A 287,342-nucleotide genomic window follows, 5' to 3' on the forward strand; every position below is an offset into this window, starting at 1 on the left:
ATCACAACTGCAGAGAATAAACTGAATTTGGCTGGTTGATGGATGCTTCCTAATCCTGTTTGTTCCAGGATATTTTATCTGGCCTGTGTCTCAGCCTGAGAAACTGCATTTTCTTGGTTTGGGTCCCAACACGACAAGAGCACTAATATGTTTTAAATTGGCCTGAGCCCTGGGGTACAAAACTACATTGCCTCTGTTTGGGTTCCTGTGTGACAGAAGCACTATTATATTATAATGGACCTGGATCGCAGACTTATTTTCTCATCAGGTGAGGATTGAACAGTTTTTCACTGTTGCTTTTGCTTGCAATCCTCATTTGTTGGTTAAAAGTGTAAGGTAAAATCTAAAATCTACCTTAAAACTCAGTTTAAAAGTGCAATATGTAAGAATTTCCCACCTGTTGAATTCATGTCCCCAGAGTAATGGGTAACTGCTGCTAACTGTTGCTGTTGTTAACTAGTTAACCCAGTTAGCTGTGCAGCTAGCTGACTCTCTCCACCTAGAAGCTCATAGCACAGTTGGTGATGTTACTATGGAGCCTACTGGACTTCTAGTACGATCCGAAAAACTCTGCCTCTGATTAGCTTGCATCTATCATTTTCATTTGATGACAGCCTCGATAGGCGGTCCTGGTACTCTCGGCTAATTACATCTATTGGGTGTAGTTTCCCCAGTAAACAAACTGACCACTTTGGCTGTCGGGACTGCAGTGTCTCCTGGCTCGTTAAGTAGTGCAGATGGACTGTCCTCTGTAACATGAGGAGATTTTCAGAACCGGCTACAGTGACTCATAATCGCCTCTTGAGGTACAGTACAAAGTGGTAATACAAGAAAGGACAGGCTGAGGCTAGCTGGTTAGCATGCTAACTTTAGTTGATATCCCTGCTACAAAATACATAGATGTCTTTGACATAACATCAAAACTGATATTTTTTCACATTCTGTTGATAATGTTGCTCCTCTAAAACAAATACGAACAGTGTACTTGAGATTTCTGGGCCCTATTTTGGTATTTACTTTGCTTTAACTCAACCCCAGACATCCATTCTATGATATGATCTGGAAATATTTCTAGTACAGCTATGGGAGAAAAGAAAACATTAGGATCTTAAGTCATTAACAGGGCATTTTTTTCAATGTTTTACACTAATATAACAGTCAGATAATGGAAAATTTGTTGTAAAAGTGAATAATTTCCTTAACACCAGTTAAACTCAATGCAATAATTACCTCTGAGGGCAGAATGCTACCCTGATCTACTTGTTTATCCATGGCAGGTACTGGATATATATACCCCTCTTATCAATCTTAGATTGGAAGCAACAACTTGACAGCTTCTATCTGGGTTTATTGAAAAAAAAGAGAGAACAATGTACACCGAAAATCATCTCAAAAACTCCTCAAACACGAGTTCCCTCACACATTACTCATGTCTTAAATCAGCTGGTGTTCTTCAAAGTCAAGTTCTAAAACACATGTGTGGTACTTGTTGCATCATGTTTCAGATCTCTCGAGCCTGCACATCTCCTGCTGTGCTCTGCCTCTACTGGCTGCTGAGGTCCTCCATCCCTCCCACACCATAGTCATCCATCCACCCACCCTCTTCCTCTCTATGCTCAACAATAGCAAAATAACTTTTTGACTTTGGTCTAGACACTAGAATTAATTTGTTGCTCCCGTCCTGAGCTCAAAACCTCCTCACATCCCCACAATCACATCAGTCTCTCCCATATCATCCTCCTCTTACAATCTTCCTCGTCTCTGAGGTCAAATCACTGGGTTTTGCACTTGCAAAGGTGATGATCTAAGAAGATGAATTTGTTTCACTGCGAATGACAGTGGGTAAGAGCGTCGTCTGCGGGGCCAACAATTTAAATGTAAATGAAATGCGTCTGTGTCAGTTCCGATACAGAGTAGAAAGAGTAGTAGACAGGTTGTTGTAATGACCTTTCATATCATGCAGGGACATGGTTGTTTACAAACAAACACAAAGCGGTCAGACTTGTTTACCAATTAAACACTAGTGACAGATGTGTTTACGATCCACAAACACTGCCAGCCTCTGATGATTTTAATATTCATACCTGGCCTCTCCTGAAAACCTCAGTAATACACAAGTGGGATGCATTTAGAATACTTAAACTAGGTTGGACATATTTCTAACACTTAAGAGAACAGATGAAAATGTACTTGGAAAAAACTAACATGAGCACTTTTTTTATGTCATTAAGTCAAGTGTGAAGTGTGAAGAAATTTGGCATTTCACCCGGATAGGTGTGGTTTTGCAGGACGTGGCAGTGCATGTTTTGGCGAGCTCTGTGAAAGTCTCGACTGCGCACTGAGTGCACGTTGATTTTAAAAAAATGTCTGCCTTGTAAGATCATTTAAGTGGTTATATGAGAATTTTTCTGCTGGAAAGGTCAGCCTTCAGGTGATAAAGATGTTCAATTACTTCTTTCACAGCAAGTCATGCTGGATGAATGGATCTTGCACATGACGTTTTCACAGGCATTCAGAGTTCCTGTTAAAGAAATATAAAGTGATAAGACACCATTTGCGAGCCGACGTGAACGTGTCAACGAGAGGGGCAAGTGGGGGGGAGTGTGCTGTGTCACGTTGTATCTACCAAATGTGCGTAGAGGGCACTTGCATAGCATTATTTTGAACACAGGGGCACCTGTATAAAGAGCAACAGGAAGTTTGGAGGGTGAGGTGGTTCGAACAAGCACAGGACTTTCTCCCAGGTAGCAGCTGCTTGTTTCCTGTGTGAACCCAGAAGACCACGTCAAGTTATTTCAACTTACATAACATACATTATTAGCTTATGTCATGTACATTATGTAATTCTAATGTAACGTACTTATTCTAACCCAAACCGCAATCTTTTCCTAACTCTAACTAAGTAGTGTGATTCCCTAAACCTAACCAAGTAGATTTGGAGCCTGAACCTAACCAAACTGTGGCAGTTTCACACTAACCGAGTGAGACCAGGTATGCCTGTCGCGGTCATATATCTAGATTCGTGAGCAATCAACCTATTCAGTCTTTTAGGTATGAGGACGTGTTGTCCTAACAGTTTGGAGTCTGGTGCATTTATGTCTGCATACCCGGAAATGTAATGAGTGCATTTATACAGGTGTGATCAATAATCGGTACAGACTTTATTTGACTTCTTACAAAATCAAACTTAAAAAATTTGACATAGGATACTTTAAGATTGTGAGTTCTGTGGCTAGTATCTATTTTGATGATTATTTTTCTTTTTGTTTTGGTAATATAGGCAACACCAGCCTCTCTGCCTTGCAACATTAGACTGTTGAGGCTATCGGAAGGCGTGAGGGATCAGGGTTATTTCAGTGGCACAGCTCTCTCTGGAGAGATGACTATGGAATATTTCTGCAGGACTATTGCTTCGGAGTTGTGGATTTGCCTTGATTTATTGCTTTTGTTTTCATCATTCTCTGCAGAGTAGTTCACTACAGGTGTAGCAGCCTATAGAAATGATTCATAATTTATTTCATGTTTGCAGCTTTTCTCCGCTGCTGTGTACCGGTGGAGAGCAGGGAGTGCAGAGGGAGAGGAGGGGAGAGAGGGGGAGACAATACATTGAGAGAGAGACAAAGAAGTTATAGAGAGGTAAGAGAGTGTCAAGTAGACAGAAAAAGAGAGGAGGAGGATAGAGGGAGAAAGAAGGGTCAAGAGGCAGACAAGAGGCAGGAGAGAGGTAGAAAGATAAAGAGATAAAGAAAGAGACTATTAGTGGAACGATAATATCTGGATTTACCACTTAAACTCTCTATATGTTCTTTCCAGGATCTGTAAGTGTTACATAAATATATACAGTACACATCATCAGACAAAAAGGCTACTTAACTTAATGGACCCTTATCTTTTTTATTCTTTCATCACTGAAGGTCAAAGTAAACAGTGCATAGTTGCTGGTAGAGAAGTACTGGACAAATATGAGGTAGTGTCACTTTACTTGAGTATTTCCTTTTCATACTACCTTATACTTCTATTCAGCGACATCTCAAAAGCAAATAATGTACTTTTTACTCCACCACATTTGGCTGGCAGCTTTAGTTACTAGTTAGTTGTCCAGTGAAAACCATGTGTCTCTAAATGTGGGTAATCTGAATTTGACTGTTTGTGATAAAATGGGATTAAGTGTTGCTCATGAGTTGAGAAAATTCTCCGACTTCTTGGCTAAATAAACAATTAAAAAAACATCTTGGATTGAAAACATATGATTAGCTTCCAGAATATGATGCACTGCTATACATTAAACTACCAAACAGTACAGTATACAACAGGGGTCACCAACCTTTTTGAGACTCAGAGCCACCTCAAGGAGCGAGAGTTTTTTTGTTTTTTGTCTTTTTGTCATGTGTGATTGACAGTAGACGGGAGGGAAGGAGCGAGGGCAGATTGTCCACTAGTTAATCGATCATGTAATTTGTTATTCCCTCAGAATGAATAAAGACCAATAAAGTAAAATGCTAAAATGGGTCGCAAAATATAATTGGGTTGCCGTTACCTGGGTGGACTGCTTAAATAAAGTATATGTGTGGGAAACACTGTTGCACATTTAATGGGTTACATGTACTAGGACAGTCTAGGTTTAAGGTGCTCTGCGGGCAACTCATATGTTCAAGGGCACCTGTCAACATGTTCACCTCCAGCCCATTAGTCATCACTACATTATTACATGAGTACTCATAACTCATGAGTAGGACCGCTCCCATCTTCAATACTGGCCTTTGTTTTGATCTCTACTACACACCTGTGAAGTCTCATGACTGATGACTGTAAGTAAATTGTGCTGAAAATACTTACATACTTTTCTAGGATGTAAGGACCTAAGCTCTTCTCACATCACTGATGGCTGCTAAGAAATGTAAAATATAGATAATAATCACTAATGACAACAACCTGAGGTAGATTTCTAAACCCCTCCTTTACAAAGAACAATAGCATATGCAGTGAACAACTTCCCATGCATAATGAAACTGTGCATCAGGTCTTTGATACTGCCTTCGTGCACTATCTTCTTGCTCTTGCAATGTTCCCACGCTGCCTCTGCAGAGTGAGCCCTGGCCACTGTAGGCTATACGTCTTCTTTGATGTGGTGAAGGAAATTCAAGTTAATGAACTTTGGCCTTCACAATCCACCTGCTGTATTTCTCATTTCACTAAAGAAGACATTAATCATGTGGAGAAACAGCCAAAGCTTTATTACATCTCACTGATCCAGTGTCAGAATTTACCCGTGTCAACTTTGCTTTGATTCAGAGTTTAGTACACTAGATTAGTGATTTGCCCAAATATGTAACTGCTACTTTTAGCCGTCTTATTTTACCAAGAAACTGAAGACTTTTCCCAGCAGCATACACACATGCATAGCTCAGGGGAAAACTCATTAATAAAGTCTATCCAGACTTGTTTAATGAGTTAACATCTACAATCTTTCTCCCTCACACATAAAGAGAATCTAAAAATACAGAAAAGAAAGGGAGAACCTGTCACCTAACAGCTGACACCAGGCACATAATGACGGAATAATAAGAACAAGAGCAAAAGCCTCTCTGCAAAGGCAAACATTTTTCATATCTGCGATCACGGCGAAAAATAAATGAGTCAAATACCACTGGGAGGAGAGAATTACTTAGTTGTTTTAAACAGTTTTTTGTTCATTTATTGAACAAACTATGAAGGCAGTGAGAACTGTATGAATACAAGATGGATTCAAATGTAAAAAAAAAAAAGCACAATGGTCTAATGGTTTCTATCGTTGAGGCATGAGCAGCTCAGGGGCGAGCACTTCTTGGACTATGGATTTTCATCTGCTACTATGCAACACACACACACACGGAGCAAGACAGCACAAAGTCACACTGCTTAGCTTCACATGACCTCAAATGCCCTACCTGACCCCCCTAACAGCAACATGATAAGCAGACAGAAGAGCAGTATTTAAGGGCACTAAACGCCTCCTCCTGCAGCTGAATGTGGTCCGGATTAATTCACGCTATAGTGCAGCTCCCCCCTCGGGGAGAGTCTGTCTCCAAGCCAGTGCAGCATTAATCAATACTTTGAATTAACAACTATAACACAAACTCAGGCGACGATTTCACAGGGAAAAAGTACTTAAAGCATAAAAAGTAAACTATAGCTTCAATTTAAATGCAAAACCTCGTCCATCTGTCTCGGGGTGTGTGTTTGCACGCTGACTAAAGTATGTTTGTCAGTTGGAGTTGTTATTTTTCGCTGCAGCATACGCCTCAATGGGCTGTCTGTGTTTTTGGATGGAGCTGGGCGAGACAAATTGACAGCTTCACACACACACACAACCACACACGCACACAGACACACATATACAAATATATATACACAAGCAGGAGTGTGCACACTGCTACAACGTCCCAGTGTGCACATACAGCTCCCAATCCGCAACACACACACACACACACACATACGGAAACACAGGAGGCAGTCATACATTGGCTGATGGACTGAGTGACAGTTTATTTTCAGGACTTAAATGAACAGAGGGATCGACTTGATGCTCTGAGGCAGAAGAGAGCAGCGTAAGCAGAAGAATATGAGGCGCGCTCGCTGCTTGGGGGTGGATAGATTCCACATTAGACAACGCGCGCACACACCGAGTGGCCTTCGTCGCTGCCGTGCACCTGTCCGTCCGTGTTGCATTCAATGACCACTACTGACAGTGTTGCTGAGAGAGCTGCGCAGAGCAACAGAACAAAGAGAGGATATAGATACGCGGATACAGTGGTCACCCACACACGTCTTTGACTACAGTCCTGCAGCAGAACTGCAGCAGCTTCTGCAAAGGATTCATCTTGAAAAGCCACGCTGTAACACAGAACGTAATTGGATCTATTGTTATAGAAAATTCCTTTCTCTCAGACAATAGGATGTCAGACCCTTCCTGGATCAAAATGTGAAAAGGCGAGAGAAAAAAATAAGCAAATGTTTCACAAATCACCACTCGGTGTGGATCAACAGCGCAGCAGAAAAAGAAATTAGTGACTTTGATCGTGGCTCTAGTTTTAAAGGGGATAGTTTGAATTGAATCGGCAGCTACTGAGGCAGAGATGTGTTTAATTAGGATGAGTAAGGTCTGAAACCGTTTCCAAATTTGCGAGCAGGGGTAACATGACATAATGCAGAAAAAGCGCGAGAGAGGGAACAGGAAAAGCCTTGAGAAGAGCTGACTTTGGAGATTTTCCTTCCCAGTAGTCTAACATTACACGGCAAGAGAGGAGGGGAGGGAGGCTGCGAGGAAAGAGAAGAAGGAGATGAGAGAGTTGAGAGGGAGGTGGGATCATCCTCCATCCTTCACCTCCTGCACACCTCCTCCTCACCTTGTTTGAGGGTTTCTACAGGCCACACGTCACATACTCTCTCTGTATTGTCTAATCTGCTTTCTTTCTCCTTCTCTCACTCCTCCCCTTTCTGTTTCATCCTTTTCTATCTTGTCCTCAGGCTACATATCACATACATTTCCCCTATGTTTCTCCTCTACACTCTTCCCATGCCTTCCCTCATGACTTTCTCCCCCTCTTCCACCTCCCTCCTGCGACCAAATGTCCTCCACTCTCTTGTCCTCTCTCCTCTCCACTTTTATGCTTCGTCCTGTCAAAGTCATCCTCCTGCTTCTCCGTCCTCTGACAGATTTCAATCCGGCGTCACTTCCCTTTTTCTCCTCCTCTCTATTTTTTCCAGCTTCTTCCTCACCCCGTCTCCCTACGTCACTGCTGCTGCCGTCCCCTACCTCGGCTCCCCTCCTCCTCTTCTCTCTCCCATTGTCCCATCCCTCCTGCTCCCCACTCTTTCCTGGTCCCAGGGCTCGTTAAACAATGTCCACAGTCACCTGACATCATCTGCAGAGAGCCGCCTATAGGGGAGGAGTGTGTGTGTTCAACAAGAGTATACTGTACATATAGTCTAAATTAAAAGACTGTAAGTGTGCGTTTGTTGCTTTGGAGAGGAAGAAAGTTGAGAACAGAGTGTAATGATTCTGTATTGGAAGTGAGGGGGAGACAAAGACAAGAGACCGATGGAGAGATTAAGAGACGTATTGGGAGTTTTTAGACTTTTGCAGTAGACTTTTATCAGTGCAGAACAATTGGTATTCACCAGAGTTAAGCACACAATCTGTTGGTCTGGAGACAAGCAACAAACCCTCTGTCATACCCCCCAATTTCACCAACCACCTCACACAGATCTACAACTTCTTCTTCTTTCTTTCTCTCTTTCTATTTCTGCTATCATTCACACAGTAACTTAACCTCCCCATCCCATATTTCCATCTCTTTTGTCTTCTTCCTCCTCATAATTTCTGTTTTTGGATCTATATATCTTTCCCCCTTTTCTCTCCCGGCGTCTCTTGTGCTTCCTCTCTCTGGATCCTTTGATGTCAGCTCATACCTGCTGTCACATACCACCTGTTCAGTTATCAGCCAGACAGGACCAGAATAAACTAAACTGCGCTGCAGTGGACGGGACTGGGCTGAACTGGACCTGCCTAAACGAGACTGGACAGATTGAGAAGGCTTGAATGTAACAGGAGGGAGGTTGGGATCAACTGTGGTGACCTAGGCTGTACCTGGAGGTACTGTTGTGCTGTAGGTGAAGTTCTTTTTCATATTTTGCTTTTAAAGCATTCCTGATCAATAACCTCACCAAACCTAAACAAATAGATCCAGAGTCTTATCTTTTATACCTCAAAGGCCCCATAGTATGCTCATTTCCAGGTTCATACTTTTATTTAATGTGTCTACTAGAAAATGTTTACATGCTTCAATGTTAAAAACCAAACTGTCCTTTATTGCAGCAGCAGCTCTATTCACCCTCCGACTGAACGCTCTGTTTTAGTGCTTGTCTCTTTAAGGCCTCCCTCCTGAAAGGCACAGTCTCCTCTGATTGGTCAGCTCTCACAGGCCTGAGCAGGCACTGCTCACTGTCTTTTTCCTTCCTAGTTGGTACTGTTTTGTTTGAGTTTCTTTTCTTTTTTGCTTTTAGCCTTTATTCATTTGGATAGGACAGCTTAAAGTTTGGACAGGAAATGGTGCAGAGAGTGAGGGTTGACGTGCAACAAAGGGTCACATGTTGGAATCGAGGTTATCAATAATACAGGTTTTTATTATTTATATCAACATCATTTTGAGGTGTCAGGGTTGGATCTGTGTGAGATATATATCTGAGACATCCCTTGTTGGTTTCTGTAGTGATGTTTTGTCTGAGATTGTTATGTACACTGTAAATTTTAAAGTTGATATAACTCTAGAAAAGTCAGGAAACTGATTACCTCAGAGTTACCTCAGAGTTACCTCTAAATTACCAAGTAAGGTAGACTATTAAATTTAAGTTGTATGAGCCAAAAAGTTTTAACAACTTTTATTTAACGAGATTATTAGTCTACTTTACTTGGTTACTTTGAAGTAATTGGTATCCTCGATTTCCAGTGTTTTACAGTGTGCCAGAAAATCCAAATCTTAGCAACTGGAGTAGGATAAAGACAATAAGGGACAAACAAGCAACAGACACCATAGCTGTATGCCGAGGCCTGATGACACCTGTCAGTCAGAGTAAACACACCCCAAAAATGGAGCAATCGTTTAACAAAGGAGGCCACCAAGGCACAATTTAGCGAATTAAGTTATTCCTGATGAAATACATATAGACTTTATTTTCAATTGACGTGAGTTTTTCTTTTACTTTGAAATTCATTCATTCACATTTAGCTTTTATAGAATCACATCTTAAGGCAGTTCCTCAGGGGCTTTAACATCCACTTTATTTCCTTTTTTCAGTCTGAGTGTGCTCTGATCTTTATCATGGTCATTTCAGTTCAATTCAGTGAAACTCTTTTCTGTTTTAATCTGCCCGGTCTGACATTGTTCCGCTTTGCTCTTTGTGTTTCCGCTCTTTTTCCTCTCTCTCTCTTCTTTGATCCAGCGAAGCAATAGGTGAGTTGAAGGGTTAGCTCGTTCTTTGACCATGACTACTCTAAAATCTACAGATTCACGAGCACTGCTACAAACTAAGGGAGAGAGGCCAGAATGAGTGTGAATGTCTGCGAGTATGCGTGTGTGTGTGTGTGTGTGTGTGTGTGTGTGTGTGTGTGTGTGTGTGTGTGTGTGAGTGTGTGTGTGTTCTCCCAGGTGACGGAGCATGGACGGGAGAGATACTCGTTTGATCCCTGGAACAAAGAGAGAGGGGAGGGCAAAGGAGAGAGCAGCAGAGAGAGACAGCAGGGGGGGAGAGAGGTAGAGAGACAGAAGGGAGAGAGATGAGTGAGAGAGACAGATAGCTGAAGGGTGGAAGAGAGAGAGAGAGAGAGAGAGGGGAGGAAGAGAGCGTGAGACAGAAGGGAACGTGAGACAGAAGGGAGCGTGAGACAGGGGGTTAGGAGGGATCAGGCCTCACGAGAACAGAGCTTTGTTGAAGGGGGTTTGAAGATCACGAGCAGCTTTGTCAAACAGAGTGAGAAGGAGGAGAGGTGTTGTGTCCAAAAGCTGCTGGCTGTGCTGTACTGTTGCATGAAACAACGAAAGAAACAATGACAAAATTTTAGAGTTCTAATACATTTTCTCTTTTTCGCTAGTAGTATTCAGGAGGTCCATTTAATTTTGTGGGTGGTTCTAACCCTACATCACTGGTAACATTTAACCATTGCTTTACCTTGCAAGGCAGCTGGATGCGCGATGTCACATGTGATCTCCATAATTCATCCTGCTAAGCTTCGAGCTAAGCACTTGTGGATGAACACAGTGGTTTTGGACCAATCAGCATCCTGTGAGGAACTACTGGCCGCTACGGCCGTGGTTTAGATGTGTTGTTCAGCAAGAGAAGCGACTCTTCATTTGAAAACAGCAATGGCGACTCCTCAAAAGATTAGTGTTGATGCTGCTATAGCATATATAGTTGAGAATGGCACTGAAGGCTGTCCTACACGGGAAGATGGTCTACATCAAGATGTTTTTGCTCTTCTCCCAACTGACTTCAGGAGGAGTTTGATTTGCCACGATGCTCTGCTGGGGGCTCTCCTAGTGTCGATCCAATTGGTTGAAGCTAGCCCGTCAGAGTCGTGACGGACAGATGGCTTGTCTGATCACCATGTATTTTTTGCGAGTGTCACTTTCACAATCAGTTTCTAGTGGCGTCTTTCCAGATGGTTCTCTGTTTCAAACCACCAAGAACAATCCTGTTTCATTGACAATACATGAGCAACACAACGCACAATGCATACATAATCATGGATATTATATTCAATTTCTGCCGATACATCTCCCTTAAGCACAGAAAAGTCTCTACTTCCTGACTTAGGAAAGCTAGCCAGATTCTTGTCAGCATTTACAGAGGAGCAGTAGAAAGCATCCTGACTGGAAACATCACAACCTGTCATGGTTCATGCACGGCCCAGGACTGGATGGTTCTGAAGCGGCTGATTAAAAACCACCCAGAACATCACTGGTACCCATCTACAGAGCAGCAGCAACACTGGGAAAAAAGAGGTGGCGATACAGAGCCAAAAGGACACTAAAAGATAGCATCCACCCCAGCCGCAGCCTGTTTACACTGCTGCCATCTGGCAAGAGATACAGAAGTATCTGCTGCCTTACCACCAGACTATAGAGCAGCTTCATCCCCCAGGCTGTGAGACTCATCAATTCATCATCAAGAGCCCAGTGTCTAAATTAGATGTAGCACAAGGGACTCAACCACAGAACATCACCCCTGTGTTTTAAAAAAAAAATACTATAAATTCACCTTATAACCTTGTAAATCTTGCATACTGGACCTTAAACTAAAGTGCTTTTGTTGCCAGGGCAGATATTTAAAACATCTGCTCTTACAAAGCACCAGCGGTTAGAGGGAGAATATGCTTTTTGATTCAATTTTGGTAGACCAATCCTAGTTTCATCACAAGTAACGTTGTGTGCACAGAATAGTGAATTCCTCTACCTTGCCTTTGCAATCAACCTCAGAAAACAGCCTACACTGCCATCATGGCATTTCACTGATGTCGGAGAAAAAAAATGCAAGGGAAATCATTTTACATCCAGTGCGGTCATCAGGGCTCCAGATCAGCAGGTACTGTAGAGAAAAGTGTTTCGACATGCTGAAACTACTAAAGGAGGCAGACGGAGGAGAGAAGGAGTAGCAAACAGAGGTCAAAGCAGAGAACATTTTACAGTGAACATATACAGTATTTACAAATGGTTTTGTGATTGTATTCTTTCATCTTTACAAAAATAAAAAACATCGTGTGATGTTTCCAATCCAATTAAAATCTAATCTGGTCTTGCTCATACTATACATGTTTCCTGGCCAAGGCCACCGCATACATTAAAATGTGACTGGATCACCTTCATGCACATATGCACACTATATTATTATGTACACAGTAAACCAGCCCCCTCAGACGCTCTCTCCTTCAACCCCCCGTTTCGTCACCTCCACCAAAGACATTCACTGCACTGATAAACTGCCCTTTATTTAAATGGTTTTGCATGTTTGAAAAAAAAAAAAAAGGACAACACTACCGCTCATATAAATTCTGCGATTGTATAGGAATACATTTCACATTCGGCGATCTTGAAACGTCCTCAGCACAACGTACACGGAGAAACTCTTGGTCTTCAGCAATGTATTCCACTGCTGGAACAGAGCATTGTATTGTGAAGCTCCTACTTGTGAGTCTCTATGTTGAAAGGTGCACACATTCTCAGTCAAGACAAGGATAAATAAGTGTACTGTGACAAAATGTCTTTACAAGATGTTGATACACATGAGTAACACCCCCCACCCCCCCATGCCTCACTTCTCCTGACATACTACTGTATATTGTAAACGCCTTTCATCAGAAATGCCTTAAAATACCAGGAAAGCTTTACTGTACATCTTTCGTGTGCATGTGCCCGGTGGGAATTCAACCACAGATATAAAACGTGTTTTTATATATAAAAAAAAAATGAGTTTAACGCAGAGCGACTATCAACCCAACCCCCACATCCCCACCCACATCCACCTTTTTATTCTCTTCTTCCTTTCACAGAGACTTTTATTATGATCCTCCAAACATGCCCGAGAGACATGTGAGTCACTCGGAGAGGTTATTAATTTCATCTGAGTGTTTGGGTGTGATGAGGCACGATCCTAAAAATAGTAATCTATCCAATTTAACACAATCAAAAAAAAATTGACTTTTGTATTGCTTGACTATAGCCTGTCTCCATTTCCATTTCCTTGCAGCTCTGAATAGAAATGAGTAGGTATAGAAAATGGACAGACCTCACCATGTTCCCTCTGCTCAGTCCCTCTTATGAGCAAAGAACAAGGGTGGAAATATTGAATAACTTTGTGTATTGTTCAGTTCAATTCAAAGATTTTTAGTCACTGATGCAGTTCGCTTATATTTCTGTAAGCTCAAAGAATGCACCAACCGTCAGACACATCATAAGTGATTAAAACAACATTGACGCCGATGTTATAGAGCTGCTTTTATTCAGTCTTGGATTGTATACTGTGAGTTCAGTCTGTTGTTTGCTCAGACTGTTATGTTCCGCTCAGTACAAAAGCAGGCCCACAGTATATGAGCTCTTTTGCCCTCACTGTGTAGGTGCGCAGCTGCAGCAAGCTAAACACACTTCCAATAAAGGTCGGCCGCTGAAGTCTTTACTGGAAGCAACTGTGAAAATGTGCAGAGCAGCACTGGTTCAACACAACAGATGTAATTATAGTGATCACAAATGAGAACAAGGACGAGAAAACAATGGCATTATAATAATGAATTGATACAGTAATAAGACTGGTTTCACAAAAGTATAAGAATATTTATATATTACATTATCCCTCATGCCAGGAAGAAACAATCAGCAGTGAAAGATCAACATTAAGTCAACATAGCAAGTGGAGCACAGTTATAAATCTAGTATACACAGATAACATACAGGGTATAAACTTGTGGAGTCCATGCAAGCTTAAGTGCATACTGCTATTACAGCAAAAGTGAGACATACCAAATAAAGATATGGACATTTTTCAACTTTAAGTTGTAATAAAAACAAATATTATTACAGTTTAAAAACATGCAAAATAGCACTATTCTGACTTTTTCACCCCAAAAAGAGAGACCGCATAAACAAATCAACAGTTAGCCTCACAGAATAATGAAGAATCACTTCGAAAGTTAGCCCCAAACTAGCTAGTATAGCAGTTAGCCTGGTTAGCATTAAACTGGTCCCCCCCCCAAAAAAAACAATACGAAAACGATCTCCAATTAGTAACCAAAAATCTACACTATTTGGCCAAAAGTCAGGGGACACCTGACCTGCATCTATACGCACTTGTTGGATGTCTCATTCTGAAACCACGGCCAATAATATGGAGTTGGACCCTTCTTTTAGGACAGAACACCCGCCACTCTTCTGGGAAGGATTTCTTGAGATTTTGGACTGTGTGTGAATTTGTGCCCATTCATCCAAAATAGCATTTTGTCGAACATCGGCATTCTAATTCCTCCCAAAGGAGTTCAGATGGGTTGAGGTCAGGCCTGCATGCAGGCCAACCGAGTTCCTCCACACCAAACTCATCTAACCATTTCCTGAAGGGGCACAGTCATGCTTGAACAGTGGAGAGCCTTTCCCAAACGGTTGGCACAATGTTGGAAGCACCCAATTGGCTAGAAAGTCTTCAAATCCTGCCGCATTAAGAAGACCCTTCACTGGAACTAAGGGGCCTCGACCAAAACCTGAAGAACAGCCCCCGACTGTTATCCTTCCTCCACCAAACTTTACAGTAGGGTGCGCTCTCCTGGCATCTGCCAAACTCAGATTTGTCTATCAGACTGCCAGACAGTGAAGCGTGATTCATCGCTCTAAAGAGCCTCTGCTCTACAGTCCAGCTGTGGCATGTTTATAGGACAGACACACTGTAAGAAAAAGGGGTGAACCTCATACAAATTGCTCTCTAAAATATAAAAAAGTCCCAAGAGATCCAAGTGGTGGAAAGTTATTTCAAAGGTGTTTCTTAACCATACCCTGGTATCACTTTTGTGTATCTTAAAATAATATTTAAAAGCATCATTAGTATGAACTGGCACTAATCCATATAAATGTTGGCATTGATTAACATAAAGTTAAAACAAAATATTTAAATATCCCTTAAAATGGTTCTTTTATCTAACTTTCAAAACATTTGAGACTGCCAAATTGGCACCAATCAACATAAATGTTGGCACTGATGAACATAAACTTAAATTTGTTAACTTTAAAGTAAAACTTTGCTGGTCATTATCAATGTAAGTTGGCACATCTTCATCACATCACATGCAACCTCAGGTAAATTTGCACAATCCATGCTTGCATTTGGTACAACAGAGGGCCTAATATCATGCTCCTTGCATGTGCACCTCAGGCTGTATTGCAGGTGCATCGGACGACCTTGATGGCTCGCATGCAGCTGCTAACCCATGGAAAGCCTTTCTTGAATCTCCCGACGCACAGTTTATTGGCTGATGTTGATGCAGAGGAAACTTGGAAGTCTGTAGTTGGAACTATTTGTGAGTTTGCATGGTGTATCAGTTTGTGGCTGAGCTGTTGTTGCTCTTAAGCCCTTCCACTAATAGCACTTAACAGTTTAACGGGGCAGATCTAGTGGGGCCAAAATTTCACAAACTTGTGGCAAAGGTGGCATCCTATGACAGTGCTACTTTTAGAGTCACTGAGCTCTTTATAACCCAGTCTAAACTAAATGTTTGTTGACAAGACAGTGGATGCAACAATAAAAGTTTAAGGGTTGCAACTGGCAACCGATCAACCAACCTTGACCAACTGCTGGTGGCAAGTATACGCGTTATAAGGTTTGCAACCTCTCATCTGCTATAAAGTTTTTGAGATTATCAAGTTAGCATGTTGATTCTCTGGATTTCATGTCTTTTCATTAAGTTTACATACTGTGTATTACCACTGAGATGACAATAGTCACCAGCAGGAGAAGTGAAGCAAGAAGTGGCAACATCGGTCAATTGTTCAAATGCCTTAAAAAACCTGTGCTTACCCGACAAGAACCTCTTCTAGACATCATGACTCTTGGCTGCCAGGAGCAAATGTGTGAGTATCATGATGCTGTTATGGTGCCACAGACCCTTGAGGGGAAAAGGATTTGGTTGAATGGATGTGTTAACACAGTGTGTGACTTTGACACGGGAGATAACCTTTCATATCTTGTTTCCTACCAACAGTCAACAATGGTTTCTCTAAATCCTGAGTGAAATCTTCTTCTAAATTCAAGTCGTTTTTAAAATGGCCTACAGTCTTTACCTTACCTTAATCGAACTTTATGCTCATAGGTTAGGTCAGCCGCCATCTCAGTGAATGAGACTCTGATTAACCGGAGCTTAAACTACAGTGGTAGAAGATCAGAAAACAGCATTGCAAACAAGTATTTGTAAGTGGAGTGTGTAACGCATTTGACGGCACTGACAAACAGTATTGTCAGTGAGATAGAGGAAAATGCTCACACGGGTCATTCTGGAAGGCAATGACTAACTATTCTGTTGATGTACATGATTCAAAACACTCAGCCTGAGGATTCAGTGTTTGGCTGTTTACGTACTGAACAGCTCTGGTAAAGAACCATTTAAGACAAATTCATTTTTAGAAAGTGTCTCAGAAGCAGCATAGCGAAGAAGACAGTTTTGGCAATTTGCTGGTGGCCTCTCCCTCTGTTTTCTCTCCCTGCGTCGTTGAACTAGACAGTGTTGAATCTGAGCCGGTAGCCTTTCTCTCTCCCTCTGTCTCTCTGTCAGACAAGAGCAGTAGAGAGTGCTGACTATGAGCTGGTAGCATGGTGAGTCAGCCAGCAGCTTTACATTTAACACATGCCAACGCTAGCAGGACTGAAAAGGAACGCAGTGGGGGTGCTTTCTCTCCCTCTGTCTTGGTCTCAGTCTGTGGCTCTCTTCCTGTTTCTCTCTCTTTCCTCTTTGGCTTTTTCTCTCTTCTCTTTCCCTCCATTGCATCTCTCTATCCATCCTCTTCTCCCCCCCTTGCCACCCATTACCCATTGTCTCCCCTCCCTTCCTCTCTATTTTTTGCCCTCCCCCTCTCACTCTCATCCCCCTCCTTATCCTTCTCCCTCCCTCTTTCTCTCTCTCTGTAGTCTCCCAGTGGTCTTGCTGAGGGGCATATGCTGTTGCAGGGAGAAGGGGATGTCAGCTTGGATTTCAACCCTGTCACAACAGGGGAACACACACACATACACGCACACTCACTCACACACACAGACATGCAGGTATACAGGCACAGGAAGCAAATGGCCACTTATGAAATATGCTGCGTTTCTGTCTCGCGAGCACACATACATACATGCACGGCCGTAGACACGAGCGCAAACATGACTCAAATGGCCACTTGTACAGTATGTGTGCACAGACAGACACGTACACTGAAAAGAGTCTCACCAGGGCAGAAAACAGTGCTTGTCTGCAAACTGCCTGACAGGCAGAAAATAGCCCTGTCTAAGGAGGTGTGAGAGGAGAGGAGAGGAGAGGAGAGGAGAGGAGAGGAGAGATAGAAGAAGATGGGAGCGGAAGAAAAAAAGAGCGTGAAGAAAGGAAGTGGAGGGGGACGAAAGTAAGGAAAGGAAAGGAGTTGAAAAGCGAGGATAAAACAGGATATGGAAACTAGATCGCATCTGAAAACCAAGAACTCTGAGCTAAATGAGAATTTTCTTTCGTTCTTTTATTCCCTCCGTCCTTTTCTCGTTCTGCTGGTGAGTTCCTTTGTTTTCCTCACCCTTTTCTCATTGTGTCCCCCTCCTGCCCCCCCAAATTCTCTCTCTTTCTCTCTCTCTCGGTTGCTGATATGGTATCAATGACCTTAGCTCAGTACAGCATGGTCACACTGGCCTGACCAGAATCCCATTACTGACACCCTTCATGTGTAACATTACTGCACAGTGTGTGTGTGTGTGTGTGCCTGTATACATGCGTGACATTGCCCTTTCCATGGCAACAACAATATTATTGGTGGTGCGTAGCTGAAAGACACACACATAAACACACGTACCAGGATACTAACGCGCACACATACACGGACAGAAGCAGACATAGCTGAATACAAAATACACAGCAGCCCGGTCTTCGTGATAAATTTGGTAAGACATACACCAAAACTCACACTTTCCAAAATGATTTCCATTCTTATTATTACAGCTCCCTTCTCTAAAGTTATTAATCCCCTACACGAGGGTTTTTGAAACATTGCCGTCCGGGAACCAAGCTCATTAAAACAGCGCTCATGTGGGTAACGACCAGGAAAAAGTCCTTTGAAACAATATGTGACTCAGTGTAAAGAAGCAAAAAAGTTTATGTGAAATGTTTATTTTTCATCTCATATCACACACGAGGTCTTAAATCTCCATCATGGTTTAAATGTTTAGACAACACCATTTCATGCAGTTAAACACAGTTGTTGTAGATGAGGGGCATCTGCTCGACTGCCTGTGAGGGATGCAATGGGCGGGCTCTGCTATGATTATGTAAATCAATAGCAAATTTGCCAATACAAAACCTCGTACAGGGGGCGTTCAACTCAGTCATTAATCAAGGCTGGGCAAAATAACCTTTATAATGACCTTATTGATAAACTTTGATTCATGATGTAACACTGCCATACTGTTAATACCTACCTGCCACCTGTTTCTTCTAAAGAAACCTCACATTATGTTTCATGAAAGAGCTAGAGGGACAGTTTGACCCAAAATCAAAAATACATACTTCCCTGTTGCCTGTAGTGCTATTTATGTACCCAGATTGTATAATGGAACTAGATGGCACTTGGCTTGTGGTGCAATATGTGAACTATGTGAATTCACACTCAAAACAAAGCATATCACCAGTGTTACCACTAACTGCTGCTAACTGTTGCTGCTGCTGTTAGCTAGTTAGCTTGGTTAGCTGTGCATCTAGCTGTCTGTACTGGGAGCTCAGAGAACCAGGGTAGTGTTGGTGTTTAGACTGTTAAAGCTTTGGACTGGGCGGGCCGGGGTTAGCTGGTTAGCATGCTAACTTCAGTTGTTATCTCTGCAACACAATACATAAAAGTCATAATGTCAAAACTTCTGTTTTGATCACTTTCTCTTGATAGTTTTTGTTAAATTTTGAAGTAAAATTCTTACACAATGCACCTTAAAAGCACAAAAAACGTCCTTTTGATTTTGGGTTGAACTGTACTTGAGATTGAGGAAATTAGTCTGAGCACTGTTAGGTTTATATAATGGGCTTTCTTAGTGTTCATTGCAAAATGGATAAAATTACCTAACAAGCAACAGACTGCCAGAAATATGCCTGTCTACCTCTTGGGCTGCCTTTAGGGTCAAACTAACACAATACAGTATATTGGCTCCAATATGGTCAAAGATCCTATGAAGACCAACACTTATGGATGAAAGAATTGATTAAAGTTGACTTTAATGGAAGAATAGTTTTGATTTTATAAGCTGCTGCTGAAATTGCTGTATCAGCCTTATAGCGGCCATATGGTTGGTTTTGTAAGGATGGAACTGGCAGCCATGATGCTCTTAGTCATGATGCTCTGAATAGAGTTTAGGTTTAGGGAAGCAAATGTATATTATGAACACTATCTGAACACTATGGGAGTATGCTGCACAGTCGAACAATATACTGGGATTTCTTTTCTTTGGTCAATTGTTGCCCTGAAAAGATGATGAATTGAAAAGAACCCACTAATGCATAGGTTTGGATGTAAATCACAGTGAATTTGGACAAAGACTCTTATAAATGTGCAGAACACTGCAAAAACACCTCATGGGTCAGACTCAAAGCTTCTTATCTGACCATATATTATGTTGCAGCATACAGATCCAATATGGTGGCTGTCAAATTCAACAAGGTTGGCTGATTTTTTCTGCGAATTATTCTCAATGATTAATGGTCTTATTACTATAGCCGCCCCTCCCTCCTCCTCAAACGCACACAAGAGAGATACAAGTATGTGATTAGAGGGGTGGAAATGAGGAAAGAGGAGCAGTGCAGAAAATAGAGGGAGACAGAAGATGGAAAAGCAGAGAGAGGAGACGGGGAGTGGCTGACAAAACTAACAACATAAAACCGATCTTACAGAGGATGTGGGAGTCCTTCCATAGATACACCGATTGATGTCTTTTCTTCCCGTCTTACAGTAGCTCTGGGGTCTTTTAACTTTTATAGCAAATAAATGAGACACACGCTTTTCACACAGCATAATGAAACAAAACAAGAATGAACTGTGACAAATTTACATAATGCATATTATTGTTGAATTAGCAGTGATAACGACTGCATCTGCACTGTTTAGTCCTCGTGATTTTGCTTTGGCAGCTGGGGGTAAATAACTTAGCACTACAACAATAGACAAGACAAAAATAAATAAATAAACAACAACAACAACAACAAACAAGTACTCCAAGCGGAGCCTGGCATTTGGGTGCTCTATATACTACAGCGTTCATCTAGAAAACAGCAAATCATTGATGATTTTGTTAGATTTCAGTATTTCTTTGTGTGCACTTATGTAGAGGCCTACTTGTATATGCATGTTTGTGTGGGTGTGCATGAGACAACGCGCTCTGTTAGACAGTGTCTGTATCTTAATCTGACATATTGTTGAAACACCTTTACTGTTTCGCAGACAGAACCTCAGCTCTGTTTTCTTGTCTGGAAAAATGTAGTCTTCTACCTCCGCAGACTTGTTCAAACATGTTTTGTGTTGTAAGGTCAACGCAGTACAGTTACACTCATTTGTGCTCCCCAAAAGAAGTGGTTCATTTGAGGTGAAATAGCATCTGTTCCTTCTGTTTGCATGATGTGATATGGCATTTTCATGGTTTGCTGAACACAAACTTCCTTGTAATTGGTTTGCTTTCCTCGCAGCAAATGCAATAACCCCTGTTGGAGGTGATTGCCTATTATTAAGTGTGAGAAGAGATGGGAATATTCGCAGAGCAGTTGATCTACATTTGTTTGGGACCTGTAAATGATGTTGTAGTTTGTTTGAAATACAGCAGACAAGAATGACATTGAGTTATACACTGAAATGTTTTAACACACGACTACAAGATACTAAATAGTTCATTATATCCTATAAATCAAAATGTGTTTCCCCATCATCACTCTTTTTTTTTGCAGCTGAGTGAAAACCACAGTGAAGATTATCATTCATAAAATCACACGGTAACACTTATAAGGTTCACAAAAATGTGAGTAGTTACGAAGGAATGAATCAAGAACAACTTCATAAATTATGAATCATTAATGAGTAATTTGAGGACTGTATAGCAGATAATGATAGAGAACAGGCTGAGAGATACTATATCCATTAATCATTGGGTAATGATTTGTTCGTAAATATATATGGATCGACTCTCTCAGTGAGTTGTTCCTGATAACCTGTGAACCAGCTGCTTATTGGCACAAACTAGTAACGACTCATTAATTACTAATTACCTAATCATTAGTTAGCTAGTTAGCAAGCTATGTTAGCTTATGTTTCATTAAAGAGTAACTAATGATTAAGTTATTAGCAATTAATGCTTCTACCTGGTAACTGCTCAGTATTGTTTAACTTAAGAGTAACTAATGATTAGGTAATTAGTAATGAATTAGTCTACCTGCTAACTATTTCGTATTATGTCTCACTAAAGAGTAACTAATGATTAAGTAATTAATGAGTCTACTCGGTTACCACTTATAATTATGTTTCACTTTACATGAAGATGCCCAAAAAGAGTAAAGTGAGTGATTAAGTTTAAAGTAAAGTGATTAAGAAATGAGTAATTAATGAGTTGTCCCTAGGTTGTGCCACTCAGCGGCTCGTTCATACTTACTCACAGCTCATTAGGAAAGTGGTTTGAATGTTGATTCACAGATATTCATGAATGGATCATTACCTAACGATTCATTAATAGAGTATCTCCCTGCCTGTTCTGTAGTAACTCATAATTACTATATAGTATAAGAATCACATATAATTATTCAGGATATTTTGTTGTTATAGGGTTACATATTTGTTATTATATAATTATTTTTTTAGGAATTACTGATTCACAATTAATTGATTATCAAGTCATTCTTCATTCAATCCTTACTCACTCAATTACTCACAATTTTGTGTACCTTATTGTAAAGTGTTGTCTATCACATGGAATGTTTTATGCTCATAGTTTGTTTTTGTATCCGCTTTTTGTGTAACCCTCTGTTTAATTTCATCTTTATGATAAAATCGTGTATAATTATGAATAATGAGAAGTCAAAAAATGTATTTTGCTGCATGCAGCGCCCCTGCTAGGACTTCTGTAATTTGTAAAAACAAGTGCAGAGTGATGAGGAGAAACACTGTTCCTGCAGTACTGAACAGATGCACAGAGGACAAGCATCAGCAGAGCAGAGACGCAGACCCACCAGGACGAGGAAAAGTGAAGAACTGTCCTCACTAATGCTAGATTAGAAATCTAAATAATTAGACAAACAACACAAAGTGCACAAACAAGCAACTCTCTCTCACTGCAGCAGTGCACCGAGTGAGGAACTGAAACAAACTCAAATCTTTTGTCCTCTGAGTTCAATGAGAGTAACCAGTCTGTTTTTTCTCCCCGATTATCTGCAAACCTATAATTGCATTTTATTTTTTGACTATTTGCAAATTCATCCCGGTCCCATTTGTTCTATGATGACTCACTCAGAGGGCCAGAGGAAAGCTCACAAAGGCCAAAGTCACTGCCTCAAGTGCGGTTTCTTTTTATTCTTCGGAGCAAAAACTGCTGCTAACGTCACTCAAGCTACTGCAGACACTCTCCAAAAATATCACTTCTGTGAGACTCCTACATGAAGGCAATGTTTTAAAAAGAAACAGGGTTGGAGAGAATAAAGTCTCATTCCAGAGTGTGACACTTTTGACACTGCGGGTCTTCAAGAAATGAACATTCCTGCAAATAAGCTTTATGACGTTATTGTGTGACGAGAACAGCTGCGGATGCATTCAGAGTCCAGTTGCTGTCTAATTAACATTGCGTACAAAACAATCTAACTTCTGACTTTTTACTGCAGCAGCAGAACTTTTGTTTACCAGAAAGATTGAGAAGCATGTACAGATTAGCAGCATGGGCAACAACATCAGTCTTGAAACAGTGAAAGTATGTCCACAACACTCCTCCTTTCTCGTTCCTCCTTTTCTATAATTTGAAACACAAACAGTAAGAGGTAGATAAAATGAAAGGAAAAATACCTTAAGAGGAGAAGATGAGAGGAAGGATGGAAGGGACGGACAGCATTAGAAAGGGGAAGAAAGTTGGAGGCAGAGGAAAGGTTAGACAGGAAGAGTGATAAGGAGTGGGGTGAGTTAGAGACAGAGGAGGATGGAGGAAGAGATGGTTGTGACTAGAAAGGTGTGATGCAAGAAGCAGGAAGAGTCTCTAATTAGTTTTTTTTGCTCAAACTTCAATCTCTCACTGTGACCTTAATAAACAGATGATACACACACACACGCATACACAAATCCACGGCCGCATGCGCACCCACATTCTTGCACACGCACACAGTGTGATGAAAGTGTTACCTCAGCATTTTCCAGCTAAATGTACTCATTAGCCTAGTTGCACATGGCTGCCTGGGAAAACAACAAAGTCAGCTCCAGAAAGCAGAAAGCATTCATCTAAGAGGCTGTCAGAGTGGGAGACAGAGAGCAGAGGTCTCAGCACTACCACAAACTCGTGGCTGCATTATTTTCTCGAAGACTGACTCAGATTAGATGCTATTACACACTTTTCCCGCCACATGTTTATTCAAGCAATTTTTTTACTTCTCCTCATAGGCAGTCCCAAATAATGAACGCTTAGCATCAGGTTCAATTAACCAGCTCTAACTATGTTTATTTTTCTATTTCAAACTGGTGTCCATACTTCAAAACAATCCTTGTTAGGGCCAGGACCTGAAGCAACTCTATAGGCGCAACTACATGTTATATAGTATATAATAGGGAGATTCATACACTGATGCATGCAGCATTTGTTTTATACTCCTCGTAGCATTTACCAGTCAAGAAATGCTTCAGCTTATTGCACTGAGAGAAAGGATAAAACAAGAACTTATGCAGCCACAACAAGGGCTTTGTATGTCGACCTTTCTGAGCACCTGTTGCTCAGCCCAGGCACCAAACCACAGTAACATCCAAGGTTGACATTGGAGGTGGGAAAATTGGCATTTTCTCTTTCACATTATATAATTATGAGTGACCTGTGGCGGCAGGAGTAGGAGGGAATGGTGGTGGTGGTGTTATTACAAGCCAAAAAGGCTGCCAGCGACTAACCGCAGTTCAAACCACAAATGACTGGATATTTTTAGGAACACCTGGAGACATTTCTGCTGGCTTTGATGGTTACAAAACAAGGTGGTTTTTTAAGAAGAGGTGGAGACATTTCCATCCATTTTTATGCCGTCAAAATTGGGTGTTTTTTAAAGAAGAGCTGCGGACATTTCATGCATTTTTTATGCCAAGACTGGCTATTTTTCACGGAAAGCCGGACCTTGTCCATCGGTGATCGTGGTGCCCAAAACAGGTATTTTAAGCCAAACCATGATGCTTACCTTACCCTAACCAAGTGTTTTTTAATGCCTAAACCTAATCAGAGCATTGTGAAAAAAGAGAAATAGAAGATTCAACCTAAACAAACGGGAAGTTGCAGTTTTAACTTTAACAGCAAATGTGTTGCTTTATGGTTAAATTTGAATAAAGGGCTGCAACTACTGATTATTTCTTATCATAAATCAATCTGCTTTTTATTTACAAGGTTTATCAATTAACTGTTTAGTCTATAAAATGTCAAGAATTTGTGAAAAATGCGCATCACAATTGCTCTGGATCCAAATGAACGTCATCTTCTTTTGTCCAACCAACAAACAAAACCTAAAGACTCTTCATTTACTATCATGACTGACTGAGCAAATCCTTAAATTTAATGATCTGGAACCAACAAATGTTTGACATTTTGCTTGATAAATGACTGAAACAATTTATAGATGATCACAACAGTTGGTAATTAACTCTCTTTCTATTGACTTGACTATTCCTCGCAGGTCTATTTGGAAATACATAAAAATGCATATAGTAGCATGTGGTGACGCAGATCATCCAAAACACCAACACCACAGAGCACAGTAAAGCAAGCCAGCGATCATGAGGTGTAAAATTAATGCTCCAGACATCTATCCATGCATCCATTACAATCCTGTACATAAAACCTGTAATGGAGGGGCCTATTGCAGCACATACTGGGAGAAAGGGTTATCACAGGGCTAGCACACAAACAGACAGATAACCATTCACACCTAGAGGAGATTCCTCAAATCCACTTGACCTGCATGTTTTCAGACTACAAGGAGGATACCCACACAGTCACCCAGAGAAAACGAGACCTCCACACAGTAAAGCCCCTGGGGATTCAAATGCGGGGACTGCCTTAGCCACTGATCGACCATGCCGTCTATCCAATCAAACCTAAACGTACCAAATGTGAGTCCAACAGGGGAAGTGTGCTTCAACAGAAAGTAAAACTCAGATGCTACCTGACTGCAGGGGCACAGTCATCTGACAGAGCGAGTAAAGTGTCAACTTTAGACGTTTGTGACTTCTCACTCATGGTGCAAGATGTAGCACAGTTTTGTTAACAACTCACAGAATCAGTCGCTGTTATGAGACAAATATCTGCAGTTTATAACTGCTATCTGTCAGGTAGATAGCTGCATTTCCTGCTCCAGGTCAAGTACTAGCACATGGGTTATTTTTGTCCATCTGCAAAGGCAAACAGCTCTTTCATACTGTCTTTTCTAGTTAGTGAAATGCTGGACAGTGTCACACACTCACCAGAGTCCAAAGGGGCCCTTTAACTGTGGCAATGACCATCTGATTCAAAGGCTGAGCTCCTGGCAGGATCTGCTGGGCGAGAGGTGTTTATGAGTATTTCTGGCTGCTTTTGATTATATTCCAGCCTCGCATAAAGCTTCAGGCTCATGTTTGGAGTCATGAGACTTGTGGTTTCAAAGGGGCTGGGGGCTCCAGAGGACACACACACACACACAAAACACATGGGAGAGAGAGAGGAGACAGAAAGATTGTTTGCCGAGTACTTTAGCTTATAAATTTGTCAACATTTCTTTCTGTTCTTGAAGTGACTGTGCAGTAACACAGTTCCTTTCCAGACAGTAAATTAGGTCCTCTGAGACTCCTTGCCCTTTGTTAAACTAAAGACTGAGGTGAGCTGGGAAACACAGGAGTTTCTCATCCCACTCGTGAACGACGCCTGCAATGAGTTAAAAGGCCTGGCCCAAGCTCGCTCTGGGCACGGAGAACAGTTGGAAGTTGACGTCGAGTTGGAACGGAGTATCATCGTTCAGCGTTTAAGGAAGACTAAAGGCGCTCTCTGTGTAAAAATACACCGTAGAGCGGAGGCTAGTGTTACACAAACAAACTCAAAAATGAGGCAGGTTTCAGTCTGTGCTCTCGCTCTCAATGCTCCACTCATGCACGGCGATCAATCAAAACAAACGTACAGGACAACAACAGGCCTCGTGAAGTCCCAGCGCCATGATGCGGCCACATTCACAAGAGAAGAAGATATCTTTTCACAGGATGAGGTACATATATGTTACAGTGTGTTTAATCTGGTATCTTGTAACATTTGCCATCTATCTATCTATCTACCTATCTAGAGACAGGATGGCCTGGGGCTAGCTGGGAGTTTACTGTAACGTGGTGTAAACTGCAGTGAGCGGTGGATTCCACATGTTTTCCAACACATTTACTTGATTCAAGAGGTTAGACTCATATATACTTTCACTAACAGTCAGTCATTATTCAAAGGGTATATTTACAACAAAAGAGTTAAATCATTAGCGCTGTGGAAACATATTTAATACTTATTAGTGCTCCCGTTGCCTCACATAAGTCTTTAAAAAGATTGAGTCCATTTGTTTACATTATAATACTCTTTACTGTGCTTGGATATTGTTAAATGGATGCACAAAGTCTGTGTGGGATCAATTTTCACTCTCAGTGTGGTGTGATTTAAAGGTGAATGCTTTCACATCGTGAGCGCGGAAATATATTCATTTAGATTATGATTGAGAAGTACAGCGTATTAATTGAGACCCAGTGGTGGCGTGATAATTGAGGAGTTCAATTTATACATATTCATTACTCCATAATGTGCTGTATATATAATCTGTGAGAGCTGAGCTGGAGATGCAAACAAGCTCCCAGTGAAATGTTTTAATTGGCCTGTTCTATTTCCATTTCAATAAGATGTCCCCTCCTCTCCTCTTCTCCTCCCCTCCCCTCCTCTCCTCTTTTGTCCCCTCCACTCCTCTCAAGCTGTCCTGTCTGATATCTGACATGTTGGCTCCCTCTCTTCTTCCTGTTAATGGACCGGTTAACTCCATAATTTGGAGCTGTATGTGGGGAGATAAAGACGGGTGTATGTGAATGGTGGAGTTTGTGTGCGACTGGATGCAGCAGGACAAGAGTAACACAGGAAGTCGGACGAGGAGGAGATGGGGAGATGAAAGGAGAGACATGAAAGGAGATGGGACGGAGAGAGAGAAGTTGAGATTTCATGAACACTACAAGTGGAGCTCTGGCAACAGAGATGAGATGTACTTCTGATCAGAAGCCATTACAGACCGACCACCAAAACTGTAATCCAAAGTTATTCAGAACAGGGCCATCTTATCAGCCCTTAAATACAGATAGCACGACAGTTTTGAGAGTTTTATAACCTTCAAATGTAAATCTACCGGGTTGATACTAACGTGTGATGCCACGATAAAGCAACACAAAATAAATCCTGAAAGTCATATTGTCAAAGATGTTTAGAAGCAGGCCCCTCGTAAAGTCCAACTAATAATTTTTCTGCTCCACAAACACATCTGGAAGCCTTTGTGCCGTCAGTCATAGATACATAATGCATAAAGCTCATTATGAAACAAATCAACATGGTGTTCATACTATCTCATGCACATTTACATAGATAGAAGCAGCAAATCCGGGTACTTTGCCCTTGCGTCATGCCCCCGCCTATTTTTGGATGAAAGCAGCCCAGAATGTGAATTCTGAGGTCCTGTCCAATTTATGACTATTCCCTGATAGCATCAGGATGTGGGCCGCTACTGGCAAAGATGAGGCACTGCTGGCTTCTTCTGAACAAAAACAAAATGGATGTGAGCTTAAAGTTGCCCGCATTAAAAATTGCAAATATGGCCCAAATATCGCAAATCACACATGGGCTTTTTTGGCAAAAGATGTGGTCCTACTGACTGGAATCTCAAAAATCATATGTGGGCCAGAATTGGCAAAGATATGGTGGAGTAAACATTGGATAATCTGGATGTGGACCTACAGTGGCCCACATATGACATGCAAATGTGCAGCAATTAACCAAATCCAGTGGCCATACAGGCAAACAATCATGTTGTTTTGTTGTCAGTCAGTCGGTGTCATTATAGAGAAAACGGGGGGATCTGGAGATGACCTGAAGCCTCAGATCCCTTCTTTTACTGTCCTTTGTTCTTTGGGGAAAGGGAAGAAAATCGTAAACATTGCAAAATGCAACACGCTTTTAGGCATGTTACAACTAGTATTTTCAGTTTGGCGCTGGCACGTTCACAACATTTCTTTACACCCAAAAGGGGGCGTGGTCGCACTGGTGACAGAAATCTATGTGTGCACTTATTGGCCCCTGCTGCATGTCCCTAGATACCCTTGAAAGTAGAACAATGTATAATAAAACAGAACCAAGACAAAAATGTTATGTCCAATATTAAATCAATCATTATTTTAAGCTTGTGATGCGATAAACCAGGAGAATAAACGAGAATAAACTTTAAACACACACTGAGCAATAAAAAAGGATTCAGTTTGGAGGTGAACAAAAGATTATAGGATATTAAAAGAAGCTGGGGAATTGTCGATACGATGTCAGGATACCAAATGCATTTTTGTCTGCTGAAGAAAAGACTTTAAACAAAAAGCAATAACAAAAATATCCTGCATATTATATATAATAATGACAAGAATGATGGGATATTTACATTTGGATTAATAACTCTACAATAACCTTAAAGGGAATGTCTGTGAAATGAAAGAAAACTAAAACGACACTATGTGAACTCATAAATGCTGCAAACCAAAAAAAACTGTGTAAATATGCAACGACTTCTTGAAAACTGTAATGAAACAGTTTCTCCTCTGAAGGATGGAGCAGCGATGTTTACAAGTCATAATGTTCAGTGCTGGAGTCTCATCATGCATGGCTTCACTACAAACAGCACTCTCTCAATTCAGTCGAGTCAGGAAGCACATTTGCTTCAACTATCAACCACTGAAAAACCTCTGGCCACAACTGAAATGATTCCAGTTTGATCGCTGATATTTAGATGCAGATGAAGAGGAAGGAGGGAGGAGAGTCGTATGGATGAGACGGAGGAATGGATGAAAAGAAAACATGGCGGAAAGGAAGAAACCTTCTATCCTGTCCTCTTAATCCAACCCTCCTCTTCTATCCCTCTCTTGCCTCTTTTCCTCTCTTTTCTCCTCCTCTAGCTTGTTTTAATCTCCCTTCTTTTTCTCTCCGTCCTCTTCTTTAACACTAACAGCCTCTTCTTTCTCCCATCTCTCCTGGCCTCTTTCTCTCCACTCCTCTTTACCTCCTGGAGTCCCTGTTTCTCTCCTTTCCACCCCCCTATCAGCCCACTTTCTCATCCCTCCCCTTGCTTCCATCTCTACCCCTCTTCTTGCATCTCCCCCTCCGTATATTCGTCTTTGTGTACCCTGCCATTCTCCGTGCTGCCCCAGGCTGAGACATATGGCGCTCTCCTCTCTGCTATTGTCATCCATTAACACAGTTGTCGGTGGGAATTACAGACACATAGCGCAACATGCAAGGCTGTGCTCTAGCTTGTGATGCTGGAGACAGAACAAGGCAGGCGAGAATGTAAGGTGTCTTAAAAGGGCAAGAGAAGAAATCTGATACAGTGCTTTTCAAACATTACCGCAGACAAGAAATGTCTTGGAGAATTTATGGTGAAAGATGAACACAATAACTTACATCATTTTAATGTATATAATGTACTTCCTGCTAACTAAGCCATACGTTTTTAAGAAAAAAACTCTATGTAGCCACTTAGTTGATGATAGCTACAATGGCTGAACACAATGAAAAAAACCTTCTGATTGACTATCCAACACAATCGACCTGATGGTTGACTGATGACAAGGTTTAGTTTTATATATAGAAACTTCCACCCCAGTAGAATATATATTGTATGTATATATTATGTTATATATATTATATATGAACTAAGCTTAGCAGCCTAGCTTTAGCTTCTTAGCTTAAACAGTTTGCCAGCAACCCGGAATTCGTAATAACTGTAATAACATGACAGCAAATCCTCTTAGAAACATGTTATAAAACTCTGTTACTGCTTAAAGTAACATGTTGCTGTCACATGTTACTTTACTATTGAATTGAATGATATAACACAACCCTGAGAGCAAAATCCCTGGGGTAGTAAATGACTACAGAGAAAACAGAAAGCTAATGAGCAATTACAGAACCCCAGCTAGCATGTTAGCAGCTATCTGGCTACACTTGTTTAGTACCTGGCTACTTAGCAACAGTAGTAGTTACTAGCCCTACTACAAGTAGTCCCTATATGTCACTACGCTTAGAGAATCACTTTTTTTTTTGGTGTAACTTATTGCTTACTGTGCCTTTAGCCGACATTTAGCTATTTTAGCTAGCTAGCTGCATTCATTTGTTGACATTTTCTTTCTTTTAGCAAATTTGAACTCGGGTATAAGTCCTGTGACTCCTCGTTTAGCACCAAATCATGCAAATGAACAGGAAATCTACTTACTTTAAACTCATTCAGTTGCCAGGTCTCCTTATACATCCATGGTTCAGTAGCCCAGGGAGTCGGCTATTTTCAAGGTTTACACAAAAAACAAAATAGCTCCAGAAAGCTCTGACGTGAACGTTGACATTTCTTGCTCATTACGCTCTCTTACTGAAAATTACATCACCACACATCTACTTTTCTTCACATACAACACAACCTGCTCACTGTCACAGCAGAGTGAACATAAGTGGGGCTTATAAAATTAACTAGCTGCGTTTTATTCCGATGTGCAAGCAAGCGAGCGGTGACAATATTGCTAATTCAGCTAACCTGCTCATTAGCTTAACAAGTATAGCTACAAATATAACATTAAGAAAGTAATATCATAGCTACTTAGTAATAAGTATATTGATGGTGAATAATTAAAAGTGTCTTCAGACTTTGCCTTTAAAATATGTACCACACGTGTTGGCGCTAATATATTCTGGATTGGGGCTTTAGAGAAGAAAAGCTGTTTGCAGTGCGATATAAAAAAAACAAAATGTGGGCTTTGTGCAAACCATTAAAGAACAAGACGTGGCCATTCTGATTAGATGGCTTTCAGATAACAGTAAAGTTTGCATCTCCTCTATCAGCAACAGACTTGATCACTGCAAGTTTGATTAGACTGGATGGAAAATCACAGCACGAACACACACACACACACACACACACACACACACACACACTCTTCTCCAAGTTCTAATTAAAGTGGTTGTGATGACAGAGCTTGCAGTGTGATGTACAGTATTACACAGCAGTCACTATCACATTCACAGTGATGTGTGTGTGTGTGTGACAGGGAGAGTGAGTGGGAGAGCGAGAGAGAGAGAGAGAGAGGGAGAGAGAAGAGAGAGATAATAGCTCTATAATAATCAGTCTATAGGAAATGGGGGAGCAGAGTGCTGTGACAGCTTGTCCGGCAGCTAACTGTCAGATACACAAACACCTACTCGTGCACACACACACACACACACTTACATCAATACTAATCAAACCCAACAGTTGTTACATCTGATCCAATGTCAGAGTCCTATTTAAAGACAGTTTACTTTATTGTTAGGTATGCAGTAGAGACACGGGGATTGTGGTGTTTGTTGGGTAGTGTGGAGCAGCAGAGTGAGAGACAGGTTTTTAATGACAACATGACAGCCGAGCTCCAATTTGCAACATGAGAGCGAGAACTGGCTGCATTTGCAGCCGCAGCGATGCAGGATAGATGCCACTTTTCTGAGAGTGAAAGGTGGACAGATTGACAGACAAGGCATGCAGGAAGAGAGACGGAGCCTGAGGTGGTGTGTTTGCATCTCTCCTTCATCGTCTGCAGTTTTTTGATTCTGTTTGAAGTTCTCCCTTTCTGCGATGGGTTTTGTTAAGTCTTGTCAGATTGTTCTCTCGCTTTTTTTCCTGAGTTGTCAGGACAAGATGTCTTTAATCTTCCTTATCCACCGTATCTGAAAAGAAAAGACAAATACAGCTCTTTCTCCTCTTTTTTGCTCATAATAAGATGAAACCCACAAGCTGTGTCCATATTCTGATAATCTAAAGCTTACTTTGATATCCGAGTTGTTAGAGGACATGTTGAAGAAATTGACATTTTAGATCTCTAATAGTGTGAGCAGAGAGGAGGTGTGTGGAGGAGCAGATTTAATAATTAAAAATGTGTCTTAACATTTCGTGCCAAACCTCTCGGTCTCATACACCTGGGTGCTGAAGCTTTCCAAAGATGAACGTATCACACATTTAACAAAACAAATGTATTCACCTTTAAAATGTTAGATCTCATATGAAATGAACACGAGCAGTGTTGAGAAAGATATTTCCCAGGAAAAACATTGCATACTTTTCACATTACAAAATTTGTCAAGAGTGAAAAATGTTCACAAGTGTCAGAAAATAACATATTGCAGTACATCATATCAGTCTGTGAAGAGCAATGCGTTGTAAAAGTACAACCTGATGGTGATATCTAAGCATATATTTGAATGGCATTCTCCACTACAAACAAGTGATTGAGCACCTGTACAAATTATGCAACCTGTATAAAAGGATGTATTTCCTGCTCTGAGCCAGTTGAGGGAATTCATCCTTCTGTCAGTATCAAGCATAAAACATATAAAGTTTCTGGTTGTTTGTCTCCTGCAGCTGATCTGCCACATACTGTAACACAAAATGAAATCAACACAGAGGAGAGGAGAAACTCAGCAGAGCAAACAAAACAGCTCGACTGCACCGACGTGAAGTGCAGAGCCCAGAGAAGCGTCATTGAACGTCCTAATCTTCAGTGACTTTGTTGGAAAGATCTGGAATCCTTGACCGTTAAAGTTAATCTCATCATAATACGGGTCTATTTTCCGGCTCACAGTTTGCTGACAGAGGAAATCATCATGCTGGGGAGAAACCAAGCGTTCACACTTCAAATTACCGGTGACCCCAATGCGCGCACACACACACACACACAGACACACGCGCCTGACGTGCACGCATTAAAAAAGACGGCAGCGCGATCACAACACACGCACTAACACAGAGAGATAGAGTAAATGAACAGATGTACAAAGAGCACATGCTGACACACACATGCACATTCACAGATGGACAGATGTCCCTTCCTGAAAACACTGCCACACATGCTTTTACTGTCTGCAATACTGAATGTGTGCCATATTCCAGGAATCACCAAGTGGACCTTGTTCATAGAGATCAGGACATCCCATCTATCGTCAGAGAGATCTTGAACTTGTTGTTTCCACTACCTTCAAATCACTTGCCGGGGTCAGTTTCGCCTCCATATACTGTATATGTCCCTTTATAGACCAATAAAAAAGTCCTCTTCTTTACAAGCTGGATTCAGACATAAGCTCCTACATGTGGACAAAACATCTAATTGAAATGCAATGTAAAGACAAAACTGCAAAAGAAAGCTTTAGATTATTAAAAAGATGAAATATATAACATTTTAACATAAATGTAGCAGCAAACAGTTCAAGAATAATGGCATCCTGAGCAGAGAATGAACAGGCATTGGTAGTAATGGAATACATGTAATGGGATTACGTAATCAGGATACAAAAAAAGGTAACTGTATTCTGGTATAGTTATAGAAGAAAAAGATGTAATTAGATTACTGATACATTCAGTAAAACAGGGATTACTGAGGTCTTTATTTGCATATGTTTGATATTGAGGTAATCCACAAATAACAGAAAGTAATCAAGTTACAAAACCAGAATATTGTGATACGTGGATTACATTACTGACTACATTTATTAAGAGGTAATTAGTAACTGTATCTGTATACATTTTCAAAGTTACCCCTCCCAACCCTGAAAAATTTGGAAGAATTAGTCTGTGTTCAGACAACGCTTTCTTGTTTCCACAACTTCATTGCATGTACGCTCTCTTACGACGTCTAGTGTCAGTCAATATTGTATATTTCACCTTCATATTAAAGATCATCTGGTTAAATATTTGTATTTTGTTATGATCTAAATTGTCTCATACGTTTTGAAACTGAACACCAAAGGTTAGAGATATTACCTGGAAACACTGGAGATTTTTCGAATCAACACATTTACCAGACTCACAGTTGTAGCCTATAGACCGCTCTTTTACAGGATCCACAACGAGGTCTCACCTGCTTCCAGTCTTGCTCTGGCACAACTTGAAAACAATCTGTGTCCTGATCAAACACATAAACACTCGGGTGCATGCACACACACACTGACCACAGCGAGACACTCTGTGTGAAGAGAGAATGTGGCTGAGGCGAATGCAGAGAAAAGCAGAGTGCTCTAAAAGTCACTTGCAATTTGGAGAGCTACTTAGTCAAGGTCATTATTGTACTGCGTCTGTGCATGTGTGTGTGTGTGTGTTCCTGCATATGTGCATATATCTGTGTGTCCGCCGAGTGAATACAATAATGCAGCCATTTTCAGCTATACAGAGTGCAGTAAAACCATTAAGGGTCTGACAGAAGTGCTGACTGTAGATTACAGTGGCTCTAAATCTGAGCCGGGCATTATGAAGCCAGTGTGTTTCACAAAACTATCTGTCATTTCCAACACCTATGGATAGAGAACTGCATACAACAAGCAACACGTTGTATCACTTATTCCAGACAACATTTCCAAATAGATTAATGCATGGTGTCACCACCTCGTGTTGATAATGGTGTGGTGGTCTGGTGCCAGTCAGAAGGTGACAGCTTTGATTTTGGCAGCAGCCAGAGCATCCAGCCCTGCGTAGGCGTCCTTCAGCTGACCTAAAATGAGCACACAGCACATATAGCTGCTCTCAGCCTGCATGACACATAGTGGTTGAAATGGAACCGGGGGAAAAGAGAGGACTACAAGGACCAGATGCCAGTAACAGTATAAACACAAATAGTGAAATAAAATACTTTTTTAAAACTAAGAAACTGCTTAAAGCCTGTTTCACTAAAGTGATTTGTGAGCACCGTTAAAATTATATGTCATTGTTAGATTCACATCTGGATTTGTAAAGATCAACAGATCATTGGTTTTATGCCCTGACAACTGTCATCTACATTTTAAATTCCTCTTTTAGAAGATTTCAGTTTATTTGAAATCAATTTGTATGAAGTTTGGTTTTTCAAATCTTTCCTGAGTCAACCATCTTCCCAAGCAAATCAATAAAGGATCTCTGGCAAGTTATATGTTCATTTCAGTACAGTTCATCCCACTGGAGTGAACCCTTTTCTCAAAGAAATCAATAAAGGATCTCTGAAACATCTCTGGCGTTGTTCTTCCTACTGACTGGACCTCCACCAGTTAGTAGGAAGTTTGTCTTCATGAACACAAAGTTAAGCTAGCTTTGCTAAATATGAAGAGTTTTTTTTTTGCCCCCAGGGAGCGACGTCACAATGCTGCTTTGGACGTTGGTGATCGAAATTGAAAGCTTATTAATTTTCATTTCAGAAAACCATTTTCACACTGACTCTTTGGCGGTTTTAATTTTCAGTTATGCCTTCAAAAATAAAACAAACACACGAAAAGCAACAAGTGCCAGACTTTCATTTCTCGCCGCATCAAAAGGTTTTGTTTTTTTTCCTGCCAACTGAAGAACAGCATTTAACACAAGAGGGCAGCGGCTTCAACTGTATTAGCCAACTTGTTGTTTTGTGGTCACATTTTCAACACCAAAAAACAGAAAGGAACAGAACCAAAGCTAAAAAAAACAAACCCACTCAAATACATGCATAATAGTGGCATGGAAAAGGAAAAGGGAGGATTTTATACCAGATTTATCAGATCGAGGGGATTATTTTAATCACCACAGGAAGAACAACTTAATGTAATTGCTTTAAAACTCTCTAAGATAGTCAGAAAATATACATTTGGAAGCGTAATTTTTGACCAGTAGGTGTTTATTATCATCATAATAATTACTTTCATTTTCTAAATTGCCAACATCTTGTTTTACAAAACAACTTCTGTGGCTTCCCAAGCATCACTCCCACTGAAAATGTGTTGAATATATAATATCCCACCATGAACTGTGACTACATATGATGGATACACTCTTGCAACCATTTGCAACACAACAGAAGCTCCAGTTAATGTGTTTCTGCATTGCACTCCAGTATGATTAAATAATAACTCATGTGTTACAAAAACCACTCGAGCCGGGGGAATCCTGAGTAGGGACAAGAGCGGCTATGTGCAAATGGTTCAGAGGCGCAATCTATACATCACGCCTGGCGATCAAATGTTTGGGAGATGATTGATCTCAAGTTCACTCCAACAGCTACGCCGGGAGAAAGGGAGGAACGAGAGCAAGACAGAAGATTGAGCGGAAAGAGAGAATGCAATTGGGGAAGAGAAAGAGAGAGATAAGCAGCATGTGTGAGCCTCTAACCACCAGCTGACACTCTTCATCTGTTGTGTTGTGTCTGCACGGCTGTTTCACCATCGGAGCACTGTGGGTTTGTCTGAATACATCAAAACAGCCAGAAAAACAGAGACTGAGAGACAGACGGAGGGAGAAAGAAATTTTCTTAGAGAGACTCCGGCATCAGCTTTCTGTCTCACTTTCTCTTTCTTTCATTTCTCTCTGTGCAATATCATTTCCCCACTCTGTCCTGCTTTTATCGCTCTACTCCTCCACCCCACCCTCCCCGTTTTCTCTCTCTGTCTCTCTCTCAGCGTCTCCTCTCAGATGCAGAGTTGGGAGTTGGGAGCAAAAGGCAGGAGACAGACAAGATAAAAGCTGTTTCCTGATTCTTCAGCTCTCAGCTTCTCTGCTGTCAGGCAAGAAGACAGCTAGTCAAGACAGAGAATTTCCTGCTAGATGTATCCCTGCACAGCTGCTGTCGCTAACAGGCAGACAGGCAGAGAGAAAAGAGGTGGAGAGAGACAGAGAAGAGGACGGCTGCAGAGGCAGAAAGACTGGTAAGCAGATATGTGGACAGGTAGAAAAAGAGGCGGACCTAAGATGATACTACAGACCTTCACTTTGACCTCTTTGGTAAAATACAGTTACGTTTGTGCTTCATACTGTATGTAAAGAGAAACAACTCTATTATAAAATCTGTTAGATGGGTGGATAGACACCACTTTCCTCAAAGTGAGTAAAGTCTAGCCAGCAGGCCCGTAACCACGAGGTACCATGCTGTTGCTAACTAGCTAACCAATACAAATTAAATGTATAATTTACACACACACACATGCACGTTTGTCTATCTTCACTCACGAGGACCCTTGATAACACACAACATCCCTTTTCCCGCTAACTGTAACAACTGCAGCTAAAAGGAGAACTCCAACTCTTAACTTCAATTTAAGTCGAACCTCAACCAAGTCTTATTTTCAAAACAGTCCTTTGAAGTACTGAGTGCCGGTTAAAAGGTCCTCACAATGTGGAAACTTTTAGACCTGAAGTGGGTCCTCACAAAGATAGCGATACATACACAAACACACATACACACACAGGTATTTACTGGACACCACCATGGTAGCTAACAGCAAGCTGGTAATGCTTCCTGTAAGTGATTGAGAGTCTGTCTTTGTCTCTTCCTGTGTCTGTGATGCCTGGTGGTATACTGTACATACACACACACATAAAACGTGCACACACACACACACGCATATATATCTATCCCTGACAGTATCTTTTGAAGCCCTGGCCTCGAGCTTGTTGTCTTGCAATTTGTTTGTTTTATCTGAGGGGAAAGTGTCTCCAATTCTCCAAGCAGATATACAGTAGATGAACGGGAAAAACGAAATGTTCACAAGAGCGCAGAGCAGACTGGTGGTCTGATGAATGTCTGGCTGTAATGTCACAAACTTTACTTTCATATCAACAAATATCACTTGTAACAAAAGTGAGTAGTGCTTCAATTTAATGTGACCTACCCACAACACAAATCTCGTGAAAAACATTTGACAGCAGGGAAATTTTAAGAATTACCAGAATCTTTGCCTTTCCACTAGAGTCAGGTTAACCACACCGACTCACCATTCATGGTTCATGCCCTCAATCAAGCTGCGTGGACATTTTGGTGGCCTGTATGTGTGCTCATGCAGACAACACTGAATGAGTCATCTTTTAAAGTCCCCATCAAGTCAAAAATGTGTTTTTATTCTTGTCAATACAGTTCAATATTTGAGCTTCACTGTGTTGAATGATGTGTGTGCAGAGTTTGACACTAGAAGGCTGTTTTCACATTCATCAGCTGAAAGTGTAAATTTTCTCTGTGCTCATTAAAAGTCTGATTTTAAGAGGCGGGCCTACAAGCTCATTCTGTGACATCACAAATTGTTTGGAAGCCAATCCCGGTCCAACACACAGCAAAGACAAGAGTGACGTGGAAACCAGAAGACTCCAGTGCACATACACTGAGAATGGACAGGAAGTAGGAGAATTCCTGCAGTTAAATGTGTGAAATGACAAACATCTGCATATTCATATATTCTGTAATTTTTAACGAGAGGGAAGAAAAAGATCCCTTTTTAAGGCTTTTATTGTGAAGCAGCTGCATGACTTAAAGCCACTGAGGTTAACGAGTCCTTGTTCAAGGAAATGTGTCTCGATGCTAACATTTTTCAACAGGCTTTTATAGCTCATCTATTCTAAAATATTGCATCAGAAGAAAAGATGAAAACACAAAGCTACAACTGAATAAAGAGGTGGAGGGAACCGGCAGTATTGCATTTTAGATAAATACCTAAATGCTCAGCAGGTCTTGCATTCCCCTCTGGTTACATGGTACCGCACGGTGGCAGAATGCAGCTGATGAAAATTCAACACGTGTTTCACATTTATTCACAACACATCCTTCACTGCTTCTCCCTTAGTGCTTACGTGAGCATGTATCCTAGCACTGCCACTCTAGTTAATGAGTACACACCTGAGTACACATATGTATACTCTCTCCGTCACACACAAACAAACACCCGGTCTCACGCTTTTGGTTGCAGATGCCACACGAGTACGCCTCAGTCACGCTGTTCAGTTCAATCTTACATGTTCCACTTTAATTATTCAGTCACAATTTCTCAGTTTGGTCATGTGTCGTGACATTGACGTTGTTCCTAAAGCGCTGCCAAAAAAAGACAAGCCTGCTAAGTGATATATCTTGTTTCCTCACTCATCAAGCTTGTGTCGAGTCGCTCAAATTCACATAACAGTGCTGCGCGCGGCCTTATCAGCAAATTTCCGAGCCTCCCAGGACAAACAAGACCTCACAAGTTGGTCACAGCATGATACATGTCTGAACATCTTCTCCCTGGCAATAATTTAAAAAGGGGCTGGTGCCACTTTGAGTGATGCCAAATAGTCAAACGGACCAGTGTGAAACATATCTGTGCACGCCAGCTGTGGTGACAAAAGTCGGACTTTCATCGTGACATTACCTGCTGAGGCTCAGAATTACTGGACATGGCTCCATGTCGGTCAACAGTCTGGCCTCTCTCGTCATGAGGGGAGTCCACGCGGTCATTTGTTCTCGTTTAAAATGCATTTTGACTTTCACGTCTGTACTAGCTAACTGCAGCTGCATGACGCACACCCACTGCGCTTCATAGCTGCCACTGTTGATTTTTGCTGCAAAACAGAGTTTATGCCGTCACTGCCCCGAACATCAGAAGCTGGTAGGATTGAGAGATGTCTCTCCACAACTTGCCTTATCCTTAACTCTCTATCAGACAGGACGGCCAGACACGTCTCATGGGAGTACAACTTTCCCTTCTTTCATGATACAATTCACTTGACACCAGTGTTTTCTTTTTGACACTGTCTGAGCTACAGAAACATGCAGGAAGAGCTCTGTCCCATCAGACGTTGTGGCTCTCTCTCTCTTTCTCTCAATGGGGCTGATATCGTCCTCTCGTTCTTTTTTCCCCACATCAACATCATTTTTGTCATCCCCTCTCTTGTGTCTGTCTTTTATATTGTGATCCTCTGACTGTGGACCGTCTCTGTTTCTACTCTCTGCCTTCGGGATGTAGGCCCTTGTTTTGTGTGTGTGTGTAGTGTGTGTATCCCCTCCAACCCCATAGGGGCTTGTATACGAGTCTGGCTCTCTCTGCCTGCCATTGTTATGCCAGCTTTGTGCCTTTGAGCAGCTGTGAGCATGTGTTTATGCCCATGAATGTGTGTATGTCCATAATACGTCCATGCGTGAATGTGTGTGCTATATGTGCGTTTGCATACCGTATGCATGTGCATGTTTATTGTGTGCACGTGTGCCTTTTCTGCCAAGAGCCGGCTCCTCTCTGTGTCTGTCCATTGTGTCCAGTGTTGTGTTCAGTGGATCTGGGCATTTGGCTGCTACAGAGGACAATGCAGAACAGACAATAGTTGGACAATAGATGGGATACTCTGCGGTGCATGGGGATGAGGCACCTAGCATGTACTTACGGCAGCAGGAGTTTGAGTGCTCGTGTAAAATCTCTCCAAACCTTTCTAACATTCTCTATTGTGCACAAGATGTAATGTCCTAATCGTGGCATGTAGTAAGACCTAATTAATTATGCAGACTATTGCAGTGCTTAAAAAGCATCAGGTCCATGTCTGACTGGCAGCCAAGGCTGTAAGATGTTTGTGTGTGTGTGTGTGTGTGTGTGTGTGTGTGTGGTATTTAGCCATGAAGCCATCGTACTACACACCCCCTCCCCCTCCAATGACCTCCTCCGTCCAGCAGAAGCCAACTGGCAGCTTGACATCCTGTATCTAAAATCTATTAGTCATTCTTTCTCCGTCGCTCCATCCATCTCTGTCTCAATAAGCCATCAGTGGTTTTGGTTCTGATCCAAATCAATCCTGTTCTGACACTGACCCGAATCATTCATCTCTCCCCGCTGTCTCTCTCTATCTTTCTGCCTCTCTAACAGTAGGAGTGTGTAGCCAGCTGCCAGCTAGCATCAGTCATGTTGTCAGGGTCTGGCTCTGGGGCTGCTGCTGGCTTTGAGGGCAACTTCTGCCATGAGTTTCTCTTCAAGCCTGTCCCTTAACAGCCGTGATGCACTCACGGCATTTAGCAGTGTAGGCCTTGTCACGTGGCTTTGGAGCTGAATTTTAGACAATGCAAGACAAAACCTGAAGACAATTTCAATGAGTAGCGAGTAATTCTTTGAGAAGTAGTTCCAGTGAAGAAGTCTGTGAAGACAAAACTTCTTATTTGTTAGATATTTTGTTGTATAATGAGAATTTTGTCAAATTCGAAGCTGCAGCTGAGTAAATACCCTTTGGTTTGGTCTTGCATCTAGGATTTCTTTGTTTTTTTATGTGTATTATTTTCATAGGTATTGTCTTCAGGCTGGGTAATTATATTATGGAAGTAGGAACTCTTATTTTAAAGACAAATGTAGGTAGGAAGTGTAAATGTGAAGTGAAACTGAACAAGGCAGTCAGCATGAGAATGACAAAATATTTCCTATGTTCATCTTCCAAACAAAACAAAATGTCATATATTATTATTGTTTAGCATCTGGCTGATAATGACACAAGGTTAGTCAGAATTTTGTTTCAATTTGTTGTTTATATTGAGTAAAATCTTAAAGGTGCAATACGTAAGAATTTTAATTGAAAATGTAAAAAAAAACAAAAAACTAGAAATATAAAAGAGAATGTGAAGAAATAACAGTTTTGATGGTATGCATTGAGTTAAAGACATATCAAGGCTTATTTAAGTTAGCATGCTAACCAGCTAGCTCCATCCTGGTCCAAAGCTCCTGTGCTAGCAGTGTAAACACCAACACTCCCCTGGTCCCCTTGAAAGTGTCCACCAGAGTGGGCAGGAAAGCGGTGGTGGTAAGCTAATCTTAAAGGAGGGTGTTTTTCTGGATGTTTGGTGCTATCTTATTCATTACTGCTTAAAGGTGCAAGAAGCATTGCAGAGATATATCTAAATTAGCATACTAAGCAGCTAGCCCTGGCCCCTCCCAGTCCAAAGTTCCTGTCCTAGCGGTGTCAAAACCAATACTCCTCTGGTGCTCCGAGGTCCCAGTCTGAACCACTAAATGCATGGCTAACTGAGCTAACTAGATAATGGCAGCTACAGTTAGCAGCAGTTAGCTGATACTCTATACCGACCCCTATTTCAACAGCCGGCCCAGTCTTACATATTGCACCTTTGCACAAAAAGCGTACTGCCTTTCCCTCAAAAGGTTTGGATCACTCATGTTCCTCTAATCATGTTACTTCTAAATCTTGTGTTACTCAAGTGGTTGCTTAGGCTTCCTCACTGGAGACAAACTCCTTTTTGCTGATGTGGCGGGTATGCTAATGCACAGCATGAACAGCTGTTTCAGGTTCGTGAAGGCGCAGACTCTGATATCTCACAGAAGAGGCTGAGCTTCATCTAAGTGTCTGGCCCGTATATTATTTTGAGACGTTGGTGGTCTTTGAACACAACGTTCAATCGCACAAGTTCACTGTGTTGACCTGTGCATCACCGCTGTGTGTCTGGCAAACAGCTGTCGAACTCTTCAGATTCAGCGCCAGAGGAAACAGCCTCTTCTTCGGCTTCTAAGAACAATGATTAGCTAAAGTTACATCATGTTCTCCAAAGATCTGAGTTATATAAAGCTCAAAGTAGATTGACTGTAAAAGCAGATGCACTGCGTAGTTAGTATGTTCTTCAGACTTCCTTGCTGTAGTTAATCTTATCCTTTTTTTCTCTCTCCCCTCTCCTGCAAGCAAATGTCACTTACCTGCTGTCTACTCTCCAGGAACTCCAGAAGACTTTTTTTTTTTTTACAAAATTAAGAAAAGATTCACTACCCCACACTCATGTCTTCTTTCTCCTTCCTTCCGTTCCTGTTTCTCTGAGATCAAACACAATCTATCTACCCGACATGACAAGCAGTTAACAGCTCTTGCAGGCCTTCAAGATTAAAAAATGTAAAACTATTCTGCTTTTTTAGACGTATTTTCCACCAAACCCCACAGAGTCTCCTCCAGATTTAATTGGCCCTATAAATAAACCGTTCTGCTGCAAAAGTCGTTTAGAGGGAGAGAAATGGAAGGGAACACACACAGAGAGACGGAGAGGAAGATGGTGAGATGCAGAGATAGAAAGAGAGACAGAGAAGACAGACGAAGAGTGAGGGTGTGAATTACCACAGTAGATGAATGTAATTCTCTAAGTCTTGCCTGAGCAGTGCTCAGACAACTGACTTGGGATGCAGACAGACAGTGATGGCTTCATCAGAGCAGCTGAGAGAAGGAGGGGGTGTGTTATGCATGAGAGAAAAGAGGATCTGTGTGTGCCTCGCAAGGAGATGGAGGTGACAGAGAAAAACAGATGCAGAGTGAGAAAAAGACCAACTTGCAGAAAAGGAGAAGAGGCGAGATGGGGAGGTAAAAAGAAGAGAAATGCCTGTGTGTTGTAGGAACATCTTATGCTACAGCAGTCTTGCAGTTTATACCAATATTGGCAAAGTTTTGTTGTTTGCATTTTGTCGAAGATGTTTACTAAAATTTATGATCATTTTTAACGCCTGTAGTTTGTGATACTCACTAGAGGTGCAACAGACTGCAATTCATAGGGTATCGAATTGCCATATAACATCCCGGTGACGCCTACCTTGACTCAAGATGCAAAAAACCCTGAAATCGTTCCCTCAGGAAACAGAAGCACACCTGTTTTCTACTCATCTACGTAAATGTACTTGGTAAATGCCACATGGACTGCATTTATAAGGTGTTTTTGATCCAAAGTAGCACACAATTTGGCCTCTCACACACCGATGGCAGCAAACTACCTTGCAATATCGATTATCGGGAGGTTAAGGCGACAGATATTGCTGAGGTTAAACATTACAATCCCTCAAAGTTTCTTTGCTCACCACCCTCGTCCCTTCCGAGTGAGTACGCCTCGGGAATATATGAAAAAACCAGAAGCCGTCTCACTGGAGAGCTGCACAGTAACTCTGCTAGGTGCTGCTGAACTGGGACTACTAATTTAAAACAGGGACTTTGAGAGAGGGGACTCCAGATTTTTAATATAAAATTACGTTTTATTAATTGTATTTGCATTCATTAACTGTATTTACTTTATAAAACTTTGGGGAGCCATATTGTTTACTTTCTAAGAAATGCTGCTGGGAGCTCTCTGCGTTTTATAAGATAATGTTGAACATTTTTCCTTTGCAGCACTTAATTAAACACATGCTTAAGGGTATTTAAACAAAGTGTTGTGTGCGAGTCTGTGTTATTCTACATTTTGACACCAAGACTTCAATTTTTACTTCCAATCTATATTAGTTCCAAGTATTGGTTATCATCTCCTAAATCGGCATCAGCGTTGGTCCAGTGGACCAAGAAGTTTGAAAACCGCTGCCCCAGACCAAACCATTGGGATCAACTTGGTATTCAGTTTCCTGCCAAATGATGTCGACTTAATGTCTTCTGGTGCAATTCATCTTCAACTTGCGATCCCTGTTCCTTTGTTTATCATACTTTTGAGTTTACCACATTAATTGCGATGCACCTGCAGCACAAACTGTGAATCTCAGGTACAAAGGCATCTGTACGCAGACGACTCATTAAGTTGAACACCAATTAGCAGCTAAGTGTGAGCTAAGCTTTCACAGACGTTCAAAAGTCAAGACATTTTTTTTTTAACAGCAACATACGGCAAGTCAAAAAAATAAGGCCATATAACTGCTGCTTGAATTGCTGATGCATCAGTCACATAAAAGGGGTAATTGTGTAATGTTGCAAGAGGAATAGCCCCCAAATTAGGATGACATATGCCAGACATATGCCCGAAACGGTATGAGTGAACAGGGGTTACATCTGTTGTGGTCAAGTTCAGAAAAATAGTTCACCCTTTGCATCTGAAAATATGAGCATTTAAGTGTATTTGTACGTATATAAAGTTTATGGAGAGCAGGCACAGCTGTGAGATTTGTGTGTGTTTGTGTGTGAGAGACAGAGTGCAATCATTGCCGTGCAGGGTGTTGACTCTACAGGGATGTGCAGTAACATGCCGTCTAATTAACAGTGTCCTCTCGGTGGTGAGGCTGGTTCCCACAGCCCCAACAGCCATGATTAAAAGAGATGCTCTCAAAGGACGGGAAGCTCTTCCAATTCACTCCAGATACTTCCTGGAAGCCGTCCACACACAATCAACCATCTCATCTTGACCAGAACGGACGCTCTTTTAACTCCCCGCCTCGCTCTGTGACTGGGTCCTTCACAAGTATACGCACGCACTTTTCTCTGACTTTCTCGCTCATTCCCTTCATCTGCTTGCCGCTTTTTTCTCTCCCCGGCTCCTCTTTTTCCACAAACACTCGTTCTCTTCCCTCCCCTCTCACTTCTCTCACCCTTGCTGTCTGCCAAGGCTTCACATCAAAGCTGATGATTGGTTCCTAACTGTTCGGCAGGCAGTATTTTATCCTGCTTTGTGTGAAGAGACAAAAATAATCAGCATGAATATGGAAAAACCTGCTTGTATGGTAATATCCAACCCAGTAATATCCATATCAGTCAAACTAACTTGGCTTTATTTGACTTACATACAAATGGATGGCGACACTTTATTCCAAAGTCCCCTTGGCTTAGAGTCACATTGTAAACACTGACTTTGACTTATGTGTATAAATATACAAACTTGTCAAGGTTGTTGGCTCAAATTGACTCATGTACAGAAAGCAACAATTTACTTCATTCCCTTTTTTTTTTTAAATCTTGGCACCATCTCCGCCTCCTGATGTAAAGTCTATTCACCTTGGTTTGACTCCTCTGTACACCACCGCCACTCAAGGTTGCTGGCTAAGTGATTTGAGGCTGTTTTAAAAAGTTTCTCCAGGAAGGTTTTCAACTTCAATTTAATTGCAAACTCGAAATAAATTAGTCTATTGTCCTTGGGCTCAGGTTTTCCTAAAATATCCTTATTTGGGGCATTATATCATGTTATCATGCTCACAGTGTAGCTACTGTCTTGTCTACTGAAGACAGCAACATACTGATAGTTACAGGTACAACAATTCATGTAAATGTCCCTTTAAAAATATTGGCCTATAAGAGAATTAAAGGTGCAGTATGTAGGAATTGGCCACCTGTCAAATTCATACTCCAAACAAATAGGGGGGCAGCATATCACCTCTAACTTTAGCTAGTTAGCTAGGTTATCAGTGCAGCTAGCATGGAAATGCTGGCAGGGAAGGGGCTCCATAACATAATGTCAAACGTTCTGTTCTGTTATTGATTGTAGTTGATTTAAGTCACTTTTTTAATGTTTGAAACAAAAATTCTGGTCACAATGGTTTGCTGACTGACAGTTAGAAAGCTAGCTAGATGGTCTTTTCTTGTCTCTCTAACTTTTTGTTATGTTATGTATGTTATTGTTTGTTTATCTATTTAGCAATATAGATACGTGTTCAAATTAAAAACATCTTGACACAGGAAGCTAGCTAGTTTGGTTGCTAACCAGACACAATTTATTCAACAGCCATCTTTGTTGCCTTGTCTCCTGTCTCAGCTGTCTGCAGACAATGCCTTTTATTGTGGAGCATTTATGCTCTGGCTGCACAAAGTTATATAAAGTAGATAGTGCCATAACTCCCTCTGTTTTGGACACAGATACACACACTGTAAAGACAAATGTGATAAAATAATACATAAAAAAGAGCAAGTACAGGACAATGGACAGGCCACATTTTAACCGATGCAAAAAGCAGGACGTTCACCTTGATGCCTGCTCTGAATATTATTTTTGAATGTGAAAAAAAACAAAACAGCAAATCACATGTACATATTTTAACATTCATGAAAATTGCACATGATCTTAAAGCATGAACAATATGGTCTGTGAAATGTCTCACAAAAAGTGTTCAGTAATAGCACCTGCTGTGGTGGTGAAATAAAGCAGAAACACTGCTGCTGACACTTCAAATCTGCCACCTGCAGTCTGTCATACAAACCTCAGATTAGCAGCTACAAATGACACATTTCAGTAAATTGCTTCCAGTGTGTTTGGGCTTTAACTTCAATCAAAGTCTGCTATGAACCCCGGCCTCACTCGTAAGCTATACTCTGGTTTCATCTGCCGTTTGGGATCTTCACCTCTAGAAATAATAAGTTCTGAGTAAGCATATTTTTGATACCGCAGCATTAGGAGGAATCCCGATGGCTCAGTGGATTAAGTCTTGTGACACGATCTGAATCCTCGCAATCTTTGTCACATTGTTCTCTTTCCTGTTGCTCGGTGAAGTGAATGAAGCAGAAATGCTTTTTTATGAGGCAGAAAATGGAGGAGGAAGGCTGTAACAGATTGAGGGAGAAAAGGGGGGGAGTGCGAAAAGACATATTCCTCTCTCAAAGATTGATAAAAGAGAGATATTTCTGTAACTCCAGGCTAATTCAATGAGTAGTGCCAGATCTCGCAGGGGATTTACAGGCCAGGCTTCAAAACAATTAGCTGGAGAATGGGAGCCGTTTAAAAGACAAGGAGACGAGGAGATCTTAATACAGCTGTGGTATTTCCCAATGGAGGAGTCATTTTTACAGCCTCCTTACAGAGTCTCTCTCTCACTCTAATACTGCAAGCCAATCTCCTCTGTCTCATTTCACACTGAAGACAATTTTCTGAGAGCTGCTGTAGGGAAAAGAGAGGAGAGAGGAAGAGAAAAGGACAGTACTGCTGAGAGAGAGCGAGCAGAAATTTAAAAAAAAAAAGGAAATAGATGATTGTGAGAGAGTGTGAGGTCTGAGACAGTGTTAGAGAGAGGAAGGGAGACACTTTTACAGAGATATAAACACAACTGGAGGGAAAAAGAGACAAGGGCGAGCTTAAACGGTGAGACAACAAAAAGAGACAGAAAGAAACACACCTCAAGAAAGAGATAAGGCTCAGCAGAAGGCAGGCTGTGGTTGTCTGGGGAGCTGGAAGATTGAACATCCCCTTCTCTTTATGAGTACTTCCTGCTTGCTGCCTCTCCGTATGCCGAGGGCCAATCAGTGAGTCCATCTCCCCGTGGGGGCCAATCAGTCGTAGCACAGAAGAACTAAGTCAGCACGTCCTTGTCCACACAGGTAATCAAAGACACTGTTAAAGCTCTACCACTGTGAGCATGCTCTTAAAGCAGGGTTATCCTTACTGTAGCACTCACATTCAAGGCTGCTTTTTTACTAGTCTAGCCCCTTTCACATGGCTAACGATAGCTAACTGTTAGCTTTGGCTTTAACCCTGAGGGCTACTGCATTCATGTGGAAGTGATACCTTTTCATGTCAACATTTTTCAAATTTGACTTACTTATTTTAAAGCTGCACTCAATTTTAATAACCCACATGACTGGATGTAATCTGAAAGAGGAAGCTTGTAGTGATGAACTGCAGATAACTGCCACCAGACTCTGTTAAATGGAACCCAACTTTACTTGTTTGGGTCAACTCTCATAACTTTGATCAACGACATTTCTAGTTGTAACAGCAATTTGTTTTTAGCAACAAAAAGCTCTAATAAACCCACTGTATGGCACCAGCTGAGCACCAACAGGCCAAAAGACAAAAGTTAGCAACTAGCGTTTAGCAGCTAAACAGTTCCATGTTTACCTTAAGAAGTTGCGAGCTCCCCTCAGCGCTGTATCAACGCTGGAGAAGGTTGGCCTGCACCAGAATGAATCACCGTGACGTTGTGCTAACCGTCACTTCCAGGTAGACAGCTAACTAACGGCTAACTTCCTGTTTAGCGCCAGGCTAACTTGAATGAGGATAAAACAATTAAATATTAAACTTTCCAAATGTTATTGGACCGAATGGCTCAAATTATGACATATGTCATTTCGCTGGGGTTGTGATGCTCAAGAAAATGAATCCACTGTTTTACAGACGCTTCATGTTAGCTTCTGAGAAAAGTATTTTTGGGCCGCAGTGCATCACGTGTCGTTGTAATTACACGGTTTGGTCACTACGAACTGGCTTCGGCGACCAGGTGAGTGTTTGGTTAACTTTCCATTTTCAGCATTTAGGTTGTTAGCTCAGAGGTTATTGTTGTTTCCCTTAGCGCTGCAGATAACACACGCAGATAGCAGAAGTGAGTAGAAGGCTGCCTAATGACAGAAGTCTACATCCGGTGAGTCAGACTATGTTGCTTCGTATCTGTTGGACGCGCAAATAGGAAACTGCTTGGTATTAATTTATTATTGCTTGGTACCAACTTTGTAAAGGTGATAATATGTCAATGTTGAATGTCTGCAATCATAAAACCCTCTTTAGGTGTGAGATGATGTGATTGCTTGCACGTCATGAGGGCTGAGAGCTACATTAGTGTACTGCTAAAATGTTGAGCACTGCTTTACACAGACTGAAAAATGCCGTCCAAACAACAGAAAGTTCTTGAGCAATACTACATTCACACTACATTTTGTGCTACTTGTTCTGTCTTTTATTACTGTGATGTATTACTCCTGTGAAGCTAGCAGCGTCTCTTTACAAGTAGCTGTTTGAAGCTGTCTGAAAGTGACACAACCAGCTTACTAGCTTGATTTGATGCCAGCTGTGGGCCAAAATACTAAAATCCTCCAAGTGCTATCCATTACTGTAAAGTGATAGGAACCTGTGCACCACGGTTAGAGCCTGGACAGTCAAAAGAATTATTATATTGTCAGTACATTTATACATTTCCAAAAAAGAAAAATCTGTGCAAGTTAAAAAAATAAAACAAATCTGAACAGGTCCTCGCGGGACAGTAAGGCTGCTGGCTACAGCTGTGTTCCAGAAAGGATTAGTGGATCAATCAGAGACGATAATGACTTTTTTTTGGCCAATTTACACATTAAGCAGGCCTTCAGGAAATTAAGAGTCCTGTTTGACCTGAGCTCCAACTTTGTACAACTTAAATTCTTGTCCAGGTATGTTTCTTTTAATTTTATTTAACATAAATTAGATTGATACTGGATGTCAAAGATTGAGCGATGATTCTAAATGTGTTTAAATGTGTTAAACTATCAGTGTTACTATTAATACTACTTGGAACAAGCATGTCTTTTGCACATCCTACCTACAACATATAGACGATGCCACATACTGCGGCGCAGCAGCATGTCATCAGACTACTCCCACTCACACCTCCTCCTCTCAGTATGATAAATGGACTCCTCCCTGGGAAGTAAACAACAAAGTCACCCAACCTCAACCCTACCAGTCACTGTCACTTTCAGGGATAGAGTCACAGGTTACATGCAGCAGATATACAGTTATTAGACATGTAGACACATCGCAGTGAGAACATGACAACTTCACAGTAGGAGGTGATGATGAGGTGAGGACTTCTTCCGGGTGTGCAGGGTTCATTGAGGGGAAATAGATGTTTAAATGTTGCTTATTTGATTATCTTTGAGGACTGAAGTTTATCTTCTGTGAATGACAGTATGGAGCAGGAAGGTTGTTAGATGCTACCTTCCTGTACTTTACCCTTTTCTGCCTCACAAAGTACAAAAAGGACATAGATATAAAGCTTTTTATGAACTTTAAAATGAGACATTACAGAGGGCTTGATATTGTCTTGCTTTTGAAACATTTCTGTGACAATTTTTCGTTTCAAACTATCTGTCATGGTTTGGGTGTTTGGCTCAGTTACTCTCTGTTTTATTTTGTAGTTCTCTCTCATGTGTCATGTTTTACTTTCCACTTCCTGTCTTTGAGTTACTACTTTTTTGATTGCCACATTCGTTTCACCTGTGTCTCATTAGTCTTCCCCACATCGGTCGTGCGTCTCCTTGTGTTCCTTGTGTTCTTGCTTGTGTTCCGAGTGCGTCTTTGGTCTGTACTTTTTTAGTTTTTGTATTTTTTTGTACTTTTTTAATTCTCAGATTTGCCTCGTCCGTTATGTTTTTGTTGCCTTTCGTTGCCGGCTTCTTCGTTGACTGCTAATTGCACTTGCATTTTGGACTTTCGGATTCTGTGTTTGGACTTCAGCTCGACTTTTGCTCTTTTACCTGCCTGCCTCCTCATGTCTTGCGTTTGGGTCCCTTTCTGGCGTGACACTATCCTATTTAATAAGCTCACACACGTATGGTAAACGGTGATAAGGGCAGATTTAATAATAGATTTAATGATCAGAAATGCTATCTCAGTGTTTGCAACTGCCAATCAAAAGCAAAAATCTTTATCTAAGAAATGAACATTAGCTTTTGCCTATTGTGTGCTTCCTTTGTGACTTTGTGCGTTCTTTGTTGCCTTGTTAGAGTTAAGTATTCAATTAAAAAAAGCTCAGAAGCATCAACAGCAACAGAAACTGTGCATATCTTCTCACATACTGGACTTCTGGCTTTCTGTTAACCTGAAGGAAATTAAAAACTCTTTAAGCAAGAGTACCACAGTTGTCAGACAACCACTTGTGAATTCAATAGCTTTTCTTCCTATGTCTTCTGCTTTTAATTCAGAGTTTCTGTATTATTTGCATGTTAAGGTGTCTCTCTCAGTGGGGACCAATTAAATGATAAAGCAGTGCTGTTACAGGTTTATGTAAATTCACTCTGCAAGAGGCTTGTATTGATAAATGGCGTGGAATTACAGAACAGCAAATAACTGCGGGTGGTGTACATTATTTTGCTTTTTTTAATTAATAAGGTTGCAGAGGAAAATTTTGTGTCTTAGGGTGAGTAGCGAGCCTTTCTCAAGGGTTGTTATGTTTAAGGAGGAAAGAAGGGAGCGAAATGCAGAGAGAAGACGAGGGAGAAACATTTGCTTTAAACTAATGCGGTGGTGCAACAGCTTGTTCGGCTCAGGACACAAGTGAAAAATGGACTCTCTTATTGTGGCAGCCAACATCATTAAAGCTGCATTAAGCGATATTTTTCACATTAACGTTGAATCAGATGGCTCCCTGAATCAACAGCCTAGCTTCTGCCACTTTTTCAGCTCGCTCCTTTGCTTTGCAGGACCAAGACAGTGGTGGTTAATATGAAATCGAGGACAGGTGCTGTCTTTGCGCGAGCACACACAAGGTGTTTGTACGCTAGATAGACACAAGACCTGATAAGAAGTGACTGGTGAGGGAAGCACAGGAGTCAGTTTACCAAACCTGCAGGTTATTGTATTAGTTACATGTAAGGTAGAAGAGTTTTACACATTGACCGAGCAGGTGTCAAGTACTGCTGGAAACTCATGTGTCATGTTTCACTTTCCACTTCCTCTCCTGTCTGTTTCCCCACCCTTTTTCTATGTACACCTGCTTCTCATTACTTAATCTACAGTATCTTATATTTGAGCCGATGTTTTCCCCTCACTCTTCGTTGCTTCGCCTGTTTTGTACCCGTGCCTCCTGTGTTTCTTGGTCCTGTCTTTCTGGCAAGTTTTCTTGCATTTGCTGCCTGTGTGCTCCTGTTATCCTGGTTTGTAGTTTGTTTGTGGTTTATTCATAGTTTGTTTATTTCGCTTGTGGATTACTCCCGTTTTGTTGCCTGCCTTTTGTTTTGGATTATTGGATTTTGGATTTCTTACTTGGACTTGGATCAGCTCATCATTAGAGCTCGCCTTTTGTTGTTCAACCTGCCTGCTTCTCTTCTGCATTTGGGTCCTTTTTGCCAAACTTGACAATACGTCCGGGTCCAGATAGGACGGCACTTGGGTCCAGACCCAGACAGCAGCCCGCCTGTTAGTGATCTCGGAGTGGATGGAAAGGGATGGCAGGTTAACAAGGGGAACGCATTTTGATCATTTTGCTAACAAGGGGCCGGCGTCCCCCTCGTCTCTCCTCAAATCGCCTGCTTGGCCAGCAGTCAATGACCTAATATCTGCAGGGAGAGCGTGTGTTTTTTCAGAGCAAAGAGCTTTTGTTTTATGAATAACAAGCTGTCGAACAAATGGGCTTCTGGTCCGATGGGATATTTTTCAGACTTTTGGGGTTCGTAATAATGGACTGTCAGAACAATGACATGGTGCTGTCAGTCAGGACGAATCTTTGAAGTGAACAGGCTGAACTGAATCAGCAAAGTGTCCGGAGACTTGTATTGATATTACTCTTTATGACCATATTCATGTGTACCAGAGCCAGCCTCACTTAAATAAATAAAAAACGAAACATTGAGGTGCAATGAAACTGTAAGTCTGTTAATTTGACTCTGCACTACAGATACAACAACACTTCTGTCACTCACTGGTGAGTTTAGTGTGAAACTAGTTACAACGTAGCAGTTACTGTTGACTTTACACTCCAACTCAATGATCAAACCTACATCCAGCTGGTGCAAGCAGCTGCCAACACTACAGTGACTTTTATATTCAATAGGTCGTCAAAAAGAGATGCTCATGTTTCTACAAGAACAGTAATTGTTTGCTAATGTATGTAGTACACTACAGGCTCAATATTGTAGCTTTTAAATATTTATGTTCCCTCCTGGCTGCTTTAAATGTACTAGTACTTATCCAATATGAGAAATTGTCTCACCCAGTCTGATCAATAAACTGTACCAACACTCACTTATACACAGGTGGGCCACTACTGCAGAATGTATGTGCTGGCTGGGAAAAGAAAATAACGTGTTTGTAAAAAGCATTTCCTCAATAACCAAAGAAAATACAGAAAATAAATGGTTTACATGACTCAACACGACACTCACTCACGGCTATATCATCTCTTACAACGAGGCTCTTCCTACATAACAAGGAGGACTGATTTATATAAAAGCATCTGGAATTTGTATGAATCATCATCCACTTAGAAGAGACTGACAGGCACAGAGACAGACAGACAGACCGACAGACCGACCGACCGACAGACAGACAGACCAAAACATACACACATGCACATAAACACACACACACTCAGCTATGAGTCAGAGAGGCCTCTTGATGTTCTCATCAAGCCAGAAGGCACAGCAGGGACTGACGACTCACTGTCAAGAGACAAATCAGCACGCACACACACACACACACACGCACACACACACACACACACACACACACACACAGGACAGGAAGAGTAATGTCTAAACATTTCCCCCTGAGAAGCAGCGTTTCTTTCATCAGAAAGTTAACTGTTTGTGATTCTCAAAGTGAGGCGTGCGAGTTACATTTCTAAAACTCCCTCTTTTTTTCAGTCTGTCTACGTCTCGTCTGTGTGTGTCGGTGTGTGTCTGTCAAACGAGACAGGATACAGGTAGTTATTGTCCTCTCATTTCTTCATAAATCAGAGTGACAGATAATACAGAAGTTTATTAATTGCAAAACTACTGAGTGAGCACAGAGAGATGTAATCAGTCTGCCAGTCAAGGTTTGTGAGCACAGAGGGACACTTTTATAAGTACAAAACAACTCTGTGACACATAATTGACTGTTTTTTTTTTTTTTTTTATAAAGACTCACTTCAGAATGTAAATGTTGTATTGCATCTACATTTAACACCATCCAAAACATAAAATGTTTTCAGGATCATTTTTCTAAACTGCTGTGATCGCCCCAGACCTTTTGTTATGATTCCTGTCATCTTGCTTTATTCACATTGCATTCACACTGCCTCACCAGCTCCTCAGAGGCAAAATCATCTGTGAGTCTGTGAGACACAATGGTTCTGAGCCCATAGACAGAACCACGCATCGATCCAAGTTATCTCTGAAGGCCTTCTCATTACTTAATGTCTTCCATCTTTGATGCTGGATTTTATGACTTTTGTCTAGTTTAGTTGCAACCTGCATCAGCCAGTGCAACGCTGTAATGTTCTATTGTAACTTCAAGAACTCAAATCATAAGACAGCAGAAGAAGAAGAAGAAGAAGAAGAAGACATCTTGTCAAAGCAGGAAGAGCACAGGTTTAATTTATAACATTATGATGGCTGCATTTCATTTAAGTCAGGTTTCAAGGCTCTGGTAAAGGATCCATGTACAAGATGGCGCTGATGGGTATGTGGACGAATATTTTCGGTTCAAGCATTTGCGCACCGCTAAAAACAGCATCGTTTGGACATTTGTGCGTGCTCGCTCACTCACATGGCTTACTGGAACACTTAATATAATACAGCCATTGTTAACATTATTGGTCACACCTGTGCTTTTCCGCCCGCTTTTTCTGCCGTGAAAAGGCTCTATTGTGCATGCTGGCTCACTCTCACACCTTATTGGGACACTTGAACGTCATTAGTAAAAAACCTGTGCTGTTTACTTGTGGTGTTACCTTTTATGGTAGCTTAGCCACCAAAGAGAGACTCACACTTGACATGTCGTCACAGGAAACAGGTGTGACCATTAACATGAATGATGCATCCGTTCATCAGTGTCTCTATAAGACACCTGTGTTCAACATGTCGCAGCATCCATTGTTTGAAAGAGGTACAGAGCACAGCATGGAGGCAACACCGAGTAGACCTGCGTGCGATCAGCAAGCTACACTCATTGATTCACAGCAACAGGTTCACAGCAGGTGTGAAGGTGAACACAACCTCACACAATCAATGTCAATGTGCAACGGAAGATTTAAATCTCAATGATGAGTTGTTTTTTGTTCAAATTACAGAGGATGACAATACTCAGCGTGACAGAGAGCTTAACCTTCCCTTCATCTATTGCAGCTGCACTTGAAGTAGTGATGTGGGTGTTGGTGATACAAAAATGATCAAATCCAAAAGGTCCAGTGATGTTGCAGATCAAACCTTCCATTTGTCCCTTTGGATCATTCCCCCACAACTGTTCTATATACAGTACAGCTTTTAATTGCCTTTAATTAAGTACTGGCAATCGTTAACGCCTTCTTGCAATCTGGTGTTCCTTTATATGACTTTATCAAATGCAATTATCACTGCACTTAGAGGAGGAGCAGCCTCTCTTTTCAGTGACTGCATCCCACTGTCGCACAATTTTGGATCCCACAGGGCTGCTGTCATTGGCCTGTCAAAGCACTAGGTTAGGATTATGTAGAAATTGCTGTATAAAACGATTAAAAATGGTTAGGTTTATGTATGGATTTGGTTTGGTTTATGTCAGGTGAGCATCGGACTGTATCTGCAGTGGAATCCTCAATAATGCACCGATACCTGTTTTATTATTTTCTGCTGTGTCTGAGAGGTTTGATGTACTGTATAGAACAATGAGGTGGAACTAGTTTGATCATTCATTGTATGGTAATTACGTCAGTTATGTACAGTGTTACAACATACTGAACTTGGATCAGCCATAAATTATCCAATCACATCTCTGCTGAGATCTCTCCAACCTCCTATACAATATTTCAGAGCTTTTCCTTTGGCACTTTTAACTGCACCAAGTCGAACCATGATGCGTTTATTTGCGTTTCCATTACCAGTTTAAACGCGGCAAGTTGGCTGCGTAGTATTACAGATGATGCCCGAAATGTAACTGTTGGTACTGCTCTGTAGGGGCAAGGGTTAAGGATTACCGCTAAAGTTAACGGTTGGTAGCAAAACAGTGTTCTTTTTTTTTTTTGGATGGCTTGATTGTAGCATGAAGTTGTGAGTGAATTGAATGCTTTTCGATCTCCATCAGAAAAATGGCAAATGGCATTATGTTAAAGTCAGGATTGACACAGTAACACAAGAGAAATTGCCGCAGCCAAAGACGCCATGTTGGAAATGTCCTGTCGTAACGTCACTGTTGACGTATGAGGGTCTTGAAGGGTTGTCCCATTCCATAGGGGGTTCACTCGAGAACGAGGTGTAGGGGTAAAACTTGGAAATGGGATTGGGCCAAAGACACATCCTCGAGCAGGTAGCTGTAATGTAATGGAGATGCAAATCCTGCCGTGCTGGGCAACTGCGTAGAGTCAAACCAAGTCAACACTTGTATGGAAAAGACTGTTTTTCACAGATTTAATTTGGTTTAAGTATCAAACCATTTCATTGTTTTCATTAATCATCAAGTTTGGTTTGGTTTATGTTGCAAAATGTGCCTATAACTAACTTTTTACATGCAAAAATGCACAGTGTGTCTTGTAGAAGCCTGCATAATAAAAACACCAGCATGTAGTCAGAGGCTGCTGCAGTCAAATTGGTAAACTAATAAATGTATAGTATTGTATACCACATATACCTCTTATAATTTGCACACTCAATTTTGGCTGTATTGTATTCTGGATTTGAAATTATGATTTTTTTGGCCTGACATAGTACAATTCTTGGATATTTGTTGGATTTTGTGCTTTTGCTCCTGGCAACACCTGACTTCAGAACATTTCCCTGCAAAGGATGAGACACAAAGACCTTGTACACCCCTGACTTAGAGGAAATACTGTAGACGTTGTGTCAGACCACACCGTTATGAAATAAATTGTCTGTGACACTCATGCCAAAGTGCTCTCTCCACAGGTGGGCATTTTTTCCACACACCAGCTCAGTGAGGGTGGTGCGTGCTTTTGACCTTCATCTTTCCGGCTCATGAACTCTGACAGGATGGGTTGGTGTTTCTCTTTCAAGTCCTCTTGGAAGCACAAACGAGAAAGAAATAGTGTAAACTCAGATGCACAATGTGGACTCAAGGTTGTGGTGTTTTGATAACTCTAAACAGGCTTAAGATCAATAATGCAGCTATAGCTACAGTATAGTGATGCAATGGACTGACAGGACGGACTGACTAATGGGGTGAGACTGTCTTCACACTGACAGAAAATGTGGGTGAGGTGATCTGCTCTGTGGGTCTGCTCTCAGCAGCATGTTCTTCTCTGTTCTCTTCAGGAAATTACTTTTCATGCAGATTTTAGACGCAACAATGCAATTATTTAATCTTTATTAATATTGATCAACACTAACAAAGACTGCAGGGCCAAAATGGCACTTATTAAGGTTTTTAAGAGGCCTTGGTGTTTAGAAAATGCAATTTCCGTTAATGTCAGTTATTGACATAAAGTATTTTTCAAAAGACTCTTCATAACCAGCTGACAAACTGCAAAATAGCTCTTTCTACACATTGCAAAAAAAAAGATAACATGTAGAGAAAAGGTGCATTTAGAAGGATTGCACAAACATATTTCTGCCCAGGGCATCGACACAGTCACACCTCATGATGTAGGAAGTGAAAGAAAGGGCGAGGTGATGATGATGAGGAAGTCATTTCCTATCAGAGAACATTCAAAGGAAACATACTCTCAAAAATTATTCCCTAGAAAACTCACTTTGTGTTTTTTAATCACACATAAAGAAATCCATATGCATCACTTTTATGTACAATGCTTGAAAAATTAATTAAAGCAGACCAACTTGTTTAATTTATTCACATCGACTCAACCTGATAGAAATGCTTTGCATTAAATGATAAACTTTGTGAACTTGTGTAATAGAATTAGACGGAAACGGATTGTGTGATGGAAATACATAAAGTCAGTGTTTTATGGTTTATTTTTTTATAAAGGTGAGAATAGAGGTAAAGAAGTAAGGCAGAGGGGTGTGAACAAAGCAAAGGAATGCATAGAAATGTATGAGTCCCCACATATGGACATTTATATCCACAATGATATAAACCATTATGTTCATTTTTCTATACTCTATGGTGTATTTTTTAAGGCTGTATGTCTGTTCTGCTTTCATACTGTTGAACTATATAATTTAATATTGATCTTGTAAATAGCAGTTCTTAGCACAAGCTCCACTTGCTGGAATTTCTCTGGAGCTGTCAGCCATGTCTAATAGCAGATGGAGTTTACTCCGCTGTCATGAAGCTGGTGCATTTGTTATCATATGACTTGTACCAAGTGGTATATTACGTTTGCTTTAAGGCTTTCTTGCCTATAAATGTGTGAGACAAGTGATGTTAAATTCAGATTGACTGGTGAAACAGGACGGACCTGTTACATTTATTCTTTACGATTCAGCAGGCGTCCTTTAATTCTGTCACTTTAACAGCTATAGACACTCTGCTGCTCAGGCTTTAAGCGTGTGTGTGTGTGTGTGTGTGTGTGTGTGTCATTGTGTACATCGCCCCAGCATGTGTCTGCTGGGGGAAGGGTTGTGTTCAAGTGTGTGTGTGTGTGTGTGTGTGTGTGTGTGTGTGTGTGTGCGTGTGTCTAGCTAAGGAGGAAACTCGGGGAGACAGTTGCCACCACCATTTCAGCACCCAGCAGTAAAGTATTGATCTCTTGTTTCAGCGGCTCTCTCTTTTACCACCTCTCTCTCATCACTCTTTCTCTTCCCGTCTTTCATCCCTCTCTTCACTTTCTCCTTCATCATTTAATCGCCACAGTGTTTAATTAAATTCTATTTTGCCATTTTCTATTTCTACATATTTAATATCTTCCCTAACCCCTGATGGAACCCAATCTAATGTGATTTTACTCGCCTTTCTTTCTCTCCTCTTCCTCCATCTCACTTAGTTTCTCAAATTCTCCCCCATTCAATCCTCTCCCTCCCCTCCTCTCCTCTCCCCTTCCCTCCCCTCCCCTCCTCTTCTCTCCCCGTGCTGTTTTTCCTCCCCTCTCATCCCTCTCTTCCTGACTCCTACAGATGTTAACCTTGTAGCGCAGTTTCCTCAGGTTGGAGAGAGACACGCGGGGAGAGGGGAAACGATGCAGAGCTCAATACCTCCACCCTCAGGTGATGAGAGGAACTCTTCCCTCACAGCTTAACTAATAAAATCAAACCTTGATGATTCATGGATTTTTACAGCAGTGCTGTAGAGGGCTGTAAATCATTTGAAGATATCGTCCTCATAAACCTTGGCACAGAATCATCGTTCCTATGCAGACAGAGACGTATAGCATCGCGATGCTGCTTTCATGACTCTCTTTTGTCCACCCGGAGACTTTGAAGGGAACTTAAAAACCTTTTTATTCAAGGTATTATTTTCAGTACACAGTTGAAATACAGTGCTTTAATCTTTCTGCTGCTGAGATTTAAAATGCCAAGTAGGACAAGTAGTTTTTTTTAATGCTTCTAGAAAGGCGATAGATAGACAGATAAATAGATAGATAGATAGATAGATAGATAGATAGATAGATAAGTTAAAAGGGAATATTTTTTCATTCTTGCACTTTAGGTTTATTTTGGTTGAATTTTCTATTTCTCTCTTGTCACAACACTGTGCTTATGCTGTGGTTAGGTTTACGCACAAGAGCCACTTGGTTAAGGTTGGGAAAAAGTCATGGCTTGGTTAAAAATACCTGTTCTGGTCACCAGGATCCTGTATGGAGATGGTCCGACCGCCTGTGAAAATGGCCCCTAGGTGTCCTTAATAATATCCAATGGTGTGATTCATGATGTGAACGGTGGCTAATAAGCATATAATGTGAACGTGATATGCCACGTTTGGTGCAAATGTCAACCTTGGATGTATCTGTAGTTTGCAGAAAAGTTAGCTGCTAGCATTATATGCTAGCGACTGGGCTGTGCAGACCAACTCCCTTAGCTACAGCGCTCAGCTCTCTGTGGTCTAATACAAGCCATGAGGCTTGCTAATCTCAAACAGTATTCATAACCAGGGTCACTTTCAGTGTAAGTGGGAAAAAGTTTCAGAAATCCGTGATATAATTTTAAATACCCTGTTTTTTTTTCTTTTTATATCACCTACTAAATGGCCAGACAGGTTGGCGCACTGCCTATTTCAATCAAGAAAAACAGACCCAGTAGCTTGATTCATCACAACTTGAATGACTTTTAGATTAGAGTTTTGTATTGAGGAACTGAACAACACAGACACATGCATCTTGCAAAAGGTTTTCTTACAGAAATGAATGAAACTGAAGGCCTGGGTGCTGTAGACAAGAAGGTGAAAAAAGGGAAGAATGGATCATTTGCATTAGAGCACACGGAGAAAGCTGACGTCAAGTAGACCGAGAACTCCCGGGTCTTTAGCTTCACTGAGCAGGCGTTAACACTGGCTTGTTTATTGCTTCCATCAATATTATAGCAGAGAAAGAGATACAGCAATAAAGACACGATGACAAGTAGGAGGAGGAGGGAAAAAAAGGATCGGCGAGAGGCAAAGATGGGAGGGGTTAGAAAGAGAACGGAAGGCAATAATCAGGAGGGACAGGAGGAGGAGGAAGAGGCGACAGGAGGAAAATGGAGCAGAAGAGGAGAGACATGTAGGGAGGAGAGAGGATAAGAAGGGAGAATTAGAAAGAGAAAGGGGCTTGGTGAGACTGTGAGGAGTGAGAGGATGACAGCGCATGGTAACTGAGGTGTGTGCGTGTGTAGGTGTGTGTTAGAGAGAGTGAGAAAGTGTGTGTTGTCAGTCTCATTGCAGTTTCTGCTCCTTCACTGTCAGCTTGTGTAAGTCAGAACGCCAAAATTGGCATTTTTTTCCACCCTGGAACAACGCACACATGTACAGTCAAACACACAAGCAGGTAGTTGCAAACGTACAAAAAGTCGCACGCACTGACGACAGCTGCCTGCATGTTTCTCTCTGTAGGTGCCGGAACAAAACAGACTCCCAAAACACATTTGCAAACCTTGAAAATGCTGCAGAATGAGGAGCTCAACTCCAAAAGTCATTCAAGGACAGTTGATTCTGCCCTGGTAGGTTTTAGCAGCTCTGAAGAGGTGGTAATAGCCATAGTTATTCAGAGAGTCAACCAAAAGATAAAAAATAAGCGGTGGAGGGCAGAAGTTTTACAGTCAGCTAATTATTGCCATTTTACAACAACGAAAAACCAACCCTTCAATTTAAATGGTAAGTATTTTAATGAACATGCAGCAGATGGAGGTTTCACTACTTTACATTTTACTATACAATAAGAAAACTTTCCCGTTTGAATTTAACAACCCCCATTATCCTCAACAGCCACATAGTTACGGAGTTAGATTCGGAAGTTTCCGGAATAACTTCCTGCATCTCCCAGGATCAATTTTAAATGATTGAGGTATTAGACTGTGTTTAATGCTGGAGCAAAGTTTTTCATCGTTTTGCAGCAAATTTCAATGATTTATCTTTGCTCAGTTTATATCTAACTGTAATACTCGTGATGTAAATCCCAGCCGGTTCATATTTAATGGCACACTTAAGTGAATGAAAGTTAGCAACAAATTATTTGAAGCAAATAGCAATAACAATGTCGACAATCAACTAATGCCTCATAAAGAGACTACAAATACTCGCTGCGATGTCCCTGGTAGCTCGACTTCAAATAGCCAGCACACACACACACACACACACACACACACACACACACACACACACACACACACACACACACACACACACACACAATCACAAATACATACACATGCAATCACAGATGCACATTCGAATACAAAAGGATAAACGCACCTAAAGCACATACATGAAAGATGTCATGCACACACTTCTTCTGACAGCAGATCAAGAGAAGAAAGCGTGTGTGTGTGTGTGTGTGTGTGTGCATGCATTGCGTCTGTGCTCGTGTTCTCAGTAAAAAGAAACAGCTTCTTGGACAAATCCAGTCCAAATAATCATCCTACCCTGGCCGTCCAGATACCAACACTGTGTCCCATGTGGCTTCATTACTGTTGCTGCTAATTAAGCAGCTCCAAATAAACACCATCTTCTGCCTTCATTAACACAAACACAGCAGCATCAACACATGTTTAAACTGGATGTATTTGTTGATGCCGACATGGATAAGTATGGAAATACGTTATGCACTGTTAGTGTAGAAAATTAACACTATATAATCTGACGTATTTACTTTTCCTCTGGGGGTTTATATTCCCAACTGTTTATGTTTACCACCACATTCTCACATTGTCTTACCTCCTGGTAATCTGTGGCCATAGGCTAATAAAGATGAAAGACTTTCATTTGTTGATTAGAAATATGCAATTTTTTTCTGTACTATTCTTAAAGCAACATTATGTAACTTTCCTACCCTGCAATATCAGCTTCAAACTCATTTTGATGGCACAGTGTCTTGTAATAGGGTGAATGGTGTCTCTGTCTCAGCCACTCCTCCCCCCATCGCTTGTTTCTGCACTCTGCAACTTCAGTTACACGTTACACACATGTTCACTTCAAGATACAAGTTTTCAACACTGTTATGACGTAATGAGTTTTGTTTGTAGTTAGCACCTACATTACATCTGACAAATTGTTACAAATTGGAAAATTATTCAAATAATACTGTAGTTAGTTGCAGCCCTAACATTTTTTTTAAAAATCTTTTAAAAGGTATGTTTCTACAATGAATAAATGAATGAACAAATGGAGACAGATCAGTAGTAACACTCTCAACCCGCCACATGTCCACAGTTGTACAGTACAAGCACTTACAGCGCAAGTACTTAAACTGTGCCAGCATTACTGACTCATGTTGGAAGATAAAGCTGTCCTATACACATTTATTACCTTCATGTCCACTAACTCACTGTATGGATAATGGGAGAGTCACAATATATCCACCTCCTCGAATGCATCAGTGGAGAAGACTTGATGCTGATGTGATTTATCAGCAGCCGGCAAGACGGCAGACAACAACTGAAGAGCTAGTTTAATTAATTTGAGTCGGCAGTGAAAAGTGTGTAATTACGAAAGAGCTGACAGTGGAGAAATCATTGAATTGAGCTGAATTACATAAGAATTGTTGGAGCAAAATGTCTCGAGGTCCTTTAAGGACAAGATGAGCTTTCAAAGCCGTGTGCCTGGATACATACATTTATCAGTGCGTGTATACACTGTACATGCCCTTCTGCATTCATACGCTGTCTGCACAGCAGTGTGTGCGTGTGTGTGTTTGTATGTGTGTGAAATAATGAGCTGGAGATAAAACATAATTGTATGCTGAAACCTCAGTACTTCAATTTATTCCTCCATTACAGCTCAGAGTTCAACACGGTGCAGCGAGAGAAAAGCCTTTGATTATGAAGCTGTTAAAAACTAGAACACAATGTAAACAACAGCAGACCGCCAGACTGAACTTGTGCGTTCTTTTTCATCAAAACCGGAATTGATCCCAGATTTGCATACAAAGACATTTGGGCTACAAAATGTTCGGGATGTGCAAATGTTTGAGGCGTTTGTTTGAAGTCTGCAGTGTTGCAGTTTCTTCACAGAGTTTTGCTTTCACAAAGTGTGAGGTTGATAATGTCAGAGGAGCTGCAGAGTCAGAGAAAAGCTGTGATAAAATGCTTCATAACCCCGTGACTAAAGGACACCTCGCCTCTCTTCTCGTAACCCTTCAAATCTCCATCTCTCCCCACCTTTCCCATTTCCAAGAGTTTACCCTTGAGCACCCTTTAAGGTAAGAAAACAGTTGGTATCGTCTCATATTTTGAAGTCACAGAAGACTGGACCAGGGTGTGCTGGAGATAAAGGGGGAGACATTATCTGGGCTTGTACAAAGGTTGAAGTGAGCGCAATGTAGCCTCAAATTTTGGGTTATCAGTTTTAAAGGGAGGATGAAACTGCAAGAATTCAGGAAACTAGAGGCTTCAGATAAGTTTCAATACTGCTGTCACAAATTAACAAATGAGCCTCTTGTGAGAGCTTTGCAGTGTTAATGGGTGCTGATTTTTCAGCGACAATTATATGAGGTTGACAAGTTGATTGGAGTGTTGTTTGTTCACTCATGTAGTTTTGAAACATTTGCCCCAGAGCCACATATCAACTCCATCAAAGACTTAAACTAAATCTAAAAGGGTCCGTAAAGTTATATTAACCCTATATTTTTAATTGTCACTGTTTATTTTCACGTGTTTTCTTGAAATAAGTTTACTTTAATCATGCTGAAGTTCAAATGACGAGCTGAATATCGGATGTGAGCTAAAATACATGCACGTGAACTTGGAGTTGGATTTCTCCCCAAGCGCTCTGAGACACGACCTCAAACAGATATATTAACATTTTGAGTGTGAGTCTGTTTTTCATCACCGTACGCTTGTCACAGCTGTCTGACTGCAGGAGAAGAGGTTCATTTACCTGCAGCTACCCTGCAGCCTTATTTACTGCTATTCATAAAGATCCCAAACAAGCTCTTTACAGATAGCCAAATCAGAATTAGCCAATAATAGATAAAAAATGAATTCATCAATTCACTTACTGTATATTTATGTACATACTTATTGTCTAGTTCTTCAGAGACACTGATAATATGAGCGTGAATGGGAGTGAATCACAGCTGTGGGCAAACACATGAAGAAAAAAAATCATTTTCTGACGCACACATGTGACACAATTAACATAATTAAAACTGTTGCTTTGTATTTGGAGTTTCGTGTCTGCTCTGGAAGACGTTATGACATCATAATGTGACACCCCATTGAAAATTCATGAGTGTGAATTAACGAGTGCAAGAAGTGTCAACTCCAACAGATCAGCATACTGCCATATATCTGGGTTGTGTGTGTGTGTGCATGTGTGTGTGTGTGTGTGTGTGTGTGTGTGTGTGTGTGTGTGAGGAATATTACTCACTCACTCACAGTAGTAGAATGATTAATGCTGCGGCACAGCACCAAGCTGTGCTGTATATTGGATCTATAAAATTCAAATAACATCAATGCTCACATCAAAAACAGTTAATTATAAAGTACTAGTTGGTACACAGCAGTAAATGTATATTTGATTTCCGCCACTGTATTGCAAGACCGGCGGCCTGCCGGGCCTAAGTTGACTCCCTGCTGGAACAAAGCATCGTGGATTTCTTTTGAAATGTATCTTTAAGATGTTTTTTAAACTAAAATGTCTGATTCAGTAGATAAGCAGAGAGAAGCAGAGTAAGGGAAGTTTTGTGACTGATCGAGCAGAAAGAATGCCGGTTTTGAACTGTCTCAAGTCCCGGTGGTAAGAGGAAACACATTTCAACAGAGGAACAGACTTTGACATAACTCAGGCGCGCTATCCACTGAGTGAATGACCGCCTGCTCACTCTTGTTTTACCTCCACTTCTATCGCTCTCCCTCTTCGCTGCTTCATTGCCTCCTCTGTCAGTGTGGTTATCTTTCAGATGCAGTGTGGAGTTTCCACAGTTATTCCAGCGTTACCTGGGGATAGCTACTGGGGGAAAACAATGCCTCTTCCTGTTTTGGTTGTGCAATGGCAGACGCACGTCCTTTGTGCTGTGATTTCGACATTTTTCCAGGCAAAATCCAGCCCGGTGGCAGACTGGGAAGCGTAGTGAAAGCGAGGCTTATAGGGAACCAATCTAAGCGTGGGTGGTGTTATTTTCTGACAGCCATTACAGGGTGCAATCAGTATTTACTTCAGAATGGTAAGCTAAGGCAAAAGAAAGTTGTCTATTTTGAGTTTAAGGTGGCTTGACCTTTAAGATGAACCAGCTCACAACCCCCCACCCCTGCTGCTCAGGTGGAAACGCTCTTAAAAATAAGATGGATTGATAATGCTCAAGGTGTTAAGTGTGTAAGATACTAATATGTTTCCATTTTTTTTTATCATTTTATGATTTGGGCTGCATTTTTTCCCCTTTAAAATATATTGATTTCAGCGTTAAAATTGATATAATCACTATTTTTATACTAACTATTTTATATAACACGAAGACTTATATGTACTGTAAAAGTGGTTGCTTGCAGTGATGAACCCCAGAAAATGTCCTACTCAGCACCAAACAGAACAGACAGCCAAAGGTAACAATGAGCTATTTGGCATAATGGAGCATTGAGCAGCTAAAGAGAGCGGGTGGAGACTAAAAATGGTGCTGAAAGGAGAGAGTATTATAATTCATTCATTGGGTTGACACAAACGCTCGTCCAAATGAAAGCTAATGTTGCTCCACGTCAGCTGGACGTGTAAATAGGAAGCTGCTTGCTAAAAGGTTTTTCATAACATCTTTATGTGAGTGATAATATGTCAGAGTTGCATTAACAGCTTGTTTCTGCTGCCGCTAAGCGTCCAAAAAAATCAGTGAAGATTCAGTGTTCACGTTGCCTAATATGAAGCTGCCCATGTATTTGTGAGGGCTGATCTGAATCAGTCACAGTCACTTTGCTACAACATGGCTAAAAGCAAGCACACAAAGCAGCCATGAATCTACCCTCATTAGCTCCCAGCACACAAAAAGAAAAACACATCCTGACCCAACCTTCATTTTTTTCTGCAAGCAGGTTTGAAGGTCTCTTTCACTGAAACCCGATCTAATGAAATTCTTTTAGCCGCGGAGTCCGAACTCACCGATTTCACGGTAGGGGAAACACTGAGGCTCCAAATGAAACAGATAAAATGCTTCTCGATTCCGTCCCATACAAAATCATTTCCATTTTACATCACGCTCATATAGCGAGTGGTGAATGACATTTCCCCGGGCCAGCTGTTAAACATGGTCTGCTTCACATGCGCACACACATGCACGGATACAATGCATGCAACTGTCTGGTCCCTCTCAGCTCTTTTCTCTCCGTCTAACTCCCACTTGTGCCCTTTAATATTCTGAAGCAAGTCAAACTATTTTAGGTGGCATTAAACTCTGCCTGCTGCTCGCGTGTGTCCGCTGCATATCACAACAGTGGTAAACTGCCCTGAATGTAACCTTCTACATGACATAATGCTCTTTGAGCTCGAGTTCAATATTTATCTTTTTTTTTCATATAATACACTGAATGACAGAGGACAGTGAGGGGTTTGACATCTGACAGGCTGTGATCCACACTCAAACTGACAACTTTGTCAATATGAAGCATGTGTTTACAGCAAATGAGACATGTATTTAACACCACAGGGCAATAAGAATGACAGTGAGAACTCCATGACGGGATGCGTTTTCAGAGGTCAGGTTGAACTTTTTCTAAAATCGCACAATGCGGCAAATAATGTATCTAAGACCTTGTTTTTTTAAGTCTATTTTTGCAGTAAGCGTGTCCAGATTCAATAAACACCCAAACTGCTGAAGCTAAATAGAAAGCAGAGCGTCTATTGACTGGCTGCGAGGGTCTGATGCAAATTAGGGAGTTGTCCTGAATAATCTGAATAGATAAAACACAAATGCTGTCCTCAGCTGTGAAACATCATACTTCTCAAAATGCTTTCAACAATTTATAAACTGGTTAAAAACTCTTCTTTTGACAGAAGACCTTAAAAAATGTATTTATATCCATATATTTTCAATGGCAAGTAAAAATCTCATATGATGTCCCAGAGAAATAGCAATTACCCTTAAAGGAGAGATTCAGAACTCAGAAATATTAATGAGGTAATAATACAAACTCAGAAATATTTACTTTTCCCATAACTGATTAATAAAGCTGTTCTCAGAGGAAGATAAGGTCACCAGAACACTGTTTGAAGCTAGAAGGTGGCAGGGTCCGCCAAATATAAACAAAATAAAACAGTATGAAATTGTGTCGTCCTTTAAGGTCAGTTAGTTTATTCAGTTATTCAGTCATGAAAACAAAGAGGGTTTATGTAGATTGTTTAGGCATTAAAAAAATCAGTCAATGAAGATCTTTGTCCTCTGATTAAGATTTCCTCCCTAAAACTACAAACACTTTATGCAGACACTATTAAGCAAGAGTAAAATCCACCCAATTACTAATCCTCTAACTAAAAGTCCCCCGAGTCTGAGTCAGAGCCACAGCGCTCTCCTCGTAGATTCTCATGTTCCTACAGTAATCATGACTAACGAAAAAAATAAGCACAGAAACACAAGTAAAGGAGAAAAAGACACAACAGAGGGATTTCCAAAGTGCTGTGAATCAGCAAGGAGGGGGAACCTGCAGGGCTCTTTAAAGAATAAACTTTCAGATATATCTGAAAACAGGACATTAGCCTGTGGTGCTGACTTTCCTTGGAAGGTTATTCCACTATTAGAAAACTAAAAGAAGTAAAGGGCCTGTGGATGAGCGGGGCTAAATTTGCCGCAGGGGAGGATGAGCTAGAGTCCAGTCATATGGCACGCTGCATCTGGATGTATGAGAGTATAGCTCTGATAGCAGCTTGGTTGAGTTTTCAGTATGATACAAGCAGCCACATGCAGTAGATCTATTGCAGGGTCCTGGACATGAGTAAATTTGGTATCATTTAGAGCTGTGCAATATTTCAATATTATATCTATATCACGATATGAGACTGTATATTGTCTTAGACTTTGGGTATCCTTACATTATGATTAGTCTCTTCCCTGTTTTAACGGATGCATTACACTAAAGTGATATAATACTCTGAATTTGCCAGACTGTTCTACCATGTTACTGGTGATAATTTGTCAAAAAAGCACCAATATTCATCTCTCTATTTCAAGGTATTTGGTCAAAAATATTGTAAAATTTGATTTTGTCCATATCACCCAGCCCTTGTATCACTGAATCCTCCATCTACCATTTTCCGACTCTCCTCCTGACTCCAGTCATCTGGCAGGAAGTCCATCTCTTTCACCCTCTCTCCCTCTCCCTCTATCCCTACCTCACACTCGTGGAGATGGATGGACAGTGCGTGCAGGAGTCCTTGGCTGAACTGTAGAAGTGCTGACGTGGCGCCAAGCCCTCTAACGGCGTAATGACGCCTCTATCTGTCTCTCCATGATGCACTCTCTCTCTCTTAAACCCATATACACAGGCACAGGTGCATGCAAAGATAGCAAAAAAAATATGTATGCTCACTTACTAATGTGAGGCTGAATATATACGCAGGCAAGTGCATAAACACACATGTGGTTGCTTGTGTTAACAGCAGAACGCACACACCCCTCAATCACTGTCTTTCTATCTAGTGGCACCTTTATCACTCCATCCAGTCTCCTATATAATCAGCATCAGTCTCTATTGTCACAGCACACTCCTACCAAAACACACACACACAAACACACACAAGGCTGTCACACAGATGCACCCACACACACACAAACACACTCAGGTCAGCTGAGTGATGTTGGAGTGTGTATTTCTCTGCTGCCTGTGTTAAAGTGAGTCATCTATCCTTCCACGGCTTCATTACAACCTGCAAGGGCAAACACTATCTCTCGCTCCCACTGCCTCTCCAGATGGAGGGAGGGAGAGATGGAGATATACAGTAGATAGAAAGTGAGATCTCCCTCCCTCTCTCTCTTTCTCTTTGTATCCCCCCATCTTGCTCTTTCTCTCTTGTTCCCTCGTCTCTATATTTATCTTCTGTCTCTATATCTATTGCGTTACATCTATGTTTTCAATCACACAGGCTTTCTCTCTTCCTCTCCCACCTAGCCTTGAGCAAGTGCCAGCATGGTTAAGCAGCTTGATTTAAACATTTGAACCCACTGGCAGATGCAACACCGTGAATGCAACAGAGTAGGGGAGACACACAGACATATGTGGCCAAAAGTACACGGACTAGCCAGTCCTGTTAGTTTCTGCTGTTAGTTCCAATTACATTTTAAAGGGGCACTACGTAGTCATTATTACTACGTAAGAATTTTAATATTTACAATATTAATGAGGCACAAACTCCGAAATATTTATTTTTTCCATAACTAAATAAACTAAAAAATAAAAAATAAATAAGGTCCAGAACACTGTTTGAGGCTAAAAAAAAAAATGGTGGCAGGGTCCGCCAAATATAAACAGAACTAAAACAGTATGAAACTGTGTTGTCCTTTAAGAGCCGTTTGTTAATTCAGTCATGACAATAAAGAGAGTTTGTTTGTTTACCTTGTTTAGGCATAAAAAGTAATAGTGTACCTGTACAGGAGACTTATTATGCTAAGCACTTGAAACGCTGCGTCAGTAATCTCGCCTTTAACTTTGTGACTTCTTGACATCACACTACGTCACCAAGTCAAACATTTGCATGATGTATGTCTAAATTTACAGTAGAAGTGAAGCTAACTGGAAACTGAAAACACGTCAGAGCCGACCTGAGACACAATGAGCGGTGCTGGCTCAGCCGTGTTTGAGTCGTCCAATCAGAGGAGACTGGCTATTCGGACAGGGGCCTTAAAGAGAAAGGAGCTAAAACAGAGGGGGAATCAGAAAAAAATATTTTTTCCATAACTGAATAAACAAGTTGTCTGCAGAGTAAAATAATATCCACAGAACATTGTTTGTAGCTAGAAAGGTGGCAGGGTCCGCCAAATATAAACAAAGTAAGTAAAAATAAAGCTCTGCCACAGCACCGTAGAAGAGTGGAGGTTGTTAAAGCCACACATTAATGCATGTGTTTTGAGAATAAGATGTTCAAAATATCATACGTGTAATGTTCGGGTGGCTCATATTTATGTACAGAAGCAGAAAGACAAACAAGGTAGAAAACAAAAGGTACTGAAGAGGTAACAGGTAATTCAAAGGTCGTGTTTCTATAGCAGGAGACGGGAGGAAAGACAAACATATGGAAAGAGAAATTTGGCGTGTTCCTACCTGCCTCTCTCAGCTCAGCGAGTGCGTAGAAAGCTTCATTTCTTGAGGCCCTACAGAAAGCATGAATAATGCATGGGTAAAACCTCTTATTCTCTAAATTTTAAATGGCTAGCTGTTATCAAAAATAACTTGATCTGTGGAGCATTAGCAGACTGGCACGCAACAGAGTGGCTTCTTCTATTGGAGAGAGAAGGCAGTGGGCCCAAGTTCAACTTAGTTTCATATTTCCAACTTTATAAATTTGCCGCTCCAGCAGAACCATGGACATGGAGAGTTGTGATATTATCATTTATTTATGCAAGCACTTCTAATAAGAATAAATGTTTTGACTTGTTACCATGGCATGAAACAGACAGCGTGTTCACCATGTTTTTCCCTCAAATAAAACACAACACAATGGCATGACTCACCAAAAGGTATAAACAGGATTCAAGTCTTGGACTCCCTCTACTGGTTTGTGGAGCAGGCTGATAGGAAAAGGCTGTGGAAATTGTTGCACCGCCGTGGCTGAGACGTCGCTTCAGTGGAATCATGCTGCTCAGCCTCACTGAGGAAGATTATTACAAGCTGTTAGAAAAGACCACAGCCAAATGCTGACAGTTTAAATCTGGAGGAACTGTGCTGATTTTGTCCCTTATAGTCAAACAGCAGAGCAGCTTTTAATCATTTTAAAGTCACCACAGACAAAAAAAGATAAAAAAGCACGATGACAACCAAAAGGGTGCCTTCAGATTGAGCTCATTATACAGTATTTTAATGGTTTGGGGAAAACATAAGGAAATGTAGTTCAGCAAGGAGTTTAAGAGTTAAAACAATTAGTGATAAGTTTCCTATTGATCCCTCCCCAAGGTCTCTTATCCCAACAACTGCAGACAGGCTCATTACTCTAAAAGACAACCGTATAGACAGTAAGGACTGATAAAGCTGGATCAATGCCACTGATCAGTTCGCACCTCAGTATTGATAAGCACATAGAACTAGAATAGACAGAAAGGGCATTCTCATTAAATGAAATCTTTCAAACAGTCTTTTGGATGCTACACACAAGGAGTAACTTACAACGATGCAACGATCCCGTTTGCCACGGGCTCAGGGAAGATAGTTGAAATCCCAATTCATTATCTCGAATTAATAATCCCTAAAATTGAACTGTTGGGGTACTTTACCCATACAGTCAAAGGAGATCTGCATCTTTAACAAGACTAACAGTCCATTTTATTAGCTGCACTGGTAGACCAGTGAGGCTGTGATGCTCATTACACAGCACAGAAATACCAGTGGATGAAAAACAGAAACTTTGCTTTTCTTAGATCTGCTAGCGGAATAAAACATGTAAAGTTAGAAAGGACATATTGTTTCGTAAAGCAGACGGGAATAACATATTACTGTGGCCATTGTTTGACATCATACTGTTTGTCAGGCTCAGATCTTTATTGTCAAACTTGTTATACTTCTAATTGTATCTGTTTAAGATGTAATGAACTCATTATTCATCCACTTCAGCTGCACTTAATCAGCCTTATGGTGCTTTTGAGAGGTAAGTTTATCATAAGAGTCTATTTGTAGGACCTAAAGTCATATCCACTTTCCACCAGAATGCAGCCTGAGATCCTTCAACCGAGGACTGTTCGTAATTCCTAGGCCAAGGCTAAAAACCAGGGGGGACCAAGCCTTTGGAGTCAGGACCCCACAACTCTGGAGCAAGCTGTCAGACAACATCAGACAGGCGAGCTCTGTTTTTACATGCTTAAAACACACATCAGCTATGCTAGATTAATTCTTACGCACCAAACTGATCACTGGGCATACATTGTGTGCGACTCCGTGACGTAGCGTGATGTCACAAAGTCACAGAAACGACTGACGAGGCGTTTCAGGAGCAGCGTTTTCTGTGGGAGATAAGAACTTCTGTTGGCGTGGACTTTGACCTTTACTTTCAAGATCTTTTGTATGCACAGGCCCATAAATAAAACACTGAAGGAGAGGAAAACATGAAAAAACAGAATAGATCTCCCTGAAATCTCTCTTTAAAACACATTTTTTTAAGAAGAGCTGAATTGTCAGTCTGTTTTTAATTGGGCGTTTTATTATTGTATGAACTGTGCTGTTGATTGTCATCTGTAAAATTTTGCAAAGTTAAGTAAAGATATCGTCATCATCATTATTATTGATGTTGGGATTGTCATTACCTACCAATTAAAAGGAGTCTTTAAAGGTTAGTGAAGCACTTGTTTAACATGTGCACATTGTCTAAATCCTCTTCCCATATCTAACTTCCTGTGCGGCTGGGCACTTTCCCACTTCCCTGTGCTCACACAGTCCAGGAGGCATCTCCAGATGGTTGACTGCTGACCATGTTTAACATCATTACTAAACATCTTATGCGTCCCTTGAGGTTGTGTTTAATATGTGGATTTTTCTTCAGTTTTTAACACAGCACACCTCCAGAACAGCTACCAAATGGACCTTGAGGTGATATTTTGTCAACTATGTTCTTGTCTTCTGTGATTTCCCTGCAGCTGCCAGCTGTTTTGCATCAGGTGCTGGGTGCCTGGTGCAAAACAACACTTCTGTTGTACTCCACTCTGTGCTGGGAGGAGCATGCAGACTGGAACTTGTTCCTTGTTATCTCTTCTTGGAATAAACCCTCGTGGTCTGACTCACCTGTCGGTTAACTTGCACTACAAACAGCCACTGTCCCGGGCTGTTGTCACTTCACGTGGCGTCATGAACACACTCCTACCTCCCTGTCAACTGTACGGAAGTCCGAGCTTTGGGCGGATTGTTCAACAGCTTGTTATCCACTTCCCCTCTCCGGGGCTACTACGCTGGTAGCAACAGGCATGCTACTGACCGAAGTAGTAAACAGTCCATTTAACTTAAAGTAGGTTTGTAGTTTTTGTTTTTTTCTCTCTGTCATGGGGGACTCGGACGCGAGGACCGGGGCCTTTACTCGCAGGAGAAGGGCGACTTTTGCGGCGGGGAGAGGCGCCAGTCTGATGCCGATGAACGGGAGGTCTGCAGCGGGGTGTGAGAGCCCAGTGGCCGCTAACGGCAGCAGAGGCGACGGGCAGGGGAAGCGTGACCGCTCGCTGGAGACGGTCCGGTCCAAACCAAAGAGTGAGAAAAAGAAAAGCAGGGATGACATAAGTGACAGACTGAGGTGAGTGAGCTACAACACTCATGCTAACTCCACTTTTTTTTAGTTTAGAGGGGTTAGTTTGGGAATAACAACGGCTAACGTTACATTTACTTTTAGCTAATATTACTTTGTTAGCGCCGGAAGTAATTTAAGCTAGCTAGTCTGAGAGGGTCCAGGTACTGCTCAGTCCAGGTGGGGTCATTTTAGGTCGTCCTGGACTGTCCCTGTTGGCGTGATTTCTCCTGTCGTCCATTCATTCATACTTTGACTCACACTTTCTTATCGCTGCCTGGCATGAACACTTAAGCACTTGATTGCTACACTGCATGACTATGAGTTTGTGTGTAACCTTATCTGACAGCTAAAATGCGACTTGTTGTGGGCTGATTCATTGATCAGGGCCGTATCTAACCGGGGCCCAGTGAGGGTGGATTGTGGGCTAGTTTAATCCCTTTAGGCCACTTACATAATACCAAAGTATACACTATAAACTGATTAAGCACTACTTGGTATTTAGTGTACAAGACATCAGTCGGCTTTGCTTTATTGTAAATGAAAAATGATTTTTTTTTTTTTTTTTTGTTACTGCCACAGGATTGTCATTATAAAGTTCCCATGAGATTTCTGTGTGGTTTTTTTTCCACGTCTTGCTCCATATCTCACCCATACACTAGTAGTGGCAAAAAAATATTATTTTTTTACATTTTTCCTGGAAAATTTCCCAATAAACACTGTCTTTATTTTATGACGCTGCCATGGATGTATAAAAAGAGGAACACCGCCAGAGCTGTTGTGTTGCTCTGGACCGGACCTCATGGATTACTGTATAAAAGCATAACTTTATAACTTGTACAAAGACCCACCTTTATAACTTTATTTATTGATTTGGATTAGGGGTTTGATATGCAGTCGAAAGGGGACAGTTCAACCCAAAATCAAAAATACATTTCCTCTTACCTGTAGTGCTGTTAATCTATCTATATTGTTTTGATGTGAGTTACTAAATTCTGGCGATATCAGCTGTAGAGATGTCTGCCTTCACTTATAGATAATGTAACTGAATGGCACTTACACTTTTACATTTTAAAAACTCAGCACCAATGTTTCTGTCCAGAAATCATGATCTGGTTGTTCAAGATAATCCACAGACCTTTCTGTGAGCAGTTTTATGTAGGAACTATTTTTTCTGTATCATCATGCAGAAGGAAGCGTGCGTCTACTCATGGATGAGAGGCTAGCTGACTAAGCTAGCTAACATTACAGCTTAATGTTTACATCCCATGCTGTCAAAAGCACTGGCTTCTCATCAATGAGTGGTTGCACGCCTCATTTTCGCGATGATACAGTGTTCGGTGGAGCAAATTGCTACTGGTAAGAAGAGAAACATGTGTTCTCGATTCGGGGGTGAACTATCCCTTTAATCTCATTATATGCCTGTTTCTTCCACCCATTTATCCATCTCATTTGTTTCTGTAGCTGTCATAAGACACAGCAGTCCCTGCTAAGTTCAGCAAGTGGTTTCAACAACTACAGAGGAATCCTCAACTGGTGTGTGGTCATGCTGGTAAGACTTAAGTTTGCACAGACACAAAGAAACATACAGGCCATGTCCAAACACCAGGATACATTTAAGAACACATCTTTTTGGTAACGCTTTATATTAAGGTCCTTGCAATAAGTGTTATTGAATAGGTAATAAGTCCCTTCTAAGTCCTTATAAGATTCTTATTACTGTTATTAAGACTAAATTAGCATTATTAGCACCAGAAACATGTTTACTGTTAGATTATAATACATTTATTAGCACTTAAGAAACTTGTTAACAGTTTATACACTAAATGTTGTAATTGTTTAGAATAGCATTACGAACACAGCTATTGAGTTTAAATAACTTTCATATGATGTCATTGTTAAACCTCCATGTTTTATTTGTTGCTTTATTAAGATTGATGTATACTTGTACACAAATTGTTCCATAATATCAACTTGTTTTCAAACAGACTCAGTGTGTTTGATTCAGTGACAAATCTGGTTTCCAGCCATCTTAACCACACTGAAAAAGAGTCAGAGCAAGAGATTGAATTGACTTGTAGACCCTCAAGGGGGGGGGGGGGGTTAAAACGTTAATCAAATATGCTTTCTGGAAAAATTAAATGTGAATTTTCAGTAAAATAATCCAGTATGACTAACAAGTTAATGTCGAGTTCAACACCTTTCGCAGCTCGTCCTCCTCTGTGCTGGAGAGAAGCGACAAAATAGGAGTGAATGGAAGAGAAGACAAGGCCAGCGAAGCCTTCTGTTAATCCAGGCTTTGAACACAGATCGTTGTGTTCATCGCTGGAGGTTTTCCTTCATTCCCACTCAACTTCTATCCCATCCCCAGGAATAGAGCCTTTGTGCTGGGTAATGAGATATTACAATCCATTTAGAAAGAGGAAGAGCGAGGAGGAGAGATAACAAGAAAGAATGTGGGGACAAAGAGGATGAGGAAGAGGAGAAACGGTTTGAAGAGAGGAAAGAGATGAGATATAGGGAGAGGCAGGAAAAAGGGGAGAACGGTTAGACATGACAATAGGAGCAAATGAAAGAAAAGTGTAGAGAAATGAAGAAACAAATGGAAATACAGTTGGATCTTTAACTGTTGCTTTGTGTTACAGGTTCTGAGTAATGCTCGCCTCTTCTTAGAAAACCTGTTACGGTGAGTAAGCAGTCTTTTGTTATTCCTGTCTTTTTCACATTTCAAATTTTAAATTTATGGCATGTTATTTCAAGAGGCTTCGTAAATGCTTCCTATACAGTGCCTATAAAAATTATTCACCCGCTTGGATGTTTTCTCCTTTTATTGCTCTTATAAATGGAATCATGGTCAATATAATTTGGCTTTCTAAACAAAAAAAGCAAAAAAACTCTTCATTGTCTTGAGAGTTCTTCAAAGTAGTGTCAATCAAAATATATAATGTAAAATAAGTGATTGTGTAAGTATTCACCCCATTTAAGTCAGTATTTAGTAGCTGCATATTTGGCCGCAGTCACAGCACTGAGTCTGTGTGGATGGATCTCAATCAGGCTTGCCCATCTGGACACTGCAATTACTCCATTCTTATTTGCAAAACTGCTTAAACTCTGCCAGGTTGCGCGTGGATTGGGCGTGAACTGCCCTTTTCAAGTCCAACCACAAATTCTCTATTGAATTGAAGTCTGGGCTTTGACTCAGCCACTCCAGACCATTCACCTTGTTGTCTTTAAACCATTTCTGTGTAGCTTTCGCTGTACGCTTCTAGTTATTGTCTTGCTGGGAAATAAATCTTCTCCAAAGTCGTAGTTCTCTCGCAGACAAAATCAGGTTGTCCTCCAGGATTTCCCTATATTTTGCTGCATTCATTTTACTCTCTACCTTTACAAACCTTCCAGGGCCTGCTGCCGATAAGCATCCCCACAACATGATGCTGCCACCACCATGCTTCACAGTGGGGATGGCGTGTTTGTGGTGATGTGCAGTGTTTTGTGTCCACCAAACATAGTCAAATTATATTGACCATGATTCCATTTATAAAAGCAATAAAAGGGGAAAACTGTACATACTGACGATGAAAGATATTAAAAACAGAAATACCAGGTTCTCAAAAAACAAAAAAAAAACGTAAATCATCCATTTCTTTTGTTTGTTGATACATGTGTTGCATGTAGATATTTAATATTTTTATTTTGAAGAAAATTAGCTCCATTAAATTGATCTTTAATCTTTTATCTCCTTTTTTTCATATTTTTTTTTTTGTCAGGTACGGTATTCTAGTGGACCCAATTCAGGTGATTTCCTTGTTTCTGAAAGATCCCTACAGCTGGCCAGCAGGATGCCTGGTGATTGGTAGGTAAACAGCTCACCTGCTAGGAAAGCAAAAACGCAATCAGGCAGCCACTTAATTTTGCAAAACTAAGTTGTACTGGTTTGTACAAAATATGTGTACGTAAGAGAACGATCCAAACGATCAAACAAGCATGGCCGGCATTGTACGTCAACGATACGTCAAACACCAAAGGAGGCACTCCGAATATGTGTAGTGGGATCATTCTATTTAAATAAAATGATCCAAAACCGTAAAAATACTGCTAACTTAAGGTCTCAATAATTGAGTCTAGCTGTGGAAGACAGTGTAAACAAGCAGTGCAAGAAAGACAACAACAACAACAACAAACAAAGCAACAAAAACTTTCTGTGGCACTAACCAAACATAAACAAATCTATAGTCTGCCTGTTGTTGTTTGAGCCACGTGCTCATTAAAAAAAGTAAACAATGGGCATGTGTGAACTGAGGTGATGAAGTCATCACTTCCCAAACACTCTGTTTTACTTCTGCATACAGGTGCAGAGTTCTGCATCTTAGAGGACATTTTAAAAAATCTTTGTTTTAGTGACCTAAATACTCTGTTGGCACAGGAACGTGAGGCCAAACAACGTTTACTTTGCGGCATACATTTGCTTTTAATTTTAAGGGGGGTTTTTTTTGTAGAAAATAAAAAAACCCTGTGTCATTTCTGTTAAAATGAGATTGAAAATAAAGCTTGAATAGATGTTGAACCAAACAGAATCACATTCAAGTTTAGCTTTGTGTATATGAGTAAAGATGGTGTATCTTCTGATAAACGTAAACATGGTTATATCCCTAAATTACACCACTGAGCAGTTCAAAGTGATGTACTGTATTGCAACACTTTAAACATGTGGAAAAAATAAATGATAATTTGGTTAAATAACTGGATGTGCAGCAGGGGAAAAGGTCAGTTTTTCTCCCAAAATACGTGGTGAAATCTGCTTTATTTCAAGGCATGCCCTGGGTTAACACACACACAGGTGCATGCTTTATTCAAAGTTTTTTCAATATTTATTTTTATGGTATATCGCAGTGAAAGTCTGCAGTGGTGCAGCTCACAGTGTCTCTAGAGAGACAATCACCTGCCCTATATACTGCACAGTGGTGCTGTGCTGCAGAAAGAGGAGGAGAGTGAGGGAAGCAGGGGGGCGAGAGATGAGAAGGGGGTGAAGCATTAAATGGAAGAGAGAATAAAGTGATGGAGAGTCTACAGAGAGGGTTTGGAAGAGGGAAAGAATGCAGGAATAAAAAAATCAAGTTAACGGAGGAAGTTGGAAAAGAACGAGAAGAAAGTAGTGAGGAAGGAAGATGATGTAAAGTGCTGCATCAACACTGGGTGAGAGAGAAGGGAGGGAGGAGGAGATGGATGAGTTGAGGTAAATACTGCACTGACGATGGTTAAGGGACAGGTGAGAATGGGAGTCTGTTTACAGTAGCATGGACAGTAAAGCAGCTCATTCCCAGAGGGCATTCAGTGCTTCTAGAGTCACTGCAGCAACTTCCACACACACACACTCAAATACCTCAGCACAGAGTAAATGAGAAGTCTACAGTTTATGGTAGCCTACCAGCAAAATGCTAAAAGTTTTGAAAACCAGCCTTGAGTGACCAAAATGAATGAAAATTAAATGAATTTTGAAGTATACAGTCTTTAACTACGATACAAATCTGTTGCTTCTGAAATATCTCTGAAAATCTGCTCTGTAGATACTTGATGAAAGGTTTATTACGCGTGTGTACCAGGTGCTTAATGGGGCTGTTTGTTCCAGTTTGATGCACATATGGGCTCAATAGCTGCTGTTTGTCAAAGATGCTCAACAGGCCTGCCTCCAAAAGAGATAAAAAGAACATTAGCACTTGCATGTTATGCATTACCTGAGGTCTCTGCTCTTGAGGTGTGACGAAGAACAGAAAATAAAACAAAAAGCACATCGTCAGAGTCTTATTTTGGTAAGCTGTCATACACAGCCCTGTTGAGCTCGAGTGGAGCAAAGCTATGCTGAACTAAAAGTTTCACAAATGTTTTATGAAAATGTTTGTGGTCTCTGTGTTAAAAGGCCACTAGTTAAAAGACAGTAAATTACAGGTAGATTACTTTGTAGAGGTGCTTTTAGGGCAAAGATAAAATGTGATACTTACCTAAATACAGAATCTCATACAACTATAATGAGCATCTTTGCAGAGTCCTGGCGAGGTGATGCCTACTTAAACCTGCAAATAATAGCAAGTTGAAAAACTGGTTTTAGTTTGCTTGATCACATGAAAAAGAGTTCTACCTGTAAGCATTCATTCCTTCTGGGAGCCTTCTTGTCTTTCTATAGTACAAAGTTGACCATGAAGTCATAAACAAGCATGTGACCGAACCACTTAGGAAACTGATTTTGAATGCTGATATATAGTTGCATTGACGCCAAGATGATGAGACCCAGCAATCAAAATTTCTGACAGTTAACACGTCTGTTAGCTCTAGATTAGATGGATTGACATGCTAGTTCGCTGATTAGGGTCTTAAAATGGAACAATTGCTGCAATTATGTGCCATCAGTGTGTCTCTGCCTAGTCTAGTCAGGGTAATGAGCAATCTACATACAGTACCATTGGCTTCCTTAAGTTCATTCAGCAGTGAGTTACCCAGCAGTTTAAACTGACACTGCCACAAGATTAAAACTCTACATACATTGAAGCCTAATTTGCTCCGCACAGAATCAGGCTTAATGGCAACAATTGATGCTTAATAGAGTGTGCAAGAAATTAAACTAGGTGCTCAAATCTTTTGAGGACATCTTCATTTCAGTACCAGCACTACTTTTCAAAACCTGTGAACATTGTAGCTGTTTAATACGAAACGAGTTCTGTTTTATTTCCTCTTCTAAAGAGAAAATGATATTTGTGCAGGTCACCGAAAATGTCAACAATAGAAAAAGATATTGAGTGTTTATGTGTGTGCGCACGTGCACCCACCCACCTGCCTTTTCACTCAGCATTCTTGCAATCAGTGTCTGCTGTGCCACGCATATGCTCTGTTAGTGCTGGCTCATTTCTTTCATCAGGTGTTGCTGTGTCATGTGAGAGCCTGTGACTCTATGTGTGTGTGTGTGTGTGTGTGTGTGTGTGTGTGTGTGTGTGTGTGTGTGTGTGTGTGTGTGTGTGTGCTAGTCTAGCTAATTAGCATGCTAACTTTATAGACTTCTTTGCAGAACATCAAGCTTCACAATATGTTGATCATTTTAATACATTTTTGAATGTTTTAAACTAATATTTCTACATATTGCACCTTTATAATATGATTTGGCTGCTCCAAGTACCAGTACCGTAACAGCACAAATAGACGGGCATTGAAAGTCCAAGTGGCTGCTGACTTGGCCGTTTTTTGCAAGCAATGGCTCACTTGACCACAGTGAGCTGAACTAAAATTGCCACAGCCTTGCTGAGGCTGAGCTAAAGACTTAACACAAGACAAAATGTGAGCATCATTGCGAAACAGAATGCTGCGCGATAATAGTTTTAAGAAGGTCTTCACTTAGCAGCACCAATGTACAACATGTGATTGTAAATATAGTTGCATAGTTAGCTCTTTAATTAACTTGTCTCTACACTTCCCCTCTGTCAACTCTCACATATAATTAGAAATGACCATCTTTTGACTTAGGGCAATATTGTTAGCCACAAGTAAAGACTTAAGAAGGCTTATAAAGATATTTATTTTTCTCAGAGTCATATTCATACTTTCACCCTTTCAGAGATGCAATACAGCTTGTTTCAGAAGAACTGACATGAATCTGTCATTGTGTTTTGACAGTTTCCAACATCTTCATCCTGGTGGCTCTCTTCACAGAAAGGCAGCTGTCGAAGGTGAGTGGAGAAACCCTGCTTGCACTTGAACATCAGAGAGCCGTGGATTTTAAACTGAACTGTTGAATTCGGAGCACTTTCAGCACTCCCAGGAGGGATTATTTTTCTAAAACTGTTCTCTAAAACCGACTGACTGGCTGACCCTCCCGGATCGCTTCTGCGAATGTTGAATGGTAAAATGGGAAATTAGTTTCACCATCTGCATTTAGGGCATATTCAGTTATGCTCTGTCTGTTTGGCATGAATATGGAACATCATGAGCTGTTAAAAACTTTAATAGGCCACTGTTACTTAAAATGTGCTTCTGTTCAAAAGAAGAGCAAACAAATGCCTAAAAATGTCATGTTTGTCTTCTGTATTCTCCTCACTGTTTTTAGAATAAGCTCAAAACAAATTATTAAAAATTTGCATACAAAATAAAGTCGAGTCAGTTGGCTGACAGTGGTTTAAAAACTTCTGTTTTTAATACTTAATGTAACTCCAGCTGTCCCTTTCTGCCTCTCTCTTTCTGCCCAGGGTTCGTTCAGTGAACTTGTGGGATTTCTGGTCCATTGCATTAACCTGACAATAATGTTAACATTCCCTGCTGCAGTGGTCCTACTGGTCCCCTCCATGACCCCAGGTAAAATGTTTTTTTACTGTAATTATAATACCATCTCTGCGGCCATGCTACTATGAACTGTACATAACAGAGACAAATAGTTGGCTGAAACAGTAGCAGCTATTACACAGCCACTCATTAGCCATTCATTGGTAGTTTACAATGTAGCCATGTGTATAAAACAGAAAATAATGAAATTATAATGAAGATGAAGAGGACATTCATATCCTTACCCTTCAGAGAAACAGTCGACCAGTGTGGTAGTGCAGTAAAAGACACCTCTTATACAGAGTCATAATTGGAGTCGGTTAGTGGTAATGGACCAGTTGGTCATGACTGGATTATTTCCAGCTGGCTCTGAGAGAAGAGAGGAGGAGGTGAAGAGAGGAGAGAGGGAGGAAAGGAGAAGAGTGGAGGAGAGGAGAGGAGAGGAGAGGAGAGGAGAGGAGAGGAGAGGAGAGGAGAGGAGAGGAGAGGAAAAGACAGGAGAGAAGGAGATATGCCAAAGTAGGCGTGGCCTGCAGTACAGGGTCATCCAAGGGTCACCTTCTTCTGTCTTTATCAAGCTGCCTGACAGAAACCATGGCCGCCCGCCACAAACCATACAGTTCACCCATGATAAATTAGCAATACTTTACAGGAGATGATACACCCGGACACTGTATTCCTTCTCGTGATTCATTAAAACATTGTAGATCCAGTTTTGAAAAAAGTTGCCTGATATGTATTGGTTATATTTACAAGAACAGATGTTTGCATCCACTTAATGTTGCTCTTTGTTGACATTAAGTTGCTTTCAACAAGAAAATGATTTCTTCAACAAATGTAGAAATTATATTATGGCATACTTAGTGTTCCTCATTTCAGAGTAATACAATATGTAAGAATTGAGTGCGTACTTCTTGTGTGGCAGGTAGTTATGCTAAGGTCAAATCTATCACTTAACCCCAGATGTTCCCCAGTAGTTTTACACATATTGTATTTAGCTCAGATTTTTTCGCTTAGTCTTAGTACCTTGAGTCTGAAACAGACAGATAATGAGTTTCTCTAATTAGTGTAATTTTACACATTTCTTTCTTCATTTGGTTCCAGAAGATCATTGTTTCAATTTTTTGCTGCTCTCCCATTTTGGTTTTTACTCTTCTCGTCTCCTCTCATCTGTTCTCTCACTGGGAGGTGAAGGAGTAAAGGAGTCAGTCCATCTGTGTGTCTGTTCTCCTCTCTGCGCTGCTGTTCACACAGGAAGGGCAATGACAGAGGGCAGGTGTCTGTGTATGTGTGTGTGTGCAGATATGTGTGTGTGAAGAGAGCTATTGCGTTTACCGGACACTGCTTACCCAACCAGTATGTAGGCATTGTGCACGAAGCAGAGCACAAGGATCTGAAATCAAGGAAACTGTTCTTTTTCTGTTGCGGTCATTTTTTCAGTATTTCCACTCCGTTAATGAATACAAGGTACGAGGTATATCTAGGTTCAGAATAAAAACTTGCAGATGCCGACAGTGATGTTAGGGAGTAAAATATTCCTGGGAGTTTAAAGGTGCAATATGTAAGAACTGGCCACCTGTCGAATTCATAGTCATAACAAACAGGTGGTAGCATATCACCAAGGTAACCGCTAACTTTAGCTGCTGTTAGCTGGTTAGCATGGTTAGCTGTTCATCTAGCGGTCCGAACTGGGCTCAAAGCACCAGAGGAGTGTTGGTGGTGACACAGCTAGCACAGGAGCTTTGGAGTGGGATGGGCTGGGGCTAACTGGTTAGCATGCTAACTTCAGTAGATGTCCCTGTAACACAATACATAGACATCAAAACTTCAAAGCGCTTATTTCTTCACTGTCTGTTGATAATTTTAGTTATTTTTTGATGTGTTCAACTAAAATTCTTACATTATAAATCACCCCAAGCATCTTTTTCTGCATTATAACTCTCAAGGTTTTCCAATATTGGCTGATAATATTGTTTAATACATATATCAGTCAGGCTCTCTTTGTTTCAATACAGATCTCAATCGAGAACTATAGACCTATGTTGTACCTATAATGAAGTGTGTTCACTGTAATAAGCCAAGTACTCATTGGTAAGGGTAGTGAAAAATATACGATGCAATGCAATATTATACAACTCAATGCACTGATGTTTCATATAATCTGTATAAGGATCATGATGAGATCTGATTTGCTGAAACCAAAAAACGGAAATCTGGTGTACATATAGTTAAGGCCAAAATACTTTATTTTATAAGTAGGAGTTAAACACACTGTAACACTTTGCTTATGCAACCAGAATTCAGCCATTGCCATTAACTGGTGTGTTTAATGTACAATGAGAGGGTATTAAACTGTTGAACAGTTTTGTTGAACTTTATTCATTGAAGTTTCCTGTCTGTATAATAAACTCGAAGCTTGCTGGTGCTCCTCCAGAAACAATTGATAGAGAGCAACAAGCAAGAATGTGATGGAACATAATCTCTAAACTCAGATCCAAACTGAGATAATTACCCACACTTTAAGGTAAGGTGTGTCAGGTGTGTGGCATCTGAGGACATATATTATGTTACCAGATAGAGCTGGCATTTCTAGCGGAGAAACGAGTTTGAACGTTTTAGCGTCAGTGAGCTGACAAATGTTTGTGCTATCTCGGCTTTGTTTATATTTGCATGTCAAACCGTGACATGTGACTTATCTTCCGCTGCGCAGAGGATTGTGGGTCTGAATAGCAGGAAATGCAAAATGCCTTTGTATGACATCCTGGTATTTTTTGGCATACTGCATTTCACATTCCTCGTATTGGGACATACTAAATCTTTCTCTAGTATGGTAGTATGAGTATCGGAACGCAGGGTCAGTCTTTGCCATCCTAAGGTCTACTGAGAAGAAAACTACAAAAATGTCATTCTCAACGTAGCTGAGATATTTGAATATTTGAGGCGGATGTTTGTGAGTTCACAGTGAGTGGGTGATGATTGGCTCCTCTGGATTGTTTGTCCACTCCAGCCCCGCCTCTTTGTTTTCCTATGATGACAATCTACTGTAGCTGTCTAGGAGCCAATGTAGTTGACTAGAAGCCACAGAGAGCCAGATGGTTAATGGATAAGATCTGCTGTGGTTTGATGCCAGGTGTGCTGACCCCAACCTCACCCGGTTGGCAAAACAGGCAGCTTTTATTTGTGTGTCTCTGTGTGTTTGTGCACACATATGAGGTGTGTGGTTGTGTTCAGCATGATCCTTTCCTATCGAGCACATGGTATCTATTGATAAAGTCCTGGTGGGAAAACCGCTTAGGTAGCCTGTCTTGTGTGTGTGTGTGTGTGTGTGTGTGTGTGTGTGTGTGTGTGTGTGTGTGTGTGTGTCACACACACACACACACACACTCTGGTAAACATGGTGACTCTATTGTATACTAACGTCCTTGGCACAGTTAGGCTGCTCTCATACTTTGAGTTGAGATGATTTATTTTACTACGCTTGTTTTGCTGTTTGTTCAAGATCAGATGATGACCTCGCTCTCTCTCTCTTTCCCTTCCTTTCTTCACTCTCTCAATCCTCCCTTTTCTCTGTGTGTGTTTATCTCCTTCCATCCTGTCCCTGTGTCCCCCTCCATCCTCTGTCTCACACTTTTTGCTCACATTCTCCCCCTCTCTCTCTTTCTATCACCTCCTCCTTTCCTCTTCACTGTTTTCTACCCTGGCCTTCTTCTCTGCTTCCCACCTTCCCATACTTGGAGGCACTACAGTATGTCACGTGATCACATGTTCTCACACGACATCTTCAGTGCTATAACTATCATCTCTTCTTATCTCTCTTTCTCTTTCTCTGTCAGTTGGTGGAGCGTTTGTTCTTGGCACCTACACCATCCTCTCCCTGAAGCTGTACTCCTATAAGGACGTCAACATGTGGTGCAGAGAGCTGAGCACTGTCAAGGCCAAAAAACTGTCCAGGTCGCTGTCTTGTAAGTCAGAAAATAGACATGCACATGCAGACATTTTTTGGCAAATGAGGGTTTGTATACTAATTTCAAGACCTTTGCTAATTTTAAGGTCAGTTTGTGGATGTTTTAAATGCTTTTGTAGTCCAAGCTGATGCTGTTACAGTGACATCTAATGGCAGAAACTTGATATTGCAGCTCTTGGATAGAATATAAAAATGCTTCCTCACATATAGTTTGCAATCTCATGTGTGTTTTATTCTTCCCACAGGTCCGTCAGCACAGCACCTCAGTGGAGGTGACCGTAATGTGTGTTACCCTGGCAACCTCACCATCAGAGGTACTCGAACATATCTTATTAGAAACCTAATTAATAATGTACCACGCCCTCTTTTTCATGTGTTTCATTGTGTCAGATATTTTCACTTACCGTCACACTGACCTCCTCTCTATCTCCATAGACATGTACTACTTTGTCTTTGCTCCGACTCTGTGCTACGAACTCAACTTCCCACGCTCGCCTAACATCCGCATGGGTTTCCTGCTGAGGAGACTGTGTGAGATGGTGAGGAAAAATGTCATAGCTGAGTGTTTTTTTTTGAGTGCTCTCACATTTCACAAGCATCTCCTAAACAAAGCGCTTGAGAGCAAGTACACCTGCACAGCTGGTAAAAGCTTAATGTTTACCCTGCATGATAGTGAAGAGGATGATAGATTCATTTTAAAGTGAGTTTTTAAGGGAAACATTAGGTCTAATTTACAAATCAAGTTTAATGCTGAGATCTGAAGGCATGATGACAGTCTAACAGGGCGAGGAACATGAGCAGTCAGACATTTAGAAATGTAAACCATCCATGAATAACATAGTTTACAGGAACATTTCCAGTAATGATACATAACTTAAAACATTATTTAAAAAGTTCAGAAAGCTTTACTGTCTTCTGTTTCTCTGTCAGTCTAAGAAATCACTCAAATTCATCAATCAGAAGTCATTCACTCTGTTGATGTGTGTTTTTTGTCTCCAGCTGTTCTTCACCCAGCTGTTAGTTGCTCTCACTCAACAGGTAAGGTCTTACAATGTAACCAATAACTGATGTGTATTGCTATGTGTCTGTTTTTTATATCCACTCTCCAATATATACAATTCTCAATTTACAGCACACATCTGAAAATGTCTTAAGACTGCTTTTTACTTTCTTTCTATCAGTGGATGATTCCCATCATTCAAAGCTCCATGAAGCCACTAGAGGTGAGGAAAAAAGAGTGACAGTGAATCTTATACTGCACAAAACAACATGGTGTCATGTTTGTTAATCTGTGGCTCTCTCCTCTGTAGGACATGGATCTGTCCAGGATGACTGAGAGACTTCTAAGATTAGCCGTGAGTAAATACAACATATTTAAATACTTCATGCAGAACCTTTTACTTCCATCTTCACGGCTGCTCCATCTGGTACAGCTGTGCTCGGAAAGATGGAACAATGGAAACAAGGAGGTTCTTGCTTTTAATAAGTAAAAAAATCTACCAATCAGTGAATTGGTCCAAAAACAAGTCCCCATATGACACTGAAATGTTACTGTCTAGCTGATTGTTCATTGTATTCAATGTTATGGCTAGAAATTAGACAAATAAACTTGGTGAGATTTGACATTTTTTGCAATAAATGCATTATTACAATGCATTATTTATGTTTCACTGACATCTTTCCAAATGTTGCTATCACACAAAATATGTTCTCCAGGGTTTATACTGCATATCACATTGTATCATTCATATTATAGTGATGAACTCATTGCACATGAGAAGTTAGTTTGGAGATCTCCTCTTAAATATTTCACAGTCATATAGTTTCCCTTTCTCCAACCTTTCTCCAGGTTCCTAATCACTTGCTGTGGCTGATGTTTTTCTACTGGTTCTTCCACTCGTCTATGAACTTCAGTGCCGAGCTGCTGTGCTTTGGAGACAGACAGTTCTACAAGGACTGGTGGTAAGTTTCTGTGTGTAGCTTATAAATTGACTGAGGTGTGGTGCGCTGCGATGAGGATTGACTGAGTCTGTACAGTTCAGAGTTGCTGTACGCACCAAAAAGTGTATGTCAGCATGCATGGTAGATAAATTCAGTACAAACTCCTGTAATGTAGTGGTTAAAATCATTTGGGCTTTTTGTAGAGTCAGAGGAGTATGTTTTGCAAATATAAACACTGTTTTTTTACCTTGGCTGATATCATTAACTGTACTGTAATCCTACACATTTGTTGTTTCCTCTTTTCCTGCTGGAAATTAAGATTTTACACTTTTCCATGTTCATCATTATAGATCAAACAACCTTAGATCCATTATTTAGCCCCTTGAATGCTTCAATACTGTTTTTTTCTAACTCTTCTTTCAGGAACTCTGAGTCAGTGACATATTTCTGGCAGAACTGGAACATCCCCGTACACAAGTGGTGTCTCCGGTGAGTTATTTGCACACTAACTCGCTGAGAAGGAGCAATGAAATTTATAGAACCGAACAGGGCACAAGGCTTAACAAGGCCCAGTGTTGTATTTGGAAAAGTGATTCATCTGGCTGTGAGAGAGTAAGTGGTTGTAATAAATACAGTGCCTGCAGCCAGTCCCGCATACACTAACAAAGCAGCAGGAGCGAATGCCGTGCGGTTATATTAAACCAGACAAAGTAAATTAAATGCTGTTTAAAGTCTATTTAATTCCTGTCAGGGAGGAAGGACTACAGGACAAGAGGGTGGAGATATTTCAACATGCAGTATTTATTCGGGAAACAGATACTAAATGACTTTTAAGACAGATAAATAAAATTGCTGTCCTGACTTTCTGATTCACAGTGCATGTCCACCCACCCATTTCAACATCTGTTCTTTTGTCTGCCTTGCAGCCACTTCTACAAGCCGCTGCTCAGGAGGGGATTTAGTAAAAAAGTCAGCCAATCAGCTGTCTTCTTCTTGTCGGCTTTCTTTCATGAGGTAAGAGCTGAGATCGACTACTTTCTATGCAGATAGTACTCAGTACCCAGTGAAATGTGCCAAATGTTGGGTGAGCCTTCCAATGGAAGCCCAGAATTCATAATAAATTATGTTTGACCCGTCATTAGTTGCTGCTGTGGGTGTCAGGAGCGTTGTTTTTTTTTTCCTAAGCAGGTCTGCCTTTTCCCGCCCAGCTGTGCTGTGATTGGCTGGTAGTTATTGCTTAATGTCAGAGCCCTTCACTAGAGAGTGTCGCAACAACAGAAGTTCAAAATGCGTCACGTGATTCACAGACACTTCAGATAGATCCAGGAAATTATAAGCGGGCAGTTTAAATGCATTAATTCAGGGAGACAGAAGTACGAGGTTTGGCACATTGTAGTTATTACATGATGTTTTGGATGATTGATTTTTAGTACTGGACTGCTAGTATTTGCAGACTACTTCTGGGAACTTACTCACTAGTTATATCTGGAAACTTTTCCCTTATCTAATGCATCTTTGAAAGGATCCTTGAGTCCTATCTTCAAGCAAAAAGCAGATACTTGGCAGCATGACCGGCCCGATCACTAATGTATATGCTGAGGTTAAACCACAGTGTTTTGATAGACAACTTCATCTGAGTGCCGTAGGTCATTTAGTTGTCCAACCACCATCACTGTATATCTGGTTCCACTAGTTTCCTGTATAGACTTGTGTCTGAACTTTTTTCAGGTAAATGTTTTGTGTTTTTTGGCAGATAGTCAGATTATATTTCATAGAGAACATTTATTTGATGTGATTTTTGTTTCAGTACTTGGTGAGTGTTCCTCTCAGGATGTTCAGACTTTGGGCCTTCCTGGGCATGATGGCACAGGTAAGACCCAGACCACATCACTGATGGTAAACTTACAGCTGCGATCGGCAACTAGCTTTACTTTACTGTACTGATGATTAAACAATTTATATTTTCATTTAACAGTGTAAAGTATGCAGTTTTGTAAGATATTCCCTTTTTTTTTTTGAAAAGGTACAGAACACAGGTACAGTACGGGTAGAGGTAGTGTGACATTTGGTGCATAGTTTATTTATCAAACCCAGTTATACTAAAAGTCAAAATAAAGACAAGTAGGTGATGTTCCTTTTGACTGCTATGGGACATTTTTAAAGGTGCTCTCAGTGTTTGGCTCCAGTATCATTAACTTAATTAATAACCTCATTAGCAGGAGAGGGTATGTTTGATGTATCACAGGGAATATGGCAGGACAATAGGCAGTATGAGTGTCTTTTAGACTTTGCTGACTTTGTTAGTTTGTTACTCATTACACTGTGCTGAGTCATGAAACGCAGACAACAGAAATCAGAAAACAATACAGACACAGAGAGAATGTGAGACTGTAATGACTCATTAAAAACCCAATCACCCAGTGTGTTTATTCAATTTCCTTCTTTGTTTTTTTGTTTTTTGTTTATCAGCTTCCATTAGCCTGGTTTGTTGGCCACTTCTTGCGCGGTAACTACGGCAACGCTGCAGTGTGGATCTCAATCATCATCGGTCAGCCGTTCGCCGTCCTGATGTACGTCCACGACTACTACGTCCTGCACTACAGACAGGAAGCTGACTGATACACACACACATATATATATATATATATATATATATATATACATACACATACATACCTGCTATCACTTTGTCTCATTCGTACACACAAACAAACAGTTACAAAAAACGTAAAGGTACCACTAGCGTCCAGTGGAGGTGACAGATGTCGTTCTCTACATGTCAGGATGAACTGTTCCCATCCTGATCATAGCATGTTTACATTAGACAACTTGTATCTTCTTGCCAGGAAAAAACGTTTTCCTCAAGCTGGGGAAAAGTATTGTTGATGTTGAAAGTGGAAGGAGTAGAAAAATGTTTATTCTTGAAGTACCCTCTAACTTAAGGAGAAGCTTGTCACTTCTGTATCAAGTGATATAGTAAAGCAGCATCTCACTCAGGTGATTTTTCTTGCAGTTTCTTTTTAAAACCTCTGGTGGCCACTTTAGGCTGACATGTTTGCTGAATGGATAAACCTGTATTTGGTACTTAGAAAGCCCTTTCATTGTTTTACCATAGAGGCTTTGCTGCTCTTCAACTGTGTTCATGGACAGTATAATGACTGTGGCCGAATTTTATCAATTGTCAAGTTGACAACACATTTCAAGTGCCTTTATAGAAGTAATGACAGAGATGATATGATCTGCTGTGCCAAAGGGGCTTTAATATGTCCAGTTTTACTGTTCGATGAAACATCATCAGCAAAAATGAATGTATGATTATAAGAATTTATGAAAGTACGATTTTTATTTTTTCATCGTTTTAATTTGGCAGTTAAAGGGGCGTTCTTTTATGTTTTTTTTTCTTTTTACCTGAAGTTTGTTACAGTAGTACAGCACATGTCCAATCACACACTTCTTTCTTGATATATAGAAGGCAAAATCACTGTATTTGCATTTTTTGTCATGCAATTGTCTCATTGGACTGCTGCCAAGTAATGATGTCTAATGATGTGTCTATAAATACAATGTGTGTGCCTGAAAATAAATATTAAGAGAGTTCAATTTAAGTCTTGTTATTGTGTGTTATTTCGTGAGGAAGTTCATCAAACCTTTGATTGTATTTTCATGTGAGTAAGTATGGCGTTTCTAATTAGACCAAGTCAAATGAAGACACCTGCCTGAGGTTCTCTTCTTGAAATTGAACTCAGACAAGCCACAGAGCCAGAAGAGGAAGAAAGACTTCCATACTCCCATTTATTTGTTATACATTAGCTACCATTAGGCAAGTGTTTACACGTGACAGAAACTCTTCTAAAATTTGTAATGTGTTGCTTTCATGTCAAACCAGCTATCTGTTTTAAAACAGCAGTAGTCACTGGAGGCAATTTACCAGATTACATGTATCTTCTTCTGGAGCCAAATATGCAGTTGTACTCCCCAAGACCTGCAGACACACTTTAATATGGAAAATTGGTGGAGTTACCCTTTAATGAACCTTGAAAAAAATTACTTAGTATGATTTTTACATTGTGATGCTGAGACTGCTGTGTCTTTCAAAATGAATCACCTGATTATACAGTGGGTCAGCGTTTTCTCAAACCTCGATGATAACCAGTCACTGCTTGTTTTAAGTCCCTACATGAGCGCTAACATGTTACAAGATGGCTCCCAGATCAAGTCCTTTTTTGTAATGAATTAATCTGAATTCTTGGAATAACAATGAAGAAGAATGAGACTGATGGAGAAAATAAGTTGGTGCATTTTGACTGTGAGCTGATTCTCTATAATTCATCGTGTACCCTGCAAAGCTGTGTGTGTGTGTCTTGTCACATCTCCGCTCTAATCCCCACTGATGATTGTTTAACCAAATGTCACACTCGCGGAGCACGTACACACATGCCTACAGAAACTTTGTGATTCGCCTCAGACTTGCTGTTTAATTCTCTGTCAGCCTGACAAAATGCAGGTTCACGGTCCTGTCCTCACATTTCTGGGTGACAAATCTACACACACACACACACACACACACACACAAAGACAGTTTTGTGCCCCAGGCTAAGATGCCCAGTAGCAAAGTGGTGAAATGATGTTTATCACTGTTTGATATTAATCCTGGTAGGTCACCTAATCATGACGAATATCGCTGGCTAATGATCTTATTGAGTAATTTAACTTGTGGTGTGTTAAATGTCTGTGACTGAAACTAGTGCAATAATTAAAACTGTCTGGAAACACCACAGGGACATGGTTAATGTAATCTTACAGTATGTGTCAAAACTGACAGAAGCTATGTGTTCTCAGAACAAGACATACAAGAAGAGAATGCTGGAGATTAAAAATGAGTCGTGATTTGGAGTTAGGCTCTGAGGTATTTTTGGAGGAAAACAAACGAGTTCAACCGGCATTTCGGGATGGGAGGGACTTTGTTGCTCTGACTGGAGCTCAAGGGCCGTTTCATCATTGGTAAAGGAGCAAAGAGAAGAGTCGAGAACTGAGTGTTGACCTGGTTCAGGGGCAAACGCAGCTGAAAAACAACATCAGAGCAGATTTGTAGATCTGCGTCATTGCTTGGAGGCACTGAGGTATGGATTCCTTCTGAGCGTACAGCAAGAGGTTCCTGTATTTGAACATCAGATAGTGTATGTGTATATGTAACTATATGTTTACACTATACTATATGTAACAGTAATGGCAGAGGGATGTGTACAGTAGTGTAGTGTACATACAGCAGGACACTGGATCAGTGTTGAGGGCTGTCAGAAGGGAACCAGTTAGGAAGGAATTTGCATTAATTGCAGCTTACTGCCAAATTACTCTTAAGTTAGGTAAAGACCTGAAATAAAAAAGACTGAAATAGCAACAGACATATTTTGACACTATATTTCACATTAAAGTTATTCACAGTCTGATTGTGATATTACAACATCCAGGGAGTTGCTTTTCCTTCAACAGCTCCGTTTGATACAGTGGCAGCTGTTCTTGCCCGGGATTCATATAATCTGACATGCTTTTAGTTCTTTTTGAAAACGCAGGCTCCCTCTCTGTGAAATGGGCCTTTAAGTTCACTGGTACAGGTGATCCAAAAAAAAAAAAGAGGGGGACTTTTTATCCATTTTGCGATAAGACTGAAACAAGACATGTCTGTTCTGATTGCAAATTCTAAGAGGCAACATTAATTTTTGTATTTTTCAGGTTCAGAGCCTCAAAAATGCTTAATCCCTAACTTCAGACTTCAGAACAGGAAATTCTGGGGGAAAATGTAATGTACATATTAAAACACACATCATAGTTCAATTACAAACCGCTCTTACAGTACCTGTACAGTATGTGGGTGATGGACTGCCCGGTCTACCTGTTGATGACTCTCCTTCATCAGCAGTTCAGCAGTATATCACTGATGTGAAATAAGTTGCCACACAGTGAAAAGATGGATGAATCTACAGAATACACTACCTGTGCATCCTTTTAGACATTCAAAGTACTGCTGCTGCTGGTGCCTACATTACCCACAATGCAACCAGTCAGCCACTGAGTGACATCACTGGAGGCAATTCATCAGATTACATGCAGCTTCCTCTGGAGCCACAAAAGGCTTTTATGCCACTTTTTCATATGCAGTAGTGTTTCCCAACAACCTGTAAACACACTTTAGTGTGTAATTTTGTGGAGTTACCCTTTAAAGTCTCAGTTGGATATGTGCAATTACTTTTTTTTTTTTTTACAAGTAATGGATTTCTCATAACTCCATTCGTGCTGAAGAAAACAACCACCAGCAGCACCAAACTGTGAGCTTTTGCTGCAGGACAGCCGTAATCCTCCATCCATCCCCCGTCTATTGCCTGGCAAATAAACCATGAGAGGACGGGGGAGGGGAGTGAAAAGTGCGGAAACCTCATCATCTCTCGTCTATCATCAATATTCAGACGGTTCCTGACATAAACAAAGACTTCCAGTTCCCCTGCTTGGACTGAGTAACACATTGATGCACCTTATTATATATTATATTATAGACACACATGATGATCCAGACATACACATACTGTACTCGCTCTGTCTCTGTCGTCCCATCTTTGCTTTTGCTTCATCTAACTTTCTTTCTTTCACACCCTCCCCCCCTCCTTTCTCTCTCTCTTCTTTCCTTTCTGTCCCCGTCCTGCACCTTCTCTCTATGCTCGTCTCCAGTAACAGGTTGATCCATGGCTCTTCTCCTGACATCCGTTATTCCGGATCTTTCCGAGGAACGCTGACAAGCTGTGAGTGATGATGATCCTCTCGACAGGAAACCAGGAGACACAAACCTGTCTCATTCTGCGAGATGGATGGAGCGTAGGTCCAGGGACACGTCATACAGAGACTGATTCAAATATAACTTTTAGTAAGGCGTGTGTGTGTGTACATTCATATATTTAGGGATACACAAAACAATTATACAGTATGTCCTAAATTGCCATTTAAAGGAGACACATGATATTTAAGTTTATTTTTGTGTTTCTTCTCCCCTCATTTATCTTCACTCACAATAACATCCACAATCTAAATAAACCTCAAGCGTGACACACTATTTCTCTACATTTTCAATATTCTAATCTCATATTCCCCTTATTTCCCCTCACACAGTGCAGCACACACAGTGGATGTTTAATTCAACTGGATGATACAAGTTTAATCATCCTGATAGAAGTGATTACCCCCATTAAAATTATATTTTCCCTTTCTTTTTTTCTCCACTTGTGGTAAAAACAAGTGTCAGGATGAAAAGAACATCAAATCACTCGTTAAGCCTGATTTGTTTTGTACTTTGTGTTCAGCAGAGTGAGATGAAAAGATCTGTTCGGATCCAAGATTTTGTGGTTTGAGTTTATTTTTTATACATCACTGTGGAAGTACACATGACAGGGTGCTGGTGTTGCATCACAATCATATTTGATCACAAATTGATTGAGGTGTGTCATGTTTTTTGTGTTTTTTTTTAATCTGGCACAAATCAGAGGGGTTTCTATCCTCATCCTCCAGTTCAATCCCATCACTCCTACACAATATAGTGGTTATGGTGGGTTTTTAAAATTGGCTGTAACTCAATTTCTGTTTCTCTTTGTACCTCACCAATAAAACAAGGTTAACAAGGTTTTATTGTCCTTTTTGTTTGTCTAGACCAGGGCTGCTCAACATGGGGCCTGCAGGCCAAAGGCGGAGGGATGCTTCATTCAGGAATTCAGTCCACTGAGGGAACTTGAAATCTTAAACATTTTGCATCTTATTGAAGTGAAGTAAAAAAAAATGAGTCAATGCAAGAACAGCACAAAATGCTGTAAAATCACTTTTTAAACAGTCACTAACACACATTATACTAATATTTAAGCTTTACTTTATAGACACGGAGTGTTAATGACTTATGATTATTGTTATAAAGAATCCTGAGTATTCATGAGTGCCGAAAACTATGATAATACAATGTTTTGGAGTATTGTAAATGAATTAATCAAGACCCCTGAGTGCCATGAGATGACTTTTGTTGTGATTTGACACTATGCAAATGTAATGTATTATGTATTATCATAATGCATCACAGACATTGACTTCATAGAAAGTGTTACTGATATTTTTCCCAGTCATGTCTCTTGTAATCTACTGCACATTCAGCATTGTTTCACAGTCGTTACTACAACTGTGACTCCAGTTCCACCGTCAGGAGCTGAGCCCGTTAAAAGACTCTAAGAGATTTATACACTCTCCTGTCACAGAGCGCACATTTGAATATACATTCTTGCGCTGCTCCACAAAAGACCCTCGTAAGATGGCAGAATTTAAGTGTGTGTTTCCTGAACTTTAAACTTTGTCTTTCCTGCTCAACTTTTTTTGCGGGCAGAATTGGGGGTATATAAATAAAAGTGACTTAAGTTTCCTCAACTTTCCTGAAAAGAATCTGTCTAGGTTGAAAGAATATGAATGAAAAATTGCTTCACTGTAAAAAGAGGACATGCATGAGCTCCATCATGTGTGTTTTACAGTAATGCTTTTAGTCTTAGTCTTATATATGACAATACTTAATGGTTTGAAAAAGGGCTTAATGGACCCAAACAGTTTGTCACATATTTACTATGTGTTTCTGAAGATATCTGATCTATGCATACATCTGTGCACGCTAACATTTGTGTGTGTGTGCATACTGAACATGGGCATGCATGTCCGTGTCCCAGCAGAATGTAAACACATACTAAGACTTCCTGTCTGAAGACTGAACTGCGGGAAGATTTAGAGTGAGAGGGAGGGAAGCAGAAAGACAGAGTCACTGAAGAGAGATAGAGAGAGAGACTCACAATGATGCTAACAGAGGGAGAGAAGAAGAAGAAAGACACACTGAAAGGAGTGAGATGTACAACAATGGAAAGAAGCAGGGAGATCTGAGGATGTTTGAGAGATCTGGGCGAGAAAACAATACGCTGAGTAACAGCAGACGGGCTGACAAAGTGACAGAACTGACAGAGACGCCTCTTGATGCACAGATCTGAAGAGGTGTGTTGATTGCTACTGACGGCTGGCATGACTGGAGAATCTGAGAGGAGAGACGAATCCGACACGAGAGAAATGAAATTCTCACTGAAATGCTGAAGAGAAGAGCAGCTGACGTCAGTGGATGTTCAGAGATGATACGAGGGCGCGCAGGTCACTGAAAAAAGTTGCAGCATCCTGACTTGGAGAAGAGCCAGCATCACCTGGTTGGACACTGACCAAGAGTCTTCGGATGAGGACGGACATGAGGACACACAAACTGGAGTTAGTTCACTGGTTTGACTAGTCTCTCCTTTTCCTCTAGAGGTAAGTTGTCACCAGCAGTGGAGTTTATTGTCTTTAAAAGAGAGGGAAAAGAAATCAGGTCTTGCACTCACGTTTCATCCAGGAAACTAATCATAACATGCATGTACAAATATAAGACCATGTATGTAACATGTTACGCAATCAGAGTACATGTAAAGGCCCCTGTGGACTTTTATTCGAAGTTCACTAAAATTAGAGCCACAGCAGCAACAAAATGTTCTGAACGCCTTGAGGGGCTTTCTGTGAAGCTATAATTTGATGCAGGACAGCGTGAGATCTGTATCCCACTGCCCCATCCCGTCTCTCTCCCTTTCTATATATTTTTCTCTTTCACACACACTCATTCCACCACCCAAACGGGACTCCCACGCTGCAGGAATTTATTTGGACAGTGTTATTTGTGATCGGCCTCTGGGCCCTCCGCTCCCCTCGCAGTATCACTTTACAGTCATTGCATCACCACAGCCTTTGATGTTCGAGGAGGAAGAGCAACAGTAGGAGAGCAACAGTGACGCATTAGATTGATATCGCAGCGTCTGTGTAGAGTCGAATCAGAAGCCGCACAAACCTGTATTCCAGTATTACATCCGTGCTGCTTTTAAGAAGTGAGAATGAAAAAAAACACATTAATGTCCGTATGAAAAGAAAAAATTACATCAAAAGTTCAACTTATTTTTTTTTAAGCATACCAAGCCCCAACAGTTGTTATTAGTAGTTTATTTGGGTGTTCTCATTTTACACAAAACTGATTTTGCTGGCCATTGTTCAGGCCAAACTATCAACATAACACACATATAATTGCGAGTAAATAAGAAAGAATGGATACCGAATATAAGCATAAGTGTTTCTTCATCCGTCTTTGTTCTACTGCAGGAACTCAGCTCCGATCACCAAGAGTACACAGCCGTGCTAACAGTTTTAGCATGGTGCTTTCCACTAAACTCATTTTAGTTTAGCATATTAGCATGCTTATTTGTGCTAATAAGCTCTAAACATGAACTTTAGCCGGCCATATATATAAAAGTAATGTTTGAACTGATTATGTGACGAGGAAATGAAAAGAGTAACTTAAAACCTAACTGCGAGAATAAATGTTAGCTAAGTACATTTCTGCAAAACCACAGCTCAGTTAAAACTTAATGTTTCTCTATGTCGCACCTTTTCATTTGTTTTCTATTTCGCTCTTGTGACAACACTGTGCTTATGCTCTGGTCAGGTTTATGCACAAAAAACACTTGGTTAGGTTTAGGAAACATTCTTTTGGCCTAAAATACCAGTTTTGGTTGCCACAAAAAGGGCTGGAAATGTCTCCAGGTCTCTTTACAAAACAGATGGTTTTGTCGCCACAAACATTGTCAGGGATGGTCCAATTTTCTGTGAAAAGTAGCTGGTTTGGTCGCAACAAAAACAGCTGGACATGTCCCCACAGACTCGAACTGTGGTTTCCCATTTGGCAGCCCTGTCGCTTGTGATAACACCACGTCACCACCCTCACCTCCACCTCCTGATGTGAAAGTCGTTGTCGTTGCATGTTTATTATATATACAGCGACACGGTTGACAGGTGGGTCTTTACATGGATCGGGTTGGGTTACTGTGCAACAGAGGACACTTCTGAGCACACCCAACCACACCTGTCAGCGATGCTTGTGTGGTCGTAGGTGAAACAGGCTCGAAACTTTCAACTGTCAATAGCGAAACCACGCTTCTCAGCCTGACTTTACTCTTTAAGGTTTCACCGAAGTAAACACAGCTCATTCTGAAGCGGACATGAATGTTTCATGAAACTTCATTGTAATCCATCCAATAAAATGTCCAGACGTTTCACTGAAAACTGCAGAAACCAACCTCATGGTGGATATTCAGATACATCCTAATGTCTTGTTGTCTGGCTTAAAAAAGAACAGTCTGTAGCTTTAAATAGTTTGGGCAGGGCATGTTCGGTCTCAACATTCATCGCCCCAAAAACCAGCTTCAACAATACATCATTAAAACACTGGAATATATTACTGTCATTGTCATTTGTTTCTGAATAGACGACTCAAGTGGTTTAACACACAATTTCCCCAGAGCAACGCTCATAACACTCGTTAGCGCTGTTAATGATGATGAACTAGCTCCAGTAAGCTGAACAATATCAGGGGATGTTACTGTGAAAACATCCATTTATTTCCTTCAGTGGTCTTAACGTTCTATGGCTGTACTGGTCTTGTTAATGCAGATGAATCACATTATTCATGCCTCACCCTCAGCTGAGCATGTTATTCTCATTAGCCTTTTTCATCAGCTGGATGATTATTTTGCTGTGAGAGATTAGTTGTGAGGCATGAGCACATACAACATAAAACGTTGGGCTTCTTAAACCTTTCCAGTCCGGGACTCACATGAGCAATTAAACAACATTTGTCATGGAGGGATACAGCGGTGTGCCAGCCTCCAGCCAGTTCTGGCTTCACACTCATTTGGATGCTCTGTGGAAAATATAGCTCCATGTGACTTGACAGTTGTTTTTTTATGTTTTAAATGCCAGTGGATTCATGATGAGTTGGACAATTAACACAAAATAACAAACCCAGTTGTGGGTATCAAAGTTTTAAGGGGAGACGCAACAGTTGAAAGGATTTGTTTTTTTCATGCGCTGATCAATTTTCCTGATCAGATTTTCCTTATATAAAATGGCTCCTTTCAGAAAGGTGGAAAGAAAACATCCAGAAATACAATACAATATTAGAGCATATTGAACGAGGTTTTTCATTTGTATAAAATAAACACACAAAAAAATGTCTTCCTGAAAGTAATCTACTGGGTAAGTTTAATATCTATATTCACCCCTTTCACCTGTCATATCTTATGATTTAGGCTAAAAATGATGTTTATTTACGATACATATCTTTAAAGACACGATATGTAGGAATTAGTTTAGTTGAAAACTTTTTTTAAAATTCACAAAAGTCCTCAACAAAATGAAGAAATATCTGTTGTGATATTATGACGTCAGTGTATTGTGTTGCAGAGATGTCTACTGAAGTTAGCATGCTAACCAGCTAGCAACAGTCCCAATGGTCCAACATTCCCTTACAAAGATATAAAAATCATTGTCTCAATGTAAGTGGGGAAGTTTCATGGTGATATCTATAATGTATAAAAGTCAGTATCCAAAAATCAGCCGCCGTGCCGCCCTTTTCTTTGCCTTTCCTTCACACACCGCACTTTAATGCTTGTGTAATTATGAGTGTCCTTCATGGACTCTAAAGGCTCTGTCCTTATATGGCCATTGACCGCTTGATGGGCTGTGTTAATTAACGAGGAAACACATGTAAGGACAAAAAGTTATTCATATCTGTCTGTCTGTCTGTCTGTCTATCTATCTATCTGTATTCCACTGAGATGTACAATATGTGGTACAGTCAGTGACTGCCCTCTGCTGTCTATAATAATCACACCTGATCGATTCTAGTTCACGTATGTTTATCATATATTTGCATATTCCCCTTACAGCTGAAAACAGCATACTGAAAAGGCTCTCATACTGAACTCAAGTGTCTGAGTCTCATTACAGCAGAAGTTTTTTAAATGTGGAAATGTGGAAAATACCCTAATGATAAATGACATATTATGTGACATATGTTTCTTGTAATCTATACTTTTGTCCGTTGTCTACACTTAAATGTAGTAGGAATCATCAGTGGATGTTTCTTCCTGGTTTCAAGGCAATCTGATGTGTTATTTAGCCAATAAATGTGTTGGTGGGGTTGTGCTGTTAATCCCAAAACTTGAAACTATAAATATCCAGGAAATAACCGTTATCCTGTACACACACATACACAAACAGAACGTATCCAGTTTACCCCAATCCCCTCTGTTTGTCACAGTTAGTAAAGGAATTAAACATCTTTCTTGGAGGCAAATAAACACAAACAGGACATGCAGATCAGGATTTGACTCTTTGTGGCTCAGATCTGATCTGCTCTCAGCTTTCTAAATGAGGTGAACCACACTGAATGTTTTTTCTGTTATCACTGCCATGAAAAGGTCACATCTCAGCCAGAAATGGAATAGATGTGTTATTTCTGTGTTTCATGAAAAGAAAAGGGTAGGCTCTGTGCCGCTAAGAGTTAAAATCTACATTTTTTTGTTCTTAATACAATCTACTTGAAATAAATATACTCATTGCCTCTCACAGAACATCGCCGTAGGCATAAATAAATACAGTTACGTTATAAATAAATAGTCTAAATAAATCTGATATTGGTTTAAAGTGGCTCTGTCAGTGTGGCCATGCCAACAGCAACATCCACGATGAGGCCAGAGACAGGGGAGAGAGTGGACGTCAGGGCAGTGGAGTGGACAAGGATTGTTTGGGAATGTCTGTGCATGTGAATCAGCTTTATTAACTGAATAAGAGACATACTTTATTTTATGAATCCCTTTTTTTAGAGAAATTAAATGTCCTTTAATTTTTACACACATAGGCGCAAAATATACAAAACATGCACAAACAGGACCTATACACATGCATTAACGTACTGAGAGGTTACTTTATCACAACGTTGTGTGATTTTGTCTCACAGTTTCTGAGCCAACGCCAGATTGTCATCATCATCCTCCTCACCATCGTCGTTAATGATGAACTTCAACAGCACCGAGTCCTGGCTTTTTGTCAACACTTCATTTCCCCTGCTTCCTGTAGTAGCCAGTTCCAGTAACAGGAGCGGCATGGAGGGATATCTTCAAAGACTGGCTCATTTGGACGAAGGGCTCTATAACGACTTTTACGGCCTGTGGATTGCACTGATGGTCATTAACTCTCTCATATTCCTGGTAGGCACTTTTTCAGGAACACTTACGCACTCTTGACAGCAGGCTTTCATAGTAAATTCTCACAATTAACTACCCGTAATTTCACTTTTGAAATACATTAGGAGTAGTTATTTGGAATATTACAGTAAGCTGCTGTGAATTTTAATTGTTTCATTCTCAAAGCGACAATTAAAAAAGTAAAAATGGTACACTACAAGGAAATACTGTAATTAGGGCACAGCACCGTACAGTAATTTAGCAATAAGATTCTGCAGTTACACAGAATACACACCCTAACATGCTAAAAGGCTAACAATATGCTAACAGGCTAACAGCCCTACAAGTGGTCCAACAAGGTACGCATGCTCACTGGCTAACAAGCAAAATATGGTTGGGTTAATGTGAAAACACTGCTGTAATATTACTGTCAATTTACTGTAAATTGGTATAGTTAAAATAACTACAGATGTTGTTACAGTATCATAATGTAATTTTACATCAACATACTGTATTTTTTAAGTAATCATGGTATATTACTGTGAATTTACTGCAATTATTAGCCAGTATTTTACTGTAAAATTAAAGGTATAATTTTGACAGCGTGGTTTATTAAGATATTTTTATGTTCTTTATAGGAGTTTCAAAATTCATATTGACTACGTCAGTCTGTATAACTACTTAAACTATTCTCATCTCCCCTTCTATCCCTCAGGTGGGCATGGTCCTCAACATAGTCGCACTTTATGTTTTCTGTTTCCGCACCAAACAGAAGACCACCTCGGTCATCTACACCATCAACTTGGCGGTGACGGACCTCTTGGTGAATCTCTCTCTGCCGACCCGCATCCTGCTCTACTACAGTGGAGGAGCCTGTCTCACCTGCTCCTACATGCACATCTTCAGCTACTTCGTCAACATGTACTGCAGCATCTTGTTTCTGACCTGCATTTGTGTGGACCGTTACCTCGCCATCGTGCAGGTGGGTTCTCTGAAGCCTAAACTGTCCCTTCACAACATGCCGGGTATCGGCTCATCCTGACTTCAGAACCAGAAAGAACTTCAAACTGAATGTTGTCTTTTGTCCTTGCAGGTTGAGGCGTCCCGTCGGTGGAGGAACTCCAGTGTGGCCAAATGTGTGTGTGTCTCCGTCTGGCTGTTTGCCATCGTGGTCACCTACTCCTTCCTTTCCACTGCTTTCCAGCACCCGGGCTGCTGCCTCTCAAAACTCCTCTTTCTCACCATCACTGAGTTCTTCCTCCCTCTCATCATCATTGTGGTGTTCACGTTGCGGATTATGTGGGCACTAGCTGACCGCCGTCTGATGCAGCAGAGCAGGTATAACCAATGTTTTAAAGATATACATCAATAAAAAAAAAGTACAGTTTTATGAATTCAAGCTTTTGATACAAGAAAGGGACTGGGATCAAATAGACTTACATTTGCAACAGAAAGTACTCACAGCTGATGGGATGTTACAGTGGTGGTTTTGACTGTATGTCCTCAGGGAGAGGAGGAGGAGGGCCGTCCAGCTGCTGAGCACAGTGCTGATAATCTTCACCGTCTGCTTCACACCCTTCCACATCAGACAGGTGAATGAGAGATAGCTGTGACACATTGTTTTAAGATCATGTTAATCCTGCATTCTTTCTAAAAGTCAACAGTGGGCAACTGCCCTGGTTTCAAAAATAAGTCCAACTATATGTAAGCTTATGAGACAATGACACTACTTCTCACATGATTTATTACCTCAGTAAACAGTTTTCTATTGAGTTTCTGGTCTTTATCACTAGTTTCAAGTCTTCTTTAACAGAGCATGATGTTCATTCTGTAAATGATGGTCCCATTTCAGCTAAAAATGTTGATGATAAAGAAGGGTATGCTTTAGTGATTCATGAGTTGCTTCAACGCCCTTGTCCTTGGGTTTTCAGTCAGTTGAATCAACTTGAGGCTCCAAAACGGTAAATCACAAACCAATAGCTGATGTAAAGGTGGCTTTACTCTTGGTGACAAGCCAAAAAAGTTGGGAACTACTGTGTGACCAAGATGATCAGATGATAACACACTTCATGTTGCTGTTTTAATACAACATAATGTGCAATCTAATGGCTGTGCGGTCTCCTTGTGTCACAGGTGGTGGTGTATTTCTACCCTGACATGCCTCATTATGTGATCGTCTACCACCTGACGGTCACTCTCAGCAGCTTGAATAGCTGTATGGATCCTGTCGTCTACTGCTTTGTTACAAATAATTTCCAGGTAATACTTGTTTCTTACTGTCTTTCTCACCTTTCTTCGTCCCATCCATCCCATCATCCTTCCTCTCTGTCCATCAATCATTAATTCACTTATTTACTCATCGATTCGCTGAATGACTCCACTGCCTTTTCGTCCCGCAGGCCACTATGAGAAATATTTTCCGACGCCAAGAGCCAGAGCAGACTAGCGGTGACATCATCAGCATGCAGCACAGCTCCAAGGGTTCAGGAGGGACAGCCACCGCCATCACCAATAATGTGATCATGATGACCAAGATTTCCACTGCTCTGAAGGATCTGGACAAGAACCACACAGTGTAAATCCTTTTACACATGGGCTGAAGAGAACTGAGAGTTACTGAGATGTCACAGTTGTCTGGGGAAAGGTGGCAGATACTTCTGGACTCTGCTGACGAGTGATAACAGCACCGGTTTATAATGACACAGAACTAAGAGCTCGGGATCAACAGCCACGGCCTACCATCAGCGAAAAACTTGGATTAACTACTTTAATCAATTACAAGACAAGAGACAAATTTAGTCTGCATCCGAGATTATCATTGTGCCAAGAAACCTTTCCATGACTGTGAGCCTTGTGACGTTACAACTGTGAGACAAGTGCAAGTCCAAGTTTGCTGCCAAAGTAAACAACAGATGACACAGCTGAATCATGTGCATTAATACTTGAATCATACAAGTGAGAAAATGCCTTTAACATTTATATTCAATGTGACCATATCTGCATCATTCAAATCATATATATTTAACTTTAAAGTGAACTTAAGCCAGGAATATTTTGTCCAAATACCCTTTCCTATGTCATGTTTTAAACTGACACAAAGCAGTGAAGCTGATAAACAGCTGCTGCTATCTGAATGTTTCCTTCACAGATGTCAGTTTCACTGGGGATGCTTGGGGACATGCACCCACCACTTTGTTAAAGTGGTCGACTTTATCTGCATCACTTTTAAAAAGCATAATTTGTTAAAAATGGCCTAAAAATAGCTTGCAACAAGAAATGTTCACCAACAAAATGAATTCCCATGTGTCATTATGCATTACATTGCCTTAAATCGCATGTGTAGAAGACCACTCCTCCAGCTGAGCTGGGCACAGTTGCTAACTGACTTCTTTTATGTAGAAATGACCAGGACAGGAGTGCTGCTGACGTTAACAAAAGAGGAAGTTGAGGACTGCCATAATGTCAAACAGACCGCGCCTGTATCTGTTTCCCACATAGCAGGATGGTGATGTGTTATTTCCTGGATTACATGATGATCACTTCAAAGGATCCACTTCAAGAACATGTTTGGGATTAATAATACCGTTTGTCCAGCAGAGAGCAACATTGCACCGCCATTCAAGGGCCAGAACAGCAAGAGACCCAAATGGAAACTTCTTGGATGACTGAAGGGAGCAAAGTTGTGGGCTGTGATAATATTGTTTTATTATGACAAAGTTGGGTATCATGTGCTGTTAGGAAAACTTGTTCTTTTTGTTTCATCAAATGTCACATTTAATGTATATTGGAGATATAAGGGGGAAAATAAAATGGCACCGATGTGAGTGAAGTGCTTTGCTTTATCTGTTGATCTGGTGCTTTCCTGGTCTGGAGATACTTTTATTGTCTCATGTGGATGGGATCAAGATCAAATATAGCACTTTGTGGTTAGACCCCCTCTGTCTGGTTTTTCAAATGTTGTTAAAGTTTTATATTTGGGAAAGGTGGTTTGGTGGAAAAAAACAAATAGTCCATTACTAAACTGTGAAACACAACGCTTTGCTCAAATTACTGATACATTATTATTAATTTATTTTATACCTATTTGTAATCTCAATTCATGAGAAATACATTACTGTTAGTACACCATCATTACTGTAATGGCCCGCCCTCAGTAGGTGAGCGGCTTGATGACGTCATTTTCGCCCTCTCCTGACCACGCCCCTCTTTGTTACTGTGGAAACCAATGAGATTGATGAGTGTGGTCAAACAGATGCTCGGTTAGCCGCATTTGCTAACCCAAAGCGAGAGTTTTTGCTGTCACGTTATCGAAAATGCACATAATGCGGAGCTGCTTTCACTTGACCTCAGCGGAGTGAACCCGCAGGTACGTTACACCTTTATGTCTCTACTTTAAATGTGTCCGTCGGTCTTCATTTGCTACCGTTAGCTGTCTAATTCATTAGCTTGGCTCGCTGAGGTAACGTTAGCCTCAAGTCCATACCTCTGCCATGAGTGTGCCCAGAGTCTGGTGTCCAGCATCCTCACACGATGGACATGGCCAGTATTAATAACGTAGAGCTGGTCTTTAGGCAAGTCAGCGATACTGTTAGCAGAGCTGACTTACCTGAGTTTCATACCTACACATTCTAACTGTCAGATATTTTAGCTACCGAAGCTAGCCACAAGTCAAACCCCGGTCAATGTAAAGTTAACCTAAATGTGTCCAGCGTCAAGTGAGTGTACTGTAAAAGTCACCGTTATTTAGTATGGCTGTATAACAGGTCGGTAGGTTTCAGGTGAGCAGAGCAGCCCCCTGAGTGAAAAACTTGTCCTGACTGGTCTAACAAGCCTCTCGGACACATCGTACCATCGTACATTCCTGTGAGAAACACGCATTTTGAGCACAGGGGAGGTTACAAGCTTCAGAAACACAGGATCAGGTTACTTATCACAGGACTGTGTTTTGAAGCTCAGTTTATTTTGTTTAATCATTAACTCATGCCTGACCCAACTTTTCTTTGTTATACCTGCACTTTGTTTACCCCAGAAAAGACAAGCATAAAGTGAGTGATTATAGACAATGGGCCATGACTATGTCCTCACTCTATTGTGCAACAGCCATGCTGTTGTAATAAGAGATGATTTCTTAATGTGGCTTTTGTTCATGCCTCTGACGTCTTTATAACCAGCCAGCTTTGTAGTCTAAAGGTTATGGTTACAGGTGAGTTTAAAAGACTGGAGAAGATATATGAATGAAAAGCTTTGTAGTAACCTCAGATAGTTAAGGTGTGGCAAAGTTGGTTGGTCCTTTGTCCTTGTAATCTGTTTTATCATGTCTATTCCATCTATAAACTTGAGGGCAGGGCAACATTTTTTTTTTTTTAAGCCAAGAGTTTTTGTTTCCTATCATGGGATCCAACTGTGCTGAAACATTTTTGCACGTGGGAGCATTCTAGTATTTGGTCCTTGACCCCATACTTACAAAAAAGGAGTGTTAAGAAAAGTTTGCTTTTTGGTCTTATCTTTCTGTATCTGTAGGGTCTGAACAAATCAGACAATAAGTGATGACAGGCAATGTTACCATCAAGCAAAGCTGCCCCCTGTACTTTTTTCGTGGATTTAGTTTACTGTCTAACTGGTGTCTGTTTTTCTTCAGGTTGCTGGGTGACACAGTGGGTCTTTGCCAAGGATTTTCCACATGCTTTGACCCTGACTTGCAAGGAAGTGCACTTACATGCACACACACGCACACTGTCTTCTGCTGACCCACGCTCACACAATCCAAAATACAATCCAAATGCTGCCTGCACACAATGTCCAGCACACTCTGACCAGCCGCAGCAAACACATTCACAGACCTATTCCAACCTTTCTCACAGCGTACCACAAACACAGCTACTGGAGCAACTAACTCAGCTACTGACACACATTGACACACCCCCACTCCCACTTCTTCTGCTCCTCCCACATACCTCTGGAACTGCGCACAACTTTTTTGCCTTTCCTGAATTTTGAAATTGTGCAAGCCACAGTGAGGGACACCACTCCTCTCCCACTGTGCCACTGAGCCGTGCCGTTTTCTGCATCCCTTTTTGTACACATTAGTCTCATGATAATGATGATCCCTGCCTGCTCCTCCTCAACCCCAGAAGCTGCTGACCAGCAGAGATGCTCACTGATTTATTTTTCTGGATATCTTCAGCTTGTATTACACAGTGAGTGATCAAGATGAAAACCATGGACATTAAGTGTTTTTTATTATACAGTAACAAGTACAGTTCTGCTAACATATAAAATAAATAGGTATAAAATAATACAAAATAGTAGCACTAAGTGGTATATACTGATATATACCGACCATCCTGCAAAATAAATGGCTCCTCTGAAGTCAAACCAGAATGTAATGGATGATGGAGCAGAGGAGAGGGGAGCTTCTAGCTTCCCAGAGAAGAAGAAACCCAAGGAAGAAGCAGAAGAGATTGAGAAGGAGATGGAGGAGGTGGGCAGAGGTGTTCACATCCCTCTGCATCGCTGGGTAATGCACGGAGCGGTGATGTTTGGACGGGAGTTCTGCTACGCCATGGAGACAGCCCTAGTGTTGCCGGTGCTGCTGCAGATAGGTAAGGAGACGCAACACAGTCATTTAGAGAAACAGACACTCCTACTGTACAAAAGTTCAAGTGATGTCATTCTGTTGCTGATATCAAAACACGAACATTTATCAACATTGGGAGTACTGGAATGAACACTTGATGATATGATTTTTCAAAGCTAGTGTTTGCACTGTAATGCGTAAAGCCTTTTTTTTTTTTTTAACCCTGTCAGACATCTTAGTGATGTATTTGTGGCAGTATTCCCATGGTAATTGTGATGAAATCTGAAGACACACACGGCCCAAATTCAGTTGTGAGAAACTTGTTATTCATTAATTTTCTAAGTATAAGAATAGTTTGGTTTGTGTTGAGGCGACCTAAAAAGAGTTGCCCTTCAGTGTGGATTCCAGCTGCAGTAGTAGTCCGGTCACAGCAGAAACATTGTGGAATTTGACTGGATCTATTGATTTCCCAGGCTGCACCACTATGTCATGTAACCTATTTGCCCAGCACTAGCCAACCCATGGCTAGCACAGTTAGATGTCAGGTTTGCCCCCATAGCAGAAATGAAACAAAAGCATTTTTTCCCGGCTAGGTATGACAAGAATGTCAAACACAGCACATTTTAGTCTCCTTGTTTTTCACCCTATTCACAATATTGTAAGAAAGATTATGTTTAAAAAAACATTCAGGATATTTGTGAAAACATTTTACATCGTATCTGTTTGTGAAATTGATTGTTGTCTTTGCATAGCCCAGAGTCCAAGGCTTGACCTTCAGGGTTAAAAGGTTGTTGGAAATTAGCTGCTTCATTTGTGGGTGGTAGTCAACCATTGACTGTTGTGGCGTGGGATTACTGGTCGGAAGTAGTTTAACAGATTACTACACACATCAAAAAAGCATTTTAACAGGTGCTGGAAAGCAAAGAAAAAAGTAGAATACATACGCTGTTTCATTGCTTCTTTGCTCTTTACATTCAGTGTTGCAACAGTTGGACACCACCCTCAGAAACATTAACATGTTACGCCTGGATGAAGCCCTCCTAGTTTGAAGAGTTGAAACATTAGCTCTGTATTTTAATAGCTCTGTATTTCTTTGTAGTTGAGTTCTCCAGAGCTCGTCAAGTTTGACACAGTGGATGAACATTTTTAAGGCCCCGTAAGGCCCTCATACTTTATGCTGAAATCAATCTTATCAAACCTTGTTTGGTAAGATAGATTTCAGTGTTTCACTAATAATGAAGTGATACTCTTCTTCACCGTGCAGAGTACCTTCAGTTGAAATTTCCATTCACTCTGAGTGAGAGGTAAAGATGATGGAAAGCAAGATATTTTTCCTACTGTCAAAAAGTCATCTGCTGTTGTTGACTTAAGCGAGAGGGAAGCCTGGAGCAGAGCAAGGCAGCCTGGGTAACATGTTGTTCCCGTGAGAACCAGGCAGCTCACCCGGCCAGCTGACTGTATTCAAATGCATCAGATTTTTACATTGAATGTAAGAGTCCACTTCTTTATAAGGAGTGGAAAATCAGGAGACTGTCATCTAACAGAGACAGACATTTGTTGTTTTTTTTAATCATAATTGACAGCTGATCACCTCCCACATATTTTACGTATAATTTGTCCAGATTGCAACAGTTTTGCCTGCTTTCACTGCAGGCTGAAGCTGAAGTCTCAGTGGTGATTTCACCACTTTCCTGGTTGGTTGCTGCATATTTCTGTCTGTGTTGTTGTAACAGGCCACCTCATTCTTCGAAATGTTCAGGCCTTTCTAAACAATGTTGGTAAAGGAAGTTGTTTAAGAGCAGAAAGGGCTCTTTGGTATGCAAGAGCCGTCATGTGTGATGCTTTTATAAACAATGGAACATGGGAAAACCTTAAAAGCTTCTCTACTCAGACTTCCACCGTTTAAGTTTTTATGGCAAGTTCCCGCATGACAAAGGTAGTGTTTGAATTGGTTGGCTTAAGTTTTGTACCGAGATGTCTGATAAAGATAAAGCCTGGGCCATGAATAATTCAGTATTAAGACGATTGAATCTCAACATATTAGTCATTCAGTCAGTTGTTCAGTAGCCGTAGTTAAAGACAGGGTTTGTAATAAAAACATAACATATAACAAATAATGAAAACGTTGGACAGATTCAACATCATACAGTAGCATATGGACAAGATCAGAGTTCTGGCCTCATCAGAAAAATATACCACAGATGCAAATTAATACAATAAAGCATGTTTTGTGGTTAATGCTGCCTGAATAAAAACACAATATCCCCAATGTCTAAGACTTCATTAAACTGTCATCGTTTTAGAAATACTGCCAAGACTCCCAGACTATGATATTGTGAAAACAGCAGACAATTTAGCATTATAAAGTATGCAATAATGATGTAGCTTATTATTTAATCATAGCAAATCTTTCTTATAAATAGAAATTAGTCCAACAGTAGTAATCCTGTTTAACTTACTTAAATAATTCTGTTGTTTTGCTTATTTGTGTTTTCTAGGTCTTCCTGAGCAATATTACAGCTTGACCTGGTTCCTCAGTCCTATCCTGGGTCTCTTCTTCACACCTGTGATTGGCTCGGCAAGTGACCGATGTACTCTGCGTTGGGGGCGGAGAAGGCCGTTCATTCTGGCCCTGTGTGTAGGTGTGATGCTGGGAGTGGCGCTGTTTTTAAATGGATCGTTAATAGGTGAGTGAACGGTTTCAGAGAAAGTCACCACTTACATAATAACTTAAGTAATGAGTTTGACCACATCTGTGTGTATTTTGTGGTATTCTATCAGGTCTTTCCGTTGGCGATAGTCCCGGCAGCCAGACGATTGGCATCGTCCTCACTGTGGTGGGTGTGGTGGTGCTGGACTTCTGCGCTGACGCCTCTGAGGGACCAATCAGAGCTTACCTTCTTGATGTTGCTGACACAGAGGAGCAAGATATGGCCCTGAATATTCACGCCTTTTCTGCTGGTAAGACATGCATGTATGAACAAACACACACACAGAGACCTCAGCTATTCTTAGACGATTATAGACATCTGTTTCTGTGTCTGTATCTGTCTCCTCAGGGCTCGGCGGAGCAGTGGGCTACATGCTGGGTGGTCTAGACTGGACTGGCACAGCTCTAGGTCGAGCATTTAAATCCCAGGAGCAGGTCCTCTTCCTGTTTGCAAGTGTCATCTTCATTGTCTCTGTCACACTGCACATGCTCAGTATCCCCGAGCAACCTTTCTCTCCATCCAACCTTCTCAAAGTCAAAGGAAGTGGGGAGTCCACCAGCCACTTGTCTTTCAAGCCTGTTGGACACACACTGCCTTTATTGGATGTGATTGCAGAGGAGGACACTTCTGCCCCCCTGGCCCGAGAGGATAACGAATCAGATCCTGAGGAAGGAGAAATGGACTTCCTTGCTGTGGAGCGAGTGCGGAGTAAAAGCGATTCAGTGTTAGCCATGCCAGATGCCACCATCGAGTTGGATCCTGACCTCTACCCAGATGTACAACATTTCGTGCCAGAGGTGCATCGCATTCTACCAGAGACGCAGGGAGAACTCGAAGATGTTTTCAAGCCATCAGACAGCAGCATTGAGTCTCCTTCTGCTGGGATACCTCCTGTTACTGATGGGAAGGTTGCCTTGGAACCTAAAAATCCAGCTAAGCCTGAGCTTAAGGGTCCAACAAACGGTCCGTCACTTATCAGCTCTGGCTCTAAGGGATCACATCTAAAAACACAGGTGAAATCAGCTGCTACAGCGGCAGATTTATTTTTGTTTTGTACTTTGCCAAAGCAGCATCAATGTCAAAGTTATTTGTTTTTAAATTGATAGGCAGTTTATGGAACAGAAAACCTTTGTGGTGTGTTTTACATTCCCTTTTCTGCCTTTAATATACATTCCAGTACATGTGTGCTCCTCTCCTGTCCCTGCAGGTCAAGGCTGCCAATGGTGTCAGCACGGACTTGTCCTCTTCTGACCACTCTAATGCAGTGAAAGGCCATGCCTCCACCAGGCTAGTAAACCGCCCCTCCAGCACCTCAGTGTCATCACGCCGACCCACCTTCTACAGACAAGTACGATTACACTTGCCGTTTTTTGAATGTTTCTTAAAGAGTCACAGATATTTCAGAAATGTGAAAAGGCTGATCTTTTTTTCCCTCTTCAGCCCTCCTTTACCTTCTCTTACTATGGACGAGTGGGATCACAGCGTTATCGACTACGACGCACAACAGCACCTTTGAGCCCTGGACCCATCACCACCTCCCGCAGTCTGAACGATCTGAGTGACCTCCAGGGGCATGCAGACAGGCGCGAGTTGCAGCTGTCAGTCAGCAGCCTGTCATCTGAGGGCTCCAGCAGTGAGGAAGGACCAGACAGGGGTACAACTGTTCGACTGCTCTGGTTATCCATGTTGAGGGTGAAGCAAATTAGAAATGTCTTTAATATTATTACTTTAATATTGCACTGCATCACATTAAAGTTATTTTAAGTTTGCTGTTTGTTGTAGTTGACTCATTCTTTCTTTTTCCGCCCTCGATAGATGCCGAGGCAGCTGTGGAGATTGTGTCTGTGTCACCTTCTCACATGGTTCTCAATTATAGCTGAAGCTGTGTTTTATACTGATTTCATGGGGCAAGTCATCTACCACGGAGATCCTAAGGTATGCACACACACACACACACACACACACACACACACACACACACACACACACACACACTTTAAGATATCGGGGCTCTTTTACTGTCAATTTACAAAACACAATGAAATGTCAAAATAAATAAATGCCCTCGTCATTGCCTCCAGTGGCTCATTGTTTAATGACAGTTTTACCAACTGAGATCATTTGGCAGTTTGTATACAGTGGAGGAACACAGATGAATAAACCCAGCATATCACATCAAGTTATTTATGCCAACAGTGCCAGTTATCCAGCATAGTGTTAAATAACATTGAAATTATTCCCTTTTTTCAGGCTCCAGCTAATTCCACAGAGCTACAAAACTACAACAGAGGAGTACAGATGGGCTGCTGGGGACTGGTTGTGTATGCTGCCACTGCCGCTCTCTGCTCTGGTAAACAATTAATGAATTCAACTTTTTATTATTTTGTTTGTATTTTCCACACTGGAAACAGCCGTGATCGGAGGATTTATGTTTTCAGGTTGTCCGTCTGTCCCATTCTTGTGAACACAATATCTCAGAAAGGCATTAAGGGAATTATTTCAAATTTGGTACAAAATTGGAGGCATACAACTGTGCAGCGGTAGTTCTAGTTTCCATCCTGTTTCTAACCTTCCCCACATTCTGAAATAATTGATATCTATATCTCTCTCTCTTTCCATCTCTCCACTCAGCAATCCTCCAGAAGTACCTGGATAATTTTGATCTGAGCATTAAGGTTATCTACATTGTTGGAACACTGGGATTTACAATAGGTAAGTTACCACAAAAGAATAAACAGACGACAATAACAGAGTGAAGAACAATATTGTCTTAATGGGTATGCAGAATAACGTTCTTTACCCTTTACCCTTAGGAACTGCTATCATGGCCATCTTCCCGAATGTTTATGTTGCCATGGTGATGATTAGTACCATGGGCATCATCTCCATGAGTATCTCCTATTGTCCCTACGCATTACTCGGGCAGTACCATGAAATCAAAGAGGTAAGTACACAAATGGACAGTACACTCAAATTTCACAGAGAGAAAGAAGCAGAAAGCGTCCATGTTTTATATTTTTTGTGTATAATTTTTGCCATGGTACTTCAGTAGAGGTCTTGCAATTAACCAAACTTTAAAATAGTAGTATTTGCTCTATATCTTGTCACTCACGAAAAATCTACACACTGATAATCTGAGGGATATACAATTCGAGTGACAGTCTCTCCTCCACTGTTTCTCTCCTCAGTACATCCACCACAGTCCAGCAAATACTAGAAGAGGTTTTGGTATCGACTGCGCTATCTTAACCTGCCAGGTGAGCACTAAATTGATCCAGCAGCATCCATCCAAGTAAAATTATACCATTGAAATGAGCAACACTCAAACAGGACAGTGATTCTCGATCTTTTTGAACTGATGTTTGTGTCATATTCAGGTGCTTTATGCTCAAGGTGTTGTGATAAGAGAGTGTGTGGAAAGCATCGACACAGTGTATACCATTGTGTTGAATCATTCTATTTTGTTTATTTTCCAGGTCTACATCAGCCAGATTTTGGTTGCATCGGCCCTCGGTACTGTGGTAGACGCGGTTGGCAGTGTGCGTGTCATTCCTGCATTGGCCTCTGGGGGCTCCTTCCTCGGCTTCCTTACCGCCTGTTTCCTCGTCATTTATCCTGATGTGGAGCCCAGCAGCTCAGAGCAGGACAAGGGCTTGGTGGGTTTACCTGGAGTTTCAGACCCAAATGGAGAAAGGACCAGTGACCAGAGGTTGGCTCTGCTGAACCTCACAGACGAGGAGACAAAGAATCACTGTGTTGCCTGAACATTAACATGTAAGGATTGTAAAAGTTTATTCTCACAAAGCTCAAGCCACAGCATGTGGGTGACAACTTGAGGGTTTGTGCCTTTCGGAACTAGGGAAGATGATGAAAGAGGGAAAACATGGCAGAAAGTGGATCTACAGAAATCTTGAGTGGGATGGATTTGGATGGATCGTCTTCTTAGAAGGACGACTGAAAAGAAGAAACAATCTCAGTTTTGGACTGTTCTCCTTATCTTGTTGCTACCTCAAGCCTAAAACAAATACATGTTTGAATGGTTAGATGGAGAGAAGTAAGCCATTGAAACAAAAAGAGCCACATGACACTGACTTGGTCGGACTATTGAAACTAAGGCCGCATTTCCACCGCAGGAACTTTCCCCAGGAAATAGGAACCTCACAAAGAACTCAGTGCTTCAACGCAAGGAACAAGGTCTAAATTAAATTTCAGGGACATTATTTTACCCCCTAGTGCCTGCTTAGCACGTTCCAAAACTACAGCAACTTTGGTGGAGTACTCGCAGCATTTTATTTCACCCACCATTTTTTTAAATCTGCAGGCTCATTGTGCTTCAACACATCAACGTGGAGTTCCAGAAGAAAGTACAGGTAAAAGATTTTATGGCATCGTTGTTGTAAAGTTGCGTGCAAAATGACGTCATCATAAATCAGAAGAGTAATCTGTCTTCAAAATGTGGTGTAACACAGAGAACAACAACCTAAAGGAACCATTTAGTTCCTTTAAAGTAGATCCTGGGACTAAAAGTTCCTGGTACTTTTGGTGGAAATGTGACTTAACTACTGAAACTTAAATACAGACTACTGAAACAAACGTAAGCCTTTATTACAAAAATTGGGAGCACACAGAGCACTTTGTGTCTCACTGCTGAACAGCACTGTCACACAAATGCTGCCAAATGATGAAACGTGACATTTTACTTCATAGAAGCTGCTCTATAACTGATTAAAGGACAATCACAATGTTGTCAAAGTGTTACTTTTTGACTGAATACAGATGTAAATATTTGTTCCAGTCTGTTAAGGGAATGCCTTGATATTGTTATTTTAGAAGTGACAGCCAAAGCCTTCTGCATTTGTTGTAGACGTTACAAAACATTTTTTTAATTTCATTTTTTTAATTCACATTTGATGTTGAAACCTGTTCCATAGCAATCTGGTGTGCAGTCAGAAGTGCCCTTCATACAATGAGGCAATGAGGAATTCAAAAATTCTATGCTCTGATTGCCATATTCTCCTTTCATGCCAGAATATACATGTTAATGTATCATGGCCTCTCAAATTGTAGGGTGCATTGCAGGGTGGCATTCGTTTTGCTTTCTATTGAATTAATACACAAGGTTCTTTGAAATATACATTCCAAATACAGTAGAAATAGGAAATAACTTCCAGTGAGCGATCGTATGAACGATTCACATTTCAAGTCCAACAATTTTGTAGAAATGCTCTGTCGTTGGTAAAGGGATTGCAGTTTCTGTTTGTACTGTGCATTGAAAGCAAAGTTGCCGTCACTCACATTAGTTCGCTGTGCCACTCTGTCATTTGACAGTCGTAAAAATCTGTCCTGCTGTACAGTGAGGACAACTGAGAAGATGAATAGCTCCTGTACTGCCAGCTTCCACTTTACCTCAGAATAACAAACATGGGCACCGGCAGAGAGTCTGTAGGGGATTATTTTGACCAGGGAGTAGCATGCAAGATAATGTTTACCATAGTCTACCATGCTTTCATGTATTGGCAGTGTCACAAACCTAGTGCAGTGCATACAGTGTACTAGGCTAAGGACTTGTGTACAATCTTATTGAACATTATTTCTTGAGTTGGGTTTAGTGTCAAGTGGTCTGAAAGTGTTCCTGAAACCTGTAATGCTGCATATTGAATGGTAGAGAGGACCACTTCTATGCAAGGCCAAGGTCTGATCTATGCAAACTTGAAATTTCCCTGACTGCGGCCAAATGAACCTTAAAGAGAAGCAGTTGCTTTCCTCCTTGAAGGATTGTTCAACTCAGAGGAAACACTGCCACAAGTGAAAACATTGCACAGATTCTTTGTTTCACAGCACAAAAGGGTCCACTGGTACTTTATGACTTGGCTGAGGGCAAGAAGTCTATTGTTACTGCACCTTTTAGAGACTCTGTTTATAGGTATTAGAGCAGTGCCTACAGCATTTGTTTGGACCTTGTGTCCTGCGAGCTATGCGATTGCTTTGCCTGTCATGACAGAAATGTGTCATCTATGGTTTGATCGCTGTCACTGAGGACTAAAGCCTCAAGATTTACACTGCCTCATGTTCGAGTCCTAGAAAGGAAACATCATTCTGTGGATTTTTGCATCTATTATCAAAATATATATAAAAAATAATTAATTTATCACATATTTCCTGTAAATAATGTCCGTGACTGCGTCATTGTGTTCTTTGGGAATTGTTCTCAGTCTGTTTTTTTTTTTTAAGGACTTTTTGACAAGGGGTTACATTTTGTTAGTTTAAGTTTCCCAATATTAAGTTTTCCAAGCAATATGGGGCACTTTTGCATTATGACAAGTCCAGTAAAGTTTAAGAAATATTCATATTTAACTTATTTTTTCACATTTTTTCAGAGGACTATTAAGAAACAGGCAGGTGAACCACAGCCAATTGTTTTCTTGACAGCTTCCATGCCTCTTAAATTAAGTTGCTCTAGTTGGGTTCAATGGGTGATTTAAGTTCGCTGGTCTAAAAATTTCACAGATGTTTTCACCTCACCAAGAAGCTTTTCTGGTAGAAACGCTCAAATTTTAGTGCCAGTCTACTTTACTGAATAAGAATTTGTTGGAACAATTCTCCAGGCTTGTTGAAAATATTTTGATTTTATACAAATGTTAAGACTTCTAAGATGATATTCTGTGTTTTGGTTTGAAAGTCAATCACCGGTGTGTTTTTTTAAGTGATTTTGGTTCTTTTTTGCTGCTGTAAAGACCTTTGTACAACAGAGACAAGGTATTTTTGTACCAAGTATTTGAAAAAGGGCAAATAAATGCACCATCACGTGTGTCTTTGTTTTTTATTGACAGTCCCTTGTGTATGCATGTCATGTAGTCTTCAGAAACTCTTTTCTTTCCATTCTTACATAAATATTTGTGATATTTTGATTATCTTAAAAGTAGAAATAGTAATAGAAGATCCTTGAAATTGAAGCAATACGGCAAATTATTTTCAATTTAAGAACAGTCAAGGATTGTCAATGGCAGTCTCAGGACTTTGCTTTTATACGTGCAGTATAGTTCACACTCAGGCTAATATTTTGACTAGTAACCATACATATATATCTTGAAGAGAAATTTAAAAAAAACAAAGTACTCCTATATATCTTTATCTAAATATCTTTAGCTCATCAGATAGGAAACGATACAAAATCCAGGACATTCACAGTATCTGCAAGCTGCAAATCCCCCCAAGTTTCTTCTGTACAGTGCTACCAATGAGTCCTTCATAGCACCAAATATGTGCAAGAAAAAGATACTTGTTATAATTCATGTTATAATTCACCAAACTTGTTTCAGCAGATGCAGTTAATCTAATGAAACCGTTCCTTAAAGCCTTAGAGATAATCCCTCTCTGAAAACTCATACTTAAGATTAAAAAAACTATAAACTAGGCTATAATATAATAAAGATGAAGTGATATTATTTTACCTATTAAAATATAAAATGTCAGTATGAAATGTCATAATTAATTTTTATGAATTTGGTGGTGCTGAGATAGTGATCCCATGAGATTGTGTTAACCTGCCCACAAGAATTGAAGTGTCGAGTCCTGTCTGGGGATGTTTTTTTGATTCGTTGTTATTCCTGTCAAATTGTATTTTCATTTACCGAAAAGAAACATTTTGCAAAAACAACACTTCTCAATTGAGGTGTAGCTACAGCACATACTTTACACATGGAGTGATGTCTTACTGTATGTAACTCTCAATTAGTCAACAGGCACCACCTACAGATCAGTCCGAGTAACTACAACAGGATCAAACTACCTGTATATTGAACCATGGTAAACAAGTTATTAAGTTTAAAGTTAGCATTTACTCATACAGGTACCCACTAGGCTTTGCCTCAGAATGCTCACCTTATTGATGAAAGTCATTCAGATAGTTAGTTACATCTCGGGGCTTCGTTCAAGATATACCATCTGATAACAAAAAAGGTACACGTTGGTTACAAGTCTTATAAACGAAGAAAGTTGTTTCAAATGTTAAATATGTAATGTAGATAGAGAGGGTGTGATACATCACTGAGAATGAGTTTGGGAGGCACTTTTCTCTACCCTCACCTGACTTTTTATTTTTTTTACACCACTGGAAACAGATGTTCGACCACAAGGGGGCATCCGAGCAGCAGTGTTTGTATTCACACTTGAGAAACAACTGAATGTCCTCCAAAGCTCAAGCTGCCAAACCTTCCCCAGAGGGAACACTTAATGAGAAAACATCATAAATGACACTAGGAAATGTCTTTTAACAAATAAGAAAAATAACATTTTATTGACTGCTTTTGAATGAACTCAAACACTTCCATGTTTTAAGTAGTAAAAAAACCAGACATTTCACATTTCATGCATTCATTTTGTCGCACAGTAACATCTTCTCATCTTCTTGAAGACAGTCGTGCAAATATTTAGCAGTGCCCAGCCTGTGAGCTCCAGCAGTCCTTTCAGCAGCCTGTGCTCTCTCTTAGTCTCTCTGCTGACCCAAAAGCTTTCTACACCGACATGAGTTCAGTTCTGGATGGAAATTGTTTCGGATTTCAAGCCTTGTTCAGCTGTCAGGGTACGATGCAAGTTGCCTTTCGAAGAGCTAGGTAGCCTGTAACAACATCAGTGGGGAGGAGGCGGATGTAGGAGAACTCCTCAGAGGATGTGAAGCGTAGTTTTGTCTGAGGGTCTGTGTAGTTGGCCTGAGGAAAGACAAGAGAGAGGATTCAGCGTATGCTTCGTGTGTGACTTTAAAGTCATTTTGTTCATTGTGCAATGAGGATTTTTAGCAAAGTGATCACTCACAGGAAGCCCGGAGATGTCAGAGTATTTCTTGGTTGGCTTCAAGGAGGGAGGGGCGTCGATGCTGTAGTCTGTGAACACACAAACAGCTGATTAAACTTTACTATTATTAACTTTCTTGTTAAAGTAATGCAGACACATCACTGCAGTCTCATATATAATGTAATAATATTATACAGCTTTGACATACAGCAAGCAACAGCAAAGAGCAAGATGTAGGGTGAGACTATCAAAGCCTTCCTTTGCCTTAAACATTACACCACCTTAACGTAAAAAAAATGTATAATGCATTTAACTAAGTAAAACTAAATGTTATAGTTTCTTGACACAACTTGCTGTTCATGAGATTCAGTTTCAAATACAACATCTATAAAATAAAGCCTCTTTTATTCATATAAACTAAAATATAAACACAGGTGTGGCAGAATTTTGAATACAAAAGCTTACAGTTGGGGTCACTGAGCTTCCAGGGTAAAGTCCGCTCCAAAGCCAGGATCTGCTTGAGATTCTTCCAGGTCCTGTTCTTTTTACCTGCTGCTGCTCCGCCGATCCCAGAATGCTGCCGAGATTAAGAGAGGAAACACGGGGCAGAAATTGAGGGACAAGCAACAGCAGCAGATAAACTAAATGACCCAGACGGACACAGTCACTCACCATGAACGTGGGGTCTCTGAACGGTGGAGGCTTTGCTGTGGACTCTGTGGTGGCGGTCGGGCCGCTGTCAGCTGTTGCCACCGCCTTCACCTCAGCCACCGACTCCACTGCTGCCACCTGATGAAACGTGAAAGACAACACCTCTTCAGACAAACAGTTACCACATCTGATTCTGAGCTACTTGTTTCACATGCTTGTTGAATGTATATCTCATAACTTTGGCTTTTTATCTCATACTTTTGACTTTCTATCTGATAGTTTTGAATTAGTATCTCATGATTATGAGTTACCATGGGGAAAAAACAATTCATCAAGACTAATTTTGATCTTTTTCTTTCTCTAAGTGTCAGAAATGTACTGCCATGAATGTGGCAGGGTCTGCCACAATGTGAAGTCTCTTCCTTTGTTCTCTCTCTCTTACAGAAAGCCCCTCTGTTAGCCTGATATTTATTAATTCATCCATCTCCCCTCTAACGTTAGTTATTTTTGGGACCAGCACAACATTAAGATAAGTGAACTCTGCTCTGAGCTGCTGTTCAGTAGTTACACTACATTACAGTCGTGTCAGCTGCTCCCTGCAGACAGGAACAGTGTAACAAATACCATTACTGCTCATTAAATAAGAATAGTCCATACAGTAGAGTGTCAATGATCGATCTGGGCACTAATGGACGGATGAATCGATGACCTGTGTCTGTGTCTGTGTTGTTGCTGGAGCTGTCAGCTGTCCTTTCTTCTTCTTGCTGCTGCTGCTGCTCCCGGCAGCCTGCGGAGCGGCACAGACAGCCGGACTGCCGGGACGTTTCTTCCCCCGGACAGCGGCAGAGCTGGCGGCTGTCGGCGGGGCTCTGGCGGTTATGGGGACCTGAGAGGCCATTTGTGGCTGTAATAAACGATTAAAATGCACCTTCCTCCCTCGGTACGTAGCATTAGCATTAGCCGTCCAACATAGTAAACATCGCTCGACCCGGATATGGAAGTGTTTCACTTCCGGTGGTATCCGGTAGGAACGAAATCGTTAAAATAGCTAATATTTATTATTTATCTTAGTTTAAAAACATGCGTAACTGCATTTTAGTGAATTGTGTAAGCCCTAATATATATATATATATACATATTATCATTAAATTTGACCATTTACAACAGGGGGAACTGTTTTAAATGGTCAAATTTAATGATATCAGCCTGAAAATCACAGGACTTATCTGTTGTGGGGAAAGAAGTCAGCAGTATGAATTTGAGCCTCCTTTCATATTGAACAGAGGGGGAACAGTATCTGACAGTAATACTCCAAGCTGTCAGGATGTGCTTTACCTGCTATAATGGAGCTGGATTTAAGACAAATATTATAAAATAGCGATTTATATTTAGCCTATAAATGAATGAGCATACTTTCTTCCAAAAGTCTATAATATTCAAAATGAAAAGTCTCTCACAGATATAATATTTTTATTGATAGAAATAACAGTAGTTGGTTGTGTTAATAAAGACATACAAACACAAACATATGTGCTGTTGTCCCAGTTTAAAAATATAACTAGACAGTCAAGAAATTTGGGTTTCACTTCTACAATACAACATCTTCAGATAAAACTCGCTAACAAAAGTCAGTTTTGAACCTCAGCTTTCTCCACAGTGCCTCTGTGGCACGAGCACAACAGCTCGGGGGCGAGCTTTTTGTGAACGCGCGCTCCCTTCGCAGTTTGGACGGGGGGCGTGGCTAAGAGGGGCAAACACCGTGATGGGGAAACGAAGCTCGTCACAACACCGGCCGGGCTGGCTTTATCGTTGGGCTGCTGTCATGAACGGGACCGGGGGTGAATGAGGAGCCGCACGGTCGTCTGTGAGGAGGTGAGTGAGCTGAGAAAGAAGTCTCAACTTTTAATGACAAGTTAACTATCGTCTCTTCAGAGTGTACCTTGGACAAGCATCCTCTCACCTGTGCAGCCTGTGACGCAGGGTCACATGTCGCAGCTGCAGTGTAACAGTGAACTTCTGCTAAATGCTAAATTATTTCCTCAATTTTTAACCTGCTCTGACCTGTGGTGTGTCGGCATGCACGGAAATATGACAACACAATTGTATTAAATGCAAAAATGTGTTATTTGGGATCATAAGAGCATGACAGTGATTCAACCATGACACATTAGTACCTAAATGGATAAATTCAATCAAAGAATAGCATAAACAATGATTGTCTTGTTGTTAAGTGCCACAGACCTATTTTTAAGTAAACCTCAACACCAGTCAGTTCCTCTATGGTTTAGATTCTTCTTGTAAAAAAAGGATGGAAAAGTGAAAGAAAGTCGTGTTACTATGCTCAAGATATAAATGGCTGAAGACTAAACATGCCGTTCTTCACGAGAACTGGATAAGCCTCTGTTTGATACAATTATCTAGATTTGCATGGGGGCAGATCAGAGATAAAAAAGTTGGAGACATGAGACTGTCAGCTGCTCTTCACTTCAATGCTGTGCTTATAACCTGCTGTTTATTTCCATCTAAGTGGTCCTGTAGGTCAGATGTCTTCCTCATTTGCTTCCGTTTGTGTAAATGCTCATCTGTAGTGGTTTTTCCTGCTCCTCAGCTCTTTACACTGGATTCCTGAGTTTTAAACAGTGTTGTAAAAAGTACTCAATAGTGAGTAAAAGTAAAGATATCATGTTATAATATTACTGTGATAAAAACAATAGCACTTGAGTTAAAGTCTTAAAGTATCTGATATCAAAAGTAATGTTCCTGCCAATAAATGTGCTTATGTATCAAAAGTACAAGTAAAGTAAATTATACATAAGTTTACATACTTGAAGTATAAACTGATTGGCAATGTCAGTGACTGATTGGATCTGATATTCTGCATTTTTCTGATTATCAGAATCAGTGTTTTTCTTATCAGTTGCCACTAAGGTCCGTCAGAAAAAAAATATTATCATGGCCCAACTTATTCATGGAAATGGTATTGTTGCGATGTCTATAGAAAAAAAATATGATAGCAATCAAATCTATCTTTAACTTTGTTTACTGTGTGTTGTGTCCCTTTTTTGGCAAATAAATAACCCTCAAGATACAAGTGTGGGTCGTGGAGAGAGAGTCTGTAACCATAACTGTAGAAAAAGAAAGAACAAACAAACTATCAGATACTCAGCTACTCGTGAAAAGGCACGCTGATGGACTAAAACAAAAGACAAGGCCAAACATCTTTGCTGGATTAGTCAGATGATATTGTCATATGTGTATAAAGTAGCAGAAAATGGAAATACTCGAGCAAAAAACAAGTTACATAGTTACGTTCCATCACTGGTTTTCAAGGCACATTTGATCCAGAATTTAAATTCCTTGGCGAGCTCGACCTCCTCATTTTGTGTCTCTAAGGGTGCTTTGATATTACAAGAAGTCGTAACACTAAATGGGTCTGTTGTTAGGCTTTGATGAGGAATTTTCCCTGATTATCAAGGATCATCTGATTTTATCACATCCTCCGTCCGATAATAAATGGACAGTTGCAGGTCATGTGACACTGTTTTTATGGGCCATCAGTTCAGTTATGCAGTGCATTCTTGCTGCTGAGGACTGCTAGACTGTGGCAAAGGTTATTGCAGTGGTCAAACAATTTCAAGCAATCTTCTACACTGAGATGGGGATAAATATTTAAGCATAAGTACAGTACTTCCCGGGCAGAGCGCTTTAAGTTATTTTGTGCAACTCAGCCAGAAAAGTGCCTTCGCTGTAAGGAAAGTTTTACAATGTTACTTGCACCTCGCGACAAGTCTTCATCTGCAGCTGTTTTAAGGTCAACTTGATGTTACCGTTCATTGTGGCCCAGTTACAAGTCCTTACAGTCTGGATCTTTGTGTGTTTGTATCCATCCTCCTCTGCACACATTAGCCTACTTTTCCAAGGAGAGACCATACCGAGAAAGAGGGAAAATGTGATTTTAAACAATTTGCTCCTCCGTGCGATGACTCGGCTGTACAAAGAAAGAGCAGCAGAAGAAATGTTTCTGTGCTTTATCTCAGTAAGTGGATGTGCTTTGAGAAACACTAATTAAATGATGAGTGACATCATGTTTCCTGCCCCACATAGCTTAAATGAGTTCAACTAATCTCATTATTTTCCCCTTTACTCATATGGATTTGACTTCATGGTTGCCACTGGCGCCACAGAGTTCAAATGACAAGCTGACAATCTGCTAGCAATTATATTTTGTTCCAGACACATATTCACACAGCAGTAATCAATACCACAGTGTGTTGGATGGATAAATGTAGACATTGTATCACAGTAAAAGTCATGAAGTCCCTTCAAATGCACCGTCCAGACTGTCCACACTGATCTTTTCAAACATGGACTGATTCAAGATTTGCTTTCCAACTTTGTTATTGTTTGTGCCCTCAAATCTTAGCCAGGATATTGCAGTTTGGACAGCATTTAATTTAGTATTTAATATTGCCTACTGTATCTTATCAACCATTATACACTCAACTCTTCTATACTATACTCTTCTCCCACAAAGTGTTGTCATTATCTGCTCATTAATAAACTAGAGTTTCAAATTGGAAGTAGCATTTCTTCAAGGTTTCTTTCAAATATATTGAAACATTTGCACAGTCCAAAAGATGTCTATCGCTATTTTTAAATGTCCTCTCTCCAGACAGGGGAGGTTGGGTGTACTGGGGTTGCATCCAAGGTGTAGGCCTCTACGAAATAGTCAATTCCAGCCATGTTTTAGACCATAAAAGCGGCTTGTGCCTTTATCCTTACAGGACTCCCTGAGCATCCAGCCAGCAGCTTTATCTGCATCAGTAATTAGTTGTGATGTCATGTGCTACCATTAGCCTTTTGTAGCCTGATTACAGAGATGCCTGACTAAGAGACCACAGGACTAATAGGGCCAGTGTACGGGATTTCATTTCTCATCAGGGCACCAGATGCTGTTAAGAGCTTTAGATAAATGTGTCTGCCTTGGTTCACCTGTAAGAACTACACCAGATGTTATTTTAGGGATATATTGTAAGAAAGGTAAAAAAAACTTAGCACCTCATGACCAAACATCTGGGCGACAGTATTGAAAAATGAATACATTAAAATAAGAAAAATAATGCTTGCCTTAGTGATAGATGTTTTGTTTTTTTAATTTGTTCAGCTTTTGAGACGTGAAAAGTAGGATTTATTTGCAGATACACATAGTACAACCATAGATTTAGGACATGGAGTAATTGAACACTGGACAACTGCAGCACTGGAGAAAAGTGTCAAAAGTAGTGCATTGCAAAATGATGCGATATGTCATGAATTACACAGTCTTGTCCAACTCCTGTAAGACACTTTGTAGAAAATATAATAATGGCACAACGTAATCTCTGATGTAATAAAATCAAATTAAACTCTTTCTGGTTCTATGTGAGTTTCGTAGCCGTGATAATTGACGAGAAGCTATTTCTGTACCCTACAACTCTGAATAAACCTGTGGTGGGAAAATGTCTGACAGGGTCTTTAGATGTTGTTGTAGATGAAAACAGCAGCATTGATAATGAGCTGCGACAACCACTCTGTCATGTTGTGACTTTATTTAGCTGACAGATGCTGCTGTCATGCAGAAAGATGAATTGAGAGAAATGTATCATCTGTTATCTGTTTATGTTTACTTTTGTCTCTCTGTTTCCTCTCTGTTACTTTCAGTGGTTGCGATCCAGCAGGTTGGAGTTGGCCCTCTGCCCAGTTCTGCTGGTCCAACTGGGTCCCTGAGCAGGTGTCAGTGATGGTGGACTGTCTGCCTCCTGTTTTGCTGGAAGCCTGTGTGGTGGTGGGAGCATCTGATGACAAACTGAGGGAGGTCTACCAGGTATTTGCCTTCAAATGCAGCCTGACACACCTCGAGGCAAAACATATGGCTGCAACATTCCCAGTTCGATTCCAGCCTGTAATGTTAAGCCTCTCTCTTCCATGTTTCCTGACTGTATCACAGCTGTCAGTATCTGGTAAAGGCAGAATTGTATCCAGATTTCCCATGTACCAGGTCATGTACCATGTACTTTATTATTTTAGACTCACTAAGAAAGACCATCTTTGGCTTTAAATAAGTGTGCAATTAAACACAGAGACCATTGTTCCAGACAACTAAAATAATGTGCCACAAGTGTTGATGACATCTGAGTTTCAGGATCAGTTAATCAACATCTTCCTTCTCTCTCCCATTAAATGAGCCACAGGCATGTATGTAGAATATGTGTAATGTAGATTAATATAACATGTATCAGAGTTAATTATAATAAGAATAGAGGTCCAGTCAATCCTTCCCTTCGTATCTCCCACTCAGAAAATTAACAATAATGGAACTCCAGAGCACCTCCTGCTGGAGCCTGAGGTACTGCATGTCCTGGCGCCTCCCTTCGTCAGCAGGTCGCAAGCTGAGAGCAAAGCAGCGAGGTCCCATGGGAAGAGGCGGCGATCCTTTCTCAGGAAGAAGAGGGAACTACCTCCCAGTCAAGGTCTGTCACCTGCTCGTCTGGTGCGATACTTTTATCCATGGAGCAACAAACATGTTGGTTTCCTCAAAGTTTCTGATTTGTATCGTGTTATCATTGATGATATATGTAACTTTGTTTTATGTTATTATAGCCCCTCACATATTTGCAGGTGGAGGAGCAGATGGAAGAGGAGGAAGTGAAGATGTAATTGTCCCTAAAGACATCGACCTCATGGCTTTACCTCAACTCTGCTTTCCAGGTATTGGATATACTGGCACACAGAGACACACACACACACACACAAACAGACACAGGCAAGTCTCCATTTAGACAAGGATAAGTTAAGTTTCATGAGGAAAAAACATATAGATAATTCAGTCTTGATGATAAATATAAAATTGATATTTTGATATGAACCTTGATATCAGCTGGGAATTTTTATGTGTGTGTTATTGTGATATTTCATATATGTTGTCTTTTCCTGGTCTTAAATGGATTGTTGTAATGTAGCATTACTTTTTATTTGTTCAACTGACAGATCCGGGACACTGACATGAACACTGAACAACTCTCAAATCCACATTAAGATGATTTATCAAAAAGTTCCTTTTTTGCATAAATATTTTCTTCATAATTTAATTACTGAGAAATTGGGTTAAAAAATTAAGATATTTAATTGTTTGCATGCATATCCTTTAGCCATTTAGTAGCACAGACTTGACATCTTGTGATTTGCCTACATGTTAACATGAACTGATATTTCTATCCTCTTTATCAGGAGGGCTCCAAGTAACCAAAGAACAGAAGGATGAGCAGTTCCACTTCCTGGTTTTCACTGATGTTTTTGGCAACAAGACCCATGGAGTAGTGATGCAGTGTTACCGTCCGATACTGGTACGCAGGACTTCACATCATACTTCACACATATCAGTTTACCTAAATCCCAACTGTGTTTTGCTGCACCAAGCAGATCTCTAACCTAACGCAGAGACAAAGTAATTTTAGATACACTGCATTGGCCATAATCGTTGATAACTTGGCATGTGTCATTATATAAAAAAGGTACATAATACTTGAAAACGAAAAGACATAATACTTGAAAACGAGTTTCACCAATGTCTTTCCTGTGTTTTTACAGGAGGAGACATCTGTCTTTCAGAATGGAGCTGGGTCCTTCAAGTCATCTCAACTTTTCACTGCCTACAGTTTCTGTGTCATATCCAAGTATCCTTACTTCACTGCAATCAGAGACTGTCTGTCATGGTGAGAAATGCAGGAAATTAAACTGCTTGCCTAAATAAAATCTCAAAGGGGTTTTGGTTGAAATATTTTTCTGTTCATGAGCGCTTAAATGGACTTGTCAACAGACTAATAGCGTAGATGTAATACTTATGTGTTTATTAATCTTTTTTTCAAGATTTTCTGTAAATAACTGGATCAAAACTTATCACAAGTTTTGTTGGTGTTACAGCTCTGTGAATCCCTCAGTCTCTCTGTCTGTTTCTGTTGCTTTGTTAGTCTTTTAATCGAGCTGAGAACCTGTCGTTTGTCAGACATGGAGGAGAGAGTGAAGGAGTTTGCAGCCAAACTGGCACTGGTGCCTATCCCCCCTCCTGGACAGCTACATTTGGTGTGTTTGTTTGTCTGCTTTGTTTAGATTATTTCACTATAATTGTGAAGCCAAACTGCAGTTATAAAGATGCATTCTCTGTGGTTACAGGTCCTAAAAATGTTTACATTCAAAATATCATTAACCAACACTTATCATGTTCATGTTACTGATTTAACAAACTACTATAGGTAATGGTAGCATACTTGTATATGTGTTTACATGTATTCATACTCACGAAAGGACAAACTATAACCCTGTGTGTGTTGTGCAGATGTTCACCTTGCGTCCTCTGACCATTGTATTACCATCCAGAGAAGACAAAGAACTCCCAGCTGTAGATTTAGACCTCCATCTGCCTTTCTTCTGCTTCCGGCCACAGCAGCTACTGCAGGTATCACACACACCTGTCGTGTTATTGAAACAGGAGGAGGCTCACATTAACTATCACTTCTCTGGTTGTCCTACTTTTTGTCCTTGTCTCTGTAGGTGCTATCCTGTCTCCTGCAGGAGCAGCGGGTGGTGTTATTTTCTGCTGATTGGGCCAGGCTCACACTGGTGGCAGAGAGCTTGTTGCATTTTCTGCAGGTCAGTTGAAAACATCTGAAAGGGCACAGTATTGTTAAAACTTGATTTTTATTGAATTTAATGCATAACTGTGATTTTAAATTAAGTTTTTCCTGCTGTTTTATTTCATTAAGACTCAAACATTGGCTTTAAAAGCAAGTGAAGGGGAAAGTAGGGCAGAGCTGTAGTTGGAAGCCTTTTAATAGGAACTTCCTGTTGATATTCAGGAAAATAAAAGTCCGCTTTGTATAAATGTGTATCTTTGGGTGCTGAAACTGAATGCAAATTGTGAAAAAAAAAGTTTTAGCACAATCCAGTTAATATTATGATACTGATCTAATGGCAAGTCAAGCCATTACGTTCAGTTTGAAATGATGCCCCACTATTAGAAACAATAATTTAAGAATGATTACAGCATTGAAAGGTTTTGAATCCTCCATAATCGCTCATCAAGCCACCACTGCTTTAAATCATTTGATCCATTCATTTGTCCATTCATACCTCCCTGATCTTTCTTCCAGCCTCTGTCATGGCAGCAGCCTTATGTTCCTGTCCTGGCCACAGGCATGCTGGACTTTCTCATGGTTCCTACTGCCTTCCTCATGGGCTGCCATCTAAGACATTTAGAAGAGGTTGCTGCTGTGAGTACATGGCCTTCCAAATGAGTTACAGCTTCCAGTAAAATTAACTGAATGATGTACGTTGGGCAATTTTTTCATTCATTATATTGATCTCAGATTCAGAAATTATGATGAAATGAGTGAGTGTGAATTGCAGGAAAGAGTCAAGCCTTCTGCTTCAGACTTATTAAGGATTATTAGAGGCATGGCACTGCTATTGTTTCTATCTTTGACCACAAAACATATACATTTGATTATATTACATATTACATTTTTTTTTCTTTTTGGCTGTGTTCACTACATTTTCCTTGATCACAGAAGTAACATGGATTTTTTTTGTTAAATAATGTCATAAGAGAGACATCTCAGTGAGTACACAAAGAGGGGAAAGATTTATTTTATTCCTGATTATCCTCTGTGCAGGAGACAGATGATCTGATCCTAGTCGACATTGACAACGGAAGTGTTTCCACTTCTTGTTCTGAGACTCTTGACCTACCATTGATTCCCCCGGCTGCTGCAGAGTGCTTCACCCAGAGGTACTCGCTACAATGTCAAGAACAATATGAGTACAGCTGTCTAGAACAAACTAAAAGAAGACTGAAGATGTACAGCTTTAATGATCCAGTAACTTCTTCTCAATCTTAGCAAAAGATATGAATGCGTTTCTATTTGTTAAGACATCATGAGTCTGTTTTTTGCAGATGTCAGTCCCTGAAGATACACTTTGACCTGTATCAGTGCCAGCGTGCAAGCTGCACTGAGATCAGTGAGCAGCGGGCACAGAGAAGAGCGTGGCAACAGAGCCTCAACCATGACATCCAGAGGACCACACTGGAACTGATTATCAACATATTCAGGTTGTGTGGATGTTCATTGTTTACTGAGATCTAATGGGATGGTTCTCCTAAAATATATATATATATATTGTTAATGTATACATGTATGTGTGTATATATAACAGGGATGTTGGAAGTCACCTGAACTATGAACATCGAGTGTTTAACAGTGAAGAGTTCCTGAAAACCAGAGAGCCATCTGAACAGCTTTTTTACAAGAAGGTAAAACAACTGATTTTTTTTCTATTATTTTAGCTTGAATTGGCTTCTCTTAGCAGACATGGCATGCTGAGACAGATGCTCATTTTCAAATTAACATGGCTGTGTTCCAGGTGTTGGAGACACACATCTTCCATTCATTCCTCAGGGATCGTCTCAACAGGAAAATGGACAACTATGCTCGAATGGAACTCGGCACTCGTTCTGAGATGCAGAGGTGAGTCGTTAAATCTACCTCTAAAAAGCCTCAAACCAAATGATAATATGCCTAAAGTTGGTCTGTGTGCCCTCTCATTGATGTAATGGGGCTTGACAAAATCCTACAAACACAGGATAGCACCACACATAGCCTCAACAAAGACCATAACGTTGAATCAACACTTTTCTAAAATGGTTTCAACAAAAACTGAACATTATAAGCTTCATAAAGGTAGGACTTGTTGCATGTCTGTTTTAGTTCTGGGAGAAGTTGAACTTGAAACTAAGTGTACACTGAAAATACATCCATAAATCCAGTCGCTGAGGCCACATTTAGTTGATCGCAATGAGTCCACAGCTGAGGCCAAATAACCGCTGCAATCTCCTCATGCTGTATGGCTTTTCTTTGTGCTGTAAAAGTACCCCCGCAATGCATAGATTCTGTTATGTGTCATCTAGGATGAAGGCTATGCTTGAAGTCCCACGCAGACCCACCATGCAGGAGATTCAAGCACGGAGAAACAGCTCTACTACAGAAAACAGGCTGAGTAAGAGGCTGGGCATGAGCCTCCCAAACCTCGGAGGCGACCAAACTTTAAGCTTCCAAAGAAACACGCTGCTGACCAGGATCTTCCTGCCTGATCCTGGTGAGACTGCAGAGGAAGTTTAGGCAAAGCAGAGGCACGAAGTGTCAAGATATAGACAAAACAGCTTGGAAAAGATTAAACCTTTGTCTGTTTCTCTCCCCTTCTTACTGTCACCTCATCCTCCTCCCCTCATTTTCTCTTTCCTTGTTTCTCTTTGTGTCTACTAGCGCTGAGATGTACTCCTAAGCCGGTAAAGGTGTTTATGCTCCCGGATTTCCCAGCAGCTCTGTCAGTCCACTCTGTCCAAAGTTATTACAGTGAGCTGATCCACCAGCTCGGCAAGGCCATCTTCTCTGCCCAAAATGAAGACCCAACTCTGCTGGCCAGGTATTTTCTTTTCTCATCCTTTCTGGAACAACCCTGTCATGCTTATTACTGCATCTTCATTTCAATTTGTACTGGTTAATTCTGGTTTTGATTTCAAATACTTAAAGTTTAACATGCGTTTTCCCTTTGTAGATTCTACTTCTTGCGTGGTTTCATCAACACATTGTGTTCACGGCGACTGGACGCTCTGGGTGATTTCCAGAACCTCTACAAGACAGACACCGCCATCTTCCCCACACAGATGGTCACATGGCTCGTGGACTCACTGCACCGAGACGAGAGGCATCAAGCTGAGAGACGACCTGAACTTAAGAGACTCATCCTCAAGGTCAGTTAGTTTACTCGACCTTTATTCCTGTCCTGTCGAACTGGTGGTGATGGACGTGACTTTTTTCCATCTGTTAGGTGAAGACGGAGAACGAAAAGCCGTTGGTGCAGCCTGATGACCACGTCAAGAAGTTTAAGCTTCCGCGAAAGCATCTGCATCAGGAAGAGTTTGTGCGTTGCGTCCAGGAGAGCGGGATTGTCAGGGATGTAGCCACCATACATCGTTTATTTGATGCTCTTATTGTCGGTAAGTGAGGAGAGTCTGACGTATGTTGTCTGGAGATCACTTTTGAGGTTTGATATCTTGCAGTATCAAACATCAGACTTACAAATGCTGGAGTGTTGATTTGATGTGCTGTGAGCTGACACAGTGGACTCAGAAGTGACGACACAGTAATTAGTTTCTCAACCGACATTACATGAAAGAATGCGAATCGATTTCATGACTTGTTGCTGACATAGTGGAATCAAGCAGCTGTCAGATGATCCGTTACACTGCTTTAATGTTCTGTAAGCATGAAGTACAGTCTGTACTGAATGTCTAGTTATGCTCACACACACCCACAGATGTCAAATGCCACAACTCAATGCAAAACCAGTGTCCAGCTGAAGTAAAGGGAACAGATTCATGGTTAAAAATACAGTGTATGACATTATTATCTAGTGACCAGTCAAAAACTATAAAATGCTAGATTTCTTACTGTTTTGGTTGGAATCAAATAATTCATTTCTTTAAATAAATGACAAACCTCTACCTCAGACTGGCCACATGAGTCAGTGGGAGTAATTTTGAAACAAAGTTGAGTCAAACTTGCCTCCCAGGGACGACTTATTAGTTGTTTTACAGTGGTTTTCTTATTTGATGAATTTTCTGGACTGGTTATAGGATCAATGAGCTCATTAAAGCAGCACTAGAAACTATATTTATACAACGAATTTCATATAATGAATCAAATGACTGTGTGTAACATGAGAGGTGTCACTCACAGTAATCAAGCAGCAGAATTTTCCAAACTAGCTGTAAAGACAGAGAACATGAGGGAAACAGAGGGTTGATGTCACGTCACAAGGGTCATGAAATGGATTCAGACCTAAAGTAAGCACATGTTCACTGAGACACTTCACACAAAGTCTTTGAAGCCTAGTAGTTCATATATTTTTTTTTTCAATTTAGTGTTCCCCGTCTTTGTTTTGATGTTTATCACACGCGAAAGACAATCATGCATGGCCATCTGGGAAAAAAAATCAGACAGCAGGACTGATCAACAAATAGAAAGCTTTGTAATTATTGTGTCAGACGGTCATTTAGTAACACGTGAAGAACAATATGTACTATTCTGAGTTATCTGACGCTGAATGTGGAACTAATTTAATCTATTTGTGTCAGTGTATTTATGTACTGTACATGTTCAGCACGTGTTTTTCTTCTCCCTTGATGTAGAAGTGTTTGTGTTTTTGTCTTGTATATGTTTTTCCATCTGCCTGCATCCCTCTCTCTCTCTGTCGCAGATGAGACAAACCAGGTGGACCCCGAACTCTTCAGAGTCTTCTACACCTTCTGGAAGGAGACGGAGGCCGAGGCACAAGACGTCAACTTGCCCTCTGAGGTCATAGACTGTCTTGACAATAACGAGTGCGTCTACAAGCTGTCGTCGTGTGTCAAGACCTCCCGCGGCGTCGGTAAAATTGCCATGACGCAGAAACGCCTGTTCCTGCTTACCGAAGGACGACCGGGCTTCCTGGAGATCACAAAGTTCAGAGAGATACAGGTCAAGAGTCTTTAATCCCTTTTCTTTAAATTAGGTTTTGCTTTTGCATCTTCATTTATAACCCTACACTCTTATTTTAATAAATAACTCTCACATCTCTGTGCAGGAAGTGAAGATTGCCTCAGCTCCCTTTCTTCTTGTTCGTATCCCTTCCCTTCGCATCCGCACCTCCGGCAGGCCTGAGGTGTTTGAAGCCAACCTGAAGACGGAGACTGAACTCTGGAACCTTGTGGTGAAAGAGATGTGGGCTGGACGCAAGATGGCCGACCAACACAAGGTACAACAAAGCCTGCTGGGAGAAAGCAAATTTCTCCTTTGTGCCACCAAAACAGGAAACAGCATCTGGAATTAGTTAATTACATTGGTTTCAATTACAGTGAATGATGACAGCAAGTTTTTGTAAAGACTGGTGAAAGTGTGACTTCACCATTACTCTTGTAGTGGGGTTGGCTGCTGGTAACAGTATATATAGGGTTGACAAATGGTGCAAATTTGCATATGACAATTTCAGCAGTGATTTGGTTACTTTTTTGACTATGTAAGTCAATTTCCATGCACTATACTAACATTTCTTTAACGTATGGTTTATTTATTGTCTCTCTAGGATCCTCAGTACATGACTCAGGCTCTGACCAACGTCCTATTGATGGATGCTGTCATGGGCTGCCTGCAGACCCAGAAGTCCATCACCTCTGCCTCAAAGCTGGCCTACTTTGACAAGATCAGACATGAAGGTCTGGGGTCACTGCTTTTTTCTTTTTCTTGTGCTTTGTCTCTTTCTTTTCACACAAATACAATTTTGCTTGTTGACATTCTGATTCTAAATCACCATTATCTTTTACAGACATACGATTGATATAACTAAGTTGTCTTTTTATCATGGATATTAATTTGACGATTCTTTTCTTGATTATTTGATTAATCGATAGGTTTTTTAAAAAGTGCAGAAAATAACTTTTTATCCCCTCCCCTCTCCATTCACCTTCTCTTTCATATCCATTCATTCGCTGTGTTTGTCCCTCACCAGTGCCCATGATGGTGCCTAAAACTACCTCAGAGACTTTAAAACACAAGATCAACCCATCACTGGACCTGGCTGAACCTCAGACTGTACATGTGCTGCTATACACACCAGGTACTGTGTGGAGCAATAATGCCCTAGTTTAACAGAGTATATCTCCCTGATATTTACTGTCCCTTACAGCTCGGGGCATGAAAGAAGTTTTTTGTGCAGTGATAATCAGTTTCACACACTGAAGCCCCGTCAGAGTGGAGAGATTATCATGTGCCTCACATTTTCTGTGAGCTTTATTTTCTCTGTTTAATTCACTGCACAGCTGCTTGTGTTCTGCACATTGGTTGTTGAAGGCACAAGGTACCTACTGTCAGATGGTGTCAAAGGGGAATTCCTGTATTCATGTTTACACATTTGTGGGTGTAATGGGTGCATGTTTTGGATTTGTTCCAGTTGATCAGCTCAGTTGGCAACTTCGACTGTCAAAGTAAGCTCACTAAAGGTGCTTGTTTTTACCACCGACACGCTCATATTGTTATAAAAAGTGACTGAAAACGTTATGGAAAAGATCGGTACAGAGATACACTATTTTGTTAGAGTAAAATCCTTTCCTCACTGAAACAGTAATTTTACCATCTTAAAACACAACACAGTGGAAGGACGAACAAAGACGGATTTGCTGAGTTATATAATGTTTTGTCTTTTTATGATGATAAAATGACTGCTTTTGTAAATAGAGTCTGCATGATTTGAGTCATATCAACTGTTTCAGGTAAACAACATGTAGGTTACTCTTTAACAAAAAGGTCCGTCTCTTTTGGGATCCTTTCCATAATGTTGCCAGACACTTAGAATAACAATCTCTGCCTGTCGGTGGCAAAAACAAGCACTTTCATTTGACGTAACTTTGATGGTCGAAATTGCCCTCAAGGATTACACTGCAGCTGTGTCGATCCCCTTGTTATTCACATGCAAAAATATGTCATTAAAGGCCAGGTTTAAAAATACCAACATCCCCTTTTGAATTATCGTAATGAGCACTCAGGTGAGAAAGGAAACTTCAGCATTGTTTCTGCAGTCTTTCAGTTGGTTAATTTTTTCCAGTTTACATGTGTCAGCCTGAAGACCTAATACTTGAATGCATCTGTGAGCATGTGTGCACGTGTATACTTAGTTAATGTTTGTATGGCAGCAGATGCTCCAGTAAAAACCTGTCCACATAACCTGATAAGTCTTGTGCTGCGTATTAGCAGGCAGGATAAAAGCTGTTCTGTTAGTCTCTCCTGTGTTTACACTGTGACCGAGAACAAAAGCATCTGCAGGCTACTGATGTGGTTTGAAGAGATCGGAGTTTAATGATTTCCTTGTATTTATGCCATTTCCACTGAAGATCTATGAATACTGTGGCCCTGTCTGTGAACCGTGTGGGGGTTCCCATTTTCATGGTGGTGGTGTCCCCACACTGAACCACCCTGCTGAGCACTATGTTTTTTACTGCTTACAGTCAGCACTCACAATTCCCTGGTTCCCTGCTCTCTCAGCCTTTGTCTCTTTCTCGCTTTCTCCAGGTCAGTTGACTTGCAATAACTCAGAGGGTGAGATGAACGCAAAGCTGTGGGTGGCTCTCACTGGGGGCAGGGTGGTCGTGTTTGATGCAGCGAGCTGGTCCATGCTGCAGGACTGCATCCAGGTTGGAGAGTCACAGCTGGTGAGAGCAGACATGCTGTTGTGTCTATTTCTAGGACTAGTATTTATATAAAGAGGATCTCCACCAATTTTACACATCAGAGTGTGTTTAAAAGGTCATGTAGAGTATCTCTGTGGCTCTAGAGGGAGTTGTGCAAAGTCTGCCGCAAGTGACATCATTTGAAGCTGAAGTCAAGTGTTGATCAATGAAAAAAAAATCTGGAACATAAAGAAGTGAGCTTACGAGACCTCTGTAGCCGACCTCTCATCACTGCTTGAGGCCAGCAGCTCGTGGCAACTTTAGAAAGAAGAATGCTTTTGATGAAAAAGATGATACTTCTGGTTCTGCTGCATCGATTTTAATAGTTTTTGTCTATAACTGCCCGTCATGAGTTTACGCTACAGGAGTGTAACGCTAAATCAGTGAGGGATTCTTTTAAACTTTACATATTTAAACCTAATATAGTAAAGCCAACACAAAACCAGTATGTGTACAATTTTAACCTTGAACATTATTCTGAAAGTACAGGTTTTTGTTTGTAGAAGAAAAGAGACAATTCTTTCAACTTGATCATCCCATTTATTTTTTATTTTATTTCTATTTGCCACTTAACAACTTTTTCCCGCTTAGTGACAACAACTGCTATAACAAGTGAAATCCAATCATGGGATCAATAAAATGTATCTTCATCTATGCAGAATTGCATGCTGGGATTGATCCAGGAGCAGGTGTGGATTGGCTCTCAGGACTCCGCAGTCTACATCATCGACACTCACAGCATGTCCTGCAACAAACAGCTGACTGAACACAGAAGTGAAGTGACTGGACTCACAGTGGACAGCAGAGATCAGCACAGCAGGTAGAGACATGATCGCTTTATCGGGTTAAACATTAACAGCAGTCTTATGACGATGAGTCTAAATGGACAGGCTGCAGCAGCGTATAAGCTAACCAGTATTTTTAAACTGTCTCTCCCAGTCAGCAGACATACTCCTGCAGCTGTGATGGGACGATTCTGCAGTGGGACTCGGCCAGTCTCAAAGTGAAGCGGCAGTTCTACGTCAGCTGTGACCGTCTCTCCTCCATACAGATCCATGATGGCACGCTGTGGTGCTGTGAGTGCACACTTTTCCTTTCACTTTATACTCCTAAACAGTTGTTCTGCTAATTCATTTCACTCACTAACACTCAAATAACAAACTACAGTAGCAACACTGAAATCTTATTGCTTTTCACTGTGTGTGTGCGTGTGGGTGTGGTTGTGGGTGTGTGTGTGCAGGTTGTGGTGACAGCATTGTAGAACTGAAAAAGAGTGGGACGCCACAAAGACGGATGTCACTTCCTGATGACCTACGGAGCTTCAGCAGCTTCAGCAGCTTTATCGTCATCCCAGAGGTGATTCTGAAATCCCTGGCCTAAATTACGTCTATTAATTCAGCAAGTAAATGGCTGTTGTATAAAAAAAAGTTGTATATACTTACAACGTTTACAAACACTTTGATGTGCATATACAGCAATATTATAACTTCCTTGGCTGAGTCAAGTTTTTGTGTGTTTGCTGCAGCGAGGTCAGTTGTGGACGGGCTGTGCAGACTCAGGGGAGTTGTGTCTTTGGGACACTAACAACCACAGACGTCCAACCAAGAGAATCTCCCTGCCTGGAAGTTCAGGAGTCACCTGTATGATTCGAGTCAAGGACCAGGTGAGCTATGATAGATGAGGTCTAACTTGTTTGAATATGTACAGTAATGTGAGCTGAACACCTCCAATGGTGGTTCATGGGAACACAAAGCTTAGTGAGGAAGAAAAATGGAGTCGTGTTTGCAATGATTAATTTGTTTGGTGCAATTTATGTGAAATATGAATTTTTTTTTTAGGATTACAAGCATCCACAGTGGAAATTTTGCTTCTATTCAGCAACTTATGTATACTTAAAACTGTAGCTGTGCTGTGTTACCTGTAATTTTCTGCTTGCTTGTGATTTTTTTTAGTAAATTGTGTAACTAACCACCTTTAATCATCAATTATCCTCTGCTCCCCTAAGATCTGGGTGGGTTGTTGTGGCCAGAGCAGTGTCGGAGGTCAGTGTGACGGTCAGCTGAGAGGTCAGGTGTTGGTGATGGATCCAGAGACCCACACTGTGTCAAAGGAGCTGCAGGCCCATTTGGACAGTATCCAGACGCTCTGCTCTGCGGAAGATCGCTACGTCCTGAGTGGCTCTGCACGCCGTGACGGCAAGATAGCCATCTGGAAAGTCGAGTAGAGAACACAGACTGAGAAAGCGCAAGTGAAGTAAGAGAGAGAAGAAGAATAAAGGAACTTGGTGTCTTTTGGGTTTTTGACTGTGACAAAACGATCATCATGTGGTAGGGTGAGTAGAGCAAGGGCAGAGAAAGTTCATTTTCACTTTGTGGAGCGTCTTTCGTAGCCTTTACCAACTCCAATACCATTATAAATGGTATTTAAAAGTTTTAAAAGCACAAAATGGTAAAAGCAGTCCTTAAAAGATGCCATTTTCAGACGTATGTGGAAGTAAGAGCCTTTATTTAAAGTATATACTGTATGTTACAAAGATTTGGTTTCCCACACTGATCCTGGAGGATGAAGAGCAGCACTTTCTATGCACACAAGATGTGAAGAAATGTCAGGTTGGTGCCGTCTGTATGTTGTTTAAAATCTTGATTTAGTCTAGATTGCCAACAGCAGTAAGATATTGAAATGCCACAATAAAATTGTCATGTTTTGTTATCAAACATTTACATTTTCAGGTATTATCTAATGTTTGTGTGAGCCCATGTGCGGCCCTGCTCAAGGCTGCTTACTTTTGTCACCTACAGATGGTTGAAGCCTCCTTTTTTCACAGTCTGTTTTAAAAATAGATGAGTGCAGTTATTGCTGAAAGACCTTCGTGATTAGATTTGAAAAGTTAGGTTTCGGTAAAAACATAAAATGTAGGTGTAGCAGTTGCATTTGGTGCAGTTTGCCTTAAACATAATTACTCGGAAGTATTATCCTGGTGTAATTATTTTTATAAATGTACTTCCAGCTGTTATCAATCCACCAAGCATCATTTCTTCCAAGAAAATCAAAATGAAATCAAACTGCTCCACTGAATATTCTAAGACATGAGGTACTTTGATGTGCCAGGTCAGTTCAGAAACTTAACAAAAAAGTCCACAATTGTGAATTTGATACAGTCCTGGTCAAATGCAAACATCACCTCTGAGTAAAGATGCAATATTCAACTAAACACACATGAAGCAAAAAAGTTTCCACTTTTGTTCTCCATCTGGTGTCATCAGTGATACAATTCTTTATTTGTACAAATATAATGCAGCCACAGTCACCACTCTCAGTAATTATTCCCTTTTTACTTTGTTACAAGGATTTAGGCAGACCCTTGACATTAAAAGACAGTTTAAGCTATAAATACATAGATCACAAAGTAATATAGATGAGTGGTGAATTGAGTAAGGTCCTCTGGGTTTGCAGCATTCTGTTCGGGAGTGATGCTTTCGTGCATATCGACAGATGGACGAATGAAAGAGCTTCTCTGGTCTCAGTAGTACAACTCCTGATCCCACCAACCTGAGAGATTACAAGCCATAGATTAATGAATACTGAATAGACGTAGAGATGCGAGTTATGGCTGGTGAATGTATTTTAAATGGTAAAGTATCTTACTTCCTGGATATCTTCTGACTCCTAACTTCCTGATCTCGTCGTAGACGAAGATTAAAATACCGTATGGAACAGGAACAAACCACCACTGGACTCTGGAGAGAAAACAACATGTAATATTAGACCACCGGCTGTAGCTTCCTTTTTAATCTAAAGGGGAAAAAACGTGGAAAACTCGTCTTCCTGTTGGTTTCATATTTATGATGTTTTAATTAAAGTATATAATCTTAGAATTCACAACATACAGACCACCAGTCTGACCTCTGATGTCAGATGGTGACCATGTTGAACAGGCTGTGTGTCTTTACCTGATGGGCATGAAATTGAAGATGTTGGGCATTCCAGGGCAGTAACAAAGCAGATTACCAAGGCAGAGCTGGAAGACGATGGCAGACACCAAGACACGGTTCCTGCACACAAATAAACACACAAATAACCAAACATCCTGCTGGGCATAATAATTCAGGTGTAATTGTTCCCATGTGCAATTGATTGACACTAAATTAAAAGGCCATATTTCTCTGTTTTCAAATGAATGTATGATAATTAATTTTAGCTGTCAAAAAAACCCAAAACATTGTGCAGAGTGATTTGTGTTTTTGATGGGTCTTTACTGACCTGAAGAAGCCTTGCTGGAACACAGAGAGACGTCGAGTTTTCCTGATCAGCACATCTGAGATCTGACAGATCTCTATACTAACGAAAAACACAGTGTAGCACGTATACTCCTGGTACAACCTCTGACTGAAGGTCTGTAAAGAGACGAGAGGACATGATGAGGGGCTGATAAAAAATACAATTACATTCACCCAGGAGACAAAAATGTGTGTCTACAGTTTGAAAAGGACTCAAAGGATCTGAAGTCTATTCCAACCCATTCTTGTCCGTAGCTGTCCTGTAAGTCTTGAAGATGAACATCCTCCCACTGAGAACGCAGGCCGACGCACAGGAGAGGAAACCAGCCCTCCTGGGCCATGGCTGCGAAATAATCTGTAAAACCTGCAAAAGACTGGATGGCTCCTAAAACAGACAGAAGAAATAAAAATACTAGTTTAACAGTTCATACATGTAGCTCAATGTGATACAATTCAGAGAGCATATGGGACAGAGTGCTCTGTTATCATCTTATCTGCTTCATTGTGCAAGGATGAAAGAGTAGGTCTGGTCTCTTAACGGGCTAGTCATGTATTTTTCGAGCTTGAAATTCATTCAGGTAACATTTATGTTTGTCTATTTTTTGTTTATGTGAAGTATTCAGATTAATGTATCTGAGTTAATAGTAAGTTTTGTCTCACCTATCTGGAAGTATGAGTACACAGCCAGGGCTTCGTTTACCAGGCGATGACGGCGAGGGTTCCTGGGCTTTAGGTGCATGATGTCGCTCTCTGCTTTCTCATAAGCCAGAGAGACAGAGGGGAACTGCAGGGGAGACAGGAATAATCAAACATTATTACAACAATATATATACATATACATATGTATACAGATATATATACAAATAAGTAATTTTCTTTTCTTGATGAACTGGTACTAATAAAGTAATTACTCACGATGTCAGTGGCCAGTTCGATGAAGAGGATAGTGATGCAGCCCAGAGGAAGAGGCACGCTGACGGTGATGTAGATCAGATATGGAGTCAGCTCAGGGATGTTCTTGGTCAGTGTGTAGGCAATAGACTTCTTGAGGTTGTCAAAGATAAGACGGCCTACAAACACACCAAACGCACACATTCACACACCTCAACTCAACAGAACAGCTCACTATACTCTGTGCAAATACAAACTCTTCATTGATCAGTGGCTGACACAGGATATTTGAGGGTCAGGGGCAAAAGAAACAGGGCACCACATGTATGTGGGGGAGGGCACCATTGCACAGAAAGTCATGATATATTTATCCAAGAGTGCAGTTCTACTAAAGTTTTTTCGAACATGAGAATTATGACCACCTCATCAAGTGATGACAAGTGAGCCATCTCCCAGACAGTGGACCCTGAGTTAAGTTTGTTTTGTCAAAACACGGAGTTTCTTCTCACCCTGCTCCACTCCAGTGACAATAGAAGCAAAGTTGTCGTCCAACAGGATCATGTCTGCAGCGTTTTTGGCAGCATCTGACCCAGCGATACCCATGGCGACACCAATATCAGCCTTTTTAAGAGCCGGAGAGTCATTCACACCATCACCTGTTACAGCGACGATGGAGCCCTGTGGGGGGTTGAAAATGAAAAGATGTGTCACAGGCCTGAAAATGTAGTCCAATCATACACACAAGATATGAATAAATGCAAACCGGTATCTTCCCCTGCTGCTTTTTCTTTCACAATCCTCCCAGGGGGCCGTATTGAAAAAAGCAATTCTCTCTTCAGCGTCATTCCTCCTTATTTTTTTTATTATGTGTAAGGGAAACTTGCTTTGGACACAGTGTTTTTGAATTGCTGAATTGGATACGTTTATTTACCAGACGCTGACAACTCTCCACGATAATCAGTTTCTGCTGCGGGGACGTTCTCGCGAACACCATCTCAGGATGGTTCCGCAGTGCGTCATCTAACTCTTCACTGCTCATCTCTTTCAGCTGACCACCGCTGATCACACAGGCACGGGCGTCCCTACACACGAAAAATTGATGGACGGGGTTAGATACGACAAAAACAGACAGAGACTAAGTGCTATTTACATAGTGATCATAAAGGCCTGCCTCTAATACAAGCCTGCTTCATAAAGGCCTGACATCTACTGCAGGAAATACGGTACCTCTTGTTGACTTGTTCAACAGGTATGCGCTTCCTCTGGGCAATATCTTCCACTGTTTCACTGCCCTCCGAGATGATGCCAACATTAGCTGCGATGGCCCTTGCTGTGATTGGATGGTCACCAGTCACCATGACAACCTGAAATCCCAAGATCCAAATGAATGTTATCAGACAGGGAAAAACCTGTGAAATTCTGTATTACAAAAAATATGGCATGCATATTTTTCCAATATTGGACTGTTCATGTGTATGTGGAGTAACACTGACACACCCTGATGCCAGCAGTACGACATTTCATCACTGCATCAGGTACAGTGGCTCTCGGGGGGTCAATCATTGAGATGAGACCAGCAAAGCACAATCCTGACGTGGTGAAATTCATCTCATCGGTGTCGAATTGAAAGCCTCGGGGAAACTCTTTCTCATTCAGATAGATGTGACAGAAACCTGGAAGGAGAAAAGAAACAGCAGATAGAACAATATTTTTATTCAATACACTGTACGGTAAAGGGAACTGACAGTTTTGGGGAAACCATGCCGCATGATTTTGTCACATTAAGCCATAAGAAGCACTGACTAACTGACTAACTAACCTAGTACTCTCTCTCCCAGTCCTCCCAGGTCCATGTAAGCTGTCTGGAAGGCTTCGCTCCACTGCTCATCCAGAGGCAACTCCTGGCCTTTTATCAAAATGGTGGAGCAGCGCTCTAAGATACGTTCTGGAGCCCCCTTCATCACCAACAGGTAGCGAAGGTCGAGAGGATCCTCCAGTTCATGGATGGACAGCTGGAGTGAGAGAGAGAGATGGTTCACAGGAGAAAAAATATATTTTGTCCACTGATGTTCTTCTTTCCAGTGTTGTAATTTAACAAGGATGACAGTAAGCAACAACTCTCACCTGGAACTTGTTGGTGGAGTTAAAGGGCACCTCCACCACTTTCTTGAAGCGATTACGGTAGTCCATGACGTTCCCTACAGTGAGCTCAGTGAACTTCAGCAGAGCGGTCTCTGACGCATCTCCCACCACCGTCCTCTGTGTGAGAGGGTAAAAGTGAGATACAAATGAAACAAATCTTTCCCTGTAATAATTCAGAAAAACAGATAACAAGGATAAACTTTAACGCACTGTACCTTAGGAATAGGTACACCTTCCTGATTAGGTCTGAATGTAGCTCTGTTACACAGGGAGGCCACCCTCGCCACTGAACGCCATGTTTCTGATGACTGGTCAAAACTCTGGCCTGGAAACCACACAATCACATGATTAATGAAAGATTACTCAAATGTGAAATAATCCACCTTTTAAAACACACTTAGCAGTTAAAATAGCTGTTATTAGCTGTTATTATTATTAATCTGTGTGTTTACCTGACTGATCCTCAGTGGTATCAGCGGAGTGGATCTGGTTGTCGAACCAAAGGTGAGCAACAGTCATCCTGTTTTGGGTCAGGGTACCAGTCTTATCAGAGCAGATCACGGAAGTGGAGCCTAAACACACACAGTAGAAACCAAACATCTATACTTTTATATTAAAGGAGACCTATTCTTGTGCATGTAAAAGATCTTGAAAGTTAAAAAGGTCAAAGTCCGCACCAACAAAAGCTCCTCTCTCCCGTAGGAATCACTGCTACTTAACACTGGACATTATAAGAAAACGGATGTGTTTTCTGAGCACTAAAGCATGTAAACCTATTGTAGTAGTGACCCAAATTAAAATGATGAAACCTGAAAATGAGCAGAATATACTGTATGTCTTAAATTTGTGTCAGAATGTTGCATGAGGTGTGGAGTTGTAGTTGAGGATGTAAATGTAAAAAAGGATGTCAGGAGCAGGATGTGTCTGGTGTTCAGCCGTACAAACCTAATGTCTCCACGGCCTCCAGGTTCTTCACAACACAGTTCTTCCTGGCAAGTCGTTTGGCAGTCAGAGACAGACATACCTGTAAACAGAGACTGGTTAGATTTGTCCAGCCTACAGAACATATGATGAACTAAATCATCCACATTGATACTGTTGTGCCATCATCTAAATACATGCCTTCACACCAGTTCTGATTGTATATTAAAAGACACAATGGAAACTAGACACAATAAACAACTATATTGCCGTTGCAGTCACTCACAGTAACTGTAGCCAGTAGCCCCTCTGGCACATAAGCCACCACGATAGCCATGAAGAAGATCATGGCTTCCAGGAAGGCATATCCGATGAACATGGCAACCACAAAGAAGGTGAACCCAAAAAAGATTGCAAGACCGGCGATGATGTCAACAAAATGCTCGATTTCAATGGCAATGGGCGTCTTCTCGTTGCCGACGCCGCTCGCCAAGCTGGCAATCCGACCGATGATGGTACGATCACCTGTGTTAATGATCATACCTGTAGCAACACCTGGAAAAGGAGAGGAGAGTTACAGTCATGGCTAAAGCTCTAGTAGAAGAATTTATACATATAAATACTTAAATAAACGACTAAAAAGATGATAGGCTATTATATGCATGTGAGTACTGTTCACTGTACCTTCCAGACAGGTTGTAGAGAAGAAAGCAATGTTTCTGGTCTCCAGCGGATTCTCATGAGTACATTCTGGGCTCCTGGTTTGCGGTTCAGACTCCCCTGTCAAGGACGAGTTGTCCACCTGGAAGACAAAGTATATTCACAAAGGTTCATTACATGTCGATAAGCATGTAATAAAACATTTTGGCATCACATTCTGGTGTTGGAGAAATACACTGATTTTGTGGACCCAATGATGACAAATTAAAGAAATTTCATAACAAGTTTTTTTTATGGTTTTAACAACCAGTATATATGTCTTTGCCCATATGTATGTATGGACACGTAGTGTGGGTGTGACCTACCTTGCAGCCCTGACCAGTGATGATGCGGATGTCAGCAGGGACTCTGTCTCCTCCTTTGATTTCCACCAAATCTCCCACCACCAATTCGTAGGCGTTGATCTGGTTTTTCTGGCCATCCCGGATCACAATGGCTTGCTGTTTTATTGGCATTAGGAGTAAGGTTAGCAAAGGTGAAAGGAGATGAGCACACGAAGAAAGACAAAGAGTGACAGAAAAGAGATGTAATGATAAAGACGCAATTATTATTTATTTGGTTATGTGCAGCTCACCTGGGGCACCAGATTCTTGAAGCTGGCAATGATGTTGGTACTCTTGAACTCTTGGTAGTAACCAAAGCAACCAGTTACCACGACGACAGCAATTAGGGTGATGGCCAAGTACAGCTGGAGTGAGAAAGAGCCATAAAAACATTCACATCTCTGTTTTTGACAGTGAAATAATGGAGTAAACACTCTGTATGGAAATATAATTCACATTGTCAAAGCTGGTGAGGTTCCCTCGTGCGAGTTCAATTCCAAAGGCGATGAAGCAGATGCAAGCTGCGACCCACATCAGACACTGCAGCCCTCCAGCAAGCTGCCTGGCAAACTTCACGTACTCCGGAGTTCCTTTAGGGGGCTTCAGCTCATTGGGACCGTCTCTCTCCAAGACCTGACGGGCAAAGGTGGTGGTCAAACCCTGCGGATGGAGAACAGAAAAATAGATGATATACGTGAGTAACTTTGGAGAAAAACAAGCTTGGAAACATCACCTGAAGGACACACACAGAGGGAAAACGAGAGGAGAAGTTGAGGATGGTTCAAAAGAAAAGTAAAAAAAAAGGTTTATAAAATTAACCTATAAGAAGAACGACGTAAAGAAAACATTAGAAATACAAGAAAGAAAGAAGGTCATTACAGAAGACATGTCTTACCTTGGTAACGCTGGTGGTGTATCTCAATTCTAGCTCTTCAATTGTAATCTCATGGTCGTCCTGCAGGAGGAGACAGATTACATTGATTGAGAACAAGCGGAAGTTTTAAAGGGCAGATCAGAGAATCAAGGTCATTTATTCATGGCTGGTTGGTTGTAACTGGTGGTAACACTGAAAGTGTACAACAGCTGGAATAAAAAGTTAAATACTTCTCACAAACCATCAACGTGTGAGAAACTGTAGTATCAGTCAGGTACATATTTATAGTTCAAAACTATTAAAAAGGACGGCATTAGATGTCTTATCACTCACTACAGCTGTCTCTATAAATGCTACTTTTATTTGCCAAATAACTCTTTCTTTACTTACTATATCCATTTCTCTCTTCATGCCCTCCAGTTTCTCCTTCTTCTTCTGCTTCTTCTTCTTCTTCTTGTCCATGTCTCCATCCATCTCGAACATGTCGTACGTGTCCTAAACACAGGCAGCAGTGGGTAAAATATTGCCCCTATGGTAGATAAAACATGACAACGTGTCTTTTCTGTGTGCTGGTGCCCCACCACATACAGCTGCTGCCCTTTTTATTTAATTTTTTGCCCTAGCCCCTCAAACATCCACCACTGGGCTGGAAGAAATGCAATACCAAAAACCCAAATAATAATAATAATAATACATATACACACATACAAAATACTTATTCTTGAGTGGTCATCAGCTAACCTGCTGGCTCTCTTACCTGTTTATTCATGGTTGCAGGTGTGATGGGGGACTGCTCTCCTAAATCAATGGAGGTCCAGACCACTCGATCCTTTTTCGCCCCCGAAATCTTGGCTGTCAGTAAGGGTCCAGTCCCAAACACACACCCTGTCTCTCCCTCACATGCACACAAAATGGTCAGGAACAGGACAAGTTGTCTGTAAAAGCCTTTTATACATGACAACTCCCCTTTTGCATGCACATGCGCACAAACACACATGCACGTTTAAACACGCACTTTAACACGACTAACTACGCAAAAAGGTATCTCAGGTAGCAACAATGTCACCCCTAGCCAGGACGCACACATACTTACAAATACACTAATAGACCCATATCATAAGCTCTGCGTAGGTTAGTGTTTCTCTGGTATCTCTTATCTCCCTTCAGCACGTTCCTTATCCAGATAAACTGATTGGAGTTAAGCGCAGAGGAACAGTGAAGGTTAAAACAAACCAATGTCATTCCTTCAAGTCTGCCTGACATTGCACTGCATCAATTTACAACAAATGCTACGATGCAGCTACAGTGCACTGTTGGCCTTCGAGTCACTCTGGAGGTCGAGGTAGGATTGATTGCCATGAAGAGAGAAGAACTCAAACAGAAGTGGTTCAATCCACAGCCTGCCAGCAGTGCCCGAGGCCAGACAGTCAGCACTGCCCTGCAGCAGAACACCGAGCTGAACAGAAAGGGAAAAGACATGAGGTAGAAAATGCCCTGCAGCTGGGGTTAAACAGCAGTCACAACTCATGCCAATCCCAGCTCATTAGCAGAGCTGTAACAGGTAGCATCAACCACAGAGGAGAGTTAATGCTGTCAACTTGTCAACTGGTTGTTTTTCCTCCTTTTACAAAAAGTCACTGGTCATGTGTTTACTCTGATGACCTTACATCCCCTCTGCCTTCACCCATCTCCACCTCTGTCCACCCCACACCACCATCACACTTTCTTTATACACTCCTCTCTGCAGGTATGTGAACCTCATTTGTCATTTGCTTGCGTTCCACCAACCCAACTCTCGAAAAATAGAATTCATGCATTGCTACTCTTATTCTAGAGAGCTGAGAAACACAAACAAGGCATCATCCCACAGACAGGAGAACTTGAACCATGTCGCATAACTCGATACGTCTTATTGTCTGTGATTATTATAGCACATATAGTTTGAACTTGTGAAGGATTTGTGTGCTGTGGTTCTACTTGCAAGGTAACACCTGTACATCATGGGACAGAAAACCTGTAGGACGTAACTGAGAATCACTGTTGTAATAAAAACAGGAATTTCTGCAAAAAAGCATTGGATTATAGGAGGGTGGCTGAGGAAAAGGCAGTGGAGAGAAACAGAAAAGTAAAAGGAACTTTGAAAGTTGCAAAACAGTATGACATTGGTCGCTTATCTGCTGCTTTATCTGCTGGGTCCACAGCCTCACACTGAAAGACGGAAACACTGAACAGAATTGTTCAAATCTGTTCTAAGATCACGAGTGAAACAAAGGGGTTTAAGATCTTTTTTGCGATCAACAGTATCGCAAAAAGTATTTTAACTTCTTCTAGACATGTTGAATTTTCTCCGTTGCCATCAGAACATGGTTTACCTGCTTGTAAAACTAACCACTATTCAAAATCTTTTATACCCTCTGCAATTCCTCACAGTAGCCTCAGTAAAGCTCAAATAATTTGTCTCAGCTCCTTCGACTTTCCTCTGATAGTGAGCAGTGCTGAAAATTAGATCGTTTTCAATTAAAGAGAACACAATAAAATTCTATTTGGTTAAGTTTATTGTTTGTTTGTGTATTAAAAGACTGTACCACTACATTTTGAATTTTTGTATTACAGAAAATGCTTTGAATTGAACACAAATCCATGAATCATTTATATTAAGAATAATAACCAAGATTTTTAATCAAGAATATCAAGAACACCTTTGTTCAGTGACATTAAAGCCTAGCACTTCGCTGTGTTAGGCTGCTGAGGGTCATTTTATCAGATATGCGTCAGCAGCCGTCTCTACCATGCTCTCTACGTATCAAGAACCTCTGACGAAACACAATTACACTTGGAAAGGTTAAATACATTTGTGGATACAATTGCAGGTAGTGACTCTATTATAAAGTATGATTAATCAGTAATATTGCCTCTAAAATATCCCACCAAAACACACAAATACAGCCTATTAATTTTAATACTACAGTAAGGGAGATTATAGTTAACATGAGAACATAACTTCAACTCAAAATAAATTTAAGGAATTATTTTGGAACCCATAATATTGTGTTATCCTGTGAAGGGAAGTAAGTACAAATGGAGCTGAGGTCACCCTGTCCCTAAAGTGTTCCTTGAGAGAGTCAATATTGTACTGTAGCCTAATGTTTACTGTCGAGTGACAGTGGCTTTGTAACCAAAGTATTGTTATCAGCCTGATTTTATCAGCTCTAATTACACGTTACAGGGGGACAGGTGAGGAAGAAGAGAATAGACGGGGTGATGGGGTAACAACTGGGAGAGACAGGGACAGATCGAGGGGCCAACATTTCTGAACACACACTTCCTGTCCTCTGTAAGTTAAAGTGCTGGTTTACCCGAATGACAAAAAAACGAAATGTGTGTTTTATCTGGGTTAACAGTGGCACAGTCAGTTCACACAGACTAAAAATCACAAAATAAATCTTACGAATGGTCTTACGGAAAGCCATCGTTGAGCTGCATCATGGGAAATGTAGGATCTAGCATTTGAGGAGCTGGACCCATAAAAGTCAGGTTATCTCAGTATTTTATCAAATTAAAGCAAAATTGGGTCCCGACATTACATTTTTGCCCCAAAAGTCACTAAAAATGTAATCAGATGATAAACTATGTCTTACTGCAAAACCTGGGCAACCAAAACTATCTGGTCTGAGCAGGAATCCTCCTGTTTTTGTCTTTTGATTAAACCATGAACCGTGAACATGAAGCTAAACTACCTCCCAGTGTTGAAACCAGCCGTTGACTCAAAACTTACTCAAAACTATTTCACTAGCTTTGTAAGTTGCAGTTTGTGGTGCTGTTCAATTATATTTCTCATATTTGTTCCACCATATTTATTTCACTTCAGGTAGACAGAGCATGAGGAACAGCATTACCATTAGGCTGCGTAACTTTTGATATTGATAAAAGATTGTTTATTTTGAATTTCTTTTTCTATGGAAAGTACTCCATTCACAAGTAAAACAATTTAAAAATAAAATAAATCACAAATACCACAATTTAAAATAAGAATTTGACACTTTTCATGGATGAAGAATGAAAAAGTGCAGAAGTTTTAAACATTTTTCTCTGATGTCTCCATTGCTTGTTTTAATATTGAATTAACTGTTTACCCATGTTTTTCTTTTTTTTCTTTTTTAAAGTCATGTTATGGCTTGATTTGATAAGGAAAGCGGAAGAAGAAAAGTTGGGGAATGACGTTTTATTTGTCACTTTGGCCGGTGTGCATTTCCGGCCAATTACAGCGACGTCCGCGGGTCACGTGACACCAGCCCGTGACGTCGTTGTCCTGCGACTCTCCCTGCCGGATCGCTCCATGTGAACAGCTTTCATCAAAGTTATCGTAAATTACAGGTAAGTCTGTGTTTGAATATGATATCTGGTGGTGCTCTGGCTTCTGTCAGCATGGTGTCTTTGGAGATAAAACCTGTGGCAGCAGGTGGAGTGAGACGCTGCCGGCCAGCGGCGTTTTTAGCTCCTCTTCCTCTGTGCGACAAGGTCAGGATTTAACGTTATATGACAGGAGAAAACCCGACTGTCTGGCTGCTGGTCGCGTCACTAGCTTTATATTACGAGAGATGTCCTTTCAAAGTTACAGCAGATATATCTGATATCAGCCTAGCTACATTATTGTCATTGTGTATTACTGCCTCCGTCAAGGGTTACACAAGCGTAATGTTAGGTAACATTACAGCACCTAGAGCTCTAAACCTGTCACACATGGCTGATAGATGTAGATTAAACGTGTAGTCGACGGTGAATATTTGACAGAATGTAAATGTTGCTAAATTGAATGAAGGTTCAGCTCATTTGTTGGTGTTTCTTCATCCTGTCAACTTTTCCTCAGGTTGGATTTGGGATGGTGACACCAGCTGCTGAATTGTGAGAAACGTCTTCTCTCCTGTCCTGCCTGCAGCCTCTGTCCTGTCTCTCTAACTCAAAATGGCCAGCCGTCTCTTGGGCAGATACGCCCGTCTGCTCTGCAGGGCCTCCTCTCAGGCTCCAGCTGCTGCTGCCGCTGCCCGCCTGCCTCCACCCGTGGTTGGGCCTGCAGAGGTGCAGAGGCCTCAGGGATGGCCGTGGGCCACAGAGAGGTTAATGTGTGAGGGAAAGACAGTTGTCATCGAGGACATCTATTCACGCACGCCTGCACGCACCCAACTGGATGATTTGTTTGAATCGGCAGAGGCGCCGGAGGACATCCTGCAGGCCTGGGCAAAGCACAGAGGGAATGGTAATCAAGCAGCTGACGGGTTGGTTAAGATGATTTTGATACTGAAGACGAAGCGCGAGTTTAAGGAACAACAGTCTGAAGTGATGAAGGATTTAAGGCTGCTGGATATGATGACTACTATACATCGAGAGGTAAGGGAGCCAGATACAGACATGGACTGGCACTGACATTGAACCCTTGTGTTAAAGAATAATCACTAATTTTTTCTTCTGTGTGTTTTTTTTTCTTCCAGGTGACTTTGGTGTGGAACAGCAGTCTAGTTTCTGTCTTGCGAGCTCTCTCGTTTATAGGCGTACCCCCCACAGATTCATTACTCAGTTCTGTCCAGAATGAGGTCCTGTGGCGAGTCCGCAGGCTGACATGCAAGCAGCTGGGCCACCTGGTAGAATGGGGCGCAGGCAGGAAGAGACAGCAGGATGTGGCGATAGTGAACGCCACATTAAAACAGCTGGAGCTGCGCTGGACTGAAATCTCTGATGCTAAAACTGTCAGTACACTGATATCCAAAGGACAGTCCATGTCGCCTACCTTGAGGGGCAGACTTGAAGACAAGGTATCCGAGTTAAAATCATCCATCACAAGATAAACATGTTGCCTTATTGTCACTGTACACGGTGCTAGAGCAGGTCTTTTTGAACGCAATGCCATGTGATCATTTAAAGGAGAATTCCCTTTCGTAATAATACGAAAGACTTAATAGTATAAAATGCAAGCATGTAAGAAAAACATCATAAATCCCAAACCATAATGTAATCCCTCCATCTGTCTTTATCTCAGGCTCTGGAGCTCGCAGAGGGGTTTACAGCGGAGGACATCCGCAAAGTGTGTTCATCTTTGGCAGCTCAGAGCCGCAGGTCTGTCCCGCTGCTCAGAGCTTTGTCCTACTACCTTCTCCAGAGGCCGTCGTCGGAGCTCACCACTCCTCTGATAATGGACATGGCTTTTGCATACGGTAAAAATAACACTGATGATTGTTTCCAACAACATTAAAAGCAATAGCAATAGTGTATAACCGCGTTCTTATTGCCCCATGTGTCATTTTGTTTTTGCCTTCTTGATCTGATGTATAGATGTCTTAAGTGTCTTAAAATGTTACTTAGCAGATAGGTATTTTATTTGCCAAAAAAGAGACAAAACAAACAGTAAAACAAGTTAAAGATGGATTTGATCCTGGCATTTAAACATTTTTTTTTTTTTCTAAATATAGTGACAGCCCAAATTCAGACTGACAAAATGTAGCAACTGTTGCGTTTATGGATAAAAACTCAGTGATAATGTTAAAGAAGGTCAAATGAACAAATTAATAAAAAATATATGTGTTAACAAAGAGTACAGGTTTACACAGGGCTTTCCCCTTCTTTTTTGTTTTCAACCCCCTCTCTTTTTTCCCTTTTAACTCAGTTTATTGATAAATTTTTTAAAAACATCACTTGTTTTGTTGAACTTCAATATTTCACTGTCTGTTCTAGATTAGCGGCAAAAATCCTCATGGGTAAACAGCTTAATCTACTGAAAGTCAGAACAGATTGAAGCACAGTCTGCTCCGCAACATTCTGTATAATGCTAACAGGAGCAACTTTGTCTCTGCCCCTCTTTAGGGAAGCTGAATTTTTCCCACTCTCAGGTTTTCCAGCGAATGGCCTCAGAGTTGTTACCCAGAGTTCCTGAGCTCCATCCCGCCAATGTCACACGTTTTGCTAAATCTCTGGGCTTCCTCAAATGGCTCCACATCCCTCTGTTTGAGGCCTTTGCTGAGGTCAGTCACACGCCTAAGACTAACTCTAATTCAGTTAATTTCATGTACTTGATCTCTGTTTTCCAATTATTTTCCTGACTCTTCGTGTTACTCTCTTTGTGTACATTTTTTCACCAGCACTACACAGCTAACAGCCAAAACTACAGCGTTCCTCAGCTCTGTAATCTGCTCATGACTTTTGCCAGAGTGAACTTCCAGCCCAGCAAGGGAGACAATTTCTTTGGCAAGGTACTGTTACAAGCTATCTGTTGATTTTGCCTGGTCACCTCTACTTCCCATCTTAAATATATCCTCCATGTGTGCCGCTTTGTGTGAAGGTTCACCCTGTGCTGGAGGACTCTCTCTCAGGCCTGGAGCCCTACTTGCATACGGACGTGGTTTGGTCTCTGTGTGTGCTGCAGCAGGCGAGGCCGCACTACCTCATCCCCGTCACACAACAGAGTCACACTACCAAGCTGTCAGGTAAGACACACAGCTGTGGGTGTTCATTCTATCTCTGTATTTTTGATAAATGAGGAATTTATAAATATACAGATACGCACTTCGTATTAGTAAAGTTAAGCTCACACATATTGCTGCATACATCACCGTCAGCAGCGAAGCACCTGCTCCTCTAAACTAGGAGAGGCTGGTTAAAGGTGCTTCAGGCACCTGGTTACATTCCTCCTCGAGGAGCCCACTGTAACTTTTCCTGTAATGTTGATGATTAATTTGTTTATAATAATGATATAATTAATGAAATAATAATTAATTATATTGTTTATTATATTAAATAATGTTTTTCTTATTTTATTTTTATCTTATTATGTTGGCATTATTTTGTGTCATATCATTAGAAAGCATTAAAAAGCATGTCATTGAATGCCAAATAACAGATTTGATTTAACTGGACAGTTGGAATATCATTATGAATAGTTTCCCAGGGAGCATAACAGCAGCCAATCAGCAATTCTAAACAAGAAGCATTCTTATTCATTGTTCCAACGGAAAACGAAACGGTGTGTTTCTGGATGCTAGAAGCCAAGTTGCATTCACGGGAAGTCCGACAGCAGAATATTCCACTTGTTCATTTATAAACTCTGCGATAATACGGCTTTCAGTGTATCACTGGGAAAAATTCATGCTTTCAACAGGAAGACGCACTAAATTTCCTCCACGGTGATTACCAAAATAAGGGTTGATGCGGTAAAAGCCATGTTGGTGAATTCTTACAGATGATACTCTGTTGTCCAGTCCCTGTGAAGGCAGCATGAAGTTGCAGACCACATTCTTGCAAGTTTCAACTCGCCTTGTCATGAATTTCTGGTCTAAACTTGCAAACGCCCCCTAGAGGACCACAAAAGTATTGCTTCCAGCGGCCCCTGACGTCTTTTGAATGTTCCAGCTTCACAAATAAAATAAAATGAGATCCTTCTTTTCTCTCTTTGATAATTGATTAAAAGTAATGATTACTGGTATGTTGCTCACAGGTTTGTCCATGATGAAAATAGTCTTTAGATGCAGCTCAAGAACATATATTATACATATCAAACATACATATCAGTTAGAATCAAATAAAAGACATAGGTAATATAATTAGTTGTACAAGTAATATATTTGGAGGTGTTTTTAACTTGACATTTGCGATGCCATAACATAATACCACTTTTCACCATTATTGGCCCACAGGAGAACAGTTTAAATCAGCTTGACTGACTAAGTAAATACTTTTGTCCTGCTTAAATACCACTCTGGCTCAGCAGATGGCAGTGCAGCACCAAAAGATTCCTGGTTAGACGGCCACATTAACCCATTTTCTCACAGATGTGAAACATTGATTTGCTTTAACAACAACAACAAAACATTCTAAAGAGGTCTTGATGCCAGTGGCTTGTCAGCACTCATTCTTCCTCTTATCTTGACTGTAGGGGGCAATCCAGTTCGAGTAGGGAGCTACCAGCTGAAGCTCCTCCACATCGCCGCTACTCTCCAGTTAGAGCACCCTGGTTCCTCAGATACTTCCTTCTCCCTGAGCGCCCTGTCTGTCCCGACTAGCAGCTCCCCCCTCACCCCCCTGCAGAGCAGTCTGAGAGAGGCTTTACAGAGTCTGGTGGGCGGGAGTACAGATGCCCTTCGCACTGGGGTTGACACTGTGTATGGATGGACTATTGGTAAGGAGGCAAAGTTAGCCCACACATATATCATTTGAGATCACATACATGTCACACTCTTTTTCTTTTATGTCTGGAGTTTTACAAGACTTTTTATATTCCAATTAACATTCACTACATCTCTGAGTAAACTTAAAGTTGAGTATCTGAGAGCTATTTTACACCTGACATCCCCTTTTCCTAATCAGATGGTGAGCTGGCAGTGGATTGTGACAACAAACCGATTGGCATCACAAGGATGAAAGCCCCTCATCTACCCAGTGGAGGAGGACTCCAGGATTTACCTGCAGGGGCACATCGGTGAGTCATAGAGGAGAAACATGTAGGCTGGGGTTGTTTAAAGATTTATTTTTGCTTTTTCCTTTGAATTTTGCATCTGTTTTTCTTTTGATCTAGCCGTGTAATGCTTTTTTGCACCCTGTCTCATCTCCAGTCTTGCTTTCTTGGCTTTGGAATTCCCAAACTTTGGCTCAAAGAGTAAAGACCTCCTGGGACGGTTTGCCATGATGAAGCGACATCTCCAGTTTGCTGGCTTCCTCACAGTGGAGGTAGGGAGAGGCAGAAGATGGAATAACCCCTCTTTGTTGTAATTGTGACCGTGGTCTAGTTACTTCAGTGAGCTATATATATTTTTTATTACACACTCACTAAAGCCAATTGCAAAATAGGTTTTGCCGTATATGCTATGATTGTGAGTCATACTTCAGTCATATTCAGAGGCAGAGGAGCAGCAGCACTTCTGCTGCAAACAATGGAGCTAATACTTTGGTAGAGATGAGAGTCAGGTGGGTCTCGCTGCAGTGTGTGGTATAAATAGAGCTCCAGCCGCAGCTCTGCCTCATCTAGGCTGATCCAAGCTCTCTCTCTCTTGCTCTCTCATCTAGGACAATGTCTATAGCCAATGGTATCATCAGCTGCCTCTTGGGTTTGCAGTGCTGCAGTGTGTGTTAACTGCATCTACATGAGATTGAAAACAATCATGTCCTTTTTTAAATGTTTGCAAATAAAAATTTTACAATGGCAAGTACTGAAGAAATGTTTTCAGATCCATCTTTTTTGTCCTCTTTCAGGTGCCATATTACGAGTGGCTGGAGCTGAAGACAGACTGGCAGAAATTGGCGTACCTGAAGGATAAAATCGGAAAGGTCGTGGCCGAGGACATGGCCAAGTGAATCCATCAGTCGCGAGCAAATTTGCAGACTCAGCTGAATCAGAGCTAAACTCAACCAAATGGGACCACAGGGAAAACACATGCACACCCACGTTCACACTCAGAGCAGAGCAGCGCTGCAGAATAGCTCTCTCATACTTTGTCAGAAAAAAAACAACAACAAAAAAAAAAATCATATTTTCTCTCTGGTTCCCTTGGCAACGTGTGGGGCTTTCCCTGTTTCCATGGTGATGAAGAGCAAGAGTTTTGGAGCCAGAGAGCGACAGAAATAAACAACAGCGAGTCCCTCTGTAGAAATGATGTGATCAACGATGAAGTCTTCAGATCTGCGAGTGACATGTCAACACAAAACCACGTGGGCCATTTGTAGATATTTGGCCAGAACGTGCTTGTTAATAGATTGGTATATCTAAATTATCTCTGTGAATGTGTGTCATCTTGTGATGAAATAAACTGTTTTGTTGCCTTTTTTTTGTCCTTTGATTCTTATGAAATCATCTTTATGATTCAGGCTCAGGATGTGTGGGCATGTGTGCACATTTTCCAGTTGCATTAGATCGAGTGTGGTATTCGAACAGTTTCATTTCACATGACACTGCTAACGACACACCTCTCTAGCGTACTGGTGTGAGTGCATCAGTATTATTAGCAGACAACTATCAGCATTCAGCAGTACCTGAGTTTTTTTTTTTTTCTTTTTATCAGCTCTTTTTTCGTTTGTTAAATGAGATGCTTTAAAATCCCGAGATATAGCAAGTTTGGGTAATTTGCTAATTGATTTCTTCAAGAATTCTGTTCAAACTTGAACAGATATTTTTTAAATTTCATACTAAGTCCATGTTTGTGTGTTAACAGCCTTATTGTGAAGAAACAGAAAGGGTAAGATTCTCAGATAAACACTGCTGACCTGAAACTGCCTACACAACAACATGGGCAGCAGCAGCAGCACTCTGACATCAGAGACTGTTGAGTGGCAGAGGGAAAAAACCTGACAACTGCAAGCCAGAGCAGAAGAGAGAAAATGGGTTCAACTGCGATGGAGCCAAAGGATAACAAGCCAGAGTGACGGGAAATGACAAACATGAAATTGTGTTGTTTATCTGATAAGCAACCACATGATCCAGAACCATGGCACATTAGTCATTCTTCCCAATATTCAGGGACTAATGGATCGATTGATGGACTGTTGACTAAGAGCCCAGCTAGCACTTTCAGTATTGAATTCCTTGGTCATAGAGTCTGATGGGTTAGCAGCTTGCAAGTGCAGCTGGTGTGTTCATGAAGAAAAGATGTGCAAATACTTCACTGACACTGTGTAAAGCTTGAGTGTAATAAATAAACAAAGCTTTCCAATAAAAAAAAATCAAACGACAGTATTTTAATATGAAACAGTATTGGTAGAACATGTTATAGTTCCTCTAACTGATTCCTGTTGTGAGTGCTATAGTGATGAGGAAACCCATTTTATTTTGTCCGCCCACCGGTTAACCAACAAACCCATGAGTGAGTCTTCTGGTTCTGTTTTCTTTAGTACCACCTGAGTAGCATGTGCCCGCAGTAGAGGAGGCTGCAGTTTCAGGACCGCAGTTCTGGGACCCTAGTCTTTCACAATTTGACCCTAATACTACTTTCTGTCCAAGTACTCACAATTTTAAAGGTTAACGTCAGGGATACAAAGTAGAAATATACAGCACACAGTAGAAATACGCAGTAGACATACACAGCACACAGTACAAATACACAGTAAAAATACACAGCATAGAGTCGAAATACACAGTGGAAATACACATCACACAGTAGAAATACACAGTGGAAATACAAAGCACACAGTAGAAATACACAGCAATCAGTAGAAGTACACATTAGAAATACACAGTAGAAATACAGAGAACACAGTAGAAATACACAGCACACAGTAGAAATACACAGTACAAATACACAGTAAAAGTGCACAGCACACAGTCATCAGACACAGTGGAAATAGGAAGCACACAGTATAAATACACAGTACAAATAAACAGCATACAGTGGAAGTACATATTAGAAAAACACAACACACAGTAGAAATACAAAGTAGAATTACACAGCAAACAGTAGAAATACACAGTAGAAATTCACAGTAGAAATACACAGCAAATAGTAGAAATACGCAGCATACAGTAGAAGTACACATTAGAAATAAACAGTAGAAATACACAGCACACAGTCAAAATAAACAGTTGAAATACACAGTAGAAACAGTACACAGTAGAAATAGACAGTGGAAGTACAAAGCACACAGTAGAAATACACAGTAAAAATACACAGCACACAGTCGAAATACACAGTTGAAATACAAAGCACACGGTAGAAATACACAGTAGAAATACACAGCATGCAGAGGACGTAAATATTAGAAACATAACACAGTAGAAACACACAACATACAGTAAAAATACACAACATACAGTAGATATACACAGTAGAAACGGACCTGCAAAGTAAATAGGATAGATCAGAGGTGAGATTTGACCAAGTGTCAGGCCCTTTGGAGGGCCGTTTGGAGTCAGCTGGCACCCCTTTGTACGGTTGTTTTTTTTTAAACTGGTACTTGGACATAGGCTCAGGGCATAGGGAGTGTCAGGGCCAACATTGATCCTCCAGGGAGTGATTAGGAGCATGTTTCGGGCCGTTTGGAGTCGGCTGGCACCCCTTTGTATGGATGTTTTTTCGAAACTCGTACTTGGACATAGGCTCAGGGCATAGAGGCAGACCTGCAAAGTGAATGGGATGGATCAGAGGTGAAATTTGACGAGTGTTATGTCAACTTGCCAACATCCTCCCTCCAGGGGGTGTTAAGGAGCATGTTTCAGGCCCTTTGGAGTCGGCTGGCACCCCTCTGTATGGACACATTTTCGGTTCTGGGGTCAGGCTTGGTGGCAGTCCTGCAAAGTGAATGTGATGGATGGGAAGGTGACATTTGCAGCGTGTTTTCGACCGTTTGGAGTCGGATCTCATAGTTGGGTCTAGGGTTAGGGTTAGTTCACAGGCAGGCTTCAAAATATTCATGACAAATAGAAATTCCAGGAAAATTGTAAAAAAACAAAATATGTGTGTCTCATTCAACCAGTGTCAGAAGACATTTTGGCATTGATTTTGAGTCAATGGGTCAAATGACCTGGAAGCTAATGAAAATATACGCCATAACGTGTCCTTATGCAAAGTGAATGGGATGGATCAGAGGTGAAATTTGACCAAGTATCACAGCAAAAATTGTCCCTTCAGAAAATGTTTACAATGTTTTAGGCCATTTGGAGTCAGTTGGTAAGTATTTGTATTGATACTGTTTTGGATCACATAGTCGGATCTAGGGTTAGGGTTAGGTTCAAGGCAGGTTTAAGGTTAGGATTCGATGGGTTAGCATAGGGTAGGTTAGGATGGGTTAGGTTAGGTTAGGTTATGTTTGGATAGGTCAGGATAGGATGGTTTAGGATGGGATGCGTTTGGTTAGGCTAGGTTACGTTAGGTTAGGTTAGGTCAGGTCAGGTCAGGATAGGATGGGTTAGTATTGGATGGATTAGCATAGCATAGGTTAGGATGGGTTACGTTAGGTTAAATTGGGTTAGGTTAGCTGCAGCTATATTCGTTAAGATCACTTGGATTACACAGAGGCTGCTATAGATTATCCAGTTTAGCGGCACTCACTTCTGCTGAGCTGGCACTCTATCATGGGAAGTTTTGGGTTGCCATAGAAACTACCCTTGCTGATCAGTTGGCTCAGTGCTGCCGCCCCCTCTCTGTCTTTCTATTTTCATCTATTTCTCCCTCGCTTGTTATCTTTGAAAGTAAAGAAACAGAGGAGAACAAGCAGGAGTGCTGGTGATAAGATGGAGGGCAGGGACAGATGCTATTGCTGCCCTCGGGGGAGATGACTCCCTGTTGATTCTTTGGGGATCCAATTAGAGCAGGAGGCAGAGGGTGTAACTAGCATTATGCTCCTAGGTTTCATTTCTACCCTTTCGATCGTATGCATTTTCAGTTTCCCTTTCCTCCTGACTGTTTTGTGTTCCTTGAATCCCCCTGCTTGGCTTGCTTTCTCCATCTTCCTCATGTTTTTGCAGTACTGGTCCTTTCCTTCAAGGTTGAGGGCAGCACTGAGAGAGCAGTGGAAATCTGCTGACATCATCTCTCAAGATCCAGTCATAGCTTGGCTGAGAGAGAAGGGGGGTGGGCAGAGAAGGGGGAGGGAGGATGAGGGAGGGAAGCAGGACTCGGGCAACTGGGAGAGAATACTGCAGCTCCCTCTCAGATTCTACACACACCCTCACACATAGGCACACACACACATAGGCACACACACACACACACACACACACACACACACACACACACACACACACACATATTCAGATGAACTGGATCATGAGGCTCTAAAACACATGCCCACAACGGCAGCATCACTGTGCTGCACCACAGAGAGAGAGAGAAAGAGAGAGCAGCATCTACTCCCATCTATCACTCCGTCTCTTTCTGTCTGTCTGATACACGAACACACACACACACACACACACACACACACACACAGACACGTGCTGCAGGGAAGATCTGACTGTTGGGTCGCTGAGCATTCAGGTCCCCCCCACCCCTCCCCATCTTCGTCTCTTCTTTCTCTCTCTCACTCTCTCGCTCCCTCCTCTCTCCCGGTTCACCTTGTCTGTTCCGGCTGTATGGTTTATTGTTGCGTCAGAGCCAAAGAGAGCCAGCGAGAAGCATGCCGGGGGAGAGCACTCACAGATCTGTCCCCGCCGACAAACATCCAGAGCAGGGAGCAGAGGAGACGGGGCTCCCTGGACCAGGTAGGACCTCTGGGGTTGGGGATGGAGAAGGGAGAATGAGGTGATTAAGCAAATAGGGCATAATCGAGATACTGTAGAGCAAGCAGCTAGTGTTAAATAGATTAAGGCAGGAGGGGAGGAGAAGGGAGCTGGATTGAAAGCATGGCAGACACATAGGGACTATTGGGCAAGTGTAAGAGACTGTCTGTGGGGTCGATTTAGAGCTAATTTCTATCCGTCTGTTCACATGTGCATGTTGCCCCAGCTACTAGCCTCCCTCCAGAACTGTCAACTCCCAGCCCACCTACAATCTCTCCTTTAAATGCAGCATCTGACTTCCAAAACCTTTGCGTAGTCACCCTGTCTCCAGTACCTCATCGGAACCCCCTGCCCCATCTTCCTAGGGCCATCTCACCCCCTATCCTTCCTCCCGCTGCCCCATCTTTAGCCCTGGTGCCCACCCCATCAGCATCCACATCCTCCCAGCAATTTTGCAAGCTGAAAGGGAGAGTGGCTCCTCCCTTCCCCCAGCCTCAGCAGGAACATGACACAGCAGCATGGCAGCACTCCGTAATGTAGAAACACACATACACAACCACAAGAGCTTTTTGTTATTGTTGCCACCCGTTTAAAAAACGTTCCTGTTATTGCTCATGCTGCTGCTGTGTGTTTGAAGCTGTGAAATCATGAAATAGGTGATAAAAAAATGATAATAGGGAGAGAGAAATAGGAGTAGTAAAGGCAGGGTCGGTTCTGATGAGCTGTTGGGAGGGTCAAGATTTGATTAATGGCCCCTTGATCTCAGTCAGTAATGTCATCATTTTAGCAAAGTGTGGTGACTACTGTGTCAGAGTTATAGCACACAATATAGTGTACAGCTTACAGTGAACATTGTTGTAAACACCGGACAGTTATTAAGCCTCCTCTTCGTTAAGCTTTGCTATTTCGGAGCTTCTCCTGCTTGAACTTCCCTCACGGCCCTTATCTGTTCTTAGTCCTGAGATTATTTTAAGCTTTCTTGGCCTGAATCTTGACAGAGGAGGGAGGGGAGAGAATGGCTGGATGCTCCGGTTACAACTTGTATTCTGGCACATACTTGCTGAAAAATGAGTAGTTAGAAGATTGATTGTTACTGAAGAGTGGGGTTGCAGATGGAGAAGGACAAAGAAGCATATGAGACTATTGGGGTGTCTCTTCTTTATGGCTAAATCTGAGCTGTAGCTGAAATAGAGGCTTCCCTTGGGGCTGACAGGCCAGCGCTGCAGCCTCTGTGACGCAGCTCTAGTCTGCTTCAGCTTGCTGCGGCCTGCTGCTCGTACGGCAAGCCGGGTGCTCGATTTCACTGCGCTCCCCCAGAGGAGACTCCCAGGCTCGGCCAGGGAGGGGAAGAGGCAGACATTCACAGAATCTGCATTGAAGAGATGGAGGCTGACAGTTACGCTAGCAGACACTGGCAGCCGAGCAAAACAGTAGTACTAACAACAGCATGCAGCTTTCGCATGTGATTCAAATGCCGAAGGGAAGAGGATGTATTTCTAAATGTGTTCAGTGTAGTTGTTGCTTGCTTTTCCATAATGCATATATAACCTAATTAAGATTTTTGTTCGCCTCTGCACATGGTCACTGAAGCTAGGTGCCTTTTTATGCAAGAGGAGACAATCACATGTTTTATATCCATCAGACTGTGCTGCACATGTAAGTTTAGAGCTGGAGTTGGCTTTTGTGCAAGCTTAGCTGTGCATCTCTCTGATTAGTGGCAGATTTTAGTCTATGGGGCATGACTCAGCAAGCACACAAACACACCTTGAGCTTATTATTGGGACAGTGATCACGCAGGGCAGCTAAGTGCTGATGATAGCATCCGCCACCACCACCACCACAGGCAGGGCAGGGGAGCAGCAAGGGAGGAGAAGCAACATGGAGGCGAGAGAAGGAAAGAGAAAACTAAAAAGTGAAACAAGGAGCGGCCGCTATTTATATATATGTATGGAGCAGGACTGAGGACAGGCTTAGACAGGAAGAGGTTTGGAGAGAAATTTCAAGGGAGAGAGACAAAGCAGGGGATACAGAACAGAGATCGAGTTAGTAAGTGATATCTGGGTTCCTGGCAGAGCAAGTGTGTGTATGCGTGTGTAAGGGTGTGTGTGTTTGTGGCTGGCACCGAGCTGAGCCACTTGTGTGTTATAATGGCCAATCAGCATGTGGATTGAGGTCACCGTGGCAATGGCCCAGTTAAGAGAGCAAATGAAGGTTCTGTTCCTTTCCTGTGCGTTCTATAGAAAGAGGCCTACATCACGTCCTTCAGGGATATTTAACTGAATATATGGTTTTGTGTTATAACCATAATCAATCCGACATAAGAAACTCATTAAAGACAACCAGTGGAACAAATGAAGAATACAGACTTTCATTCCATCTTCTCCCTCCAGTTGCTTCCCCTATCGTGCAAAACACCCTCTACTCACCCCTGACCCCATTTCTTTCAACCATCCTGTCATTTAATCTCAGTGATTCCCTCATTCCTGATGACAGTCGTGAAGATGATAACATGGTCTAGAAGGACAAGATGACAAAGTAAATCGTAATTCAATCACAGTTCCTTTTGCCTGCGGATAATTGTGCAACTGTGCGTGTTGATACCGAAAGAGAACGAGAGAGAAACTCAGCGAGGTTAAGTAAGATACTGTAAAGTGTACAGAGGCATTGTTTTCACTTCCAGCCTTATGGCAGACCACTACAGGCAGGATTATTCAACACAAACACACACACACACACACACACACACACACACACAGACAAAACATTCCCAAAACAGCCTACTAATACTCTATGTTTTCAATCTTGCTGATTGTTTTGCTCTCCAAAGCCTTTTTTGCAGTGTCAGAGTAGCATAAAGAGATGAGAGATGTTTAATCTACTGACTGGCATTTAGGTGGCATTTTTTGTAGCGCTCTCTGAGTTAATGTGTGGGAGAAGAAAAGTAAAGTTCAACTAAAGAGATAAAAAGACTATTATTGTACACTGAAGGAGGCGTAGCCTTCCACATCAAGTCTAGTGTTGCGGTACTGAGATAATTTAGTCAGCTCAGTTGATCTAATTCCTTTCTTAATTCATCGCCACAGTTCAAATTTGACAAATCTGCCAAAGTATGCAGTGTATTAAATTGTTTTAATCTTTTTGAATTCAAGATTTTGATGCAACTGCTCTGTCTCCTTATTTCAAACTTGTGTTTCATTTTGGTTTTCCTGTTTTTCAGACATGACCAGACACCCGTCTACTGACTCCACCCCTAGTGACAGTGGCTCCTCCCCTAGCGACAGTGGTTCTAGCCCTTCTCCCAGTACTCCTCAGAAGCTTCTCCCAGCATGCACCTCTCCATTTGGACCCCGGATATTTCATGCCACGCCTAGCTCCTCTGGTACTCCAAGACCTCAGCCTGAAGGCTCTGACCATCGCAACAACACACCCAGATTGTCTGGAAAGTTAGGTGGCCATGGACCATGTGGCCGCCATGTCCCAGTTAAGATGGAAAGAATCAAGGTGTGTGTTATGTGTTGATGAGCATGTGATATTTTACAACAGATATGCTACCTGGAATATTTCAGTGTACTAATACCAACTTTTATATGCATGTATAATGTGATATTCCCAGGTGCTGACTGGTTCTGAGGTGGAGAGTGACTACCAAGAGCCACAGACTATTGACACAAGGGTGGTGATGGGTCAGGAGACACTGCTCAAAACAACGGAGATCCAGAAAGGGAAACCCCTGGTTGGGCCAAGTGGTCAGGCTATCCCTTTGCCAGCTATCCCGAGCTTTTCAGATCCTCAGTCACAAGCAAAAGAGACCCGACTGGAAACTAACAAAGAGGAAAGCCAAGTCCATAGTCCTCAAAAGCAGCAGGACCTACAAAAAGACCCTTTGCAGCCCCCTACCATACTCCCATCCCCTTTTCACAACCCCCTATGCCCCTCCTCATTATCCCCAGAGCCAATCACAACAGATGACAATTTGATAGACAACCAGGAAGAGGGTCAAACCCTTTCTCAAGATGAAGTGCCTTCCCTCTCTTTTTCTGAGCTGGCCTGTCCAGTTGCTTTGTCCTTCACTGAACCTGCCTATACTGTTGACCCACTAAGAGTGGGTGTGCCCTCATCTCTTGACCCTGATCTGTACTATACTGCCCCTTCTACCCCAATCAAGATGGCTTCCCGCACTTCGCACCTTAAACATCATTCATATCCTGGCTCTCCAGCCTGCCCACTCTCCCCTGGCTCTCCCTCAGACAGCGAGGACCTCTGCTCCCCTCTCACCTCACCCTCTGGCTCTTACATCACAGCGGAGGGAGGCAGCTGGACCTCCTCTTACACGTCTTCCACTTCCCCCTCCACTTCTCCCAACTTGCTTCTCGCCGAAGAAGCACAGGAGGCCCCTGCTTGCTTTGTGGGCTCCTTATCAGAAATTGGAGATGAAGTTGGGGAGGAAAAGGGACGAGCAGGTCCAGAACGGGAGGAGGAAAGAGCAGGGGACTTCTGCTTGTACCGTCCTGAGGAGTTTGTCATGAATTCACGAATAGGTATAACAGGGACAGTGATCCTGGAGGAGGATGAGGCTCTAAAAGGGGAAGAGATCAAGATTTCCAGAGAAAGTTGTCGTCCTTGCTGGGTGACTGAGGATACTTCCCCTCTCAGGAGCAGTAGCAGCCATAGCAGTGACTCCCAGGAGGATGGTGGAGAGTCTGAAAGCTCACTCTGCCCACTGGAAGAAGCCATTGCAGGGAGAGCAGAGTACTCTAGACCCATGCAGACAGGCCTGAAGCTGCAACTGGAGGCATGTATATCACAGGAAAATTATGGACAGATGGATGACGATTCAGAACTACCCTCCACTGCCTTGACTCCCGATACGGAGAACATGACCATGGCTTCATCTAGTCTTAGCCCTGACTCGCCTGTCATCCCCCTGGACGCCTTCTGTCCTGGAGCCTTTGGTAGGCTTGGTCCCAGTTCTTTTATGCTCTCCCAGGCAGCTTGTGCTGATGATATACCAGAGGAGGAAAGGATGATCCCTGCCTCGCTAATCTCCTTCCCCCTTCACACCAGTCTTATCTTTAAGGCGGATTCAATGGAAATCACCCTCTTCCCTACAGAGGAAGAGAATGATATAGGAGAAGTTAATGACAGAAATGAAGGAAAGGATGTTAATGCCTATGCAGCAGGAGAGGAGGAGGCAGATGTTGAAGATGACGATGATGATGACGATGATGATGATGATGATGAAGATGATGATGATGATGATGATTACGATTATGATGATGATTGCGATGCTAATGGTGCTGCTGACGGTGATGATGAAAATAATGATGATGTCAGTGACGACAATGATGAGGCAGGTGAGGAAGCTAAGGTGGAGGTGAAAGTGGTAGAAGAGGAGGAGGAGGAGGAAGAAGAGAAAGAGCAGGAAGACGATGATGAGGAGTGTCTTATCAAAGCAGTGCAGGATCCTACAGAGGAGGACAGCTCAGCATCCTTCCTTCATTCACTTTCAGAGACATCTATCAATGATGGCTTGGACGAATCCTTCTGTTTCCAAGACGATACAGATGACTCATTAGATTCTGCCTCCTATAATGGGGAGGAAGATGAAGGTTTATACAGCACTGAGAGACATGCACAATCCCTAGAACCAGTGGATGTACCTCATCCAACTGAAATCCAACCAGAACCTGAACATGGGTCTACCATTGAAACAGTTCAAACTGAACCTTTGCACACACAACTGAGCACAGACACACTAGTGGATGATCCCCTAACCACCTGTCTTTCTGAAGCAATTGTTGCCCACCCCGAAGGCGACATTAAAGAAACCAAACCTGTGGATGGATCTAAACCTGCTGAACCACAGTTCGATTCTGAACAGGAATCTACCAGTGAAATACATCAGACAAAACCATTGCACATGCAACCAACCACGGACCAACCAGTTGATCACCAGAAACCGTGCAGTCGTTCAGAAGCAATTTCTCCTCAACCAGAATCCTCCAGCAACCTGGATGAGAGTGGGATTGTGAGTGAGATGATGGATATCTCTGGTTCTTCGACCCCCCTTGAGCAGCCTAAAGACAGCCCCCAATTTAACCCTTCCCCCACTGCTGTTGTCATCCATGCTCCACCTGAACCTGCTGACGAATTCCACATCTCTGACACACCTACACACGAGACAACAGACCTTAACAGTTCAGTTACTGCGGAAGAGCTGGCTGAGGAAAATCCCAACATGACAGATACCGCGTTGAAACAGAGTGATGATTGTTCTGGGGAAGAACCCACAGAAGAACCAGAAAGAGACTCTTTCAAATTGCTCATCAAGCCTCGTCATTACCAGCCAGAAAGCCACAAGACAGTTGGAGCAAGTCGACTTGCGTTATCAAAGTCATTTGCCAATAAAGCTGATGTACCTGGAGGGGCAGAGGCCATGTGTAGGTCCAATGTGCACAGGGAGTCTGAAATTGATCTTGATCAGAAGAATGGCAATGCCTCAGCTGAGTCTGTGAGTGTGGAAAGTAGAAGCATTGATTCTGCTTCCTCTCTGAATTTGGCCACTGCTACCAATGACTTGAATAAAGGTGTTCTTCTTCTCTCCTGTCCTAAAGACCCAAGTCCCAACCCCAGTAATATCCCTCTTTCTGCCTCTCCAGAGATAATCTCAGAACTTGCTGACAATCTTGCCCTGACCCCTGAACACTGCCCCAGTGACTCTGCCCAGGACAACCTGAGGGAAAACACCCTGAGTACTGATGAGGGGACGCTGGGAGCTGTTGGATCCCCTCACTCCCCCCTTGCCATCTCACCCAAAAGGGAAAACTCAGAAACAGACACAAGCAGAGGGATGGGCCCTGGAGCTGAGGCATGGCGTGACGACAGAATGGGGCTGGGGTTTGGTCTAGGATTAGGATCAGGTGCTGAGTTTGGTGTCTGGGGAGCAGGGGAGTCTCTCTCTCTGTCTCTGGGGAAGAAGTATGAGTTAGAGGCAGAGAGTCTGCTCATGTGTGATGCAGAGGGCCAAAGCACACAGACAGCCGTGGTTCCCAACATGAACAGTGAAGTGTGCAGAAATTATGACAATGTTCTGGGTTCTGTTCTGGATGAGGAAGATAACAACAATCTGTGTGGAAAGAGGGACCGGATGGCAGATGAAGAATTGGTAGGAGAGGGAGCCACCGAGTCCAACTTGGCCCGTTGGAAGTCCATCGAGGAGATCTCAGAAGCAGGGGGAGGAGAGGATGGAAGCTCCAGATTTCCAGAGGATGATGTCAGTAATCTAAATCCAGACAATGATGGAGATAACACAGACAGACAAATGCAAGACACTTGGAGGAATTCTAACAATAACAATGACTCTGCCTTTGACTCATTGGAAGTGTGTGGAAGTCTGAATGCTCTATCAGAGGAAGTAAGACCCCAGAGTGTGAGTTTCAGTGTTAGAGAGTCTGCATCTAATATTCCACTTGAGGAGATGCCACCTCAGGTTCCTGACACAATTCCTGATGAAGAACCAACAGACAGCTCCACAAACCAGACATCAGACACAGCACAATCGTCAAAGGAAGCTATCTGTAGCATCTCAGTTTCATTAGCCGAAACTCACGTGGACAACGCTGTAACAAACCAACATCCCAGATCACCAGATCAAACCAAGTCAAGATGTATTAGTCAAGATACTAGTCCAGAGAGTCAGATAATCACTCCAGAGAGTAATACAGCATTGTCTTTGCTACACGGATCCTTTGGTTCCTTTACTCCAAAATGTAAATCTAATGGATCCAGACCCAGCAGAGCTTGTCAAGACAAGATGGAAAATGTTGGTTTTCATTCAGAACAAGAGATGGTGGAGCCTCAGACTGAAGGCCAAAGAAAAAGGGATGTCAGTCCTCTGACTGACATACTTGTTGATGAACCAAAGACTAAAGATGCCTTTAGAGGACAGCAGTGTGTCGTTTGTAACTCAGGGGAGGAAGATGAAGAACAAAAAGCAGAAAAGAAAGCAAAAGAGAGAGGTGAAAAGAAAGATAACAAGAACAAAAAAGAAAGAAAAACCTCTCCTGCACAGAATATCCCAGAGCACTTTTCGTGTTATACCCCTAAAGGGGAACTTTGCACAGATATACCAATTGCTGCTAAGAAAGGTAGGAGAGGGAAGCAGAACAAACACAGGGCATCCCAGATAGGCTGTCATGCTGACTCCAGCCCTGAATCTGTTGACGATCCAAAGAAACCTTCTGTTCCATTAAATAATACAGCAGATGGATGGTCAAGGGGGGTTGCAGACAATTCTAAAACTAAGACAGGCCAAAAGGCAAACAACAAAGCTTCATCATCGGATTGTCAGCAGACGACATCTGGGACAGACAAAACTGAATCTGTTACACAGATGCAAGGGGATTACAGTACCAGCCCTGATGTCAAAAGTCCAAGCCATGGATACTGCAGTTCTACCAGTCATACTGCAGACAACCTCAACGTTGTGGTGGCAATGAACCAAGAATCACATCAGAAACAGGAAGTGCTTGATAACAGGCCACTATCTGATAGTCTGAGAGAAATCACAGTGGACATTAATGACAACAACATAGTTACTGGCCACAACCCACCTACCCAGGATACCGTATCTTACTCTGCGACTCCGCTTTCTACTTCAACATCTCCTGATTCCTCCTCATCCACTCTACCTGCCTCGACAGAGCCAGAAGATGATCTTCCCACACCTGTGCAGGAATCCCAACCTGTCCTCTTAGACGAGCAACAGTCTTCACTGTCCATCTGCCACACCACCCCTACATTTTGCCCTACCTCCCCGACAACACAACAAGCCCTTGATTCGCAATTTCTTCCAAACAGCAACCTCCAAGAGGTCACTCCTGTCCTTTCTACATCAACCACATCTGCCACAAGTGTCTCTTCACCCTCATTCTCCACTGCCTTGCCATTAAGCCTGTCCCAGCCTACCCAGGAGTCATCTTCACCTGGGTCTGGGACTCCAGATTCAGCAAATGTTCCAGACTCTATTTCCTGTCCCCAATCGCAGTCCTATTCACAGTCTCCACAGCCGAATCTCAACATCCAGCCTCACAAACAAATCAAGCAAGGTCGCCCATGGAGCACACAAGACAGGTGCAGAGGTGAGTATAGAAATGATGGCTTGTTGATATCATATTGTAATACACATCGAGAAATTCCTAACCCTTTTTGTTCTAGTCAGTTCTTGCAACAATGAAAGGGTGTTTGGCAAGTTGGGATTGTTATTAAAAAGAAAATTGGCTTCTATATTTTCTTGGTCTGTTTGTGTTAAGCAATAAAAAGAAGCAAATAGCTTATTAAAACAAAGACAAATGTGAATTTGATACCACCTTGTTCAATAAATGTATGCTCTTTAAGGTCCCATTTTGGCTGAGGAGGAGACGGACAGTGAGGATGATGGTGGACTTCCTCAACGTGGTCACAGATCACAACCCAGAGGAGTTGCAGGAAGCAGAAATGGATCTATACACAAAGAGTCTGGTCCATCCACTCAACGGGAAATACAGCCTTTCTCTTCCCACCAAATCTCTGACAGACAGTCAGGCTGTCCAATCAACCACAGCCACAAGATTTCTGAAGACACTGACCTATCCTTCAAGAACAATTGTGAGTTGTTCTGACCTAAGAGTCAGCATTAGGTATCCCCTAAATTTCTTTTGCTACATCATCCAATCCACCCATTTCTCTTTCTCTTTCTCTTTCTCTTTCTCTTTCTCTTTCTGTAACAGTATACCCGCAATTACTGCTGTGTTTAAATATAGATTAATGATAGCGGACAGAATAGCTTAAAATGGCTGTGCTTTTATGACATGACATAACAAGACATCTAGACCCTCAGCATTATATAGCTTACTGTTTGAATTATGGCTGAAGAGTACCCCATTGTTGCCAATAGTGCATTACATATACTGTAAAAATCACACATTGTGGATATACAATTAAACTCAATTCCATTTAAATTTCCTGGTGTTGATTAGGTAAGCGTTTGGACTGTTTTAATGAACAATCTTCATCAGCATAGCCCTAATGAGATACAGCCATTAATGCCCTCATTAATTCTGCTATGGTGATTATTTTCAATGGCAATAAGGTTACAATACACTTTACTCACATATACTTGCATGTGCGTTTAATATGTTTGTGCAGGTTCCATATTGGCTTCCTGTAATGAGTCTGAGAGTGAGGGGTCAGTGCCTGAGCTTGAGGAGTCTGAACCACTGAGACCATCAGAGCACCAGGTGAGTTTGTTCATGCTGCTTTATTAGAAACTGGTCCTGTACTGAGTCAATAATATTATTTTTAACACTTTTTGTAAAAAGTATGGCATGCCAGAGAGGACATGAGTAAAACTGAGAATATGTTGTGCTTTAAAAGGAAAGCTGAGGTCAACATGAACCATGAAAAATAATTTACTCACATACTGAATTTGGTCTTCTGTATATACACAGTCATGGTATATGAGCTTTTTTGTTGCTCTTGCACTCACCACGGATAACCTATGTCCCTGCTTGCAACATATTTTCAGTTGATGAAGTTTATCAGTCTTTTTATTAAGCCGTAGTCCCTAATGTCATCATAGATGTAAATATTTTTGTACTTCAAGCAAGCTGCTGTTACTGCTGTTGCTATAAACATAAAATGTATCACTTCCTGTATGTGCAAGAGGAAACAACTGCCTGGCAACAGCAAAATAGCGGTGAAAACATAACTGGGTAGAAGATGAGTCACTTTTGGTGATATAAGCAAAATTGACATATGAAAATGTCACAGTAAAGAAATTGACAATTGTGTTTTTTTTCAGTCTATCTCCTCTGCAGATGAAGGACTAAACAGACCAAAACAGAGCCGCAGTGAGAAGAAGGCCCGCAAGGTGAGAATGCTGGCTGTATAAAACTAAATGAATAAAGGTCAAAGATAATATCAAAACAATAATTATGAAATAAATTATTATGAGGATATTGTTTAAAGGTGCAATATGTAAGATTGGCCAGCTGTCAAATACATACTATAGGGGGCAGCATATCACAACAGTAACCACTAACTGGTGCTCACTGCAGCTGATATTAGCTAACAAGCTCAGTTAACTGTGCTGCTAGCTGTGGTATGACTCTGACTCGGCCCGGCCTGGGAGCTCTGAGAACGGGGGGAGTTTTGGTGTTGTTTACAATTGGACTATCACCTTGTGAGGTGCGAACTGGCTAGGGGCTAGCTGGTAAGCACGCTAACTTCAATAGATATTTCTGCAACACAATACATAGACGTTTTGGACATAATCTCACAGCTGTTATTTCTTTACATTCTTTTGATAATATCAGTTGATAATCCTTCTGCTGTGTGTGTATGTAGGCCATGTCTAAACTGGGTCTGAAGCCGGTCCATGGTGTGACCAGAATCACCATTAGGAAGTCCAAGAGTATCCTGTTTGTCATCAGCAGACCAGATGTATTCAAAAGCCCTGCGTCAGACATATACATTGTATTTGGAGAGGCAAAGGTAAGTCTTCCTTTCTTTCTTTCTTTCTTACTTACTTTCTTTCTTTCTTCCTTTCTTAAAGGTCCCATATTGTAGGTAGTCTTTTTTCATTATAAAGAAGGTTTATATGGTATATAAATGCTGCGAAAGCATCAAAACACTCAATTGCATCAGCCAGAGCTGATATGGAAACATGGTGGGCGGTGCCTGCTCAGGCCTATGGAAGGTGACCAATCAGGGCAGATTGGGCTTTTCAAGAGGGGAGCCTTAAAGAGACGGACACTAAACATGGTGTTCAGAAAGAGGGTGAATAGAGGAGCTGCAGCAATGGACAATATGAGAAAAAATATGTGTTTTTTGAACATTAAAGCATGTAAACATTTTCTACCAAAATGAAAATGAGCATATCGTGTCCTCTTTAAGCTTCAGTACATGTAATGTTTTGCTTCTCAATCTCTCCTCTCCTCTCCTCTCCTCTCCTCTCCTCTCCTCTCTCAGATTGAGGACCTGTCTCAGCAGGCTCACAAAGCAGCTGCAGAGAAATTCAAGGTGCCTGTGACCTCCTCTCCCTTGGCCCCACCTGTCCCACCCAGCCTCACCATCAAGGAGGAGAGTGAAGAGGAGGAAGAAGAGGTATTTACTGTCCAAACTGTTGTTTCAGAACACTCAAGCATCAGTACAGTGTGTTGTAGTGTTGTGTAAAATCTTTCATTTTCTGGTTAACTTTTCTTTCTCTCTAAACACCAGGTGGATGAGGGAGGTCTCGAGCAGCGGGACATCGAGCTGGTGATGGCTCAGGCCAACGTGTCACGAGCCAAGGCCGTCCGTGCACTGAAACACAACAAGAATGACATTGTGAATGCTATCATGGTGAGGAGGAAGGAGGGGGAAGGCGGGAGCGAGAGAGAAAGAGGGTAGAGGGAGGGCAGATGGTGAACAAAATAATGACTCATAGCCAGTGAGCAGGGGAGTGCGTGGGGCTGGGTGGGGGGGGGGATGGCGTAAAGGAGAAAGAGCAGAGGACAAATGACAAGTAGAAATTCTCCCCAGTAACTCAGCAACCTCTACAGTTCTGGAGGTCATCAGTGCAGTTTGATGGCCACTAGGTGGCAGCAGCATCTCACATGGCGATCACTGACTTGTTAAAGTGACGCAGATGATTTGTTCCTGACAGGATGGAAAGCAAAGATGAAGCTGCCTTGAGATCACTAGCAGTAGTTTGTTATTCATTAGAAATAGAGCCTCTGAAATTGACTCTCCAAGGTTATGTTATTCATACAAGCAGTGTGAAATCGCACTAATGTCTTCTTAACAATAGTGGGGAAGAAAGTGTTGTATCCTCACTTGAATCAGCTGTTATATTTTTGATTTAATTTAAATTGTAGTTATTACATTGTGTTTTCAATTCCATCTTTTACAGTTTCATTTTTTAATCTTTTTACTTGAATATTTTTCCCTTTCTGTCTCCTCCTCCGCATAGGAACTGACCATGTGAGTGGTGAGGATGATTGGACTCCTGACCCCCTCCTCCAGCCTATAAAGCCTAAACGCCACTGATTCTTCTGTATCGCTGCTACTGTATGTTGCATCCCCAATATCTGCTAAATAAAGTCTGTTCCAACGTGGGCTGTGACTGCACTGTGAGATTGATTTCCCTGAAAAGCGTGCAGATGGTTTGGTGTAGCTTGTTTCAACACAAGGAGGAGCACAGTCCTTGACATACTGCGGATAGATCTATCTATCTATCTATCTATCTATCTATCTATCTATCATTGTTTTTGGTGATGTTGGCAAAGGTTAGCAGGCCTATATTTAAAAGTATGAGCAATTGAAAAACACATAAAAAGCTTTAATTTCATCCATATCTCCAAATAAAAATATCTGACAAATTGCTCATTGGGCATCCAAAAGTACCACAAGGAACATTTAACTGTTTTTGAAACAGTCTCAATTTAATACTGATGTCTCTGTTTGACCCACATAAGCAAATGAAACTATCAGCGAGAAGATTGGCTATTTCTACATTGCTTGGTTATTTTTAATGCTTCAGGCTGGATAAGTCATAAAATTAAAGCAGTCTCTCAGAAGCTTCTCTGTAGCCCAGTGGTATGGTATTAAAACATTTACAGTACTAAAGCTGCCTCACACATGCACTGTAACTCTGGATTTGTCCAGAGTTTACCCAGAGGAGCTGTATGTGTGAACATAAATGTCTGTATTATTTGCCCCTGGACTTTACCGTGCCAGCTCACTTGTTCTAACTCCGGGTGATTCACATGTGTGGATAGAGCAGATAATTGTCCAGAGTGAATTCACTGCTCATAATCAGTTCTGCAAAACATCTGCCCAGAATATTTCCCTGCTCGCTCTCTCTCGCCTCCATATGGCCTGTTTATGCTGCCGCTGGACACACAATGCTGTGGCTTTCTTTCTACAGCGGGATCTTCTTTCAAAACACATGTAGTATTGATATCAGTGCAAAAACAGTCATCATTATGAAGAAGTCTATAGCCTCTTACCCAGGGGCCGCCCCTCGCCCAAACCATACGGAGTACTTCCAACACGTGTGAACACGTCTGACAATCTCCTGTTGTGCGCTGCATGTGTGAACAAGCAAATGTGAATATCTTGATCTGATTCTCTGGATATTGTCCAGAGTTCATATGTGAATTGGGCTTAAGTTTCCTATGTTTCACCATTGTTATATTACAGACAATATAGTAATTATAGCTAATAAGCACAGCCCTTAATAGGTACCTCACCGCTATACGTCCTGCAACCAGATCAAGATCTTTACGTCAGGAAGCAGTTGTGCTCATGCCACTTTTGTCCACAGGGGCCGCCAGAATCAACAAAAAAGTCATGTTCCTTGTAGCTGCTTTAATGTGCAAGGCTTTCTATCTCATCACACACTAAGGCAAAAACATATTTTCTTGTAATGGCTTTTTAGAAGAACATTGCTGCAATGATATAGTGATATTACACCCCAGAGGAGCAGAGGCTGTCTGCAGATATTAAAGAAATCCTTTGCACTGCTGAATTGCTTTTTGGACCCAGAAGATTTATGCACGTCTAAAATGTATTCAGACCTTTAATACCAACTTTGAAAGAAAAAAACAACAATTAATTAATGTTTACATATACAATTGCTTATGTTGTCGAACAGATTCCTGTATTAATTATACTCCAAAGAGTTACACTATGTCATACTGTGCCAGAATCACGACACATTTTATTAAAAAAGTAGATGTGTCATTATGAAATCAAACTCTCATTTACTTCTTAAAATGTCACACCATACAGATGACACATGCATGCACAAACGGATGCCAAATGCATTTCTGACTAACTTTATTGTACAAAACTGATTAGAGTATAAAACACACACTCGGGACTGCGGGGCTCGGCTTTGACAAGTGGCGGCAATAACACAAACTCATACCAAGTACGTCGAGTCATCCGTTTTATATTACTAAGCTGCGACTCCACATGTTAATGTGTGAAGCCTGTCTCTTTCACTGATGTACTTCCCATTCTTACGCAAATACAGATCTGAGGCTATGCTGTATTTCAGTGTGTGAAATTAAACAATGGCATTAATGAATGAAATACTGTCAAAGGCAATGTAAATTATTATACAATCCAAATGGTCACTGGAAATGTTTTGTTAGCAATGTCAAACAGTAGTGCTCCTTTCATTCTTTACATACACAGATCCATTTTCAAATTACAAACATCGGACTTGAAGCCTGAGTGAATTCCATCTTATAAAGTCCATTAACGATAGTAGTATGGTTCTTTATTAGGCAAGAAGTGGTGCTCTCCTGAGTATCCCCTATAGCAGTGCAGGCAGATAACTCCTTGAAAATAAAAAATGAATGCCTCAGGGCTTGAGTCAAGTGTTGCTGATCGAGATATCTCTAGGTTTTAACAGGGAGGACGTTGTTCTCAAAGTGTCCCTGGTTTGTGATATTCCCAGCTGGGAAGTATCTCGCCACCACGAAGGAAGAACCGTCCGATGCAGTGGCCTTACCGACACCCAGCTTCGTGGTACTCTTCCACACCATTGCTGTGAAATGGCCTAGGTGGTGGGTGAGATGAGAAATGATAAACAGAGTGTTAGGACATGATTGAAGCTGAGCGCACTTAAGTTCCTCTAAATATTTACAGACGCAGGAATCTTCGTTCCTGTCTTACTCGTCAGTCCCAAACTTCTGCTTTCGCCTCGCACACTTTATTCCTTTCTTTCTCTATGAGGCAACTTTACATGAATCAGTGTGAATCACTGTGATCTGCTTTGTGTGTGATTAAGTGAAACAGGGTCTAAGGCAATGGGAAACCATCTGGAGGAATTAGGGCAGACTGGAAATGACATGTGGGCTGAGGAGTGATAAAGAGGACTGTGATTTCCCCTCAGTTTCCCCATGGCTGGTCACTGAGTCAGACAGTCACACACTGACTGAGGTGTGACATCAGCATGGGAATAGCAAAAACCTTATCCATGCCTGGGTAAATGTGACACAGAGACAGAGAAACTGGCAACGAGTAAACAGAAAATGACAAAGAGAAACAGAGCAAGGAATAGATATATTGAGATAAATGCATTGAAAAAAAGACGAGGAGAAATGAGATGAGACAAGACAAGAAGTCATAAAACATGTGAGAAAGGAAGTGTCTGATACACAGACCAGTGGCCAGAATAAAATGTTGGCATTGCACATTTCTGCAAACCATGTGTTAAATTTTGTACATTCCATGTGGATCAGTGGATCATTTCTACAATATGTGTTATATCGTGTTCCAGTTACAAACATATACGGCGTGTTAGAGGCAACAAAACCGGATATTTTTAAAGAGACATTAAGACAATTAGCAGCCATGTTTGTGGCAACAGAAGCACAAAACATGATCGTACCTTCATTAAACAAGTGTTTTTGGGCCTAAAACTAACCATACCATAAGCACAGTGCTGTAACAATTTAAAATGAAAATTCAACATAAAGGAAAGTTTCAACATATCAAAAGTATGGTTTGCAAAAATGCACATTCATTCTGGCGACTGGGTTGTTGATATGTATGGTGACAGACAACAGTAAGTTAAATGTTTGCACATCGACGTTAAACTGAAAAAGTGATGTTTGGTAGAGGAAGATAGATTTAAGAGTATTTCCTTTCTTGACATGTTGTGTTAAGTTATTACACTAAAAGCTAAAAGAGCTTGTGAAACAGCGAAGTCGCTACTGGCATATATCTCTCACACTATGGAGGACTATCAGACTTTCGCCAAAGTAGTATTACGAGGAGCTAGCTGGTTAGCATGCTAGCTTCAGTAGATCTTTAACATATTGTCAAAACTGTTGATAAAGTTCAGGTTTTCAGTGTTAGAGACTAAAGTTCTGGCCATATCTTACAAATTGCCCCATTTTTTTTGTTGATCATGATCATTTTTATACTTATTTGCTACCATGATGGGCTTGATAGTTATTTGTTTAGGTAAGTTTACTCCATTTTATTGACTTTTCAGCCTTATCACAGGTTTTTGTCATTAAAAACACTGAGTTATTTCGCTCTACATTAAAACAGCAATACTAAATAGTCCAAAAAAATTAAAATAGACTGAAAATTTCAAATAAAAATCAATTAATTGTATTGAAACTATTTCATATATTATTTTACATACATAAGACATATTGCTTTACTATATACCTAATAGTGATATCACAAAGGTCCACTGATTACTTATTACTATCCTGATGTTGAATTTGGTCATTTTGCCCAGTTTTTCAGTCAGAGGAGGTTTGCCACTGACAAACAGACACTCTCATGTGTAAATCTCACCAGTGCCAGAGGAGAATCCAGGACGGTTGAAGTTATACTGCTTCACTTCATCATACCAGCGGTCTGCCACATCCTTTCCTGCACGTGCACGGGACAAAGTGTGAGCTCAACATAAAGGACAATCAAATCAGTCTTGTGTGGTACATATTGATCAGAATGTCAGCAGTGTAAGAAGACTACGCCCCGGAGCTATAAATCCATTTTGGGCACATGCTGTACACAGTGCTGCACTTTTTGTCACCCAGTGCTGCTCTGTAGGAGATGTTTTATGAATCACACCGTCCTGCACTGACATATTTCTGCAGTGAGTCATGGCGTCTGAGCGCTCAAACTCAGTGCGAAGTGGAGGGGAAATAGTTCCCAGCTGTTGACTTTCAGGGTAGGACGTCCTGCTTTAAGCCCCATAGACTAAACTGTTTAATCCATGGAGGGACGAGTCTTATTAGATCTGTCCCATCCCATCACAAAGAGCAAATATACAAAATCATTGAGAGGGTTTATAAAAAGTATATTGAATATGTATTTATGCATATATACTGTTTAACCTGATTGGTCATAAGAGGCCCATGCAAGGTTCTCTCCACAGCTCCCTCTACTGGACTCCACACTGTGTTTCAGGATACGTGTGCTGGCCAGACTTTCAGCATAGCTGTGGACAGAGAGAAATAAAAGTTGTGGATAGCATTGCTGAAGTCTAACTTGTTACACTGGGCTGTCCTCAAGACCAAAATGAATAGTGAAAACGTTTTACCTCAAATGTTTAATCCATGTCAGCATGGAGACCAGTTCAATTTAATAACTGCTTTTCAAGATTTAATGAATTAATTAATTTATTTTCATCATTTGAAAGCAGGGTTATAATGAGATGAACGACCTTTTTAGTAATTATCACCAGTTCAAAGACCATCTGGAGCTAATAGGATATTTCCATGGACTAATTAGTCAAGTTCAGTTTCTACAATAACAAAGGAGTATATGCTAACCTCAGCAGTGGAATGTGACCAAGTATATTTACTGAAGTACTGTACATGAGTACAAATATGAGGTACTTGTACTTCCTATTTTATGCAGCTTTATACTTCTACTCCACTGTATCTCAGCAAATATTGTCCATTTTACTCCACTGCAATTGTCTGACAGCTACTGCTTCACAAATGACTTCACATTTTTAACACTCCTACTGTCCAGTGAAAACCATGTATCTCCAAATCTGGTGATTGGGTCGACAAATGTATCATGCGCTTCCTCCAGTACATCTTAAGCTTACTAAATTATTTAAAAGGATTGGCTGAAAAATGCATTATCCCAAAGCTGGCAACAGACACTGAGAGATACGTGGTTCTCACAGAACAGCTACACTACAAACATAGGATGATGTTATAGAATATGCTGCATTGCTGTAGATTAAACTACATAACGGTACACAAAGTGGTTCAAATTAGCTGGACCTGACACATCTACAGCAGTAAAACGCAACATACAGTAACGCAGCAGTCATATTAATTCAAAGACATCACAGTACAACACTGACGGGAAACATTTCTACTTTTCCTCTTCATACTTTAAGTACAATTTGCTGAAAATGCTTGCATACTTTTACTTTCAGTAGATTTTAGTACTTTTACTAAATGAGACGATCATCGAGTTATTTTATTTGTAATGTCTGTCACCTGGTTGGATTCCGACTTGTCCGTGTTGGGTAAGTCATAAAATTAAAACAAATTTTCATGGCAATGTGCTGAGGAGTCCTGGTGGCACTAAAGTGTTGTGTCATTATCGTCATCTTTTGTCCAAAAATGCTTCCAAAATCAACAAAAAACGAAAGCTCTTTGTAGCAGCTTTAAGTAAAGGATCTAAACACTTCCTCCACCGCTCGCTAACCTACATAGTGTTGATGTAGTGACAGCATTTACTGCAGGGACAAGGCTCAACATCTCGGCAGTATCTCATGTCTCTGTTTAAAAGTAAAAGTTTGTATTAACAATCATGTGACAGCTTGAGGCCTCAGTGACTCTCACAATGCAGTGTGGTCAAACCAAAGACAGTGTCCCTCATCACGAGGGATAATGATCCCTTATGAATGACAAGGCGATCTTCAGCTCCTCAATTACAAGTCCATTGTGCTTTGTTACTTACTTTGATGGATTATATTCTAAATCTAAACTTTATCTACAAAATGCAGCTGTAAATGAGCGAAAGATGCCCTTAACCTTCCTCCTGAACAGGGGTGAGAGTGTCATCGTAGAATGAAAGGTTGTTTTGCTGCTCGGTGTTGCCGTTGTTATTGCGCCATCAAACATGCTTAAGGAAATGGGCTGAAAGTCTATTATCGAGGCCTCTTCCTGGCTGCACTGATCAGATTTGCATTTCCTCAACAGGCTAATAATTCTATGAAAAGTAAATATAGCTTCAATTGGTGGCAACAAATTGTCAACATAGCTTGTAATCACAATGGAAACAAACCCAGACCCTCGATATGGTGTTATATTTGTTATATTATTTAATTTGACAGGCGAGGCTGGAGCTGTCACTGTTATCCAGAGCGGTCTGACAATGACTGGTTTGGGTAGTCCTTGCTAATTAGGTTTCTAATTTGATTCGCGTGTGCATTCACCCACCGGCTGGCCTCTCTGCTCAACTTGCTGCTCATCTTCAGCGGAGGAGCCTGGTGCCTTCTCCTGAACTCATTATGGTACTGAAGCACCTCCTCAGCAAACTGCTTCGAGGCTGAGACAGACAGAGAGGACAGACAGAGACAGGGAGGGTTGGAATTCTGACAAGGGAGACGTAATGATGCAACATGAGGATTAATGCATGACTGCACAGGAAAAACCCGAGCTGTGGAGTGAGTTACAACCCAGCACCTGAAGACTGACTGACCTCAGACACTGAGCACAACTCGATGACAGATGATCGAGTGGAAAACGTCACCCACATCACCCACATCTGCCTGGTGCCTATCACTCACTGGCCTTTTTGAGTGCCCACACAATAGGCACATTGAAACAGCCACACACAAACAATACAAATACCAATGCTGCCTAACAGCCGGCATCTACTGGCCGTGCTGCAGGATGAATCTTAACTAAGGATCAGTAAAAGCTGTTGTAGAGGGAAAGAAATTAGCAATTTCTTCTGCAGTTTCTTTACGTCCAATTTCATACGGAGAGCTCACAAACACACGCAGTAAACAAGCAAACACACGCATGCACACACACCCTTTTCATGGGGGCAAAGTTCTAACTCAGGCCAAATTGATACAATCAAAGTTAAACTCCTCGGGGTGCAGTTTCCACTTACCTGACTTTCCCATGCTGCTGACTCAGGAAGCCTTCAGTAAGATCAGTAACACACTGAACGAAAGCAGCCTCTCCTCTGTCTCTGTTCTCTGTCCCTGCCCTCTCTCTCTGCTGCTTGCTCCCTCTCCCTCGCTTCCTTTAGTGCCGTCTAGCTAACGCTGATGCTTTCAAACAGCTGCTAATGCCTTTATTTCCTTCCAATTTCTCGGATTCCACCTTTAACTTACAGCAGTTGTGCGGAGTTCCCCTTTAACTATTTACCTGGGTGTACTGATCATTACACAACGTGCTTCTCCCTTAAGTCCTTAAGTTTTGTCTCACTTAATTTGACTAAACCTGCCTGCCTGCCTGCCTTGCTATCTACATGCTGTGAGTCTATCTCAATGGCTCAGAGGAGCACACACCCTCTCTGTGTGTCTTTACTTTCCCACAAATGAAAGGGGAGCCCCAGCAGTCGTTGGTGACATCATCTCTATGAGACACATGCCCTTATATGGCTTTGAGAGTCTTGTATTCTCTAACTTGGTTGTCATGATGCAGCATTTTGCCACTGAAGACAGCAGCAGACTGAGTGCATGCCGTCCCTGACAATCAGATCTATTTCTGAGCTGACATATCTCACTTTTCAAACCTGTCCTTTCACTTTCACTAAAGCTGATCATGTGCTTCATGTCATACAACACCTCACAGGGGATTTCCAACCTCCATCTTTCGGTTCCCTCTCTAACCTCTGGATCAATAAGTTACCCCAATTGTAAATGAGTGATTCCTTTACCTCCATCCTGGATGAAAATGCAATGATTGAACCATTTGCCTACTGCAGCTGACACACAAAGAGAGGCAGCATCAGCATTCATCATGCTGCAGAGCAGGTTACTTCTATTTATTTTTGTCTCTATGAGGTATGCTACCCTCTGTGCTTTAATGGTATTTCGGAACTAGGATATTTATCATTTCAACAAAAATAAATGACACCTGCTTTAACAAAGGCTTGAACAGCTTGCAACAGAAGCTTTAAATGGATTACCTCATTTTTTTTACGGTGCATATCATAACTCAGCTTTTGAAACTGTCTCTCCACTTCATGTACAGGCCACAGCTTGTATAAAGAGTGAATACTTTAGAAAAATGTCCTTTTCTAACACCTCCTAAATCAATTGTGCTCTGATGAAGCTGCCTAATGTGTAGCAGTGGAATGCTGAGGCTTGATGCTGATATCCCAGACTTTACCCACACTTTGTTACCCTTGAACAAATCAATGTATTTGCAGATTCCAATGAAATCCAATACAACCCGACCCCTGAAAAGTTCGTACTCATCATGAGCTCCAGAGGAAGCTGCATGCAATCTGATAAATTTCCTCCAGTGATGGCACTCAGTGGCTAAGATGGATTGTGGGTAATGTAGACACCAAGTTTTGAAAAGCAGTCCGTTGGATCTCCTCTAACACTTTTGTAAAACAAATGATCAAATCAATACAGCGAAACCAGAGATATCACATTTTTTTATTCCACACATTGTTCTTCCTTTACAAAACATGGTGCCTACATTACCCACAATGCAACTGAGTCACTGAGTGACATCACTGGAGGCAATTTATCAGATTACATACAGCTTCCTCTGGAGCCACAATTGCAGCTGTACTCTCCTGGAAGACCTGTAAACACACTTTAATATGGAAAATTGGTGGAGTTGCCCTTTAATCAGTTTACCTGTGGGATGTTACAAACGGGTGTTTTTCGAGCTCCACAGTCTTTTGTTGCCCCTGACCCAACTTCTTTGAAAAGTGTTGCCTTTCAGCAAATTTGGAATAAGCATACATTTACAAAAATCAATGAGTATGAGGTAAAACATTAAAGCAAAGTGATGTAACTATTTCCCATAAAATAAAGCCACAACATCAATGTGATGCTACAGTGAATTGTAATTGGGCGAATGGTGTCTCCGTCTTAGCACCAGTCATCACTGATTTTGGTTTAACTGACGATATTTTTATATTTTACTCTGCTGAGTACCTTAGCTCCAAGTTAGCTCTGTTAGAGCAGCTTTGGACTAGCCGGTCTCAGCGGCCTTGAAGGACATCATGACAGAGGTAAAGAGACCAAAGAGGACGCTAATGGAGGAGACTATGGAGAGGAAAAGGGACAGTTACCAAGACGACAGGAGACTCAGGAGTGGCTTTTTTGTCATTTTTTCGCGACAGCTCCATTAAATGAAAGGCTGCACAACAGACACCGAGCTGGACTTGTTGCTGTTGACTGTGGTAACATTTGCTAGCTTGCTATGTGTTGTGATGTTCTACTTGCTTGATGTTTGATTGTGTTAGAAAAGTTGTCAACTTGCAAGTGTTGTGATCATAAGGTAATTCAGCCCATTTCAGCAGAGGTTTAGCCACTTACATGTTATAGCCAAGTGTTATTGTCACTGGTTCAGGTTACGTTGGCTTGATGTGCTGTTACTGTCCTGAGTTGTGTGCAGAGCTTGTGCAAACTTTAACTTCCTGAGCAAACATGTTTACTTCAAGACATAAGTTTTCAAGACATACTCTTGTTATGACGTGCTGAGTGTTGCTTGTAGTTAGCGAGTAATGTCACATTTTATCTGACCAGTGGTCTATTGGCCAGAATTTGGTGTCCGAATGTCCAAAAACCTGTTTTTATTACAAATAATGAAAACGATGTATAGGCTTAGGCCATCCAGTATTTATTTTATTTGGTTGTTTTCTTCCCAAAAGTTACAAAGGTAGGTTTGCTGGGAAATTTGTTTGACCAATGGCCTTGCTTACCCCCTGTTGGTTAACAATCTAGAGACTTGCATCAGCAACAGCGAGATCAGGTAAAAATGTCAAAAAGTAAAGGAGGAGCTGAAAAGCTTAGAGAGAAGCAGAAGCAGGCATTAGAGGCTCAGGTTTCCAAATACAAATAACCATCGACCAACTGTTTGTCCATCATGATCATCGAGTTGCCAACAGTGTTGATTTGGAGGAGCACATGGAAGAGGTAAGATCAATATTTAATTAATTATATGCTATGGCGGCTATGTGTTCGGTTAAAGTTTTTTCAGAATCACCTGTCATTATAAAACTAACTCTCCACCAGCATGTACTACGGTGCTGAAGCTAGGGGGCTCTGCTGTGTCCTTTAGAGTCTGTAAGCATATGTATTTAAAAAATGTATTTATAACAACACATATATAATAATAATAATAATAATAATAATAATAATAATAATAATTGAATGTTGTATGTTGTAGGTCTATATTGAGTACCTAATAGGATCTTTAATATATATAGGATTATTTATTTTAGGACATTTTGTAGGAAAGATAATAAAAGTAGTAGTTAAACAATAAGTGTTATTTACCTTAAAAACAAAACAAAATGTAACCCCTCCGCATACAACATACATTTCCCTGCTGTGAAGCCTCACAGAGCAGTTAGCATGGCTGTAAACTCTTAGTCTCGTTGAGTCTTGTCTTCTTGCCACATTTTGTAATTTTGCTGTCTTCGCAACTGATGCAGCATGTCCTGCTGCGAATACAATAAATCATCATGTCAAAGACAGCTTCATTAATGAGTCACATCGAGTTGAATGCCAATTTGCAGTAAATGTGTTCACTTTGAAAGAACAACCAGCATTTTCATAACTTCTGAAGCTTTCACAAGGCAACTTAAAACCCCACAAAGAAGCCAGAAGATAATAAAACTGATGCACAGAGGAACTGTTTCTTCTCTATGTGATGAAGTTTTGTGAACATTTTTACAAGTTTTTATTTCTGGCCATTAATGAGGTCAGTGCATCGAGGTGCACACTCAGTTTCCGGGGTAACCCTGGTTATCAAATTTTAATTAGATCTCATTATTGGTAGGCAAGCCCAACGTAATCAGGCACCCTGAGACGTCACGTCAATCATCAGCCCATGTATGCATACATTTCCTGAATATAAAGTATTGATGCATGCTGTATTGTACCATTTTATTTCTGTGTGCATTACTGCAGTGATTAACAGCTAAAAAAGGAGCTTTTCCTTCCATCCATCTTTGCTTTTTTTGGCAGCTGTCAGACCTGAGGGGAGAAGTCTTTTATGAGCCTCAGTAAGACTAATTCATGAATATTTAAAGTTCAAATTTGAAGGTATTAAATTAGGTACAATGGGAATACGACTTCCAATTATGTCACACTTTTCCATCTTTCGATCAATAACACATTATGTGTGTACAAATTCCCACTTCACAATAATTAAAAGGCAAATAGGTGAGACTGGATATATCTCCTGTGGGATCAACCACTGATTTAGATTAACTCCACCTATTGAAAATCAAACATGATGAGTTTAAATTATTTTCAAAAGCAAGACAACTGCTTTTGCTTTGTGAGGTGTTTCACAACACCCCGGTCTGTGCTCTTTTTAAAGTGTAATTATTGAATTTGCCACAAGGTGGGACTGTTAGCAAAGACACTGAACGAGGACGTGGCTGGACTATTAGTCACACTAAGTGCAACTAATGACATCTTAGTTTCATAATATGAGTGGACATGATGGGATTCATGTGAAAAGTCAAGCCACTTGATTTCTCATTAGCTGGATAGTGCTATCTTAACAAATTGATTTCCTCCTTGCCTCCTCCTACCATCTGCATAGTGATGGGACTGGACAGCTGGAAGAAGACATTTACATAGTGGTCTCGAGACACTAAGACTTTACAGCCATACATCTTAATTCATACTAATTGAGATAGCCGTGGTGTGTGTGCATTTTTGTGTATCTGCGGCGTGGATGTGTGTATTTGAGTGTACGCGTGTGCACGTAGGAGGAGGGATGGCGATGTAATTTATAGAGAGAGCCCCTTTTAGAGGGACAGAGCGGACATCGATCCATGCAGATATTACATCATTTATCTCTGCACATTGGCTATATCTGCTGTACTTATTGCTTGGCTCCCCTCCCTGTCAGCTTCGACATCGTTCCTTCGCTTCTCCTCTCCTCCCCATCACTTTCCCGCTGTCTCTCATCCCCTCCCTCATTCCCTGCAATCTGTAATTTTCATTTTTTCCTCACCTGAAGCCCCTTAATGAAAATCTTCCGGCAGATCCCTTATGAAAAAAGAAAGGAACATGAAATTCTGTCTGGGCCAGAAATAATTTTCCACTCCTGTCATGAATGAAGTGAATATGGATTTATGGCAACAGAAATGTGAAATAACTCTTACTGGGGCTGTAAGTGCACTTAGTTGCATATAATTCCTCTTTAGCGGTCCCAGGAGGAAGGTGAGGACTTTTTAATAACTCCTTCCATTCACCTCCATCCTCATTAAGAGGTCTAGTTGACTGAAAATGGAGAGATCTGCTGAGGAGGTGTTGAGAGGATTGATCTCAGCTGAGAGAAGAGAAGTGAGGGGGCTGTACTTTTTCGAAGGAGTTGTTGGAAGCTCTCTCTCCAGAGCTCTGCTCCAGAATTTGACACATCAAGAAGCCTTTTATGGTGTCATTAGTGTAACTGTTCCACCGAGGACAAATGATTCTGCGGGTTAAGAGGAGTTAATCACCTGCCAATCAAACCTCATCAAGCCGCCTCTACGGATGAGGCGCTATACAAATCTCATCATACTTATGGAGCCTCAATTAAGCAGATACAGGCGAGGAGACACATGCAGAGAGGGGAGAGTGACAGGGCGAGCAGAGGGCAAGCTGGGAAGGTTGGAAAGGAAGAAAGACAGAGATAGAGGAAGACAGAGACAGTAAGCAGAGCTGGACGACTCCTGTCTGACACTAAGCAGCAGAAATGTAATGTCTTAAAAGGCCATCGCAGTCAATAAAGTTCCTAATGTGCTTAAAGCAATTACTGTGTCCGGAGAGGAGCAGAGTGCATGCAGGATATTAACCTCAGTAACCCACTCTATCTGGTCCATAATTAAATTATCCTCACATCCTCATTCTAATGCAGACACACACACACACAGACACACACACACACTCATACAAACATGCATTTACACATGTTCACATAAAGTTTGTGATGAACTGTATCCTGATCTGACAAGAGAAGAAGAGAGAAGATAGAGGAAGAATTCAAGTGAAAGTAAACGATTTGCTGATGTGGGATCTCAGCGCCGGTAACAGCGCGAGGATTCTTTGACCTTGACGTTGATTGACGTGTTATGTTGTGATGGCGGTTGTGGTCTCCTGACACACTGTTGGTTTCCACGTATCCGTTCGAAGACAAATGTCAGTGGTCTCTCCTTCTCTAAATGAGAATTTTCCGTAACGATATATTTTTTATTTTCAAATCATTTCCTAGAAACAATCTGAGATGAAGGTGTAACAGCTCCCAGAAAGCAATGTGTAATTTTGCTCTAATTCTTGTTTCACCTGTTGGAATATAGATGGGTATAATTACATTTCCCACAACTACACAATTTAAACATGCTTTTTTTTTTTTTTGTTTGGGCCTAATTTCTTTTAAGAGAATCCCTCTAGTTTTCTCAGAACATTGTTTCTAATTTCCTCTCTAATTTGTACCAAATTCTTTCGAGGAAACTTCCAAGAAAGTGCATTTCCTCAAACTCTTCCACCTATTTCTACATTGCGTCCATTTGTGTCCATGTCCATTTTCTTCTTTGTCCCTCTCTCACACATTGCGCTGCTTCCTGTTTCTTCCACTCTTCTTCCACTTCTTTCTCACTCTGCATTATGTATATTCAAATTTAAATAGCGATGTCCAAGTAGTATAACTAATAAGCTCTTCAAGCTGATTTAATGCCGTTTAATAGTTGTCATACAAATTGTTAGCTGGGGAGAAGCCTTGACACTATGGGCGCTAATTACTGCTTCTGAAAATAACCAACCACCCTTGAGCATTATGCACGGACCCCCGATGGCAGTTTTCCTCGGCATCTGGGACAGCTTTTGTGGTTGAGTGGTCGGAATGGGCAGCAAGCTAATTTAGTATTTCTGGATGATGCCTCTTTGGCTCATTCTGCTGTTGCTGTGTTTGTATTGAAAAGTAATATTTCCCGACCATACCTTGGGAATGCTAAGCCGCCGCTTCAGGTCAACATATAACAAAGCTATTTGTTAATATGAATTGTGAGCACGTGTGTGAGTGTGTGAGTGAGTTTGTGTTAACTGTCTGTGTGTGTGTGTGTGTGTGTGTGTGTGTGTGTGTGTGTGTGTGGGTGCCTTTGTCTAGGTATGCATCGTTTACCATGCCGAGGAGGTCTCTGTTGCGCTGGCGAGACGATACAGGAGGATAGGCTGTCTGGAGAAAACGTGTCAGCCCATCAGCAAACTGTCAACCACACTCGCACACTCACACATTTTGAAGCACACACACACACACACACACACACACACACACACACACACACACACACACACACACACACACACACACACACACACAGAATGAAATATAGTCATCAACCACTGACTAATACAGAGAGGGGATTGGAAAGGTATTTTTTGTTGCATTCACATATTTAAAAACACACTATGCACATGGATACACCTTCATGTACAATTTGTCATATGAGCACCAATTTGTCAAAGTGTGAATATGATGAACTGGGCTCGTGCACTGACTTTAATCAAGTCAGCTGCTGCACACCCAGCAGGAATCACGTCTTAAACCCCATAACGGCAAGTAAGCACTTTTGGAAAATTCCTACATGTGTCCTTGAGGTATTTGAATATCACATGTTAATGAATATTTAACGATGAAAATAGTAGCCTCTGAGCAGACTTGATTTTCAAACGTGCCCCACTGCACATTTAATGAAATATCTCAGTGTGTTAACTGGGAGAAAGTGGTGGTCTTCATGAGTGTGTGTGAAGCTGTATCTGCGCCTCACTCTGCTGAACAGTGTGAAGTGACAGCCTCCTCATGGCTCGGGCCAGAATTAAGTAGGTAGAGAGAGTGAATGAATAAAGTTGCTGCATCGACAGCGTGCTGATGTCATTTACACAAGAAATGTAATCATATATGGCTGGAGGTGATCTATGGCACCATTATTCCACCTGTTGACAAATTTAAAGACTCTTACTCATGATTGGGGTTATTCACCCTGGGCTGCAGCTTGATTTCTTCACACAAAGTAAGGCCATTTTATATAGAGATGTATTTTACATCTCACTCAGGTATATGTATCTCAGAGTTATTCAGCTTTAGGATGTCACACAGTAGACGGATGAACATGGTGTCGACATGCTGTTCATGAGAAGAGTGTTGTCTAAATAAAGGACACGGACAAGATTGAAATATAAATGTGCGGTTTCCACAGGAAAATCATGCATCATTCAGTGTAAGACAATTAAGTTACAAAGAAACAGAGCAAGCACAAAAGAGCAGAGATATATTTTCTTTGTTTGCCTTGAGAAGTGCTCGCTAGTATTTCAGTGTGGGATAAAGCCACTGGACAGCTCAATACTGCATGTCTGTACTGCTAATATCCATTTTATTTGCTCTCACTGTGTGTTCTCTCTCTTTTTGTGGTCATGGATCATAGAAGGCCAGGGAGAGCAAACAAAAAAATTTAATATGAAGCGAAAATGCATGACCACAGCCTTGGGGAGTGGAAGGACAGCACGGTAGGGACCATTTTTGTGTGTGTGGGTGCGTGTGTGTGTACATGTGTGAGAGACATAAAGAAAGGGACCATTTCTCTCAGAGCCAAAATGAGGTCGGGGAATTGGATAGAACGCTTTCGTTCCCCCCAATGAAAGTGGTTCTCTCATATTCGCAGGAGGACATATGGGGTGTGAAGCAAAAGCCATCGGGTGACGACAGGGGGAGAGGAATGCTCGCGAGCCCGAAGAGATGACAAGGAAAATAAAATTGAAACCGAGTTAAGGGGGAATCAGTCGCAGAGATTGCTTGGGAAACCTCGGGACTGGCACCACTGTAAACTTTAATGAAGAAACTTCCTGAGTCTCTCCTATGGGACTCAGTGCCAGTGTCTCGACCATCTAGAAACAACGCAGGGATTCTGTCAAACGCTGATGGGCTGCACAGCATGTTCTAACACCGTCGAGCGTAATATACAATGTCCACCTCACCTCACTCCATCACTGTGAATGTGCTGATACACTTAGGCTCGCACATGCACAGAAAAAAAACCCGCACGGCACGCACGCGCACCTTTATGCATGCACACACACAATAACAGATACAAGACAAGGTGGTAGACAGTCAGTGCGGAGATAGATGGGGGAGGTAAATAGGGGTGTCATGGCGGTGTGATGGAATGAGGCAGAGGAGAATTCATCCTGTGTTTCCTCTAGCCTCTGTCCCCCTGCTGACAGCAGCCTGAAATAGGGCCCACTGTGTCTGTATATATACACCTGCATGTGTGTGTGTGTGTGTGTGTGCGCATTTCTCTTTTGTATGTGCTTCTTCCTTTTCTCTCTGTGTGTTTTTTAAACTTCTATGTGTCTGTGTGTGTTTCTCCCTCTGTGTGTTGTGTATCTCCTCAGCTCTGGGATGTCGGATGAAAGCGACCAATGTGGAGAGAGATAGAGATAACACAGGGGAATGTGTGAGGGAGAGAGAAAGAAAGAGAGAGGGCCCCATGGGGAAAATGAAACATCCTTCCTGTTTCGTTTATTTTATGTTCAGATCTGGTTTGAACTGGAATCCCACTGGGCCAGTGGTCAGTAAAGTGTTATTAGATCCCGCAGAGCGTCTGTCTGTGTTCTGCACAGGTTGGAAATACCTGGAGGTGATCATGTAAATGCTGTTGCTGCCAAAGCTAACACAGACGTAGAGTAGTTGTAAATGTGTTAGGTATTTAGTGTGTGTTTTTCCCATTTCTGTGCACCAGTGGGACAGGGTTGGGTCATTCAAATGGTGTCTTTGTGAAGAAAAAAAAGGAAAAGAAAGACAAACAAAACATCCTTTGGGTGCAACAGAAGCAATCCCACAAAAATGAAAATCTACCTTCTGCTACTTTTTAAAAATGACTATTAAATGCACACTATTTATTTTCTGCCACTTGGGGTATCTAAATCAAAACAGTGACAACAAAAGAGGTTTGTGAAGTAGCGCTGGATAATGGCAGTTGCTGTCTTCACTTTTCAACAACTACCATTACAGATGGAAAATCTATCAGATGTGAATAAAAATTCTTAGACGAGGTAAAGTTTTATTCACGTTACATTTAGTCACGTTAGCTGACTTCACTCCTCCTTCTCTGGGATGTCACCTGGCGTTTACCTGGAACTTCAGCCCATCTTTATCGGAAAAACAACCATATAGGTCGACTATGAAAGCAGCTTGTTATGACCCGTATTTACGTCCCTTGTAGGGCGGTGACCTAAAAAAAAGGTCTGTATAAGTAGGGGTTGACCGCTGTTTGTTCCCAGTGCAAAGGTTCTTTTAACTAACCAGTGTAGCTAAGTTACGTGAAGCACATGTACATGTAGGTACCTTTGTAAATGAAGTAGACTTGAAGTCGTTATTGTCAACCAAACCCAATGTTTTCTTAAACATAAGTCCTGAGTAGTTTTAGTGCCTAAACCTAACCAAATTGCGGTTGTACGAGGCAGGTCCAGTACATCTATCATTGGTAAGCTGCACTTGTCATGTTGTTTTGGGAGTGGTGACATAAGTGGATTTGGGAGTTGCTGGCAATTGACCTATTCAGTCGTTCAGTCGACAGGCGGCCAAATGAAACACATTGTTCCCTGGGATAACATTTCTTTGGGTTTGAACATTGATGGAAACATGAAACAAAGATCTAGTCATTTTCAGATATTTTAATGCAGAATTGTTACATATTATATTCAAATATATATATACTGTATATATACTTTTTTTTCCTTCTGCCTCCCACCTTTTTGGACTAAGACCGATAAGTAAAACTTGGCCCACACCATCATACCCTCTCGGGACATACATACCAGAAACAGCATTAATATGGCAGAGAAAAAGGATTCAACGCAGCAGCTAAAAACTGCATAAAAAAATCCCCAAACCCTGCTGAAATAGTTGCGAAAAAGTGGCTTTAGGCAGTGCTTTGAAAATGAATAAGAGACCATTTTGTTCTGCATATTTTAATACATATAAATGCAGCCTTTGGGTATTTTGTCAACAGGTAGCATTAATATGATATGTGTGTCAGCAGCACACAGCATTGTTGTTCAGGCCCCTCCAAACCAACCTTACCTCCTGGTTTTTAAGTGGCACGTTTGTAATTTTGCTGCCATGTACCTTGTGATATAAAAAGCCTTTAACTCTGTTGACGGAGCTGTGCGTGCTTGTCTGTCCCCTGAAAAAGGACCATTTTAAAGCTAGCTATCAGTGAAGTTGTGTTGAGCAAGGCGGTGTTGCTACTTGTTTAGTTCTCACTTCCTCTTTTTCTGTTACTCACGTCACGTCCTTTCTTTCTCTTCCTCTCTGGCTCTGTCTGTCTGCCTTTGTCTCCGACAGTCTCTCCTTCTTTCTCTCCCTAGGGATAAAGACCCTCCCAGTCCTCAGCTCACTGAAGCCTGTTTGGAGTAATTAGAATTAAAGTATTAGAGTTAAAAGGGAGGATTTGAGTCTGATTATGATGAAGGAAAAACTATAATCCAAACACTCCCTCATGGGCTTTTTTATAAAAATTTCAGTGCAATCCACTCAAAAACACAAAGTGAAACAGCCCAAACATAACTTGCTATTAATGTTTGTGGCTGTGAACGAGAGTGTGTTTGTTTGCTTAAGACGCTCGTGAGCATGTACAGTGTTTGTAGGTGTGTCGGTGTTGTGTGCGCGGGTGGATGCAAGTGAGTCTGCCTTTCTCTTTGCGGCGAAGCCGACTTTTTCCTCCCGATTAAAAATGAATGTCCCCCCTTCTGCTCTCTGTCACTTTCCCTCGCTTCTGCCGCTTCCCCCCTCTCTTTTCCACCGTTATCCCCTCTATATCCTCTCTATTTTCTTCGAGCCATCTCTATATATCACCTCCCCACACACACACACACACACATACAGTACCCTGACACTTTCTTCCCTCCTCCCGGCTCTCTCCTCCCATCTCATTCTCTGTGACCCCCCCCCCCCTCTCTTTCTGAACATATTTCATCAAAGGTCTCCTCGCAGGTAACACTCACCGTGATCTCATTAACTGCTGCTAAGCACGGAAGACTTGAAAGAACACACTGTCTCCAACATGCACGTACACACACAGACACACACACACACACACACACACACTGCCACTGACACATGCTGCTTGTATAACCCTAACAGCTGCATAGGACAAGAGAATCAAAGACAGGAACCTTCCAGAAGGCTCATGTTTAATTCTTAAACTGAGGATAGTTTTAACGATCTAATGATTCCAGGCTACTGCACCAGCACTGCGATAGGCCTTTATATTGCCTCTGTGCATGCATGTGTATGTGTGTGTGTATATACACCCTTCCTCACTCAGTCTCTGTCCTGTTAGTAGCTGTATTAACCTGGGGTCTCTCTGCACTCCTGATCACTGTAACCCCATTAACTCCCATTAGGTCTCATTACCACCCTCGTGAGGATCGTTACCGCTTGCTTTATCTCATTTCCTAAACACCACCCTATGCATTCTCTGGATGTCTGCTCAGTGCAACACAGTTTTTGTCACTAATTGCGAGTCGTTATGCCTTTCATTGGTGGCGGGACCAGGTGTGAGTGGTGGTTCAGCAGGCAGCGATTGACAGTAATTGAGCAATCCACTGCCACGATAGACGAAAAGGCAGCTCACACTGCCACGGAAACTGTTTTTTGAGGCCTGGAGGGTTGTGTGGAGGAACTACCAGAAAGGGGGCACCGGAGTGACAGCTTGACACAGAGTCAACTATAATTATACATGACTGTCAGACTGAAATATTCAGCAATGTGTGGTCATGAGGATGAATTATATATTCAGTACCGTCAGGACTTCTGTTCCAGAGTGGGATTTGATGTTGTAAGGGCTGTGGGTGAGTGCGATCTGGAGTAAAATGAGTGAAGAAACACAGAAAAAGGAGTGAATTGAGTGATTAAAGACCAGAAGGGAGGGCAGATTAGATTAGACATGGAGGAGGAAGAGAAGTTTTACTTCAAAAGCTCACTGAAGTCAGGTGCATGGAAGATGTATGCCAGGCTCTGCTGACTTATAGCCAAAGGATTGAGATTTTAATATCACATATTTTTATTCACAAATGTTTCATTTAAATTTTAGTTTTCAGTATGCATTCATTAGTTTTAGTTTGTTTCTTCTTTCGGTCATTCGGTGCTCGCAGTTGACTCACTGGAACAGGATGATTCATGAGACCCCCATTGCAAAAGTGCTGAACAGAGCATGCTGAATCCAGTTTATTTATTTTCACTTCTTGTTTTAGTGTGTTTGGCCGGATTTGTTCCTCTGTTAAAATAAAAAAAAAAAAATTACAATCCGCATGAAATGTCAAAATAGGTCTGTTGTAACTGTCAGCAGGTGTTGTGTAACACAGAGTAACACACAAATGGTATGTATGGAGCGAAGCCTGCAAAGCTACTTCTGGCAGACAGTTTAAGTTGAGCTGTCACACGCACATCTCACACACTCTAATCGCTGCAATATCCAACAGATCCTTTGCAATAACTTGGTATATTTGAGCTGTCAAAAGCCCTGGTTACACTCCTGGTCTGCCAGTGCTGCTGCTTTATGGCTCAGTTTGCAACCAATGCTGCCACAGTTATTGCTGCACTTCCATCAAGAACTAGTGACTGACCAACATATAGAAGGTTTCACAGGTCGGATATTCCTCTCAGGGGCTTTGAAGTGACTGGTGGTGTAATGGACATATGGCAGCTTACACATAGAAGATCCCACATAACATACTGTATCAGATGTCTGGTTCGGTGGCTCATGGATTTGAAAGCCACACATTTAAACTGTAAGCTTTAAATCCTCTGAAAACGTAAAATCATACAATGTAGAATTTAACCAAATCATTCAATATTTAAGACTACATAAGATACAACATTGAAGATTCAAGTCTTTATTGTGATTATGCAAAAGATCAAAACAATGAAACATCTCCCTGAGCTGCATAGTGTAGTCACGTAAGATATAAATAGTAAGAAGAAAATGGAATAAAATAGTTATTGAAGAATAAAATAGATACCAACATTTTGTAACAATTTGGAGCATTTTACATCACCTTTTTATTGGCCATATGTCAGCGGGTTGTAACGTGACGTAAAAAATGAGACCTTCCCCATCTCTCTCGCGTGCCTACAAAAGCCTCTGGACTTCTTTGTGAACGACTCAGGCCTGAGTTTCAGCAACAGTCCAAAGGATGTGACGTTCTCGAGTGCCTCGTCTGAGTGTCACTCTCCACTCCGCTAACAGAGAACAACAGTAGCAACGGTAGTTTAGATTTACAGTCCATAAACTAAAGACCAGCTTCCAGCACAACACAGAAGTTCCACAGAGCCCCTTCAAAATGATTGCCGATACTTATTTCTTCACAAAATACAATGAAATAATAAATTATAGTCAATATGTATCTACACACAACACTAAACCCTAAAGAGTACGGTTGAGACCTGCTCTAATTGAAAAGTATCATGACATAACTTATTTTGTGTTGCTATACAAACAAAACTGACTAACAAAACCTCAGCTAATCTGGCTCATCAGGGTTTTGTGTGACCAACCGCCTCCAGATCCTGTTGCCAAATGTTGCTTAATCCTGTACAGAAGTTTGCTGCATGACGTTTTTGCAATGGAGCTCCACCCGCTTCAAACCAAATGCATTTTTAGGGCTTTTAAAATGTATCTCTTCGGAGAGTGAGATGGGGTCAAAGCCTAATACTCACTGTGCATATCTTAAGAAATTGTTTCTTTTACCCTTCGAAGACCAAAAGTGAAAACATTTCAGTAACACTGTCAATTTTGAGTACACTTAGTAGCTTGTATAGCAAGGGTTTCTTCTTTTACATTTTTGTCGAAATGCTCTGCACACCCACACAGGTGCTTTCATTTACTCTGCCTCAGAAGGCCTCTATCTCTATCTGAAGTCTTTAAAAGATATCCTCAATGTTACTTAAGAAATATGGGACTATCCTAAATATTTGGTTAATGTTATGACCACTAGTTTTATCATTTGAGCTTCCCACCCTGAGTATGATGAGCGAAATGGCCGCAGTGTGAATATAGTCTATTGAGGACCCTCTAGCGGTAGAAATTACAGACATTCAATGATGTATTCAATTCAATCATGAATGATTTCAGCTTCAGTTCCTGAAAAATGTTTACTTGCCGGTCATTTTGGCATCGTAGATAAGTCTAAAAACTACAGTACCCATGAGTGTCAGCTGCCATGGAGAGTAAGAAAGTTTGGGGTATCGGTGAGGCAAATTGTCATTTCATCCCTTACCGGTTGAGTAGAATCTAAAAAGGTATTGGACGATGAAGATCTGGAGGGAAATTGGGCCATATTTTGAGGTAAGCTTACATATTTGATAACCCATTAGCTCACGTTAGCATTCAGCCACTTCCTAGCTAACATTACCGTTTGATAACATCCAGTGTGTTTCACTTCCAGGCTTAACGAAATGTGTCCAAAACTAGTTCATCCAATATGCTGTTCTACCTTGAAAAATGTCTCTCTGGATTTTCATTTTCCGATGTCTTGTCAGTTGCTAATCGATCTGGATGGAGTGAAATGATAATTTGTCAGACTCCCCCTTTATATACAGCTTGCAGTCTGGAACACAGCAGTACCACAGTTGAGCGTCCCACACTGAGCGTGATGTTGAGGAAAATGGCCGCTGTGTGATGAGTGTATTTTAAGCACTGTAATCTTTAGCTTTCACCCGCATGTCACAGAATTTTAAGCTTGGCTTTTACCATCAACTTTTTTTTTTTTTTTTAATCAAGAAGCAGGTATTTTGGAACGTAGTTGTCAATCTTTTGTACTGATGATTCAACCTGGAGAGTTTTTGGCATATCCAAGCTGTGAAAGTGCTCTAACTGCTCATAATGCAATGCTGCCTATGGTCCCAAAATAGCTCTTTTCATTTCGCAAACGCAGGAAATTACTGCATGACACCAGACTTTATGTGCCAATAAGAATTATAACAGATGAAACTGTCCTGCCCTAACGGTTGCAACAAAACTAGCAGATGAATGAGGCAGATATCAGTCAAGGCTATCAGAAAACACCCCCACAGTCATGGTGATCTATGGGTATGTGGTGTCCTCACAGTTCGATTTTTTAACACCCTCACATCATTTTAGTTTTTGGGGACAGAATGGACGTACAGGTGGACCCAATATCCACGGTCTCAATTCTTCAGGGTCCCTGTAATATCGCATACATCAGTGTTACCACAGACGTGCTGCTCACTCATTCAGTCAGGTTTTATAACCACTGTGATTAGAGTCCCTATAAAGCTGAGACCATGTCCTGATGCTGCTCTGAATGGTAAGAGACAGGAAGAGAGACAGGAGAGAAAGTGAGGTGGGGTATGTGTGTGTGTGTGTGTGTGTGTGTGTGTGTGCGTGTGTGTGGAGTGAAGTGTGTTACAAGGAAAGATTGGATCTGACCCATTAACTTTACAGGCCACTCATTGAGCACCAGTGCAGTAGGGGTCAGTAGGGAGATTTCACTGTAAATCTCTACAACGATCACAATGATAGACCACGGAGAGAGAGAGAGAGAGAGAGAGAGAGAGAGAGAGAGAGAGAGAGAGAGAGAAGCACAGCTTGCAACACTGTTCCTGACTCTGTCCTAAGCCAAGATAAGTTTTACTAAAGTATATCATCTGCTGCCAACAAGCCAGCTGGACTTTATTTTCTTCTGTTACTCGTTTAAAAGCTCTACAAAAATAAAAGCCTTTGACAACTTTGCCATTTTCGAAGCAAATCAAGAGAGAACATGTGGGTTGTTTCTCACTTTTTTCGGCCCTCTCATATTCCCCCTTTAAGAAAATCCCTTTTTAGATGTGGCCTTTCTGGTTGTGTCAGGTCCCGGCCTGTGAACCCAAAACACAACCTCAAAGAGATAGCTAAGGGGGCTTATATGAGGACACACTGAGCCTGAAGGAAAACACAAACATCAGATGTGTCGTGTAGAGGAGGTGAAGCGAGAAGAGGCAAAAGTCACTGTAGCAAACATGGGCCTCCAGACCAGAATGTTTCTTGCTCTGCTCTCTTTCCCTGCGGCACAGCAGCTTCTCGGCTTGGTCACACCTCAGATCTGACTACCTCTACCCACCCTGCAGTACTGTGCAACCATTATCTTACAGGACTTCTAACACACCCTCCTCCTCTCTATACCATCTCTCTCTTTCTTTTTGACACCAAATCGCACTCTGCAACAAATCTTTCCACTGTAGATTATTAATAATTTATCCCCCTGACCATGCCCTCCACTGAATAATTGCTACAGTTATTCATGTATCTGATAATCCATCACCTGGGGAGCATCTGCTCTGGTAACCCCATCACAGTAGAAAACCTACAGTACATCACTTCTTCCTTCCTCACAGTTTAAAAGTCTAAATTCCACGATGGTCATAATTATACATTTATTAGAGCTGCTTTAAAAATAGCAGAACACCACCAACACAAGACATTCAAAAATCAATCATCCTGATTATATAGTACAATGAGCTAGAAAGCAGGATGTTACTGTATCAGTGAGCCTCATTTCATGCACCAGAATTCATTAGCATAGAGCTGTGGCTCTAATGCACCCTGCGTTTTGCTTAGACAATCAGATATTGCGCAGTGTAAAGCCAATCACGGTAATGGCTGTAGCCTGGGAATACTGGACGGTCCAATCATCACCCTTGCCTGAGAGTGCCTTTTTCCAGACTTGACATTCGATATGTGATTGCTGCTTCCGTTCAGTTTTGTTTTGATAATCAGAAAAAGAAAAAAACGCCCACACTGTTGGAGGCTTGATTGTTTAGAGTGGAGCTCAAAAGTACTTGACTGCAGCTCTTGTGCTCGCTGGGGTCAAGCTCTGTTCTTTAGTGCCTTTGCTGTTGCTGGTTGATCTTTGAGTTTTGACTTCAGGGGGCAAGAAACTCTGGGTCAGTTAAAACTGACCACTCCACATGGGAAAAAAACAAGAGCACACTACAGCGCATAAACAAAAAAATTACACTGACCTGCTAGAATTACATTAAGCTTCAACACATTTTTCTATCAGCCTTTGCTTTTATTGCTTTTGCTCATAATCTGTTGTAAAATCCCATGATTGCTCCTTTGTTCCCTGCTTTTTATCATTTCAATATATTTCTTTCCATAGTCATTAGGAAAAATTGTTCATACTAACAATCCATCATAGCCACATTTTACATACAAAAGTGTATTTCTCCATAACTGTCGATAACCTCTATTTTTTAGTATACTATCCAGTTGTCATTCAAAACGAAAAAATTGCTTGGCACAAATTATCTGGTCCTAGTCCTAAACCTCCTGAACTGCTTACAGACTCATTAAAGCTGCCCTGTTTAATATTTACGTTTTAATATCTGGATGATTACATCGATATTTTCTGAACTCGACCACAGCAACTAATGAGAAAGACATCTCCAAGCAGCTGATGGTGCCGCCAAACAACGGGGGGTCTGTGGAGTGTCCGAAGTGACGTCTTTTTTACCAAGAAAATAAAATTCCTCTGGCCAGAAAGAGATAGTCCGAGACTATCTGGCGACTCCTGGCACAAGGGGTCACAGGGTCAGCTATGTTAGAAAGGAATGTTTCTTGCAGAGAAACAGGGCTTCAATTTATATCTCAGAGGAGAGGCATGACAAACATGATGTTTTCCTACAACTTCTGAAAGCTGAGGAAAAAAAAATCAGCTTATGACCTTTCAACAGAGCCCAAAACCATGCCTGTACTGCAAATGCAAAAGCTTTGAATTTACTTTGGTTAGACTGGGATCAGCGTTTTAGGATCATTTTACATATATTTCCAGAAATTATGCTTTTGATTTGTTTTTTCTCACTGCAACGTGTTACTACAGCAAGTTGTTGCACCATGCTCGTGTCCAATTTGTTTAAGTCTGCTTCCCCATGAAACTAAGTGAGAGGGATCACTGGAGATACGTTGGGGCTGATCTGGTTAGGGTTTTTTTGTGATTTTTTCCCAGTCTTTTAGCGTATATTCATATCCAATAGTGTTTTTTTTTACCCATTTATGTTTTTTCTATATTTCCAAGCCTGGCCCACCCCCCATCTCTTGAGCATCACTTTACTTTAGGCTGAAGGGTCTTGTGGGAGGAAGAGTAAGCAAGTAATTGTTTACCAAACATGAGATTAATTGCTTTTAAGGGCCCAGGCTAATTACTGCCCAAGAAACCAGATCAGCGACAAATTTCATTACATTATCTTGTGTTTGTGTGTGTGTGTGTGCTCGTAAAATACCATTATATTTGTGTCACATGTAGACACACACACACTCACACAAACTGGCGAGTTAGTGAAGCAGCAGAGCGGAGGGAGTAATTACAGTGCAGGACAGGTCACTAGGCCTGCGGTTCACCTCAACCCTGAACACTGGAGCTATTCTGGACCTCTGAGAAAATAAGGAGGGCTGCACTCAGAGGCCAACTTCAGTTACGAGGCTAAGAACCTTAATTACTCATAGGGGCAACACAAGAGTGCAGATTAGACTGTAATTGGTGGGTTTGCCTGGCTGCATGAATCAGTGAGTGCTTCAACTGACCACCGTATCAGTGGCTGATTATAAGGATTGGGCTCTTTCACTCCAAGTGCATGGAAAAATGACCTGCTCCCAATAAATAAGTGTGTTATTTGTTTTTGCACACATGTCAAAGTAATTACGCACATGGTAGGGCGTGTGAATGTTATGGTCATATAATGGAGATTACACTGGGGAAGAGAAGAGGGGGTTGAGAGCATTCCAGCACATTGTGTTTGCATAGCGTGACCTGGACTTGTGTGTGTTTGTGGGGAGCCCGGTGCTGCTGCTTCACAGTTGTGATGAGTAAACTGTCAGATAATTCTTGTCTGGCCTGTCAAAGTTTTACCCCAGGACACTGATTTAAAAATTTATTTTGTTTTCGACGCTTTGGTTTTATTCTGTGTAAATGCCTAAACCTGTTATAATGATCCTGTCTTTGAGCAGCTGACATCAGATAAGCTACAAAATAAAAAGTCTGTCTCACACTGTGCCAACCACAAAGAGCTCATTTGGTGTTTGTTTTTAGATTTCCTGTACGTCCTCAAATTCACCTTCTTTCTTCCTTCCTCTGTGTGCGTTGCTTAACATGTGCAGTAGTAGCAGTGATTTGGTAAAACCAGAAATACCTCAGGGTTTTTTGGCAGGCTGTAATGAATACAGCGCTGTCTGCCCAGGGTTGCATAATCTGGGTTTCCAGAACAAGCATGTACTTGAAATTTGGTCCAAATATTTCCCGGCCGAGCACAAACACACACAGTTCGTACAGAGAGAACAGAACAGCTCATCCCTCCCACCCTTTGCCATGGAGTTTCCCAGTTTAGGCAGACTTCACCCTGAGCCATGGGAGGGGATGGGCCAATACAAAAACTGACTCAAGACCAAAACATCTGTCAGTCTAGTGAGCAAATGACTTAGAAGAGCCTACACATGTTGACGGGCAGACATTTGATTTGCTGACACTTTTTTCCAGAAGAGCTGTTGCTTTGAAGGCTGTTATTTTGTTACATGTGCCTTGGATCTGGAGACATTAGTCAGTCATATTTCAGTTCAGCTGTCTAGCTTTGACAGAAAGCCTGGTGGAGTGGTTTGTTCACAGGAGATATCTTCACTGTTTGTGTCAGACTGAAGTCATGTCGGCTGACAGACTGAGCAGCATGTCAAAGGAGGTGAAGCCAGAGAGCGTGTCGCTGTGTCCTCTGGGCGCTGCAGCTGCCCCTGAGCAGGAGCTGCTGTGCATCTTTGGGACGGGGGACTTTGGGCGCTCTCTGGGCCAACGTCTGCTCCAGTCTGGCTACAGGGTGGTGTACGGCAGCCGCAGACCTCACAGCTGTGGCCCCCTGCCTCAGGGAGCTCAGGTACAACCAGCTGCATGATGTCTTCTCAGACTCTGAGATTCAACTTTGTGTCCAAGCTAATTTGGATGATTGTTGTTGATGTCATCAACAGCTGATACTTAAAGGTCCAAATTGTAAAAAAAGTTGTTTGTTGACTCTCTTGGGCTGGTCGAATACTGACGCTTTGGTATTGTAGGTTGGGTCAGCTGACATCTTGGGAATTCTTACAAATTGGACATGTGTTGCATGATGCTCCTGAACGAGCTCAAATATAGATTTTAAGCACAGCTGGAGTGCATAGTTAATAAACAGTTGTTATCAGTCTTTGTATGTTGATTGAGAGTTTTGTTTTCAGCTTTCGTCCAATAAGTGCTCAACTAGTGAACCACCGCTTAAAGGGTAAGTCCACTAATTTTTCCACATTAAAGCGTGTTTATAGGTCTTGGGGAGTGATATGTGAAAAAAGTAGTATGAAGTATTTTGCGGCTCCAAAGAAAACTCTGATAATCAGAAATCTGATAAATTGTCTGCAGTGATGTCACTCAGTTGCTGAGTTGCATTGTGGGTAATGTTGGTGCCAAGTTTTTAAAGGTAGTCCACTGGTAGCATTGCTCTTTCATAACACTGAAGGACTCATTGTGGACAGTTTGAAAACAAATGATCTATCACCTTTTTTATTCCACACATTATTCTTCCTTTTCAAAGCCTGTGTATACCCACAATGCAACTTAGCCACTGTGACAACTGGAGGCAGTTTATCAGATTATGTGCAGCTTCCTCTGGAGCCCTCAAACGACTTCATACTACTTGTTCACATATGCAGTAGTACTCCCCAGACCTGTAAACACACATTAATGTGGAAAGTTGGCGGGCTTACTCTTTAACAATCTGAGCCAGTTATAGTGAGTGTGCTGGCCCATTGACCAGCCATGACTTGTGCTGTATTTGTGTGTGTTGTGCAGGTGATGAGCCATGCCGCAGCAGCAGCCCAGTCCGCCAGTCTGGTCTTTGTTTGTATTCACAGAGAAAACTATGAATTCCTGGAGACACTCGCACCTCAACTCAAGGGAAAGGTACCTTGTCGTACAATCAGAGGTGCCTTTGTATAAACATAGCGGTTGTTTAATTTCTGTTTAACTTTTATTCCACTGATTTCATTGATTGGAAGGTGCTGGTGGACGTCAGCAACAACCTCAAGAAGAATCTATACCCAGAAGCCAATGCTGAGTATCTGCAGAGGTAAGAGGGAACGAGGCAATAATGTAATTACATCTCATGGACCATGTGGTTTGAGTCACAAACAACTGGCAGAACATGAAGCGAAACAGTTTTTTGTTGTTTGTTGTCCAGGCTGATCCCCGGAGCTCATGTGGTGAAGGCTTTTAACACCTTGTCTGCCTGGGCTCTGCAGAACGGACCCTCTGATGCCAGTAGACAGGTACCGGATGTGTCTGTGATGTTGTGTTTATCTTGATTGTCTTTTGGTTGGTTTGATTTGCAAAAAAATTAAAAACAAGCAATTTGGCTTTCTGCTATTCAGGAATGAATATTTTTTTGCTAATCGTGACATTTTGAAATTAAACTATTCAGTCCTGCGTGTCAAAAATCTTCTTCCACTGCAGAACTACAAGCATTTTTATAATTCTCTGATGTGTTCACACAGTGGGGTGTTGACCAACAAGTTAAAAATAATAGTCTCTTTCAGAGAGGAAAGCATTTCAGTCCAGATTATATTATTAACTCATTTTGAAGTTTTGATCAAACCAAATCCAAGTAAAAGGAGCCAAATCTAAGGAGTCAGCCTTATGTCTTTGCTGTGAATGCCATCTCTGATGTATCCTTGAATCAATTAACTCCACAGTCTCTCTTAGATCTAAGCCTCCCATCACATGCTTTGCTCTCTCACTCTGTACTGCAAAGCTGCAGCATATGTGGGTTTTTCTGTTTCATTTTGATGTGGTTGTGCAATCCCAGAGGACGGTAAAAACCACACAGGAGTGTGTGCGTGTGTGTGTGTGTGTTGGTGGGTGGGTTGGGTGTATGTGTAGGTATAGGGTTGTGTTGGTGTATTTGGAGCACGGCCAGCAACATCACATAGGTGTTGACTGCATTGTTGGTTTTTACCTGCTCGGTTCAACTAAATTTAGAATTTAGAAATTTAGAACACAGTATCTGTAGGTCCTTTTATGTTAAATCCTCTGGAGTCAAAACCACCCTTTCATCATTATATGTGCAAATGCATAAACATAAATGCATAATTTTAAAATAATGAAGATGTATACTGATCACATGGGGGCATTTCGAGTGCTTTAAAGACTGCGGGTGTTTTTATGCCCCAGGTGTACCTTTGTGGAAACAGTGCTGAGGCAAAGGAGGCAGTGTCAGAGGTGGCCACCAAACTGGGCCTCACTGTTCTGGACAGAGGGTCTCTGACTGCAGCCAGAGAGCTGGAGGACTTCCCTCTGCAGCTGTTCCCAGAGTGGAGGCTGCCGCTACGCCTGGCCACCGGCCTAGCTGCCTTCTTCTTCTTCTATCTGCTCATTAGAGATGTCATCTACACGTATGCTGTAGATGGGAAAGACATCTCCTTCAGAATCATGGTGTCCCTGGCCAACAAGGTAAAGACTGTTATCTTGTAAATTAGCATGTGTCCCTCTTATTAACGTAACCTCTCCGTGTGTAATGTACTGTAGGAAGAGCTGACTCTGGTGGATGTTATCCTCACAGTAACCACTTCCCTGTTTATCCCTCATCTTTCAGGTGTTTCCCATTGTGTCTCTCATCATGTTGGCTCTATGTTACCTGCCTGGTGTCATAGCTGCCTTCCTTCAGCTCTACAGAGGAACCAAATACAAGTCAGACATCAAAACAATATGATCTTATATGTAGTATGCCCGCACACAGATGCACAATTTCCAACATATGTAAAATAATGCATCATACAAGTCAAAGTATGTTTGTTCCAGGCGTTTCCCTGACTGGTTGGATCGCTGGATGCTGTGCAGGAAACAGCTGGGACTGCTCGCGCTCGGCTTTGCTTCTCTACATGTGCTCTACACGCTCATCATCCCCATAAGGTATGAAGCCTCCTCTTTGATATATCTGAAATGAAGTAATCAAAATTGTACTTTAAATACACCCAGTTTATCAAGGACACATAGCTTCAAAAAAACAGCCCAGCAATACCGACATTACACAGCAGCAGTAGTAGTGCTATCAAAAGGATGAGGACTATTCAGTCTTTTTGAATCACTTAAATCTTGAGTTGTAAAGCTCAGAGTTGAAAAAACTGGATAAGTAAAAAGCTGTGTGACACGTGTGTGTAAGTGTAGAGATAAATTGTTGCACTCAGAGAGACTCTTAAACTCTCAAACATTGGCAGTTGTTCAGTAATGTGTTGTGGTAACTGCTACCTCCCTCATGTAAGAGGTCTACCTGAATTTTCCAGATGATTCTTAGTTTTTCCTTTTTCGTCCCCAGATATTATGTGAGATACAAGATTTCTGAAAGTACCATCTCAAAGGTAAGACAGCCACTCAGCGTGAAAATAAGTGTGTTTGATACGTTCAAAGCTTTGTGTTTGCGTAGAAAAGTAGTTGCTTATTCATGGACAACATTTTGACGATTTGCGATGATCCTGTACTGTTTTTATTGCTGTCTCTTTAAGATGAAGGAGAACAAAACGTCAGTGTTCGACACCACCACAGCCTGGCGTTCTGACTCTTACCTCTCTATGGGGATCCTGGGATATGGCCTGTATGTCCTGTTGGGAATAAGCTCTCTCCCCTCCGTCAGCAACGCTCTCAGCTGGAGAGAGTTCAGCTTCATACAGGTGGATACTGGCATGTGTGTCTCAGTCATTTTATATGTGTGTATCTGGATGTCTTAGAGCGCGTGAACGTCAACATGTCCACACATTCACAGTGACACATTATGGACACAGAATACAGAACTCCACTGTGCAGGATGACGTGCAGCCCATGAAAATTTGGCTAAGTCCCTGCACCCTGTTTACTGTTTACTGGCGGTCGCAACTAGATGAAGGATACTGGGGAATTTTTTTTTATAACAGTCCCCAGTGGTGTTGGCTCTGTGGTCTCCCGAGCAATCTGTCCAGCAACTCTTCCCTTATGCGTGTTGGTGCCTGCGTGTGTTTTTACAGGAATTGTTCAACAGCAGATTGTGTGTTTATTGCATTTAAGCTGAATATTTTGTAGCATTTTGAAACCTAATCAAAATACGTGTATTACCTCCACTTTGATTTGCACTTAAACGTTACACTCATTTTAACAAAATGAGAGGTAGCAAAGGCTTCACACATTCTGTAGCCAACAGATTTGGCATGCTTTCCCCACAAAAAGGAAACTGAGTGGCAGACAAGCACGTCGCCGGCCGTTTTGGAGCCATTTCTATGATATTTCATGAGCCAGCTCCTGATAAAATGAATACAAACAAGCTCATTGGGAAATTTAATTTGGGACAACTGATTATCTCACCTCTACACTGTGGCCTTGAAAAGCTGCAAATGACACCCAGATTGATGATTCAGTTAACACAGAGACACATGCTCACAATGTTAAATAGGCTCGGTTGGTACCCACTCACAATGCGCCTGCTGGATATATTTTAAAGTGTGTTTTGAAATCTTCTGCGTACAGTACCTGTTTATGCTCTGGGCTGCCGAGGTACACTCAGTGTGGAAATTTACAGGAGCTACTGGACCTTTAAGGGATGTGGACACTGGCAGACAAACTATTTGCCACGATCTTCACATCATGTCCATTAGCCAGAACTCGAGCTATGACTGATGAGGACGATATTGTGCCTCAGCCCAGATGGAAAGCAGCTGCGTGGGCCAGATAGCTCTTTCCAACTTCCCTGCTCTTTTCTGTGCTTCCCTTGCTAAATCTTGTACTGTGATTGTTTATGCTCAACAGAAACAAATATTTACCTTTTTTTCCACGTTGACCAATTGAGAATGAAATCTCACCTCACCACAGGAAATGGAACTCATTCATAAATGTAACTGGGTCATGTCAGGCTCATTCTCTCATCCCGCACCCCTCCCCTTTACTCCAGACCAAATTAGAGCAGCTCTTTAAATGTTAAGTTATTCATCAAATGTAATTTGTGGGGCATATATTATCCACAGTCCTTAGGTTTTTGTTTGCGCGTGTGGAATGGATCTACAGTATGCGTCTGTACATTTGCGAGTGTGTGTGTACAGCATGTATGTTCTCTGTCTACCTTAGTCTAATTATCTCTATGTACATCTGTACACACAAAGTAGGCCAGTGTGCTGGAGTGTGTGCACACGTGTCGCTGTAAAGGTCAGGCTATCACATTCCAGATTACTGAGCCTATTACACAGTGATTAGCTCTGTGTATCAGTGCAAGTTGTGAATCTGCAACCCAGTGGCCAGAATAAATGTTAGCTCAGTAACGTTTCTTTATGCTGCAACTTCATGTTTGTTTTGGTTGAATTTTTTATTTCTCTCTCGTCATAAAGCCGTGCTTATGCTCTGGTTGGGTTCAGGCACAAAAAACACATGGTTAGTGTTAGGAAAACGTCATGGTATGGCTTAAAATACCTGTAAAGCTGGAAATTTCCCCACAGACAGAAGCTGCTGTAACCCCGTCTGGCAGCCTTGTGGCTTGTAATAACGCCACCACCTACCCCTTCACTTCCTGATGTGCCAGTCAGCTAATAAGCATAAAATGCGATTGTGATTTGCCACGTTTGGTACACATGTCAACCTTGGACATATCCGAGGTTTGCAGAAATGTTAACTGCTAACATTATATCGTGGCGGCCGGGCTAGAATCTGTGAATGAGTACAGTGAGTGTGAAGGTAAATATGTCCCAACTTGTGTGTCTCTCTTTCAGTCCAAGCTGGGATACCTGACATTGTTCTTCTGCACGTTACACACATACCTGTATGGCTGGAACCAATTCCTTAATCCCTCCTACTATAAATGGTACACTCCTCCTGGCTACATGCTCTGTCTTGTGGTGCCTTCTGTGGTGCTGGTGCTCAAGCTGCTGATCCTCCTGCCCTGTGTGGACCGCACGCTCACCCGCATTCGACGAGGCTGGGAGAGGACCGATCCAGAGGACGACACCAAGAAATCACTGCTGACATAGGACAGTCACAATTACAGACACAAAAACGATGGAAGACATAGAAAACATAGACACAAAGACACCAGAGTGACTTGCCTCCTACTGTAAGTGCTCTGTCAAGAGGTATTGTTTTGGATGTCATAGGTCCAAGACTTTACAATTACACCCATTGTTCTGCTCTCTAGTGTCAACGAAGTCAACTTGGTCAGTCTCTCTGCATGCAATCATGTTGGATTTGTTTCATTTTTCAAACATATTATGTGTGTTTTTTAAAAAAAAAGATGTTGAAAGATGTTTATAAAATACTCCTCTTTGATTATTATGTTGTCTCATACGTATTTTTTCCAACTTCAATCATCTTTTCATCTTAAAATGACGTCTACGTCTTCTCTCTTATTTAAAATTAAGTATAATTACTTTTTCATTTCCAAAGTTTAACTGTTGGACACAAGATGTCTCCTACCACACTTCAAGTCTTCAAGTTTTCAAGTGAGCACAGAGGAAGTTTTCACTTTGAGCAAAGAATGTGGAGGTGTTAATTATGCACATTCATTAGTCTGCACACTTAACTCAAACATTCAAATGTAGGAACAAGAAATATACATTTTTGACCTGAGATGGAATTTAATAATGACACTACACTCATGCACACTACATCCAATATTGTTACAGCCTCTAAGTCAGAGATGTGTGTCCTTGAGTTTATCATCAACCTTCATCTTCAACTGTTCACACTTCACAAGAGCTCACATTCATAGTTCACAATCTTGAATGTCAAACTTCACAGACCCAGAAAACAAACTAGTTAACATTCATTTGATTTCATGCAGACCTCCAAGAAACAAAGGTAACCGGTCCTTTACAAAATACTGTGAGTTTGACTAATGTGGAAGAACTTCTTTTCGGCTCGTGGTCTTACCCTTTGTTATTGATTTCTTGTGTTCATCATTCTCTCACAGATATCTGGTATCTAGACAGGTGGGATGCTTCAGCTTGTCAATATGTAAATGACAAATGATAATTTGTATGAAAATGTGCGATTTCTTCTGTTTGAATTTCTACACTGATTAGGTCATAAAGCTCCTTCATATATTGATATGAACTGGTCTGAGCAGCACCAGTAGCTCATCTGTTAGTTAGTTATTGGATTTACTCTTCTTCTGTAAAGTCAGACTTTTGAACGTGGTTCTCACTGCTTTTCTTTTGTTATTCCTTATTAGTATTTCTATATGTCGAGGGTAAGCACTGTGAAATGCTCTTCAAAATAAACTCAAGTGTGACTGAACAGCATTGTCTTGTCTCTCTTTCTCCCTCCCATATATCTCTCACCCTGTCTGGAAGTTCAGTCAAACTCAGAGAGTTTTTCCCAGCTGAGTTGAGTGTGCTCTGTCTCGTCGTCTCGGTCTGATCCCTCTCCAGGGTTCATCCTTCTGGCTGATCTGAAGCCGTTCTCCAGGAAACATTCGCTCTGAGCTGCAGGCTTCTCCCCAGTCACTACTGAATCTCATCACATCAGTGAAGAGAGGAGCATGCAGACTCCGTCACTGAAGTCCTCTGCAGAGAGGATATAATATTTTGGTTGTGACAGTACAGATAGGCCCTTGATGTTGTGGTGCAAGTCATTTTAGTTGATCGTGAAGGGAGCGAAGACAGCACAGAACTCAAATAACTGATAGTTTGTTAGTGACACATGATCAAGCATTAATCTATAAACATTGTAGAGCAGGCATGCACAAAATGCAGTGTGTTGTCACATGCATAAATGCATTCAAAACACAGGGCATTGCACACACACACACACACACACACACACACACACACACACACACACACACACACACACACACACTTATGTACTATAGAAAGATGGATAAGATTTGTTACATTTTGTCACTTTGAGTTTACTGCAACTCATGTCATGTTTTGTCATCTCCCATGTGTACAGCAATTACGTTTGGCCCATAGATTGCTATTTATATTTAGATATGTTCTAAATAATGCAACTATACGATGAATTATGACGGATGACAGGGATCTCTCCCGGTGCAGTCTCTAGCCCTGATCTTGTGCCTTTTAGTGCTGACAACAGAACATGAGCCTTATTGGCCTGGATAATTATCAAATTTTTTTCAGCATTTATCTGATTTTTGGAATTGGTGTGTTTTTTGCTTTGTTAATCTGATTGCCAGTAAATCAAATTAATAAAAAATGTGCTACTGAAATGCGCTAAATGCGCAGCATGCAAAGTAACTAAAGTTATCAAATAGATGTAATGGAATATTTGCCTCCAAAATGTGGCGGAGTGGAAGTAGCAGCAAATGGAAATACTCAAGTAAAGTTCAAGTATCTCAAATTGTACTTGCAGTAAGAACAGGACTTTAGTAAATGTATTTTGTCACTTTGTATCACTGGTTCAAACTCAATTTTGTTTGATCAACAGATGATGGAAAAATGTTTTCAACAACCTGGAAACAGCATTAAAAATCTTAGAAAAGTCATGTAAACTGTATTGTAGACTCCACATTGTCCTGCTGACGAGTAATAATCTGCTTATTCTGATTAACATTGCATTTCTTTAACCTTGTTTTGCTTTCTGTTCCCACAAGCTGCAAGCTGTGTCACTTTCACTCTCTATAGCTTCCTCCCCTTCTTTCTCCTCCTCCTCCTCCTACTCTCTTTTCATTCAGGCTCCCTTCTGATGACCTCGGGCCGCAGGGACCATCTACCTCTCCTGGCTCCTACAGCCCCACATACTGTCGGATCTGGATTGTCACACCTGGGCTCCGTTGGATCATTCCTCTCCTTGTTTCGCTATCTCCTTATAACTGTATTCCTGTAAATTTTGAGGCCTCCTCATTCTGATCTCTCTATTTATTACTAATTATCCTGTGTGGCCTGCCCTCTTCCAGGTCACCATGTTGACCAAGAGGTCGTGCGGCTCGGGCACCACCTGGCAATGCCTTGTCCTGCTCAGTCGTCTCCTGGATCCACATACTTTACATATATAATTTGTATCAGATTTTCTGTCAATGCAACCTGTAAACTGTGATTGCTGTTCTTTCTGTACATGCGACATCTATTGCATGACTGTCCGTCCTGGAAGAGGGATCCCTCCTCTGTGGCTCTTCCTGAGGTTTCTTCCATCGTCTTTTTTTTCCCTGTTAAAAGTTTTTCCTCACTCAAATCGAGGGTCTAAGGACAGAGGATGTCGTTCACTGTACAGACTGTAAAGCCCATTGAGGCAATGTGATTGTGATTTTGGGCTATATAAATAAAATTTGATTTGATTTGATTGTAAACAGACAAGAAGCAAGTGCATATGAAACCCATAACAGTCATGTTGCACACAAAACCCTGACAAGCATTAAGATATTATCAAAACATGAGGTGGATTGCAAAATAAAGAAATTGGAATTGACTATGCTCTATGTGTTTTTGTTCTTTTCTCTCTGTCCTTTCTGTCTGGTATATTGTAACAGACTAAGGTAAATAACAGTAAATTCCTTTGTTGTAGTCCATTACAAACTGGCAACAGTATAGCAACACAAAAATAATGAATGTATTGCTTAAAGCGTATCTATGGTGGCATTTTGTCTGTGAGTTAGATGAAGCAAGTCTTCAAGGTAAAACTAGATATTTTCATTTAAGAACAGGAATACCAAAAGGAAACAGCATGATAGTTTGCTGCTGTTACATTAATGCGAAAACATTTTCCACTTTAATTTAACAGGTGGAACAAATGAGTTTTTTTGAGGACTGAATTGTAGAAATGAACTCTGACATACATTTACTTGCCTCAATGCTCATTCCTTTTCCAAGAGGGAATTATTTGCAAAAGAAATTGATCCACGTATATTAACTTGTGCGAAACAAAAAGAGAGTGGACAAAACAATAAATAAGCTAAAACGCTAAGCAGGATATCAAAAAGGATTTTGTTAATGATATTCTCTCTCTTTGTATGGGACTTGTGATTGACTGGTTTTTAGAAAGCTTCCTCAGAGCTTCAAAGTCTTTTTTCATGAATCATGAATGTTGGTTTGGCCACATGGGGAGCAGTCCTTCCATGTAAGCCATCCAGACTGCAGAAATCAGTTGTTTATATTTTGCTGCATGTCCATTAAATTCTGTACAAGGGCCTTTACCACAAATGCCTAAGAAGAATGCTGCAAAATCATTTCCCTCAAAATATCTTGTTTTAATACATGCAATTTAATACATATAATTTGTTCCACATGGGATTCCTTGTCTGAACTGGCGCAGCTGTGGTTTGATAGACAACCTTCATTTGGGAAACATGTCATCTTTGGATCAAACATCAGTTTACCCACTATGATTAGGTACTGCTAAGCATTATTTTTTGATGTGCCAAATGTCTCTATTGTATTTTTTAGAAAGAAGTAAGGATTATCGTCAGTGTTAATGCTTTTTATCTGCAATCTCTACAGGAGCAGGATTCCCATGCTGCAACCCGGTATCATGCCAAACTGTAATAGGCCTCGCCTACCCGCTGAAAGCTATGGCAAGCCTTTTTAACACTTGAACAACTGAATCCGACTATCTGGAATTAAGATGACACATATCAACATCGTCATTTTGATCACATGTGCATTACTTAACGGGCAGGATGTAGTCAATCAGAGGCAGAGTAGGGCGGGTCATGCCGAGCAAGGTAGTGTGATCTAAAATAATGCTGATACAGCGGTAGCAACTGTATGTCTGCTGACTGACTTGAGTGTATATATTTTATAATAAATATATAAAATATATATTTATATAATGCCTGTTACATAGTGATGCACATAAGTTGAGGAAGTAAAGGTCTGAGTCCAAACCAGGCATTTGCAGTGCAGGAGTAGTGTTTTCTGTGGGAGAGAGTAACTCCCTTTGGCTTTTCTTTTTTTTTTTTTTTACTTTGCAGACATGCACAGAAATGCTTCATGACACAATAAAGGAAAGGCACAACCCCAAAAAGCAGCAATGACCTCTTTAAAGTGAAAGAACCGATAGGTGTCATTTTAGTTTATCAAAAATTGAATGAGGAAACATGGACTACCACCTATCATAATACTGTATGTGATAGCTGAAGCGGATAACACCTATCAGAACTGATAACGTTGGGCATGAGTGATCAACCTTTACTCCATGTGTGCAGATTTATAGCTAAGTCATGTGTGCAATCAAAACACAACAACACACACAAAATAGTTTATGAACACACTGTACCCTACAGTTCATAGTAGATAGTAGATATATTTCAGTGTTATAATAAAAACAAAAAAGACAATAGAGCTTTATGGAGTACCTCATGTTGAAAGACTGCAGTTAGCAGTTTTCATTTGCAATGCTAAACCAAGAGTGACCGCTCAGTGTAAATTACGCTGATTCAGCAAACAATGTCGCATTATGGAAAAACAGCTTCTTACATTTCAGGAATTTGGAGCCAAAAAAAATTGTAGAAGTAGATTAAGGAAGGAAGCACAGAAGTGGGGAAGTAGTGAGTGTACAAAATTCAAAGCCCTTTTCACTGGTGCGCACAATATCCAGACACAGATTTCAAGGTAAGATCTACACATGCAAAACTGCAAAAATATATGAAATTAAAGTGATTCTATTGTATGTAAACTTAAAAAAACCCAACATTTTATCATTATGTTTATTGTAGCAGAATAAGGAAAATTCATTTGTAGACTTTGGATCAGAATCCCAAAGAGTGTTACCAAGTTACCAAGTTTCTTTTTTTGTTTTTGTTTTAGATGAAGTTTTTGCTGCTGTCGGTGATGCTGACAGCATGTGCTGCAACTCCTCAAGGTAAAAATAAATCCTTATTCCACAAAGACAAAACCAAACGGAAATTTAAAGTTTCATGTAGGTGTAGGCAGTTTGTCGGAGTCTGTTGCAATTTACCTTTGAATGTGAGCAAAATATATTTTTTTCTGGTTTGTTTGAATGAAAAAAAGAAAAAGAGTTTTTGCAGTATAATGACAGAATTTTTTAATAAGGCAGAATGTGTTAAATATTACTAATCTTGTCTGTAGGCACATGTCTATCTGTCAAACTTTTTATTGTTTTAGATTTTTTACATATATTATGTAGAATTTTCTAACATGTTTCTAATGCAAAATCACAAAAAAAATGCAATGAGCAAAGACAAAATAACCAGTGCTCAAAAACAAACAAAAGCAAATTAACATGCCAACAGAAAAAATAACAAAATCGTGAAAACTTGGTTGTTTTCATGGTTTCATAAATAACTGGGAATTTGTTTAACTCAAGTCAACTCAGGTTCAACTTTGAGTCAAGAAATGCTTGACAATTAGCAAACCAAAAAGTGGAGTACAGCATCAGAAAGGCTTTTATGAACAATAATTTGCATCTCTCTTTATATAAGATTTGTAGTTGACATGTTAGTGAGTAATTAATAATCTTGAATGATGAGTGGCCTCATGGGGATCAACGCTTATAAGCATTGCTACATGTGTGCCAACAAAATTCAGTGTTCTTTATGGTTGTGCACAGTATGTTCCTAACAGAAGTTGACTTTCACCCTAAATACTCTATAAATTAATTATGTGTCAAGGTGGTTACTTGTGATGAGCCAGCACACCATTATATGATCTGTCTAACCAACTCAAGTATTTATGTCTGTGCTTACTCTGAATGGGCGGGGTTTGAGCCAGAAGTGGGTAGTACTTAAATTGAAAGTGGGTGGGATTACCTTGAAGTTGGTAACTAAGAGATATACAGTACTTGGTTTTTATCTAAGCGTTTGCATAGTCAACCAGCCTTGAACGTACAGTAGTTGTTCACATACTTGCCTAATACTATGCATGTAACTGAAGCATACCACCAGATGGTGAACCTTACTTTGTCTTCTGAACTTCCTGCTATTGTTGTCCCTGCTGCTGCCCACATGCTTACTGACTGTTGACCCTGTTACATCTACCGTACTGGTCCCACACTGCCCCTACCGCTCATGTGCATATTGCATCTTGTGGGTGCATTATTTTTAAGGGCTTGCTCAACAGACGCAGGATACACAAGGCAGCCATCAAGCTAGGCAAACAAGTTGTTAAAAAGGAAATATGTCTGGCTGAAAGCCTGAAATTGATATGCATTAATAAGAAGTTACTATATTTATATATTTATTTATTATTGATCACAGTGCAAGAGATCTATTCACAGGAAGCAACCCATTGAGGATTTTCCTTTAACACAAGAACAGATATTGACACAATTTACCTGGATGATAAAAAAAGTGCATTATCTGTACTGTATATCTGTTTTCACTGAGTACTCACTTACTTGATTGCATTTTTTCTCCGTCTCTCTTTCTAGATCTGTCAGGTAAAATGTTTACCTTCCCACAAGAAACCAACACGGCTCATGTGAGGCTGACTTCATCAGGACAGGATTACGCCGCTCTCACCGTCTGTCACAGGTAGAATTGAACGAGTTACAGAACCCACTGCAACCTTTGACTATGAAAAGTATCATGCATGACGATGTCGTTGTATTACCCACAGGTCTTTTACAGACCTCAAAAGGGACCACATCCTTTTCTCCATGGCCACACCTGCTAATTCCAATAGCTTCCTGATTTTCTGGGATGAGGCAAATAAGGAGATGGAGCCACATATCAAGGATAAAAAGACTGAATATCGAGGCCAGGACTACAAGCCGAATACGTGGCACTCTATATGTACCACGTGGGACTCTACATCTGGACTGGTACAGCTGTGGTTTGATGGACGTCCTTCAATTAGAAAATATGTCAGCTCTGGATCAACCATCAGAGGAGCTGCTATAATTATCATAGGACAGGTACAGTTGTATTAATAAGCAGGATAGTTTATGGTCTTTTAACAATTGCTGTAAATGTTTTATTTCATATCATATATTAAATGCATGTCAAATCTCTACAATACAGGAGCAGGATTCCCATGGTGGGGGGTTTGACCTTAAGCAGTCCTTCGTTGGCATGATGTCTGATGTCTACATGTGGGACTACGTACTCTCACCCTGTGAGATCCAGAACTACATGGATGATCTAAACTTCACTCCAGGGAACGTGCTCAACTGGAGGGCGCTGGAGTTCCAGATTAGAGACAGAGTGATTTTAGAAGATAAACACATGACCTGTCACTAATAGTTACAAAGAAAAGTATTAATGTGTTGCAAAGTCAAAAATCGCATTTTTTTGTGCTTTTATGTCCAATGTATCATATAAGTTAGCTACATGATTACCATTAAGGGATACCTCTGATTCGTCTTGATATAATAATCGCATTAAAGAGTTAGTTTGGTCACTGATCAATTAACCTCTTCATACCATGAAGAGATCTCCGTCTAACTTGTCTGTGCTGTTGGAGAAATCCATAGTCCTCTTCCTGTGTGAAAATTAGGTTCAGCCAAAGCCACAATAAAGCTTCAGTAGTCTTGAGTTGCCCAAACCAGGTGGGTTTTGACACCATATTTTCAAATGAATCATTCCATGAAGGTTTCACAGCCAGTAAAAAGAGGACAGATTACAATCGCTAACACTATTTCTTAATGTGTGTTAATTTTTAATGTGTGTTGATTTTCTAAGCGTTTTAAACAGATCAGATGGGGACAAAAAATAAAAACACTGAATCAAGTGACCACATGCAAAGTGTATCCACCAGAGAATAATCAGTCTGCATCTCTACCTAGATGGTCACCCACATTGTCTTGACTTTGCTGACAGCATATTCCTCCTATAGTCACGTATATCTGTCCATATATTTTTCACATGCAAATGTAAATGTTAGTATTGTCAATAAATTGTGATGCTGAGCAATAGTAGTGTGCAGGGTTTCATCTTTTTCTCAAGACTTAAGTGACGCTTCCCAATGAACCTGCAACTGAAATAACTGAATGCACAAATATCTGCTTGAAAAAAATTCAGACTAAAACATAAAGGTGTTCATGTTGTTTCATTCCTGCTTGATGTTTCCATAAGTATTTTCTTTCTGTAGGTCATAGAAAATTTACAGGGCAATAATATCAGGGCTGTGTATCCGTCAAGTTGTTTTCAACGTCATCCTACTGGCCAAAAATAGATAAATGCAGCTTTAACTGAGTTTTGATATTTCTATCAATTGCACTCATCCCAGGCCTGTTCTGATCATTTTTTTAACACTGAAAAAAACACATTCAATGATATCCATATCCAATGAGCCAACAGCAATACCTTTCACTCCTCTATATGCGTATGGGAGTATACTTACAATATTTGCAGAGGGCTAAAGTTTCTTCATGTTTCATCACTTCTCACAGTTCTCTGATAATAAATAACATGGACTTCTTATTGTTCACAAAAACTGAGCTGACAGACGCAGTCTCTCAACTCATAAAACTACTCATCTCTCCCACATATCTACACTTCATAAGGAAAAGGACTGCAACTCTAAGGTCTCTGAGGCTGGTGATGAACCAAGCCATATTTGTTCGTGCACACATAAATTACTTTTGTCAAGGAAGAAGTTACCGACTCAAGAAGTTCCAGCAGTTCAAACTCACTAATTTTGGAAGCAGGAGCCTCATGAGACGACACTGACCCACGGACAGTTTGGGCCTTTTTGTGTCTCCCACTCCTTAGCAAACATCAAGTGGAACCTGCAGAGATTTCCACAATAAACAAGGCTTCACAACAAGTGTTGCTGCTGTTGTATCAGCAACACTACTCACTATTAACACCTCTCTTTTGATATTCCTGTTGAGTAAGTGAGGCGTTAAGTGCTGTATGAGAACTCAAAGGAGCCTCTGGTGTTAAGTTAGCAGGTTCATGATGTAATTCAGGGCAACATGAGTTTGCAATTAACTTTTAGCTAATTCCTCTTCTGCTTGACTGTTAAAATTCAATATAATCAGAGGCTATCAGCTATTGCACTAAAATTGATTGTCTTTAATTGCCACAAGTGAAGGTCTTTCTGTGAAACCTTATCGGTAATTTAGCCATATAAATGCTTTAAAACTGATGCATAAAGTACTATATCACTGCAGACAAATAAAAGTAGTTGTAGGCTAATGGTTACTGTTGGAAAGACGTGTGAAAGTTCTCTGTGCTGTGTGTGTATTTATTGTGTTTTAATTTGATTTCATAAATAGGTTAAGCTTGTATAGCTAAGTATATACACTGATCACCCATAACATTAAAAGGCGTAAAGGGTTAAATGAATAACAGTGATCATCTTGTTACAATGCATTTCTGCTCGGAAAACTTGGGTCCTGGTATCCATGTCGATGCTACTGGACAGGCACAACCCACCAAAACACTGTTGGAGATCAAGTGCACCTCCTAATGGCAATATCACTCCTGATCTGCCCTGCCCTGATCTCTCCACTATTTCTGCAGTCTCTCTCTGACAGATGATGCCGATAGCAACACGGATCAGACCATTGTTATTCATGTAATATGTATCTCTGGTGGATTCATTTCATAGATGCATGTGTCCTTCTTTCGTATCAAGTTGGCTTGCTTTATGTGCATGAATGTGCTCCCGCAGGGATACAATACTGTCCAAGTACAAGTACTGGTCCTAACAGTCACATGTTAGTCTACCGCTTGAGACTATTGCATATTAGTCAGACATTTATTTAAGAAAATAGACTCTGAATTTCAATTCATGATCTGACTGTCAGCTGACCACAGTAGAATGTGGGAAACGCACAATGCACCAGCTAATCCCTTCAAATAATCACTTGCCACCCATCACCCACCTAACCCCAGACTTCTAGTTTTGTAATTTTTTTTACATAGCAAAGGTCCTGTGCTGTCTTTGAGAGAATATATAACATTAACATTTGTATGCCCCATAAACACATTTAGATGTAACTTTATGTCCTGTAAACACATTTAGTTACACACAACCTTATCCAATTTTCTGAAATTATTATAATTTTGCAGAGATGATGGAAATCCAAGGTGTACAACAAAAAGTGTATTTACTGTTAGATAAGTAATTGTACAATTCTTTCTACAGGACAATCACTGTCAAAACAGTAGAGGATTGCGACAGCACCGACATCAGCAGCCTGACCTGTTGGCCAACACTGATCTGTGTTTAGAATCAGTCAAGAAACCTCTGGATGTCCTTCCTGTGTATAGTTGTTTATGCTAAGTGTACTGTATATTGTCTAAATGATAAAAGGTACACTGTTTTTGTAGTTATTTATTTACATGTGTTCCAAAAAATTGAATAAACAAGAGTCTTACCTTATTCATTTGTTTTATTAGTGCATCATGTAAAGTGTAAGAATTGTAATGGGATGGTTGTTTATGCTAGAAGTGTAAAGAAAATGCATTTATCATTTTCAAGAATTTATTTAAACAAGTTAGAGATAATGCAAAACAAGGAGTAAATACAGAACGACAATTAAATAGGTGTCGGGCAGAGTTCTGGCTAATCATCGTTGAACACTTTTGTGTCCTTGACAAACTACCTGCAGTTCTGTGCAGGCAAGTGGTTACTCCATTCTGGTTCCACCAGCCCTTTCGCCACATTCTCTCCTTGTCCAGCATCTCTCTTGTTTACTACTCAGGACAGTCCTTCAGGGTCGCTACCTTGGCCCCCTATAATGGTATCAGAGCACTTAAAACAAATCATGGGCTGGTGGTCCTCTTAAGCATATCACCATTACATCCATTTAGAGTCTCAGATGCACCCAGTCTTGCCTTAAGTAAATGTGTGTTTTGGGGCTTCGTCATGGCCGGCTACCAAAGCTTCTACACAACCCCACAAGCCAAACTGCTAGCATAGTTGAGCTTCACACATCATTGTCATTGTTACATTTGCAAATTCCTGGAACCCAAAGCCATTTAAAGTTAATAAATGACTGCAATGAGTGACCAAACAAAGTATAAAAGTCATCGTTATTTACACTGTTGCACACAACATCCTGACACCGGATTCAAGGTAAGATCAAGGCATGATAAATAGAGGAATATATTATTATACACAAATATTTGTAACTTTTTTTTTCACCTGTATTGTATATTGTAGGCCAACTTAAGTCACAGAAAATGAATACACAGTCTTTTACACTCTGGTCGCAAAAGTATTAGCAGTGTGTTTATGTCTTTGTCTTAGATGGAGTTGTTGCTTCTACTGGTGATGCTGACAGTGTGTGCTGCCAGTCCTCAAGGTAACAAATCTTCATTGAACAAAGCGAATGTCAAAATGATTACAAAAAAGAACCATGCAAGAGTGTCAGGCTGACAGGAGATTTTGACTTTTGACTTAAAAAGAAAGAAACAAATATGAGCTAGATATTATTAATAATAATAACAATTAGGAAATAAAATGCATTATGTGTCATTAATTCGTTCATTCAAAAAAATCTATACAGAAAAAATATACATACAACACCATACTTGGTCAATTTGCTGCCCTGCATTCAGCAACAACTAAGCAATCAGGACAAGTAAACAAGTTCAAGGTGCAAAGGCATGGGCATGAGCAAACTGGCAAGAGGTGATCAAATATTGGCAGATATCAAAACAGGAAACGGCTTGAACACAAAGGGCAGAAACTGAGTGCAGTGAGCTTGACAGTACCAACTACATTTAATTTTTTTATGAGACAGAGAATCTCTTGAGAACACAATTAGGCAAAGTTCAGCTGTGAACTGGAGGTGCATGTTATTCAATAAAACTTGACATACATTAGAGATTTATGTGAGAAATGTATTTTGCAGTCTGTGGCTCAATGGATGGAAAAAGTGTACAGTAAATTCAACCTGTTTCAAGGTTGTTAGCACAACTAATCCTTTAATCTAATGATGAGAGTTTTTGCTTCAGTTTATCACTTCTCAAAACTTTTTATAAAACTCTCTTTTATTTTCTCCACTGAATATCCTTTTTGATATTGTATTATTAATTTGGCTGTTATGTAATTTACATTTCACATTCTGATTTTGAATTTCTCTTTTTTTAAAGATCTGAATGGTAAAATGTTCACTTTCCCAAAACAAACCAACACAGCTCATGTGAGGTTGACTACATCAAGACAGGATTTGAAGGCTGTCAGCATTTGTCTCAGGTAGTCCCGACTATGCAAATTCAAACAACCCACTGTATTTCGCACAGTAAAAATCACCATAGTGTTTTTGTAATACCTACAGGTCGTTTACGGACCTCCGTAGAGACCACAGCCTTTTCTCTTTGGCCACACCCTCTGCTGCCAATGACTTCCTGATATTCAAGAAAGCAGCAGATGATGAGTTTGAAGTCTGGACCAAAGATATAAAGACAGATTTTGGAGGACTGAACTACAAACTGAACACGTGGCTCTCAATTTGTTCCACATGGGATGCTGCATCTGGCCTGACACAGCTGTGGATAGATGGAAAACCCTCTAGTAGGAAATTCACCAGCTCTGGATCCAACATCACAGGGACCATGACAATTGTTTTAGGACAGGTACGGTGCTTACACACCATAGCTACTTAAAGGGGTGGTTCAACCTCATTGGAAACACACTCATTAGCCTTTTTGCAGAGTGTTACATGAGAAGATCAATACCGTTGTCATATCTGTATTGCAAATATGTGTGGCTACAGTCAGCAGCATGTTAGCTTAGCTTAGCACCAAGACTAAACAGCAGGAGGACGGCTACCCTGGCTACCCTCTCTACTTTAACAGCAGCTCTGTAAACAACAATCCCCCATTGTTATGCCAACGCACCAGTGACAGTCATGGCTGGAGCCATTATGTTTTTGGGTTGTCTGTCCATCCGTACGCCTGTCCATATGTCCATACACCTGTCCATCCATCCGTCTTTCCTGTCCCCATTCTCGTGAGTGAGAAAATAAAACCCCCTGTGCAGACTTGCGATCTACAGCACATAAAAGTTGAACATACTTACAGTAAACACATACAGTAAGACAGACAGAAAACAAAACAGTTTAACTGCATAGCCTACTCACACATATAAACACAAATGAGCAAGTCAACAATATCAGGCAGGCATGATGCTCTGCATCTGAAACCGTGTGGACGACGGTAGAAAACAGCTTTGCACAAGCCAGGTAACAGAGTTGTGCCCAGTGGAATCAAGGGTTAACAGTTTCTCCTTGTTATCAGTATTTGTGCAATGATAAGCTAACAGAATGCTGGCTCTAGCTATATACTTAGGACAAGGTTAGATAAATAAGTCTAAGTAACAAACTTGTCATCTAAATCTTGGCAGGAAAATGAATACCCCAAATGTCTAAATATTTTTTTAATCGTCTTCCAAAAATGCTACAGATTTCTACTTTGATAATTCTGGAGTGTTCTCATGAGATATATATTAGAAAATTATAGCAAAGTACAACATAACTGTTATCTCAACTCTCAACAATCTCTACAGGACCAGGACAGCCCTGGTGGGGCGTTTGACAGTGCGCAGTCTTTCGTTGGCATGATGTCCGATGTCCACATGTGGGACTATGTCATTTCACCCCGTGAGATCCAGAGCTATGCGCAGGTGTTCATAAGCTTCACTCCAGGGAACGTGCTCAACTGGAGGGAGCTGGAGTTCCAGACCACAGGAGTGGTGCTGATAGAAGACGAACAGTCGTCGATCGCTTAATTTTTGAAACAAAAGTTTTCATGCCAAAAAAGAGGCTTCAAAAAATAATAAAAGAAACATTTGAAAATTAATTGATTTTGTTTTCTGTTTTTAATTTAAATGGAGTATAAGTAGAGTGGGATCATGGGAGTTGTTGTCCTCATTGTTAAGCAACCACCATTGCCAGTAAAATTTAAGCGAAATTTTCATGGACGAATGAATGTTTAAAGTTTTAGTCACATGTAGTCCTGGTTTAGTCATGTTCTACTTCCTGCCTCATCTGCACAAGTTCAGTGATGTGCAACCAATTAAAACACACTGTTGCCTCAAATGCAATATGGATTTCTCTGGATTATACAATCATTACATTATTTATTAATATTTATTAATTAATATTATTTATTATTTATAATTATTATAATTAATTATTATACAATTATAATATAATATAATGTTACAAAAAATATATAACAATGGTCTACTTATTTTTAAATGTTTTAATGCAGAAATGTTGCACATGATATCGTATTATATGCATAAACACTTTGAATGCTTGTTGAGCTCGTATACACAACCAATGACTTTTCTTAACTAGCTTTAGTAGCCAAAAAAAAAAAAATCTGTTACTGGAACCTGAAGCCATAAGTTGATAAATGACTGGGATGAGGAAGCAAACAGAATATTTCAGCCGACCAACCAACCAACTAACCATCCCATCAACTAACCAAACAACAGCCGAACATTGCCAAACTTAAAGGCATGCCATTATCATGGTTGAAAAATAAGTTTAACAGGTATGCAGCAGACCTTTCTCCTTTCTCTTCTTTATTCTCTCTCCTTTATTACATGCATGTTTTTGTCTTGATTGTTTTTCAGTTTTTGAGTGTGATAAGTGTAATATACCTTAAATGACAGTTTAAAGAGTCCCCTGTAATCCCTTTACACTGTTTCACACCCACCCACCCACCCACCAATCAACCAAACAACAGCCTAACATTGCCATCCTAAAAGGCATGCCCTTATAATGGTTGAAAAGTAAGTTTAACAGGTATGCAGCAGACCTTTCTCCTTTCTCTTGTTTATTCTGCCTCTGTTATTACACACAGTCACTGTCTTGTTACCTGTTTTTGTCTTGATTGTTTTTCAGTTTTTGACAGTGATAAGCAGCTTCACGTGTACATTGATAAGTGTAATTTACCTGATGAAACAGTTTGACGAGCCCTCAGTTCACATGTAACCTATTTCTGAAGTCATAAATTGATAAATGACTGGAATGAGGAAGCAAACAGAATATAAAAGCCAGAATCCTTTACACTGTTTCACACCCACCCACCCACCAACTATCAAACTAACTAACAACCCACCGACCAACACACCCTCCAACCAACAAACCAACCAACCAACTAACCAGCAACCCACCCACCAACCACACACCCACCCACCAACCAACCAACCAAACCAACCAAACAACAGCCTAACATTGCCATCCTTAAAGGCATGCCATTATCACTGTTGAAGACTAAAGTTTAACAGGTATGCAGCAGACCTTTCTCCTTTCTCTTGTTTATTCTGCCTCTGTTATTACAGTACATGCACAGTCACTGTCTTGATACCTGTTTTTGTCTTGATTGTTTTTCAGTTTTTGACAGTGATTAGCAGCTTCATGTGTAAATTGATAAGTGTAATTTACCTTATAAGACAGTTTAACGAGCCCTCAGTTCACGTGTAACCTATTTCTGAAGTCATAAACTGATAAATGACTGGAATGAGGAAGCAAACAGAATATAAAAGCCAGAATCCTTTACACTGTTTCACACATCCTGACCCAAGATTCAAGGTAAGATCAAGGCATTATATAGTAATATATATACTAACAGCAAACATTAGGTATTCAGAATGTCTGCATTATATACAAGCATTTATCACCATTTTTATCTGTATTGTATATTGTAGTTGACCAACTTGAATAACAGAAACATTATTTGCATTTTTTTACACTCTGGTAGTATCCGCAGTGTGTTCACAGTGTGTTGTATAAGATGGCGTTGTTGCTTCTACTGGCGTTGCTGACAGTGTGTGCTGCCACTCCTCAAGGTAAAGAAAATGTTCATTGTTTAACAAAATACATTCAAAAAATATAGCATGCAAGAATATCAGGCTTACAGGAGTTTGCTATTCTTTTATATGTTATTTATATATTACCTTTATGCTCAGTCTTTAATGCATGTAAAAAATATTTGTTCTATCTAATTTGATATAATTAAACACGTGTGAGCTTGATATTAATATGTGTTTAGTGATGTGTCTCTACAGATGGAAGATGTACAGTAGATTCAATATGGGCGTAGAAAGCATTTAAAATATAGGTGTGACAATATAAAAGAGGTTTGGGGGTTCCCCCGTGGTGCCTTTTAACAGGTGGCTTGATACAATTATCTGGATACACAAGCATGTGAAAAATGATGGTTAGAATGCTGTGATTTTGCAATTGCAAAATTGCAATTGCCCAGTTGTGTCAACTACTGTAATGGTTGCACTCCAGTAAAAATGTAAAGATCTAGAGATCACTGCCCTTCATCCCTTTTTTTGTTTCACCTGTTCCTTCTTCACATCGTCACCTTTCTTTCTCTTCTTTTGTTCTCCATCTTACTTTCCTCTATCCTGTCATTTTTGCCTCTTCCTACCTCAAATACTCTCTTTCCTCAAGGCTATTGTGGTGAAAGTGTGTGACCCACTTAAACTCAGGTGCCTGGCATTGGGACAGACAATGACTAGTTCATGTTAGCGGCATGCTCGTGTGTTTTTGTGTGCATGCTGTGAAACAATCTGCCTGGGTACAAGGTAGCAGCCTACCTGTGTCTCTTCTCAAAACATCTTTTAGAAAACTTTATTTTTGATCTCCACTGAATATCTTTTTGTTATTGTATGAGTAATTTAGTTAGTATGTAATTTAAATTTCACATTCTGATATTGAAATTCTCTCCTTTTTTAAAGATCTATCAGGTAAAATGTTCACCTTCCCGCAACAAACCAGCACAGCTCAAGTGAGGATGACTACATCAAGACAGAATTTAAGGGCTGTCACCGTCTGTCTCAGGTAGTGCTGAATATGTAAAATGTATAAAACAACTCACTGTATCTCTGACAATAACGATCATTATGTGTATTTGTGATGCCTACAGGTCCTTTACAGATCACCGGAGAGACCAAAGCCTTTTCTCTTTGTCCACACCCTCTGGTGACAATCAGTTCCTGATGTTCAAGAGAGCAGCAGATGATAGGTTTGATATCTGGGCCAGAGATCTTGTGAGTGATTTTAGTGGACTGAACTACAAAATCAACACGTGGCTCTCGATTTGTTCCACATGGGATGCTGCATCTGGACTGGCGCAGGTGTGGATAGATGGAAAACCCTCTAATAGGAAATTCATCAGCTCTGGATCCAACATCAACGGGCCCATTATAATTGTTTTAGGACAGGTACGTTGCTTACACACCATAGCTACTTAACGGGGTAGTTCAGCATCAAGGGAAACACACTAATGATCTTTTACCATAGAGTGTATCATAAAAAGAGCAATACAATTTTTCATATCTGTACTGCAAATATGTAGCTTCAGTCTGCAGTCTGCTACCCTGGCTCTCTCCAACGGTAACACAGTCTGAATTAACAGCATCTCATAATCTCTGTAAACAACAATCCCCCTTTTTTACCGAGGATTATAGTAGACTATTTCTCACCAAGGAGCAGCTACCTCCAGCTGGCCAAGAAATAGTCCAACATAAAACAGCTAATTGTCAACTTTTAGTTAAGGTTTTTACAGTTGAACTTTGGTATAGATTAAACATTCATTTTAATGTAGTTTGGACGAAAGCTTCTGCCACAAAAAAGTATTGAAATTATTGGCAGATTTTCTTTCCTTTAGACAGAGTCAGGCTAACTGTTTCCCCATTGCTGTGTCCAGCCATATATTTAGGGCAAGTTTACATAAATGAAATCAGTAATAATCTTCTCATCTAACTCTCAGCAGGAGAGCAAATGAATGTGTGTAAAACAATTTCTTTCTTGGGAATTGTTGTTTATAGAACTGTTATCTCAACTCTTTGCAATCTCTACAGGAGCAGGACTCCCACGGTGGGGGATTTGACATAAAGCAGTCTTTCGTTGGCATGATGTCTGATGTCCACATGTGGGACTACGTCATTTCACCCCGTGAGATCAAGAGCTACGCGGATCTGTTTGTAAGCTTCACTCCAGGGAACGTGCTCAACTGGAGGGCGCTGGAGTTCCAGACCACAGGAAGGGTGCTGATAGAAGACGAACAGTGGTCGATCGCTTAATCATTGAAACAAAACTTGTCATGTCTTACAAAGTCTTTTATCATCTGTTGTTGTAAGATGATTGCAAAAGTATGATTTTTTTTTACCTTACTATTGAGTGTTTCTATGTTGTTTTGACTACGAGTTGTTAGCATGAGTTGTTTTATGTCTTCACTCATATTCATAGTGTGAAACAGTCGTTAATCCAGTTAAAACTTTGCTGAGTGAATTTACTTTACTTTTCTTCTGATGGTCTCATTTGTGACAGCTTTTAATGGTTGTAGTCGAGGCAAAATCAAACTTTTTTTTCGCTATTTCCAACCGTTAAATTGTGTCATGTTTAATAAATTCTGCAGCTCAACAACTCGCTAAGCTCAACAATGACATTTTGTAAGTACGAAATTTGTGAATAATAGATTGGATATCATGTAAAGTGTTGGTGTTTGTTTCTGAAACAATAAATGTAATGTAAATGTAATAAATAACCAAATAACTTCAAAAGCAGAGTATGTCTAAACAAAAATGAGATGTAAGTAGCTTTGGATCACACATTTGCCTTTGACTCAGAAATGGTCTTGGAGGAGGTCATGTATTAAAGTTTTATTCACATTTAGTCACGTTTGTCTTCCTTCCTCTTTCCTTTAAGCTGCACCAAGTGAAAGTGTTTCCGTTAAAGTTGGACAGTTTGTTGTTGAGTTGTCAACAAACTTTTGCACCTGTTGTTTGGTCCCACAGTCTTGATTTTGGTGAGGTCATAATCAAAACAAGCTGAGAAAGTAAAGGTTTTTAAATGTTTTTTTTGTTCAGAATAACAACCTAAACATCAGCCTCAGTACCTCAGCTTCACATGGATGCCTTTATCACTCAATAACTCACAACTTTCACATATATGGATAACTAGTTGTGATAGTTAGTGATAGTTTGTTGGGGCCCTATACCAAACATTGAGCTGAGAAAACAAGGAGGAGCTTCCTCATGGTCCTCCCACCACTCCCAGAAGGGGCTCTACTTAGGGGGTTTTGAAGCAGCGGCAGTGCACTGTGAAGTGACTCAGGGAAGGTTTAAAAGGGTTTTAGTTGTCATTGCGAAATGTGCCAATATGACTGGCCATCGGTGGCCCCTTTTCCCAAAATCTTTTTTGGGGCCACATTTGCCTGTTGGTACACCCCTGCTTGCCAAATTACTGGAACTTGATGACGAATGTGTTTATTGTTACACAACACAACCTGACACAGGATTCAAGGTAAGATCAGGGCATGACTTATATTTTAAAATAGAGGAATTTGACTTGACTGCATTTGATACAAACATGTTTAGCCATTTTTACCTGTATTGTATATTGTAGACCAATTTGAGTGACAAAAAAAACATTTGCAGTGTATTACACTGCTATTTGATTTATTGCATGTATGGGCTATTTATTAGATGGTGTTGTTGCTACTGGCGATGCTGACGGTGTGTGCTGCCATTCCTCAAGGTAAAAACAACTAAATCAAGCATCACAAAAATGACCCACGCAATAGTATCAGCATCACAGGAATTTGCTTTTCTTTGATGGTTGTCACCTTTATGCTCACTCTTTTTGGTATGTACCTTTAGTCTGTTTAAATGTAAACAGTCAACACAGAAACAAATCTTGAAAATCTATGAAGACCATTACTTGGTCAATTTGCAGGCAGACAGGACAAGTCAATAAGTCCAAGGTGCATAGAGAAGGGGCGAACAGACAAGAGGCAGATAACTGTGCCAAGTGAGCTAGACAGAGCCTCCAATTCATTTTCTCTCACAGACAGCCTCTATGAGCAGGTAGTGCTGAGGGCAAAGTTCAGCTGTGAACTGCACATGTTGGTTCATCAATAAAACTTGACATACATTATAAATTAATCGTGAGTAAATGTAGTTTTTTGTGATATGGCTCAATGGATGGAAAGAGTTTTTGCTTCAGTGTATCTCCTCTCAAAACATCTTTTATCTAACTTTTTATTAACCAGTATTTTCACTGAATATATCTTTTTTTCTATTAGATAATCAATTTGAATTTGAATTTCTCTCCTCTTTTAAGATCTGTATGGTAAAATGTTCATATTCCCACAAGAAACCAACACAGCTCATGTGAGGCTGACTACATCAAGACAGGAACTGAGGAATGTCACTGTCTGTCTCAGGTAGTGTCTAATATGTAAAATAAATAAAACAACTCACTGTATCACTGACAATAAAGATCATTATGTCTTTGTATTATCTACAGGTCCTTTACAGACCTCCATAGAGGCCACCCCCTTTTTTCTTTGGCCACACCTTCTGTTGACAATGACTTCCTGATTTATAAGGATGGTGCACATGATCAGATGAATCTCCATGTCAGGAATCAGTATGTGTATTTTGCGGGGCAGAACTACAAACTGAACACTTGGCACTCGCTCTGTTCCACGTGGGACTCTGCGTCTGGACTGGCGCAGCTGTGGTTAGATGGAAAACCCTCAAGTTGGAAACTCATCAGCCGTGGATCCAGCATCAGCGGGCCCATTATAATTGTTCTAGGACAGGTACAGTTCGCACCCACCATACATACAAGGCATGGTTTGGCATTACAGGAAATATGCTGTTGAGCATTTTGACAGTTAGTTGAGAGGATCAATGCCATTCTCCTGTCATTTACCTTAAATATACAGTATAGCCAGAGTTAGCAGCATGTTAGCTTAGCAAAAAGTCTGGAGGTAAAAGGTTAGAAGTACCTCTAAAACTCTGTAATTAACACCTTATTAGAGTCAAGCTTGGTCTATCTCTAAGTTTCCAGTCTTTGAATTATTACATTGATAATAATCTTCTCATCTAACTCTTGGCACAAGACTGAATAAGCGTATTTCCCGACATGTCAAACTACTCCGTCAATAGTGTTCAACAAGTTGTTGCTAAGGATTGCTACTTTGTGATTTATTCTATGTCCTTATAGGATATATATATACCAGAAAATACATATATAATTGTATAGCTGTTATCTCAATTGTCTGCAAATTCTCAGGAGCAAGATTCCCACGGTGGAGGGTTTGTCATCACAGAGTCTTTTGCTGGCATGTTGTCCGATGTCCACATGTGGGACTACACCCTTTCACCCTGTGAGATCCAGACCTACATGGAGGATCGCTTCACTCCAGGGAACGTGCTCAACTGGAGGGCGCTGGAGTTCCAGATCGAAGGAACAGTACTGATAGAAGATAAACAAAAGAGCTGTTACTAAACGTACTAAACAAAACTATCAATGTCTTAAAACAGGTTTGAAAAAAAACATTTTTTTGTTTTGTTTTTTCTTTTTATTATCTTTTTCAGATCATCATGAAACAAAAGTTTTTCTTTAGTGTTTCTCTGAACTTTTGGCTATGTGCTGCCAACATTATATTTAAAGGCAGAATGAGTATGTTTGTTCTTAATCTAAACTTATTCAAAAAGTGTGTAGCAGTGTCTGTATCTGCAGAGACCGTGCCCTCTGCCTGTATTTTCTTATTTTGCTGTGTCCGACCTTTAGGAAGAGGTTGTACAGCCTGCAGCCATTAACAGCATGCAGGGTGTGAGGGCAGGATGTTGCAACCAGTTGTCAGCATACATACAAGAGCTTGAGCTGGGAAGGAGAGGCCTTTCAAAATTGTGTTTACAAACTTCAAATCTACTAAAACTAACAAATCCTACCCGTTATACCTTTAAAGTCATCATCAGATCATATTTTATGGAGTTAGTATTTTCTGGTTTTACCTCTTGTATCCTCTGCCTGCTCTGCCTGGAGCAAGGAGCCAAACCTGGCAACAAAACCACCTTGGTTCTGTTTTCACAATCGTCAAACTGTCCACAGTTGGTCTTGGATGCTGTGTTAGGTCTTGCTCAGGCCGTGTTCGGTGAGCCCTGTCATCACTGGATTGGCTGTGTTCACTGGGAGCTCCTGGTCACACGGTCGGCTATTTTGATATGTAGCTGCATGGCAGGGGGGGCGTATGATTGGTGAGTTGGCGTTTGGTGAGATTATAATTTAAATTTAAATATAGGCAGAAAAAAAACTATTTTAGACACTTAGATTTTCCAGAATAACAACCTCAACATGTTTCTCAGTTTCTCATGAATGTCTTTATAACTCAATAACTCATAACTTCCACATATATATGGGTTACACATTTAGTATGCTTGTTGAGATCGTACAGATACCCAAGGATTTTTCTTAACTAAATCTCATAGCCTGAGAAAGAAATCTGAGGATTTGGATGCTGTTGTTTGTTGGATAGTGCAGTTTTGTATCTTCCTCACACATTTGTACCAAAATGAGTAAACAAAGAAAATATCTTGTGTTGCAAAATGGGTCAAGATGAAAAGTCAAGTGGTTACGAAAGTTATATGATACCCTGTTTGGGTGTCATGAATCTTTGTCATTTCTGTCTAATAGTTGATTAGAGGTTTCAGTCTAGAACAAAGCAGAGAACCAACTCACTGTCCAACAGATTAACAAGCCATGGTTAAAACAACACTTGGCTTAATAGGTATGCAGCAGGCCTTTCTCCTTTCTCATGTCTATTTTACCTCCATTATAACCTCCATTCTTTTTTTTTTGTGTCTTGATTGTTATATTGTTTCTTACAGTGACTCAACAGCTTCACATATATTTTGATAAGTGCAATATACCTTATAGGATATTTTTAAGAGTCCTTAGTTAACTTGTAACCTGTAATTGCAAATTACTGGAACCTGAAGCCATAAAATTTAGCCAATGACTGCAATGAGGAAGTAAACGGTGTATAAAACTTCAAATCTCCCCTACAATATTTCACACAACATCCTGAAACAGAATTAAAGGTAAGCGATATATAAATTGTTATACAAACATTTGTAGCCATTTTTATCTGTATTGTATATTGTGGTTGACCAACTTGAGTGTCAGCAGCAAAAAAGTGTTTGATTTATTGCATTTTGTATGGTTTTCTATTAGATGGCGTTGTTGCTTTTATTGGCAATGCTGACAGTGTGCGCTGCCACTCGTCAAGGTAAAAAGAATTGTTTTTGTAACAACATGAACAACAAAATGAAGCATAACAGAAACTTACCATACAAAAGTAGGAAATCTATCATGAAGAAAACAATCCGGCAGACAGCAGCTATGAGCCGGTAGTACAGAGGGCAAAGTGCGCCTGTCAATCAGAGTAATAAAACTTGACAAACATTAAATATGTATTGTGAATACATGTATTTTACACTCTGGTGTGGCTCAATGGATGGTAAAGAAACAATTCAACATGTTTCAGGGTTGTTGTTTTCTGCTATTTATTATATGATTACTTTGTTTATTGTATAATTCACTGTACAATCCTCATTCTCATTTTGAATTTCAATCTTTTTTTTTTAAAGATCTATATGGTAAAATGTTCACTTTCCCACAAGAAACCAACACAGCTCATGTGAGGCTGATTCCATCAAGACAGGAATTGAAGGCTGTAACCATCTGTCTCAGGTAGTGCTGAATAAGCAAAATGAGTGAAACAACCACACTGTATCTCTGACAATAAAAATGATCATGTGTCTTTGTAATGTCTACAGGTCCTTTACAGACCTCCAAAGAGGCCACGTCCTTTTCTCTTTGGCCACACCCTCTGCTGCCAATGGCTTCATGATATTCAAGGATTCAGGTGCACCTGATCAGATTACTGTCCATATCAAGAATCACTATGGAAAGTTTGCCGGGCAAAACTACAAACTGAACACTTGGCACTCGCTCTGTGCCACGTGGGACTCTGCATCTGGACTGGCACAGCTGTGGTTAGATGGAAAACTCTCGAATAGGAAACTCATCAGCCGTGGATCCAGCATCAGCGGGCCCATTATAATTATTCTAGGACAGGTACAGTTTTCCTCCATCACACATACAAGGCATGGTTTGGCTTTATGGGAAATATTATGATGAGCATTTTTACAGAATATTAATTGAGAAGATCAGTGGCATTCTTGGGTCATTTACCTTATAAAACCAGAGTTAGCAGCATGTTAGCTTAGCACAAGGACTGAAAAACAAGGAAATATCCTGGTTGCGGCTGGGTCTGTCCAGAGGCAACACACTCAGCCTACAAGTACCTTCAAAACTCTGTAATTTACTTCTTATAACCATGGTAGAAGGGACACGAAGACACGGTGACAGGCTAAGTGGAACATAACAGACGAACTGACAACGACAGCAGGGAGCACACAGACTATATACACAAGGGCTGATTAACTAGCAGTACACTGGTGAATACAGAAAGAGGGCGGGAAATCACACTAAGAGAGGAAATGAAAAGCAAAACATGACACATGAGGGTAGAACTTGAAAATAAAACAGGAAATAACAACTGCAAGCTCAAACTATGACACAAATTTAATAGTTGTTTACAATGCATGACAATTTAGAAGTTCACCATATACATTGTATGTTAAACTTGATCTGTAAAGTAACTAGTGACCACAGTTAAAAGTACAATATCGTCCTGTGAAATGTTGTGGAGCAGAAATAGAAAGTGAAATGAAATAGTTCCCCAGTCTTTGAGTTATTACATTGATAAAAAAAACCTCTCATCTAACTCATCTAGCACGAGAGCGAATAAGTGTATTTCCCGCCATGTAAAACTACTCCGTCAATAGTCTTCAACAAGTTGTTGCTGTTGATTGCTACTTTGTGATTTATTCTATGTCTTTATAGGAAAAATAACAGAAAAAAGTATAGAATTAATATAGCTGTTGTATATCTTGATTGTCTACAAATTCTCAGGAGCAAGATGTCCACGGTGGGGGGTTTGCCGAAAACGAGTCTTTTGCTGGCATGTTGTCTGACGTCCACATGTGGGACTACGCCATTTCACCCTGCGATATCCAGAACTACATGGAGGATCTGAGCTTTGGCTTCACTCAAGGGAACGTGGTCAACTGGAGGGCGCTGGACTTCGAGATCATGGGAACAGTACTGATAGAAGATAAACAAAGTTGCTGTTACTAAACTCTCTAAACAAAACTATCAATGTCTTGAAAAAATAACTGAGAAGAAGCATTTGAAGATTATCTTTTCTGTTTTCTGTATTATTATTAATATTAATATTATAATATTAATATTAATATAATCATATTTTGCTTCGTTTGTCAGATCCTTGCAAAACAATAGCTTTTCTTTTGTTTACTAAAGACTGTTTTGCCAAACTTTTGAACTTTACAAACATATCATATGAAGTTCATTTGTGAATCATTCAATTTTAATTTCATCTGCAGTGGTCTCATTTGTGACGGCCTCAGTGGTTGTATTTGAGGCAAAATCAAACCATATTTCTTTTCTAACAGCAAAGATGTATTGTGTTTAATACCTTCTGAAGCTTATCAACTTGCCAAGATCCACAATGAATTGTCATAAGTCACAAAATGGTAAATAATAAATTGGATGTCATGTAAAAATTTCACTTTGTTTTCTGAAAAGTTTCAATAAATAAATGTACTTAAACATAATGCTGCTAAACACAGACACTTTTGTGTAAGTGGTTATCTAAAATGAAATAGGAAATAATGAAGCGTTAAATGTTTCATATTCTTTCCAAGAATTAGATCAAGAAAATCACTCCCACTCTGATGTCTGTATGATAAATATAACACTAAAGCCAGTTGAAGTTGGACTATGTGACGCTGATGGATAAAATAATATAATCAAAAACCCTTTTGCACCTATACAAATTTGGTCCCACAGTTTAATTTATTTGATTTTGGTGAGATTATAATTCAAACTTTAATGAAAGCAAATAAATCAATGCATTTTTAAACAGTTTTTTTTCCCCACTATAACAACCTCAGTATTAGCCTCAGATATCCTTCAGTCAGGACCAATCACCAACAGACATCACTATCACTGCCATCCTTAAAGACATGCCATCATGATGGTTAAAACAACACTTGACTTAATAGTTACGCAGCAGAATTTCTCTTTTCTCCTGTTTATTTTACCTCCATCATAACACCACCAGTAGCTGTGTTATGAAGTGATTTTGTCTTGTTTTTCAGTAATATACACTCACCGAGCAGCTTCAAGTATATCTTGATACATGTAATATATAGGACATTTTTTAGAGCCCACATTGACCTTCGACCTACATTTGCGAATTACCGGAACATGAAGCCATAAATTAGTAAATGACCTCAATGAGGAAGGGAACAGAGTATAAAACTCACAGTCCTGAACACTGTTGCACACAATACCCTGACACAAGCTTCAAGGTAAGACAAAAGTGTTATATACATTGGAAAATAGATTGACATAATACAACAGCAACAAAAAGTAATTCACAGTACATTACAGTGAAAGTATTCGCAGTGTGTGTTTGCCTTTGTATTAGATGCTGTTGTTGCTTCTTCTGGCGATGCTGACAGTGTGTGCTGCCACTCCTCAAGGTAAAAAACAAACAAACTTTGTCTTTGTTTAACAAGCACACAGGTGTTTGCTATTCTCTGTATTTGTGACATTTATGCTCACTCTTTAAACTATGTATAAATAATTTTAAAATCTAATGTAATAGAATGAAACAAAATATGTGCTTAATAACAATAATAATAATAATAATAATAATAACAATAATAATAATGGCAGGAATCAGGAAAAAACACACAGAATATGTTATTAACTTTGCCTCTCATTTTGTTTATGTTAAAAAATACAATACAGAAAACATCTTATAAATCTGTTAAGACACTTACTCAGCCAATTTGCTCCCTTGTGTTCAGCAACAAGAAGGCTGGACATTCAACAAGTCCAAGGTGCAAAGTCAGGACCAAACAAACAAGAGGTGAAAAAGTACATGATTAGGCTGACAGCTGCCGTGAGCAGGTAGTGTTGAGGGCAAAGTTCGGCTGTGAACTGGAGATGTGAGTTGATCAACTAAAACTTGGCGTACACTATAAATATAACTTCTTCTTTTTTTTGTTCAGTTTATAGTGGTGTGGCTCTACAGATGGAAAAGTGTACAGTAAATTCAACATGTTTTAGGGTTGTTAGCCCAACTTTTCTATTCATCTTGTGATTAGAATTTTTGTTCCAGTATATCATCTCTTCTTTTTTTTTGCTATTGTATAATTCATTTGTTTGTCATATGCTTTAAATTTCAAATTCTTGTTTTTAATTCTTCACGTTTTTAAGATTTATCAGGTAAAATGTTCATCTTCCCACGAGAAACCAGCACAGCTCATGTGAGGTTGACTACAACGAAACAGGATTTGCGGGCTGTCACCGTCTGTCTCAGGTAGTACTCAATATGCAAAATGGTTGAAACAACTCACTTTATCTCTGACAATAAAGACCATCATGAATAATAGTATATTTGTAATGCCTACAGGTCTTTTACAGACCTCCAAAGGAGTTACACCCTGTTCTCTTTGGCCACACCCTCTGCTGCCAATGGCTTCTTCATTTTCAAGAGTGCTAATAACAATGAGATTGGCTTGTGGGTCAGGAATCAAAACCAGTATTTTCGAGGACAGAACTACAAATTGAACACATGGCACTCACTTTGTTCCACATGGGACTCTGCATCTGGACTGGCGCAGCTGTGGTTGGATGGAAAACCCTCAAGCCTAAGACTCATCAGCTCTGGATCCAGTATCAGTGGGCCCATCATAATTGTTCTGGGACAGGTACCACTTTTAAGCACCATACATACAATAATTAGTTTGACACTCATTAGTGTTTTCACGGAGAGTTAGATGAGAAGATGATGCCATTTTCATATCCATGCTTAAAGCATGGATATGAAAATGGCATCATCTTCTCAAGCCAAACATCATATTTAGAGTTAGCAGTATTTATGGAAAACAAAGAAATAGCCAGCCTCGGCCTACCAGTACCTCTAAACTCAGTTATTAACACCTTATATATTGTTTGCTTAATCTATACAAAAACTGTATGAAAGGTTATGTGCAGGACTATTCCTAATCCAAGAGCAGTACCTTCCAGTCTCCGCTGGCAACTGCTGCCGACCAAGAAATAGTCCAGATTATAAACTCTTTATATCAATGCAAATTGTTCTTTATTAGGTTTTGGGTTATATTGTTGCATATGGCACACTATTTTGGAAAAAAAAAACATCTGCCATGTGAATAAATGAAATTAGTGAAATTGTCAGAGGATTTTGGTACCTTTGGACAGTGGTTTAGGAAGTATTGAGATTTTTCTACTTAAAGCCTCCTCTGGTAAAGATCTTGATCTGGCTAGCACGTGCAATTGTTTTTCAGGCGAGTGAAAGAAAGACACACCATTATTTTAGCTGTTTTTGCCGGAAAATGGTGGCTTGCCCCATTTGGTTACAGGGTGAGCTCCAGGCCCAAGTAAGGGAGTTCAAGTATCTCAGGGTCTTGTTCAAGAGTGACGGGAAAATGGAGTGTGAGATGGACAGGTAGTTTGGTGCATTGTCAGCAGTATTGCGGGCGTTGTGCCAGGCCGTTGTGGTGAAGAGGGAGCTGAGTTGGAAGGTGAAGCATTCAATTTACTAGTCAGCGAGCTTTGGGTACTGACTGAAATAATCAGATCGTGTATACAAGCGGCCGAAATGAGTTTTCTCTGTAGGTTCACTGGACTCAGCCTCAGAGATAAGGTTAGGAGCTTGGACATCCAGAGGGAGCTCGGTGTACAGCCACAGCTAGCTGAGGTGTTGAGGCATCTGATTAGGATGCGTCCTGGGCGCCCCTCTTTGGAGGCTTTCGGACACATATTACCTATTAACTGATGCTTAGGACTTAAGGACTTAAATATAAATCATTACCTAATCTTCCCATCCAACTCACAGGAGAGGGTAGGTTTTATTATTTCCCCAAATTTCAAACTATTTATATTATTGTAATTTAATCAAATCAAATCAATTTTAATTATATTGCCCAAAATCACAATCACAATTACTCAATAGGCTTTACACACTGTACAGTGAACGAAATCCTCTGCCCTTAGACCCACGATTCGAGTGAGAACTTCCCATATTGAGAAATAATAAGAATTTTTAGTCTTCTGCAAGTTGTTGCTGTAGGTGTCTTTAAATAATGTCTCAGAAAAATAAAGCACTGTATAATATAGCTGTTATATCAATTGTCTGCAAATTCTCAGGACCAGGATACCCACGGCGGGGGGTTTGTCATCCAGGATTCTTTCATGGGAATGTTGTCCGATGTCCACATGTGGGACTATGCCATTTCGCCCTGTGAGATCCAGAACTACATGGAAGATCTAAGCTTCACTCCAGGGAACGTGCTCAACTGGAGGGCGCTGGAGTTCCAGATCATAGGACCAGTACTGATAGAAGATGAACAAAAGAGCTGTTACTAAACTTTCTAAACAAAACTATCAATGTCTGGCAAAAAAAAATCACTCAGAAGAAGAATTTGAAGATTTTTTTTCCTGTTTTCTTTATAATTTGTATTATTATCTTTTGCTTTATTTGTGGGTTCGGGGTTTTCTCATTATACTAATGAGTGTTTCTCTGAACTTTTTAACTTTACACACATATCAACCAGGTGCCAGATCGTAAGCACACATCCAAGACGGAGATCTTGAGCCCGGGTTGGTCAATGATATTTGTCCTTACCCACAGTTTCAGCTGTTTATTTATGCACATATAGAATTGATCTAATCTAATTATGGGGTTTCGGAGTAGCCCGTGTGAAAGTGCAAACAGTGAATGTGAGCAAGCTTGTTTCACAGCTTCTTTGTATGATGCAACATCCTAATGCTCTGCCAGGGCAGCATTTGAATACTCTATCTGATTTATACATCAGCACACACACACACACACACACACACACACACACACACACACACACACACACACTAACAGCAGGAAACAGGCTAAAATAAACAACAGTTATTTGGTAATAGCAGAGAGGTACAATGCGAGAGGCTGTAAGGGCTTGCAGATTGTGTGTGCAGATAATATTGTTAGATGCGAGATAACCGGATGTTTCCTTCTAAACTGTTCTGCTTTGGGCAGAAAGGGCGCTGCGATTTCCTCTAGTAGAACCAGACTTTGTCACGGCAGCAGCTGCTACATCCTCTTCCCTCGTCTGCATCTGATTCATTTCTGTTCGGTACACACAATCTTCTCCTTTGTTCCAGACCTGTCCACAAGTTGTCCGACTGTGTCCAAGCAAAGTGTTTACCGAGCTGATCCTCATGTGCTACATAGTGTGCTATGTTTATTGTTATTTTACTGTGTCCAAAATCTACACCTAGGGGAGAATGGGGTAGGATGAGCCTCTTTTTACATTTGATTACCTTATTGCAAAATAAAAATGTATTTGTTCAAAAAATAAAGTTACTCATTATATCTCAGGTTGTTGTGTACCCATGTAAGTGAAACAAGTTTTCTAATTATGATGGTTTCAGAACAATAACTAATCCAAAAAAAGTAGTCCTATGGCACAATTTGTCCCAAGGTGAGGGTCGAATGAGCATTGGGTCGGGGTATATTGAGCCCTCTAGGGGGAAACAGCAACTGTTAAATACTGACAATATTGAAGCCATTGGCTCAACTTACTCCAACATCACTGGCACATTTTTACACAACCTCCATTTTGACAAAACGGTTTCATACAGTGGCTCAGATCCATGATTATGCTAAATGTGTGAGCTTGTTTTGTAGCGTACACAGACTCAAATTAACAAGTAATGATGTCCAAAACATGTCTATTTTATATAAGATACAGGATTGATAACTTCAGAAACATCATGAATTTACTTGGCATGACAATTATCTTTTTTGTTTTTTCTATGGTTCGTTTATCACTCTCTCCATTTGCTTCAGTCCAACATGAATCGAAAATGTGTACGTACGTAAATTTGTGGTCACGTGACTACTTTTGTTTATGGTTACCGGGATACAGCGGGTTGCTCATTTTACCTGCTGGCTCAACATACGCGTGGTAAGTCGAGCTCCCCTACAGTTTGCGCGCTCCATGTAGTACTTTTGAAAATAGGTCAAAGGTTTTCTTTTTAAGTTTCCATTATGTGTGTACCGTGCAATGGCATGTGCCTCACAGTAACTAGTCTTTTTTTTCTGTTACAGTCTACATTACTACATTTACACATTCCCTCAAATTTCCTCTTCTGTACAAATGAAATTCATCGATGGTCCTGACCTGTCATACGAATCATGTAGAGATATTGCCTTCTGAATCTGAATTAATTTTGAGCTACAGATACAACCAAAGCTAAAATATAGTAGTAAGAGAAACTTAATGCATATTTAATATTATGTCCACTATATCGTCATTCATGTCTTGCCAATTTACTGAAAGTGCAAAAAAAAATAAATGTTATTGACGTTTCTTCAGCACAGCAACGTATACCACAGTTTTACAGTTTCGTCTCGCTCTCACAGCTGCCTCGGGGTCTTGATGCAGGTACACCTCCTGTTTTATAAGACCTTTTTTTAGCATCTAACTTAATGTCAACCCATTCCTTCTTTATGTCTGTGATTGCCAAAGTACAGCACCGTTCTGATAACACGTTTTGACAGCTAATATATTATAACTGTTTGAAGCCCTCTGATACCACAACTGCCCACACAATGAGCAGAATATAGCTGTAAATTGCATTAATTATGCTATAACAGGAGCTGAAACTGGCTTTTTACAACAAGTTTGTCCCAGCTCAGATCAGCTCTCAAAGCATACAGTATAGCGTCCCATGACAACAACCTTTGCCCTTCACCCACTTTATAAATTGTTTACTCTACAGAGGTGACGTAAATGCCCTGACCTAGAGCCTTATTTCAACCAGGAGGGTGTTCTGTCGGGTTTAAAAGAGACCAATGGTGATCACCAACAGCTTCATTTTAATTAGAACATCAGGTGGGTTATGCACAATGAATACCACACTTGCCACTTATTCTTCACGAGGTGGCAATCAAATCACCACAACACATGTCAGCTAAGAACATTTCTACTAAACCACAGATAATTTTGTTTAGGTTTTTCCTATTTCTCTCTTGTCACAATGCTGTGCTTATGCTCTGCTTAGGTTAAGGCACAAAAACAGGGTTAGGGTTAGGAAAACATCATGGTTTGGCTTGAAATACCTGTTTTCATTAACACAATCTCAGATGGAGATGGTCCAACACCCCATGAAAAATAGCGGTTTTGGTCGCCAGAAAAATGGCTGGAAATGTACACAGGTCTCCTAAAAAAACACCTGTTTGGTGGCTTGAAATATCAAGGTGCCCATACAAATATGCACTGGTGTCGCACAAACTACAGTCAGCTGTTTGCCAGCCTTCTTGGCTTGTAATAGCGCCACCTCCGTCCCCTCCACATCAGCTAATAAGCATATAATGTGAATATTAAATATAAAAATATAAAAATGCTACAAATGTCTACCTTAGACGTAGATGTAGTTTGAAGAAACTTTAACTGCAAACATTATATCCTGGCGACTAGGCTGTATGTTGGACTGTTCCCCTGCATCATGATCAGGGACATTGGGGGTGCTGAGAGGTCAGCAGTAAATGCTGTGCGACACTCATGTTTTTTTGAGAAAAATGTGTAAAAATGTATTCTGCATTTTGTAGGGTTTTTTTTCTCAGTATGAACTTTTTGTTATATTTAATCATGAAATACAAAAACAAGCTGCTTTTAGTTTTCGGGTTTGTGTTTTCATCTCAATAAACATTTGATCCCATAAAAGCCCCTTTTGAACTGGCAAACTAAAGTGTGATTAAAGAGTGTTTTCTCTCTCTCTCTCTCTCTCTCTCTCTCTCTTGCCCATCAGCTACATCTTATCCTGTCTGAAAGTTCGGTCAAACTCAGAGAGTTTTTCCCCGCTGAGTTGAGTGTGCTCTGTCTCGTCGTCTCAGTCTGATCCCTCTCCAGGGTTCATTCCTCTTTCTGATCTGATGCCGTTCTCCAGGAAACATTCGCTCTGAACGTCAGGCTTCTCCCCAGTCTCTACTGAATCTCATCACATCAGTGGAGAGAGGAGTGTGCAGACTCCTTTTTCACCCAAGTCCTCTGCAGAGAGATTATAGTAACAGTACATATTGGATGTTGTCCTGTTCATGTGCTGCAGCATGACATTTTAGCTGATCAAAACTATGACCATGGAACAACACGTGCTTTGGTGAGACAACGCAAAATATTTACCAATCAAAACATCAATCAATGAACCGATGCCTTTTGATTCAGTGTTGCTCAATACATCAAACTGAATTAAAAAATATTTTTACAATACAGCTACTTTAAAAAAAAAAAATAAAATGTTTGACGTCCTTAAAACTTAACCTGATGGTCCTTTGCTGCCCTTCATTCCCCAGCCAGGAGCTCACTGATTGGTACATCTCCCTTAACTTTGATTTGTTTTTTTAAAAATAAAATAAGTCATTAACCTGAAGTGTGTTCTTTCGTCTTCTTCATATTGAAGCACCCTGTGTGCGGTATAATTTTTTGGTCGATTGTATAATATACACAATCATTTACCATTTTTCTTGCATTTTATTATTGCACAGAATATTTACAAAAAAACAATAATAAAAAATTAACAATATAAATTAAGAAGACACACAGCTAAACTAAGCCTGATAGTTAGCCTGCCCCGGAGCGGCTTGTTCGACAGCATAAGTTACCATGGCTACTAGGCGGAGATTCATTTAAGCCACGGTGATGAACGGAACTCTCACTTAATTAGGTCAGACTTATCGAAATAAGCGAGGCTTTTCCTTAATCCTGCTTCATGGAATACCTCCTTAGACAGGAAAGTTAACGTCGGCCTTGACGACGTGTGCAATAAGTTTGCATTACGTTAACTAAGTATAACAAGCTCATGACAGTTTGCTGCAACTGCTTTAGCCTGTGTTTCTTTTACCTGTTCAGTATCGCCATAGGGACATTTCAGGTCTCTCTCGCTCTCAGAGTCGTTGAGGCTTGTTGGACTGGAAAACAGGATTGGATTCACCAGACTTATAACTTCTGTTCACATTGTTTTCTTTAATATGTTGGTTTCTTAGTATTGTAGTTTCTATTGTTGTTTGTTTTTTGCTTATCGTATTTTGGATGTGTGTGTGTGCAATATATATCTTTAATCTGCCCCTGGAGTCATCCTTGTGTCTTGCCTTTTTATAAACTTTAAAGTATCTGGTTGAGATCTACACAGCAAAATTCCCAGTGTATATTGTACTCTATAAGTGTACATTTAACTCCAGTTTCGGTGTATATATAGGTCCAAGAGTTCGGTGTTCACTGAACACCGACAACAGTGTAAAATATATACTCAAAATAAAGAGTTGGACTTGAACCCTCTGAGTGTGCAATTGTACTCTGTCACTGGTACTTTTAGACACTACTTTGGTGCTTTTTGACACTTGCAGTGTAAACCTAGAACTCCCAGAGAGTAAAAGATATACTCTTAAGTAAGTAATTTGTAGCACTTTTCAGAGCTGATTATTTAACACTCAGAGTGAGAATGTACTCTATGACTGGTGTACACCCAACACCTTTGAGGTTAATTATTAACACTTCAGGAATGTATAGTCCACACAAGAGTTTCTTGAAAAAATAACATCTTTATTATTATTGTTAACAAGTATCTTGTCTTAATGTTGTTGAAGTGAACAGTCAACTCTTGTTAGGACATAAAACATGTCTTAAGTTATGGAGCCATGGTGCAAAAAAAAAACCTGGACATTTTTGCAAAAATAATTGCCAAGATGAAAAAAAAAAGCATGTTACCACTTCAGTGACACATTTCTTATACAAAAACATGCACAGGCACCACATACTGATCATCTCTGTCAAAACCATACGTTGTCTGCAGATCAAATGGCTTAAACAGGAGCAACTCATCAACTTTCAGCATGGATACATTTTCAGGATTTCCCTGTCTGACATGAAAAGAATGAAAATGCTCTGCAAAACTAAGTGTCTCAAAATCTTCTGCTACAAGAAAATAGTCTCCATTAAATGCAACAATGTCTTTGATCTGACTGAATACTGGGAAATCCTCCTCTATGTTTGAACAAACCAGAAGGCCTGGGCGATACTCTGTCCCAAAACAAGTGATCCAAGATGTCACATCAACTTCACAGTCCAAGTCAACCTGCTGTTCTTCAGCAATTATTTCACCATTTGCCAAGGCATTAAGCTGAACAGTTTTTACTGGACCACAGTTAATACTTTTAAATGGCATTGATTCCCAGTGGTATGCCACAGCCATCTGATGTTTTTTAGCTAATGACTTTGTTATATTTTTGAAATTTTTGATTGTGTTCTTGAAAAACCTGTGTTTGGCTTCGAACCTCATTGCCCAAACATGAAGAATTGGACCTATTTTTCGTATGGATCTGGGGTAATGAATCATGAAGTGATGTTTAGGAATCAATCTGCGATGTGAATAAAGCTCTTTGAAAAGTGTATGATGTTCAAGAATGAGATGCTTCAGACATACTGTCATACCATCAGTAATGACAGGAGAAAATATGATGTTCATGATTTGCAGCAGAAGCAGCAAGAGTCTCCAATGTGCATTTCCTTCTTGTACAACATCTCCAAATATCAAGGGCACATTCCGGATCAAGCTAAATGTCTGAATGGCATTGAGACCAATTCCATTTCCAGTCTGCTCCAAGTTTACTCTGGTTGGTCGATTTTTTCTCTCAACAAAGCCATAATTGTATGAATATATCCTGTTACAAATATCTATCTTGGATATGATGTTGTTGTCTGAGAGGTAACCAAAAAGCAACTTTAGCTCAAACTGCCCAACTCCTTCCAATATGTCATGCATAATGTCTACAGCATAGTTATCAGAAACATCAAAGTACTGTAGATCATTGAGTAAACATGTTCGCTTCACTCCAAATGTTGATGGCAGTGTAGGATCTGCTTTCAAGTCATTGCAATGCTGAGCATGCAGTACTTTATTGCGAAGTGTTATTCTTGGATCATCATCACTGAAAACTGTCTGTGAGGTCTGTTTGTCTACCAGACAAAAGCGGCAAAAATAGTTTGAACTGAATGATTCTACATACCCAAGTAGTGAGTGCAATCCCAAATTGTCCCCAGTCACCTGTGCAATTGTTCCACAAACTGCTTCATCAGAGAAAGGAACTTCAACTCCTGTACACTCGAGCACTTTCAGATCTTGTACAAGGGGTTCTAAGATAACATTAAATCCATACTTCTTTACATCCTGTGTATGAAAAAGTGCCAAAAGATGAATATTCATAAGCGCTGAGTTTATCTTTGGAGACAGATTTCGTAAAATAAAGTATATACTTCCAATCTTATGGATACCATGTTTGGATCCTAGTGGATTTGCCACTTCAAAATCATCATAGAATATCTGTATTTGGAGAGAGTTTGGTTTTTTAGAGAAGAGAGAGTGACCTTTAAAATAGCTCCCATCACAGAAATCTTTATAAAACCCAGTCTTCTCACAAGGCTGCAAAATATGATTTAAAATCTCCCCGTTGTTGAATATAAACTTCAGCGTTTCCAATAGAGGAATGTACACAAATTTGTCTGTCACAGGAACCTGATCGTATGTGCCAGTGGTTCGATTTCTTCTGGTGTCATACCTCACCCCTAGAGCGACCTCAACAGGTTCTACAAGACCCCATTTCTCACTGAAATGTTTTTTCCATTTTGTCTCAGTGTTCAGTTTGCTAAATGGATTTTCAAGGCTTTCGAAATAATCATCAACTTTTGTTCTAATGTCCTCAACATTTGGGAGTAATTTTACAACATCATCTTTAACATTTGAATGCAGTTCCTCTACAAGCTCCTCCATATTTTCAACAACAGTCGTTATGACATTAGTAGCCACACCAGAGCTTTGGAGTTTTGCAATAAGGGATGCACACATTTCTTGGGTATGTTGTTGCCTAGTCTCATTACAGCTTTGAGAATTCACTGGTTGCTCTGAAATTAAAGCTGACATTGTTTGCTGATCAGATACAACAACTGAAGGAGTGACAGATTCATTATCAATTTGAACTAGACTTTCAGGACTATGCTTAGAATGGAGATGTTTCCTGAAGCCTGAAAAAGTGCAAAATCTCTGACGGCATCCATTCTGGTCACACACCAAATGAAACTTCTTGCCGGGAAAAAAAGCATGTGTAAGTTTGAGATGACGAAGCAATTGCTGGATGGTGACAAAAGTAGACTGGCAAACAAAGCATTTGTACATCACAACTTCAGTTGAGGAGCTTTGCCCTAAGGTCCTTGACTCTGGGAGTTTCATGAGAAAGCCCTACATCGATATTGTAGATGGTGGTTTGCACAAATGTGTACATGCTGTTTAGGGCCTGGTCATAGGAGATGCCAAACACATAATGTGTCTTGAAAAGTTCATCAAAGGCTGACAGGGAAGACTTGGCCTTGCAGGGAAGGAGCTCACCATCCATTGCAATGTAGTATTCATGGATGTTGTTTCTTGTCATGCCAACTGCCAGGATGTAGGGCTGCTTCCGCTGGGCTGGACCAGAGTGCTCCTGAAGGCTGCGACCCGCCTGTAAGATAACAATCAAAAGTATAACTACGCTATACATCATTTTTTTTATGGATAAGTCAGACAGAAATCTGATAGCACAGTTGGAGAATCAATTCAAAAGAAAAAAGAATTAATCAAAATTTTAATTAAAGATGTAAATGAATTTATGTTAGTTGCTATTTATAATATTATAAAAATGTGTTTATATGTATTGCTATTAATAAAGTACCGCAATTATAAAAATGTGTTTATATTTATTGCCAACAGATTAATTAAACCCTCTTAACTATATTCTTAGATTCAGAAATTTGCTGACTGAAATTTACTTTATCCAGTATGTTGTCATGCTACCCCATCTTGTGACTCTCTCTCCCTGTGAGAAAATACACTTGGGAAAGTCCCTTTGTATCAAGAGAAATGATAATTGGTCAAAACATTCATTTGTTTTTGGAGTGTGGATTCCACTCGTTGATATTGGATCGTTTCAAAATGGAAATCAGGATACACTAACCTTATGAAACTTCACTACATGATCCACAGCTTCCCGGATACTGATCTTCACGGCTCCCTTCTTTCCACTTGGTGGCAGGAGGTAGACCAGCAGGAGGATTGAGGCCATGTCACTATCCCAACCTGAGAAGAGGGGAGGAGAAACTCTAATTTCAGCATGAGATGCACCTGACAAATCAATATAAACATTCATATGGCTCTTGTCAATAAAAAATCAGCACAACCACGTCACAGTCAATACAATAAGACAACATTTGAAATGGTGGGCAGATATACACAGGGAATTCATTTATGTCACTTACCTGGGACCTCGTCATCCTCATCAGGGTTCTCGTCTGCAGACTGAATGAGATCGTCAAGCTGGGGTGTCTTACTGAGGTTTTTGGCTTGCTCGATTACTTTCGCCTTCAGGAGTGTTCCCCACTTCTCCAAGAATTTTGATGAAGTCTCTGCTCCAAACAACAGCTCAAAGTCTTGTAGAACCTAAAGGAGAAGAAGCAAGTGCAGGTGTACTTGATTATGGTGGCAATGGAAGGAAGTTACCATTTTCATCTTTACAAAGCTGTTATTGATGGAAATTAACATAATTCATGTGAACTTACAAGGCCTTTTGTGTCAAGGAACCTTGGGAAAACTGTAAGCACTGCGCTGCATCGCTCAGGATCATGGATCAACTTTTGTCTGTGTTGGAAGGTTGCTCTCATTTTTATGAAGATCTGTTCTTTGTCTGTGCTGTGTTTCAGTAGAGATACGGCCTCGCAGCATTGGTCTCCCTCCAGCTGTTGCTCTTTAGTTACTTCCCTCTCCAACTCCGGTCCACTGCTGTCTGAAGTTTGAGAGCTCCTTCTCCGAACTCCACTGTTACTGCCGCCGCTGAGTTCTCGCTGTGTGTTTTTGAGCTTCCAGGCAATGTAGCCCTCGTTGCTATCTGCATCATAGAAATGCTCCTAAAAACAATGTTGAAAAAAAATTAAGAAATTTAAGCATGATTAGACACCTAGTGAAAGGAACTATAAGATGGAAAATGCATCAAAACATTATTCATTTATCAACAAAATGTACAAACAAAATATTGCTCTTAACACAGTACTGGATTGACTGTCATTTTCAAGAATGTTAATTGCCCCCCCCTTGCTGCCTGCACAAGGAAACCTGTCTATTGCTCCTATGAAACAACAATATTTGTATTATTATAATTTGAAAAGTTGGTTAACTTCTCTTTAAAATATATACTCACATAGCCCATTTTCGAGTAGGGATCTTTTAGAGAAGGGAACAGTGTCACAATCCCCAATGCATATTGTGTTCTTTTGTCCTTTGGCGGAGCTCTTCTGTGGGGGTAAACGATAGGTTGCATTGACAGGGAAAAAGGCTGTATGACAATTTACAATGGGGACCATAGACGTGTCAACTCAAATAAACTACTAAACAATATACAAGTTGCATGGATAAGGCTGTGTGTGTCTTGCAGATGGGTAATGATTAGTTTAGATTAGAATATTGATATTTTCATGGCATTACTTAGCCATATGATGCAAGGCCACCGTTTACTGGCCATTGTTGTCCTTTACTGATAATCTCATTTGATTACAACCAGCTGTTTTTTTTATGAACAATCAAATACTATGAATATACTCTTGACTGAGTTGTGCACCATGAAGCATTTGACTTACCCATACTTTTCCAACATATCAGCGACAACAATGTTGACAAGTTCACGGCGTGTTCGATCCTTCATCTCTCCTTTTGTTGCATATTCTTTAAGTATTTTCTCCCCTCCAGGCTTTTGTTCCAGAACTCTCTTGACAAGCTTAAAAACAAATAAAAATAAGCCAAACAAAAAATTTTGATGTCAAAAACATATTTAGAACATGGCAAAAGAATGTACAAAAAAACTCACCTCTTTGGCCTGTGAAGAACTGTCATCAATATGCTGACTTTTTTGGGACTTTGGAATGCCATCATCAATGCATGGTCTTTTTGGAGACGTCAGAAAGATGTCATCAATGTAATGTCTTTTTGGAGACATCAGAAAAGTATCACTCTCTGATGAGCGTGATGATAGTGACAAGGTGTCTGTGCATGAAGATGCAGGAGAGTCTGAAAAGAGGGAGCACATCATTTTCAAAATCATGTTTTACTAATGATTTCATTAATTGACCCACAGTTTCAATTAAGAGTAGGTGAGAGCATGGGATGGTAAAACTGTGCATCTGTTTTTGTTTTTTTAATACCAGTAATAGGCTACAATCAGTTTTTGTGGTTGATACGGCCACATATTAAGCAATTTAGTCCATGACAGATAGTCTACTAGTTGGTAACTGAGTGCTCAGGTCAGTATTCTTATCAGTTGACATGTTTCATAGGTAAATGGATTGGTTCTGAAAACAATGAAAAACAAATTCTAACTTATTGAAAAAATTAAATTTAAACAGGATATTGCTGAGAACCAATAATTTTTGTGTTGTAAAGTCCATTTCAATGGTTACACGATAATACTGTAACCTTGCAAAGTACAATTTGATCAAATGACCACTTACCACCAGTTACTGAAAGAGTGTCAACAATGGTCCACAGGATGTCGGTTTTTTCCTCCAGAATGTCACTGAAGACCTCTTCATCGACCTCTGTTCCAGTGTCATCCAGCACATATGTATCTTTTTCAGTGGGTATACTGAACTTCATTTTAGCTTTGAATACAGAAAAAAAAAATTAAATAAAGCTTGGGGTGCATTATTGTTCATCTTACTACCACATACACAGGACAAAGTGGGAAATAAAGTTTTTAGTTTTTCTATCTTAATGGGCCACAGCACTGTAGACTAGCATGATGCCAAAAAGAAAAGAAGGCAGTTTCCAGAGTTGATTCCGGTACCGAGGAAAAATGATTAAAGTTAAAGCAAAATATGTCTTTAAAACCTTACTGTGGCCAGCTGCAAGTATATCTCTTATTGGAGTTAGGAATGGCTGTTAATTGCCCAATGACACAATCTACCTATCTTTTAGGCTACAAAAAGCAGAGACATTAACTTACCCTCCTTGAGAAAGTCCGAGTGTGAGGCTCCTCCCACAACTACAACACAAACATACAATTAGTGTAATGTCAGTGGACACAGTGCAAAGTCAGGCTTTGTCCACTTTTTATTTCTTTTCTACAACTGGACGCCGTCAAACCGGGAGAAATGGCGGACACACCTATCAACTAAGAAAAGGAAATTCAGTCCGAGCAAAGCGCTGGACCGTCGGACCCATACCCGGCCGTCGCTGGCAACAGGGGCCAGGAGGGCTTTGCCACGATGAGGACGGCTAGCCACGTGTGGAGCTGCCACAGTGCTGACCTCTGCTCAGACACGTGCTAAGCTTCCGTTCTCATCATGGTGGCTCGTGGCATAGCATTCGTGGCTTCCGTTGACGGCGACGACTGAGTATGGGCACGACGCTCCAGCGTTTTGCTCGGACTGTATTTCATTTTCTCTGCTAGCAAGTGTGTATCGTGCACAGTTACCCACTAGCAGCTAATTTCGAGCGGGAGTCGGAAGCTTTGAAGTAACGTTAGCTTCGGTAACGCTAGCCACCGAGGGAGGGGGGTTAGCTAACTTTAAACCAATTCTGTGTTTTCTTTGTCAAATAACCTGCTTTACCGTGGCTAACATTACAAACACAATATTAATTTTGATAAATTAAACATTTGTAGTGACTTTACAACTGATATAGCAAGTTAGCTAAACTAAATTGAAACCGTGTTTGCCTATTAACGTTAGCGTTTTTAGTTATTTACGGTAAATTACTTTTGAGGATTGAAATACTTGATATTTCGCATTATTTATTCACTTTATAGTTTCTTACCTGGCGTCCCGCGAGCTGTACTCTGTCTGGCAGTCATCGGTTAGTGCCGTTGCTGCTGCACTCCAGGAGAGCTCAGAGCATGTGACTGGATTCAACCAATGAGAGGGCTTGGAGAGCTGATGACGAAATCGAAACCTAACTCTCGGTGCGGCCGGGAAAGACTCAATCAAGCAATAGACTCTGAGGGAGTTCATCATTGTAAAATAAACACTACAATAACTCTACACTAACACTATTCATAGAGGAACACCACAGAGAGATTATGGTGCAACTTGAGAAGTGTACTTTGTGCCCATTTGACACCAAAGTGTAAAATTTCTACTCTCGTCATCAAGACTCTGGGATTTTAACTCTCTGGCATTTGCTGTGTAGTCAAGTCAATTTTATTTAAATCACATCATATCGAAGTTGAGAGTGGGTGAGTATAATTAGCTAATTCTGCTAATTATACAAATTACAAGTATTGGCAACTAAGGTGAATTGCAAGGCAAAGTATTATTTGGATGGAATAAATCTTTGAAATCGTAATTTAGGTGGAATCAACCTTCAAAACTATGAATAATGAGTCAGAAAGTATTATTTGGGTGAACCAACCTTTTAAATGATGCATAATGAGTCACAAAATAGTACTTGAGTGGAATATACCTTGAACAATAAACAAAAAGTATTAAACTAGGGTCCTGATAGTGCAGCCTCCGCTACCGCAGGAATATAGTATTGGGGAAAGAAGGGGGAAACAGGCAGGGTGAAAACAACTGGAAAAACAAGAACAAACAAAGCTGCCACAGCACACCACACGACAATGGCTTGAGAAGGGGGGCTGTTTACAGTGAAGCATTATGGGACACAAGTCTTCACTCCAACAGCAACGAGGAAAGCAGCAAGAGTATAAAACAGCAATCCTGTTCACTGTTGTACAAAACATCCAGACTTCAAGGTAGGAATACAACATGATATCCAATGATAAATGGAGTACATTAACGTGACTTTTGTCCAATCTGTATTGAACTGTATATTGTTTAAGGTGATGGCAGGTATCAGTAGATTAATTTGAAGCACTGGTGGTTATTATTAGTTTTTATAGCAACACAACAGCAGCATTTAAACTGAGTATTTTTGTTGGTTTATTTGTCTTTTTATCAGATGGCTTTTCTGCTTCTCCTGGTGATGCTGACAGCATGTGCTGCAATTCCTCAAGGTAAAAAAAAAAGGGAAATTTACTATAAATTTAAATGTGTATGAGTGCAGTTTGTTAGTGTTCTTGAAAAAATAAAATCTTTTTTCCTACGTTATTGTTATAAAACAACTGGTAAAATCAAACGTTTGAGGAAATTATTAACGTTGAGTACATCTCATCATTGTCATCCTACTGAAATGTCTTTTATATAGTTTGATAACTAAGATTTTTTTCTTACAAACTCTGACACAAAAGAGGAAAAGAAAGATGCACTGAAGAATCCGTTGAAGCCTAAAAAAGAAGGCAGGGTCATTACGTCAGTGAATCTTGCTTTGTTGCCAGACTGTGGTGATTTTTTATTTGTCGACACATTGTTTTTTCCTCAGTTTTGTTTGGGAAAGGTTCCTGTTGGCAGTGTAATCAGCAATTTTTGGTAGGACCGGCACCGTCTGGTCACGATATCATCAGCCCAGCTTCTTTCCTCAAGCTGTGAGACTCCTCAATTCATCCTCAGCACTCTGCAGACTTTAACTATAAAAATCATTCAGAAATAGTCTTGCTGATGCTCTCTTGTGCTTATGTATAGCTCATATAGAGGCATCAGTATTAAGTTGAGACTGTTCAATAAGCTGTTTAAAGTTACTTGTAGCACATTTAAATGTTTTATTATATTCCAACTGGATATTCATTAGTTTCATTGACAGACTTGAAATCAAACTATGTTGTATCTCCACTTTTAACAATGAATTACTTATTCTATTTGCAAAAGAACAGAACCAAACAGAATAACTTTTTTATTTAACTTTTTAATAATAATTTGTGTTTAGTCATCTTCCACCAAGAGTTGTCATGAAATCTTAAATGGTCATATGGGGAGCAGTGCTTCCACATATACCATCAAAGTCTGTGGTTCAAATGCTATTGCAGGTTCATAACTTTGTGTTAAACGACTTTAGCCAAAAATATAGTAAATTCAGCAGGTTTCAGGATAGTTACCACATGTATACTTTTCACAAGCATGTATCATTTTCATTATCCCTTATTTTCCTTCTTTTGTAGATCTCTCTGGTAAAATGTTCACCTTCCCAGAGGAAACCCAAACAGCTAATGTGAGACTGACAACATCAGGGCAGGATTTCAATGCTGTGACTGTCTGTCTCAGGTAGTGTTAAAGTGCAACAAAATAATCCACTATCTTAAGCATCATCATTTAAGTATCATGTTGATAATTTACTTTCTTTCCTTGCTTACAGGTCCATTACAGACCTTACCAGAAACCACGCCCTTTTCTCTGTGTCCACACCCTCTCGTGACAATGCCTTCCTGATATTCAGGGAATCTGCAAATGATGTAATTAGTGTTACTGTCGCGAATGATGGCGCTACATTTGGAGGTCAGGACTACAAGCTAAACACATGGCATCCTATTTGTTCCACATGGGACTCTGAGTCTGGTCTGGTTCAGCTGTGGTTGGATGGGAAGCCCTCAATTAGGAGATTCACTGGAGGATCTAACATCACTAGTCCCATTGTTATCCTCGGACAGGTAAGTTTAATTGCTAAACATTACAGTATCGCAGAAAATTCTATAGATTGCTACGTTTGAATTATTGTATGTTAAGTAATGATTTCAGATCAAAGGTTGTACAGAATACATGCAGATACAAACATTCTACAAACTCTTTGCAATCTCTACAGGAGCAGGATTCCTTTGGTGGAGGGTTTGACCGTAGGCAGTCTTTCGTTGGCATGATCACTGATGTCCACATGTGGGACTACGCCCTCTCATCCTGTGAGATCCAGCGCTACGTGGATGACCGAAACTTCTCCCCAGGGAACGTGCTCAACTGGAGGGCGCTGGAGTTCCAGACCACTGGAAGAGTGCTGATAGAAAATAAACAATTACCCTGTTACTAAAGCCGAGCTAAAATAAGACCTCCATGCAAGGTCTTTTCTTTTGAGTATGATGCTTACACCCTGCAGACCTTACAGCTTTGCTTTGTGGCTTTAATCAGCTTGGATTTCAAAATAAAGAAAAATACATTTTTGTTGATGTTCCTCTTGACAGTTCAATAAAAATGCCATTTTGCACTGTAACCCAGTTTCAACATCATCATTCTGACTCAAGCCGTTTAATTATATTCAGCACATCAGTGGAGGTCAGTGGTGTCCTGGGCATTTTTGGCTCCTTGATACCATCTGAAAAAGACTTGATGCAACGCATTTGTTATGTCCAGCGTGTTTCAGAGGCCCAATCCACCTCTGGGCTCCTTTGTGTTGCTCCTGTACAAAAGTGCCACAAACTTCTCTTTGTATACTACATCTGTGTACTGTACATCAGCCGAAAGGCAATTACGACGTTATCCGATTAAGACAGTGGTACTGCTGAAAGATCTGAGTTGATAAAAAATGTTTCACCTGTCATGTGATGCCCAGGATGCCCTATCCTGTATGAAAGGTTGTTGAGGCTGTATGTATAGAGCCAAACAGGGGTCAAATGTCTTGTCAATTTATAGACAAAATTATAAATGAAGGCTAAAATTTGAAACTGAAAGCTGAAGTATTGATCTTGAACCTTGACAGTGAAGCAACAGTGATTACCACTGCACAATCAATACCTTATGTCAGGACAATTAGAATTTAGCATGGTATGCTTTTGCAACATCTTTAAATAAGACTACTGTGCATACCCTGGAATTCACTTAATTTAAGGTCAATATGCAGCCACATTATAGCATTAAATCCTGATTAAGAAAGATCTACTTTTACTAGTACCAAAATAAAATTGGCTTCCCAGAGAGCAAAATTGTTGTGGCCCAGATCAGGCCCACATCGGACACGTTCATCTGGCCCGCATACCGAGTGGAATGAACTGAATAAACCAGTTGGCCCAAGAAACAAGAACAAAAAAAGATGCCACAGCACACACCATGACAATGGTTGTTAAAATGGAGCAATTCACAATTAAGCATTATGTAACACAAGTTTTCACTCCAACAGGAACAAGGAAGCAGAGAGTATAAATCAGCAATCCTGTTCACTGTTGTGCAAAACATCCAGTGAACATCGAGTGAGGAAAAACTTGCCATGTTGATGAAAAAAAAACTATTTTAATGGGGGTAAAAAAAAGACGATGGAAGAAACCTGAGGAAGAGCCACAGAGGAAGGATCCCTCTCCCAGGACGGACAGACATGCAATAGATGTCGCATGTACAGAAAAGAACAACAAATCACAGTTTACAAGTTGCACTGACAGAATATCTGATACAAATTATAATATATGTCAAGTGTGTGGATCCAGGAGACGACTGAGCAGGACGAGGCATCGCCAAGAGGTGCCCGAGCCACACGACCTTCTGTCCACCGTGGTGACCTAGAAGAGGGCAGGCCACACAGGATAATTATCAATAGACAGAGAGATAAGATTGAAGAGGCATCAACGTTTACAGAAATACTGATATAAGGAGATAATGACACAGACGAGAGCAATGGTCCAGCAGAGCCCAGGGTGTGACGATTCGGATCCGACAGTATGTGAGGCTGCAGGAGCCAGGAGAGGTAGATGGTCCCAGGGGCCCGTGGTCGATCAGAAGGGAGCCTGAATGAAAAAAGAGGAGGAGGAAGCTACAGAGAGTGAGAGAGCGACACAGCTTGCAGCTTATGGGGACAAAAGTTAGACAAATGTGATGTTAATCAGAATAAACAGATTGTTTCTTGTCAGCAGGACAATGTGAATTCTAATACTTTAGGTAACTCATTGAGACTGAGATCGACCCACTGAAGAAGCTAGCAATCCAAGTCAAGGACTAATTAAAGGCTAAGTTAAAGAAGTAAGTTTTGAGTGTAGATTTAAAGGCGTCAATAGAGCCAGATTGTCTGAGGGGGCCCGATAGGGAAAAAGTCCTGCAGCCAGCTGACTTCTTCTTAACCCTGGGAACCGTCAGGAGCCCTGAATTTTGAGAGCATAATGCACGAGTTGGAGTATACAGTATAATAAGATCCGACCTGTACGACAGGGCGAGGCCATGTAAAGTTTTGTATGTCATCAGTAGCACCTTAAAGTCTGATCTTACATGTAATTTGGAGCCAGTGCAGTGAGGCTAGAATTGGTGTAACATGATAAAATTTTCTTGTACGTGTTGAGACTCTAGCTGCCGCATTCTGAACCATCTGAAGACTTTTAGTGCTCTCACGCAGAAGACCCGAAAATAAGGCATTGCAATAATCCCGCCTAGACTAAACAAAAGGCATTAAAATAGGATCTCTGCTTCAGCCTTGGACTGGAAGGACCTAATTTTAGCTATATTGCGAAGGTGGTTAAAAGCAATCTTGTTAATTTCTTTGATGTTCTGATCAAACAAGAGGGTCGAATCAAAAGTAACACCTAGATTTGTGACAGTTGAACACTGAGAAATAACACAGTTGTTGAGAGTTATGGTCACGTGATCAAAGTGGTGTCTCTATCGAGCGGGGGCAACACAACAGCAGCATTTAAGTATTTAGTATTTTTGTTTCTTAGTCTTTTTATCAGATGGCTTTTCTGCTTCTCCCGGTGATGCTGACAGCATGTGCTGCAACTCTTCAAGGTAAAAAACAAAGAGAAAAAAAAGGGAAATTTACTATAAATTTATATGTATATGAGCACAGTTTGTCAGTGTTCTGGAAAAAATTAAATCTTTTTCCTACGTTATTGTGATAAAACAACTGGAAAAATCAGTCAAACGTTTTAAGGAAATTACTAATGCTGAGTACATCTCTTGTCATTGTCATCGTACTGAAATGTCTTTTACATAGTTTGGTAACTAAGATTTTTTTTCTTACAAACTCTGACACAAAAGAGGAAGAGAAAGATGCACTGAAGAACCAGATGGACCACTTTTAACAAAAGCAAGATGCAAACAAAGAAGCCTAAAAAACAAGGCAGGGTCATCAGTGAATCTTGTTTTGGAGCCAGACTGTGGTGATTTAATATAAAAAGTATCATGTTGTACAAATTACAGACCTTGCCAGAAGCCACGCCCCTTTATATCTGGCCACACCCTCTGCAAGTAAAAATAAAATACAAAAATATTGGAGTTGTATGTAGCCTATAATGAAATGTGAAATGTATTTATCAGTATATTTCTCAAAAGTTAAGCTATATGTTCCATTGTAGCCGCCAAAAAGAAACAACAGGCCACTGCTACTGGTGGGGGACCTTCACCTGAGGACCTCACACTCGCAGAGGAACTGGCGATGAGCTGCAACAGGGGATGGCCACTAATTGAGGGAATAGAGGGGGGTACATCATCAGAAAGGATTTCCCAAGGTACCCGGGACCAATATGTTGCAGCCGGTATTGTACACCACTTTCCCTCAACAGGTGTTAAGTTTCTCAATTTACAGTATCTCACTTGTAAACACTGATGGTATGCCTATATCTGTCAGGGAGAGGAGACACCATACATCTGCTGGATCCTCCAACCACAGATACTCAAGCCACACCTGATCCATGTGTGAGGGGGTCCTGATAGTCGGTACAACACTGTGCTAGACATGCAATCATGTCCTCTCGTGCTTCAACAACTGCATTGGCTTAGCTTCGCTGTGGGGTTTTGCTGGAGTGCGGTTCCAGTAGACGACATAGTTAACTACGCTAGGCCTGCTGAACCGGTATCTCTACCAAGAGTATTGATCAGGATAGGCAAGTAGGTTCTTCCTGTCCCTGAAGACCCTTGGGGCTTGTGGTCTAAATGCTCTTTGGATAATTTCAGCACCTTCCTCCACAGGATCTTCAATAAAGGGACAGGACATGGTTGGCTGAAAGAATTGTGGTCTTCTCTCTCTTTCTTTCTGTTTGTCACCCTGTCTCTCTATTTTTAATTCTGTCTAACTCTCTGTCTGTCTGTCTGTCTGTCTGTCCTCCTTCTGTGTTGGTCTCACACTGTCTTAGATGCATTGCTTAAATAGTTGAGGCTTGTGTGGATTGACCTTAAATGGACGGTTATTTTACCAGCCAATCAGAGACAAGGGTCTACGTGGTATCTTTTTACCTCATTTCATATCCAGCACTTGGAGTTGCATTTGATGTTTAACTTCTACTATATAAATGGGATTGTATTGATAATTGAATTTGCAAACAATATAAGTGGTGAGACATGATTTTTATGATTTTTCAATTCACCTAGCAGAACTGTCGTTTGGGAGTCTGACATTCTTTGACACACAGCTAAACTAAGCCTGACAGTTAGCCTGCCCTGGAGCAGGCTTGTTCGGCAGCATAAGTTACCATGGCTACCATGGCGGAGATTAATTTAAGCCACGGTGATGGAACGGAACTCTCACTTAATTAGGTCAGACTTATCGAAATAAGTGAGACTTTTCATTAATCCTGCTTCATGGAATACCCCCTTAGACAGGAAAGTTAACGTTGGCCTTGACGACGTGTGTAATATGTTTGCATAACGTTAACTAAGTTTATTACACGGCTCTATTGAATGCTGCTCTCTGATTAGTCCATCGCTGCGTTCTACAGTCTGTTATTTCTGTATAATGACCGGCATCAAGTATAACAGGCCGTTGCTAGGGACGGCGCTCTGATCCGCCCCGGCAACATGTAGCAACATAAGCAAGACAGCTGGACTTTCAACGCGTTACACCAACCACAGCATAAGAAGCACCGCTGTCCAGCTCCTCTCTCAGGCCGGCCTTGAAAGTGAAAGTGAACGTGAAAACTTTACTGAGCAATCCTTGTCGCTGCTGAATCATTGCGGGTGATTATTTATTATTTATTTCACTCGTAAGGCCGTGTAATAAGCAGGATAATGACAACAACCTCCGAACTATACATTATCCCTTACATAACAAGCTCATGACAGTTTGCTGCAACTGCTTTAGCCTGCTTTTCTTTTAGCTACCTGTTCAGTATCGCCATAGGGACATTTCAGGTCTCTCTCGCTCTCAGAGTCGTTGAGGCTTGTTGGACTGGAAAACGGGATTGGATTCACCAGACTTATAACTTCTGTTCACATTGTTTTCTTTAATATGTTTATTTCTTAGTATTGTAGTTTCTATTGTTGTTTGTTTTTTGCTTATCGTTTTTTGGATATGTGTGTGCAATATATATCTTTAATCTGCCCCTGGAGTCATCCTTGTGTCTTGCCTTTTTCTAAACTTTAAAGTATCTGGTTGAGATCTAGTCAAGTCAATTTTATTTATATCACACCATATCAAAGTTGAGAGTGGGTGAGTATAATTAGCTAATTCTGCTAATTATACAAATTGCAAGTCTTGGCAACCAAGGTGAATTGCAAGGCAAAGTATTATTTGGATGGAATAAATCTTTGAAATAGTAAGTACTTGGAAGATGGTAGTATTTAGGTGGAATCAACCTTCAAAACTGTAAATAATGAGTCAGAACGTATTATTTGGGTGAACCAACCTTTTAAATTATGAATAATTGATCAAAGTATTATTTGGGTGGAATTGACCTTTAAAACTACAACAAAAAGTATTGAACTAGGGCCCTAATAGTGCAGCCTCCGCTACTGCAGGAATGTCGTATCAGGGAAAGAAGGGGGAAACAGGCAGGGCGAAAACAACTGGAAAAACAAGAACAAACAAAGCTGCCACAGCACACCCCACGACAATGGCTTGAGAAGGGGGGCTGTTTACAATGAAGCATTATGGGACACAAGTCTTCACTCCAACAGCAACGAGGAAGCAGCAAGAGTATAAAACAGCAATCCTGTTCACTGTTGTGGAAAACATCCAGACTTCAAGGTAGGAATACAACATGATATCCAATGATAAATGGAGTACATTAACGTGACTTTTGTCCAATCTGTTTTGAACTGTATATTGTTTAAGGCGATGGCAGGTATCAGTAGATTAATTTGAAACACTGGTGGTTATTATTAGTTTTTATAGCAACACAACAGCAGCATTTAAACTGAGTATTTTTGTTGGTTTATTTGTCTTTTTATCAGATGGCTTTTCTGCTTCTCCTGGTGATGCTGACAGCATGTGCTGCAATTCCTCAAGGTAAAAAAAAAAGGGAAATTTACGATAAATTTAAATGTGTATGAGTGCAGTTTGTTAGTGTTCTGGAAAAAATAAAATCTTTTTTCCTACGTTATTGTTATAAAACAACTGGTAAAATCAGCCAAACATTTGAGGAAATTACTAATGTTGAGTACATCTCTTGTCATTATCATCATACTGAAATGTCTTTTATTTAGTTTGATTTTTTTCTTACAAACTCTGACACAAAAGAGGAAGAGAAAGATGCACTGAAGAATCCGTTGAACAACTTTTAACAAAAGCAAGATGAAAACGAAGAAGCCTAAAAAACAAGGCAGGGTCATTACGTCACTGAATCTTTCTTTGTTGCCAGACTGTGGTGATTTTTTTTTTTTTGTCGACACGTTGTTTTTCCCTCAGTTTTGTTTGGGAAAGGTTCCTGTTTGCAGTGTAATCATCAATATTTGGTGGGACTGGCACTGTCTGGTCACGATGTCATCAGCCCGATCAAAAGTTGACGATAGTCAAAAAAGGCAAACTTTGTTTTAATGCTGTACTACCAGACTACAGAGAAGCTTCTTTCCTCGAGCTGTGAGACTCCTCAATTCATCCTCAGCACTCTGCAGACTTTAAAAATAACTATAAAAATCATTCAGAAATAGTCTTGCTGATGCTCTCTTATGCTTATATATAGCTCATATAGAGGCATCAGTATTAAATTGAGATTGCTTAATAAGCAGTTTAAAGTTCCTTGTAGCACATTTAAATGTTTTATTATATTCCAACTGGATATTCATTAGTTTCATTGACAGACTTGACATCAAACTATGTTGTATCTCCACTTTTAACAATGAATTACTTATTCTATTTGCAAAAGAACAGAACCAAACAGAATAACTTTTTTATTTAACTTTTTAATAATAATTTGTGTTAAGTCATCTTCCACCAAGAGTTGTCATGAAATCTTAAATGGCCATATGGGGAGCAGTGCTTCCACATATACCATCAAAGTCTGTGGTTCAAATGCTATTGCAGGTTCATAATTTTGTGTTAAACGACTTTAGCCAAAAATATAGTAAATTCAGCAGGTTTCAGGATAGTTACCACATGTATACTTTTCTCAAGCATGTATGATTTTCGTTATCCCTTATTTACCTTCTTTTGTAGATCTCTCTGGTAAAATGTTCACCTTCCCAGAGGAAACCCAAACAGCTAATGTGAGACTGACAACATCAGGGCAGGATTTCAATGCTGTGACTGTCTGTCTCAGGTAGTGTTAAAGTGCAACAAAAGAATCCACTATCTTAAGCATCATCATCTAAGTATCATGTTGATAATTTACTTTCTTTCCTTGCTTACAGGTCCATTACAGACCTTACCAGAAGCCACCCCCTTTTCTCTGTGTCCACACCCTCTCGTGACAATGCCTTCCTGATATTCAAGGGAGTTGCAGATGATATAATTAGGGTTGATGTTGTGAATAATATCAATAGATTTGGAGGTCAGGACTACAAGCTAAACACGTGGCATCCTATTTGTTCCACATGGGACTCTGAGTCTGGTCTGGTTCAGCTGTGGTTGGATGGGAAGCCCTCAATTAAGAAATTCACTAGAGGATCTAACATCACTAGTCCCATTGTTATCCTCGGACAGGTACGTTTAATTGTTAAACATTACAGTATCACAGAAAATTCTATAGATTGCTACGTTTGAATTATTGTATGTTAAGTAATGATTTCAGATCAAAAGTTGTACAGAATAGATGCAGATACAAACATTCTACAAACTCTTTGCAATCTCTACAGGAGCAGGATTCCTACGGTGGAGGGTTTGACCGTAGGCAGTCTTTCGTTGGCATGATCACTGATGTCCACATGTGGGACTACGCCCTCTCATCCTGTGAGATCCAGCGCTACGTGGATGACCGAAACTTCTCCCCAGGGAACGTGCTCAACTGGAGGGCGCTGGAGTTCCAGACCACCGGAAGAGTGCTGATAGAAAATAAACAATTACCCTGTTACTAAAGCCGAGCTAAAATAAGACCTCCATGCAAGGTCTTTTCTTTTGAGTATGATGCTTACACCCTGCAGACCTTACAGCTTTGCTTTGTGGCTTTAATCAGCTTGGATTTCAAAATAAAGAAAAATACATTTTTGTTGATGTTCCTCTTGACAGTTCAATAAAAATGCCATTTTGCACTGTAACCCAGTTTCAACTCCATCATTCTGACTCAAACCGTTTAATTATATTCAGCACATCAGTGGAGGTCAGTGGTGTCCTGGGCATTTTTGGCTCCTTGATACCATCTGAAAAAGACTTGATGCAACGCGTTTGTTATGTCCAGTGTGTTTCAGAGGCCCAATCCACCTCTGGGCTCCCTTGTGGTGCTCCTGTTCATAAATGCCACAAACTTCTCTTTGTATACTACATCTGTGTACATCAGCCGGAAGGCAATTAAGACGTTATCCGATTAAGACAGTGGTACTGCTGAAAGATCTGAGTTGATAAAAAATGTTTCATCTGTCATGTGATGCCCAGGATGCCCTATCCTGTATGAAAGGTTGTTGAGGCTGTATGTATAGAGCCAAACAGGGGTCAAATGTCTTGTCAATTTATAGACAAAATTATGAATGAAGGCTAAAATTTGAAACTGAAAGCTGAGGTATTGATCTTGAACCTTGACAGTGAAGCAACAGTGATTACCACTGCACAATCAATACCTTATGTCAGGACAATTAGAATTTAGCATGGTATGCTATTGCAACATCTTTAAATAAGACTATTGTGCATACCCTGGAATTCACTTAATTTAAGGTCAATATGCAGCCACATTATAGCATTAAATCCTGATTAAGAAAGATCTACTTTTACTAGTACCAAAATAAAATTGGCTTCCCAGAGAACAAAATTGTTGTGGCCTAGATCAGGCCCGCATCGGACACATTCATCCGGCCCGCATACCGAGTGGAATGAACTGAATAAACCAGTTGGCCCAAGAAACAAGAACAAAACAAGATGCCACAGCACACACCACGACAATGGCTGTTAAAAGGGTGCAAATCACAATGAGGCATTATGTGACATAAGTCTTCAGTCAAACAGGAACAAGGAAGCAGCAAGAGTATAAAACAGCAATCCTGTTCACTGTTGTACAAAACATCCAGACTTCAAGGTAGGAATACAACATGATATCCAATGATAAATGGAGTACATTAACGTGACTTTTGTCCAATCTGTATTGAACTGTACATTGTATAGGTGATGGCAGGTATCAGTGGATTAATTTGAAGCACTGGTGGTTATTATTAGTTTTTATAGCAACACAACAGCAGCATTTAAACTGAGTATTTTTGTTGGTTTATTTGTCTTTTTATCAGATGGCTTTTCTGCTTCTCCTGGTGATGCTGACAGCATGTGCTGCAAGACCTCAAGGTAAAGAAAAAAAAGGGAGAAATTTACGATAAAGTTAAATGTGTATGAGCGCAGTTTGTTGGTGTTCTGGAAAAAAACTTTTTTTCCCCTACATATTGTGATAAAACAACTGGAAAAATCAGTCAAACGTTTGAGGAAATTACTAATGTTGAGTTCATCTCTTGTCATTATCATCGTACTGAAATGTCTTTTATATAGTTTGATAACTAAGATTTTTTTTCTTACAAACTCTGACACAAAAGAGGAAGAGAAAGATGCACTGAAGAATCCGTTGAAGCCTAAAAAAGAAGGCAGGGTCATTACGTCATTAAATCTTGCTTTGTTGCCAGACTGTGGTGATTTTTTATTTGTCGTCACGTTGTTTTTCCCTCAGTTCTGTTTGGGAAAGGTTCCTATTCGCAGTGTAATCAGCAATATTTGGTGGGACTAGCACTGTCTGGTCACAATGTCATCAGCCCGATCAAAAGATGACGATAGTCAAAAAAGGCAAACTTTGTTTTAATGCTGTACTACCAGACTACAGAGAAGCTTCTTTCCTCGAGCTGTGAGACTCCTCAATTCATCCTCAGCACTCTGCAGACTTTAACTATAAAAATCATTCAGAAATAGCCTTGTCTTGCTGATGCTCTCTTATGCTTATATATAGCTCATATAGAGGCATCAGTATTAAATTGAGATTGCTTAATAAGCAGTTTAAAGTTCCTTGTAGCACATTTAAATGTTTTATTATATTCCAACTGGATATTCATTAGTTTCATTGACAGACTTGACATCAAACTATGTTGTATCTCCACTTTTAACAATGAATTACTTATTCTATTTGCAAAAGAACAGAACCAAACAGAATAACTTTTTTATTTAACTTTTTAATAATAATTTGTGTTAAGTCATCTTCCACCAAGAGCTGTCATGAAATCTTAAATGGCCATATGGGGAGCAGTGCTTCCACATATACCATCAAAGTCTGTGGTTCAAATGCTATTGCAGGTTCATAATTTTGTGTGAAACAACTTCAACCAAAAATGTAGTCAATTCAGCAGGTTTCAGGATAGTTACCACATGTATACTTTTCACAAGCATGTATCATTTTCATTATCCCTTATTTTCCTTCTTTTGTAGATCTCTCTGGTAAAATGTTCACCTTCCCAGAGGAAACCCAAACAGCTAATGTGAGACTGACAACATCAGGGCAGGATTTCAATGCTGTGACTGTCTGTCTCAGGTAGTGTTAAAGTGCAACAAAAGAATCCACTATCTTAAGCATCATCATCTAAGTATCATGTTGGCTAATTTTTTGTCTTTTCTTGCTTACAGGTCCATTACAGACCTTACCAGAACCAACAGCCTTTTCTCTCTGTCCACACCCTCTCATCACAATGCCTTCCTGATATTCAAGGAATCTGCAAATGATGCAATTAGTGTTTATGTCGTGAATGATGACACTACATTTGGAGGTCAGGACTACAAGCTAAACACGTGGCATACTATTTGTTCCACATGGGACTCTGAGTCTGGTCTGGTTCAGCTGTGGTTGGATGGGAAGCCCTCACTTAGGAAATTCACTGGAGGATCAAACATCACTAGTCCCATTGTTATCCTCGGACAGGTAAGTTTAATTGCTAAACATTACAGTATCACAGAAAATTCAGTAGATTGCTGCGTTTGAATTATTGTAAGTTAAGTAATGATTTCAGATCAAAAGTTGTACAGAATAGATGCAGATACAAACATTCTACAAACTCTTTGCAATCTCTACAGGAGCAGGATTCCTACGGTGGACGGTTTGACCGTGGCCAGTCTTTCGTTGGCATGATCACTGATGTCCACATGTGGGACTACGCCCTCTCATCCTGTGAGATCCAGCGCTACGTGGATGACCGAAACTTCTCCCCAGGGAACGTGCTCAACTGGAGGGCGCTGGAGTTCCAGACCACCGGAAGAGTGCTGATAGAAAATAAACAATTACCCTGTTACTAAAGCCAAGCTAAAATAAGACCTCCATGCAAGGTCTTTTCTTTTGAGTATGATGCTTACACCCTGCAGACCTTAACAGTGGTTATGTATAGCTTTGCTTCGTGGATTTAATCAGCTTGGAGTTAAAACATTTTTTAATTTTTGCAGTGTAATCTTGGTTAATTTCTATTCTGGTGATGTGTCCCAGATTTGGGCCAGTTCTGGTTTCTTCTGTTCACACTTGGCTTACATGTGGCCATGGTTTTGCCTGCTTGTAGCTCTGGTCTTGCAAACAGGAGTGGACGGCCCAAGTGCCGTCATTACATGGGGTATGTGGGCTGGATGTCTGGTACAATTTTGCTATCTGGGTTGCTAAAAGAAAATAAATCAAAGGCCACTGGTGGTCAAGGTGAAAATCAAATTGGAAGACCTAAGGCAGATAACTAATGTGACAGTGCTTTAAACCTTCTTATAATAGACAACAAACGTATTTTTTATTTTTTGTTTATCTGCCCCAAACAGCCAGATTACTTAGACTGTACACTAGCAGTAAACTAACGTTAGCAAACAACGAGTCTATGTGGTTAAATTCAGGGAAAATTCTAGCTGAAATTAATCACTTACTCACCACAGACTCTGCTTCTCTCTTTTCTTTCCCCCTCTCCTCTATGTAATGTAGTTCATGAAGTGAAGTACATTTCCCCTCCAGCTCCAGTCAGAAGTCAACATTACGGAACATAAAGACCTGCAAACGTAGGTCAGCTCCGTGGGTCGCTGCTGCAGTCAGGTTGACAAACAGGAGTGAAGATAAATCCACTTTTTAATACCAAAAGTTAAAAAGTAATCTCTGATTGGCTCTAATCCAGACTCTCCAGTCAGCTCTGAGCAGCGGTTCTTTGCTTTTTGCAGTGCAATTTATACATTAGGTCCAAGGACCAGGAGAATCACATAACTTGATATGGGATCTATGTCATTTTTTCCACATATAAAAAGTAAATAATTGAAAAGTTGAAAATTGAATTACATTTTCTAAAAATCCTTATCTGTTTGTAAGTTGCTAAAAGGGTTACAAAGGCCACTTGTGCATTCATTGTACATTGCGGCGTTTTGACAGGGTTCACTTATATCAACAATTAATCAAGATGATGTTTTATGATTTAATATCTCGTTCTTTCTGCTAAACTATTTTCTATATATCGAAATGGTGTCGTTCATGAATTCTCTTCATTACTTTTACTTTAGACAAACAAGACCAAAAACCTCTGCAGGTGAATTCATTGATTTCATCTTATTCAGGAAGTTTGAACATGCACTCTCACTGACCTTGTATACATGACCTAGTGTTTTGTGCTGATTTCCGTGATTGTACATGGGCTCTTCAGTCTGCAGGTTCTTTTTAAAATAAACTGGCTAATGCCTTTTCAGTCATCAATATGTGTGGTGTACTGCTTGATTCATTAACAATAACCAAGTGAGACAACTGGTCTTTGGCCAAGTTCTCTTCTCTGAAGGTCATGTAACATTCAGGCTACTTGTAAACCTCCAGAGATTTTCCCAATAAATTAGCCTGCACGATCTGAGCTGTAGCAGTACCACTGCTCACCTTAACCACCTCTCTTTTGACATTCGTGCTGAATCAATTAAGCATTATGTGCTGTGTGAGAACTCAGAAAAAGCCCCTTGTGGTACGCTGGCTGCTTCCTGATGTAATGGAGGGTAACTTTTACCTCAACAGAGTGAAGGATTGAGAATTTGTGCATATTGTAAAAGTCTAACACACCAGACAATAAGGAACACTTGGGTTGCTTGGGATGCTATTTTCCCCCTTGATGTCCTGGGCCATGGTGCATATGCCCCATACTGTGCTGAGTTATACAGTCTAAAGTGCAATCCTAGGGCATTTTAGAGTTGGACTTTTGATCTGTATAAAAAATACTGTATCAAAATTTACCATATGAGTAAAAACGTATTTATCTATTTCAGGCAACAAGACTCAATTCTTCTTTGAACCCTCACATAAAGCAGAATATTTTCATTTAGATATCCATTAAATAGATTCTCTTTTTCAGTGAAAAAACCTGGAAACAAAACAGAGTATTTAGGTCTTTTAACATTCAACTTTTAAACAGTTTGCGAGGCACTTTGTTGTGAATGTTGAATGTCTGCACAGCCCTTGGATTTCTCTGAATGAAACCGCTGGAGAAACGAGATAAAACATCAAGACAACCCCAAGAGCAGCTTTTCCTGACAGAAAAAGAAGCATTAATACAATGTTCTGTGGTAACCAGTCTTAACCTGTGAAGAACTAGCCTCTATTTTGAGTCTCTGCTCGATAATTACAGTAGCATAGTGTATCTCTGCAACTACATGGTCTATTTGAATAATCAAGGTATCATAATAAAGGGAACACTTGAAATATTTGTTCAGATGTGTAAGCACAAGTATATATGTCACTGGGTCAGAGTAAATTAACTTGGCGCACTGCATATTTTTTTTTTTACAATTTTAGAATGAATATCCCTGATGCATGATGCAGCTGCAGCTCCAAATCTCTAGCAAACCATCGCAAAACATCTGAACATTACCTCTGCCAACTTTTATGCTAATAAAGTGAATCAGAACAAAATTAGAGAGGTTTTAGTGAAGGGTACTCAGGCGGAATCGCCAAATGCCATTTTGGCCCATTTTGGCGCCATCTGTGCCATTTAAAATTTTTCAGCTACCTAACCTAACTATATATTTAACTTATATGTTACCATAGGCGCTCAAAAAATAGTCCAATATGGCTCTGCTCGGGTTAACAGGTTCAAAATGTACAATCTACAAACCAGATAATAGATAAGTGAAGACATTTCATACAATGAACCACAATGTATATATGTATTCGAATTATTTTTGCTCTTCAGTACAAGAAATGTCAAGTTAAATAGTGTCAAGATCACTTTGGTACAAAATATCAGTGTTCCCTTTCTTTCAGCATCCAAGTGTACATTTCACATCATGCTGCCCATGATTTGTGTCTTTAGTCACAATTTCTGCTGTTTATTTATGCTCATACAGTATAAGTGAGCGTTCATGACTGGACACACATAATCCTATTATGTCAGGGTAGCCTGGGTGTACAAAATTAAACACGAGAGGAAATGATGAATGTAAGCTAGCTTGTTTCATAGCTTTTCTGTACATTGCTACATCATAATTTGTTCCCTGGGCAATATTGGAATACTCTCATTACATCAGGACACACACGCACACACACACACACGCACAGCCTAACAGCAGGAAATAGGCTAAAATCAACAGCAGTTCTTTGGTAATAGGAGAATAATACAATGCGAGAGGCTGTGAGGGTTTGCAGATTGTGTGTGCAGATAATATCGTTAGATGCGAGATAACAGGATGTTTCTGACTAAACTGTTCTGCTCGGGGCAGAAAAGGCGCTGCATATTCCTCTTGTAGCACCAGACTCTGTCACGGCGACAGCTGCTACACCCTCTTCTCTTCCCTCCTCTGCCTCTGGATCATCTGATTAGTGTTGTATAAACTAATATATCATCTTCTTCCACAGCTGCCATTCTGCACCTGTCCACCAGCAGTCACCATTGACTTTCCCACCTCTGCTGATCAAGTCACCTGGCTACCCAGCTGCTCCTGATGTGCTATCATGCTGCGTTCCATACAACTTGGATTTCAAACATTTCTGACCTCCTACTTGAAAAGATCGGGGAAAATCCATTAGGCTTGCTTCTGGTTTCTGCCCCTGTAGTCAAAGTGAAAAGCAAAAGCATCTATTTGGCAATATTTTGGATTGCAACCCAATGCTAATCGAGAACCTGAAAACCTTAATGAGGGAAAAGGGGTTGGTTTCTTCACTGAGAAGTTGGAGGTGTGCATCCTGTCGCCTGCAGCTCCTCATCTAACAATTTTTACTTTTCACGCAACTCAAATAGATTATAAAACTGCTCCCTGACATATCTCAAACTGATCTGCTCAACAAATGCTGGAAAAGACTGTTGTTTCATACTGTAGACACATTTTTGATGAACGACAGTGGTACATGCTAAACTCACTGAATTTTTTTGTTTTTGTTTTTGCAGTGTTCGGATTGCTTTAGCAGTAAATTAAGACAGCGCTCTGCAGTTTCTTTTCTTGTAAAAAGCCTGGTGTTATCAGTATTGAAGGTGCTGTCAAGAGCTTATTAGTGTGTGAGAAAACATTCTCACTGTGGAAACCCTAAAATACATCTACCCTGACGTCACACAACACAACACAACAATGGCAGCATGTATGGCAAGGGGGTTAGAACGTATTTTGAGATGACAGTATTGGTATAGGCTAGTGAATGGAATATTTAGATATGTTTCCGAGTATAAAAGTACCGTACAGTAATGGCATCTGTCACAGGCCACGGTGCATGTGCCACATACTGTGCCGAGTTATGTGGTCTAAAGTGCAATCCTGGGGCATTATACAGTTGGACTTGATTTGTATGAAAATACAGTATGTAAAATTTACCATACGAGGAAAAAAATTATTTCAGGCAACAAGGCTTAATTTTTCTTTGAATCCTCACATAAGGCAGAACTTTTTCATGTCGAAATCCATTTACATTAAATAGATTTTTGGGAAGCTGTCTTTTTCAATTTAAGAACCTAGATTCAAAACAGTGTATAAAGGTCTTTAAACAGTTCACTTGTAAACAGTTGCAAAGTGCATTTTTGCAGATGTTGAATATCTGCACAGCCTTGGATTTCTCTGAATGAAACCACTGTAGAGACAAAATACAGTAAAACATCAGGACAACCTCAAGAGCAGCTTTTCATGACAGAAAAAGAAGCATTAATACAATGTTCTGTGGTAATCATATTTACATCCTGAAATATGAAATCTCATACAATTAAGCACAGTGTATATATTTATTTGATTTTCTTACAACTTTATCGTACAATACATTTCAAGTTATTTAGTGTCAATATTTCTTTGTTGCAAAATATCAGTGTCACCTTTCATTCGACATCCAAGTGTACACATTTCACAGATGAATCCTGTCGTCCATGATCTGTGTCTTTACCCACGATTTCTCAATGTCACCTCATGCGTCATTTTTCCTTCTGTTTTGTTTATATATGCAAGGAGGAGGCCGCACTGCCTAGAGTTCAATTGTTTGTGCCAAAGAAACATCAGTTTATCTTGGTCAGCCATGTTCATTGTTTATGTTTGGCGTCCTGCACCTGGAACACTTGGAGGTCAGAAATTGAATTTCTAACTAGGAAATATTAACCTCCAGTTTTTACTGGAACACAACATTAGTGTGTATTGAAGGCAGCTCATGGCCAGTGTTTGCCATGCTGTCTATGCTGGCTTCATTATACAGCCTACACTCTGTTCCGCCTCCTTTTTAGCCCTCTGAATTTGTTGCTAACTATAACCCTGTTTCAGGTCTAGTTAAGACTGTTTTCATCACACCTGCTCTGCCTCCCGAGTCTGCTTTTGGCTATCAAATCTGTGATCTGCGGTGTTGGCACTTGTTTGTGTACATCTGAGTGCATCGACTCGGCATGTGGTAATATAATTAGCTTAACCTCACTCTCCTTTACGTTGCGTACGTGCATATGTAAGGGCGGAGTAAGTGGGTGGCTGTGCACATTTGCGTGCCCTTGAGAGGCAGGCAGGTTTGGGCAGCGAGGTATTTGTGTTAGAAAACAGGGAGATCAATAACATCTTGAAAAGAGAGCAACCTCAGGGATGCAATCGCAACACTTGAAGGGAAAGGAGAGAGGAAAGCGGAAACTGTTGCCTATGTTTATCAAAACAATGGATTGCAGCAGGGGATATCAATCTATTTTTCACCACATTCTGTGAAAAGATACAGCACAAACATGAAATCAAAGCTCAGGGGAAATAGACATTAAAAACATTTATATCCATGGAGACCTGTCCATTTGGCTGCAATAAACTATACTTTCTTTCTTTTTTTTGGCTATTGCACAGTTGAGAGCAGGCAGGGCTGACTGATCAAAGGACACAATCACAAGCCAGCAGAGCATGGACAAAACTATCTTTGGATATGTGTTTTTTGGTCATGTCTTACTCATTTTACATATGAACATGAACGTAAAGAGATTTGTTCCAAACACTAGATATTTTAGAAAAGTGAAAGCTTGTCTACTAAAATACATTTTAATTAATCAAAACATAAGATATTGCAAATCCTATTTAAATATTTTTCAGGTTAGGATCGTCTGCATTTTTAGAATAAATAGTTATGTACAGCTGGGTTTTTTGTCTCAAAATAATGAGTGAATCAAGCCCTCAATAATCAGCAACCACCATGTCATCAGAGGTCAGTTCACAGGTTGCTGGCCTTATTTATCTCATCCATTGGCGGGTTTCTCTCCCAGCCCTGTCGAATGCGGGTAAGGGTTCGGTCCACGCAGGGGAAGAGGAGCAGCACCTTGAGCACCAGCACCACAGAAGGCACAATCAGACACAGCATGTAGCCAGGAGGTGTGTACCATTTGTAGGTAGAGGCACGAAGAAATTTGTCCCAGCCGTAAAGGAAGCCATGTGCTGTGCATATCATCAGGGTTAGGTGGCCCAGCTTCGACTGAGAAAAAAAAAAAAAGTATTTTAGACATTTTAGGAAATATGCATATGGGTTTTCTTTCCATGAAGATTGATACCACTCTCGTGTCTCATCTGTAAATATGTAGCTAACCTGGTTAGCTTAGCGTAGCATGAAAGGACACAGGAGAAAACAAAAAGTCTGCCTATCAGCACCTCTTTAACTTACATGCCTTTCACACTTGGCTGACATTTCACATTTGGCTCTTGTCTTCAGTGGGAGAGGGTACAATCGGCATTCTGTAATGACTCTGGGTATTTATCAGCAGAAAAACCTAAATAAAGGTGCTAATTTTGGTGTAAAATGTTCCAATTGAAATGTACGGAATACATGTAACAGGATACAAAAAAGAGGTAACTGTATTTTGGTAATGTTACCGGAAAAAAAGATGTAATTAGACTACAGATACATTCAGCAAAAAAAGGGGATGACTAACAGATTACAATTTTAAAACCAAGAATCATATACTATTCTGTAACCATTCACCTGTGACCAGACAGAGTCAAGTTAGATTTTTTGTCCTGAATTCAGTCTTCATGTTAAGCTAAGCAAACACAAATTGAAATTTTGTTCAAGAATGAGAGATTCACTGACTTAAAAAAGATTTTTTGGTGATGTCACACTCACTGACGTTAACTCAGTGGCATTTTTCTGATAGATTGAAAGATGAACGTCAGACTATTTTCTGTTCTTGTTGAATTTTCAAGTGTTACAAATAGCTTAGGATACAAATTGTCTCACAGCTGTTTCATAAATAATTGGTTTAGCAGCACCAGTGGCCTTTGAGGTCTGGTGACTGTTAATTACTTGGATAATGTGTTTAATTTTACATTATTAGCATTTGGCTGATGATGTTCTCATCCACAGTGACTTACAATAAGTGCAAACAACACAATAAGGAAACATTCATATTAATGCTATGCAGCAATGACCCGTGCCCCTATAATGATAATCAGGGATCATATTTAACAAATTTAGAACAGCAGTTCACTCCAGATGTTAGCATTAACACGTATAATGAAAAATTTACACTCCTCTGTTGACAGCCCTATTATGTAAATTGTTACCTTTTTATTGTATGTTTTTCAGGACTCTTATCACCAGATCATGAGGATTATCTTGACCTAGACCGCTATCGCTGAATCTCATTCCCTATCTGAGGTCTACCTATGGACCTGACCTTTACACAAATGGACCTGTGACCTGTATTAAACAATCTCCTCCCACGGGATTATACCGGGTATCATAATTCTATTTAATGAATAACTTAACATTTAAATCCTGGGCTAAAGTCAGCCAGGCTCTCTCTTTGTGTGCCTCTGCTGGGAACTTAGTTAACTAGGCACCGGGGACCTGACTGCCAGTGACATATTGCTTTTACAACACTTTAATAACTCTGATGAAAACTTGGACACTCCAAATATAGATTATCATAAAGGCACGTTTTTTGCTGATAGCAAGCACCTGACTGATACGTTCTAGAGGCATAAAGGTGAACACAGGCGCGCACACACCCACACTTAAACATGCACTTAAAGGACTGTACGTTTCCAGCTGTGCTCTGACCTGAATGAAGCTGAACTCTCTCCAGCTGAGAGTGCCTCCCACAGAAGGCAAGGATGTTAGTCCTAGCAGGACATAAAGGAAGAAGCCCATGACTCCCAGCACATAGAATGAGTCTGTGCCCCATGCTTCTGCATTATCAAAGTCAAACGGGGTGGTTTTATTGTTCTTCATCTGAGAAAGACAGAGAGACAGCACTGTAAGTATGGTGACTCTCAATACCAAGTGCCTCTATGTACAGGATTGTAGAAACACTGCAGGGTTTGAACCAGCCTGCTGTACCTCATTCACCACACCCGAGATGATTTTGTGTCTGACGGAATAGCGAATAGGAATGATGAATGTATGGATGACATGGAGCAAAGCAAGGCCCAGTGCAACCAGACCCATCTGCTTTCTGCACAACATCCAGCGGTCAAGCCAATTGGGGAAACGCCTGGAAAATGCAAAGGTGAGTTCAACACTTACAGTCCAATAATGATACACCTTTTGCAACAAATTGCACAGTTAGTATTTTCTGTCTTAGTTTGAAGTCTGACCTGTACTTGGTCCCTCTGTAGAGCTGAAGGAAGGCAGCTATGCAGCCAGGCAGGTAACACAGAGCCAGCATGATGAGAGACACTATTGGAAACACCTGGAATATTGGAGCATAAACACAAAACACATCATCATCAACATACCATCTACACGACACTAAACGAGAAGAGGGGCAAATCTTTACCTTGTTGGCCAGGGATACCATGATTCTGTAGGAGATGTCTTTCCCCTGTTCAACGTATGCATAGATGACATCTCTAATGAGCAAATAGAAGAAGAAGAAGGTGATGAGGCCGAGGGCCACGCTCAGCGGCAGCCTCCACTCTGGGAAAAGCCGCAGGGGGAAGTCCTCCAGCTCTCTGGCTGCCGACAGAGACCCTTTGTCTGAAACAGTGAGGCCCAGCTTGGTTGCCATGTCAGCTACTGCCCGCTTTGCTTCCGCACTGTTCCCACAGAGGAACACCTGGAACACAGAGGAGTGGGCTATTTTTGAAACTGGCCTGCAGTATAGTCATAGGTTTTTTCATCATTAAGGATCAAATACCATGACAACCAACAAAGAGTTAGCCCATCTTGCAATATTTTCCAACTTCTTAAAACTGTGCCACTCAGCCCCAAGTCACAAATATACTTAGGCTAAATAATTTCCTTAAAAACCTGGGCATGGTAGGTTTTGGTAGGCTAGCATGTTCAAACAAGAGTAAACAGTGTATTTGTTCTGAAGTATTTTCAGCCGCAGATTTGGTGCGCTAGCGAGTAATTACAGTTGCAGAACGATGTGTGTGGGACTGATTAAAAATAATCTACAGTGCCCACGTTCATCGCAATGAAAGAACATATCTCTCAGTCCAACAGCATGACCCATTGGTGTGTTTTTGATAGTTTGGTGGTCTATGGCACAGAAGAATAAGCTATATCAGGCTATGGCGTATTGGGATAAGCTCATTGTGGTGTTTCGATTTTATACATGGGATTTGTTGACAAGGAGAAATATTGCCAAACGTATCTTTGCATGTGGAAGAAGTATTCAGATCAAGAAGACAGCAATATAAAAATACTCAGTTACAAGTAAAAGTCCTGCCTGAAAAATCCTAATAAAGGAAAAGTACATAGGTATTAGAAGCAACATGTAGTTTAAGTATTAAACTAAAAGAACTGGTTTGGTATTTCTGATATATATATATTCTTATAAATGATATCATTAGATTGTTCTCGTTCAAACTACTTGATATACCGTTTGGGGACACCAGATAAATCTGAGGGGTCATGAGATGATAAATGGGAGAGGAGAGAAGAAAAAGCTCAGTTCTGATAACAAAAAACTTTTTCTCTAATCTTTGATATGTTGGTGAGATATTGGATTGTTTGAACATTTACTGAAATGAAACCATGTGAGAAGTTTCAAGGGAAAAATCACAATTTGGTGGAGCTGTTAACAACTCATAGACATCTGAAGTGTGACGGTGACTATACACTGCTATATTTTTATTGTAAGGGGTCAGAAGAAAAAAAAGTTGGAACCACTGGTTTAGTCTTTAACAATGTGTTGTAATTGAAAGGCTTGTTATATTATCTATTGTTCAAAAGGTAGAAGAGAAGACTGGAAGGATGGAGGAACATGAAATGGAAATACTCCGGTAAACTACAAAAAATGTACTTAAAGGGTAACTCCACAAATTTTACACATTAACATGTGTTTACAGGTCTTTGGGAGTAGTACGGCATATGTGATAAAAGTAGTATAAAGCCTTTTGTGGCTCCAGAGGAAGCTGCAAGTAATCTGATAAATGTCTCCAGTGATGTCACTCAGTTGCATTGTGGGTAATGTAGGCACCAGGTTTTGAAAAAGGAAGAAGAATGCTATAAGAGAAAAGGTGATATCTCTGGTTCTGCTCTGCTGTTTGTTTTAAATTGTCCAAAATGAGTCCAACAATGTTATAGGAGTGCAATGCTAGACCAGTGGACTGCTTTTCAAAACATGGGGCCTAGATTACCCATAATGCAACTTAGCCACTGAGTGACATCACTGGAGGCATTTGTTTTTAGATTACATGCAGCTTCCTGCAGAGACACAAAAGGCTATATACTACTTTTTTTAAATATTTGCAGGAGAACTCTCCAAGACCTGTATACTAACCTTAAAGTTAAACATTGGTGGTTACCTTAAGTATAGTACTTGAGTACATTTACTTATACTTGAAACTTTACATCGCTGCTTATCTTTAATATTAGATTTTTATATATCATGCAGGCAAAAACTATTTTTATGCAGGAAGCACTGTCTCTAAAAATCTTAAACTATCAGCAAGTACTTGTGCATCTTACTATAATTGCTATTGCTATTACTGCAATTATGAAGTCTAGCAGTCAGTCCTTAAAAAAACAAGCACATCTTGTCCACAAAAGTGCCTCAGAATAATAATAATAATAAAAAACAGAAATATTTTCCACTGGCTGCATTCTGATCAGCTTTTATTTTCTAGTTACTAATAATTACCCTCAGATTATTGTTAGATGACTCACAAGCTCTGTTTGGAACATGTAGCGCATGAGTGTTTGTCTACAGAATTACCCTTGTTGTTTGTTTGTTGATCTCCACAGTGCTGTTTCAGTGATTTTGAGAAGAAGCCTCTGGAAGTGCACGACTGTGTAAAGACACATGCATACTCTATATACATATGCCGCTCAGTATGTAATCCCATTTCTAGATCTCACCGTGCTGAAGCTTATTACCACACTCACGGCTCTGTGATAAGACGATTAAGTTGTTTGTAAGGGGGGGAGAAAACCGAATCATACAAAGGAAGAGCGGTAGAGAGAGAGGGAGAGAGTAGTTTGACAGGCATATAGTGGAGTCAGTAGGATTGAGCAGTTTTCCCCCAGGTGTGTGTATAAGTGGACCGGGCAGCCAGCCATGTCTCCCTACATTACTGCACCAGGAACAGCAGGGGCTGGCCGACAGACTAAATCTCCATCTGAATGTAAATGTGACAGAGGCACTGCCCCGCTGTGGATCTAATCAAATTGCTGGCCGGGGAATAGTACACACTTACAAGCATGTGCGTGGATAGATACTGTACCTACATGTGCACTGATAAAGACACACACATTCAAACTCTCACAGCTACCTGTTTTCAAAGAAAATAGAGCACTGCAGTGGTGTTTGTGTGTGTGTGTGTGTGTGTGTGTGTGTGTGTGTGTGTGTGTAGTAAGGTTGGGGTGGGGGGGTTGTTTGTGTTGAAGAGGATTCGAGGCAGATTCAGGTTTGGTCTCCAGAGGTTCCAGCATGTTTGTGTTGCTCTTTGTAGCTGCGAAACCGAAGCTGCAATAAACACTGGTCTTTCTACTTTGTAACATCATAAAGTGCGTTTGTTTGTTTGTATGTTTATGCGCTGTCCTCCTTTTCCTCTTGCATTGTTATGGAAAGACGGCAAAATCAATCATCTGCGGCAAACACAAAAGAAATCAATTCCTACATTTTGCATGACGTATGCCAAAGCCTTCATGCGATGTTATTAATAAGTCTGAGAGCCACTTATGCCATTGTAATCCAGGAAATGATGAAAGCAGTTATTGTTGACTCATGCCTCATCGTGAAAGATCAAGTTGGTAATCTTTCCTCCTGTTCCTGCTCTGTCTTTGTATCCTTGCTCTCGTCAACCAAAGCCTTCCTTAAGGCTCGGAAGCTCCCTGGCTCTGTTTTTCGCCTTGATCCCACTGACATCTTTTAACAGATTCCTTATTTCCACTTCCACTCTCACCTGTTTTCCTGCCAGAAGTCCATTTTGCAGGGCCCAGGCAGACAGCGTGTTAAGGCCTTTCACCACAGCAGCTCCAGGGACCAGTCTGAAGAACACACAACAAGGACTTCAGTAGCTATTGTTTCTGTCTACAATTGCACAGACGGGGGCAGGAAGGGTCTCAAAATGGTGAGAATCAATGTTTCCACTTGAACAGAATAGACGCGCAGCGGGCCGTTATGCCGAGGGAGCTGCAACCTCGCAAACCTTTTCATTTCCTTCAGATTCAGTTGAGAGTTTTGATGTCTCATGCTGTAAGTGGTGTTTAGGCCCTTTCCTAAAAATACATCCAGCATTCAGACAAAATTGGCTCCACTGGTGGAAAGTGATCGCTGACATGTAAACCAGGATTTTTTCTCGAGAAACGTTGATGAACAATGACAAAAATAAAAACATTACATTTATGAGTAAGGGAAAATTGTATGTGGAGTGAAAGTATAAAGAAGCAGGAAATGGAAATACTAAAGTACAAATACCTCAACATTGTGCTTCAGTAAAGTACTTGACTAAATGTAATTAGTTACATTCTGTAATGCGTTTACAAGAGTCCGGTACCTCTGCAGGTAGGCGCCGTTGGCGTCTGGGTACATGTCTTTCTTCAGGTTGTTGCTGAGGTCCACCAGCACCTTGTAGTCAAACCATCAGCATCGACAGAGGAGAGGAAACAAAAGATAAAAGTGGTTTAATCTATTCAATTAACTCTTATCTTATCTCACACATATTCCTATTAAAATGAAGGGAGAATGTTGAGTAATTCAGAATTTGTGATAAAGTTGTGAACAGAATTGAGCTCATTACACTCCTGACTCCAAAAATGCTGATTATGCACAGTGTCTGGGGGATTACAATGTGACTACAGTAATGCCTTAGCTTGCTTTACAAGCTGAGGCATCACTGTAATCACATGACCTTTTAGAGTAACAGAGAAAAGTGGAGTACATTCACTTCAGTGTTTGATTACAAACAGAGTAACTACCAGCCACGGCAACGTCGCCGCTAATTTTGTTACCTTGTGAGTCTGTGTGCGTTTTACTTTTTACGGCTCTGGTTTTATTCTTTTGAAGTGCTGAAATGTTTAAATCTTGGTTTCCCATGTTGATCATTATAAGTTGTTTACTTGACCCACATTGATTTGCCTTTAACATCATAACTCCACCTTTAAGAGATTTAAAGGATAACTATCGTTTTTTACAACCTGGACCTTATTTCTAGCAAAATATATGATCATTTACTCACCCAGATAACTTTGGTGTCATTTGGCGTCGTTCGGACGAAATTAGATCCAGTGTAGCGGCGATATATCCATATAATGCAAGTGACGGGGCATCGACACACAGCCTCTATAAAACGCATTATCTGCCACGAAACTAGTTCATTTCACCAATATTTTGTTACGATACGCTAGTGCTATTCCCCTCTGAGTCCGGGCTCGTCTATTGTCAACATCCGGGGTCTGTAGGTTGACCTACTACCTCTGACCTGGAAGATGTCGTCTCTGAGCTGCTGGCACACCCGCGACAGCCCGGCTTGTTTACCTGTAGCTGCTACTGCTAGTTTGACCCCGGATGTTGACCCGGACTCAGAGGGGAATAGCACTAGCATAACGTAACAAAATATTGGTGAAATGAACTAGTTTCGTGGCAGATAATGCGTTATATAGAGGCTGTGTGTTGGTGCCCCGTCACTCGCATTATATGGATATATCGGTGCTACACCGGATCTAATTTCGTCCGAACGACTTCAAATGACACCAAAGTTATCTGGGTGAGTAAATGATCATATATTTTGCTAGAAATAAGGTCCAGGTTGTAAAAAACGGTAGTTATCCTTTAAGGTGTTTCAATTACAAGTGAACACAGTAGTACAACTTGTGCTACAGGAAAATATGCACATCGATTTTATGATGGACAAGGACTGATGTGTAATTCCTAACTTTTGAAGTAGCCCTAACAATGGCAATGTCTCAGAGACTCTGGTGTAATACCACATGTTACAACACACAATCCACCACAGTTATTCAGGAGTATGTAGAACAACTGTGGAAGGAAAAGGCATTAATTAATGAGCTTGATCTGAGTCATGGATTTTATTGTGGTTAATAATAAATTGAGAACAAGCTGTTAGACACAGTGTTAGTTCTTACCTGCTAATCTGCATACTGACAACTTACTTCTCTGGCCCCTCCAGAGATCACATGGTAATCTTGAGGGGTGATTTAAAGACACGATCTACCTCCAATACACAAGATAAGTAATTTTTCTGATTTATTTTTGGCTTCTTGTTGAACACTGGATACTTAAACCTGTTTAAGCCTCTAAACCTTATTTAAAAAAAAAACAATCTGAGAGAGATTCATTCTTTGGTGAATATTCTAAAAAGTAAGCGAGCACGCAATATGTAATGAGCAGGTTTGGGTAGTAACGGATCACATGTAATCAAGATTATGTAATCAGATTATAAAACAGTAGTAACCATAAAATCATCATTTTAAAGTCACATTGTTATAATGTAGATTACTTGATTACATTTGGTATTAAGCCTATAAAAACTTTTCATGAAAACCAATGTTCTATTAACTCATGTAAAACACACTACTGTCTTTGTCAGGGTAATTTGATTTGACCGGTGTAAATGCTAAAAATACAAAAAGCATTGTGATATGTTTAAAGAGAAAAAAGACAATTTGCGGAGCTCAGTTTCCTGTAGCTGTCCATCTATTTGTTTCGAGGTGCAATATTTTTTCTGTGTTTGATTTTGAAGTAATCCAAAAGTATTCCAATCAGATTACTTTTTCCGTAATCCAGTAGATTACATTACTAATCAAAATAATTGATATGCTATTTTGATTCTACTTTGATTATTTTGATTCTAGTTGCTACTGATGTATCAGGCAATAGCATATAAGGGTGGGTGGAAGGCCTAAACATTCATTTGTGGATCATATTGTTTCAATAATATTATCTCATTATACATTTGATTTGTTTTCTCTAAATCACAAGTTATTTAAGTCATTATATGAAATGACAAGCGTTCTTTTCCTGAGATAATGAGGTTAATTAATCCATTGTCACAATTAAGCAAAAGATTCTTCCTTCCTATTCATTAACGTCTATTCGATAAGCAATGCCATGCCAGCATGCATACATGACATTCTAACAAGTGTAGCAACTAATTTAAGGTGAAAATGTCAGATCAAGAGGTACCCACTATTAATGGCAAAAACTCTGAGCTTATGTGGTTTCCTTGTATTGTGTATGTAATGGTCCACGCTTTCTCACGATTGGTTATCTCGTTATCTTGGGAAAACAACATTGTTATCTTGTAATAATGACATAAATAACTTGTGATCTTGAAAAAACAAATGAAATTGAGGTCGTTATCACAGGAAAACAGAGGAAATAATATGTTTGACCTTTTAGGGTTTCCGTACACAACCAAAAAACGTATCACTGCTTCTTTAGTATGCGTGTTGCTAATTTTGTTGTCCCCCAAAAGTGTGAGCTGTTATTGAGAACGCTTCAGTGTTACTCCATGATTATCTTACATTAACTGAAGTTTTGTAACTATTTCACAACAGGGATAAAATATAGTGGCTGGTATATAGATAATAGTTTATCTACAATGCTTGTTAATCATTATTTACAAGCCACTTATCACATAATTCACAGAACAGAGTTCACTGGGAGCAAACATTTAGTTCGATCGTTGATGGATTCACAGATGTGGAAGATCTAAAAAATATTCTCTAACTTTGTAGGCTTAGTTCTCACCTTCCTGATTTGCTTCCTGAAAATACTCAAGATTTTATGTATCTCATTGTGACAGATTGTATATTCACCTTTCCTTCGAGATGAGGTGCGAGGGTCTCCAGGAATTCATAGTGTTCTCTGTGAACACAGACAAAGATCAGACTGGCTGACTTTGCGGCTGCTGCGTGGGTCATCACCTTTAAGAAAGACACATGAGCAAAATTCTCATTCCTTTTCTTGAAAGTCTCCGAGTGTTGTGTCATGCCATGTGTTGTACCTGAGCACCCTGAGGCAGGGGGCCACAGCTGTGAGGTCTGCGGCTGCCGTACACCACCCTGTAGCCAGACTGGAGCAGACGCAGGCCCAGAGAGCGCCCCAAGTCTCCTGTCCCGAAGATACACAGCAGCTCTGGCACAGGGGCAGCTGCTGTGCCCACAGGATGCAGCGACACGCTCTCTGGCCTCATTTCACTCGGCCCTGTCATGGTCACAGACTGACTTGGTCAGTGCTCCCTGCTGTGTAGTTATACTGCTGTGGAATCTGACCTGTACACCGCCCCTCCCTGATTGTCTTGAGATTTTTAACCCTTTTCTTCCTTGCTGCAACAGTAAGTATGCGTTTGTGTGAGTGGTGAGGTGTGTTTGTTTATTACACCTGTAAATATCACGAGTTAAGAGGTTCACCTGCATGTCTCTTATCATATGATTACGTATTTGTTTCTGTGAGTCATCACCCAACAACCTTAGAGTACATTTATATCTTTTTATTATTGCTTCCAAGAGATTGATTGATACAGCAGGACTTTGAATAGTAAATCCCTTGGATGCAGAACCATCTGTGCTCTGTAACATTAACCTCTGATTCACATTTTTTGAAACATTTTATGACTTCTTAGAAACACAGACGGCTTTAAAGACATTATCTAGTTCAGCCTGAATTTGACTTTCACATTCGGCAGGAAAAAAAAATCTTTTTCCGCTGCTTTCCAGGGCTGTCTTATTCTATTTCTTCTGTTTCCACACTAGACATGGTGCCACGTGGGAGATCCGGGCCCACAGATTCATTATCATTTCAAAACCCACTGTTCCAACCAAACGACTGGCAAGAGAATTTTTGCAAATTTAGTGTTCATGTCCCCGTGGCGAAAACATCTGCAAAGTTGTGACACGAACAGACTCAGCAGAGCAGAAATGAAGCTTGGAACATATGTGTTTTGTGTGTGGCTGTTTTACTTTGTATAAATGCATGGTTTTGCTTGCGAGTGTTCGTCGGTGTGTGTGCGCTGAAATGGGTCAGGATGAGAGCTGAGCATAGTCTCAGCTGTGATGTGCATCACCTGGGGATTTGGCTCTGCAGACAGGGTGAGTACCTGGCTGTAGAAATGACACATAGCATCACATCAACTTTACTGACTATTTGCACAAAAATACGCTCCTCGCCATAAAAGCAGCATCATCGAAATCACAATGTGCACATACATAGCCAGCGATATTTATGGCAGACAAGCAGCGCGTTACCGCAGGAGCTTTTACAGTCAAGTCCATAACTAAAGCATTAATGTCTACCTGGGGGGATATCGCAGCAAAATGAGAAATCATTTTATGCCTAACCTTTAAGGCATCCATTCACTTGTAGCACTGTTAGAATAGACCTGATAGCAGATCCACTCCGATGACTCATTTACTAGCTCTGCCCCCGGGAAATCTCTCCCTTCTTCTCTTCTTCTTTCTCTCTCTTCTCATCAACACCCTCCTATAGCATCTTTCTTTCTTTCTTTCTTTCTTACTCAGTCCCTCGTGCTGCTCCATCTCTCTTTTCCAATCTTTTCTCTAAATTAACAACTATTGAAGTCAATGAGTAAATTCCAAGTGCAGCTGGCTATAATGATGTCATCAAAGGCTGTGTTCGCTGTGTGTCTGTTTATAAGATCGGCCTCTTTGCTCTCAAGGTTATCAACCTTAATAACCTTATCAACCCCTCCACCTATAATCACATTGCACTGGTTCAACTCTTTTAAGGACAGTGATTTATTCTTGGAAGCGTGCTCTGACTGACTTAGCCTTGAGATTTCAGCCGTGTTTTAATTGGTGACACCTGTGGTTACTGGTAACGATAAATGAGTTATGTTCTTTTATTTGATGACATTTTATGAAGGTTCCTTGTTCCTGCATCCATGTGCTCCTGTATACTTTGGACTCTGATCCTGAAGTCTTTCTTGATACAAGAGTGCCTTACTCTGAGAGCACCGGACAGGCCTTTAGCTCCATGTGAAGCAGTTAAGGTGAGTTAAACTCTTGAGAGAGCTGACAGGATTTACTTCATCACATTGTTTTCATAAAAGATGACGACAGAAAACAGACAGCAATGTCTTCTGACAGCCAATTCTGACTCTGAATGCATCAAATACAGCAGCATTGACCCTACAGAAGTACGTCACTTACGTTACATGAGTTACGAGACTGAAGGTAGCTATTTTA

The 287,342-nt window shown here is 40.7% G+C and overlaps 19 protein-coding genes and 1 long non-coding RNA gene across 23 annotated transcripts; 14 read left to right on the forward strand and 6 right to left on the reverse strand.

Annotated features, from left to right (window-relative positions):
• Positions 1-32,086: 32,086 nt before the first annotated feature.
• On the reverse strand, positions 32,087-74,361 carry LOC311260633. The gene is made up of 4 exons (XR_014623043.1): positions 74,282-74,361; positions 72,028-72,164; positions 71,618-71,667; positions 32,087-32,469 (listed from the first exon to the last, which is right to left on the reverse strand). It is a non-coding gene; the product is annotated as an uncharacterized lncRNA (long non-coding RNA).
• dgat1b (diacylglycerol O-acyltransferase 1b) lies at positions 74,017-92,579 on the forward strand. The gene is made up of 17 exons (XM_084358705.1): positions 74,017-74,780; positions 76,236-76,323; positions 77,417-77,457; positions 78,539-78,624; positions 82,428-82,480; positions 82,997-83,102; positions 86,903-87,031; positions 87,279-87,347; positions 87,469-87,572; positions 88,033-88,071; positions 88,215-88,256; positions 88,344-88,388; positions 88,883-88,995; positions 89,398-89,463; positions 89,901-89,988; positions 90,782-90,844; positions 91,444-92,579. Exons 1-17 carry the CDS (start codon positions 74,536-74,538, stop codon positions 91,591-91,593), a joined length of 1,527 nt encoding a protein of 508 aa, XP_084214831.1. The 5' UTR covers positions 74,017-74,535; the 3' UTR covers positions 91,594-92,579.
• A 5,735-nt stretch (positions 92,580-98,314) lies between these two features.
• gpr20 (G protein-coupled receptor 20) lies at positions 98,315-105,703 on the forward strand (the record flags this gene model as incomplete). The annotated part of the gene is made up of 7 exons (XM_084357632.1): positions 98,315-98,328; positions 102,899-103,148; positions 103,840-104,106; positions 104,218-104,462; positions 104,632-104,716; positions 105,258-105,383; positions 105,524-105,703. The coding sequence occupies exons 2-7, from the start codon at positions 102,951-102,953 to the stop codon at positions 105,701-105,703; spliced, it is 1,101 nt and encodes a 366-aa protein (XP_084213758.1). The 5' UTR covers positions 98,315-98,328; positions 102,899-102,950.
• A 1,667-nt stretch (positions 105,704-107,370) lies between these two features.
• On the forward strand, positions 107,371-119,220 carry LOC311260441 (solute carrier family 45 member 4-like). Of its 2 annotated transcripts, XM_084358252.1 has the most exons (14): positions 107,371-107,490; positions 108,763-109,321; positions 109,495-109,726; positions 112,200-112,388; positions 112,483-112,662; positions 112,761-113,425; positions 113,620-113,760; positions 113,853-114,104; positions 114,228-114,347; positions 114,663-114,762; positions 115,044-115,124; positions 115,226-115,356; positions 115,601-115,669; positions 115,889-119,220. In XM_084358252.1, exons 3-14 carry the CDS (start codon positions 109,510-109,512, stop codon positions 116,174-116,176), a joined length of 2,433 nt encoding a protein of 810 aa, XP_084214378.1. In that variant the 5' UTR covers positions 107,371-107,490; positions 108,763-109,321; positions 109,495-109,509; the 3' UTR covers positions 116,177-119,220. The 2 variants fall into 2 exon arrangements, with proteins under 2 accessions (XP_084214378.1, XP_084214377.1); XM_084358251.1 differs by having other exon boundaries at positions 108,763-109,726.
• Positions 119,221-120,692: 1,472 nt separating this feature from the next.
• On the reverse strand, positions 120,693-122,854 carry LOC311259582 (INO80 complex subunit C-like). The gene is made up of 5 exons (XM_084356816.1): positions 122,563-122,854; positions 121,875-121,991; positions 121,668-121,779; positions 121,224-121,291; positions 120,693-121,120 (listed from the first exon to the last, which is right to left on the reverse strand). Exons 1-5 carry the CDS (start codon positions 122,749-122,751, stop codon positions 120,989-120,991), a joined length of 618 nt encoding a protein of 205 aa, XP_084212942.1. The 5' UTR covers positions 122,752-122,854; the 3' UTR covers positions 120,693-120,988.
• A 743-nt stretch (positions 122,855-123,597) lies between these two features.
• On the forward strand, positions 123,598-140,924 carry LOC311260154 (DENN domain-containing protein 3-like). Of its 2 annotated transcripts, XM_084357668.1 has the most exons (28): positions 123,598-123,725; positions 127,554-127,716; positions 128,191-128,362; positions 128,493-128,600; positions 129,120-129,235; positions 129,480-129,604; positions 129,860-129,971; positions 130,225-130,344; positions 130,440-130,538; positions 131,039-131,158; positions 131,561-131,676; positions 131,842-131,997; positions 132,102-132,198; positions 132,309-132,412; positions 132,853-133,040; positions 133,208-133,367; positions 133,500-133,695; positions 133,773-133,941; positions 135,204-135,463; positions 135,570-135,740; positions 136,068-136,197; positions 136,491-136,598; positions 138,047-138,186; positions 138,864-139,024; positions 139,144-139,280; positions 139,445-139,560; positions 139,730-139,867; positions 140,210-140,924. In XM_084357668.1, the coding sequence occupies exons 2-28, from the start codon at positions 127,633-127,635 to the stop codon at positions 140,426-140,428; spliced, it is 3,822 nt and encodes a 1,273-aa protein (XP_084213794.1). In that variant the 5' UTR covers positions 123,598-123,725; positions 127,554-127,632; the 3' UTR covers positions 140,429-140,924. The 2 variants fall into 2 exon arrangements, with proteins under 2 accessions (XP_084213794.1, XP_084213795.1); XM_084357669.1 differs by lacking the exons at positions 123,598-123,725; positions 127,554-127,716; positions 128,191-128,362; ... (2 more) ...; positions 129,480-129,604; positions 129,860-129,971 and adding an exon at positions 130,122-130,141.
• A 539-nt stretch (positions 140,925-141,463) lies between these two features.
• Positions 141,464-149,121, reverse strand: LOC311260121 (potassium-transporting ATPase alpha chain 1; the record flags this gene model as incomplete). Its single annotated transcript, XM_084357633.1, has 24 exons — positions 141,464-141,753; positions 141,850-141,941; positions 142,155-142,256; positions 142,465-142,598; positions 142,721-142,866; positions 143,142-143,265; positions 143,397-143,551; positions 143,882-144,050; positions 144,304-144,454; positions 144,600-144,736; positions 144,870-145,045; positions 145,192-145,384; positions 145,497-145,631; positions 145,730-145,839; positions 145,967-146,086; positions 146,460-146,538; positions 146,722-146,990; positions 147,120-147,237; positions 147,461-147,595; positions 147,730-147,843; positions 147,935-148,138; positions 148,374-148,433; positions 148,743-148,847; positions 149,110-149,121. 24 exons carry the CDS (start codon positions 149,119-149,121, stop codon positions 141,725-141,727), a joined length of 3,069 nt encoding a protein of 1,022 aa, XP_084213759.1. The 3' UTR covers positions 141,464-141,724.
• A 3,516-nt stretch (positions 149,122-152,637) lies between these two features.
• On the forward strand, positions 152,638-159,152 carry tbrg4 (transforming growth factor beta regulator 4). Its single transcript, XM_084356538.1, has 11 exons — positions 152,638-152,726; positions 153,220-153,737; positions 153,839-154,159; positions 154,384-154,558; positions 155,205-155,362; positions 155,480-155,590; positions 155,680-155,824; positions 157,270-157,512; positions 157,701-157,812; positions 157,946-158,060; positions 158,583-159,152. Exons 2-11 carry the CDS (start codon positions 153,315-153,317, stop codon positions 158,682-158,684), a joined length of 1,905 nt encoding a protein of 634 aa, XP_084212664.1. The 5' UTR covers positions 152,638-152,726; positions 153,220-153,314; the 3' UTR covers positions 158,685-159,152.
• Positions 159,153-163,008: 3,856 nt separating this feature from the next.
• Positions 163,009-176,673, forward strand: nacad (NAC alpha domain containing). The gene is made up of 10 exons (XM_084358042.1): positions 163,009-163,518; positions 166,754-167,037; positions 167,150-172,676; positions 172,933-173,181; positions 173,722-173,813; positions 174,377-174,445; positions 174,922-175,068; positions 175,546-175,680; positions 175,795-175,917; positions 176,528-176,673. The coding sequence occupies exons 1-10, from the start codon at positions 163,434-163,436 to the stop codon at positions 176,540-176,542; spliced, it is 6,726 nt and encodes a 2,241-aa protein (XP_084214168.1). The 5' UTR covers positions 163,009-163,433; the 3' UTR covers positions 176,543-176,673.
• Positions 176,674-178,120: 1,447 nt separating this feature from the next.
• Positions 178,121-184,598, reverse strand: glipr2l (GLI pathogenesis-related 2, like). The gene is made up of 5 exons (XM_084357409.1): positions 184,186-184,598; positions 183,504-183,612; positions 181,431-181,534; positions 180,886-180,963; positions 178,121-179,128 (listed from the first exon to the last, which is right to left on the reverse strand). Exons 1-5 carry the CDS (start codon positions 184,196-184,198, stop codon positions 178,968-178,970), a joined length of 465 nt encoding a protein of 154 aa, XP_084213535.1. The 5' UTR covers positions 184,199-184,598; the 3' UTR covers positions 178,121-178,967.
• A 20,134-nt stretch (positions 184,599-204,732) lies between these two features.
• On the forward strand, positions 204,733-212,569 carry LOC311260635 (metalloreductase STEAP4-like). Its single transcript, XM_084358707.1, has 10 exons — positions 204,733-205,181; positions 206,123-206,233; positions 206,329-206,399; positions 206,511-206,598; positions 207,500-207,778; positions 207,921-208,015; positions 208,127-208,237; positions 208,641-208,683; positions 208,828-208,992; positions 211,048-212,569. The coding sequence occupies exons 1-10, from the start codon at positions 204,957-204,959 to the stop codon at positions 211,303-211,305; spliced, it is 1,446 nt and encodes a 481-aa protein (XP_084214833.1). The 5' UTR covers positions 204,733-204,956; the 3' UTR covers positions 211,306-212,569.
• A 4,215-nt stretch (positions 212,570-216,784) lies between these two features.
• Positions 216,785-220,105, forward strand: LOC311260449 (mucosal pentraxin-like). The gene is made up of 5 exons (XM_084358273.1): positions 216,785-216,843; positions 217,039-217,093; positions 218,621-218,723; positions 218,809-219,106; positions 219,213-220,105. Exons 2-5 carry the CDS (start codon positions 217,039-217,041, stop codon positions 219,429-219,431), a joined length of 675 nt encoding a protein of 224 aa, XP_084214399.1. The 5' UTR covers positions 216,785-216,843; the 3' UTR covers positions 219,432-220,105.
• A 3,290-nt stretch (positions 220,106-223,395) lies between these two features.
• Positions 223,396-225,886, forward strand: LOC311260448 (C-reactive protein-like; the record flags this gene model as incomplete). The annotated part of the gene is made up of 4 exons (XM_084358272.1): positions 223,396-223,450; positions 224,244-224,346; positions 224,429-224,726; positions 225,658-225,886. 4 exons carry the CDS (start codon positions 223,396-223,398, stop codon positions 225,877-225,879), a joined length of 678 nt encoding a protein of 225 aa, XP_084214398.1. The 3' UTR covers positions 225,880-225,886.
• A 2,011-nt stretch (positions 225,887-227,897) lies between these two features.
• Positions 227,898-230,199, forward strand: LOC311260122 (C-reactive protein-like; the record flags this gene model as incomplete). Its single annotated transcript, XM_084357634.1, has 4 exons — positions 227,898-227,952; positions 228,853-228,955; positions 229,041-229,338; positions 229,978-230,199. 4 exons carry the CDS (start codon positions 227,898-227,900, stop codon positions 230,197-230,199), a joined length of 678 nt encoding a protein of 225 aa, XP_084213760.1.
• A 1,140-nt stretch (positions 230,200-231,339) lies between these two features.
• LOC311260450 (serum amyloid P-component-like) lies at positions 231,340-233,438 on the forward strand. The gene is made up of 5 exons (XM_084358274.1): positions 231,340-231,421; positions 231,604-231,655; positions 232,241-232,343; positions 232,427-232,724; positions 233,201-233,438. The coding sequence occupies exons 2-5, from the start codon at positions 231,604-231,606 to the stop codon at positions 233,414-233,416; spliced, it is 669 nt and encodes a 222-aa protein (XP_084214400.1). The 5' UTR covers positions 231,340-231,421; the 3' UTR covers positions 233,417-233,438.
• A 1,985-nt stretch (positions 233,439-235,423) lies between these two features.
• On the forward strand, positions 235,424-241,519 carry LOC311260123 (uncharacterized protein; the record flags this gene model as incomplete). The annotated part of the gene is made up of 8 exons (XM_084357635.1): positions 235,424-235,430; positions 235,561-235,663; positions 235,750-236,050; positions 236,951-237,139; positions 238,936-238,975; positions 239,348-239,450; positions 239,544-239,841; positions 241,301-241,519. 8 exons carry the CDS (start codon positions 235,424-235,426, stop codon positions 241,517-241,519), a joined length of 1,260 nt encoding a protein of 419 aa, XP_084213761.1.
• A 5,204-nt stretch (positions 241,520-246,723) lies between these two features.
• On the reverse strand, positions 246,724-254,140 carry LOC311260447 (uncharacterized protein). 2 transcript variants are annotated; one of them, XM_084358270.1, is made up of 10 exons: positions 254,030-254,140; positions 253,218-253,256; positions 252,724-252,873; positions 252,084-252,283; positions 251,857-251,993; positions 251,421-251,514; positions 250,786-251,130; positions 250,486-250,666; positions 250,185-250,306; positions 246,724-249,692 (listed from the first exon to the last, which is right to left on the reverse strand). In XM_084358270.1, exons 1-10 carry the CDS (start codon positions 254,064-254,066, stop codon positions 249,378-249,380), a joined length of 1,620 nt encoding a protein of 539 aa, XP_084214396.1. In that variant the 5' UTR covers positions 254,067-254,140; the 3' UTR covers positions 246,724-249,377. The 2 variants fall into 2 exon arrangements, with proteins under 2 accessions (XP_084214396.1, XP_084214397.1); XM_084358271.1 differs by lacking the exon at positions 251,421-251,514 and having other exon boundaries at positions 250,786-251,005.
• Positions 254,141-254,857: 717 nt separating this feature from the next.
• On the forward strand, positions 254,858-257,265 carry LOC311260451 (C-reactive protein-like). The gene is made up of 5 exons (XM_084358275.1): positions 254,858-254,966; positions 255,173-255,227; positions 256,266-256,368; positions 256,460-256,751; positions 256,904-257,265. Exons 2-5 carry the CDS (start codon positions 255,173-255,175, stop codon positions 257,120-257,122), a joined length of 669 nt encoding a protein of 222 aa, XP_084214401.1. The 5' UTR covers positions 254,858-254,966; the 3' UTR covers positions 257,123-257,265.
• A 5,617-nt stretch (positions 257,266-262,882) lies between these two features.
• On the forward strand, positions 262,883-269,970 carry LOC311260124 (uncharacterized protein). Its single transcript, XM_084357636.1, has 10 exons — positions 262,883-262,966; positions 263,173-263,227; positions 264,374-264,476; positions 264,568-264,859; positions 265,012-265,222; positions 266,371-266,378; positions 266,584-266,638; positions 267,758-267,860; positions 267,953-268,244; positions 268,397-269,970. Exons 2-10 carry the CDS (start codon positions 263,173-263,175, stop codon positions 268,613-268,615), a joined length of 1,338 nt encoding a protein of 445 aa, XP_084213762.1. The 5' UTR covers positions 262,883-262,966; the 3' UTR covers positions 268,616-269,970.
• A 4,970-nt stretch (positions 269,971-274,940) lies between these two features.
• Positions 274,941-285,349, reverse strand: LOC311260125 (metalloreductase STEAP4-like; the record flags this gene model as incomplete). The annotated part of the gene is made up of 9 exons (XM_084357637.1): positions 274,941-275,198; positions 276,783-276,953; positions 277,062-277,215; positions 277,319-277,413; positions 277,501-277,779; positions 281,078-281,162; positions 281,672-281,742; positions 284,955-285,062; positions 285,143-285,349. 9 exons carry the CDS (start codon positions 285,347-285,349, stop codon positions 274,941-274,943), a joined length of 1,428 nt encoding a protein of 475 aa, XP_084213763.1.
• Between the last annotated feature and the right edge of the window lie 1,993 nt (positions 285,350-287,342).

The sequence above is a fragment of the Pagrus pagrus genome, assembly GCF_965226575.1.
Source record: "Pagrus pagrus genome assembly, chromosome: 7".
Classification (NCBI taxonomy): Eukaryota; Metazoa; Chordata; class Actinopteri; order Spariformes; family Sparidae; genus Pagrus; species Pagrus pagrus.

What these genes read in the sequence shown, in the direction of transcription:
- dgat1b (XM_084358705.1), top strand. Translation starts at nt 74,536, where the DNA reads ATGGGGGACTCGGACGCGAGGACCGGGGCCTTTACTCGCAGGAGAAGG. An exon ending in TGGCAACCTCACCATCAGAG is followed by an intron (nt 87,348 to 87,468) that starts GTACTCGAACAT and finishes CTATCTCCATAG; the next exon opens with ACATGTACTACTTTGTCTTT. An exon ending in GCTCCATGAAGCCACTAGAG is followed by an intron (nt 88,257 to 88,343) that starts GTGAGGAAAAAA and finishes TCTCCTCTGTAG; the next exon opens with GACATGGATCTGTCCAGGAT.
- LOC311260441 (XM_084358251.1), top strand. Translation starts at nt 109,480, where the DNA reads ATGGCTCCTCTGAAGTCAAACCAGAATGTAATGGATGATGGAGCAGAG. An exon ending in CACTGCCGCTCTCTGCTCTG is followed by an intron (nt 114,763 to 115,043) that starts GTAAACAATTAA and finishes CTCTCCACTCAG; the next exon opens with CAATCCTCCAGAAGTACCTG. An exon ending in GCGCTATCTTAACCTGCCAG is followed by an intron (nt 115,670 to 115,888) that starts GTGAGCACTAAA and finishes TTTATTTTCCAG; the next exon opens with GTCTACATCAGCCAGATTTT.
- LOC311259582 (XM_084356816.1), bottom strand. Translation starts at nt 122,751, where the DNA reads ATGGCCTCTCAGGTCCCCATAACCGCCAGAGCCCCGCCGACAGCCGCC. An exon ending in CAACACAGACACAGACACAG is followed by an intron (nt 121,992 to 122,562) that starts GTCATCGATTCA and finishes ACGTTTCATCAG; the next exon opens with GTGGCAGCAGTGGAGTCGGT. An exon ending in TCAGAGACCCCACGTTCATG is followed by an intron (nt 121,780 to 121,874) that starts GTGAGTGACTGT and finishes TAATCTCGGCAG; the next exon opens with CATTCTGGGATCGGCGGAGC.
- LOC311260154 (XM_084357668.1), top strand. Translation starts at nt 127,633, where the DNA reads ATGGTGGACTGTCTGCCTCCTGTTTTGCTGGAAGCCTGTGTGGTGGTG. An exon ending in GGAACTACCTCCCAGTCAAG is followed by an intron (nt 128,363 to 128,492) that starts GTCTGTCACCTG and finishes ATGTTATTATAG; the next exon opens with CCCCTCACATATTTGCAGGT. An exon ending in ATCAGAGACTGTCTGTCATG is followed by an intron (nt 129,605 to 129,859) that starts GTGAGAAATGCA and finishes TTGCTTTGTTAG; the next exon opens with TCTTTTAATCGAGCTGAGAA.
- tbrg4 (XM_084356538.1), top strand. Translation starts at nt 153,315, where the DNA reads ATGGCCAGCCGTCTCTTGGGCAGATACGCCCGTCTGCTCTGCAGGGCC. An exon ending in TGACTACTATACATCGAGAG is followed by an intron (nt 153,738 to 153,838) that starts GTAAGGGAGCCA and finishes TTTTTCTTCCAG; the next exon opens with GTGACTTTGGTGTGGAACAG. An exon ending in TCACACTACCAAGCTGTCAG is followed by an intron (nt 155,825 to 157,269) that starts GTAAGACACACA and finishes TCTTGACTGTAG; the next exon opens with GGGGCAATCCAGTTCGAGTA.
- nacad (XM_084358042.1), top strand. Translation starts at nt 163,434, where the DNA reads ATGCCGGGGGAGAGCACTCACAGATCTGTCCCCGCCGACAAACATCCA. An exon ending in CCTATCCTTCAAGAACAATT is followed by an intron (nt 173,182 to 173,721) that starts GTGAGTTGTTCT and finishes ATGTTTGTGCAG; the next exon opens with GTTCCATATTGGCTTCCTGT. An exon ending in GTGAAGAGGAGGAAGAAGAG is followed by an intron (nt 175,681 to 175,794) that starts GTATTTACTGTC and finishes TCTAAACACCAG; the next exon opens with GTGGATGAGGGAGGTCTCGA.
- glipr2l (XM_084357409.1), bottom strand. An exon ending in TTGAGCAGAGAGGCCAGCCG is followed by an intron (nt 181,535 to 183,503) that starts GTGGGTGAATGC and finishes CTCTGTCCACAG; the next exon opens with CTATGCTGAAAGTCTGGCCA. An exon ending in GGCCTCTTATGACCAATCAG is followed by an intron (nt 180,964 to 181,430) that starts GTTAAACAGTAT and finishes GTGCACGTGCAG; the next exon opens with GAAAGGATGTGGCAGACCGC.
- LOC311260635 (XM_084358707.1), top strand. Translation starts at nt 204,957, where the DNA reads ATGTCGGCTGACAGACTGAGCAGCATGTCAAAGGAGGTGAAGCCAGAG. An exon ending in CCCTGCCTCAGGGAGCTCAG is followed by an intron (nt 205,182 to 206,122) that starts GTACAACCAGCT and finishes TGTGTTGTGCAG; the next exon opens with GTGATGAGCCATGCCGCAGC. An exon ending in AATGCTGAGTATCTGCAGAG is followed by an intron (nt 206,400 to 206,510) that starts GTAAGAGGGAAC and finishes TTTGTTGTCCAG; the next exon opens with GCTGATCCCCGGAGCTCATG.
- LOC311260449 (XM_084358273.1), top strand. Translation starts at nt 217,039, where the DNA reads ATGAAGTTTTTGCTGCTGTCGGTGATGCTGACAGCATGTGCTGCAACT. An exon ending in ATGTGCTGCAACTCCTCAAG is followed by an intron (nt 217,094 to 218,620) that starts GTAAAAATAAAT and finishes CTCTCTTTCTAG; the next exon opens with ATCTGTCAGGTAAAATGTTT. An exon ending in CTATAATTATCATAGGACAG is followed by an intron (nt 219,107 to 219,212) that starts GTACAGTTGTAT and finishes TCTACAATACAG; the next exon opens with GAGCAGGATTCCCATGGTGG.
- LOC311260450 (XM_084358274.1), top strand. Translation starts at nt 231,604, where the DNA reads ATGGTGTTGTTGCTACTGGCGATGCTGACGGTGTGTGCTGCCATTCCT. An exon ending in GTGTGCTGCCATTCCTCAAG is followed by an intron (nt 231,656 to 232,240) that starts GTAAAAACAACT and finishes TCCTCTTTTAAG; the next exon opens with ATCTGTATGGTAAAATGTTC. An exon ending in TTATAATTGTTCTAGGACAG is followed by an intron (nt 232,725 to 233,200) that starts GTACAGTTCGCA and finishes GCAAATTCTCAG; the next exon opens with GAGCAAGATTCCCACGGTGG.
- LOC311260447 (XM_084358270.1), bottom strand. Translation starts at nt 254,066, where the DNA reads ATGACTGCCAGACAGAGTACAGCTCGCGGGACGCCAG. An exon ending in TCCTTGACACAAAAGGCCTT is followed by an intron (nt 250,667 to 250,785) that starts GTAAGTTCACAT and finishes CTTCTCCTTTAG; the next exon opens with GTTCTACAAGACTTTGAGCT. An exon ending in TGAGGATGACGAGGTCCCAG is followed by an intron (nt 250,307 to 250,485) that starts GTAAGTGACATA and finishes CCCTCTTCTCAG; the next exon opens with GTTGGGATAGTGACATGGCC.
- LOC311260451 (XM_084358275.1), top strand. Translation starts at nt 255,173, where the DNA reads ATGGCTTTTCTGCTTCTCCTGGTGATGCTGACAGCATGTGCTGCAATT. An exon ending in GCTGTGACTGTCTGTCTCAG is followed by an intron (nt 256,369 to 256,459) that starts GTAGTGTTAAAG and finishes CCTTGCTTACAG; the next exon opens with GTCCATTACAGACCTTACCA. An exon ending in CCATTGTTATCCTCGGACAG is followed by an intron (nt 256,752 to 256,903) that starts GTAAGTTTAATT and finishes CAATCTCTACAG; the next exon opens with GAGCAGGATTCCTTTGGTGG.
- LOC311260124 (XM_084357636.1), top strand. Translation starts at nt 263,173, where the DNA reads ATGGCTTTTCTGCTTCTCCTGGTGATGCTGACAGCATGTGCTGCAATT. An exon ending in ATGTGCTGCAATTCCTCAAG is followed by an intron (nt 263,228 to 264,373) that starts GTAAAAAAAAAA and finishes CTTCTTTTGTAG; the next exon opens with ATCTCTCTGGTAAAATGTTC. An exon ending in GCTGTGACTGTCTGTCTCAG is followed by an intron (nt 267,861 to 267,952) that starts GTAGTGTTAAAG and finishes TCTTGCTTACAG; the next exon opens with GTCCATTACAGACCTTACCA.